We start from the raw sequence: 288,358 nt of genomic DNA, 5'->3' as shown, positions 1-288,358 counted from the left end.
GCCCAAACATTTTTTTTTTATCAAAGACATGTAGAACAATAAATTTGGCGAAAAATTTATATATGGATGTCGTTTTTTTTGCAAAATTTTACAGCTGAAAGTGAAAAATGTCATTTTTTTGCAAAAAAATCGTTACATTTTGATTAATAACAAAAAAAGTAAAAATGCCAGCAGCAATGAAATACCACCAAATGAAAGCTCTATTAGTGAGAAGAAAAGGAGGTAAAATTCATTTGGGTGGTAAGTTGCATGACCGAGCGATAAACGGTGAAAGGAGTGTAGTGCCGAAGTGTAAAAAGTGGCCTGGTCATGAAGGGGGTTTCACCTAGCGGGGCTGAAGTGGTTAATAACAGTAAATAAGATTATAATAGATTTAATGTTAAAAACACAAAATAAAACACAAAATAGAATTATGCAACATAAAATTATAGAAAAATAGATATTTCCTGTAGATACCAATAAAAAGACCATATGATCTTATAAGTGGTAATTAACAAATGATTCTTCCTTAGATTATAATGATTATGTTTCCTTATTAATATATAGATTATATATTGGAACACCAATGTTAAATATCAAGGGATGAATAATACCCTATTGTTATTTGTGTTGCTTTTTTTTTTTTTTTTACATATATCTTAATTCATTAATTCATTATTCAAAAATTCTTAGATAGGCACTCGGACGTCTAGAGTACATGCAGCACACACAATTTTAATCACAATAATAAAACAATAATAAAACAACAATCTATAAAAACAATTAAAATGATGAGTAGGATATGGAATAAATTATTGTATAAATTATTGTATAAATATTGTGCAAATATAAAGAGTCCATCAAGTTATAGGTGATCCACCCTGGGATAGATAATTGCTTTCATTATTGCACATAACTCCTCTTACTATTCAGTGACTTTCATTATGTAATCCATCCACTATGTAATCGATGAAACAGTTCAATGAAATAGTTCAATTAAATAGTTCTCCTTTATGTTATATATAGTTTCAATTAATATGACCCTTTTATTTTTTCTTTAGAAGTTATAGCGTTATAGCCAAAGGGGTTAGTGGATCTTATCGATCTAACGGCATATACATAATTGGTATCACACGATTGTATTCCAGAGGTACTCACTATTCGGTCGGTCTCTGCGAGGTACATGTACAATAAAGTTTCCACACTAATTTTCAGTATGGAGTATCACCTCTATTCTTGTGTGAGCGATCGTGTTTTCAGTCGGAAATCGGCGTCCCTAGTGCTACCGACTCCTCCTCCTTCAATCGATCACGTGATGGAGATCAGCCAATTGAGAGGCTCGTTTTCCCTGCTTGCCGGCTAAGCGGGGATTTTGAATGCTAAATTGTCCATTCCAACTACTGAATCAGCTGATTGTATAGTAATTTGATGTTGTTTATTCTCTCCAGCACATACTAAGTTCAAGTGTCATGAAGCCAAGATTCCCCCCAGACGCGTTTCGAAGTCTTATTAATTTTCTGACTTATTCTTCAGGGGTAACCAACATCTTAATTAATTAATTACTTATCCAGGTCCCTGCAAGTGGCTGATATGACTGAGAGGCTAACAGACTGCCTGATCTGTATACTTTAAGTCAGTGTTTCCCAACCAGTGTGCCTCCAGCTGTTGCAAAACTACAACTCCCAGCATGCCTGGACAGCCTTTGGCTGTGCAGGCATGCTGGGAGTTGTAGTTTTGCAACAGCTGGAGGCACACTGGTTGGGAAACACTGCTTTAAGTGTTTCTGTGAGTGGTTCCTGCAAAGAAAAGGAATAGAGTTCTTATACTCACGGCAACCTAATTATGTCGCTACAGTGGGATTTACTTGCTGTTAGATATGTGGCATGCTTCAAGCCAGAGCTCTAACACTTGCTGGTCTCATATTGTTATGTTACTCTCAGCGTCCCAATATTGTTATTGTTTTAACTTACACCTGGCCACGTTGCTAGCATTGTAGTCGCTACCGTACCACTAATTGGATTCTGATGTCATGTGCTAAACCTCAATGAAAGATACCTAGCTATCATTATTTCTCCAAAAAGCCACCCCTGCCTTGTATTGTCATGTGGCAGAGAGTGTGGGCGGCTCCTTCTAATTTTTCCTTGCTTTGCAAGGTACATGCCACCTTGGATACCTGGAACAGATGTTACTGGCAGGTACACTACATGTCATTCACGGCCTACTGGGTCAATGTTTTTTGCCGTAGCAGAGACACAGCACTAAAGCAACAAGGCCAGGTCCTTTTGACACCTCCACAATTGTGCCGGTTGGTCTGGTTCCCACACCAAGAGTTTATCCACCTCGGGCACATCTTCCTCCATGGACGTACTCCAGTATTGTAGCACTGCACAACACCTTTTAGGAAGATGCAGCGCTTGCATGAGCACCTCAACCCCTTCAAACAGCTGATCAGCAGGGGTGTCGGAAGTCAGACCCTTACCAATCTGGTATTGACGATCTATCCTGAAGATAGATTGTCAATATCATGAAACTGGACGGCCCCTTTAAATGTGTTATTGTTAGGTAATTTGTGCATTCAGTAAAACATACACGCATTGAATTCTTTTTTGTGCATTAACCTTGTTCATTACTAGTTAGTGGTTAATCATAAAACTGATTCATTGAACGTTCTATATTAAGTGGAGAATATTGTCACTTTCCAAATTAGCATTTTGGATATGAAAACTATAAACTGCAACAGAATGAAAAAAAGAATTAGATTTGTTTGTATCTAAAGAACCTAACAATAATTGGTAGAAAAATGCAGTAGTCTATAAGAAAACATGCTAAGTACTTGCAAGCTGAACAGTCAGCTAGCCTTTCATTAGAGCATCCCTTACTTAAATCGGTTCAGCGTCCTGAATTTTGCATATAAATTTCATTATCTCTAATGAATTCCCTAACTAGGTGTCACATTATTTAATATTTTATGGTAGAAAAATGGAGGAAGATAATTTATAATTCAAAATACTTCAAGCTTTAAAAATGGTTATGAACTGTCTTTTTTTCTAAATCCCCATGAAGATATTAACACCGAACAAAAATAAAAAAAATGTTCTGGTTGGTGAAATATCAGATCTGGAAACTTCTAGTCATGATATATACATATACTTATGCAAGAAACAAATCAAGGAAATGTATTCAAAATAACACTGACTTGGGAAATGTGCATGGACTTGATGTTATTTTTACCTTGTGTACACAGAAGTTAAAATGTAAAAAACAAGAAAGCCTGGTAAATGCTTGGAAAACTCTACACATGTTGACATCCCTTGCACTGACATTTTTTTGTTCTGTGATAACGTCAGAATAACTGCTATGAGGCAGTGACAGGCCTCATGGCTGTTAGGGGAGGTGTATGTCAGGATTTTCCATATCTTCCCCATCAGTTGCCAGGCCTGAGGCAATACCAGGTGCCACATTCTCCTGAGAATAAAATAAACCTCAGAGTGAGAGAGGGTGGAGAGTGGGATCCTGGGAAGTGTCACAAAAATAGCTCCCTTATGTTTTTGTAAAGTATGGAGAGGCCTTCATGTTTACAGCTCAACGGAGTACATTGGAACAGGGATCAGTAACCTCTGGCACTTCAGCTGTTCCGAAACTACAATACCCACAATGATGCAGTCATTTCTATTGGAGTAAAAAGAACAGTCATGCAAGCATGCATGCTGGATCTTGGAATGATTTTGGAGTTCATAATAGGAACAAAAATGTTACATTTTAGAACACTGGTAAATACAGTAAGAGGAGGACAACCCCATAAAACTGTGCAGAATGTACATTATAAGTAATACCTTAAAGAGGTTATCCAATCCTAAAAGAAGCCCCCCCCCCCCCCATATGCCGGGCCACCCACACTGAATATACTTACTTAGCCTGTTGATCCTTCCCCGACACTGAATGTTTTCATCTAGGCACAGGGAGAAGCGACAGTGCTGGGACCAGGAGCGGCGCAGGGAGCGGGATAAGTATATTCAGCTTGGGGGCCCGGCATATGGGGGGGCTTTTTTTTAGGATTGGATAACCCCTTTAAATTGAGAACTATGAACATCATGTTGAATGTTGCTTCATTAGAAGGTAAAACACAGCAAGTATGTACATGGTCTGACTTGAAACCCCAGCCCCCCGTGTCAAATGTATGATGTATTTTACTGTTCAAACTATACAAAAAGCCCTATTGGAGATCCTCGGGATATCAATGCAAATAAACAACGGTCAATGGATGAAAAAAAAAAACTTTAGGAATCTCCACTAAATTTTATAAAATTAACTCTTTATTTCATTGTTTTAAAACATATGGTGTCAGGACAGAAAGAAAAGTTAAAACTATCAGTCCAAGATGGATTTTGTACCAATTTACCCAGTGGCTGCTAGTGATCACTAGCGGTAACTGAGATGCATGTGGCCATATGGCTGTTATATCCACATCCAAATGCTCATTATACTATGTTGGGAAATGGGCAAAACAACATGTGTGATTTAAAGTGTATGACTTGTATAGATGATAGAGACAGGCTGGTATTGTAATGGTGATTTGTTGTTCATACGTATGCACATGGAAAGCAGGCTTTTAGATGACTGAATAGTGCTAAAGTCCAACCACACAACATTTGTTGTGGTTAATTTTTGCCTGTTTATTTCACAGGTATAGCACTTTGGTCAATTGCCCTGCAATTGCTACACTCAATGGCATACATTGTTACTAAACACTATGTATATGCCGCCCCTATCTTTATCGCTCTGTACTGTGCAGTGGTAAGCCTCAATGAACGCACGTGTTGCTGACTGACTTGCCCTCAGAAAGACATCGCTCACTGTATAACACACTTGGACTGTCTAAAACTAAAGCGCAGCACGATTACACACAGAAGTGGCTTCATCAGGGGATGTGGGGTACTAGCGTGCGCGCGCTACACAATGCCGATTGATATGCATGTTTGGGATCCGCCCCCAAACGTCAGCATCCAATGATGAAGCGGTAATGCAAATTGGCTGGCGCACGTCACTAATCAGCTGGCGCATGTTGCTGACTGGAGCGGGCGCATCACTGTGAGGTATTCCTGCGTTCACTCCCATTTTAACCCTCACTGAACTCCCGTCGCCGATCTCCTCCCCATCTATGACACTCAAAATTGTGAGCTAACCCTCTGGGTGTCACTAATCTGTTTTCACCCATGCTGGGGAGAATATATAGAGAGCTAACACAGAATTGTTCTTACTGATGGCCCTCCTGTCTAGCCATGTTATACTATATACATGTGATCTTATGTATATGCACCTAAATTTAGGTCTATTGACTCTATGGTAACAGTATATAAAACCGATTACCATGCTGTAATATGGTTGCATAGTGCAACATGCATTGTATAAATACAGGGAGTGCAGAATTATTAGGCAAATTAGTATTTTGACCACATCATCCTCTTTATGCATGTTGTCTTACTCCAAGCTGTATAGGCTCGAAAGCCTACTACCAATTAAGCATATTAGGTGATGTGCATCTCTGTAATGAGAAGGGGTGTGGTCTAATGACATCAACACCCTATATCAGGTGTGCATAATTATTAGGCAACTTCCTTTCCTTTGGCAAAATGGGTCAAAAGAAGGACTTGACAGGCTCAGAAAAGTCAAAAATAGTGAGATATCTTGCAGAGGGATGCAGCACTCTTAAAATTGCAAAGCTTCTGAAGCGTGATCATCGAACAATCAAGCTTTTCATTCAAAATAGTCAACAGGGTCGCAAGAAGCGTGTGGAAAAACCAAGGCGCAAAATAACTGCCCATGAACTGAGAAAAGTCAAGCGTGCAGCTGCCAAGATGCCACTTGCCACCAGTTTGGCCATATTTCAGAGCTGCAACATCACTGGAGTGCCCAAAAGCACAAGGTGTGCAATACTCAGAGACATGGCCAAGGTAAGAAAGGCTGAAAGACGACCACCACTGAACAAGACACACAAGCTGAAACGTCAAGACTGGGCCAAGAAATATCTCAAGACTGATTTTTCTAAGGTTTTATGGACTGATGAAATGAGAGTGAGTCTTGATGGGCCAGATGGATGGGCCCGTGGCTGGATTGGTAAAGGGCAGAGAGCTCCAGTCCGACTCAGACGCCAGCAAGGTGGAGGTGGAGTACTGGTTTGGGCTGGTATCATCAAAGATGAGCTTGTGGGGCCTTTTTGGGTTGAGGATGGAGTCAAGCTCAACTCCCAGTCCTACTGTCAGTTTCTGGAAGACACCTTCTTCAAGCAGTGGTACAGGAAGAAGTCTGCATCCTTCAAGAAAAACATGATTTTCATGCAGGACAATGCTCCATCACACGTCCAAGTACTCCACAGCGTGGCTGGCAAGAAAGGGTATAAAGGGTCTTCGGATGCGATGGGTATATGGGTATAGATGACTATATGATTACCTAGTGATCCCATGACATGCAATCAATTGGGCACATCGTTCTATACCTGCCTGACTCTTGGCAGTATTCCTCATAAATAGGTGCCATGATTTTTACTATGTGAGATGTTAGATAAAGGCCGTATCCGAAAATCCTTCATTTAGGCCATTTGCCCTGAGAGTCCGCAACCTATGGATCCATCTTGCCTCTTCCTGAAGCAACTTTTGGTCCAGGTTACCACCTCTGGGGCCCAATTTGATCTTGGTCAAACCCCAGAATTTTAAGATGTCCAAATTACTGTGGTGGGCATATGTAATATGTCTATACAGTGAGGTGTCTTTTTCTGGATTAATGGCACTAATGTGTCCTGATATTCTACTGTATGCATTTATATCAGAAAACCGTCCCATGTGGTATTCACTGCACTATTAATATATACAATAAGAAATGAGCTGGCCAACTCTGTAATAAACTGTAGAAACTGAAATAAGGATGTGGGTTAAAGGTTACATAGTAGAATATGTACAAGGGATAACTTTTGTGCTGAGGAAATCCACATATATTAGTCAATGTTTTGGTAACACATCTTTTTCCTTTTTTGTGGTTTGGCTCGCAGTCAATACGTTTATGTCATGAGATACAACTGTACGCAAGCCAGAAGAGACTGAAATAACCTTCAAAGGAATGAAAGCCTAGCTATTGCTCAATTTCCATCTTTAAGAGAAAGCCTTTGGAGATGAACTATTGCAGTGATAGTCATCTGGGGAATGTGCCCAAACATCTATGTTTATGTGTCTTTTACTAAATGCTAGACATTTTTTAACTTCTCTTCATGAGTGAAATTATTTTTATGTATTTCTTTTTATGTATCTCAATTGCATTTGTTTTCTAAAAAAAAGACAACCCTATAAAAAACTGCTTAGCATGACGCCATTTGTTACAATATGATTACTGTGTCTGAATATTTTGGAAATTGTACAAACAGCGGTTCCTTAAAGGTGTATTCCAGCCTGTGACCATTATCTATGCACTGGATACAAAGCATTAGTAAATTCAGGTTCTTTTAATTTTTTCACATTTTGTTATGTTGCAGCCTTGTGCTAAGAAAATCCACTTTTTCCTCTTCATTTACACTCAATGAACAGCCATTTTCAGGTCTCACCAGAAATGTTCAAGTGGGTTCAAGTCAGTGCTCTTGCTGGGCCTCTCAAGGACTTTCACAAAGTTGTTCCTAAGGCCTTATTCACACTTCAGTGTTTTTTCAGTGATTTCCATCAGTGATTTGTGAGCCAAAACCAGAAGTGAAGCCACGGAATAATGGAAAGATCTGCACCTGTCACGGCTGTCATGGTCTGGTGGTAGTGGACTATGAGACTTTTGCCATGCATGCTTGTTGCTGGTGGCAACGTGTTGTTAGCATGATTTTACACTTCCCCTTTAAGGCTGGTGTTTCTTCCCATTTTGGTTTGTTTAGGGTCAAAGGAGTGTGCAAAGTGGAGCTGGGTGTGGCTTCATGGCTCTTCTTATACTTGAGTTGTGAGCTTGAGGTTAGTGGTATGTCTGCCTTTGTATGAGTAGGAGCTTTGGATGTGTCACCTGTCCGTGAGGGCCTCCCTGTGGAACAGCAAGGTCTTTGGCAATGTCATCCCTATATTTCCTCGTGTTCCCTTACCCTTCCTCACCTGTTTATGATGTTTGGTGTGGTTTATGTACAGGGTGTTTATTGTATGTCATTTGGTGTTCCATGTCTGGTCTATTTGGTGTTTGTAGTCCAGCATGGTTGTTTGACATTTCCCCTGTCCATCTGCGGAAGTGGGCTCCATGGTTTCCCGGAGGGGTGAACCACAAGTCAGCAAGCTGTAGTTGTTCCACCCAGTCGTTGTGGCAGGAAAGTGGTGGTTGTTCCAGTGCGTGTCGTTTGCGCTGGGCTCTTACCTACCATTATGTGTTTATGCTTGATCTCTGCTCCTTCATTGTTGCTAGGCCTGTGGGAGATTCCGGTTCTTACGTGTCTTGGAGGAATCGGTTGTCTCTTTCTCCTTGCAATACCATCAGGGATCATCAGGGCGAATTAGGGTCCTATATTCCGGGTATGAGCCATCCCACCATCAGGGTTGGCTCATACAGCCACGAGGTCGGGATTGTATTTAGGCATGCAATAGTAGTGTTGAGCATGAATATTCGAAAAGCAAATTTTTATCTCGAATATCGCCACTTCGAGATTTCGCTAATATTTAGAATATAGTGCTATATATTCGTTATATCGAATATTCGCCATTTTTTTTCCATCTGAACACATGATTCCTCCCTGCTTTTTGCTTGTGGGCCAATGAGTCATTGGCCCACAAGCAACTTAAGCAGGGAGGACTCATGACTTCAGATGGAAAAAAATTATAAATTCAAAAAAACGAATATATAGCTCTATATTCAATATAGTGCTATATATTCGTTTTTTAGAATATTCAGCATTTTTTTTCCACCTGAAGTCATGAATGATTCCTACCTGCCTAAGTTGCTTGTGTGCCAATGACTCATTGGCCAATTACTTATAATGAATATTCAAATTCGCAAATATTTGATAAATATTCTACAGTGACTCATTGGCCCACAAGCAAGAAGCAGGGAGAAATCATGTGTTCAAATGGAAAAAATTAAGAAAATTCTAAAAACAAATATATAGCACTACATACTATAGTGCTATATATTCATTTTTGACCCACGCCTGTATTGATTGCGTAATATTCACATATTATGCGATTATTACCTTGTTGATTTTCGAGCAAAAATTATATTCAAATTTGCGAATATTTGACGAATATTTGCGAAATATCACGAATTCGAATATGACCCCTGCCGCTCATCACTATACAATAGGAGGTGACCTGCTCCCTTATCCCAGCCTCTGGCCTAGTTGCTTTAACAATGGGTCCTCATTGTACGGTGGGAAGTTTTCCCTACTCCCCACCGTGACAGCACCTGTCCTGTGGTTTTGATCCACACTTGGCTTTTGCTCAGAAATCAAAGATCGTATGATGTGGGTCATTGTCCTGTTGGAAGGTGAACCTTTAGTCTAGTCTGAGATCCAGGGCACTCTGGATCTGGTTTTTATTAAGAATATCTCTGTACTTTGCTCCATTCAGCTTTCCCTCACCCCTGACCAGTCTCCCTGTCCCAGCTGCTGAAAAACATCCTTACAGCATGGTGCTGGCACCACCATGCTTTACTGTTGAGAAGGTATTGGACAGATAATGATGGCAAAAAGTTAAATACTAGTTTTATCAGACCAGATAATCTTCTTTCTCACAGTCTGATAGCCTTTTAGGTGTTTTTTTTTTTTTTTTTTTAACTCCAGGAGGGGTTTTTATGTGTCTTTTAGGCCTCATGCACATGACCACAAAAACGGGTTCCGTAGTTCCGTGATCCGTGTCCGTTTTTTCTTCCGTGGGTCTTCCTTGATTTTTGGAGGATCCACGGTCATGAAGAAAAAAGTCGTTTTGGTGTCCGCCTGGCCGTGCGGAGCCAAACGGGTCCGTCCTGACTTACAATGCAAGTCAATGGGGACGGATCCGTTTGACGTTGACACAATATGGTGCAATTGAAAACGGATCCGTCCCCCATTGACTTTCAATCTAAAGTCAGGAGTCCCTATTAATATACCATAGGATCAGAGTTTTCTCCAATACGATGGTATATTTTAACTTGAAGCGTCCCCATCACCATTGGAACTCCTCTATGTGAAAGGTCTGTGCGGCGCATTGCCTATAGCACAGACCTTTCAATTACCAGTAGGAGGAGCGCCCGGCCGGTCACAGACAGCGCAGCAGGTAAGTATAATGCTTCTAATTGCTAAGTAACCATGGAAGCCAGGACTGCAGTAGCGTCCTGGTTTCCATGGTAACCGATCGGAGCCCCAGCGATTAAACTGGGACTCCGATCGGAACTCTCCGCTGCCACCAATGATGGGGGGGATTTTAATTGGGGGGGGGGGGTGCCACCAATGAGTTAAATACAGGGGAGGGAGGGGGGGCCGCACTGGCCACCAATGAATGTAATACAGGGGGGGGAGGGGGTCTGCCCCCTCCTGCCTGGCAGCCCCTGATCTCTTACAGGGGGCTATGATATGCACAATTAACCCCTCAGGTGCGGCACCTGAGGGGTTAATTGTGCAGGTCACAGCCCCCTGTAAGAGTTTGGGTGCTGCCAGGCAGCAGGGGGCAGTCATGTACACAGTTCTCAGTATATTCTAACTTGAAGCGTCCCCATCACTATGGGAATGCCTCTGTGTTAAAATATACTGTCGGATCTGAGTTTTCACGAAGTGAAACTCAGCTCTGAAAAAGCTTTTATGCAGACGGATCTACGGATCCGTCTTTGTGAAAGTAGCCTACGGCCAAGGATCACGGACGCGGATGTCAATTTTATGTGCATCCGTGTTTTTTCACGGACCCATTGACTTGAATGGGTCCGTGAACCGTTGTCCGTCAAAAAAATAGGACAGGTCCTATTTTTTTGATGGACAGGAAACACGGATCACGGACGCGGATAAACAACGGTGCATTTTCCGAGTTTTCAACGGACCCATTGAAAGTCAATGGGTCCGCAGAAAATCACGGTAAATAGAACAACGGACACGGATGCACACAACGGTCGTGTGCATGAGGCCTAACTGAGGAGTCGCTTCTTTCTAGTCACTCTGCCTTAAAGCTCAGATTGGTGGAGCTAGCAATGATGGTTGACATTTTTGATGTTTCTCTCAGGCTTTTTGAAGCTCAGCCAGAATGGTTTTTGCTTACCCTTCTTACCAAGGCCTTTCTTCCCTAATTGCTTTATTTGGTGAGGCAGACAGATTTAGGAAGAGTACTGGTTGTTACAAAACCTGTTCCATTTAAGAACTATTAAGGCTCTTGGTAACTTTCAGTGCAGCAGACATTTTTTGTACCATTCCAAAGATCTGTGCCTCCACAAAGTTTCTGATCTCTACATGCAGTTCTTTCTTCATCAGAATGATGGGGGAAGACTTGAATATTTTATTTTAGCACAAAGCCACAACATAACAAAATGTGGAAAAAGTGAAATGGTCTGAAGACTTTCTAAGTGCATTGTAGGTGATAAATGGTAGATGGTTAAACATGCACCTTGCCTCTCCATTCATCTCCAAGGGACTGATGGAAATAGCCAAGCACCATACTCTCTTATTTTCAGTAGTCTCATAGAAAATGAATGGAGCAGTATCTTGCATACTTGATCAAAACTTGACATATATGGGACCCTAAGTTTTCATAATTGGTGGGGTTCCCCATGGTCAGGCCCCCAACAATTAGACACTATTCGTGGATAGAAAAGAAGTTTAAATCTTGGGACACCTCCATTAAGTTAAAGGGTCATTCCCCTCTTAACATTTATGGCATATCCATAGGATATTCTGCAAACATTGACATGAGAATAACCCTTTAAGATGCTGAAATGTTTTGCAGCATCTTAAGTCCTATATCTCTGAAGTTCTACATTGTTCTCTCCCCTCAATGGAAGCTAAAATGTGTAAAGGTGAATTCACATGTGGCATAATTATGCCACAGACAAATCCGCCAAAAAATTTCACTTATCTTCACTGTTTCATGGAAATCTGCAGCAAGTCTGGAGGCTCAGTGGTTAGCACTGGTGCTTTGCAGCGGTGGGGTCCTAGGTTTGAATCCAACCAAGGACAACATGGAGTTTGTATGTTTTCCCCATCTTTGTGTGGGTTTTTCCCGCACTCCAAAGATGTACTGATAGGGCCCTTAGATTGTGAGCCCCATTGGGGACAGCTTGATGCTAATGTCTGTCAAGTGCTGTGGAATAAAGCTGTGCATAAAAAAATAAAAAAATAAAGTCTGCTGCAAATCTTCATTTTAATTTGTCAGATGTGGATTTCATTGCAGATTTATCTATAACATGAAATTACACTGTGTATGATTCCACCTTAAAGTGTTTTGAAGGGTTTTAATATTAATGTTCTATTCTCAGGATAGGCTAGCAATGTCTGATTGGCTAGGGGTCCAACACCCCACAACTCCCCAACACTGGGGTTTCTTAAATGTAATCTCCTCCTATTAACTGTAGAAGTTATGTCCTAAAGCGGCAGCTGTGTTGTATATATTTCAGAGTCTAAAAGTGATATTAAAGGACAGAATTTTAGACATTCCATTGCTAGGCATATATCCACAATACTAGAGCAGAGTGTAAATCAGGTCAAATTTACCACCTGTTCGGAAATAGCTGAATAAAAGGAACTTTTCAAAGGGAAAGACATTGAGCAGAATGCACACAGTCACATATATATATATATATATATATATATATATATATATATATATTATGCTTCATCTAAAACAGATCTGCTAACCATATTTTTTATTTTTTCTGGACAACTTAGCTCAAAATCACGTACAGCCAATATGTTTTACGGAAACTTGGAAAACCATAATGAATGATAATGATTATAAGTAATACAGGTTTATAGCGCAATATACTGGGAAAAACACAATACCAGCATTTACTGTGAGTTGTCAACTGCTGATAATTACTAGCGATGATCGAAGTTTAAAAAAAAAATTGATTCGGACTCTTCCCAGAATTTTTCAATAGTTTCTGTGCGTCAGTACGACAGGCAGGTGACAAGCGTCAATCTTAGACTCAGTTCACACTTCAGTTATTTGGTCAGTTCTTGACCAGTACATGACCAAATAAGTTAAGGTTAGCATCAGGTATACTGTACTTAACCATGCAGTTTCCACTATAGAGTTAATGAGCTGTCTTCTTTTACACCGTCTGCTGATTCCACATAGATTGCTAGAGAACCTGTTCTGTTACACGCTGATACAAGTAGTGGCCCCATGGCACAGTGGACAGAGTGTCAGCAGTAAGTTTGTGTTGACGTCACTGTTTACTTTTCCCTTCTTCTGATCCATCAGAAGAACAACCGTGTCAATCATGTTGACTCCATGAGGAGTCAACATAGTGGCCCAGTCAGAGTGGGGAGGGTGGCAACAACATGAGGAGTCAACATAGTGGCCTAGTCACAGAGTGGTGAGGGTGGTAACAGAATGAGGAGTCAACATAGTGGCCCAGTCACAGAGTGGGGAAGGTGGCAACAGCATGATGAGTCAACATAGTTGCCAGTCACAAAGTGGGGATGTGGGGAAAGGGGGGGGGGCAACAGAAGTGGCAGTAACAGCACAAACTGGTGGGTGGCAGTAGAGGAAAATGGCAGCAGGTCTGTGGCACCAGGCAGGGTGGCAGCATCAGAACAGTGAAACATGTCACCAGGAGTAACTGGCCATTTTTCACACTGTTTTGATGTGGCAGCTCACTACAGTCAGAACATTACTGCCATAATGACCAGACATGCATCAGACACCAGCGTGTGGAAATCCAGGCTGATCTATGCCTAATTCATCTTTACAAATGTAATATTGGAATGAAGTGAAGAAACAAAAGGTTTTGTACCAGTGACTTGTGAGTATGACTTCTATTGCTCACTCACATACAATATTGCCACAATGAGGTAAAAAGAACACACAAGTCTGCAAGTTTGAAAGACTGTATTGCATGAGCTGCCACTGGCTAACATTGAATTTACACAGTGGAGTACCCCTGTCTTCCTGCATCATCAAGAAATCAGTCAGGACCTTCCTCTGCTCATATAGTCAGTCTAACATGTGGAGGGTAGAGTTCCAATGGGTTAAGAGTGGGTGAAGTGCATGCACAGTTTACAACCAGATTAAATATGTGTGCCATGCAGGGATTTTTCCTGAACCCTCTCTTTTCTGGACCAGTGTCCCTGACCCTTGTGGGTCCGCTGTCAATAACACAGAGACTATGCCAGAAGGTAGTGTCCTGGTAGTTTCCCTGCAGTGAAGTCTATATCCCTGTATAGGAGTAAAAACTGACCTAAATGCTTGTGAATCCATCCTTAAGCCTCTTGCACACGACCGTATGTATTTTGCGGTCCGCAAAAAAATGATCTGCTAAAAATACGGATGATGTTCGCGTGCATTCCATATTTTGCGGAATGGAACAGCTGGCCCCTAATAGAACAGTACTATCCTTGTCCATTATGCGGACAATAATAGGACAAGTTCTATCTTTTAGCGGAACGGATATACAGATATTCGGAAACTGAATGCACACGGAGTACCTTCCGTTTTTTTTGCGGACCCATTGAAATGGATGGTTCCTCATACGGTCCGCCAAAAAACTGAACGGACATGAAAAGAAAACACATTCGTGTGCAAGAGGCCTTACAGACACCTACTGGGTGTCTCCTTCAAGGACTAAGTATGAAAGGTCATTGAAAGGAACTATGTCCAATTAGATGAACATTCAGTATGAGCACATTTTCCTTTTATAAGGATCTTTTTTATACCTGCAGATAGTGCTTATAGAATCTCTAGGGAGAATAGTTAAATATATTCTGACATGATTTGAACTGCAAGTCAGTGACTGGCCTTAGTTTTCATGAAGCGTTATAAACGGTTTTGATTCTGTTTGGAATCTCACGTCTGTACATTCCCAGATGGATATGATACACATAGCAGATCTTCATGAGGTCATCATCACTGATGGGAAGCTAGCAGTCGTTAACACCACTTCCTCACTGTGCTGGGGCCTTGAGATAAATTGGAACACTATGTTCTCTTTGTGATCATATGAATTTTCTCCATGTGCTCTAGTTGCTTCCCATGGTTGGAAAATTGGATTATGACCTTCACTGGCATGGACACTGGTGTAACTAAATAAAGTATATGCTGACACCATAGACATAAAAGATGATAATAAAAATCTCCCATGAAAGGAGATCTGATAGGTATAAGGCAGACAATCGAGATCTACTGTTATTTAGATGTTTCCTTTACAACAAGGTCTGCAGCTTATGTGGTCCTGCGTGACCGGAATACTCCAAGATTTAATGCAACAACAAAAAGAAGAGTATATATAATACCTTACATATGAAATATATATTTTTATTAATGATTAAAAAAGCGTGCAATACACTGTCATGAATAACATATAGTATGAGTTTCCAAAGTTGTTAATACAACGTCTATATCGTCTAATAATAGATTTAACACATATACATGAGTTGCAATTCATTATGCAAGGGAAACACTATATGCGTGGCTTTATGTAATGCAGGATATGGTAATCTCTGCTGAACTAAAGTGCAAGTGTGTCCCAACATCTATCTCATGTAATATAAAGTGACTAGTGCATAATTGTAGGTAAGAGGGATGATCTGTCTATACCTGTAAAATGACGATATGGACGAAGGTGCCGCTCCTCGACTCGCGTTTCGTCGTCAGTGAGGACGTGTTTTTTTTTACCCGGACCCAAACACGGACATTTTCGGAAAAAATCGGGTTCGAGTTTGGCGATTTAATGGAGCTTGTTGAAAGGCTGCAGGGCAGCCAATCAACAAGTGTTTAACTTGTGTGCCCTTAGAAGACATCTGTCACGGATGATGTTGCAGATAGCTGGAACTTATAAATAAACATCCGACTGGCTTGATCCCAACTAAGGAGCATATGGGTGAGCCCTATAAAATCCTAAGAGATCTCCCTGACTGCTATGCCCATGGAAGGGTCTGAATTATAGACGATTGCATGCCCACGTACCTAAGACTGTGTGACACCTGAAGACCCTATTATAGTGAGGAGACACGACCACCAGCTCCCTGCACTTAATACGGACGGAGTCAGGGTCACCTAGAATCAAGCCAGCAAGGAAACACAAATAAAGAAAAAGACTTATTCAAGCAGTGAACACCTCATCCATAAACCGCAAAGTGAGGCAGTATGGGAGGGAATATAAAGGGAGACAATTAGTCTAAATAGGTGACACCTGGGAGAAGGAAAGGAGATGACAAAGTGAAACCAAAACAAAGAACGTCATGCAAGAGGTAGAGAAGAACGTCTGCCAGACCTTCTCACAGAACTGGCGGTGACAGTACCCCTCCTTCTACGGGTGGACACTCAGATCCCACCTTCTCAGGATGAGACCTATGGAAAGCCCTGATGAGACGAGTGGCCTTAATGTCCGCCGCTGGGACCCACACCCTCTGCTCAGGACTATAACCCTCCCAATGAACAAGGTACTGGAGAGAACTGCGGATAATGCGAGAATCCACAATCCTAGAGACCTGAAATTCAAGATTGCCATCAACAAAAATCTGAGGAGGAGGCAAAGAGGAGGGTACAGTGGGTTGGACATAAGGTTTTAATAGGGACCTGTGAAAAACATTATGGATCTTCCAAGTCTGAGGAAGACGGAAAGCAACAGGATTGATAACGGACAAGATCTTGTAAGGCCCAATAAACCTAGGATCCAACTTCCAGGAGGGAACCTTCAGTTTGATATTCTTTGTAGACAACCACACCATATCACCCACATTCAGGTCCGGACCAGGCACACAACTCTTCTCCGCCACATGCTTATATCTCTCATTCATCCTCTTCAGATTACCCTGAATCTTTTGCCAAATAAATTACAAAGATGAGGAAAATATCTCCTCATCAGGTAAACCAGAAGACCCCTCCAGAGAATGTCCTAAACTTCGGATGAAGCCCATATGCACCAAAAAATGGTGACTTATCAGAGGACTCCTGGCGACAGTTATTTAAAGCAAAACTCCGCAAGGGACAAAAAAGAATACCAATCCTCCTGATTCTCCACCACAAAACAGCGCAGATATGTCTCCAGATTCTGATTGACGCGTTCGGTCTGACCATTCGACTGCGGGTGAAAAGCAGAAGAGAACGACAACCGAATCCCCAAGCGAGAACAGAAGGCCTTCCAGAATCTGGAAACAAATTGCGTGCCCCTATCAGAAAAATACCATGCAAGTTAACAATGTGATCAACAAACGCTTGCGCCAACGTCTTAGCATTGGGTAACCCAGGAAAGGGAATGAAATGCGCCATTTTGCTAAAACAGTCCACTACCGCCAGAATCACAGTCTTCCCTGAGGAATGAGGCAGGTCCGTAATGAAGTTCATGGACAGATACATCCAAGGACGGGAAGGAATGGGTAACGGGAGGAGAGAACCTGATGGCCGTGAATGAGGGACCGGAACCGGATCCATGCTTAAGACGGTTATATCGGTTTATAATGTCACGGACAGTGTTGCAGATAGCTGAAACGTATAAATAAACATCCGACTGGCTTGATCCCAAACTAAGGAGCATATGGGTGAGCCCTATAAAACCCTAAGAGATCTCCCTGACTGCTATGCCCATGCAAGGGTCTGAATGGTAGACTATTGCATGCCCACGTACCTATGACTGTGTGACACCTGAAGACCCTATAATAGTGAGGGGACACGACCACCGGCTCCCTGCACTTAATACAGATGGAGTCAGGGTCACCTAGAATCAAGCCAGCAAGGAAACACAATAAAGAAAAATACTTATCTTAGGAAACAGCAGCAGCAGCCTCAAGCAGTGAACACCTCATCCAGTAAGTAGTATAAACCGCAAAGTGAGGCAGTATGGGAGGGAATATAAAGGGAGACAATTATTCTTTATAGGTGACACCTGGGAGAAGGAAAAGAGATGAGAAAGTGAAACCAAAACAAAGAACGTCATGCAAGAGGTAGAGAAGAACGTCCGCCAGACCTTCTCACAGAACTGGCGGTGACACCATCACAGCCATGCCTACTAATGGCATGGCTGTGATTGGCCAAGTGCAGCATGTGACCCAGCCTCTATATAAGTTGGAGTGACGTAGCCTTACACGTCACTCTGCTCTTACTAGTTGCAGGGATAGGATGCTGCTGCTGTGAGGGAGAGATTAGTAAACACTCTGATATCTGCACTTGGTGTGAAGTCTGCGATCTACAGCGTTTTTTGTTTTGGGGTGCAATGCAACATTTTTGTACCCTGTCCTGAGCCCAGTGAGCCTGAATTTTTTTTTTAATCTGTCTGTTAGTTGAGTGGGCGTCAGCGGCCATTTTGTGCAACAGCAGTGCACCAGCACTGCATATGTGCCAGGGACAATCATTTAATCCTGTTCTTGTAGTTCAGTGGCCGACATATACCCATTTTTAAAGTGCACATGCACTGCATATGTGCCAGGGGAAGGGAAAATAATACTGTCTGTGAGTTCAGGGACCTAGGGGGTGACATATCCCCATTTTGTTCTGTAAAGTAGGCGATCTTCCCCTTCCAGAGCTATAGGCACAGCTACTTACAGAACACCAAACTCCCGAACTGGAAACCATATGAATGCTGCATACAGCCGAATAGGAAAAAACATATGAAAGGTTTACACTCCTAGCAGTCGGACTGGAGCAGCATACAATCCCCCCAGGAATGAGACCACGCTCTGTGTTGAGGGTAAAGCAGTGGACAGCCAGAGCTGTGGGTTTATTGTTCTTATATACACATTCTTACACATTAGTACCACCCACAGGGTTTTTGTAAAACAATCAGTAACCCCATACAATACACTCAGACACTCCCACACAAAATCCTCCCCTCTGCCTATGATACAATTACCTTACACAATGGGTTAATGTAACTATCACAGGCAGGAGAATACACCGTTTTACACAATGTCTTCTGTCCTGGAGACAATTGGGAAGTAATCCAATTCCTCTCCAAGGGCAGAGGCAAAACTCCATTAGCCACATGGTAGCAAAAAACAATAAAAGACATAAGAATATTTAACTGTGCAGCTATTGCATAAAACATAGACATTTAACATATCCCCAGATAGCTCTGGTCTGAGTGCATTCAATTATTAGGTGAATGACACTCAGACTACACAAATACAGTTCAATTCCCATGGAGCCAAAGTCTTTCACATAGTCTTTGCAGGGGAAAATCAAGCGCTTCAACATGGGGCCATAGTCTAAAGGAAGCAGGCGGGCAACCAGGCTTCTCCAATGCAATGTGGCGAGATTGGTCTCGTCACAGCTGTATTTCTGGCAGTCAAATAAAACCAGTAAATACTGCTGTTACATTGCTGTTTGACAAATTAATTTTTTTTGGGCCATGAATAGGGATGAGCGAACTCGAACTGTATAGTTCGGGTTCGTACCGAATTTTGGGGTGTCCGTGACACGGACCCGAACCCGGACATTTTCGTAAAAGTCCGGGTTCGGGTTCGGTGTTCGTCGCTTTCTTGGCGCTTTTGTGACGCTTTCTTGGCGCTTTTTGAAAGGCTGCAAAGCAGCCAATCAACAAGCGTCATACTACTTGCCCCAAGAGGCCATCACAGCCATGCCTACTATTGGCATGGCTGTGATTGGCCAGAGCACCATGTGACCCAGCCTCTATTTAAGCTGGAGTCACATAGCGCCGCCCGTCACTCTGCTCTGATTAGCGTAGGGAGAGGTTGCGGCTGCGACAGTAGGGCGAGATTAGGCAGATTAACTCCTCCAAAGGACTTGATTAACTGATCGATCTGCAGCTGTGGATCATTGAGCTGCTGATCCTCAATTGCTCACTGTTTTTAGGCTGCACAGACCGTTTGTCAGTCTCATTTTTCTGGGGTGATCGGCGGCCATTTTGTGTCTTGTGGTGCGCCAGCACAAGCTGCGACCAAGTGCATTTAACCCTCAATGGTGTGGTTGTTTTTTGGCTAAAGCCTACATCAGGGTGAAGCTGTCACACCAAGTGCATTTAACCAGCAATAGTCTGTTCATTTTTTGGCCATATACAAAATCAGGGGCAAGCTGCGCCTGTCACCAAGTGCATTTAACCCTCAATGGTGTGGTTGTTTTTTGGCTAAAGCCTACATCAGGGTGAAGCTGTGACACCAAGTGCATTTAACCAGCAATAGTCTGTTCATTTTTTGGCCATATACAAAATCAGGGGCAAGCTGCGCCTGTCACCAAGTGCATTTAACCCTCAATGGTGTGGTTGTTTTTTGGCTAAAGCCTACATCAGGGTGAAGCTGTCACACCAAGTGCATTTAACCAGCAATAGTCTGTTCATTTTTTGGCCATATACAAAATCAGGGGCAAGCTGCGCCTGTCACCAAGTGCATTTAACCCTCAATGGTGTGGTTGTTTTTTGGCTAAAGCCTACATCAGGGTGAAGCTGTCACACCAAGTGCATTTAACCAGCAATAGTCTGTTTATTTTTTGGCCATATCCCAGTCTAATTCTGTCACTAAATCCATACCGGTCACCCAGCGCCTAAATACTAGGCCTCAAATTTATATCCAGCTAAATCTGTCCCTAGTGCTGTAGCTGGGCGAGTTATTTAGTGTCCGTTCAAGCACATTTCTTGTTCTGGGTTGAAATACAATTCCCAATTTAGCAATTTCATAATTTAGTGGTTCCTGCTATATCAGAGCTATTTGAAATCTATCCCAAAAAGGGTATATAATATTGAAGGTGCACATTGGGTCATTCAGAATAACTTCACACACACCCGCTACTGTGTATTTCCAAGTCTAATTCTGTCACTAAACCCATACCTGTCACCCAGCGCCTAAATACTAGGCCTCAAATTTAAATCCCTCTAAATCTCTCGTTACCGCTGTACTGTTGTTGCTGGGCAAGATATTTAGTGTCCGTCAAAGCACATTTTTTGTTCTGGGTTGAAGTACAATTCCCAATTTAGCAATTTCATAATTTAGTGGTTCCTGCTATATCAGAGCTATTTGGAATCTATCCCTAAAAGGGTATATAATATTGAAGGTGCACATTGGGTCATTCAGAATAACTTCACACACACCCGCTACTGTGTATTTCCAAGTCTAATTCTGTCACTAAACCCATACCTGTCACCCAGCGCCTAAATACTAGGCCTCAAATTTAAATCCCTCTAAATCTCTCGTTACCGCTGTACTGTTGTTGCTGGGCAAGATATTTAGTGTCCGTCAAAGCACATTTTTTGTTCTGGGTTGAAGTACAATTCCCAATTTAGCAATTTCATAATTTAGTGGTTTCTGCTATATCAGAGCTATTTGAAATCTATCCCTAAAAGGGTATATAATATTGAAGGTGCACATTGGGTCATTCAGAATAACTTCACACACACGCTTCTGTGCATTTCCAAGTCTAATTCTGTCACTAAATCCATACCGGTGACCCAGCGCCTAAATACTAGGCCTCAAATTTAAATCCCTCTAAATCTCTCGTTACCCACCGCTGTACTGTTGTTGCTGGGCAAGATATTTAGTGTCCGTCAAAGCACATTTTTTGTTCTGGGTTGAAGTACAATTCCCAATTTAGCAATTTCATAATTTAGTGGTTTCTGCTATATCAGAGCTATTTGAAATCTATCCCTAAAAGGGTATATAATATTGAAGGTGCACATAGGGTCATTCAGAATAACTTCACACACACGCTTCTGTGCATTTCCAAGTCTAATTCTGTCACTAAATCCATACCGGTGACCCAGCGCCTAAATACTAGGCCTCAAATTTAAATCCCTCTAAATCTCTCGTTACCCACCGCTGTACTGTTGTTGCTGGGCAAGATATTTAGTGTCCGTCAAAGCACATTTTTTGTTCTGGGTTGAAGTACAATTCCCAATTTAGCAATTTCATAATTTAGTGGTTTCTGCTATATCAGAGCTATTTGAAATCTATCCCTAAAAGGGTATATAATATTGAAGGTGCACATAGGGTCATTCAGAATAACTTCACACACACGCTTCTGTGCATTTCCAAGTCTAATTCTGTCACTAAATCCATACCGGTGACCCAGCGCCTAAATACTAGGCCTCAAATTTATATCCCGCTAAATCTCTCGTTACCGCTGTACTGTTGTTGCTGGGCAAGATATTTAGTGTCCGTCAAAGCACATTTTTTGTTCTGGGTTGAAGTACAATTCCCAATTTAGCAATTTCATAATTTAGTGGTTCCTGCTATATCAGAGCTATTTGAAATCTATCCCAAAAAGGGTATATAATATTGAAGGTGCACATTGGGTCATTCAGAATAACTTCACACACACCCGCTACTGTGTATTTCCAAGTCTAATTCTGTCACTAAACCCATACCTGTCACCCAGCGCCTAAATACTAGGCCTCAAATTTAAATCCCTCTAAATCTCTCGTTACCGCTGTACTGTTGTTGCTGGGCAAGATATTTAGTGTCCGTCAAAGCACATTTTTTGTTCTGGGTTGAAGTACAATTCCCAATTTAGCAATTTCATAATTTAGTGGTTTCTGCTATATCAGAGCTATTTGAAATCTATCCCTAAAAGGGTATATAATATTGAAGGTGCACATAGGGTCATTCAGAATAACTTCACACACACGCTTCTGTGCATTTCCAAGTCTAATTCTGTCACTAAATCCATACCGGTGACCCAGCGCCTAAATACTAGGCCTCAAATTTAAATCCCTCTAAATCTCTCGTTACCGCTGTCCTGTTGTAGCTGGGAAAGTTATTTAGTGCCCGTCAAAGCACATTTTTTGTTCTGGGTTGAAGTACAATTCCCAATTTAGCAATTTCATAATTTAGTGGTTCCTGCTATATCAGAGCTATTTGAAATCTATCCCAAAAAGGGTATATAATATTCAAGGTGCACATTGGGTCATTCAGAATAACTTCACACACACGCTTCTGTGCATTTCCAAGTCTAATTCTGTCACTAAATCCATACCGGTCACCCAGCGCCTAAATACTAGGCCTCAAATTTATATCCCGCTGAATTTGAATACAATACATTGGGCCAAATAATATATTTGTTGTTGTGGTGAACCATAACAATGAGAAAAACATCTAGTAAGGGACGCGGACGTGGACATGGTCGTGGTGGTGTTAGTGGACCCTCTGGTGCTGGGAGAGGACGTGGCCGTTCTGCCACATCCACACGTCCTAGTGTACCAACTACCTCAGGTCCCAGTAGCCGCCAGAATTTACAGCGATATATGGTGGGGCCCAATGCCGTTCTAAGGATGGTAAGGCCTGAGCAGGTACAGGCATTAGTCAATTGGGTGGCCGACAGTGGATCCAGCACGTTCACATTATCTCCCACCCAGTCTTCTGCAGAAAGCGCACAGATGGCGCCTGAAAACCAACCCCATCAGTCTGTCACATCACCCCCATGCATACCAGGGAAACTGTCTCAGCCTCAAGTTATGCAGCAGTCTCTTATGCTGTTTGAAGACTCCGCTGGCAGGGTTTCCCAAGGGCATCCACCTAGCCCTTCCCCAGCGGTGAAAGACATAGAATGCACTGACGCACAACCACTTATGTTTCCTGATGATGAGGACATGGGAATACCACCTCAGCATGTCTCTGATGATGACGAAACACAGGTGCCAACTGCTGCGTCTTTCTGCAGTGTGCAGACTGAACAGGAGGTCAGGGATCAAGACTGGGTGGAAGACGATGCAGGGGACGATGAGGTCCTAGACCCCACATGGAATGAAGGTCGTGCCACTGACTTTCACAGTTCGGAGGAAGAGGCAGTGGTGAGACCGAGCCAACAGCGTAGCAAAAGAGGGAGCAGTGGGCAAAAGCAGAACACCCGCCGCCAAGAGACTCCGCCTGCTACTGACCGCCGCCATCTGGGACCGAGCACCCCAAAGGCAGCTTCAAGGAGTTCCCTGGCATGGCACTTCTTCAAACAATGTGCTGACGACAAGACCCGAGTGGTTTGCACGCTGTGCCATCAGAGCCTGAAGCGAGGCATTAACGTTCTGAACCTGAGCACAACCTGCATGACCAGGCACCTGCATGCAAAGCATGAACTGCAGTGGAGTAAACACCTTAAAACCAAGGAAGTCACTCAGGCTCCCCCTGCTACCTCTTCTGCTGCTGCCGCCTCGGCCTATTCTGCTGCTGCCGCCTCGGCCTCTTCCTCCGCCTCTGGAGGAACGTTGGCACCTGCCGCCCAGCAAACAGGGGATGTACCACCAACACCACCACCACCACCTCCGTCACCAAGCGTCTCAACCATGTCACACGCCAGCGTTCAGCTCTCCATCTCACAAACATTTGATAGAAAGCGTAAATTCCCACCTAGCCACCCTCGATCCCTGGCCCTGAATGCCAGCATTTCTAAACTACTGGCCTATGAAATGCTGTCATTTAGGCTGGTGGACACAGACAGCTTCAAACAGCTCATGTCGCTTGCTGTCCCACAGTATGTTGTTCCCAGCCGGCACTACTTCTCCAAGAGAGCCGTGCCTTCCCTGCACAACCAAGTATCCGATAAAATCAAGTGTGCACTGCGCAACGCCATCTGTAGCAAGGTCCACCTAACCACAGATACGTGGACCAGTAAGCACGGCCAGGGACGCTATATCTCCCTAACTGCACACTGGGTAAATGTAGTGGCAGCTGGGCCCCAGGCGGAGAGCTGTTTGGCGCACGTCCTGCCGCCGCCAAGGATCGCAGGGCAACATTCTTTGCCTCCTGTTGCCACCTCCTCCTTCTCGGCTTCCTCCTCCTCTTCTTCCACCTGCTCATCCAGTCAGCCACACACCTTCACCACCAACTTCAGCACAGCCCGGGGTAAACGTCAGCAGGCCATTCTGAAACTCATATGTTTGGGGGACAGGCCCCACACCGCACAGGAGTTGTGGCGGGGTATTGAACAACAGACCGACGAGTGGTTGCTGCCGGTGAGCCTCAAGCCCGGCCTGGTGGTGTGTGATAATGGGCGAAATCTCGTTGCAGCTCTGGGACTAGCCAATTTGACGCACATCCCTTGCTTGGCGCATGTGCTGAATTTGGTGGTGCAGAAGTTCATTCACAACTACCCCGACATGTCAGAGCTGCTGCATAAAGTGCGGGCCGTCTGTTCGCGCTTCCGGCGTTCACATCCTGCCGCTGCTCGCCTGTCTGCGCTACAGCGTAACTTCGGCCTTCCCGCTCACCGCCTCATATGCGACGTGCCCACCAGGTGGAACTCCACCTTGCACATGCTGGACAGACTGTGCGAGCAGCAGCAGGCCATAGTGGAGTTTCAGCTGCAGCACGCACGGGTCAGTCGCACTACAGAACAGCACCACTTCACCACCAATGACTGGGCCTCCATGCGAGACCTGTGTGCCCTGTTGCGCTGTTTCGAGTACTCCACCAACATGGCCAGTGGCGATGACACCGTTATCAGCGTTACAATACCACTTCTATGTCTCCTTGAGAAAACACTTAGGGCGATGATGGAACAGGAGGTGGCCCAGGAGGAGGAGGAGGAGGATGAGGAAGAGGGGTCATTTTTAGCACTTTCAGGCCAGTCTCTTCGAAGTGACTCAGAGGGAGGTTTTTTGCAACAGCAGAGGCCAGGTACAAATGTGGCCAGCCAGGGCCCACTACTGGAGGACGAGGAGGACGAGGATGAGGAGGAGGTGGAGGAGGATGAGGATGAAGCATGGTCACAGCGGGGTGGCACCCAACGCAGCTCGGGTCCATCACTGGTGCGTGGCTGGGGGGAAAGGCAGGACGATGACGATACGCCTCCCACAGAGGACAGCTTGTCCTTACCCCTGGGCAGCCTGGCACACATGAGCGACTACATGCTGCAGTGCCTGCGCAACGACAGCAGAGTTGCCCACATTTTAACCTGTGAGGACTACTGGGTTGCCACCCTGCTGGATCCACGCTACAAAGACAATGTGCCCACCTTACTTCCTGCACTGGAGCGTGATAGGAAGATGCGCGAGTACAAGCGCACGTTGGTAGACGCGCTACTGAGAGCATTCCCAAATGTCACAGGGGAACAAGTGGAAGCCCAAGGCCAAGGCAGAGGAGGAGCAAGAGGTCGCCAAGGCAGCTGTGTCACGGCCAGCTCCTCTGAGGGCAGGGTTAGCATGGCAGAGATGTGGAAAACTTTTGTCAACACGCCACAGCTAACTGCACCACCACCTGATACGCAACGTGTTAGCAGGAGGCAACATTTCACTAACATGGTGGAACAGTACGTGTGCACACCCCTCCACGTACTGACTGATGGTTCGGCCCCATTCAACTTCTGGGTCTCTAAATTGTCCACGTGGCCAGAGCTAGCCTTTTATGCCTTGGAGGTGCTGGCCTGCCCGGCAGCCAGCGTTTTGTCTGAACGTGTATTCAGCACGGCAGGGGGCGTCATTACAGACAAACGCAGCCGCCTGTCTACAGCCAATGTGGACAAGCTGACGTTCATAAAAATGAACCAGGCATGGATCCCACAGGACCTGTCCGTCCCTTGTCCAGATTAGACATTAACTACCTCCCCATAACCATATATTATTGGACTCCAGGGCACTTCCTCATTCAATCCTATTTTTATTTTCATTTTACCATTATATTGCGATGCTACCCAAAGTTGAATGAACCTCTCCTCTGCCTGTGTGCTAGGCCTAAATATATGCCAATGGACTGTTGCAGTGGTGGCTGACATGAAGCCTGATTCTCTGCTATGACATGCAGACTAATTCTCTGCTGACATGAAGCCAGATTGTCTGTTACGGGACCTCTCTCCTCTGCCTGGGTGCTGGGCCTAAATTTATGACAATGGACTGTTGCAGTGGTGGCTGACGTGAAGCCTGATTCTCTGCTATGACATGCAGACTGATTCTCTGCTGACATGAAGCCAGATCCTCTGTTACGGGACCTCTCTCCTCTGCCTGGGTGATGGGCCTAAATTTATGACAATGGACTGTTGCAGTGGTGGCTGACGTGAAGCCTGATTCTCTGCTATGACATGCAGACTGATTCTCTGCTGACATGAAGCCAGATCCTCTTTTACGGGACCTCTCTCCTCTGCCTGGGTGCTGGGCCTAAATTTATGACAATGGACTGTTGCAGTGGTGGCTGACGTGAAGCCTCATTCTCTGCTATGACATGCAGACTGATTCTCTGCTGACATGAAGCCAGATCCTCTGTTACGGGACCTCTCTCCTCTGCCTGTGTGCTGGGCCTGAATATATGCCAATGGACTGTTGCAGTGGTGGGTGACGTGAAGCCTCATTCTCTGCTATGACATGCAGACTGATTCTCTGCTGACATGAAGCCAGATTGTCTGTTACGGGACCTCTCTCCTCTGCCTGTGTGTGTGCTGGGCCTAAATATATGCCAATGGACTGTTGCAGTGGTGGCTGACGTGAAGCCTCATTCTCTGCTATGACATGCAGACTGATTCTCTGCTGACATGAAGCCAGATCCTCTGTTACGGGACCTCTCTCCTCTGCCTGGGTGCTGGGCCTAAATTTATGACAATGGACTGTTGCAGTGGTGGCTGACGTGAAGCCTGATTCTCTGCTATGACATACAGACTGATTCTCTGCTGTCATGAAGCCAGATTGTCTGTTACGGGACCTTTCTCCTCTACCTGGGTTCTGGGCCTAAATTTATGAAAATTGACTCTTACAGTGGTGGGTGACGTGAAGCCTGATTCTCTGCTATGATATGAAGACTGATTCTCTGCTGACATGAAGCCAGATTGTCTGTTACGGGACCTTTCTCCTCTGCCTGGGTTCTGGGCCTAAATTTATGAAAATTGACTCTTACAGTGGTGGGTGACGTGAAGCCTGATTCTCTGCTATGATATGAAGACTGATTCTCTGCTGACATGAAGCCAGATTGTCTGTTACGGGACCTTTCTCCTCTGCCTGGGTTCTGGGCCTAAATTTATGAAAATTGACTCTTACAGTGGTGGGTGACGTGAAGCCTGATTCTCTGCTATGATATGAAGACTGATTCTCTGCTGACATGAAGCCAGATTGTCTGTTACGGGACCTTTCTCCTCTGCCTGGGTTCTGGGCCTAAATTTATGAAAATTGACTCTTACAGTGGTGGGTGACGTGAAGCCTGATTCTCTGCTATGATATGAAGACTGATTCTCTGCTGACATGAAGCCAGATTGTCTGTTACGGGACCTTTCTCCTCTGCCTGGGTTCTGGGCCTAAATTTATGAAAATTGACTCTTACAGTGGTGGGTGACGTGAAGCCTGATTCTCTGCTATGATATGAAGACTGATTCTCTGCTGACATGAAGCCAGATTGTCTGTTACGGGACCTTTCTCCTCTGCCTGGGTTCTGGGCCTAAATTTATGAAAATTGACTCTTACAGTGGTGGGTGACGTGAAGCCTGATTCTCTGCTATGATATGAAGACTGATTCTCTGCTGACATGAAGCCAGATTGTCTGTTACGGGACCTTTCTCCTCTGCCTGGGTTCTGGGCCTAAATTTATGAAAATTGACTCTTACAGTGGTGGGTGACGTGAAGCCTGATTCTCTGCTATGATATGAAGACTGATTCTCTGCTGACATGAAGCCAGATTGTCTGTTACGGGACCTTTCTCCTCTGCCTGGGTTCTGGGCCTAAATTTATGAAAATTGACTCTTACAGTGGTGGGTGACGTGAAGCCTGATTCTCTGCTATGATATGAAGACTGATTCTCTGCTGACATGAAGCCAGATTGTCTGTTACGGGACCTTTCTCCTCTGCCTGGGTTCTGGGCCTAAATTTATGAAAATTGACTCTTACAGTGGTGGGTGACGTGAAGCCTGATTCTCTGCTATGATATGAAGACTGATTCTCTGCTGACATGAAGCCAGATTCTCTGTTACGGGACCTCTCTCCTCTGCCTGGGTGCTGGGCCTAAATTTATGACAATGGACTGTTGCAGTGGTGGCTGACGTGAAGCCTGATTCTCTGCTATGACATGCAGACTGATTCTCTGCTGACATGAAGCCAGATCCTCTGTTACGGGACCTCTCTCCTCTGCCTGGGTGCTGGGCCTAAATTTATGACAATGGACTGTTGCAGTGGTGGGTGACGTGAAGCCTGATTCTCTGCTATGACATGCAGACTAATTCTCTGCTGACATGAAGACAGATTCTCTGTTACGGGACCTCTCTCCTCTGCCTGGGTGCCGGGGCCTAAATATCTGAGAATGGACTGTTCCAGTGGTGGGTGACGGGAAGCCAGATTCTCTGCTATGGAACCTCTCTCCAATTGATTTTGGTTAATTTTTATTTATTTAATTTTTATTTTAATTCATTTCCCTATCCACATTTGTTTGCAGGGGATTTACCTACATGTTGCTGCCTTTTGCAGCCCTCTAGCTCTTTCCTGGGCTGTTTTACAGCCTTTTTAGTGCCGAAAAGTTCGGGTCCCCATTGACTTCAATGGGGTTCGGGTTCGGGACGAAGTTCGGATCGGGTTCGGATCCCGAACCCGAACATTTCCGGGATGTTCGGCCGAACTTCTCGAACCCGAACATCCAGGTGTTCGCTCAACTCTAGCCATGAAGTATTTCTATTAAATTCAACTGTCACACTGTTGTGTGACCTCAAGAAAGGTTTTCTCTTTATGACACCGGCTCAGCCTTACTGTCAGTTAACTTAATTGTTGACTATTGGTGGTTACATTGTCGCCTGACATAAATCATCTGTTAGTGAACGCAAAGAATAAGGTAAGCGTCAAATAAGGGACGTGGCCCTGGTCGTGGTGCTGCTGGTGTTGGTGGAGCTCCGGTTGCAGGTAGAGGACGTGGTCAATCTGTGCAAGCTACACGCCAAAAGGGAAACACCTTCCTCAGGTGTGAGGAGGTGACAGAACCTCCAGCATTATTTGGTAGACCCAAATGCGGCTCTACGAACGGTGAGGCCAGAACAAGTACAGGCGATAGTATATTGGGTGGTTAACAGTGCCACCAGTTCCTTCACATTTTCTCCCACCCAGTCCCCTGCTGAAAGCTCAGAGTTGGCACCTACAGCCCATGGCCATCTGTCTTTTAACTCTCCCTTTTGCAAATCAGGCAAGCAGCCTGAGCCCCAAGTCATGCAGCAGTCTCTTATGCTTTTTGATGACTCTGCTGGCAGAATTTCTGTGAGCCATCCACATAGCCCTGCACCAGAAATGGAAGAGATTGTGTGCACTGATGCCCAACCACTTATGTTTCAGAATGAGGACATTGGAAGACCACCGTGATTTGGTAGCCAAAATCAGGAGTGGGTACAAAACACAGACGACATGCAAATATTCCATTTACGTGTCATCTCTGTTTTGGATCCACTCCTATTTTTTTTATTTTATTTTGGCATTAGCCATACTGATGGATTACAGACCAAATGCTGACCGAGTGAAGGCGGATGCTCAACAGACAGGATCCGTTTTTTTTTTTGCTCTGAAGGATCAGAGGAAGGGCAAAATAATCATTGAAACCCTCTCAACTCTATCAGGGTTTACTTGTTTAAGCATTTCATAGAACAGGTTCTGTAGACATCTATGTGGAATTAGCTGATGAGGGTGTAAAAGGAGTGCGCTTCTTCTTGACGCTAACATTGACCTGTAGGCTGAGTTCATATTTCAGTTATTTGCTCAATTTTGGCCCCGTGACAGCCCAAATAAGTGAAGTGTGCAGTGATTCTAAGGCCCCTTTCACACGGGCGAGTCTTCCACGCGGATGTGATGCGTGAGTTGATCGCATTGCACCCGCACTGAATACCGACCCATTCATTTCTATGGGGCTGTTCACATGAGCGGTGATTTTCACGCATAACTTGTGCGTTGCGTGAAAATCGCAGCATGCTCTATATTCTGCGTTTTTCACGTAATGCAGGCCCCATAGAAGTGAATAGGGTTGCGTGAAAATCGCAAGCATCTGCAAGCGAGTGCGGATGCGGTGCGATTTTCACACACGGTTGCTAGGAGACGATCGGGATGGAGACCCGATCATTATTATTTTCCCTTAAAAAAGGGTTTAAGGGAAAATAATAGCATTCTGAATACAGACTCTTAACTCACCTTAATCCACTTGATCACGAAGCCCGGCATCTCCTTCTGTCTTGATCTTAGCTCTGTGCAGCAACAGGACCTGTGGTGACGTCACTCCGGTCATCACATGATCCATCACCATGGTAAAAGATCACGTGATGGATTATGTGATGACCGGAGTGACGTCACCACAGGTAAACAGCCGCCCCCCTGTACAGGATTCTACTCACCTCCTCATAAAAACAAATCAGGTTAGTCTGACAATCTACAGAACACCGATCCCAAGCCCAAACTTCTGTGAAGAAGTTCGTGTTTGGGTACCAAGCATGCGCGATTTTTCTCACGCGAGTGCATAACGCATTACAATGTTTTGCACTCGCGCAGAAAAATCACGTGTGTTCCCACAACGCACCCGCACATTTTCCCGCAACGCCTGTGTGAAAGAGGCCTAAGAGTGACGCCTGTCATCTGCATGTCATACTAACTCAAAGTATAATTTCACTATCAGAGTAGACTCCCTGTGCGTGTTTCTGCAAGGCACAGTGTTCTACACCACTATAAAGGCTCTCTGCAGTCAGGAAATTGACGTTTTTTTTAAATAAAATTTGCTGCAAATAAATTTGTATCGAACCAAATTTTTTCAAACAATTCAGCGAACTGGCCGAATCGAATTTTTGAAATATTTGCTCATCTCTAGTAATATTACATCCCTGTCCTGCGAGTCCATGCCTCGTTTAATTCATGACAATATCCTGGTGGCCTTAGGAGCAGCTGATTGACATTGTATGCTGTTATTTAATCTACCATCTACAAGGACACCCAAATCCTTCTCTATAAGTCACTCTCCCAGTGTTACATCCCCTAGGACATATGAAGCACAGAGATTATTACTACCAAGATGAATAAATTTACATTTGTCCACATTAAACCTCATTTGCCAAGTTGATGCCGAATCACTTAGAGTGTTCAAGTCAGCTTGTAGTTTATGAACATCTTCCATAGACTGCACAGTACTACATAGCTTAGTGGCATCTGCAAAAATAGAATCTATCATTAATAAATAAATTAAATAATAGAGGACCCAGCACCGAACCTTGGGGTACACTACTTATAACCCGGGACCATTCTGAATAGGAATCATTGACCACAACTCTCTGGACATGGTCCTTCAGCCAGTTTTCAATCCAATTGCAAACTATACTTTCCAAGCCAATAGACCTTACTTTACCTATTAAATGTCTATAAGGGACAGTATCAAAAGCCTTTGCAAAATCCAGAAACAGTACGTCCACAGCCGCCCCTCTGTCCAGGCTACTACTCACCTCCTCAAAAAACAAATCAGGTTAGTCTGACAACTTCTGTCCTTGGTAAACCCATGTTGGTTATCACTTATATTATTTACAGTCATAAACTCCTGTATATAGTGCCTTAAGAGTCCTTTAAACTTTTTTCCCACAACAGAAGGTAAACTAACTGGTCTATAATTACCTGTGAAGGGCCTAAATCCTTTTTTGAATATGGGCACCACATTTGACTTGCGCCAATCACTTGTCACTGTACCAGTACCCAGAGAATCTTATAATTATAAACAGGGGCACAGCAATGATTGAACTGAGCTATTTAAGAACTCTTGGGTGTAATCCATCTGGACCTGGAGCCTTGTTCACATTTACCTTCAGACCTCGGTCCCATTCATTTGAGCAGGACTGAACTGCAATACCAAGCACGGCCACTACACAAGATACAAAAATGTGCCTTGCAAACAATGAAGGGGACATGGTGCTGGCTATAGCAGTGTGGACCCTTCAATGTGGATAGGTGATACGTTGTTGTATCGAGACAACCCCTTAATATTGGAACATTTTTAGGACACTTTGTGAGTGTATTGGCACCCACTGAACCCCTCACCCTAAACAATACAAAGTGGGGAACTGTACTGTATGTTATACTCATGACTGGATGAGTGAAATGTGTGACTACTTCTCAGGCCAGTGATTTCTATCGCATCCACTAGTATAGCACTGTAAGGAGAGATTGTGAGCGAGTAATTCGATTCGGCTACTTAGCCGAACTTTGACTAGAAATTTGATTTGTTACTAATTGCTTCTTAACAAATCGCATTCCATTGTATGGAGCAGGTGCAAAGATGGGGAACAGTGAAGCGCCGCCCCGCCATCATTTAACCCCTCAGATGCCGTGTTCAATGCTAGAGAGTCACATTCATCCTATCAGGGTCTTAAAACAAGAAAATACATGCCCCATTTGATCGTGGCAAGGCCATCGCAGACATCTTGATTTAAGAAAATGCGGCAATTTGGCAATTCTCACCTGTGATGACGTCATCACGCTGTAGTACATATCAGCCCTGGTACATGGATTGAATTGACATGAAAGGCACTTTTAAACATCATTGTCATTTTTTCACAATAAGTGAAAACTCACCAAACATAATTACAAACAACACTGACAGATGAAATATGGTGGGTGTAGCAAAGCCGAGATTGTGATTTAGCACAACTATTAATATTATGATTTTAATCAGGGGCAAAGCTATAATGAGCAAAGGTAGCAGTCACACACTGACCTTGGTGCTTTTATGTCAAATACGATGATACCACTTTTATGAATGGCACATGGTAGGCTGAAGGCCATGTTATTCATTTTACATTTGGGTCCATGAGCTTCAAGTTACACCTCTGTGTATAATCAAAAGTTTTGATAAGTGATTTTATTAACTTAATGAAAGTAGAAGAGTGTGAAAAGGATATCCGTAGCTGCATTGTAACAGTATATGGAGAGACTGATTCTAATGGCACAGCATGGTATGCATACCATTCAGTGCAGCACAGTGCCAACGCTGCAAGCCAGCTACTATGACACTGGATGCCTTTAATTTTAAAGTATCTTATATTACATCTCTAAAATGATGGCAAGGAAACAACTGCAGGCTACAAAAACAACATGACACAAGTTTGAGTTAGTGCTGATGGTGAGGCCAATTTAAATGTAAGCAGTACCAATTAGGCATAGGACATGTGTGTGTGCGTGTATATATATATATATATATATATATATATATATTTGGAAAAAATAACCAGCAGCACCACCAAGCCAAAAAACAAAGTAAAAAGGGTGCACTGCCCGAGTATGGTAACTGGTGCTTACCCACTAATACGGAATAAAGAAATCGGACTGCACTCCAAAAGATCTTCAGTGAAAAAGGATTTATTCACCCATGAGGTGGCGCAAGCGACGTTTCGGCTCACATATGAGCCTTTCTCAAGCATTGATAAGAGGTGAACAGGTTACATATAAAGGTGTACCAAACATAACAATTAGTGCTTCAACTTAATTGACACTTACAGACATATCAACAAAAAATGTTACAAATGAAAAAAACATACTTCCAATTTGATATAATGAATAAAGTGACACATGCGATAAGTACATAAAGTGCATAGTGCATCAAAATTACATATAATTCCTCAAAATCCATAATTATTCTCAGCTGTATTATACAAAACGTGATAATCACATAGATCATAATAATACACATGTGTGGGGGGAGGGAACCAGTTAATTGATACCTGGTATAGTGCTAGCGACCACGTAGACCATCGCGCTGTACAGCGCGTCCTTGTAATCCCTTTGCGCATGTCCCGATAGGCTCCTGCGTCATACTCAAGCGCCTGCCATGGTACGCACGTGCGTCGCAAGGTCACTTGTCAGTGACGTAAGCGGCGCACTCTGTGATAACCCACGGCATCCTATGCATCTGTCAAAGAACGGGGCGCATGCGCAACAGTCCCCAATGTACAAACCACCATATTAGATAAGGGAGCATTGCCATATTATTAACATATGTTTTTCGTTCCACATTATGTCACTCTGGGTCAATCCCTTATATCAGCAGGTTGGAAGAGTCTCCACCTTTTTCAAGTAGGAGGCTCAATTCCAATCGTTACCCAAGTTCTGTGGGCACGTCAGTGCCATCAGCACTATGGGTCCCAGACCTGCTAAACTACGTGACTAAGAGGGATTCTCCTCATTATATGCATCAGAACAATACCTAATTATAGGTCGGCAGTGAAGAATCCAACCTAGATTCAACCCTATCTAGAAATGGGAAAAGAGGGGACAAAATAAAGAGCAATTCTCTGTTATGCGCCCTCGGGACATATGCAAGAATCACAAGGAAACAGTATTCAGTATTCAATATGTGTTTTTTTTATATGTAGGCCTCTCATCCACTGTCCAGGTTCATCAATTTTACAAGATACCTTCTCCAAAAGTGTAAGTGTACCTGAAAATAAAATACATTTTTTTTTAAAGTGATGCATATTCAAAACACTATATATAAAAGTGCTGTGGTTTATTTCACATTTTTTGATTACTAATTCTTAAAAAAATATATATATATCCCTACCAATGAATCCGTCTACTACAAGTGAATTACTTCAATCAACACAATCAAAGCATACTAGGGCAAACCAACCTACTCATAACCCACCAACATATCTATAGTCAATAATCAGTCCATTGGGGTGCAGACTATTTAGGGTCTGTATCCAATACATTTCCCTTTTTTTTAAGTAGGGATACCCGATCACCACCTCTCCGTGGCATATGCACCTGATCAATAATCCAGCACATAAGATATTTTTCACTGTGCTTCTTCAAGCCAAAATGCCTAGGTACTGGAAGATCTGTGCGTCCCTTTCTAATAGTGTAACGGTGGTTATTCAATCTGGTCTTTAGATCGGTGGAGGTCTCTCCCACATAAAGAAGTTGACATGGGCATGATAAAATATATATAACGTACGAGGAGTCACATGTCAAATGGAACTTGATGGGATATATCTGTCCTGTACCAGGGTGTGTGAATACCCTTGACCTACATATTACACGACATCCTAATGTTTTTGCACCTACGGAAGGATAGCGGTAATACCCCAAATTCTGGTACCGGCGTCCGGCAACATCTTAGTATTGCCCAATGTTTTTTCAGTATTTTGTTAATAGCACTACTCTGCTCTGAATAGGTCGACACAAATGTAATTCTATTGTGGTTTTTATTCTCTTTCTTGCCCCACAACAGGGTATCCCTATCCACCACCAGTGCTTTCAACTTTTGTGCTTCAAGCAGTGTATTAGGGTACCCTCGTTGTTTGAACTTAGTAATCATACCGTCAACTGTTGCCACAATCCTTAGCTGCCACAATCCTCCTAGCCCTTTGAAATTGTGAGTAAGGCAAGTGCTTTACCATACTCCTGGGGTGACAGCTTTCATACCTTAACATCATGTTTTTGTCAGTGGGTTTTGTATAAAGTTCGGTAAACAAAACCCCATTGGACACCATTACATTAATGTCCAAAAACTGAACGGCAGTATCCGAATAAGTGACCGTGAACTGTAGTTCATCATCCACCCCATTCGGATATCTGTGGAAGTCCTGCAGTTGTTGTTCGGTCCCAGTCCAGATGAGGAAGATGTCGTCTATATACCTCCACCACCCCAGTATATACTGGGCATGGTGGGAGTCATAGACGACACCCTCCTCAAACTGGCGCATGTATATGTTGGCATAGGTTGGGGCCACGTTGGACCCCATCGCCACGCCCCGCTTCTGGACATAATACGTGTCCTGAAACAGAAAGTAATTCTGTTCCAGAACAATCGTGAGTAATTCGATGATAAAAGAGCAAGCTTCAGGTGTCAATGATGACATATCCAACATGCTTTTAACTGCAGAAATACCTTTTGTGTGGTCAATTGAAGTGTATAGGGATATGACATCAAAAGAGACCAGAATAGTTGATCTAGTTTCATCCAAATTGACTTGGATCAACTTAGTTAAAAAATCCGAAGTGTCTCTAATATAGGACCGACCACCAGTAGAAAAGACACGCAGCACCTTATCAAGGAAGATTGCCTGAAACAATGGGGTGCCTTGGTGGGTCCACCATTGTTTTGTGGACTTTTGGTAAGACATAAATTACCGGCGTGATAGGGTGAGATACCAACAAGTATTCTTTGAGCCCCTCATCTATAATACCTGCCCTCAGGGCCCCAGAAACACATTCATCAATCATTCGTGTAATATGGAATTTTGGATCGTGTGATAATGGATTATATACTTTATTGTCACTCAACTGCCTTAGAATTTCTTTTATATATTTAACAGTGTCCATCACCACAACAGCACCGCCTTTGTCGGCGGGTTTTACCGTCAGATCACTATCCCTTTTAAGCTCATTTAATGCATACACTTCTATTGCAGTGAGATTGGGATACCTGAAGCCCCCTGACTGTGTAAGAGACTTCAGCGCCCCAATCTCTGCTTTAACTGCCGAGATGTAGACCTCAATGGCTGTGTATTATTATGATCTATGTGATTATCACGTTTTGTATAATACAGCTGAGAATAATTATGGATTTTGAGGAATTATATGTAATTCTGATGCACTATGCACTTTATGTACTTATCGCACGTGTCACTTTATTCATTATATCAAATTGGAAGTATGTTTTTTTCATTTGTAACATTTTTTGTTGATATGTCTGTAAGTGTCAATTAAGTTGAAGCACTAATTGTTATGTTTGGTACACCTTTATATGTAACCTGTTCACCTCTTATCAATGCTTGAGAAAGGCTCATATGTGAGCCGAAACGTCGCTTGCGCCACCTCATGGGTGAATAAATCCTTTTTCACTGAAGATCTTTTGGAGTGCAGTCCGATTTCTTTATTCTCTCTCTCTCTCTCTCTCTCTCTCTATATATATAGTTATACCTAGATGGAAGTCCTTTGCTGTATTTGTCCAGTGATGCCAGAAGTGATTCTCTACGTCCGCATAACTCGGCTTTACCGAAGTTTTTTTTCATGATCGGCGGGACATCAGTGGTTTCATTTCTAATGTATTATTTAAATAAATGTATTTGATGGATATCTTTATAATGATTGTACTGTCTTCTTTCATAGTTTGTTAATGTGAGTGCTCATGTGTGTGCCTTCAGCACCATCTAGTGACCTTTAGCTGTAAGTGCATCTTCTGCCTTTTTATGTTATGCATATTCATTAGGTCACCTGACTTCCTGCTCACAGTGCTTTCTGGGAAAGAGACAAGCTCCTGCTTCCTTTTCTCCTCACCTCATGGAAGGAGCAGCTGCACATTGTGTGTCTCTTACTAAAGCATCGTCGGTAAGGGATTTATTTATGTTTTTGTATTGGTTTTGTGTACACTGTGCTGTATACTCAGTTATTGTATGTTCATTTTCCTAGTTTACCTTATCTACTGCCGGTTAATAAAAACCACAGACTACAGAAACAAGTCTCATCTTATTAACTAGTAGAATGGTGATATCTGCCTGTTGAACTGCATACAGACCCCGGGGGTACATGTTGTGAGAACAGGATAGTAAACGACGACTTCTAGCAAGAGAAGCACACCTGACTACACAGAAGTCTGTTACGGTCCACGCAATATCTGCAAACGGACACCACAGCGACTTCTATACAGTCCAGTGCTGCAAGGGGATAGCCGCTTCAAGCAATGTAGACACATTTGATTGCATACTGTGACCGCTCTCTAAGCACAGCGACCGGCATTCCACCGCACAGTAGTCTCCACGCGGTTAAGTGTCTTCACCAACACCATGTCGCATAGCACAGTATCAAGCTACAAGACAAGATCAGGGAAGGATGGTTCCACTAAGTCGTCTTCCGTTAGCAATGCGGCTGCCATTGCCCGCGCAAAGGCAGAAGCCGCGAAGGTCAAAGCAGCCTTTACCGAACAAGAAATGAAGATGAAAGAAGAAAAGGCACAGCTAGAGGCTGAGAAAGCAAAGCAACAGGCTTCAATAGACATGCAAAAGGTCCTCTTAGATGCAAAGCTAGAGAAACTCGCCGTAGAGAAAGAAACGGCAGCCGCCATAGCTGAAGCAGAGTTCTTGGAGGCAATGGAATTTACTGCAGCGTGCTTAGCCCAGAACTCGGCCAGCAAGATCCTGTACAACGCACTTCAGAGTACGTCCGTCAACACTCCAGACCAAACAGCAATGCTGATCCATTCCCAGGAACCGAAGATGTCACCTATGTCACAGAGCAATCATACCGTCCAAAAGAAAGAGTAACGCTCGGAACCCAGTCCTACAAACAAGAGAGCCCAGAGCCACGTGACAAAACTCCAGCTAACTTCCCTGCACACCAAGGAAGCCAGCTTCCAGTCCAGCCTGCAGAGCCACCGTATCCCATAAGACGGTATGACATGGGCTGGCCTAAGTCAGAGACTCCATACAGGTATGATCGCACACCACACTCTCACTGTGACTTTCCACCTCCAACCAACCTTAGTAGTAACCAGAGCACAATAGACTTTGCCAGGTTCTTTACTAAACGAGAGCTGGTTACAAAGGGACTTGCGAAGTTCAGTGATCGCCCTGAAAACTATAGAGCATGGCGGGCCTCCTTTTATAACATTACAAAAGACTTGGGTCTGTCATACAGTGAGGAAATAGACTTCCTTGTAGATCGGCTTGGAAAAGACTCTGTAGAACATGCCAAGAGAATCAGGGATATTAATATAAACTACCCAGAGATTGGCCTAAAAATGATCTGGGATAGACTTGATGAATGTTATGGTTCTGCAGAGGTCATAGAGGATGCGTTGTTTAAAAGAATTGACGAATTCCCTAAAATATCTAGCAAAGGGTTCCAAAAACTTAGGGATTTAAGTGATCTACTGATGGAATTACAGGTTGCCAAGGCCGACGGGGATTTACCGGGGCTTGCTTTCCTCGACACTGCCAGAGGTGTCAAACCTATTGTATTAAAGCTTCCCCACAACCTGCAGGAGAAATGGGTCTCCCACGGGTCAAGATACAAACATACCTACAATGTGCCATTTCCTCCCTTCAGTGTGTTTGTTGACTTTGTAAGGCTAGAGGCTAATACAGGTCCTTCTCAAAAAATTTGCATATTGTGATAAAGTTCATTATTTTCTGTAATGTACTGATAAACATTAGACTTTCATATATTTTAGATTCATTACACACCAACTGAAGTAGTTCAAGCCTTTTATTGTTTTAATATTGATGATTTTGGCATACAGCTCATGAAAACCCAAAATTCCTATCTAAAAAAATTAGCATATCATGAAAAGGTTCTCTAAACGAGCTATTAACCTAATCATCTGAATCAACTAATTAACTCTAAACACCTGCAAAAGATTCCTGAGGCTTTTAAAAACTCCCAGCCTGGTTCATTACTCAAAACCGCAATCATGGGTAAGACTGCCGACCTGACTGCTGTCCAGAAGGCCATCATTGACACCCTCGAGCAAGAGGGTAAGACACAGAAAGAAATTTCTGAACGAATAGGCTGTTCCCAGAGTGCTGTATCAAGGCACCTCAGTGGGAAGTTGTCACAACCAGACAGCTGAGAAGCTCTGACAGAGGCCTTTCAGAACCTCCTCTTTGAGTTTCTGTGTTGTGGTATTCAGCTCCTCCTCTCCTTAGCCTCTCTCAGCTGTCATGTGTTGGACTAATTGCTTCCCTTTAAATTCTTCCCCAGAAGGCTTTTCTGGGCGGCTTATATTTCTTCCTGGAGTATGTGTGCATGCCCATCTGGTTCTCCTCTCCTCTACAAAGTTAAGTGTTAAACTGTTATCTGTTATTTTCTGTTTGCTGGATCCCAGGTGACCCTGACTCCCTCCGTGTCTGGTGTAGGGAGCCGGTGGTCGTGTCCCCTCACTATTGTAGGGTGCTCAGGGGTTATATAGTCAAGGTACGTGGATATGCATACCTCCACCATTCGGATCTATGCATAGGCTAAGCAGCCAGGGAAAGTGCCAGGTCTTCTACAGGGGTCTCCCTTTTGTTCCTTAGCTGTTGGATCCAGCGAGTCATTTATGCATGTTGTTTTGCCTTGTTACCTGTACACATTCCGTGACATTATAAGCCGCCAAAACCGTTTTAAGCATGGATCCGGTTTCACTTTTGGCTGAACGCTTCCAGGGTCTTTCATTGGAGGTAGCTGACCTCCGTAAGACTTTTTCTCAGCTTCAAGTGACCGGTTCAGCTTGCGTTCATGGAGCTTGTTCTGAGCCCAAGATCTCGCTCCCGGATACGTTCTCCGGGGGTAGTGAGAATTTTGTGCGTTTTAGAGAGGCTTGCAAACTCCATTTTCGCCTTCTTCCCCTTTCCTCTGGAGATGAGGAACGGAGGGTGGGGATCATTATATCGCTGCTCAGAGGTAACGCTCAGTCCTGGGCCTTTTCGCTGCCGGAGGGGGCACGGCCTCTCCGTTCAGTGGATGAATTCTTTTTAGCCCTGGGTCAGATATATGATGATCCGGATCGTATTGCTCTGGCGGAGTCTAGACTACGTCTCTTATGCCAGGGTAAACAATCCGCAGAAATATACTGCTCAGATTTTCGGAGATGGGCAGCTGATACTGGTTGGAATGATGCTGCACTCCGAAGTCAATTTTGCCATGGTCTTTCAGAGGGATTGAAAGATGCATTTGCCTTTCATGAAAGGCCTATTTCTTTGGACTCTGCTATGTCTCAGGCCGTTCGTATTGACAGGCGTCTTAGAGAGAGAGGAGAGATCTCTCCTTCATGTCATACTCGGTCCCAGGACTGTGCAGCGGTCCCATTCTGTGCGCAGGGGTCTCAGTCGCTGTCAGCCCCTTCTGAGCAGGAGCCCATGCAGCTGGGGTTGATTGCTTCTGACAATAGAAGATTCAGCCCGCATGGGACGGTTTGTTTTTGTTGTGGAGGTATTAATCATTTGGCAAATATTTGTCCCTCTAGGAGATTCAGGCAGTTCTCTGGGTATAATAAAGAAACAAAGAGGAAAAAATCTTTGAAAAATGTTCCGTCTGTTACTATTGGCAGGGTTGAGGCGGAAATTGAATGTTTTCCGTTTGCTTGTAGTTCCCGTTTTGTCCTGCCGGCTAGGGTGGCGCTAGAGAGCAAGAACATTTTGTGAGATTTTTGTGGATAGTGGAGCAGCGTTCAATCTCATTGATAATCAATTTGCGATAACTCATGGTTTCCAGGTGTGCGCTTTGAGAAAGGATATTCCGGTTTTTGCTATCGATTCCGCTCCACTTTCTCAGAAATCATTAAAGGGCATAGTTCACAATATCCGTTTGATTGTGAGTGATGCTCATGTTGAGGATGTGTCATGTTTCGTCCTTAGCGGTTTGCCCACCCCTCTGGTGTTGGGGCTGCCCTGGCTCACTAAGCATAACCCCACCATTGATTGGCAAGCGAAGCAAATAAATGGTTGGAGTGACTTTTGCAGAGAGAATTGCCTCATGACATCTGTTTCTGAGGTTGCTACTAAGACTATACCATCTTTTCTCTCTGAATTTTCGGATGTCTTCTCTGAGAGTGGAGTTCAGGATTTGCCCCCGCACAGGGAGTACGATTGCCCTATTAATCTCATCCCAGATGCCAAGCTGCCTAAATCTCGTTTATACAATCTTTCCCAACCTGAGAGGATCGCTATGCGTGCTTATATCTCTGAGAGTCTGAGAAAGGGACACATACGACCCTCGAAGTCACCTGTTGCCGCTGGTTTTTTCTTTGTTAAGAAAAAAGATGGTTCTTTAAGACCTTGTCTGGATTTCAGGGAGCTGAACAATATCACAATTCGTGACCCTCTCCGCTTCCTCTGATCCCGGACCTATTTAACCAGGTTGTTGGGGCTAAAGTCTTTTCCAAATTAGATTTAAGAGGGGCATACAACCTGGTCAGGGTCAGAGAAGGGGACAAATAAAAGACGGCCTTCAATACCCCTGAGGGCCATTTTGAAAACTTGGTTATGCCTTTTGGTTTGATGAATGCCCCAGCCGTTTTTCAGCATTTCGTGAACAGCATTTTTTATCATTTGATGGGAAAATTTGTATTGGTGTATTTGGATGACATTTTGATTTTTTCTCCCGATTTCAAAACTCATAAGGAACATTTACGTCAGGTCTTGCTCATTCTGCGGGAGAATAAATTATATGCGAAACTGGAAAAATGTGTGTTTGCGGTTCCAGAAATTCAATTTCTGGGGTTTCTTCTCTCCGCTTCTGGTTTTCGCATGGACCCCGAGAAGGTCCGCGCTGTGCTTGAGTGGGAGCTTCCTGAGAATCAAAAGGCGCTGATGCGTTTTTTGGGCTTTGCCAATTATTACAGGAAGTTCATTTTGAATTATTCTTCTATTGTTAAACCACTCACTGATATGACCAGAAAGGGGGTAGATTTTTCTTCTTGGTCAGTAGAGGCACGTAAGGCTTTTTCTGATATCAAGGAGAGTTTTGCTTCCGCTCCCATCTTGGTGCAACCTGATGTTTCGTTACCCTTCATAGTTGAGGTTGATGCTTCTGAGGTGGGTGTGGGGGCGGTATTGTCTCAGGGTTCCTCTCCTGCCAATTGGCGACCGTGTGCCTTTTTCTCAAGAAAACTCTCCTCCGCAGAGAGAAATTACGATGTGGGAGATAGGGAATTGTTGGCCATCAAGTTGGCTTTTGAGGAATGGCGCCATTGGCTAGAGGGAGCCAGACACCCTATTACCGTATTTACTGACCATAAAAATCTGGCCTACTTGGAGTCAGCCAAGCGTCTGAACCCGAGACAGGCCAGATGGTCGTTGTTCTTTTCTAGGTTTAATTTTGTTGTCACGTTCCGCCCTGGAGTTAAGAATGTGAAGGCAGATGCCCTGTCACGTTGTTTTCCGGGAGGCGGGAATTTTGAAGACCCGGGTCCCATTTTGGCTGAAGGTGTGGTGGTCTCTGCTCTTTTTCCTGAATTGGAGGCAGAGGTGCAGGCAGCCCAGTCAGAGGCTCCTGATCTTTGTCCTCTTGGGAGGTTGTTTGTGCCTCTCGCTTTAAGACACAAGATTTTTAAAGAACACCACGATACGGTCCTTGCTGGGCACCCGGGGGTAAGAGCCACACTGGATCTCATCGCTCGGAGATTCTGGTGGCCTGCGCTTCGTAAGTCGGTTGAGGGTTTTGTGGCAGCCTGCGAGACTTGCGCTCGTGCCAAAGTCCCTCATTCACGGCCATCAGGTCCTCTCCTTCCCTTACCCATTCCTTCCCGTCCTTGGACACATCTGTCCATGGACTTCATAACGGACCTGCCTCGTTCCTCGGGGAAGACTGTGATTCTGGTGGTGGTGGACCGTTTTAGCAAAATGGTGCATTTCATCCCTTTTCCTGGTTTGCCCAATGCTAAGACGCTGGCGCAGGCATTTGTTGATCACATTGTCAAATTGCACGGTATTCCTTCAGACATAGTCTCTGATAGGGGCACGCAGTTTGTTTCCAGATTCTGGAAGGCTTTCTGTTCTCGCTTGGGGGTTCGGTTGTCATTCTCTTCTGCTTTCCACCCGCAGTCGAATGGTCAGACAGAGCGCGTCAATCAGAATCTGGAGACATATCTGCGTTGTTTTGTGGCGGAGAATCAAGAGGATTGGTGTTCTTTTTTGTCCCTTGCTGAGTTTGCTTTAAATAACCGTCGTCAGGAGTCCTCTGATAAGTCACCATTTTTTGGTGCATATGGGTTTCATGCACAGTTTGGGACTTTCTCGGGAGAGGGGTCTTCTGGTTTACCTGATGAGGACAGATTCTCCTCGTCTTTGTCATCTATTTGGCAAAAGATTCAAGATAATCTAAAGAGCATGAGTGAGAGATATAAGCGTGTGGCTGATAAGAGACGTGTGCTTGGTCCGGACCTGAATGTTGGTGATCTGGTGTGGTTGTCTACCAAGAATATCAAATTGAAGGTTCCCTCCTGGAAGTTGGGTCCTAGGTTTATTGGGCCTTACAAAATCCTGTCTGTCATCAATCCTGTTGCATACCGTCTTGATCTTCCTCAGACTTGGAAGATCCATAATGTTTTTCATAAGTCCTTATTGAAACCTTATGTTCAACCCATTGTACCCTCGCCTTTGCCTCCTCCTCCGATTATGGTTGATGGGAATCTTGAATTTCAGGTCTCTGGGATTGTGGATTCTCGTCTTGTCCGCGGTTCTCTTCAGTACCTTGTTCACTGGGAGGGGTATGGTCCTGAGGAGAGGATGTGGGTCCCAGTGACGGACATTAAAGCCTCTCGTCTCATCAGGGCTTTCCATAGGTCCCATCCTGAGAAGGTGGGTTCTGAGTGTCCGGAGTCCACTCGTAGAGGGAGGGGTACTGTCACAACCAGACAGCTGAGAAGCTCTGACAGAGGCCTTTCAGAACCTCCTCTTTGAGTTTCTGTGTTGTGGTATTCAGCTCCTCCTCTCCTTAGCCTCTCTCAGCTGTCATGTGTTGGACTAATTGCTTCCCTTTAAATTCTTCCCCAGAAGGCTTTTCTGGGCGGCTTATATTTCTTCCTGGAGTATGTGTGCATGCCCATCTGGTTCTCCTCTCCTCTACAAAGTTAAGTGTTAAACTGTTATCTGTTATTTTCTGTTTGCTGGATCCCAGGTGACCCTGACTCCCTCCGTGTCTGGTGTAGGGAGCCGGTGGTCGTGTCCCCTCACTATTGTAGGGTGCTCAGGGGTTATATAGTCAAGGTACGTGGATATGCATACCTCCACCATTCGGATCTATGCATAGGCTAAGCAGCCAGGGAAAGTGCCAGGTCTTCTACAGGGGTCTCCCTTTTGTTCCTTAGCTGTTGGATCCAGCGAGTCATTTATGCATGTTGTTTTGCCTTGTTACCTGTACACATTCCGTGACAGAAGTCTGTGGGAAGGAAAAAGTGTGGCAGAAAACGCTGCACAACGAGAAGAGGTGACCGGACCCTGAGGAAGATTGTGGAGAAGGACCGATTCCAGACCTTGGGGGACCTGCGGAAGCAGTGGACTGAGTCTGGAGTAGAATCATCCAGAGCCACCGTGTACAGGCATGTGCAGAAAATGGGCTACAGGTGCCGCATTCCCCAGGTCAAGCCACTTTTGAACCAGAAACAGCGGCAGAAGCGCCTGACCTGGGCTACAGAGAAGCAGCACTGGACTGTTGCATGTCATTCGGAAATCAAGGTGCCAGAGTCTGGAGGAAGACTGGGGAGAGGGAAATGCCAAAATGCCTGAAGTCCAGTGTCAAGTACCCACAGTCAGTGATGGTCTGGGGTGCCATGTCAGCTGCTGGTGTTGGTCCACTGTGTTTTATCAAGGGCAGGGTCAATGCAGCTAGCTATCATGAGATTTTGGAGCACTTCATGCTTCCATCTGCTGAAAAGCTTTATGGAGATGAAGATTTCATTTTTCAGCACGACCTGGCACCTGCTCACAGTGCCAAAACCACTGGTAAATGGTTTACTGACCATGGTATTACTGTGCTCAATTGGCCTGCCAACTCTCCTGACCTGAACCCCATAGAGAATCTGTGGGATATTGTGAAGAGAAAGTTGAGAGACGCAAGACCCAACACTCTGGATGAGCTTAAGGCCGCTATCGAAGCATCCTGGGCCTCCATAACACCTCAGCAGTGCCACAGGCTGATTGCCTCCATGCCACGCCGCATTGAAGCAGTCATTTCTGCAAAAGGATTCCCGACCAAGTATTGAGTGCATAACTGAACATAATTATTTGAAGGTTGACTTTTTTTGTATTAAAAACACTTTTCTTTTATTGGTCGGATGAAATATGCTAATTTTTTGAGATAGGAAATTTGGGTTTTCATGAGCTGTATGCCAAAATCATCAATATTAAAACAATAAAAGGCTTGAACTACTTCAGTTGGTGTGTAATGAATCTAAAATATATGAAAGTCTAATGTTTATCAGTACATTACAGAAAATAATGAACTTTATCACAATATGCAAATTTTTTGAGAAGGACCTGTATTCGTAATGACCCTAGCTTTGATCTATCACAGTCTTGTGCCACTCCCTATGACCACAGACCACACAAAGGATCAGTGGCAGTGCACAAAACTAACATTTCACCTGCAGATTCTTACAGGCATTACGGCTCCGCCAGCCGCGAAACAGTCAAAGATCCTGGTAAGCAGTGCCCTCTACACAAGAAGCCTCATCCTCTTCTGAAGTACAGAGCCTTTAGAGAAATGTCCATAGGAGATCGCAAAGCCTTCCTCAAGGAGAACCGCATTTGCTACAAGTGCTGCTCATCTACATCACATATTGCCAAAGACTGTCAGGTTAGTGTAAAATGCACAGAATGCAACAACTCCGATCACAACACGGCCCTACATCCTGGGCCTTCCCCATGGACCTCATCACAAAGTAACAGTGCCAGAGAGCATGGCGGGGAGGAAAGTACCTCTGAAGCTAACCCACCAGCAGTTACTTCACAATGCACTGAAGTCTGTATAGGTCTCATAGGCGGCAGGTCCTGCTCAAAAATCTGCCTAACAAAAATATACCCAAAGGGCTGCAGAGACAAAGCCATCAATGTTTACGCCATCCTAGATGACCAAAGTAATGCGTCCCTAGCCAAATCTACTTTCTTTGACATTTTCAACATCAAAGGGCCCAACACTCCTTATTCCCTAAAGACCTGTGCAGGTACTGTAGAAACAGCGGGGAGGAGAGCTAGTGGCTATCTAATCGAATCCATAGATGGTAAAACGTGTCTTTCCTTACCAACTATTACTGAATGTAACCAAATTCCTGATAATAGACACGAGATCCCTACACCAGAGGTAGCCATACATCACCCCCATTTACAGCGTATAGCCCATCTCTTACCAAAACTCGATCCTAACGCTCAGATAATCCTACTCCTAGGGAGAGATATCTTACAAGTTCATAAAACTAGAGAGCAGATTAATGGCCCACATCATGCTCCTTATGCCCAAAGGCATGACCTAGGATGGGTCATAGTAGGAGATGTCTGCTTAGGAAGCGTACACAAACCAACTTCCATTAATAGCATACTTACTAGCACATTAGATAATGGACGTCCCTTTATCTTCCAACCATGTAAAAACAACTTCCTCATAAAGGAATTGCCACATAGCACTCAACTACCTTGTTCTTTCATAGACTCTGTAGACCACGACATAGCTTGTGACAGTGACAAAGACCACCTAGGTTGCTCAGTGTTCCAAAGGACCAAGGAGGACAATCAGGTAGCAATGTCCCACGAAGACAGATTGTTTTTAGAAACCATGCAAAAGGAAATCACTAAGGATGAAACAAATAGTTGGGTAGCACCCCTTCCCTTCAGGCCTCAAAGGCAACGTTTGCCTAACAACAGAGAGCAAGTCTACAGACGTTTTGTCTCTCTAAGGCGTAGCTTCCATAAGAAGCCAGAAATGAAAGATCACTTCTTTACTTTCATGAGGAAAATATTTGAGAATGGTCATGCCGAGGTAGCTCCTACCCTTAAAAACTCAGAAGAATGTTGGTATTTACCCATATTCGGGGTTTACCACCCAAAGAAATCTGGCCAAATTAGAGTAGTGTTTGACTCTAGTGCAAAATATGAAGGCGTCTCCTTAAACGACGTCCTGCTCTCAGGTCCAGATCTTAACAACAAGCTCCTAGGAGTACTGCTTCGTTTTCGCAAAGACTCTGTTGCCTTCATGGCGGACATTCAGCAGATGTTTCATTGCTTTCTCGTTAAAGAGGAACACAGAAACTTTTTAAGATTTCTTTGGTTTGTTAACAATGACCCCACAAAAGATATTGCGGAGTACCGCATGCGGGTACATATCTTTGGTAACAGCCCCTCCCCTGCAGTTGCAACTTATGGTCTCAGACACTCTGCTCAGGAAGGCGAACTAGAATATGGGTCAGATGTCAGACAATTCGTAGAAAGAGACTTTTATGTAGATGACTGTCTAAAATCACTACCCACTGTTAAGGGTGCAATAAGTCTCCTTAAGAGAGCTCAAGAAATGCTTGCATGCTCAAACCTGAGACTCCACAAAATAGCCTCCAATAGTAAGCAGCTGATAGAAGCATTTCCCTCTCAAGACCATTCAAATGACCTACAGAGCTTAGACTTAGGGACTGACTCCCTTCCTATACAACGTAGCCTTGGTCTCCTCTGGGATCTAAAATCAGATACGTTTACCTTCCAAGTCAGCCAGGAAGAGAAGCCCTTTACCCGTAGAGGTGTCCTGTCTGCCATAAACAGTCTTTATGATCCCTTAGGATTCACGGCCCCTGTTACAATCCAGGGCAAATCACTACTCAGAGACTTAACTCAGGAAACATTGGATTGGGATCACCCACTATCCCCTGAAAAAAGAAACCTATGGATAGAGTGGAGAAACTCCCTAAAGACTTTATCTAGTCTGCATGTTCCACGTTCTTACGCTCCCGTGCCATCCACAGAAGTAAAAACACAAAAACTCTATGTATTCTCTGATGCGTCCATCAAAGCAATTGCCGCTGTAGCGTATCTTAAAACTATAGACAACAAAGGTCAGTGCCACACAGGGTTTGTCATGGGCAAAGCAAAACTCGCACCACTTCTCGAACATACAATACCCAGGCTAGAGCTCTGTGCCGCTGTACTAGCCGTTGAACTAGCGGAATTAATTACATCAGAGATAAACCTAGAGATTCGAGACACCGAGTTTTATACAGACAGTAAAGTGGTCCTGGGCTACATTTATAACCAAACTAGGCGTTTTTACGTTTACGTTAACAACCGAGTGTTAAGAATCAGGAGGTCCACTATCCCAAAGCAATGGCACTTTGTACCTACTGACCATAACCCAGCAGACTTAGCAACCAGGTCAGTTGCTGCCAGTCACCTTAAGGACACAGTCTGGTTCACGGGTCCTGCCTTTCTATACAACTCAGAACATTCTTCTGCCTGTGACTAATATGAGCTGTTAGATGCAGATTCTGACAAAGAAATCCACCCCCAGGTATCTGTACTACTCACTGTAAATTCGTACAATCAGCTCGGTAGTCACCGTTTCATCAGGTTTTCCACCTGGAAGTCACTTGTGCGAGCTATCACCTGCTTAGCACACATAGCCCGCAGAATCTTGAACTCTATTATCCTACAAGTGGGTAATGCTAGACTCTCTCATGAATGCCTTACAACCTTTATGGCCGAAGTCTCAGCCATTATCAATGCCAGACCCTTGGCTCCGATATCAAATGACCCAGGAGATCCAGTACTGCTTACGCCTGCCTCTCTACTTACCCAAAAGACTGGTATAGTGAGTGCTCCTTCTGGAGAGTTTGGCACCAAAGATCTCTACAAACGCCAATGGAGACAAGTGCAAGGCCTTGCCGATACCTTCTGGAATAGGTGGAAGAAGCAATATCTTCCCACCTTACAGACAAGAACCAAATGGCACACAGTTAAGCCCAACCTAAAACCTGATGACATTGTTCTTGGTAAAGACTCTCAGGCTCAAAGAAATCATTGGCCTTTGGGCCTCATTACTAAAGTGTTCCCAAGTGAAGACGGACATGTCAGTAAAGTAGAGGTCAAGATTTTCAAACAAAATGAGACCAAACTGTTTATCAGACCTACTTCCGAACTAATCCTACTGTTACCTGTTGAGGACTCTAATGGTGACATCGGCTGATGTCAAGTGGGGAGTGTACTGTCTTCTTTCATAGTTTGTTAATGTGAGTGCTCATGTGTGTGCCTTCAGCACCATCTAGTGACCTTTAGCTGTAAGTGCATCTTCTGCCTTTTTATGTTATGCATATTCATTAGGTCACCTGACTTCCTGCTCACAGTGCTTTCTGGGAAAGAGACAAGCTCCTGCTTCCTTTTCTCCTCACCTCATGGAAGGAGCAGCTGCACATTGTGTGTCTCTTACTAAAGCATCGTCGGTAAGGGATTTATTTATGTTTTTGTATTGGTTTTGTGTACACTGTGCTGTATACTCAGTTATTGTATGTTCATTTTCCTAGTTTACCTTATCTACTGCCGGTTAATAAAAACCACAGACTACAGAAACAAGTCTCATCTTATTAACTAGTAGAATGGTGATATCTGCCTGTTGAACTGCATACAGACCCTGGGGGTACATGTTGTGAGAACAGGACAATGATCTGTACTCTAGTGACTGGTTTACCCCTTGCGGTCGTGGTGTAAATCCGCCAACCGGAGCGGAACACAGACATTCCCTCTGGATGACATTAAGGCATGGGACAAGGGGTCCACCACAGGGGTCCCTGTCCCATGCTGTACCTTTAGCACTGCAATACCCAGTCATTAGGAAGTAATCTCAGACTTCAAATGTCATTGTGCTATGTGGGCTGTTTTGACGCGTATGGATGGGCGCTCTATTTTGAAGCGTGCCGCTTGACACTGACGTGTTGACTGACACGCTGCATAATTTTGCTGCGGGGTCACCTTCATTGGATGCCGCCACGGCAATTGGAACGCCGCCTGTATGTGCTCAATGGATCCACTATCTCCTTTATACTACCAGTTTTTCTCTTTTTTTAGTTATAATAATCAAATGACCCCACTGATGCCCTGTATTGATTGCAAGATCGCTACCTTTTGACTGTAGGTAAACAAACTACAGGGTTACCATAGTGATCACACACGCCACTGGTGCTGATTGGCCAAGGTGGAGTCACATGGTCCACCCCTCTCTCCTTTTGCTGCGATCTCCATCAGCACATCCGTCACATGGACGGTGGCTGGGAGGAGCGTCGCTCACGCAGGAATGGTGGAGCAGACTGTCTGGCCCCGCGCTTGCGTGGTTCACACAAGGGAACGCCGTCTACACGCAAAAACACTGAACCACCAATGGTATGCTGGTTTTTATATATGTAATAGTGAAATATAGGTCAGCTGTGTATTAACTAGATAGACTAGATTTTTTTTTTACCATTCACTAGCACAATGCACTTGCACTATATTAATATGATAGCTATTCACATATACATTTTTTGAGTATGTGTCCTTTTTAGATATTTGTGTTCAGAGTTTTATTAGTCCCTTTAGTAATTATTGATAATCATGCACTTATTTTGTATTTTTTGATTCTGTGTATCAATCACATGACCAATTGATTTGATGTATCATGTGATCAATTTTGGGTATATATACCCACTTGTGACACTATTGCTTTGCTTGACAAATGCCTCATTGAGTGGGCTGAAATGTTGCCTGGGGATAAATTGGTCCTCACCTTTACTTTTATCTGGAGTGCTGCCTCATTTTTGGGAAATATTGCACCCTATTTACTTTTTTTTCTAACTGTGCTGCTGTTGTATTTTTAATATATATATATATATATATATATATATATATATATATATACACACACACATACAGTGGATATAAAAAGTCTACACACCCCTGTTTAAATGTCAGGTTTCTGTGATATAAAAAAATTAGGCAAAGATAAATAATTTCAGAACTTTTTCTAACTTTAATGTGACCTATAAACTGTACCACTCAACTGAAAAACAAACTGAAATCTTTTAGGTGGATGGAAAAAAACTACAATAATGTGGTTGCATAAGTGTGCACACCTCTTATAACTGGGGATGTAGCTGTGTTCAGAATAAAGCAATCACATTCAAAATCATGTTAAATCGGAGTCAGCATACACCTGCCATCATTTAAAATTGCCTCTGATTAACCTCAAATAAAATTCAGCTGCTCTAGTTGGTCTTTCCTGAAATTTTCTTTGTCGCATCCCACAGCAAAAGCCATGGTCCACAGAGAGCTTCCAAAGCATCAGAGGGATCTCATTGTTAAAAGGTTTCAGTCAGGAGAAGGGTACAAAAGAATTACCAGGGCATTAGATATACCATGGAACAGAAGACATTCATCATCAAGTGGAGAAAATATGGCACAACAGTGACATTACCAAGAACTGTACGTCCCTCCAAAATTGATGACAAGACGAGAAGAAAACTGGTCTGGGAGGCTACCAAGAGGCCTACAGCAACATTAAAGGAACTACAGGAATATCATGCAAGTACTGGCTGTGTGGTATATGTGACAACAATCTCCCATATTCTTCATATGTCTGGACTATTGGGTAGAGTGGCAAGACGAAAGCCTTTTCTTACGAAGAAAAACATCCAAGCCAGGCTACATTTTGAAAAAACACATCTGAAGTCTCCCAAAAGCATGTGGGAAAAGGTGTTATGGTCAGATGAAACAAAGGTTGAACTTTTTGGCCATAATTCCAAAAGATATGTTTGGTGGAACAATGCACATCACCAAAAGAACACCATACAGACAGTGAAGCATGGTGGTGGCAGCATCATGCTTTGGGGCTGTTTTTCTTCAGCTGGAACTGGGGCCTTAGTTAAGCTAGAGGGAATTCTGAACAGTTCCAAATACCAGTCAATATTGGCACAAATCATTCAGGCTTCTGCTAGAAAGCTGAATATGAAGAGGAACTTAATCTTTCAACATAACAACGACCCAAAGCATACAACCAAATCAACAAAGGAATGGCTTCACTAGAAGATTAAAGTTTTGGAATGGCCCAGCCAGAGCCCAGACCTGAATCCGATTGAAAATCTGTTGGGTGAGCTGTAGAGGGCTGTGCACAGGAGATGCCTTCGCAATCTGACAGATTTGGAGTGTTTTTGCCAAGAAAAGTGGGGAAATCTTGGCAAGTCAAAATGTGCCATGCTGATAGACTCATCCCCAAAAAGACTGTGTGCTGTAATAAAATCAAAAGGTGCTTCAACAAAGTATTAGTTTAAGGGTGTGCACACTTATGCAACCATATTATTTTATATGTTTTCTTCCCTCTGCCTAAAAGATTTACACATTAAAGGTGGAAAAAGTTCTGAAATTATTTATCTTTGTCTTATTTTTTTTGTAGACTTTTTATATTCACTGTATGTAGTATATCTACACTGCTGGAAAAAAATAAGGGAACATTTAAATCCCATTTCGGGTCTGGATGCACAAAAGATTCAAGCTGGAAACCATAATTGACAGCTGGATTTCAAATCATCCTAAAAATCTAAGTAACCAAAGGCAGATATAATTTACATCAATTTTATCATGACAACTCAAAAAATGTATGGCCCTCCTTACAATGTCTGGGTATGCTCCTGTTGAGACGGCAGATGTTGTCCTGGTGGTATATTCCCCTAGTGCAGCACAGTGCCAACGCTGCAAGCCAGCTACTATGACACTGGATGCCTTTAATTTAAAAGTTTCTTATATTACATCTCTAAAATGATTGCAAGGAAACAACTGCAGGCTACAAAAACAACATGACATAAGTTTGAGTTAGTGCTGATGGTGAGGCAAATTTAAATGTAAGCAGTACCAATTAGGCATAGGACATGTGTGTACGTATATATATATATATATATATATATATACACACACACACACACTCACCTAAAGAATTATTAGGAATACCTGTTCTATTTCTCATTAATGCGATTATCTAGTCAACCAATCACATGGCAGTTGCTTCAATGCATGTAGGGTTGTGGTCCTGGTCAAGACAATCTCCTGAACTCCAAACTGAATGTCAGAATGGGAAAGAAAAGGTGGGCTACAACAGCAGAAGACCCCATCGGGTACCACTCATCTCCACTACAAATAGGAAAAAGAGGCTACAATTTGCACAAGCTCACCAAAATTGGACTGTTGAAGACTGGAAAAATGTTGCCTGGTCTGATGAGTCTCGAATTCTGTTGAGACATTCAAATGGTAGAGTCAGAATTTGGCGGAAACAGAATGAGAACATGTATCCATCATGCCTTGTTACCACTGTGCAGGCTGGTGGTGGTGTAATGGTGTGGGGGATGTTTTCTGGGCACACTTTAGGCCCCTTAGTGCCAATTGGCCATCGTTTAAATGCCACGGGCTACCTGAGCATGGTTTCTGACCATGTCCATCCCTTCATGAACACCATGTAGCCATCCTCTGATGGCCACTTCCAGCAGGATAATGCACCATGTCACAAAGCTCGAATCATTTCAAATTGGTTTCTTGAACATGACAATGAGTTCACTGTACTAAAATGGCCCCCACAGTCACCAGATCTTAACCCAATAGAGCATCTTTGGGATGTGGTGGAACAGGAGCTTCGCGCCCTGGATGTGCATCCCTCAAATCTCCATCAACTGCAAGATGCTATCCTATCAATATGGGCCAACATTTCTAAAGAATGCTATCAGCACCTTGTTGAATCAATGCCCCGTAGAATTAAGGCAGTTCTGAAGGCAAAGGGGGGATTAGTATGGTGTTCCTAATAATTCCTTAGGTGAGTGTATATATATATATACAGGGAGTGCAGAATTATTAGGCAAGTTGTATTTTTGAGGATTAATTTTATTATTGAGCAACAACCATGTTCTCATTGAACCCAAAAAACTCATTAATATCAAAGCTGAATATTTTTGGAAGTAGTTTTTAGTTTGTTTTTAGTTTTAGCTATTTTAGGGGGATATCTGTGTGTGCAGGTGACTATTACTGTGCATAATTATTAGGCAACTTAACAAAAAACAAATATATACCCATTTCAATTATTTATTTTTACCAGTGAAACCAATATAACATCTCAACATTCACAAATATACATTTCTGACATTCAAAAACAAAACAAAAACAAATCAGTGACCAATATAGCCACCTTTCTTTGCAAGGACACTCAAAAGCCTGCCATCCATGGATTCTGTCAGTGTTTTGATCTGTTCACCATCAACATTGCGTGCAGCAGCAACCACAGCCTCCCAGACACTGTTTAGAGAGGTGTACTGTTTTCCCTCCTTGTAAATCTCACATTTGATGATGGACCACAGGTTCTCAATGGGGTTCAGATCAGGTGAACAAGGAGGCCATGTCATTTGATTTTCTTCTTTTATACCCTTTCTTGCCAGCCACGCTGTGGAGTACTTGGACGCGTGTGATGGAGCATTGTCCTGCATGAAAATCATGTTTTTCTTGAAGGATGCAGACTTCTTCCTGTACCACTGCTTGAAGAAGGTGTCTTCCAGAAACTGGCAGTAGGACTGGGAGTTGAGCTTGACTCCATCCTCAACCAGAAAAGGCCCCACAAGCTCATCTTTGATGATACCAGCCCAAACCAATACTCCACCTCCAACTTGCTGGCGTCTGAGTCGGACTGGAGCTCTCTGCCCTTTACCAATCCAGCCACGGGCCCATCCATCTGGCCCATCAAGACTCACTCTCATTTCATCAGTCCATAAAACCTTAGAAAAATCAGTCTTGAGATATTTCTTGGCCCAGTCTTGACGTTTCAGCTTGTGTGTCTTGTTCAGTGGTGGTCGTCTTTCAGCCTTTCTTACCTTGGCCATGTCTCTGAGTATTGCACACCTTGTGCTTTTGGGCACTCCAGTGATGTTGCAGCTCTGAAATATGGCCAAACTGGTGGCAAGTGGCATCTTGGCAGCTGCACGCTTGACTTTTCTCAGTTCATGGGCAGTTATTTTGCGCCTTGGTTTTTCCACACGCTTCTTGCGACCCTGTTGACTATTTTGAATGAAACGCTTGATTGTTTGATGATCACGCTTCAGAAGCTTTGCAATTTTAAGAGTGCTGCATCCCTCTGCAAGATATCTCACTATTTTTGACTTTTCTGAGCCTGTCAAGTCCTTCTTTTGACCCACTTTGCCAAAGGAAAGGAAGTTGCCTAATAAATATGCACACCTGATATAGGGTGTTGATGTCATTAGACCACACCCCTTCTCATTACAGAGATGCACATCACCTAATATGCTTAATTGGTAGTAGGCTTTCGAGCCTATACAGCTTGGAGTAAGACAACATGCATAAAGAGGATGATGTGGTCAAAATACTCATTTGCCTAATAATTCTGCACTCCCTGTATGTATATATATATATATATATATATATATAAAAAACAAAGTAGCAGCATACTACTAAATGCACTAAGAATGGGTGAACAGGTGAATGTGTGAACAGGGTCAAATACATGACTCCAATACTTACTATTAAGCAGGGAAGAAGCTTTTAGCGCATAAAATTGATCAAAAATATGCCGGGCCCATCTACCAGACGTCAAGGTGGATTCTCGTCAGAAAAAAAGAAATAAAAAATTATTTGGCCGGAAAATACCTTTGCGGCTTGTGCTGCAAAGGCAAATAAATTCGCTAAATTCATCTGTTGGATTGTGGGGTGGCATATTCACAGTTTGGTCTTTTAACTAACCCTGCGGCATGCACTGCATATGTGACAGCCAGGCCAATACATTTAGCAAATCCATTTGTTTGCGTGTGGGTGACATTTCCACGGTTATCAGGCCAGTCATTCACAAGTTGCTCGGATGGTGGGTTCCTGCACCAACATAGGCCAGGTACACAATTGTACAGTGTTAAAGAGGATATTAATTATTGATATTTATGCAAATCTCAATAATTAATATTCATAAATAGGCGTGAATAGTCTAGTGATGACTCCACCTATTTATGCCTAAATCATACATATATATATATATATATATATATATATATACCTAGCTAGGTTAACTAGCTAACTATCTCTGTTACCTATTCACTCCACTGAACTACACTACATGCGACTATTGCTGCGGCGCCTTACTACTACAAAAGACTACACACTGTGCTTAAATAAAAGGTATTTATTAACACACTATACGTCGCAGTCTAATATTTGCTTATAATTATATATATCTATATCAATGGAATAGATATATATATTTATAGCAGCACACAGCAATATAAGTAAACAAACACACTAATACGGTCCTAACTACACTAACACAGTCCCAAGTCCTCCCTAGGATCTAACTACAATTACAATAAACACTTACATACACACAAATATCGGTAACCCACCCGCCTGGCTACTCACTGTCCCTACTGGGTACAAGGGGTTAAACACAATTGTGGCACTGCAGGGGTAAATACATGCAGGCCAAGGAACACAGAGTTTTGGGCAAGGCGGGGCAAGGGGTAACTCAGGAAAGGGTTAACACCTGGTATCGCAGGGGTTATCAGGGCAGCAGATCAGGCAGTGTAAGGGGTTAATGGTCAGGGCTCTGCAGGGAAAGGGCAATGCAGAGGTTAATGCTCTGCAGGGCAGGGGATGCAGGGATAAAGGATACAGGGGAGCTACAGGGGTAACTGGGGCTGCCTCAAGGGTACAGGGCTGAGGTTAATGCTGCAGGTCAGCAGCAGGGGTATTCTGACTGCAGGAGTTTAGCAGCCAGGGTTAGGGAATGGTTGGTGGAGCTAGAGTTAATGCAGGGCACAGTACAGGGCCTGCAGGGTCTATTGTTGGGGATATAGGGGGTATGGTAGGTGCTAGACAGGTGGGGTTAATACTTAGTCCTTCCAGGGTTACTAGGCCTTCTCCAGGTGCACGTCATGGAGCTGCTCTCTCCCATGTGTCCGCGCCTTTGTCCTGCTTGGGCTAATATAGCCCAAAAGCAGCCCCCTCCTCCTTCAACGGGAGGGTGATGACATCATCATGGGCGTGTGACGGAATGCTTGAACTGAAACAAAGGACTTCCTGCCCAAGCTGTAAATGAGAGCATCCCCCCCCCCCCCCAGCAGCTACACCATAACATCACAGACTCCCACGTCATAACAGAACCAGGCTGAGCAATATATATATATATATATATATATGTGTGTGTACACATATACACACTACACAACCTGGGGATCATATCAGTATATACATATATATCCACCCAACCTGGGGGCACTTAGGTATACATGTATATACATACACACAACCTGGACAAATCTATATACTGGGCCAACATTTAGGTATATACATCCATATACAGTAGATGTTTGGGGCACATCTACCTGCATGTACATATACACAATATAATTCTGGGGCATAAATGGGCAGTAATAAGCCCACCTGCCTATGGATATATTATACATAGAGATGTATGCTGACAAGGGGGCATACATATATCTCCATGTATACACCCATACCACCTGGACCGGCCCATGCAAAAGGGACAATATATATGCATATATGTAAGGGCATATATACATATATATTTAAATCCAACACTTCCCTCAACATACAGCCAGGGCACATACCATTTTTACACCCCTGACAAAGAAAGATAATTTATCTGTATGTTCAATCTGTGGCTGACCTTCCTACAGCAATTTTTTGTTGGGTGCAATGCAACATGTAAAATAAATATTAATAATTTCATACTTAATCCGTCTGATAGTTTGGTGGGTGACAAAACAATTTTGGTGCTCAGCCATTTGCAGCAGGGTGAGTCATGTGACGCTGGCCACGTCACATGACCTCTGCTAGTCAGTATTCAAAAATGAAGCCTGCTGGCTACAAGTTGCTTGTTATTTAGGTTCCACCTGTAATTTTTGTCTGACCTGGCGGGCGTACTCACCTTCTGCTGATTTCCTGACGATCCTCTACCTGCTCCTTGTGTCCTTTGCTGCTCTCCTGGTATTCTGACTCCGGCTTCCTCCTGACAATCCTCTGCCGACTCCTTTGGTACTTCACGACTCTCCTGGTATTTATGACCCCGGCTTTTCCTGACTATTCTCTGCTTGCTCCATTTGTACTTCATTGCTCTCCTGGTATTGACTCGGTCCGTTCACGTTCTGTTGTTTGTCTGGTCTGTCCTGCCTGCACTTATTCCAAGCTGGGGATTTCCTCCCAGTTGTCACATGTCATTAGGACTTGCGAGGCAAGTAGGCAGGGCCAGGGGCGAGGGTGGAGTGCAGTGGTCACTTCCCTCCCCCCTGTGTGTGTGTGTGTGTGTGTGTGTATGCGACCGTTACAGAATAACAAGCCCTATCAAACCACTGTATCATGAATCTTCTGGTGACCCTGACAGATCACGTTTCTAACCAGACGCAGATGGTGCAGGAGCTAGGGGAAAAAAACTCTGTTCCTTTGAGTTAGGACAAGGCTCTTCCACTCCTTGCGCCTCCAGTCCGCATTTGGAGCCGCAGATTAAGCTTCTAGAACCCTTCTCTGGAGACCGGAGGAAGTTTCATTCTTTTAAGGAGAATTGTAAACTTTATTTCTGTTTGCTCCCCTTGTCCTCCGGCTCTGAGAGTCAACGCGTGGGCATTGTCATTTCTCGATTACAGGGTGATCCCCAGGAGTGGGCGTTCTTTTTACCAGCTGACGCCAGTTGTTTAGCATCAGTGAAGGTTTTTTTCAGGCCCTGGGTACCCTGTATGATGAACCGGACAGGGCCCTGGTAGCCGAGACCGCTATTAAGGCACTGGTTCAGGGCGATCAACCCACGTAGGAGTATTGCACCCAATTTAGAAGGTGGTGTGTTCCCTCAGGTTGGAATGAACCAGCCCTTAAGAGTCAGTTCAGGTCAGGTCTGTCTGATAACCTGAAAGACCTTCAAGTGAGTTATCAGCTTCCAGAGGAGATGATGACCCTAGCTGTTCGACTCGACCGACTGGTTAGAGAGAGAGACGACAGGAACGACAGTTCTCTTCTCAGGTGGTGGTCCAGCCTGAGGTCTGTCCCAGGAACGGAGCTGAGGTCTCTTTCGAAGAACCCAAGCAGGTCGGCATGACCCGAGGGGATCAGCGCCGCAGACGTGGAGTTTGTTTTTACTGCGGAGATCCTGACCATTGGATTAACCAGTGTCCTAAGAAGATCCTCTCTGTGAAATATCCCAAGGCAAGGCAACCTAAAGACCAGGTGAACACTGATATTACGAAAAAGTAAGCTTTTAGTACCTATAAAGATATCTCTGGGTGTAAATAGGTGGTCGGGTAAGGCCTTTATTGACTGTGGCTCAGCGGCCAGCTTTATTGATTGTGAGTATGCAATAAGACTGGGTATTCCAATTTTTGCTCTACCTACGCCTATCCACATCATGGCTATCGACTCCACTACCCTGATGGGTGGTACGATGAGGTTGCGTACCTCAGAGATTTCTTTAACTGTGGGGGTGTGCCACAGTTAGGGAGACGGGGACCTAAGTGCGACTCGTGCTTGTCTGTGGTACAGGTTTGGGTCTCAGTAGAATCCGATACATTGCTTGAAGTCATTAAGGAATATACAGATGTGTTCTCATCATCGACCCCAGAGGCTCTACCACCCCATAGACCTTATGATTGTGCCATAGAATTAGTAGAGGGTGCCAGGTTTCCAAAGGGGCGTATTTAAAATATTTTCTAAGCCCGAACGCAAGGCCATGGAGGATTATATTAGAGAAAGTCTCATTAAGGGGCACATTAGACCCTCTGTCTCTCCGATGGGGGCAGGGTTTTATTTGTTAAGAAGAAGGATGTTGGTCACATATAGGGATGAGCGAACTCGAACTGTATAGTTCGGGTTCGTACCGAATTTTGGGGTGTCCGTGACACGGACCCGAACCCGGACATTTTCGTAAAAGTCCGGGTTCGGGTTCGGTGTTCGTCGCTTTCTTGGCGCTTTTGTGACGCTTTCTTGGCGCTTTTTGAAAGGCTGCAAAGCAGCCAATCAACAAGCGTCATACTACTTGCCCCAAGAGGCCATCACAGCCATGCCTACTATTGGCATGGCTGTGATTGGCCAGAGCACCATGTGACCCAGCCTCTATTTAAGCTGGAGTCACATAGCGCCGCCCGTCACTCTGCTCTGATTAGCGTAGGGAGAGGTTGCGGCTGCGACAGTAGGGCGAGATTAGGCAGATTAACTCCTCCAAAGGACTTGATTAACTGATCGATCTGCAGCTGTGGATCATTGAGCTGCTGATCCTCAATTGCTCACTGTTTTTAGGCTGCCCAGACCGTTTGTCAGTCACATTTTTCTGGGGTGATCGGCGGCCATTTTGTGTCTTGTGGTGCGCCAGCACAAGCTGCGACCAAGTGCATTTAACCCTCAATGGTGTGGTTGTTTTTTGGCTAAAGCCTACATCAGGGTGAAGCTGTCACACCAAGTGCATTTAACCAGCAATAGTCTGTTCATTTTTTGGCCATATACAAAATCAGGGGCAAGCTGCGCCTGTCACCAAGTGCATTTAACCCTCAATGGTGTGGTTGTTTTTTGGCTAAAGCCTACATCAGGGTGAAGCTGTCACACCAAGTGCATTTAACCAGCAATAGTCTGTTCATTTTTTGGCCATATACAAAATCAGGGGCAAGCTGCGCCTGTCACCAAGTGCATTTAACCCTCAATGGTGTGGTTGTTTTTTGGCTAAAGCCTACATCAGGGTGAAGCTGTCACACCAAGTGCATTTAACCAGCAATAGTCTGTTCATTTTTTGGCCATATACTACATCAGGGGCAAGCTGCGCCCGTCACCAAGTGCATTTAACCCTCAGTAGTGTGGTTGGTCAAGCTGTGACACCAAGTGCATTTAACCAGCAATAGTCTGTTCATTTTTTGGCCATATACTACATCAGGGGCAAGCTGCGCCCGTCACCAAGTGCATTTAACCAGCAATAGTGTGGTTATTTTTTGGCCATATCCCAGTCTAATTCTGTCACTAAATCCATACCGGTCACCCAGCGCCTAAATACTAGGCCTCAAATTTATATCCCGCTAAATCTCTCGTTACCGCTGTCCTGTTGTAGCTGGGAAAGTTATTTAGTGTCCGTCAAAGCACATTTTTTGTTCTGGGTTGAAGTACAATTCCCAATTTAGCAATTTCATAATTTAGTGGTTTCTGCTATATCAGAGCTATTTGAAATCTATCCCTAAAAGGGTATATAATATTCAAGGTGCACATTGGGTCATTCAGAATAACTTCACACACACCCGCTACTGTGTATTTTCAAGTCTAATTCTGTCACTAAACCCATACCTGTCACCCAGCGCCTAAATACTAGGCCTCAAATTTATATCCTGCTAAATCTCTCGTTACCGCTGTCCTGTTGTAGCTGGGAAAGTTATTTAGTGTCCGTCAAAGCACATTTTTTGTTCTGGGTTGAAGTACAATTCCCAATTTAGCAATTTCATAATTTAGTGGTTTCTGCTATATCAGAGCTATTTGAAATCTATCCCTAAAAGGGTATATAATATTCAAGGTGCACATTGGGTCATTCAGAATAACTTCACACACACCCGCTACTGTGTATTTCCAAGTCTAATTCTGTCACTAAACCCATACCTGTCACCCAGCGCCTAAATACTAGGCCTCAAATTTATATCCTGCTAAATCTCTCGTTACCGCTGTCCTGTTGTAGCTGGGAAAGTTATTTAGTGTCCGTCAAAGCACATTTTTTGTTCTGGGTTGAAATACAATTCCCAATTTAGCAATTTCATAATTTAGTGGTTTCTGCTATATCAGAGCTATTTGAAATCTATCCCTAAAAGGGTAGATCATATTGAAGGTGCACATAGGGTCATTCAGAATAACTTCACACACACCCGCTACTGTGTATTTCCAAGTCTAATTCTGTCACTAAACCCATACCTGTCACCCAGCGCCTAAATACTAGGCCTCAAATTTATATCCCGCTAAATCTCTCGTTACCGCTGTCCTGTTGTAGCTGGGAAAGTTATTTAGTGTCCGTCAAAGCACATTTTTTGTTCTGGGTTGAAGTACAATTCCCAATTTAGCAATTTCATAATTTAGTGGTTTCTGCTATATCAGAGCTATTTGAAATCTATCCCTAAAAGGGTATATAATATTCAAGGTGCACATTGGGTCATTCAGAATAACTTCACACACACCCGCTACTGTGTATTTCCAAGTCTAATTCTGTCACTAAACCCATACCTGTCACCCAGCGCCTAAATACTAGGCCTCAAATTTATATCCTGCTAAATCTCTCGTTACCGCTGTCCTGTTGTAGCTGGGAAAGTTATTTAGTGTCCGTCAAAGCACATTTTTTGTTCTGGGTTGAAGTACAATTCCCAATTTAGCAATTTCATAATTTAGTGGTTTCTGCTATATCAGAGCTATTTGAAATCTATCCCTAAAAGGGTATATAATATTCAAGGTGCACATTGGGTCATTCAGAATAACTTCACACACACCCGCTACTGTGTATTTCCAAGTCTAATTCTGTCACTAAACCCATACCTGTCACCCAGCGCCTAAATACTAGGCCTCAAATTTATATCCTGCTAAATCTCTCGTTACCGCTGTCCTGTTGTAGCTGGGAAAGATATTTAGTGTCCGTCAAAGCACATTTTTTGTTCTGGGTTGAAATACAATTCCCAATTTAGCAATTTCATAATTTAGTGGTTTCTGCTATATCAGAGCTATTTGAAATCTATCCCTAAAAGGGTATATAATATTCAAGGTGCACATTGGGTCATTCAGAATAACTTCACACACACCCGCTACTGTGTATTTCCAAGTCTAATTCTGTCACTAAACCCATACCTGTCACCCAGCGCCTAAATACTAGGCCTCAAATTTATATCCTGCTAAATCTCTCGTTACCGCTGTACTGTTGTTGCTGGGCAAGATATTTAGTGTCCGTCAAAGCACATTTTTTGTTCTGGGTTGAAATACAATTCCCAATTTAGCAATTTCATAATTTAGTGGTTCCTGCTATATCAGAGCTATTTGAAATCTATCCCAAAAAGGGTATATAATATTCAAGGTGCACATAGGGTCATTCAGAATAACTTCACACACACGCTTCTGTGCATTTCCAAGTCTAATTCTGTCACTAAATCCATACCGGTCACCCAGCGCCTAAATACTAGGCCTCAAATTTATATCCCGCTGAATTTGAATACAATACATTGGGCCAAATAATATATTTGTTGTTGTGGTGAACCATAACAATGAGAAAAACATCTAGTAAGGGACGCGGACGTGGACATGGTCGTGGTGGTGTTAGTGGACCCTCTGGTGCTGGGAGAGGACGTGGCCGTTCTGCCACATCCACACGTCCTAGTGTACCAACTACCTCAGGTCCCAGTAGCCGCCAGAATTTACAGCGATATATGGTGGGGCCCAATGCCGTTCTAAGGATGGTAAGGCCTGAGCAGGTACAGGCATTAGTCAATTGGGTGGCCGACAGTGGATCCAGCACGTTCACATTATCTCCCACCCAGTCTTCTGCAGAAAGCGCACAGATGGCGCCTGAAAACCAACCCCATCAGTCTGTCACATCACCCCCATGCATACCAGGGAAACTGTCTCAGCCTCAAGTTATGCAGCAGTCTCTTATGCTGTTTGAAGACTCCGCTGGCAGGGTTTCCCAAGGGCATCCACCTAGCCCTTCCCCAGCGGTGAAAGACATAGAATGCACTGACGCACAACCACTTATGTTTCCTGATGATGAGGACATGGGAATACCACCTCAGCATGTCTCTGATGATGACGAAACACAGGTGCCAACTGCTGCGTCTTTCTGCAGTGTGCAGACTGAACAGGAGGTCAGGGATCAAGACTGGGTGGAAGACGATGCAGGGGACGATGAGGTCCTAGACCCCACATGGAATGAAGGTCGTGCCACTGACTTTCACAGTTCGGAGGAAGAGGCAGTGGTGAGACCGAGCCAACAGCGTAGCAAAAGAGGGAGCAGTGGGCAAAAGCAGAACACCCGCCGCCAAGAGACTCCGCCTGCTACTGACCGCCGCCATCTGGGACCGAGCACCCCAAAGGCAGCTTCAAGGAGTTCCCTGGCATGGCACTTCTTCAAACAATGTGCTGACGACAAGACCCGAGTGGTTTGCACGCTGTGCCATCAGAGCCTGAAGCGAGGCATTAACGTTCTGAACCTGAGCACAACCTGCATGACCAGGCACCTGCATGCAAAGCATGAACTGCAGTGGAGTAAACACCTTAAAACCAAGGAAGTCACTCAGGCTCCCCCTGCTACCTCTTCTGCTGCTGCCGCCTCGGCCTATTCTGCTGCTGCCGCCTCGGCCTCTTCCTCCGCCTCTGGAGGAACGTTGGCACCTGCCGCCCAGCAAACAGGGGATGTACCACCAACACCACCACCACCACCTCCGTCACCAAGCGTCTCAACCATGTCACACGCCAGCGTTCAGCTCTCCATCTCACAAACATTTGATAGAAAGCGTAAATTCCCACCTAGCCACCCTCGATCCCTGGCCCTGAATGCCAGCATTTCTAAACTACTGGCCTATGAAATGCTGTCATTTAGGCTGGTGGACACAGACAGCTTCAAACAGCTCATGTCGCTTGCTGTCCCACAGTATGTTGTTCCCAGCCGGCACTACTTCTCCAAGAGAGCCGTGCCTTCCCTGCACAACCAAGTATCCGATAAAATCAAGTGTGCACTGCGCAACGCCATCTGTAGCAAGGTCCACCTAACCACAGATACGTGGACCAGTAAGCACGGCCAGGGACGCTATATCTCCCTAACTGCACACTGGGTAAATGTAGTGGCAGCTGGGCCCCAGGCGGAGAGCTGTTTGGCGCACGTCCTTCCGCCGCCAAGGATCGCAGGGCAACATTCTTTGCCTCCTGTTGCCACCTCCTCCTTCTCGGCTTCCTCCTCCTCTTCTTCCACCTGCTCATCCAGTCAGCCACACACCTTCACCACCAACTTCAGCACAGCCCGGGGTAAACGTCAGCAGGCCATTCTGAAACTCATATGTTTGGGGGACAGGCCCCACACCGCACAGGAGTTGTGGCGGGGTATTGAACAACAGACCGACGAGTGGTTGCTGCCGGTGAGCCTCAAGCCCGGCCTGGTGGTGTGTGATAATGGGCGAAATCTCGTTGCAGCTCTGGGACTAGCCAATTTGACGCACATCCCTTGCTTGGCGCATGTGCTGAATTTGGTGGTGCAGAAGTTCATTCACAACTACCCCGACATGTCAGAGCTGCTGCATAAAGTGCGGGCCGTCTGTTCGCGCTTCCGGCGTTCACATCCTGCCGCTGCTCGCCTGTCTGCGCTACAGCGTAACTTCGGCCTTCCCGCTCACCGCCTCATATGCGACGTGCCCACCAGGTGGAACTCCACCTTGCACATGCTGGACAGACTGTGCGAGCAGCAGCAGGCCATAGTGGAGTTTCAGCTGCAGCACGCACGGGTCAGTCGCACTACAGAACAGCACCACTTCACCACCAATGACTGGGCCTCCATGCGAGACCTGTGTGCCCTGTTGCGCTGTTTCGAGTACTCCACCAACATGGCCAGTGGCGATGACACCGTTATCAGCGTTACAATACCACTTCTATGTCTCCTTGAGAAAACACTTAGGGCGATGATGGAAGAGGAGGTGGCCCAGGAGGAGGAGGAGGAGGAGGAGGAAGAGGGGTCATTTTTAGCACTTTCAGGCCAGTCTCTTCGAAGTGACTCAGAGGGAGGTTTTTGGCAACAGCAGAGGCCAGGTACAAATGTGGCCAGCCAGGGCCCACTACTGGAGGACGAGGAGGACGAGGATGAGGAGGAGGTGGAGGAGGATGAGGATGAAGCATGGTCACAGCGGGGTGGCACCCAACGCAGCTCGGGTCCATCACTGGTGCGTGGCTGGGGGGAAAGGCAGGACGATGACGATACGCCTCCCACAGAGGACAGCTTGTCCTTACCCCTGGGCAGCCTGGCACACATGAGCGACTACATGCTGCAGTGCCTGCGCAACGACAGCAGAGTTGCCCACATTTTAACCTGTGCGGACTACTGGGTTGCCACCCTGCTGGATCCACGCTACAAAGACAATGTGCCCACCTTACTTCCTGCACTGGAGCGTGATAGGAAGATGCGCGAGTACAAGCGCACGTTGGTAGACGCGCTACTGAGAGCATTCCCAAATGTCACAGGGGAACAAGTGGAAGCCCAAGGCCAAGGCAGAGGAGGAGCAAGAGGTCGCCAAGGCAGCTGTGTCACGGCCAGCTCCTCTGAGGGCAGGGTTAGCATGGCAGAGATGTGGAAAACTTTTGTCAACACGCCACAGCTAACTGCACCACCACCTGATACGCAACGTGTTAGCAGGAGGCAACATTTCACTAACATGGTGGAACAGTACGTGTGCACACCCCTCCACGTACTGACTGATGGTTCGGCCCCATTCAACTTCTGGGTCTCTAAATTGTCCACGTGGCCAGAGCTAGCCTTTTATGCCTTGGAGGTGCTGGCCTGCCCGGCAGCCAGCGTTTTGTCTGAACGTGTATTCAGCACGGCAGGGGGCGTCATTACAGACAAACGCAGCCGCCTGTCTACAGCCAATGTGGACAAGCTGACGTTCATAAAAATGAACCAGGCATGGATCCCACAGGACCTGTCCGTCCCTTGTCCAGATTAGACATTAACTACCTCCCCATAACCATATATTATTGGACTCCAGGGCACTTCCTCATTCAATCCTATTTTTATTTTCATTTTACCATTATATTGCAAGGCTACCCAAAGTTGAATGAACCTCTCCTCTGCCTGTGTGCTAGGCCTAAATATATGCCAATGGATTGTTGCAGTGGTGGCTGACGTGAAGCCTCATTCTCTGCTATGACATGCAGACTGATTCTCTGGTGACATGAAGCCAGATTGTCTGTTACGGGACCTCTCTCCTCTGCCTGGGTGCTGGGCCTGAATTTATGACAATGGACTGTTGCAGTGGTGGCTGACGTGAAGCCTGATTCTCTGCTATGACATGCAGACTGATTCTCTGCTGACATGAAGCCAGATCCTCTGTTGCGGGACCTCTCTCCTCTGCCTGGGTGCTGGGCCTAAATTTATGAAAATGGACTGTTGCAGTGGTGGGTGACGTGAAGCCTCATTCTCTGCTATGACATGCAGACTGATTCTCTGCTGACATGAAGCCAGATTGTCTGTTACGGGACCTCTCTCCTCTGCCTGGGTGCTGGGCCTAAATATCTGACAATGGACTGTTGCATTGGTGGCTGACGTGAAGCCTGATTCTCTGCTATGATATGAAGACTGATTCTCTGCTGACATGAAGCCAGATTGTCTGTTACGGGACCTCTCTCCTCTGCCTGTGTGCTAGGCCTAAATATATGCCAATGGATTGTTGCAGTGGTGGCTGACGTGAAGCCTGATTCTCTGCTATGACATGCAGACTAATTCTCTGCTGACATGAAGCCAGATTGTCTGTTACGGGACCTCTCTCCTCTGCCTGGGTGCTGGGCCTAAATTTATGACAATGGACTGTTGCAGTGGTGGCTGACGTGAAGCCTGATTCTCTGCTATGACATGCAGACTGATTCTCTGCTGACATGAAGCCAGATCCTCTGTTACGGGACCTCTCTCCTCTGCCTGGGTGCTGGGCCTAAATTTATGAAAATGGACTGTTGCAGTGGTGGGTGACGTGAAGCCTCATTCTCTGCTATGACATGCAGACTGATTCTCTGCTGACATGAAGCCAGATTGTCTGTTACGGGACCTCTCTCCTCTGCCTGGGTGCTGGGCCTGAATTTATGACAATGGACTGTTGCAGTGGTGGCTGACGTGAAGCCTGATTCTCTGCTATGACATGCAGACTAATTCTCTGCTGACATGAAGCCAGATTGTCTGTTACGGGACCTCTCTCCTCTGCCTGGGTGCTGGGCCTGAATTTATGACAATGGACTGTTGCAGTGGTGGCTGACGTGAAGCCTGATTCTCTGCTATGATATGAAGACTGATTCTCTGCTGACATGAAGCCAGATTGTCTGTTACGGGACCTCTCTCCTCTGCCTGGGTGCCGGGGCCTAAATATCTGAGAATGGACTGTTCCAGTGGTGGGTAACGGGAAGCCAGATTCTCTGCTATGATATGAAGACTGATTCTCTGCTGACATGAAGCCAGATTGTCTGTTACGGGACCTCTCTCCTCTGCCTGGGTGCTGGGCCTAAATTTATGAAAATGGACTCTTACAGTGGTGGGTGACGTGAAGCCTGATTCTCTGCTATGACATGAAGACTGATTCTCTGCTGACATGAAGCCAGATTGTCTGTTACGGGACCTCTCTCCTCTGCCTGGGTGCCGGGGCCTAAATATCTGAGAATGGACTGTTCCAGTGGTGGGTGACGGGAAGCCAGATTCTCTGCTATGGAACCTCTCTCCAATTGATTTTGGTTAATTTTTATTTATTTAATTTTTATTTTAATTAATTTCCCTATCCACATTTGTTTGCAGGGGATTTACCTACATGTTGCTGCCTTTTGCAGCCCTCTAGCCCTTTCCTGGGCTGTTTTACAGCCGTTTTAGTGCCGAAAAGTTCGGGTCCCCATTGACTTCAATGGGGTTCGGGTTCGGGACGAAGTTCGGATCGGGTTCGGATCCCGAACCCGAACATTTCCGGGATGTTCGGCCGAACTTCTCGAACCCGAACATCCAGGTGTTCGCTCAACTCTAGTCACATACCTTGGATTGATTACCGGAAATGAAATAAGATTACTATCAAGAATAGCTACTCCCTCCCATTTATTCCTGATATGTTTAACTAGGTACTAGGGGCGGCCTGGTTTTCTAAGATTGACCTGAAAGGGGCATATAAATTAATACGAATCAAGGAGGGAGACAAATGGAAGACAGTGTTCAATACATCGGCTGGACACTTTGAATATCTGGTTATGCCTTTTGGTCTCAGCAATGCCCCAGCTGTGTTCCAAAACTTTATGAACAATATTCTCAGGGAGTTCTTGGGTAAATTTGTCATTGTCTACCTTAACGACATTTTGTTTTTTCCCCCCTGATTTTGAATCTCATGTGTTTCATGTTAGACAAGTGTTGGAGGTATTGAAGGAGAATCAGTTATCCGCCAAAAAAAGAGAAATGCATCTTTGGGGTACAGGAGATACTATTTCTAGGTCATGTTCTGACTCCTCACGCCTTCAAAATGGATCCTAGTAAGGTACTAGCGATTAAGGAATGGGTAAGACCATCATCCGTAAATGCCTTACAACGTTTTCTAGGGTTTGCCAATTACTACCGTAAATTCATAAAGAATTTTTCGGTAATTGCTAAACTGTTGACCGACCTCACTAAGAGAGGGGCGGATTTGGAGGATTGCTCTACTGAGGCCTTAACTTCATTTGAAACCCTAAAGAAGGCATTCAGTAGTGCTCCCATTCTGATCCGGCCAGATCAGGAGAAACCTTTTATTGTGGAGGTGGATGCATCCAAGGACGGAGCAGGGGCGGTCCTCTCTCAAGGTCCCGCTAGCCTTACTAACCTGGGGCCTTGTGCCTTCTTCTCCAGAAAATGTGTATCCACGGCGCATGCGCGAGATTATGGCTCAGCGAACGCATTCCGTGGATACACGTCAGTGCCTGGAATCGGCCTCACATGACGCACTGCACATGCGCCAGCCGGCAATGAGGAGTGAATAAATTAGCAGTTGGGCAGTGCTGGGCTCCAGGTGAAGGGGTGCATCTGGGCTGCAACGGCCGGAGGGACAGCCCCTTGGGCTCCTTACTAAGGTAATTACCATATTAATAAAAGCGATTTTCTAGACCGAGCATGCTCAACCTGCGGCCCTCCAGCTGTTGTAAAACTACAACTCCCACAATGCCCAGCTGTAGGCTGTTCGGGCATGCTGGGAGTTGTAGTTTTGCAACAGCTGGAGGGCCGCAGGTTGAGCATGCCTGTTCTAGACAAATGACAACACTTAGGCCCCTTTCACACGAGCGAGTATTCCGCGCGGGTGCGATGCGTGAGTTGAATGCATTGCACCCGCACTGAATCCTGACCCATTCATTTCTATGGGGCTGTTCACATGAGCGGTGATTTTCACGCATCACTTATGCGTTGCGTGAAAATCGCAGCATGCTCCTCTTTATGCGTTGCGGTCCGATAATCCACGCAATGCAGGCCCCATAGAAGTGAATGGGGTTGCGTGAAAATCGCAAGCATCCGCAAGCAAGTGCGGATGCGGTGCGATTTTCACGCATGGGTTCTAGGTGACAGTCTATTCACTGTATTATTTTCCCTTATAACCATGTTATAAGGGAAAATAATACAATCTTCAGAACATCAATCCCAAGCCCGAACTTCTGTGAAGAAGTTCGGGTTTGGGTACCAAACATGCGCGATTTTTCTCACGCGAGTGCAAAACGCATTACAATGTTTTGCACTCGCGTGGAAAAATCGCGCATTTTCCCGCAACGCACCCGCCTTTTATCCGGGCAAAAAACATGACGCCCGTGTGAAAGAGGCCTTAGGGTAGTAATACTAGTATATTTTAATACAAAACAAGCAGACTGATGTGATGATGTTTAAAGCTCTGTCACTAAAATCGAGGTGACAGAATCCCTTTAAACAATTTTTGTCTGTGATATACCCCTGCTCTACATAGTGGACAGGGAAACAAATTTCACAAATTCGTCTGTTACATTGTTGGGTGACATTCACCAATTTTTGGCTGTGATATACCCCTGCTCTACATAGCGGACAGGGAAATAAATTTCACTAATTTGTCTGTTACATTGTTGGATAACATTCACCATTTTTTGGCTGTGATATACCCCTTCTCTAGATAGTGGACAGGGAAATAAATTTCTATAATTCGTCTGTTACATTGTTTGGTGACAAATTCTCATCTTTTGTGCTAGAAAGAACATTTGCGGCCTACGCTCCATTTATGACAGTCCAATAAAACCATTAAATACTGATCTTACATTGTTGGTTGAAGAAATAACACTTTTTGTTCTAGATAGTACATTTGCAGCCTGCGCTGCATTTCTGGCAGTCAAATAAAACCAGTAAATACTGCTGTTACATTGCTGTTTGACAAATTTCCCAAATTTTTTTTACAGTTAAGTATTTGTATTAAATTCAACTGTCACACTGTTGTGTCACTTCAATAAATTTTTTCTCTTTATGACACCGGCTCAGCCTTACTGTTAGTGAACTTGATTGTTGACTATTGGCTGTTACATTGTCGCCTGACATAAACCATCTGTTAGTTTAGTGGATAAACGCAAAGAATGAGCAGAGCGTCAAATAAGGGACATGGCCCTGGTCGTGGTGCTGCTGGTGTTGGTGGAGCTCCTGTTGCAGGTAGAGGACAAGGTCGATCTGTGCAAGCTACACGCCCAAGTGAAACACCTTCCTCAGGTGCCAGAACCTTCAGCATTATTTGGTAGGCCCAAATGCGGCTCTACGAATGGTGAGGCCAGAACAAGTAGAGGCGATAGTAGATTGGGTAGCTAACAGTGCCTCCAGATCCTTCACAATTTCTCCCACCCAGTCCCCTGCTGAAAGATCAGAGTTGGCAACTACAGCCCATGTCCATCTGTCTTTCAACTTACCCCCCTTGCAAATCAGGCAAGCAGTCTGAGCCCCAAGTCATGCAGCAGTCTCCTATGCTTTTTGATGACTCTGCTGGCAGGGTTTCCGTGAGCCATCCACATAGCCCTGCCCTAGAAATGGAAGAGATTGAGTGCACTGATGCCCAACCACTTATATTTCAGGATGAGGACATGGGAAGACCACCGCAGCACGTCTCTGATGATGATGAAATACAAGTGCCAACTGCTGCGGCTTTCTGCAGTCTGCAGACCGACAAGGAGGGCAGGGGTAAAGAGTGGGTGGAAGATGATGTGGAGGATGATGAGGTACTAGACTCAACATGGAAACAAGGTCATGCGAGTGACAAGTGCAGTTTGGAGGAAGAGGCGGTGGTCGCACAGAGGCACCTGCACAGGAAAAGAGGGAGCAGGGAGCAAAAGCGTCTGTTACATTCTTGGGTGACATTTTACAATTTTAGCCGTGAATTCGTCTGTTACATTGATTGTTGACATTAACCCATTTTTGCCAGTGAAAAACCCCTGCTCTGCATTGCTGACAGGGAACTAAATTTAGTAAAAACGTCTGTTACTGATCGGAAGATGCACGACTACAAGTGCACACTGGTAGACGCGCTGCTGGTGGTATTCTCACCTGACAGCGGGGGCTTAGTGGAAGCACAAGGCGAAGGCTGAGGGGGAAGAGGTCGCCAATGCAGCTGGGGCACCGCCAGCACCTCAGAAGGCAGGGTTAGCATGGCCGAAATGTAGAAAAGCTTTGTCAGCACGCCACAACAACCAACACCACCAGCTGATATGGAACGTCTTAGGAGGTAGCATTTCAGGAACATGGTGGAGCAGTATGTGTTGCCACACCTACACGTACTGACTGATAGGTCTGCCCCCTTCAACTTCTGGGTCTCCAAATTGGGCACATGGCATTAGCTTGCTCTTTATGACATGGAGGTGCTGGCCTGCCCTGCAACCAGTGTATTGTCTGAACGTTGGTTTAGCATGGCAGGAGGAGGTTACCATGCTCTTAACCACATTTTGCTGCCTTTTGCAGCCCTCTAGCCCTTTCTATGACTTTTTTAGAGCCATTTTTGTGCTCCAGAGTTCGGGTCCCGATTGACTTCAGTGGGGTTCAGGTTCGTGGTCTAGTTACGGTCAAGTTCGGGTCCCGATTTTTTGTGAAGTTCAGCCGAACCCGTCGAACCAGAACTTCCAGGTGTCCGCTCAACTTTACTTGAGGGTTATATACCTGCTTCAAGTAACAACTGATTGAGGCCTGCCATATATCAGCTTCCATAAAATTGTGATAGAGGTTTTCCATATACCTGCATCCACAAAATTACTGCTTGAGGGTGATATACTGGCTTCATCTAACAACTAATTGAAGCCTGCCATATATCAGCTTCCATAAATACTGCTTTTCTCTAGGGACTTTGGCACAGGATCATTTCGAAAATGACAGGCAGAGGAAGATGCAGGGCATTCCGCAGGGGTGGTATGGGTCGGGCAGGTGCATAAGGCCGGAGTCTATGTGGGAAGTTGGAGAAGGTGCGTGCGATTATGTCAAAGGACTCACTGCACCCTCCACATCCTCTGTATCTGCACCCTCCTCACTCTGTGCTGTGTGCACCCTCAAAGACACCACCACCACCACCATAGCCCCTCCACTCAAGTCAGAGGAATTATTTTCCCATCCATTCCCAGACCTTACCGATGTGCAGCCATTCTTGGCATTGGATGAGGAAGAGGAGGTAGCAACAGCCGCCACCCAGCGGTCTGACGACAGTACCCAGATCAGCCCAAGGAGGGTGGTCCCTACTGTTGCTGCCTACTCAGAGATCTCTAATGTCAGTGGTGGTGAAGGTGACGATGATGACGTGTCGATGGATGTCACGTGGGTGCCCAAAAGAGAGGAAGAGGAGGGGAGTTCAGAGGGAGAGACGTAGCAGCATATAGGGAGTAAAAGGAGGAGAAGAAGGCAGAACTCACAGTGCACAGGAGCCAAAAAGCAGACTGCAAATGTATCTGGAGCTAGTCATCCACCATGCACGGTCACATCTTGAGCTCCCAGGATGCCGGCACATGGCTCTGCAGTGTGGGCTTTTTTTAACGTGTCAGCTGCTGACGATAGTGTTGCCATCTGCAGCCTGTGCTGTCAGCGCATAAGTCGCGGTAAGCCCAACACTCACCTAGGGATGACCGCCTTACGAAGTCACCTGGCCTCCCATCACTGATCCCAGTGGGAGCAATGCCGTCAGAACCCACAAAGCCACATTCCCGCCGCTCCACATCCTGCCTCTTCTCCTTCTCCTCTCTCCTCCCATTTTTCCTCCACTCCACCTTCGTCGCATTCATCTGGCACAAGGCGGGCTTCCGAGCGTAAAAAAATTATGACGCCAGATAAAACTCTTGCCCAACGGCTGACTGCTGGCTTGTTGGAACTGCTAGCCCGCCAACTACTGCCAGATAAATTGGTGGACTCGGAGGCCTTTAGAAAATTTGTGGCCATTGGCACACCGCAATGGAAGATCCCCGGAAGGAAATATTTCTCCCAGAAGGGCATCCCTGAACTATATGGCCACGTTCAGCAGCAAGTTAATATATCTCTGGCACAGTGTCAGCAAATATGAGCAGGGAAGGTACATAACTTTTACTGCCCACTGGGTGAACCTTCTGACGGCCATCAAGCATGTAAGCCGTGGCACCCGTGTGCATTTGGTGTTACTGCCAATGATTACATGCAGGCCTGCCTCTTCTTCTCCTCCTCCTACTCCATTCTCTGTCTCCTCCTTGGCTGACTCCTCCTTTCCCACTGCTACCGCCTCTTCTGCTGCACCCCCCCAAGCTCCCTAGAACCTATTTGACGTGCCTATTGAGACGTTGTCATGCTGTGCTGCGGTTTTTGTGCCTGGAAGCCACACCGGTCCTGCGCTGCTTTCAGCTCTGCGGTCACAGGCCGATCAGTGGCTAACCCCACTCAATTTGACAGTTGGCAAAGTAGTGTGTGACAACGGTGCCAATCTGCTGAGCACGCTGAAACAGTGTATGGCACACATCCTGAAATTAGTCGTGCAGCGATTCATTGCTAAATACCCTGGGGTCCAGGACATCTTGCGGCAGGCCATTAAAATCTCTGGCCATTTTAGAGGATCTTACACAGCCATGGCTCTCCTTGCTGACGTTCAGCTGCAACACCACTTGCCCGTCAGACATCTGATTTGTCACTGCATGACGTGCTGGAACTTCACCTCGTATATGCTTGATAGGCTGCGCCACCAGAAACGTGCTGTTATCGACTACCTGTACGAACTCTGCGGCATGACTGTGCCAGTGGCTGCTCATGTGCAACGCATGCAGACTTCTGTGGCCATTTGATGAGATCACAAAACTGGTCAGTCGCAGCCAGTGCGTTACCAGTGACATCGTACCTTACGCCTTCTTTCTGGAGCGTGCATTGTGTCATGTCATTGATCAAGCCGTCGAGGAGCAGGAGCTGGAAGATGAGGAAGTCGCAATGCTGAATGAATTCCCGGGAGTGGCTACTCCATCTGAGACAAGTCAGAAGGAGTCTGAAGAAGAGTCAGAGGAGGATGGTGGCTGGGGGGAGGAGGAGGAGGAGGAGGAGCAAGAAGATCAGGCTTTAAGCTTTTCATGGATCCCTGGTGTTGTCTGTGGCTGGGGAGAGGAGACCGTGGACAACATTCTCCTGGGCGATGAGCAGGAGTCAGGGTGCTCTACCACTTCCAATTTAGTGCACATGGGGGCCTTCATGCTCCAGTGTTTGAAGAGGGACCCCGTATAAAAAGCCTAAAGGTCTAGGACCTGTACTGGGTGGCAACCTACTTAGAGCCCCGGTACAAACACAAAATGGCGGACATGTTACCAGCATCACAGAGAGGTTTCAGAATGCAGCATTTCCAAGCCTTGCTGCGAGAGATGCTGCATTCTGCTGTTGCGGGCACTGGCAGAGGAATCTCCACCCACAGAGAAACAGTTGAGGGTACCAATCCTACCGTGCCTGCAAAAAGAGGGCGGTTTGAAGATGTGTTGGTCACTTCAGATATGAGATCATTCTTGCAAGCAACCCATCGACAGCCGCCCTAAAATCCAGCCTCAGGGAACGCTTAGACCGACAAGTGTCCGACTACACTGTACGAATGAGAAGCAAGGAACCCCTTGACTACTGAGTATGCAGGCTTGACCTGTGGCCAGATCTGGCACAATTTGCCATGAAACTCTTGGCTTGCCCCTCGTCGAGTGTCCTGTCCGAAAGGACTTTCTGTGCAGCAGGGGAGATCATGACCAATAAGCTCACTCGCCTAGCTCAGGACAGTGTGGACTACCTCACATTTTTAAAAATGAGTGAGGCATGGATCTCAGAGGATTTCAACACCTGTGATGACCACGTGTAATAGAATTTTCTCATGCTAGCCCACACATATCCGCCACCACCCAGAACAAAGAATGGTCCTTGCCTTATGTATATACAGCGGCATAAAAGGCCTTTTATATCAGGTGAATGCCTAATTTTTGGGGCCTGTACTGGCCGACAGTTACATATTTTGTGACCGCCTAATGTACCTCCAGCCACAGAATCCAAAGTTCTTTGCTGTCAGATGAATGCCTATAGCCTAATTTTTGGGGCCTGTACTGGCCGACCATTACATTTTTATCTTGTGACCGCCTAATGTACCTCCAGCCACAGAATCCAAAGTTCTTTTCTGTCAGGTGAATGCCTATTGCCTAATTTTTGGGGCCTGTACTGGCCGACAGTTACATTTTTTTATCTCTAGCCACATGATCACAACCTTGTCTCACTCCTCTGCCTCTCATTATGGTGGCATATGAATATGGACCTGGAGGATGCAAAAACGTGGAGTGCTGCACATTTGTATACATCAAACTGATTTTTGAGAGTTTCCCTTTAATATGCATAAAAATGGCCCCTGATTAAAATACATATTTTTTGTGGGAATTTTTGCCAATGACCCCCCTCTGGTATATCACTGTCCATGTTGGAAGAATATTTGTGTACTTCTAGTAAATGTTTGCTGGCTGCAAATATGACCTGAAGGTTTTTCAGGTTCGCCTGCCATTAAAGTGAAGGGGGCCCGCCGCGAATGCGCAGTTCGCGAACATTTGATCTCGTTCCCAAATCGGCCCAGCCAATGTTCGTCCATATGCTTGAGGGTCTATATCAATGTAAGGTCTTACCCTTTGGTCTGCATGGCTCCCCCGCTACTTTTTAGTGACTAATAGACATTGTGCTTCATCCACATCGTCGGTACTCTTCGGCATACCTGGACGATTTTGTCATCCACTGTACCGACTGGGAATGTCACCGACCCAAAGTGCAGGCTGTAGTGGACTCCCTTCGAAAAGCTGGCCTAACCGCTAAACCAATAAAATGCGCAATAGGGTTAGAAGAGACTAAGTACCTGGGGTGTGTAATTGGGCGCAGAGTCATCAAAACCCAAGTGAACAAAATAGAGGCGATACAGAATTGGCCCCGACCTGTCACCACTAGTCAAATAAAAAGTAATTCCTGGGAATGGTGAGCTATTACATGATGTTTGTTCCCCACTTTGCTACTCTAGCAACGCCCTTGACAGGGCTCTTGAAGGGACGAAAGTCAGTGATGGTTCGCTTGGTTGATCGGGCGGAAAAGTCTTTTGCCGCTTTGAAGTCGGCCCTGTATGGGTTACCAGTTTTGGTGACACCCGAATTTAAGAGGGAGTTTGTGGTACAAACTGATGCCTCTGAAGTAGGCTTCAGTGCTCCTGTTTCAGGAAGTCAACGGGGAGGAGCATCCTGTTGTCTTACTAAGCTGCAAGCTCACCCTAGCCAAAACCAGGTACAGTATAATGGAGAGAGAGTGCCTGGCTATCAAGTGGGTATTTGAGTCTCTCCGCTACTATTTTTTGGGGAGAAAGTTCCACCTGCTGACCGACCACTCCCCTCTCAAGTGGATGAGGCAGGCCAAATACAAGAATGCCCGGGTCACCATATGTTTTTTGTCTCTGCAGAACTTTAAGTTCTTGGTAGAACACAGAGCAGGCCGGTTTCAGGGAAACGCAGATGCCCTGTCCCGGGTGCATTGTCTGGCATGCATCCACCCCCTCAGGGTTGAACAAAGGGGGGGGGGGTATGTGTCACAGTGAGGGGTTGTGTCTGGAAAGGCAGGTATTTTCCTCCCAGCATGTGTGGCTGCCAGGTGAGGTCAAATACCAGACTGGAGTTTAAGTGCCGGTCCGGGTTATGGCAGCACATGGCTGTCCTTTAAATAGGCAGCTGGGCTCAGCAGAGATGTCTCTGTTTTTAGGATCTGAGGCTTTGTGCCGTGCTGGAGGGCTGACAGCCGCACGCTGCGGAAACAGGCCCCCTAAAGCCTGCTGTGGACTACTGGAGGCAGAACTGCCAGCAAGGTGACTTATGTTATATGAACTTTCCATTGTGTGTGAATTAAAACCAAGACTGCAAAGTTATGTGCTGTGTTGTGCAATTGCCTCAAGTGTGAATAAACACTGACTGTGCCCAATTACCCTATCTACCAGACCGAACCCCTACAATATATACAGTATATATACACTGCTGGAAAAAAAAAATAAGCGAACATTTAAATCCCATTTTGGATCTGGATGCACAAAAGATTCTAGCTGGAAACCATAATTGATAGTTGGATTCCAAATCATCCTAAAATGTAACCAGAGACAACTCAAAATGTGTATGGCCCTCCTAACAACATCTGGGTATGCTCCTGATGAGACGGCAGATATTGTCCTGGTGGTATATTCCCCTAGACCTAGATCAGGGCATCGGTGAGCTCCTGGACAGTCTGTTGTACTACATACTTGGTAGCATTGTATGTACTGATAGAGTCTCAAAAGTTCTCATTTGGATTCTGAGGAATGTGTGGGCCAGCCAGTCAACATTAACCACAGCATCTCCATACTTTTGCATGCCTGTCACATGTGCTCAATATGAACCTGCTCTCATTTGTGAAGAGAATGGGGTGCTAATGGCAGGCCTTCTAATTTTAGTTTTCTCTGGTAAATGCCAGTTGAGCTACAAGGGGCTGGGCTGTTAGTACAAGTCTCACTATAGGATGCTGCGCCCTCATGCCACCCTCATCGATTCTATATCTGACAGTTTGATCAGAGACATGCAGACTGGTATGCAGCTGGAATTTTTTTTTAAGGCTCTGGCAATGCTCCCCTAGTCCTCCTTGCACAAAGGAGCAGATAACAGTCCTGATGCTGCATTTATGCTCTTCTAGGGCCCTATCCGTCTCTTCTTGTGTAATGACCCATATTCAGGTATAGTCTCTACTGTTGGGCTTGAATATTCAAATAGCGAATATTAATCGCAAATACCGGCACTTCGAGTAACCCGCCTTCTTGCTTGTGGGCCAATGATGAGGCTGCAATGTCTTTGTCTGAGCTTAGCAACATCCCTAGCAACCAATAGGAAAGTTGCCTACCCCTTACTATATAAGAACCTTCCCAGCAGCCCTTGTATGCAGTATTTTGCAGATCTGAGAGAGACAGCAGTGTTATTACTGTGCTCTCTGTTTTCCTGTGTCATTACAATAGATAGTTACTTAGCTTTTATATATATATATATATATATATATATATATATACAAACCGGATTCCCAAAAAGTTGGGACACTATACAAATCGTGAATAAAAACTGAATGCAATGATGTGGAGGTGCCAACTTCTAATATTTTATTCAGAATAGAACATAAATCACGGAACAAAAGTTTAAACTGAGAAAATGTACCATTTTAAGGGAAAAATATGTTGAATCAGAATTTCATGGTGTCAACAAATCCCCAAAAAGTTGGGACAAGGCCATTTTCACCACTGTGTGGCATCTCCCCTTCTTCTTACAACACTCAACAGACGTCTGGGTACCAAGGAGACTAGTTTCTCAAGTTTAGAAATAGGAATGCTCTCCCATTCTTGTCTAATACAGGCCTCTAACTGTTCAATCGTCTTGGGCCTTCTTTGTTGCGGCTTCCTCTTTATGATGCGCGAAATGTTCTCTATAGGTGAAAGATCTGGACTGCAGACTGGCCATTTTAGTACCCGGATCCTTCTCCTACGCAGCCACGATGTTGTGATTGATACAGAATGTGGTCTGGCATTATCTTGTTGAAAAATGCAGGGTCTTCCCTGAAAGAGATGACGTCTGGATGGGAGCATATGTTGTTCTAGAACCTGAATACATTTTTCTGCATTGATGGTGCCTTTCCAGACATGCAAGCTGCCCATGCCACACGTACTCATGCAACCCCATACCATCAGAGATGCAGGCTTCTGAACTGATCGTTGATAACAACTTGGGTTGTCCTTGTCCTCTTTGGTCCGGATGACATGGCGTCCCAGATTTCCAAAAAGAACTTCGAATCGTCTGACCACAGAACAGTCTTCCATTTTGCCACACTCCATTTTAAATGATCCCTGGCCCAGTGAAAACGCCTGAGCTTGTGGATCTTGCTTAGAAATGGCTTCTTCTTTGCACTGTAGAGTTTCAGCTGGCAACGGCGGATGGCACGGTGGATTGTGTTCACTGACAATGGTTTCTGGAAGTATTCCTGAGCCCATTCTGTGATTTCCTTTACAGTAGCATTCCTGTTTGTGGCGCAGTGTCGTTTAAGGGCCCGGAGATCACGGCATCCAGTATGGTTTTACGGCCTTGACCCTTACGCACAGAGATTGTTCCAGATTCTCTGAATCTTCGGATTATGTTATGCACAGTTGATGATGATAGAAGCAAAGTCTTTGCAATTTTTCGCTGGATAACACCTTTCTGATATTGCTCCACTATCTTTCTGCGCAACATTGTGGGAATTGGTGATCCTCTACCCATCTTGGCTTCTGAGAGACACTGCCACTCTGAGAAGCTCTTTTTATACCCAATCATGTTGCCAATTGACCTAATTAGTGTTAATTGGTCTTCCAGCTCTTCGTTATGCTCAAATTTACTTTTTCCAGCCTCTTATTGCTACTTGTCCCAACTTTTTGGGGATTTGTTGACACCGTGAAAATTTGAATCAATGTATTTTTCCTTTAAAATGATACATTTACTCGGATTAAACGTTTGATCTGTCATCTACGTTCTATTACAAATAAAATATTGACATTTGCCATCTCCACATCATTGCATTCAGTTTTTATTCACAATTTGTTTAGTGTCCCAACTTTTTTGGTATCCGGTTTGTATATATATATGTATGATGCAGATCGTCAGTGTAGGTGATGTAGTGTAGCTGATAGTTTCTGCTGTCCATACATGCATGCTACATACATAGTGCTGTATGTATGTATGCTACTGTCACAAGTTAGGGAGAAGGGAAAACACCAAATACACACCACAACGAAAAGACAACAATCTAGGCCTCAAAAGCTAAGGAAGAGGAATGGTGACCTCCTAGTAATCCCTAGGCCTTTCCCTAACTTCTGCAGGATGAACAGATCCTGATGGTGGAAATACTCATACACTGGATACCTAAAGCCCTGCAAAAACTGACGAGCCCTAGGATAGGTAGCAGGGGATGAGACAGCTGGTTTCTTCCAGAATGAAGGAACCTGCATCCCCATGAGCCCTAGAAACAACACTCCAGATAACAGAAAACAGCGAAGGCAACAAGTACTTAGCTTAGATGTATGGAGAAGCGGGAGATACAAGACAAACCAGCACTAGGAACTCCAAGCAGAAACTATCAACCGCATGGTCAGCAGTGTGAGGCAGATCTAAATAGACTCTTATTACTGATAACAAGCGGCACCTGAGGAAATGTGAGATCCTGCCAAATAACTACATACATAGAAGAAAACAGAGATATCCAGTCTTCTCACCTCTCATCTCTCTCACAGGAGGGACTGTGACAGTACCCCCAGCCTCCGAACACCCAGGACCGACTTTATCAGGATGCGCCCTATGAAAGACCCTCACAAGGGGACTGGCATTCACGTCAGTCGCAGAAACCCATATTCTTTCCTCAGGACAGTAACCCTTCCAGTGCACGAGGTACTGAATAGATCCACAAAGAATACATGAGTTCACAATCCTGGCAATCTGAAACTCAAGATTACCATCCACCATGACAGGAGGTGGTGGCAGGAAGGACGGTTCAGCAGGTTCGAGATATCATTTCAACAATGACTTGTGAAATACATTATGAATCTTCAAAGCCTGAGGAAACTCAAGACGAAAAGCAACCGGATTAATAATCGCAGAGATATTGTATGGCCCAATAAACCTTGGCGCCAACTTCCAAGAGGGTTCCTTCAACTTAATGTTTCTTGTGGACAGCCACACAATATCTCCCACTTTCAGGTCCGGACCACTCACACGTCTCTTGTCAGTCATACGTTTATACTTTTTGCCCATTTTATTTAAATTGTTTTGAATCTTCCGCCAAATAGATGACAACAAAGAGGAGAATCTTTCCTCTTCAGGTATATCAGACGTCTCACTACCAGAAAATGTGCCTAACTGCGGATGGAACCCATATGCATCAAAAAATGGCGACTTATCAGTGGACTCCTGTTTACGGTTATTTATGGCAAACTCGACCAATGACAAAAATGAAGACCACTCCTTTTGATTCTCAGAGACATAAATCTCCAGATTCTGGTTAGTGCGCTCAGTCTGCCCATTAGACTGAGGATGAAAGGCCAAAGAGAAGGAGAATTGGATCCCCAGACGAGTACAGAACACCTTTCAGAATCTGGAAACAAATTGAGTCCCTCTATCAGACACCACATCAGAGGGAATGCTGTGTAGTTTCACAATGTTATCAATAAACATTTGAGCGAGAGTTTTGGCATTAGGTAAACCTGATAATGGTAAAAAGTGGGCCATCTTGCTGAAGTAGTCAACCATCAGAATCACAATTTTCCCAGAAGAATTAGGCAAATCTGTGATAAAGTCCATGGAAAAATGAGTCCAGGGTTGGGATGGGATAGACAAGAGAAGTAGAGATCCTGAAGGCCGAATATGAGCCACCTTAGCACGCGCACAAGTCTCACAAGCTGCCACATAGCCCTCAACACATTTACGTAACCCTGGCCACCAGAGTCTTTGAGAAATGAGATCCACAGTGGATCTGCTCCCAGGATGTCCTGTAAGAACAGTATCGTGATGTTCCTTAAACACCTTGCGTTGTAGTTCCGAAGGGACAAACAACTTCCCTGGAGGACAGGAATCGGGTGTCTCTCCCTGGGCCTCCAACACCTCTGCCTCAAGTTCAGGATAAAGGGCGGATACAACCACCCCATCAGCCAATATCGGAGCAGGATCTCCCCTGGGAAAGCTACGCAGCAAGGCATCCGCCTTGACATTTTGAATCCCAGGATGATAAGTGACAATGAAATTAAATCTAGTAAAAAACAACGACCATCTGGCCTGTCTTGGGTTCAGACGTTTAGCCGACTGCAGGTAGGCCAGATTTTTGTGATCAGTAAATATCAGCCAATTTAATGTCCAACAACTCTATTACCTACATCATAATTTATTTCGGCAGAAGAGAGTTTTTTAGAGGAAAAAAGCACAAAGGCGCCATTTGCTAGGAGAAGACCCTGTGACAAGACTGCTCCACCCCCTACCTCTGATGCGTTAACTTCCACAATAAATGGTTGTGACACATTCGGTTGCACCAGAATAGGAGCAGAAGCAAAACATTCCTTTATTGCTGAAAAAGCATGCAATGCTTATTCAGACCAGACTGAGAAATCTTTGCCTTTCTTAATCATATCAGTTAATGGTTTAACAACAGTTAAGTAATTCAAGAAAAAATGTACGGTAGTAGTTGGTGAACCCCAAAAATCGCATGAGTGCCTTCAGATCTTCGGGTCGATCCCAGTCCAACACAGCACAGACTTTTTTCCGGATCCATATGAAAACCCAAAGATGAGAGTAGGTACCCCAGGAATTACACTTCAGGGACCGCAAATACACACTTCTCCATTTTGGCATACAATTTATCCTCTCTTAGGATCTGTAAGACCTGTCTCACGTGATCTTTATGCATCTCCATATCAGCGGAATAAATTAAAATATCATCTAGATAAACCACCACAAACCTGCCCACCACATGATTAAAGATGTCATTGATGAAGTGTTGAAAAACCACAGGAGCATTTGACAAACCAAAAGGCATGACCAGATTTTCAAAATGACCCTCAGGAGTATTAAAGGCCTTTTTCCATTCGTCCCCTTCCTTGACTCTCATCACATTATATGCCCCCCTCAAGTCCAATTTAGAGAACACCATAGCGCCAACAATCTGATTAAATAAATCTGAGAACAAAGGAAGGGGATAGGGATCACGGATAGTGATGGGATTAAGCTCACGGAAGTCCAAACATGGCATAAGAGTTCCATCCTTTTTTTTAACAAAGAAAAACACCGCCGCCATTGGTGATTTGGATGGTCTAAAATGACCTTTAGCCAAACTCTTGGTGATATACTCTAGCATGGCTACTCTTTCGGGTTCAGAAAGATTATACAACGGAGACTTTGGCAATCTAGCTCCGGGAATAAGGTTGACAAGGCAATCATACTCCTGATGAGGAGGCAACTCCTGGTCTCCATCCTTAGAGAATACATCAAACAAATCTGAAAGGAGAGGAGGTAACATTTTAGTAGTTCTGCACCATTTGAGACAGACACTTTTTAGAGAGAGGGGCAGAATAAATCGCAAACAGAAATATTTTTGTCTAATGCGCTTGTTGTCAAACCATGCATACGGACAAACTGGCCATCCACTAAGTTAACCCCTGCCCCACTGTCAATAAATACTTCCATTTCCACATTTTTGGAATCTAGCGACACCTTGGCAGGCAGGAGAAATCGGGTACTACCGGTAAAAGTCAAAAGTACATTCTCAACTTCCCCATCCACACTACCAAGAGTGAGAAGAGGACTAGACACATTAGGACTTTTTGTTCCCTTTTCACCTTGATGTTTAACATAAGGACATATGTTAACAAAATGTCCTCCTTGACCACGTAAAAAGTCTTTTCTTAACCCTTAAGTTTTTATCACCTGGTCCAGGTCCAGGTGTGACCTCACCCAATTGCATTGGCTCATCACCAGACACTAGCTCGAGTGTTTCTTTACCCAGAGTGTCAGAAGAGACCGCTTCCCTGTATGATAATACGTCCCGAGGAAGAGGAACTTTAGATCTCTCCCTCAGGCGTCTATCAATATGCACTGCCAGAGACATGGCTGCCTCCAATGACTCTGGATTTGCGTGAAATGCCAAGGCGTCCTTCAGGTTCTCAGACAGTCCTTGACAAAATTGACTATGGAGAGCTGTGTAATTCCACTTCGTATCAGTTGCCCACCTCCTAAATTCAGAGCAATAGGACTCTTATCTACCGACTGGAGTGATTGAGAACCAGTCGGCAAAGAGAAAGCCCAAGTGTCACGATAGGTAGGTAAGCGGGGAAATAACCAAACATGGGAAAACAAACAGGACAAGCGACTAGGCCCAAAAGCTAGGGAGAAAACGGTCACCTCCTAGCGATCTCCCTAAACTGCTGTGCCCAGCTGTGGTCCTTAGGATAGATATGCACATGCCCTCGTGCCTAAACCTAAACACCCTGGGCAAACCCTAAGCAGCAGGGAAAAGGGAAGAGGCAACCTGCTTCTTCAAACCGGGAAGAAGCAAGCGTCTCCCTAGAGGCCTAGAAAAAACACACAAAGGGAAATGAAGGAGAGGACTTATCTTGAGCAGAGCTGGAGCAGACGATCCACCACAAATCAAGAGCTCCCAGGAAAGAACTATAACCCGCACAGGCCACTGGGGGGGAAAGAGGGATAAATAGCCTCACTAACAATGAAACCCAGTACACCTGAGGGAAGGTGGTGGATCCAGCTCAAACTCAAATCAAAACAAAGAAGTCAGACATGTGCAGCCAGTCTGACAGATCTCCGCACATTCACAGGGCAAGTCGTGACACCAAGACTGAGCGTCACCTTTCATCAACAAAATAATAATCCCCACTCTCTGACTCTCGTCCCCAGAAGAGCTAGGATGCAGTCTGAAATATAATTTGCACGATTGCCTGAACCAAACAAAGTTTTCACTTCCCCCAGAAAACCTATTTGGGAGAGCAACCTTCGGTTCAGGGCAGGCCGTAATCCATCGCCTCTGGTCTCTAAAATGTGCAACGGCCGTGCGGAGGTCAGCCACATCCAAAGACAGCCCCTGCATACGATCGACCAGTGCAAAAACAGTATCCCTAGCTGCGCTGATAAAACAAAGGATAACGGTTTAGGCGGTTGATAATGTTAAGAGGAAGGGAAAACACCAAATACATACCACAACGAATAGACAACAATCTAGACCTCAAAAGCTAAGGAAGAGGAATGGTGACCTCCTAGTAATCCCTAGGCCTTTCCCTAACTCCTGCCAGTATGAGCAGATCCTGATGGTGGAAATACTCATTAGCCCTGCTATAACTGACGAGCTCTAGGATAGGTAGCAGGGGATAAGACAGCTGGTTTCTTCCAGAATGAAGGAACCTGCGTGTCCATGAGGCCTAGAAACAAGACTCCAGATAATAAAAAAAACTGCGAAAGCAACAAGTACTTAGCTTACAGATGTATGGAGAAGCAGGAGATCCAAGACAAATCAGCACTAGCAACTCCAAGCAGAAACTATCAACCGCATGGTCAGCAGTGTGAGGCGGATCTAAATAGAGCCTCATCACTGATAACGAGCGGCACCTGAGGAGAGGTGAGAGCCTGTCAAACAACATACATAGAGGAAAACAGAGAGACCTTTCAGATAGCCTGATGTGCAGAAAGTCTATCTGATCTTCTTACCTCTCTCACAGGAGGGACCGTGACAGCTACATACATACATACATAGTGCTGTGATGTCACAAGTTCACGACCATACTTAACAATGTTAATACAAGGCACTTACTAATGTATTGTGATTGTCATAATGCTTCCTTTGCTGACTTGATTCATTTTTCTATCACACTAGACATTGCTTGTTTCCAGAGATTACGACTACCCTGCCATCCAGCAGTGGTGGTCGTGCTTGCACACTATTAAAAAAAAGCTCTATCTTCTCTGTTGGCTGCAACGTATGTGCAGCATCTCCTGTCCTGGCCACCTCGTATCTGTGCTGCAGTGGTGGCCATAACCCCTGCAAACAAGCAGTATATAATGTAATGGAAATATGTATCAAGCCAGCATAGGAGGCAACAGGGACGTAACTACCATAGCGGCAGACCATGCGACTGCTATGGGGCCCAGGACCAGAGGGGGTTGGGATCATCTCATCTTCTACTGGGTATGAAAACTTGGTCAGGACTCTACCCTCTAAATAAACAACTTTTAGCAAAGGTGGAAAAAATGGCCCAAGGGTCATTGAAAGGGGTTTAGGTGGAAACCCTTCTGTCCGGGCCTGGTTTGGTTTGATCCTTGCTATGGGGCCCTTACCTCTCTATGTACGTCACGGCAATATAGAAAATCACAATACATTAGTAAGTGCCTTCTATTAACCTTCTCTACATAATAAATGCCATTTGCTGAAGAGAGACAACTTGTGTGTTCCCTTCAGTTTTTTGAGTAGTGTATATATGGATCACATGTCATCTTGTTGCATTGTGTTATCAGCAGGTATCACGCATTGTTGATGCAGCTTCCAACTGTGTAAAATCAATAATTAGAAAGTGAGAGTCATGTCGACTTGTAATTGCTAATTATCTTCAGTGTTCTAAAGTGACAAATTGGTACATCTGCTTAATGTGTGTAAAATCACTCTCTTTCTATTACAAGCATAGCTTCACCAACTAATAATAAAATGTGAGAAGTTTCTTTCTATAGTGCTATTTTTAACAAAGATGTAAAAAATGTAGTCATTAGTGATGAGCAGCAGGGGAAATATTCGAACATTGTGATATTTTGCGAACATTCGTCACACGCAAATTCGAGAACTCGCCATTATTTTCTTGATTACGAAAATCGGCAATGTAATATGCGCGTATTGCGCACGCAATACAGGCGCGTGCCACTTTTGCTAGATTTTTCAAGCTGCTAGAAGTTTCCTGAGACTGGAGTAAAAGGTTGGCATGGAAGAACATTACAATAGCTTTATATGCAGATAGAGTGCTCCAATATATTCGCGATTGCGCAAATCAGGAATTAATGATGCGCATATTTTTGCGCAATACGTGCAACTTTACATTTTAGCAGGTCTGACTACATATAACTGATTGGTGCGCTATGTATTGTTGTGAACTTGTGACATCACAGCACTATGTCTGTAGCATGTATGTATGGACAGCAGAACCTATCAGCTACACTATATTACTATCTAACCTACACTGACTATCTCCCCCTATCTGTATTATTTATATAAACTAACTAACTATCTAATGTAAAGACACAGCAAAGCACAGAGCACAGCAATGACACTGCTGTCTGTCTCAGAACTCCATAAAACTACAGAAAATGGCTGCTGGGGAGGTTCTTATATAGTAAGGGGTAGGCAACTTTCCTATTGGTTGCTAGGGATGTTGCTAAGCTCAGACAAAGACATTGCAGCCTTCTCATTGGCCCACAAGCAAGAAGCAGGGAGGGATCATGGGTTCAGATGAAAAAAAATCTAGAATATTCGCAAATACGAATATATAGCACTATATTAAAAAAATTTCGCAAATTATTGAAGTGGTGATATTCGCGATTAAACTTTGCTAATTGAATATTCGCACTCAACACTAGTAGTCATATGTAATATCTTAAAACAACTAAAATAATACAGCCTACTTGCTACAAAGATGAACGACAAAAGCACGTCCAAACCAAGCCCTGGGGTAGGAGAAAAAACTGCCAGCCTCCAGGACTAGCATGCGCATTTCTGGATTTCATTTTAAAGGAGAACTGTCATAAGATTGTTTGTTTTTGTGATTAAAGGGGTTATCCAAGACTATTAAATGCCCCCTATATGCTGGGGCCCCTCACAATGAATATACTTACCTTGCTTTCTGCTCCCTGCACTGCTCCTGGTCCCCGCACCACCACTGCTGCTTCTCCCCGTACGTGGATGAAAACATTCAGTGTCGGGGGTGAGCAGCCAATGGCAGGCAGGGACGGGGAGGAGCCTCTCTAGTATCGTCTATTGGCTGCTCCCCCCGACACCGGATGTTTTCATTCGCGCATGGGGAGAAGCAGCAACAGTGGTGCAGGGACCAGGAGCAGCGCAGTGAGCGGGGAGCAAGGTAAGTATATTCATTGTGAGGGACCCAGGCATATGGGGGGAATTTAATAGTCTTGGATAACCCCTTTAAACCCAGTGCAATGTGACTTCTAACAGTACTTCAACTATACCACCAGAAAAAGCAGGGTCAGGGCAAAGTTTGTTGATTGGCAAGTTTAACCTCTATTGTTGGTAAATTGTCTGAAGATTTCCTAACAGGTGGTATCTTTGAGTATCGCAATAAAATGCATTAGCATTGGTACTGTCAAGCTAATCTTATCAGTTTCTATGAAGAAGTAAGTTGCAGAGTGGACCTGGGTGAGTTTTCAGATGTAATATATCTTGGGTTTTCCAAATTGTTTAATACTGTGCCACATAAAAGGTTGGTATAAAGTTAGAATACTTGGACTGAGAAAAATATGTATAAATTACTGGCTTTGTAACAGAGGAAAGAGGGTCGTTATCAATGTTCTATACACAGATTGGGTCACTGTTAACAGTAACTTGTCACCCTTACTAGTGAGGTACCATAGGAGCCAGTATCGGAGGGGCCACTGTCACTAGTGGGGTACCTCAGGGATCAGTTTTGGGCCCTATTCTTTTCAATATTTTTAGGTTTCCTATAGGATTGCACAGTAAATATAATTTTTTGCAGAAAATACTAAACTGTGTAAAGTATTTAACATGGAAGAGGACAGTATACTGCTACAGATGAATCTGGATAGATTGGAGACTTGGGCAGAGAAGTGGAAAAGGAGGTTTAACACTGATAAATGTAAAGTTATGAATTTTTGTTAACAGTAAACTTAAAAAAGACCTGTCACCACTCCTGACATGCCTGTTTTAATAGCTACATGCATTCCTCATGTAATACGAATTCTGGAACATCTATTCTTATGGCTCTATGTTGTGCCATTCCTTTATTATTTCAACCAGAAGTTATGAATGAATTGCTAGCAGTCTGCAGTAAGGGTACAGAGGGGATGTAACCAGTTGGGGGGTGTACCTGCACTGACTCACTCTATCCAATAAGTGCTGTCATTTTCAGACTGTGCAGGCACACCCCCCCCAACTTGTTACCACCCCTCTGTACCCTTACTGGAGACTGCTAGCAATTCACTTCTAGTAGAAATAATACAGGAATGGCACAACATAGAGCCATAAGAATAGATGCTCCAGAATTGTTATTACATTGGGAATGCATGAAGCTATTAAAACAGGCATGTCAGGAGAGGTTAAAGGTCCTCTTTAAGTATAGCAACCAGTGTCAGGCAGCTGCTGCCAAGGCAAACAAGGTCATAAGGTGCATTAAAAGGGGCATAGATGCACGTGACGAGAACATAAATCACTAGTGAGACCACACATGGAGTACTGTGTAAAGTTCTGGGCTCCTGTGAACAAGGCAGTGTGGGGATTTGCTCTGGTAGTTGGGATAAGCAGGTGCAGCACAGAGGCAAAGTACAAGTTCGTAATTCAAATATCCGTGTTTATTCACACATAAGGTCAAGCACAAACTACTCTTTGCAGGGTTGGTGTTTATTCACACCGAGTAGAAAGTTCATGTATAACAAAAAAAGTCTGGTTCTGCCTCCAGCAGTCTAAATGCAGGCTTTAGGTGGCCTGCTCTCTCAACACAAGGGTCTATCCATTTGAGAGGGGAGTGGTCAGTCACCAGGCGGAACTTTTTCCCTCAAAATAGTAGCGGAGAGATTCTAGTGCCCACTTGATAGCCAGGCACTCGCTCTCTCCACTACACTGTACCGGGTCCCGCCTGGGGTAAGCTTACGGTTGAGGAAGACAATGGGATGCTCCTCCCTGTTGACTTACTGAGACCGTACAGCACCGAGGCCTACTTTAGAGGCATCAGTCTATACTATAAACTCCCTTTTGAAGTTGGGCGTCACCAAAATCGGGGACCTACACAAGACCAACTTCAAAGCGGAGAAAGCCTGATCATCCCAGTGAACCATCACTGACTTGTGTCCTTTCAAGAGCCCTGTCAACGGTGTGTCCACCGTAGCAAAGTGGGGGACAAATCTCATATAATATCCCACTATTCCCAGGAATGATTTTATTTGCCTTGTCCAATGGGATTTATCTACACTTTTAGGGAAATTTCAACAGGGCAATTTCCATATACATCACAATGTGACTATAGAAAAAAGAAGTGCCCTATCCCAGTTAGTGGAAGATAAATCCCTTGTCTTCAAACCTGCAGATAAAGTGGGAGCCCTGGTGGTCCTTGAAAAATGTTATTATGTCTCAGAGTTCACGGGACAGCTGCAGGACACGGAAACATACCGTGTACTGCAACCAGACTCCACAGGTTACATTAAACAAATGCTATTAACCTTGGTTGAACAATACAAAGAGAATGGAACGATAGACGCCAAGTTAGGCGACTTTTTGATCAATCAGCACCCCATTATACCTGTGTTTTACACCTTACCGAAGGCGCATAAATCTATGATTCCACTTCATGGTCGTCCCATGGTGGCTGCTATCGATTCCATTCTCTCTCCTCCTGCAATACTTCTAAAAAAAAAAATATTAACTCCACTCACGAGGTTAGCTCCATCTTATCTTAGAGATACTTAGCATTTTTTGAATGAAGTTAAATCTATGCAACTTGAATCAGAATGTATCTTGGTGCCATTTGATGTCTGCAGCCTCTATATTTCAATTACACACATAAAAGGGCTGGAGGTCGTGAGAAGTCTGCTCGATAGGAGTTAATATAAGGAGGAAGAAAAAAAACTTATTTGTCTGTTTCCTAACCATTGTGTTGGAACAGAATAATTTTTTGTTTCAGGACTAGAGTTAAGCGAACACCTGGATGTTCGGGTTCGACGGGTTCGGCCGAACTTCAGAAAAAAGTTAGAATTTGGGACCCGAACTTGACCCCGAACCCAAACCCTATTGAAGTCAATGGGGACCCGAACTTTTGAGCACTAAAATGGCTGTAAAAATGTCATGGAAAAGCAAATGTCGTCAAAATGTGGTTAAGAGCATGGCAAGTGCTCTGCAAGCAAATGTGGATAGGGAAATGACTTAAAATAACATAAAATAGGGAAAAGCTATTGAGGCGCAAATGTTGGACAAAAGAGTATAGCGGAAATGTGGGACAAATTATTGAAGTGCAAATGTGGTACAACTTGTTTAAGTTTAACCTCTTAAGGACACATGACTTAACGGTATGGCATGTTGTCCTGGTACTTAAGGACACATGACGTACCGGTACGTCATGTATAGTTCCAATCACCGCCGCCCGGCGGGCGGTGATCGGAACCCAATGCCTGCTAAAATCGTTGAGCAGGCACCTTGGCTAAATGCGCGGGGGGTCCCTTAACCCCCCCGTGTCGGCTTTTACCTGTGCTTGCGGCAGTGATCGGGCGTGCCATCGGGTCCCCATGCGGCTATAGGGGGGACCCGATGGCATGGAAGGCAGCGCGATGCCTCAGGAAGGCATCGGGCTGCCTTCCGGTGACAAGCCTGTGAGATGCAGCCCCCTGGATTTCACAGGCCAGAAGCTGTATGAGTAATACTCACTGTATTACTCATACAGCCAATGCATTTCAATACAGAAGTATTGAAATGCATTGTAAAGGGATTAGACCCCCAAAAGTTGAAGTCCCAAAGTGGGACAAAAAATAATGTAAAAAGTAGGGTGAAAAATTATTGCCGCGTCCGTATCGACCGGCTCTATAAACATATCACATGACCTAACCCCTCAGATGAACACCGTAAAAAATAAAAACTGTGCTAAATAAACCATTTTTTTGTCACCTTACATCACGAAAAGTACAACAGCAAGCAATCAAAAAGGCGTTTGCCCACCAAAATAGTACCAATTTAACCGTCACCTCATCCCGCAAAAAATTAGCCCCTACCTGAGACAATCAACCAAAAAATTAAAAAACTATGGCTCAGAATATGGAGACACTAAGACATCATTTTTTTGGTTTAAAAAAAGCTGTTATTGTGTAAAATAACATAAATAAAAAAAAAGTATACATATTAGGCATCGCTGCGTCCGTATCGACCGGCTATATAAAAATATCACATGACCTAACCCCTCAGATGAACACTGCAAAAATAAAAACTGTGCTAAATAAACCATTTTTTGTCACCTTACATCACAAAAAGTGTAATAGCAAGCTATCAAAAAGTCATATGCACCCCAAAATAGTGGCAATCAAACCGTCATCTCATCCCACAAAAAATGAAACCCTACCTAAGATAATTCTCCAAAAACTGAAAAAACTATGGCTCTCAGAATGTGGAGACACTAAAACATGATTTTTTTTGGTTTCAAAAATGATATTATTGTGTAAAAATTACATAAATAAAAAAAGTTTACATATTAGGTATCGCCGCGTCCGTATTGAGCGGCTCTATAGAAATATCACATGACCTAACCCCTCAGATGAACACCGTAAAATAAATAAAATCAAAACTGTGCTAAATAAAAAAAAAATTGTCACCTTACATCACAAAAAGTGTAATAGCAAGCAATCAAAAAGTCACAACTTGGTTAGAGGAGGGGTATATTACACCCCAAAATGTGTGAATTTCACCCAAAAATGTAACAGACAATTTTTTTTTTACTGTCTACTCCGTATAGCAGTATATACTCCGTATAGCAGTTAAAAAATTTTGGCTGGCTGTGATCATCACACCCAAAAATTTTTGAATTTCAACTGAAAATATAACTGACAATTTTTTTTTTTACCTGTCTACTAGGTATAGCAGTGGTAAATCACACCCAAAAATTGGTGAATTTCACCAGAAAAAGTAACTGACAATTTTTTTTATTTTTTTAACCGGCCTACTAGGTAAAGCAGTGGTACATCACACCCAAAAATTTGTGAATTTCACCCGAAAAACTAAATGACAATTAAAAAAAAATAATTGCCGGCCTGTCTACTTAGTATAGCAGTGGTACTATACACCCAAAAATTGCTAAATTTCACCAGAAAATGTAACTGACAAAATAGTGAAATGATATAAAATAAAATACAATTTATGAGGTGGCGTTCCATATGGAGTAGGAGTTTGAGGAGGCGGTGGACGTAGCGGTGTAGGTGGATGCTGCGGTGAAGGAGGACGAGGTAGCCAACACAGGATTTTGGCTTAAATTGTGGGAAGTTTCCAAAATACAAGAATGAGCAATTGCGCTGCAGTATAACAATGGCTGGTTAGTGCCGGTATACATGTCTATTCTGCACAAGGTACGGACAAGTCCTGGGGGGATCCATGCCTGGTTCATTTTAATGAACGTGAGCTTGTCACATTGGCTGTGCTAAACACACGTTCAGATAACACACTGGCTGCAGGGCAGGCCAGCACCTCCAAGGCGTAAAGGGCAAGCTCAGGCCATGTGCCCAATTTGCAGATGTAGAAGTTGAAGGGTCCAGACCCGTCATTCAGTATGTGTAGGCATGTGTACACGTACTGCTCCACCATGTTGGTGAAATGCTGTCTCCTGCTAAGACGTTCCATATCAGCTGGTGGTGCTGGTTGTTGTGGCGTACTGACAAAGCCTTTTCACATTTTGGCCATGCTAACCCTGCCTTCTGAGGTGCTGGCGGTGCCCCAACTGCGTTGGCGACCTCTTCCTTGTCCTCTGCCTTCACCTTGTGCTTCCACTGTGTCTACGCTGTCAGGTGGGAATGCCACCAGCAGCGCATCTACCAGCATGCGCTTGTACTCGCACATGTTATGATTACGATCCAGTGACGGAATTAAGGACGGTACGTTGTCCTTGTAACGGGGATCCAGCAGCATGGCCACCCAGTAATCAGCACAAGTTAGAATGTGCGCAACTCAGCGGTCGTTGCGGAGAAACTCGAAACAGCGCAACAAGGAACACAGGTCTCGCATGAAGGCCCACTCATTGGTGGTGAAGTGGTGCTGTTCTGCCGAGCGACTCACCCGTGCATGCTGCAGCTGAAACTCCACTATCGTCTGCTGCTGCTCGCACATTCTGGCCAGCATGTGCAAGGTGGAGTTCCACCTTGTGGGCACGTCATATATGAGGCGGTGAGCGGGAAGGCCAAAGTAACCTTCAGCGCTGACAGACGAGCAGCAACAGGGTGAGAACGCCGAAGGCGCGCACAGACAGCCCGCACCTTCTGCAGCAGCTCTGACATATCGGGGTAATTTTTAAGGAATCTCTGCACCACCAAATTCAGCACATGCGCCAGGCAAGGGATGTGCGTCAAACCGGCTAGTCCCAGAGCTCCTACGAGATTTCGCCCATTATCGCACACTGGCACCAATCAGTCATCGGTCTGTTGTTCAAGACCCATCCACAGCTCCTGCACGGTGTGGGTTTTTTCCCCCAAACGGATACGTCTTAAAACTGCCTGCTGTTATTTACCCCTGGCTGTGCTGAAGTTGGTGGTGAAGGTGTTATGCTGACCGGATGAGGAGGCGGTAGAGAATGAGGAAGCGGAGTAGGATGAGGAAGCAACAGGAGGCAAAGAGAAGCGCCCTGCAATCCTTGGTGGTGAAAGGAAATGCGCCAAACTTCTATCCGCCTCAGGCCCAGCCGCCACTGCATTTACCCAGTGTGCTGTTAGGGAGAAATAACATCCCTGACTGTGCTTACTGGTCCAAATATCCGTAGTTAGGTGGACCTTGCCACAGATGGCTTTGCGCAGTGCATGCCTGATTTTGTCCCCCACTTGGTTGTGCAGGGAAGGGATGGCTCGCCTGGAAAAGTAGTGGCGGCTGGGCACAACGTACTGTGGGACAACCACCGCCATAAGGCTTTTAAAACTCTCCGTCTCCACCAGACGGAATGACAGCATTTCAAAGATCAGTAATTTTGAAATGCTGGCATTCAGGGCTAGGGATCGTGGGTGGGTAGGGGGGTACTTCCTCTTCCACTTCAGTGTTTGGGAGATGGAGAGCTGAACGCTTCCATGGGACATTGTGGAGATGCTTGGTGACCCAGGTGGTGGTGTTGCTGGCAGATCCTCTGTTTGCGGGGTGGCAGGTACCACTGTTACTCCATAGGTGGATGTAGAGGCCAAGACTGCAGCAGAAGAGGAAGCAGGAGGAGCCAGAGACCTTTCTTGGTTTTTGAGGTGTCTACTCCACTGCAGCCAGTGCACTTAGATGCCTGGTCATGCAGGTTGTGCTCAGGTTGAGAACGTTTATGCCTCACTTCAGGCTCTAATTGCACAGCATGCAAACCACTCGTGTCTTGTCGTCAGCACATTGTCTGAAGAACTGCCACGCCAGGGAGCTCCTTGGAGCTGGCTTTGGTGTGCTCGGTCCCTTGGTGCAGTGGGCAGTAGCAGGCGTACTGTTTAGGGGACGGCTGCTCTGCTTTTGCACCCTGCTCCCTCTTCTGCTGTGCTGGTGGCTCTGTGCGACCACCGCATCTTCCTCCAAACTACACAGGTCACTCGCATGACCTTTATTCCATGTGGGGTCGAGGACCTCATCGTCCTCCACATTAATCTTCGACCCAACACCCTCCTCACTCTCTGCTGTGTGCATCCCCAAAGACACCACCACCACAATAGCCCCTCCACTTGGGTCAGAGGAAATATTTTCCCATCCATTCACAGACCTTACCGATGCACAGCCATTCTTGGCATCGGATCAGGAAGAGGAGGTAGCAACGGCCGCCACCCAGCAGTCTGACAACAGTACTCAGATCAGCCCAAGGAGGGTGGTCCCCGCTGTTGCTGCCTTCTCCGAGATCTCTAATGTCAGTGGTGGTAAAGGCGACGATGATGACGTGTCGATGGGCGTCACGTGGGTGCCCACACGAGAGGAAGAGGAGGGGAATTCAGAGGGAGAGACAGTGCAGCAGATAAGGAGGAAAGGAGGTAAAGCTGGCAGAACTCGCAGTGCACAAGAGGCAAAAAGCAGACTGCAAATGTATCTAGAGTGATCCATCCACCATGCATGGTCAAATCTGGTCCTCCTCGGACACCGGCACATGGCTCCGCAGTGTCGGCTTTCTTTAATGTGTCAGCTGCTGACAATAGTGTTGCCATCTGCAGCCTGTGCTGTCAACGCTTAAGTCGCGGTAAGCCCAACACTCACCTAGGGGCAACCGACTTATGAAGGCACCTGGCCTCCCATCACCAAGCCCAGTGGGAGCAACACCATCAGAACCCACTATGCCACACTCCCGGTGCTCCACGTCCTGCCTCTTTGTCCTACACTCCACCTTACATCGTGCCGTTGTCGGGTTCATCTGGCACAAGGCAGGCTTCCGTGGGTTAAATGTTCGAATGTAAAAAAAGTTGATGACGCCGGATAACCCTCTTGCCCAACGGCTGACCGCCGGCTTGTTGGATCTCCTAGCCCGCCAACTACTGCCATATGAAATAGTGGACTCGGAGCCCTTTAGAAAATTTGTGGCCATTGGCACACCGCAATGGAAGGTCCCTGGAAGAAAATATTTCTCCCAGAAGGGCATCCTAGAGATATATGGCCACGTTCAGCTGCAAGTGAATATATCTCTGGCACACAGTGTCGGTGCCAAGATACATCTGACAACAGACACGTGGTCTAGCAAACACGGGCAGGGAAGGTACTTAACTTTTACTGCCCACTCGGTGAACCTTCTGACGGCCGTCAAGCATGTAACACATGGCACCCGTGTGGATTTTGTGTTACCGCCACGGATTGCATGCAGGCCTGCCTCTTCTTCTCTTCCTCCTACTCCATTCTCCGTCTCCTCCTCGGATGACTCCTCCTTTTCCACTGCTACCGCCTCTTCCGCTGAACTCCCCCAAGCTCCCCAGAACCTATTTGATGTACCAGGTGAGACGTTGTCATGTTGTGCTGCGGCTGTTGTGTCTTGAAGCCAAGAGTCACACCGTTCCTGCACTGCTTTCAGCTCTGTGGTCACAGGCCCGCTCAATTTGACAGTTGGTAAAGTGGTGTGCGACAACGGTGCCAATCTGCTGAGCACACTGAAACAGGGCAAAATGACACACGTGCCGTGCATGGCACACATCCTCATCTTAGTTGTGCAGCAGTTCATTGCCAAATACCCCGGGGACCAGGACGTCTTGCCGCAGGCCAGGGAAATCTCTGGACATTTTAGAAGATTTTACACGGCCATGTCTCGCCTTACTGACGTTCAGCGGCGAGACCACCTGCCCGTCAGGTGGTTTGTGACTGATTTGTGACAGCCCGACACGCTGGAACTCTACCTTGTATATTCTTGATAGGCTTCTCCAGCAGCAATGTGCTGTTAAAGACTACCTGTACGAGCTCCGCAGCAGGACAGGTTCTGGGGAGATTGGTTTCTTTTCACCGTGCCAGTGGCTGCTAATGCGCGATGCATGCAGACTTCTGTGGCAATTTGATGAGATCACCAAACTAGTCAGTCGCAGCCATGGCGCCATCAGTGACATCGTACCTTACGCCATCTTTCTGGAGCGTGCATTGCATCGTGTCATTGATTAAGCCGTCGAAGAGCAGGAGCTGGAAGATGAGTAAGTCGCAATGCTGAATCAATTCCCAGGGTCGGCTACTCCATCTGAGACATGTCAGCAGGAGTCTGAAGAGGAGACAGAGGAGGAAGGTGGCTGGGGGGAGGAGGAAGAGGAGGAGCAAGAAGAGCTGGCTTTGAGGGAGACTTTAATCTTTTCGGGGATCCCTGGTGCTGTATGTGGCTGGGGGGGAGGAAACCGAGGACGACATTCTTCTGGCCGATGAGCAGGAGCCAGGGCGCTCCACTGCTTCCAATTTAGTGCAAATGGGTGCTTTCATGCTCCAGTGTTTGAAGGGGGGCCCCCATATAAAAAGCATAAAGGGCAAGGGCAAGTATTGGGTGGCAACGTACTTAGACCCCCGGAACAAACACAAAATGGCAGACATGTTACCAGTATCACAGAGGGCTGTTAGAATACAGCATTTCCAGGCCTTGCTGCGAGAGATGCTGCATTCTGCTGTTGCGGGCGCTAGCAGTGGAATGTCCACCCACCGCAAAACAGGTGCGAGTACCAATTTTACTGCGCCTGCAAGAAGAGGGCGGTTTGAAGATATCTTGGTCACTTCATTTTTGCGGCCAACCCATCGAGAGACACCCTCCGGATCCAGCATCAGGGAACGCCTAGACCAACAGGTGTCCGACTACATCGAGTTAACGGCCGATGTGGATGCTCTGAGAAGCGAGGAACCCCTGGACTACTGGGTGTGCAGGCTTGACCAGTGGCCAGAGCTGGCACAATTTGCCATGGAACTCTTGGCTTGCCTCTCGTCTAGTGTCCTGTCCGAAAGGACGTTCAGTGCAGCAGGGGGGATCGTGACCGATAAGCACACTCACCTAGCTCACGACAGTGTGGACTACCTCACATTTCTAAAAATTAATGAAGCATGGATCTCTGAGGAATTTAACACCTGTAACGACCATGTGTAATTGAATTTCCTCATACCAGCTCACACATATCCGCCACCACCCAGATAAAAAAATGGTCCTTGTCTTATGTATATCAATATCAATATCTTATATATGTCGGGTGAATGCCTAATTTTTGGGGCTTGTACTGGCTTACAGTAAAATTGTTATTCAGTGACCGCCTAATTTACCTCCAGCCACATAATCACTTGTTATTTCTGTCTGGTGAATGCCTAATTTTTGGGGCCTGTACTCCACTGGCCTGCAGTAAAATTGATATCCACTGACCGCCTAATATACCTCCAACCACATAATCACTTGTTCTTTTCTGTCCAGTGAATGCATAATTTTTGGGGCCTGTACTCCACTTGCTTACAGTATAATTTTTATCCACTGACCATCTAATATACCTCCAGCCACATAATTACTTCTTCTTTTCTGTCAGGTGAATGCCTAATTTTTTGGGGCCCGTACTCCTGTGGCCTAAAATAAAATCTATCTAGGCTCCAGCAGGGCACATTTTGAGAGTTTCCCTTTAAGATGCATAAAACTGGCCCCTGATTAAAATACATATTTTTTGTGGGAATTTTTGCCATTGATCCCCCTCTGGTATGTTACTGTCCATGTTGTCAGACTATTTGTGCACTTCTAGTAAGTATTTGGTGGCTGCAAATATGACCTGAAGGTTTTTAAGGTTCGCTTGCCATTAAAGTGAATGGGGCCCACCATAAACCAGCAGTTCGTGAACATATGATCGCAAACGAGTGTTCGAGAAATGTCTCGGCTGTTGTCTGTCCATCACTAGTGGCAGATGGGGATTATCAGTGACAGCTGCAGCAGACATATGGTACAAGTCCAACCAAATAGAGAATCCCAGCAGACGCGACTTTGATCTTCAAGGAATTTTATTTTCACAAATCAATATGTCCCATCATCTAGGACGCGTTTCGGCAACTGCCTTTTTCAACAAAAAGTTGAAAAAGGCAGTTGCCGAAACGCATCCTAGATGATGGGACATATTGATTTGTGAAAATAAAATTCCTTGAAGATCAAAGTCGCGTCTGCTGGGATTCTCTATTTGGTTGCACGTGGAATCGGTCCTATCCCGCGCGGCGTGCATCCTAGCGAGTGCTGGTCGACTCACTGCCACATATTGTACAAGTTGGCAGAAAGGCAGCAGTATGATGGAGGCAGCAGCAGCCTTGCAGAAGATGATGGTCGACAGATCGCAGCAGTGGCATGATGGCAGTGGTGGCATGATGGAGGCAGTGGCAGCAGCAGCTGTACAGAACGTGAATGTAGGCAGATCACAGCAGTGGGATGATGGAGGCAGCAGTCATAAGGAAAGTGATGGTTGGCAGATTGCATTTGTGGCATGAAGAGGGTGGCAGCAGCACCCATACAGAACGTGATGGCAGTCAGGCCGCAGCACTGGCATTATGCAGGCAGCAGCAGCATCTGTACAGAATGTAATGGTTGGGAGGTTGCATTAGTGGCATGATGGAGGCAGCAGCAGCTGCTGTACAGAAAGTTATTGTAAACAGCCAGACAGCAGTGGCATGATGGAGGCAGCAGCAGCCATACAGAACATGATGGTTAGCAGGTCGCATTAGTGGAATAATGGAAGGGGCAGCAGCAGCTGTACAGAGCATAATTGTTGGCAGGTCACGTTAGTAGCATGATGGAGGTGGCAGCAGCAGCCGCACAGAACGTGATGGTTGGCAGGTTACATTAGTGTCATCATGCAGGCAGAAGGCTGCAGCTATACAGAAAGTGATAGTACTCAGACAGACAGCAGTGGCATGATGGAGGCGGCAGCAGCAGCTGTACAGAACTTAATGTTTGGGTGGTTGCCTTAGTGGCATGATGGAGGCAGCAGCAGCAAAACAGAATGTTAAGCTTGGCATGTCAAATTAGAGGCATGATGCAGGTGGTAGCAGCAGCAGTACAGAAAGACGTGGTAAACAGAAAGCAGTGGCATGATGGAGGCAGCAGCTCTACAGAATATGATTGCTTGAAGGTTGCATTAGTGGCATGATGGAGACAGTAGCAGCAGCTGTACTGAAAGTGAGGCTAAACAGACAGACAGCAGTGGCATGATTCAGGTGGCAGCAGCAGCTGTACAGAACGTGATGGTTGGAAGATCACATTAGTGGCATGATGGAGGCAGCAGCAGCCATACAGAAAGTGATGGAAAACAGACACCAGTGGCATGATGGAGACGGCAGCAACCATCCATAACAGGATGTTTGGCAGGTCGCATTAGTGGCCTGATAAAGGCACCAGCTGCAGCTGTACCGAATGTGCTGGTAGGCAGGCCGCATTAGTGGCATGATGGAGGCAGCAATACAGAATATGATGGTTGACAGGTCGCATTAGTGGCATGATGGAGGTGGCAGCAGCATCCCTTACGAACATAATGGTAGGCAGGTTGCTACTTTGCCTTGGTAGCCAGGGTCTAAAAGCTTGGCTATCCAGTAATCATCAGACTGCTTGATGTCAACCATATGCCTGTCACTGCATAAGCAAGTGAGCATACAGGTTGCCATTCTGGCCAGCATGTCGTGGAGCCAGTTCTTGACACTCAATGTTATCTTAACACTCACAGGTAGATTGTGGCTATACCGTGTGTATTGCTGTAGTAATCACATATATCTGCTGGTTAATTAAATTTAATCCCTTCCCTAAATAAATATTTCAACCATATGGGAACTGAATAAATGTAAATGAATGATTGAGGCTTGATGCTCAATTTCCCATTAACACTAATAGTTATATTGCTCCTGTACCTTGTGTATTGCTGCAGTAATCATGTATGTATGCTGGTTAGTTAAATTGAACACGTTCCAAAAAAAAATATTATTCATTTCCAACAGTGTGGAAACGGAATATCCAGAAATGGATGATTGAGGCTTGACCCAGGTACATTGTTACCCTAGCCTCTGCACTGGTACACTGATCATTTATATGCTGGTTCAATTAAATTGAACAAGTCCCAAAAAATAAAATGTCAATTGTGTGAAAACTTAATAAACATAAACAGACAATTGAGGCTTAACGCTCAGTTTCACATTAACACTAACAGGTGGATTGCTGCCCTATCCTGTGTATGGCTGCAGTAACATATATATGCTGGTTAATAAAACTGAACAATAAAAAAAAATGCAATTACCACCGCGCGCAAAGGGAAGACTTGACACTCATAGTAGTATAGGTAGATTACTGCCCTAAACTGTGCATTGGTGTTCTGATCATATACGGTATATGCTGGTTAATTAAATTTAACCCCCCCAAAAAAATAAAAAATAAAAATATAAATTTAACTGTGTGGAAACTGAAAAAACATAAATGGGCGATTGAGGCTTGACGATCAATTTCTTGTTAACACTCACAGGTAGATTTCTGCTATATCTTGTTTATTGCTGCAGTAATCACATATCTATGATGCTTAATTAAATTGAACTTCTGCGAAGATGGGGAAAAAGGAAAGTATTTCCTTTTAGGTAGCTTCTTTTCAGGTCTGCACTGCAGCAGCTGCAGTTCTGCTAGGAGGCAAAGCAGCCACAGCTTTTGTCTTCTCTCTACCTGGCTGTCAGCTTACCTCCCTATTCAGCTGTCAGCTTCTCTCCCTATTCTACACACACAATTTTTCTTCTTCTTTGTAATCCTAGCCTTTCCCTTCACTCTCCCTGGCAATAGAATACAATCTTGATTGATTTCTGACTGTTCCTGATTGATTTCTCATTGTCCCTGACTTCCGGACAGATCCCCATATTCAGCCAGGAAGCCCCTCTGATATAGAAACATAGAAACATAGAATGTGTCGGCAGATAAGAACCATTTGGCCCATTTAGTCTGCCCAATATACTAAATACTATGGATAGCCCCTGGCCCTATCTTATATGAAGGATGGCCTTATGCCTATCCCATGCATGCTTAAACTCCTCCACTGTATTTGCAGCTACCACTTCTGCAGGAAGGCTATTCCATGCATCCACTACTCTCTCAGTAAAGTAATACTTCCTGATAATACTTTTAAACCTTTGCCCCTCTAATTTAATACTATGTCCTCTTGTAGCAGTTTTTCTTCTTTTAAATATTTTTTCCTCTTTTACCTTGTTGATTCCCTTTATGTATTTAAAAGTTTCTATCATATCCCCTCTGTCTCGTCTTTCTTCCAAGCTATACATGTTAAGGTCCTTTAATATGAGCATCCAATGCTCTCCCTTGCCCTGTGCTGCATTGCCCATGGCATGGGCTGTTTGTTTATATTTTTCACACTGCTAGGTGGAGGTTTCCACCCTAAGGCTACTTTCACACTAGCGTTTTTGCTGGATCCGGCAGGTTTCAGCAAAACGCTTCCATTACTGATAATACAATCATCTTATGAACGGATCCGGTTGTATTATCTTTAACATACCCAAGACGGATCTGTCAGGAACTCCATTGAAAGTCAAGGGGTCAGATTGTGTCAGAAAAAAAACGTTTTGCTCCGCATCCCAGGACAGAAAGCAAACCGCTCTCCACTATGAGAATGGAACGGAATGCATTTTGGAGCATTCCATTCTGTTCAGTTATGTTTTCTCCCCATTGACAATGATTGGGGACTAAACAGAAGCGTTTTTTTCCCAGTATTGAGACCCTATGACTGATATCAATACCGCAAAATATTAACGCTAGTGTGAAAGTAGCCTAACCATGCTTGCCGTAGACGTCACCGGCACTGATGGGCGGGCTTTAGTGCTGCCCTATCCATTTTACAGGTATGTCACTAGTTCTCAAAAAAAAAGCCTTTGCCCTGTGCGATACAGTACTATACAGCACAGGGCAAGGGAGAGCATTAGAGCATGAAATGCTCCAATGCTTATGTCAGGGGGCTGCCTGGGTGAAGATCACAATCCAGCACAGAATGGTGTTCTGCTAGGGCACCTCACTGTCAGCTGCAGCATTAATTGGCTCATCCAGGCTGTTTGCCAGCCTGGGAGCCAATCAGGGCAAGCCCCCCACTTCCTCTCAGGGTCTTTTGAGAGCCCTTCTTTATTCCTAGTTTTGGTTGATTCCTCCGAAGCGAACCAGAAAAGATTTAGGTTCGTCTGTCGTCCAAAAAATAGCACAAAGTTCGTACCAAACCCGATTTGGTCTGAACTTGTTCGCTCATCCCTACCATGTAACATTTTCTTTTCACTTCACACATGCTTGTGTTGGTCTATGAAAGTCATGGCGAACCTATGGCACAGGTGCTAGAGGCGGCACTCAGAGCCCTCTCTGTGGGCACCTGTACCCTGGAAAAAGTCTATGGTGTACCAATATGCCTTAGACTTTACCTGCCATTGATCAGTGCAGGGTGCAGTATGAACAGCACAGGCAGTGCATTGAATGTAGGCAGGTTTTTATAGCGAAATGATAAAGTACATGGAAGATATACTATATTGGATTGTAGCATTCAGGGTAAATTGCTGTGTTGGCAAGAAGGTTCAAGAGGTGTTAATACTGTACCTGGCAATTTATCCCCAAAAGTCATCTGAAAAACCAGGCATGTTTTACATACTTACTGAAAGCATTTAAATAAATCCTGGTATGCTTACTTTATGCACATATTTGAATTCAATGTTTTAGCTTCTCACTTAGTGTCAACAGAATTTATTACCCATATTGTGTGACTAGAAAAAAAGAGAGGGGCTTTTGCAATGATCTGGCAATTGGATTTTTACATTCCCTGTTAGAGGAATTATTTCAGAATAGGACTAATGAAGGGATAATGAAGTTCCTTAGGGCAGCGAGCCTGGTATAGAGATGCAGATGATAGGTGTGGTAGTGTAGATGGGAGTTGTAATAGCCATGGTGGTTGTCCTCTTCAGCACTTCCTGGGGTCATGCAACAAAATTAATTGAGTAAACTGTAGTGTGATGCTATAATAACGGTATGGTGGAATAATGAGGAGACTAGGTTTCTGTGTAACAGATCCACAGTACTATACTAAAGCCAGTTAAAAGCAGTCTTCACGGTTGATTCAAGTAATTACCAAAAATTGAATATGCAGGCTGGTTTCTCTCTTTTACAATTACACTGTTCAATCTCTCCTTTTTCCCACATGAAGGATAAAATTTCTCTATCATCAGATATACAGTACAGACCAAAAGTTTGGACACACCAAAGAGTTTTCTTTATTTTCATGACTATGAAAATTGTAGATTCACACTGAAGGCATCAAAACTATGAATTAACACATGTGGAATTATATACATAACAAAAAAGTGTGAAACAACTGAAAATATGTCATATTCTAGGTTCTTCAAAGTAGCCACCTTTTGCTTTGATTACTGCTTTGCACACTCTTGGCATTTTCTTGATGAGCTTCAAGAGGTAGTCACCTGAAATGGTCTTCCAACAGTCTTGAAGGAGTTCCCAGAGATGCCTAGCACTTGTTCACTCTGCGGTCCAGCTCACCCCAAACCATCTCGATTGGGTTCAGGTCCGGTGACTGTGGAGGCCAGGTCATCTGGCGCAGCACCTCATCACTCTCCTTCATGGTCAAATAGCCCTTACACAGCCTGGAGGTGTGTTTGGGGTCATTGTCCTGTTGAAAAATAAATGATGGTCCAACTAAACGCAAACCGGATGGAATAGCATGCCGCTGCAAGATGCTGTGGTAGCCATGCTGGTTCAGTATGCCTTCAATTTTGAATAAATCCCCAACAGTGTCACCAGCAAAGCACCCCCACACCAGCACACCTCCTCCTCCATGCTTCACAGTGGGAACCAGGCATGTTGAGTCAATCCGTTCACCTTTTCTGCGTCGCACAAAGACACGGTGGTTGGAACCAAAGATCTCAAATTTGGACTCACCAGACCAAAGCACAGATTTCCACTGGTCTAATGTCTATTCCTTGTGTTCTTTAGCCCAAACAAGTCTCTTCTGCTTATTGCCTGTCCTTAGCAGTGGTTTCCTAGCAGATATTCTACCATGAAGGCCTGATTCACACAGTCTCCTCTTAACAGTTGTTCTAGAGATGTGTCTGCTGCTAGAACTCTGTGTGGCATTGACCTGGTCTCTAATCTGAGCTGCTGTTAACCTGCGATTTCTGAGGCTGGTGATTCGGATGAACTTATCCTCCGCAGCAGAGGTGACTCTTTGTCTTCCTATCCTGGGGCGGTCCGCATGTGAGCCAGTTTATTTGTAGTGCTTGATGGTTTTTGTGACTGCACTTGGGGACACTTTCAAAGTTTTCCCAATTTTTCAGACTGACTGACCTTCATTTCTTAAAGTAATGATGGCCACTCGTTATTAAAATTCATAAATGGTTAAGGAGGTCAGATCGAGATGTATCTGCCTTCTGGATTATCCGGGATATAATTGTCACTCTGGAGGAATAATCTTAAAACATAACATTTAATGTCTTTGCTAATAAAAAATCCTTGATACTATGTGCGAAAAAGAAAATTAAATATAATGAGATGAACACGGTGTAGGACCATTAATGGCTAAGGCCCATGTTCATCTCAGTATATTGATAATAAATTGAAGTGCGCGGCGGCACTGAGTGGGTAACCAGTGTGTCCTACCGGTACCCAGGGAAGGTTGTCGGCTGCTTCAGCACATGATATTCCGGTAGTCGTTCTTCCTGTATGGATGGTCGGATGAATCAATAGGGAGATAGCAACCGGCTGACAGTCTCACACGTGTGTAGGGTCCCTAGGGAAATCCTATGGCTGTCTAACCAACACCCTAAAAACTAGATGTGTGGTAGCGACCTGACCACAGGGCACTCGTCCTTGATAGGACGACCCTGTCTGGAACCTTTCCCTGACTCTAATAACTATATGTCCCTAATTATGCATGAGCATTGTCCCTACACGCATGTTTCACTGCCAGGACATTAGGCAGTTCATCAGGGGAGATGATATAATAGTAAAGCAGGTCAATCCCAGATAAAGTGGTAAAACCTGATGACCAGAAATGACACAGTCAGTCAAAGTGGTCAGTAGGTGCACGAGGATGGTCGGCTCCTATGTGGGCTACCCCATAGATAGGGGGTTAGGAATAATGCAGTAAACCGATGTGTGTAGCTGCATATGGGACGCCAACTAACCTGGCGTTCACTCCTTATTTAAATAGCCCGGTTCCCGCTGCTGATGACGTCAGTAACAGACGTCAGGTGGCGCAGCGCTCGCCCGCACGTAAGCGTCGCGCATGCGCACAACACAGAGTTGAAACGAGGCTTGGGGCGCAGGACAAGTGCCTGATGCGAAATGCACTTCTGCGCATGCACGAACTCGCATCAGATATCGCGAGATCGCGGAAGCTAATGCCAACAACGAGAGAAGTTGGAGGCGACTCAGGTATTTGATGCTTCACAGTCTGCATATGATGTACCTACGATCGGACAATCATAGGTACAACCAAGCATATTAAACCACAATCGGCTCTAATTTATAGATATTTGGGGTTATTCTTCTCATGTGGGATCGGAACAGCTGACGGATAGTAAAAAAGCACAGTAACTGGTCATAGAGGATGGTCACAGGAGATAAGATAGTATCTCATATAGGCTCTTGGTCAATATAAGTAAATGACCTATAACCTAATATTACAAGATTATGGTACAGTTGATTGTTATCGAATGGGTGTTTAACCTATACACATAAGTTAGAAAGTGGTGTCTCAGGTATTTCTAAGAAAACAGAAGGTGGCAAGAATAAGTGGATAATGGCTAGTACATTGTCGCTGCTGTCAAAGAGGCGGTGGTAACAGTGGCATGGACCCTCAAAAAATGTCAGTCTACAAAAAACAGCTGTAATTCAACTGTTCATTGAGACCGTTAGGTGTGACCGTTTTTAAGAGAAATATCCACCGTGTCTCACGCTGTAGAAGGATTTTATCCCAATCGCCGCCTCTTTTGGGGGGGCTGACGGTCTCAATGCCCATAACCTTAATGACCTTGGGATTGCCTTGGTGTAGGTCACAGACATGTCGTGCCACTGGAGTATCGCGACGCTTATCAATATCTAGGAGATGCTCACCAATGCGTCTACGCAACTCGCGCTTTGTTTTTCCAATATACTCCATGTGGCAAACACAAGTGATTTTATATATCACCCCAACAGTTCTACATGAGATGAAGTCTTTGATCTCAAAGTTACGTTTAAGGTTTGTACTGTAAAAAGTTTTTCCTGGGCTGATATTACCACAGGCCACACACCCACTGCATCTGAAACAGCCCACAGGCCGACGTCCAAGCCACATATTGGGCTTTACCGGTGGTGCAAGATGGCTATGCACCAATAGATCTTTGAGACTTTGTCCCTTTCTAAAAGTCACCTGTGGGTGTTCATGCAGGACTTCACGGACATCCGGGTCCATAAGTAAAATGGGCCAGTGTCGTTTTAAAATCTCTTTTGATTCCTTTGCGGAACCGTCAAAAGTTGTAATGAACCTCACTTTTCTGTCACTTTCTTGTTTAGTCTTTGGAGTAAGTAGTGTCTCTCTTAGGGTATTTTTCGCCCTCTGAAATGCTCCTCTCAGTACCTTATCAGGGTAACCCCTGGCCCTAAATCTTTGCCGGAGGTCTGCTGCCTGTCGTAGGAACTCTTGTTCCTCAGAACAGTTTCTGCGCAAGCGCAGGTACTGACCGTAAGGTATTCCTCTCTTTAGTGGCAGAGGGTGGCTACTCTGCCAGTGTAGGACTGAGTTTGTAGCAGTTGTCTTGCGAAAAACGGTTGTAGAGAGCTCACCGCCAGGGTTCTTGGAAATGCGGACATCCAGAAAAGGTAGTGAACTCTCACCAATCTCGTAGGTAAAACGGAGGCCAATACTGTTAAAGTTAAGAGAGTCCACAAACTTTTTGAAATCACTTTATGGGCCCGGTACATCGATGACATTTTGATTGTCTGGAATGCGGGCACCCAGGATTTCAAAAAGTTTGTGGACTCTCTTAACTTTAACAGTATTGGCCTCCGTTTTACCTACGAGATTGGTGAGAGTTCACTACCTTTTCTGGATGTCCGCATTTCCAAGAACCCTGGCGGTGAGCTCTCTACAACCGTTTTTCGCAAGACAACTGCTACAAACTCAGTCCTACACTGGCAGAGTAGCCACCCTCTGCCACTAAAGAGAGGAATACCTTACGGTCAGTACCTGCGCTTGCGCAGAAACTGTTCTGAGGAACAAGAGTTCCTACGACAGGCAGCAGACCTCCGGCAAAGATTTAGGGCCAGGGGTTACCCTGATAAGGTACTGAGAGGAGCATTTCAGAGGGCGAAAAATACCCTAAGAGAGACACTACTTACCCCAAAGACTAAACAAGAAAGTGACAGAAAAGTGAGGTTCATTACAACTTTTGACGGTTCCGCAAAGGAATCAAAAGAGATTTTAAAACGACACTGGCCCATTTTACTTATGGACCCGGATGTCCGTGAAGTCCTGCATGAACACCCACAGGTGACTTTTAGAAAGGGACAAAGTCTCAAAGATCTATTGGTGCATAGCCATCTTGCACCACCGGTAAAGCCCAATATGTGGCTTGGACGTCGGCCTGTGGGCTGTTTCAGATGCAGTGGGTGTGTGGCCTGTGGTAATATCAGCCCAGGAAAAACTTTTTACAGTACAAACCTTAAACGTAACTTTGAGATCAAAGACTTCATCTCATGCAGAACTGTTGGGGTGATATATAAAATCACTTGTGTTTGCCACATGGAGTATATTGGAAAAACAAAGCACGAGTTGCGTAGACGCATTGGTGAGCATCTCCTAGATATTGATAAGCGTCGCGATACTCCAGTGGCACGACATGTCTGTGACCTACACCAAGGCAATCCCAAGGTCATTAAGGTTATGGGCATTGAGACCGTCAGCCCCCCCAAAAGAGGCGGCGATTGGGATAAAATCCTTCTACAGCGTGAGACACGGTGGATATTTCTCTTAAAAACTGTCACACCTAACGGTCTCAATGAACAGTTGAATTACAGCTGTTTTTTGTAGACTGACATTTTTTGAGGGTCCATGCCACTGTTACCACCGCCTCTTTGACAGCAGCGACAATGTACTAGCCATTATCCACTTATTCTTGCCACCTTCTGTTATCTTAGAAATACCTGAGACACCACTTTCTAACTTATGTGTATAGGTTAAACACCCATTCGATAACAATCAACTGTACCATAATCTTGTAATATTAGGTTATAGGTCATTTACTTATATTGACCAAGAGCCTATATGAGATACTATCTTATCTCCTGTGACCATCCTCTATGACCAGTTACTGTGCTTTTTTACTATCCGTCAGCTGTTCCGATCCCACATGGGAAGAATAGCCCCAAATATCTATAAATTAGAGCCGATTGTGGTTTAATATGCTTGGTTGTACCTATGATTGTCCGATCGTAGGTACATCATATGCAGACTGTGAAGCATCAAATACCTGAGTCGCCTCCAACTTCTCTCGTTGTTGGCATTAGCTTCCGCGATCTCGCGATATCTGATGCGAGTTCGCGCATGCGCAGAAGTGCATTTCGCATCGGGCATCCTGCGCCCCAAGCCTCGTTTCAACTCTGTGTTGTGCGCATGCGCGACGCTTACGTGCGGGCGAGCGCTGCGCCACCTGACGTCTGTTACTGACGTCATCAGCAGCGGGAACCGGGCTATTTAAATAAGGAGTGAACGCCAGGTTAGTTGGCGTCCCATATGCAGCTACACACATCGGTTTACTGCATTATTCCTAACCCCCTATCTATGGGGTAGCCCACATAGGAGCCGACCATCCTCGTGCACCTACTGACCACTTTGACTGACTGTGTCATTTCTGGTCATCAGGTTTTACCACTTTATCTGGGATTGACCTGCTTTACTATTATATCATCTCCCCTGATGAACTGCCTAATGTCCTGGCAGTGAAACATGCGTGTAGGGACAATGCTCATGCATAATTAGGGACATATAGTTATTAGAGTCAGGGAAAGGTTCCAGACAGGGTCGTCCTTTCAAGGACGAGTGCCCTGTGGTCAGGTCGCTACCACACATCTAGTTTTTAGGGTGTTGGTTAGACAGCCATAGGATTTCCCTAGGGACCCTACACACATGTGTGAGACTGTCAGCCGGTTGCTATCTCCCTATTGATTCATCCGACCATCCATACAGGAAGAACGACTACCGGAATATCGTGTGCTGAAGCAGCCGACAACCTTCCCTGGGTACCGGTAGGACACACTGGTTACCCACTCAGTGCCGCCGCGCACTTCAATTTATTATCAATATACTGAGATGAACATGGGCCTTAGCCATTAATGGTCCTACACCGTGTTCATCTTATTATATTTAATTTTCTTTTTCGCACATAGTATCAAGGATTTTTTATTAGCAAAGACATTAAATGTTATGTTTTAAGATTATTCCTCCAGAGTGACCACTCGTTATTAATACAAATTCTAACAGTCTATTCAGTAGGACTATTGGCTGTGTATCCACCTGACTTCTCCACAACGCAACATATGGTCCCAACCCCATTTATAAGGCAAGAAATCCCACTTATTAAACCTGACAGGGCACACCTGTGAAGTGAAAACCATTTCAGGTGACTACCTCTTGAAGTTCATCAAGAGAATGCCAAGAGTGTGCAAAGCAGTAATCAAAGCAAAAGGTGGCTACTTTGAAGAACCTAGAAAATGACATATTTTCAGTTGTTTCGCACTTTTTTGTTATGTATATAATTCCACATGTGTTAATTCATAGTTTTGATGCCTTCATTGTGAATCTACAATTTCCATAGTCATGAAAATAAAGAAAACTCTTTGAATGAGAAGGTGTGTCCAAACTTTTGTTCTGTACTGTATATATATATATATATATATATATATATATATATAAACATATGATATCCACAATATCCTGAACAGGGTCTCCTTCCTGTTCTTTGGTTATGGTGGGCAGCTTGTAGCTTATAGTGTTCCCACCACATGCAGAGGAGGCTATAACCAGATTTGCATCAGATACTTTATTTGCCAAAGGAAGTCTGCAATCCCTTTGTGTCATCTAAACTGTCTGTACCTCTTTTCTCTTCTAAGGGCGGACACATAAACTGATCATATTTATGAACACAATGATCAAGTACCAAAATACCCACCAAAAGATCAAAATTTATTATTTTCGCATAAAAAAAAACATATATACATACATACAGACATGTGGAAACAAAATAAAGTGCCAACAAGTGACAGCTCACATTTATCCTGAAACACCACAGTATGATGTTTTACATGGACTAACATCTGAAGTACGTTATAAATATGGGCATATATCTATACAAGCCAGTTCACTCCTCCTGAAGAAGCTAACGCGAAATGCGCATAGAGGGGCATGCCAGCTAGCGATCGAACCAGGCATGTAGAGTCCATCCGTTCACCTTTTCTGCGTCGCACAAATACACGGTGGTTAGAACCAAAGATCTCAAATTTGGACTCATCAGACCAAAGCACAGATTTCCACTGGTCTAATGTCCATTCCTTGTGTTCTTTAGCCCAAACAAGTTTTTTCTGCTTGTTGCCTGTCCTTAGCAGTGGTTTCCTAGCAGATATTCTACCATGAAGGCCTGATTCACACAGTCTCCTCTTAACAGTTGTTCTAGATATGTGTCTGCTGCTAGAACTCTGTGTGGCATTGACCTGGTCTCTAATCTGAGCTGCTGTTAACCTGCGATTTCTGAGGCTGGTGACTCGGATGAACTTACCCTCCGCAGCAGAGGTGACTCTTGGTCTTCCTTTCCTTGGGCGGTCTGCATGTGAGCCAGTTTCTTTGTAGCGCTTGATGGTTTTTGTGACTGCACTTGGGGACACTTTCAAAGTTTTCCCAATTTTTCTGACTGACTGACCCTCATTTCTTAAAGTAATGATGGCCACTAGTTTTTCTTTACTTAGCTGCTTTTTTCTTGCCATAATACAAATTCTAACAGTCTATTCAGTAGGACTATCAGTTGTGTATCCACCTGACTTCTCCACAACGCAACTGATGGTCCCAACCCCATTTATAAGGCAAGAAATCCCACTTATTAAACCTGACAGGGCACACCTGTGAAGTGAAAACCATTTCAGGTGACTACCCCTTGAAGCTCATCAAGAGAATGCCAAGACTGTGCAAAGCAGTAATCAAAGCAAAAGGTGGCTACTTTGAAGAACCTAGAATATGACATATTTTCAGTTGTTTCATACTTTTTTGTTATGTATATAATTCCACATGTTAATTCATAGTTTTGATGCCTTCAGTGTGAATCTACAATTTTCATAGTCATGAAAATAAAGAAAACTCTTTGAATGAGAAGGCATGTCCAAACTTTTGGTCTGTACTGTAGATATATGCCCATTTTCATGACGTACTTCAGATGCTAGTCCATGTAAAACATCATACTGTGGTGTTTCAGGATAAATGTGAGCTGTCGCTCGTTTGCACTTTATTGAATAAAAAAAAAAAATATATGGTGTTCGGAAAATGGAGACACAAAAACGTTATTATGTAAAACTGAAACAAACAAAGAAAGTAGACATATTTGATATCACCGCATCCGTAACAACCTGCTCTATAAAAATAGCACATGATCTAACCTGTCAGATGGACGTTGTAAAAAAATAAAAATAAAAACTGTGCCAAAACAGGCATTTTTGGTTACCTTGCTTCACGAAAAACCTAATATAGAGCGATTAAAAATCATATGTAACCCAAAATAGTACCAATAAAACTGTCACCTCATTCCCTAGTTTCCAAAAAGGGGTCACTAGTGGGAGTTTCTACTGTAGGGGTGCCTCAGGGGGGGCTTCAAATGGGACATGGTGTCTAAAAACCAGTCCAGCAAAATCTGCCTTCCAAAAACCATGCGGCAGACCTCCCCTTCTGCGCCCTGCCGTGCGCCCCTTACATCAGTTTACGATCACATGTGGGGTGTTTCTGTAAACCGCAGAATCAGGGTAATAAATGTTGAGTTTTGTTTGGCTGTTAACTCTCAATGTGTTAAAGAAAAAAATGGATTAAAATGAAAAATCTGCCAAAAAAGTGAAATTTTGAAATTTCATTTCCATTTTCCTTTAATTCTTGTGGAACACCTAAAGGGTTAACAACATTTGAAAAATCAGTTTTGAGTAACTTAAGGGGTGTAGTTTCTACAATTGGGTCATTTATGGGGCGTTTCTATGATGTATTATGTTAGCCCCACAAAGTGATTTCAGACCTGAACTGGTCCTTAAAAAGTGGGTTTGGGAAATTTTCTTAATTTTTTTTAGAATTGCTTCTAAAATTCTAAGCCTTCTAACATTTACAAAGTGATGCAAACATGAAGTAAACATATGGGGAATGTTAAGTAATAAATATTTTATGAGGTATCACTTTCTGTTTTAAAAACAGAGAAATCAAAATTTTGAAAATTGCAATTTTTTCAAAGTTTTGGGTCAATTTGGGATTTTTTCATAAATAAAGGTGAAATATATTGACTGAAAATTTATGACTGTAATGAAGTACAATGTGTCATGAGAAAACAGTATCAGAATGGCTTGGATAAATAAAAGCTTTCCAAAGTTATTACCAAATAGTGACCCATGTCAGATTTGCAAAAAATGGCCTGGGCAGGAAAGTGAAAACTGGCCCGGGGTAGAAGGGGTTAAAAAGCAGTATTTCTATTTTGTACAGAATTGGCTAATTTGAGAAATGTTATTGTGTGATATTATGTAAAATTATTATAATTGCAATAGGTGAAAACAACACATTGCAATGTGTTAGTGGTGTTGAACATCACTTTGTAACCATGAATAGATGATGCACTTAGACATTAAAAGCATGGATTAAATATAGACTAATACAGTATTAAGCCGTTTGTATGGCAGATTTCATATTTTTACCACTTATTCCTAATATAATATATACCACATGCATACTTTACAACTGACATGAAAGAAATGGAAATAATTATTTTGATATAGTATTATGCCCTGAAGCAGCCATTTGATACATTCCCAGCTATAAATAATATATTCAGAGCAAATTGAATGACAACTTCTTTTTCATTTCGACATTTTTTTTGCGTAAAACAGTTAAGAAAACAGACATTAAGAATGTAAGTACACCCTTTAGAAAGTATTCAGAAAGCATGTGCACACTGACCCCAAGAGACAGCTCCACACTTTTCTTGATATTGATACATTGTAATTGATTTTTACAGAGATTTTTCATGGATTCCATGTGAGAAATACACCATTTATTGCTTCCTTACCCTTTTCTATTGGGATCTGTAAAGTGGTGCTATTTACCACAAGAGATAAAGATTGATTTTATTATAATGCAATCACATCCATTATATATTAAAGGGGTTATTCATCTTCTGAGGTTTTTTGGCAGACACCTCTCGTGACTGGACTGGTGGAGGGAAGTATACTTACCTGTAGTGTTGGGCACGAATATTCAAAAAGCAAATTTTTATCTCGAATATCGCAACTTCGAGAATTTGCGAATATTTTGAATATAGTGCTATATATTTGTTTTTTGAATATTCGTCATTTTTTCCATCTGAACACATGATTCCTCCCTGCTTCTTGCTTGTGGGCCAATGAGTCATTGGCCCACAAGCAACTTAAGCAGGGTAGAATCATGACTTCAGATGGAAACAAAATGCAGAATATTCTAAAAAACAAATATATAGCACTATATTGAATATAGTGTTATATATTCAATTTTTAGAATATTCGTCATTTTTTTGCGCTGAATGGTTGAACGATGCATCTGCAGCAAGATGATGTTGTAGGTCTTTGGTGCTGGTCTGTGGGTTGACTCTGTTCTCACCATTCGTCGCTTCTGTCTATCCGAGATCTTTCTTGGTCTGCCACTTCGAGCCTTAACTTGAACTGAGCCTGTGGTCTTCCATTTCCTCAATATGTTCCTAACTGTGGAAACAGACAGCTGAAATTTCTGAGACAGCTTTCTGTATCCTTCCCCTAAACCATGATGGTGAACAATCTTTGTCTTCAGGTCATTTGACCACTCTTGTTCACTCTTTATAGAAAATTAAAAGAGGAGGGAAACTTACAATTGACCCCCTTAAATACTCTTTCTCATAATTGGATTCACCTGTGTATGTAGATCAGGGGTCACTGAGCTTACCAAGCCAATTTGAGTTCCAATAATTAGATCTACACAGGTTTTGGAATCAATAAAATGACAACAGTGCCCAAATTTATGCACCTGCCTAATTTTGTTTAAACAATTATAGCACACTTTCTGTAAATCCAATAAACTCCATTTCACTTCTCAAATATCACTGTGTGTGTCTCCTATATAATATATTTAACAGAAAATTTTTATCGTAACAACCAACGATTTATACAGGAAAATCATGACGATTAACAAGGTTGCCCAAACTTTTGCATCCCACTGTATAGCACTATATTGAATATATTGTTATATATTCGTTTTTTAGAATATTCGTCATTTTTTCCGATCTGAAGTCATGATTCCTCCCTGCTTAAATTGCTTTTGGGCCAATGACTCATTGGCCCACAAGCAAGGAGCAGAGATAAATCATGTGTTCAAATGGAAATAATGATGAATATTCTAAAAACTAATATATAGCACTATATTCTATAGTGATATATATTAGTTTTTGACCCACGCCTGTATAGATTGCCTAATTGTCACATATTACATGATCATTACCTTGCTAATTTTCGAGTGAAAAAAAAAAGAATGTAGAATATAACGAATATTTGAATCTGCGAATATTCGACGAATATTCTACAAAATATTTGTGAAATATCGCAAATTTAAATATTGCCCCTGCCGCTTATCACTACTTACCTGCTCAACACTTCTGGGTCATGGCTCCTTTGATCCCCCACCGCTACTGCAGCATTCGGGTCCCCCAATGGCAACATCCAGATTGACAACACAGCCAATGAATGGCAGCAGCTGTGACCAGCAGTCCCCCTTTTGTCACGTGACCATTTGACTTGAAGCAAGGGGAGCAGGTCACTGCTGTGTCCTGTCATTAGCAGCATCAAACCAGAGGTTGACAGCTGGGTGCCAAGAGTTGCAGCAGTGGCAGGGGAGCATAGGAGCTAGGACCCAGTAAGCATGCTTTCCTCTGCAGGTCTAGCCACAAGGGAACGTCTGCCCCAAAAAATTTCAGAAGATGAACAATCCCTTTATTGTCAGCATAGCTGCAAAAGGGTATTTAGTGGTTGGATTTATTGGAAATAAAATAACAACTTAAATGCTACAAGACTACTAGGTTGCTTTACCTGCTTTCTGTGTATGAGTAAATGGAATTTGAGCTTTAAAAAAAAAATGAATTATTATACTGATGTTGAGATAAAATAAAACAAAAGTTGGAAATAACATTGAAAACTCTTGGCCTTGATATGATTTTCCTACTTTTCTTTAAAGAGGACCTCTCAATACAAAATACAATGCAATCTACAAGCAGCATGCTATAGAGAATAAGCATAAGAAGATTGATATATAGTTCTTCTAATTTATATATTTTGATGTCACATATAACATGCTGCCGCCAGCTTGCACTGCATTTTGTAGTGACAGGTTCTCTTTAAATTGATAAGGGTAAAAAACAAAACAAAAATTATGTCACAAATAGTTACATTCGAATGGAAGTTACCAATTCTGTAAAATCTCTATAGGGGTTGTGATTAGAGTTGAGCAGACGCCTGGATGTGAACTTTGCAAAAAAGTCCGAACTTGACCCGAACTTGAACCCTAAGTCAATGGGGACCCGAACTTTGGAGCACTAAAATGGCTCTAAAAAAGTCATGGAAAGGGCTAGAGGGCTGCAAATGGCAGCAACATATGGTTAAGAGCATGGCAAGTGCTTTGCAAACAAATGTGGATAGGGAAATGACTTCAAATAACATAAAATACGTACAAATAAAAAATAATAATCTTGATCTAGGAGGAGGAGGTCCATATGGAGTAGGTGGTTGAGGAGGCGGTGGATGTGGCTGCGCAGGTGGTAGCGGTGGTGGAGGAGGAGGTAGCCAATTATTTAAAATTTTTTGTTCAAATTTGGGTACACCCCAAAACATTGGGAAATATAAAAAATAAAACAAAGAGAAAGTGCGCTGGAGTACAACAATGGCTGTCCTCATCCTGACACATAAGTGGGTGGGCATCAGTGCACTCAATCTTTTTAACTTCTGGTGCAGGGCTATGTGGATGGCCCAGGGAAATCCTGCCTGAAGAGTCATTAAAAAGCATAAGAGACTGCTGCATGACATGGGGCTAAGACTGCTTGCCTGATTTGCAAGGGGGTGAGTTGAAAGACAGATGGCCATGGGCTGTAGGTGACAACTGTGATCTTTCAGCAGGGGACTGGGTGGGAGACAGTGTGAAGGAACTATAGGCACTGTCAGTCCCCCAATCTACTATAGTCTGTACTTGTTCTGGCCTCACCATTCGTACTGTCCTAAATGCAGTGTAGGATGCAAATGTACTTTCTAGCGTAAAAGATGGGCATTTGTCACCCAACCATGTAGCAGATGAATTAGTGAAATGTATTTCCCTGTCCACTAGGTAGAGCTGGGGTATATCACAGCCACAAATTGGTGAATGTCACCCAACAATGTAACAGAAAAATTAGTGAAATGTATTTCCCTGTCCACTCTGTAGAGCAGGGGTATATCACAGCCAAAAATTGGTGAATTTCACCTGACAATGTAACAAACAAATTAGTGAAATGTATTTCCCTGTCTACTAGGTAGAGCAGGGGTATATCATAGCCAAAAATTTGGGACATGTCACCCAACAATGTATCAGACAAATTAGTGAAATGACTTAGGCTAGTTTCACACTTGCGGCAGGACGGATCCGACAGGCTGTTCACCATGTCGGATCCGTCCTGCGGCTATTTTGCCGAGCCCACGGACCGCCGCTCCGTCCCCATTGACTATAATGGGGGTGGAGCTCCGGTGCAGCACGGCGGTGCACGGAGAAAGCTGCCGGACTAAAAAGCCTGACATGCAGTAATTTTAGTCCGGCGGCCTTTCTCCGTGCACCGCCGTGCTGCGCCGGAGCTCCGCCCCCGTCCCCATTGTAGTCAATGGGGACGGAGCGGCGGTCCGCTGGCACGGCGAAATAGCCGCAGGACGGATCCGACATGGTGAACAGCCTGTCAGATCCGTCCTGCCGCAAGTGTGAAAGTACCCTTAAAAGAACATACGTAAAAATAAAAAATAATAATCTATTCTCTTTTAAAAATATTTTATTATTTCCAAATGACAAAATGACAAAACATACATTGCTGAAGCAGCTTACATAGCATAATTTTTTTTTTTTTGTTGTGGCTCTGTCTTACACTAAAGCAATTACAAATATATGGTATGTCTACAAATAGGTCAAGAATCAAGTACTTTCCTAAAAGATCCGCTCTTCTTAAATTTGCAAGACAAAATGTTGGCATTATGAGCAATAAAAAAAAATTATAATCTATGTTAAGGTATTTTAAGAATTCAGAACATTTAACAATGAGAGAAACAAGGGAAGAGGGGGAAAGAAGAGTAAGTATGGGGGGGGGGGGCGGGGGAATTATCTTCTGTAGAGGTCTCTGGGCTAAAAGGATGTGAACAGCTGTCGACGTGCCACTTCCTGAGGATCTGCCATTCAGAAGGTAAATGAGATTAAAAAGAATTAAAGCATTCTATTCACTCATGATAGGTGTATAATCTTAATCTAGGAGGTAGAGGTCCATATGGAGTAGGAGGTTGAAGAGTCGGTGGACATAGCGGTGTAGGTGGAAGCGGAGGTTGAGGAGGACGAGGTAGCCAACACTGGTTTTTGGTTTTTATTTTATTTTTCAAATTAGGGTACACACCAAAACATTGGGAAATATTAAAAATACAACAATGAGAAAGTGCACCGGAGTAAACCAATGGCTGGGTAAGGCCGGTATACATGTCTATTCTGCACAAGGTACGGACAAGTCCTGTGGGATCCATGCCTGGTTCATTTTAATGAACGTGAGCTTGTCCACATTGGCTGTGGACAGGTGGCTGCGCTTGTCTGTGATAACGCCCCCTGCCGTGCTAAACACACGTTCAGACAATACATTGGCTGCAGGGCAGGTGTGGCCACCCAGTAATCGGCACAAGTTAGAATGACGCCAACTCGGCTGTCGTTGCAGAGACACTGCAGCATGTAATCGCTCATGTGTGCCAGGCTGCCCAGAGGCAACGACAAGCTGTTCTCTGTGGGAGGTGTATCGTCTGTGTCCTCTGTATCCCCCCAGCCATGCACCAATAATGGCCATGAGCTGGTTTGGGTGCCACCCTGCTGTGAACACGGTTCCTCCTCCATCTCCTCCTCCTAACCATCTACCTCGTCATCCTCCAGAACTGTGCCCTGGCTGAACAATTGTGTATGGCCTGAAACCCTTGGAAATGATACCTCTTCCTTCTCCTCCTGTGACACATACTCTTCCATCATCGCCCAAAGCATTTTTTCAAGGAGGCATAGAACTGGGATAGTAACGCTGAGAACGACGTCATCGGCACTGGCCATGTTGGTGGAGTACTCAAAACAGCGCAACAAAGCACACAGGTCTCACATGGAGGCCCACTCATTGGTGGTGAAGTGGTGCTGTTCCGCAGAGCGACTCACCCGTGTGTGCTGCAGCTGAAACACCACTATCGCCTGCTGCTGCTCACACAGTCTGGCCAGCATTTGCAAGGTGGAGTTCCACCTTGTGGGCATGTCACAGCCGAAGTTACGCTGCAGCGCTGACAGGCGAGCAGCAGCAGGGTGAGAACGCCGAAAGCGCGCACAGATGGCCCGCACTTTCTGCAGCAGCTCTGACATATCGGGGGAATTTTTAAGGAATTTCTGCACCACCAAATTCAAATAGTGTCTTGCACAAAATGTTTTTTTAAAACCAGAATATAACAGCAGTATCTAACATTTGTATTGGACTGTCACAAATGCAGTGCTGGGCGCAAAGGTACTTTTTAGCAAAAAAATTATAATTTGTCCCCACAGAATCTAACAGATGGATTTACTTGGATTGTACTTTACAGAAAAAAAATTGAATATGTCACCCCCTGGGTCCCTGAACTCACAGAACGATTCCCTATATTATTTTCCCTTCCCCTGGCACATATGCAGTGCAGGTGCACTTAAAAAATGGGTATATGTGGCCCACTGAACTAAAAGAACAGGGTAAAATTATTGTCCCTGGCACATATGCTGTGCTGGTACACTAAACTTGCACAAAATGGCCGCAGACGCCCACCTAACTAAGAGACGGATAAAAGTTATTTTTCTGTGCCACTGGACTCAGGGCAAGGTAAGAAAATGTTGCACTGCACCCACAAAACAAAATCGCTGTAGATCGCAGAGTTAACAAGTTCTGATAAAAGATTCTTTCCTATTCTCTCCCTCACCACATCCTATCCCTACACTAGTAACAGCAGAGTAACGTTCAGCGCTACGTGACTCCAGCTTATATAGAGGCTGGCTCACATGCTGCACTGGCCAATCACAGCCATGCCATTAGTAGGCATGGCTGTGATGGCTTCTAAGGGCACAACAGTTAAACACTTGTTGATTGGCTGCTCTGCAGCCTTTTTAAAAAGTGCCATTAAATCGCCGAACACTGAACTCTTACTGAAAAGTTTGGGTTCGAGGTCCAAAAATCCTAAAATTCGGTACCCTAGTTGTGATGTCTGTCGATAACATTTTATCTTCTTATCTGCCTGTTCCTACAATTGTCCCTAGTGATCAGTGGTAAAGGGGTGTGTACTCAGTCTTCCAACAGCCATACTATTGCTCAAAACATGCATGCTAGCGGAAGCTGTTTTTATTAATCAATCAATAATCAATGACAAAAATGAAATTTTTATTAGTTGCAACTTTAATGTACGGTAATCATTTGTGCACATTTCCCAAAATATTGATGAATGATGCAAATGTTTGTAGATTTATTATATATATTCTATTTAAACACTAATGTGTGAAACTTTGGAATCAAGAAGAAAGTTATTTGCAAGTGAAAGAACTGGCACTGTGAAAGAGGATGTCCTGTGACAACAACTTATCCTCTATCTACAGGGTAGGGCATAAGTGCCTGTATGCTGGAGCCTCCAATGATCACTACTGTTGCCCATTTGAATGGAGCAGCAGACACGCATGTGTATCTACCTCTCCATTCAACTCTATGGAGCTGCAAGAGATAAATGAACATTTTGTACACTGCTCATGTGCATCTGCTGCATTCAAACAGGGAATATAGGTCCTGTTCTAGTGATTGGTGGGGCCCCAAAGGACAGACCCCTACTAATCTGAAACTTATCCCCTATCCTGTGGATAGAGATTAATTTGTTGTCAAAAGACATCACCTTTAATTAAATTGACCAACAATGATTGCTATTACAATTAAAAAAACATAAAATACTTGAAAACATTCAGCAAAAAAATCTACAATTTTACATTTGCAAATGTTTAACATTCTATCAGGTTACGAAAGTAGGTGAAATTTCAACCCAAGACTATTTCCTTTTCCAACCATACAGTGATGAATATCTTACAAGTACTCACTAGTAGTGTTGAGCGAACCCGAACTGTAAAAGTTCGGGTCCTTACTGAACTTTATGATTTTTGGTATCTGGACCCAATCAGCAAGCAGGGCAGCCAATCAACAAGCTTTTAAGCTGTGTTCCCCTAGATGCCATCAAAGCCATGCCTACTAATAGCAGAGGAGGAGGAAGAAGTCGCCAATGCAGCTGGGGCACCGCCAGCACCTCAGAAAGTAGGGTTAGCATGGCCGAAATGTGGAAAAGCTTTGTCAGCATGCAACAACAACCAACACCACCAGCTGATATGGAACGTCTTAGCAGGAGGCAGCATTTCAGCAACATGATGGAATAGTACATGTGCACATGCCTACACGTACTGTCTGCCCTATTAAACTTCTGTGTCTCCAAATTGGGCACATGGCCTGAGCTTGTTCTTTACGCCTTGGAGGTGCTAGCTAGTGATGAGCGGGAGGTGCCATATTCGATTTCGCGATATTTCGCGAATATTCGATTGAATATTCGTGTTATATTCGTCGAAATCGAATATTCGTAATTATTCCAATTATCGCGAATAATATGCGATTTAATTAATCGCGTATTGCGATTTTTCTTTTACTAGTATAAGGCAACGGTATTTTACGAAATTTCGTAATATTGCTCTAACTTCGTCTTTTAGAATATGACGAATATTCTAAAAGATGAAGTTAGAGCAATATTACGAAATTTCGTAAAATACACATATAGATTGTAATTTAGCTAATATAGTGCTATAATAATTTTTTTTTCTCCATTTTTTTTGCCTCTTCTGAACTTAAGTTTTGTAAAATATGTACACTGTTAAAAAAACTTACTATAGCAGTATATTAGCTAAATTACAATCTATATGTGTATTTTACGAAATTTTGTAATATTGCTCTAACTTTGTCTTTTAGGGGCGTGGCTAGGCTGCTGAACGAGATGGCTGCCTGAGTACAGAGCTCCTGCACCTCAGCGACTATAATCTTGCATGCCTGTCTTTGATCACACTGCAGAGCCACCTAACTGCTCCCACAGATGAACAATACCCCCGGTGACATTATGGAGAAAACAAAAAAGCATCTGCAGAAGTAACCTGGAGAGATACTTTGACTGGGAAAAGTTTAAAGATGGCGCCGACGATACATACAGAGCGGCACTAAGATCGCCTATAAGTGCAATGTCTCCAGCACTTGCTGCTTGATCGCCCTCCCCACCGGACATCTCCGACAGCGCTGTCCTTGTGCATCATTCACCTCCGTCTCTTCCACCGACACCGGAGGAGGCCAGGGCTGCAGGACAAGCTCACCATAGGATCCAAGATGGCGTCCGTCCTCCTGCTCAACAGGACCAGCTGCCTGGATTTCCTCAGCCCCAACTGATTGCGGGACACACTGGGAGCAGAACCCAGCTGAGTGAGTACACCTCATGTGCTAGTGCCACCCCAGATCCCTTCCAACTGCTCCCCACCTCTGACAAGCCGGTCACTGAGGATTCCCTGAAGAATATGCTGCTAGCTTTAAAGTCCTCTTTGCAGACGGACATTGCAGGGCTGATTAACCCTCTCTCTGCTAGATTGCAGACTGCAGAGGAGAAAATCCATCATGTGGAAACAAAGATGGGTGATTTTGCCTTGTCCCAGAATACTATTATCGATGCCCACTACACCTTGGCTGATGAGCTAGAAGCTGTCAAATAAAAAATGGCGGACCTAGAAGACCGCTCTAGGCGCAATAATGTAAAGTTCAGGGGTATTCCTGAAGAAGTTGCCCCTCAAGAGCTGCAAACCTATTTAAAGGGATTAATAAAAGCACTCCTACCACAGATTCCAACACCAGATATGATTATTGACAGAGCCCACAGGCTTCCTAAACCCCCACATTTGGGTCCGAATGTCCCACGTGACACTTTGGCGCGAATTCATTTCTTTCACAGTAAAGAGGCACTTATGGCTGCAGCGTGCAACAAGAACCACTACCTGCTCCGTATCAGAAAATCAAACTTTTCACGGACCTCTCTATGGTCACCCTTCGTTGGCGCAGAACGCTGCTGCCCATTACGACGGCCCTCCGGGACAATGATTTCCCCTACAAATGGGGTTACCCCCTGAAGATTCTTGTCCGGAAAAATGGACAGACCCATGCCATCAAGACCCCGGAAGAAGGGAAACATCTGCTTCAGCTGTGGCAAATTCCGCTGCCTTCCAGTAAGGCGGATACTGACCCTACCTCCATGACCTCCAGTGCTGCCCTAGACACCCCCGCAACAGATGACATCTCCTATACCAGGACTGCCACAGGGGCGAAGCTTTGTTTACTCTTCCCCCTTGGTTTCTCTGTGACATCCTATTTGGGCATTTTAAAAGCATCCAGTTGTTATGGTGCAGGCCCTCGGATACCTCTTTTTTTTTTTTGCTTAGTTTATTTTGATTCTAGCACCGAACTCTCGCCTTACCTATACTTAGACGGTTACCACCGTCTCGTTTATTGCCTACTGAGATTTGGACGGCGACCTCCGTCTTATCTGTCTTGTTTGTTATTTCTCCCACCCTCCCTCTTTCCTCCCTCTCTTACCCTCGATAGTGCCTTAGTAATTGTAATCTTACATATTGATATTGCGTACTTTTACTGTGTTTTCTTCTTCTTAGCAGGAGCTAGGATAACTATACTCTTTTAACATCATGGGTCTCAAGATTATGTCCCTTAATGTTAAAGGCCTTAATTGTCCTCAGAAAAGATCTTACATGTGGAAAGAAGCTTTGTCAGCTAATGTTGATGTTTTATGTATTCAGGAGACTCACCTACTACAAGCAGACGCCGATAGAGTACGCCACGGCCTGTTTCCTAATATTCTGCACTCCCACTGTGACAGGAAGAAAAGAGGTACCCTGATCACTGTCAAAAACATTGTTGCCTATACTCCCATCAAAACCAGACTTGACCCGAACGGTCGCTATATTATTCTAGTTTGCTCCATCAATAACATTACATATACACTAGTTAACTTGTATGCCCCCAACTCCCGACAACTGGCCTTCCTACACTAACTGATGCGCAATGTGAATAAGCTCAAACAGGGGAAAGTAATCCTCTGTGGGGATTTTAATACCGCTTTACAGCCTGACATTGAATCCACATCCCCTGCAAGGAGACTTGATAGAGGGGTTGCTTCCTTCCTGTGTTCTGAAGGCCTAACGGACATATGGAGGGCCCAACATAGCCTGGAGAGGAACTATACCTTCTTCTCCCCGGTACATATGACATACTCAAGGATAGATATGTTTATGGTGGACCATCCTTCCCTACTCCACCCACTGAGATTGGTCTTATCAAATGGTCGGACCATGCCCCGATCGCTATCACCCTTGAGGAACGGTTTCAATCTTCAAGAGCCCCTATTTGGAGGAATAATGCATTTCTCTATAATAACCCGAAGCATGTTTTGGAACTTTCCGCACACCTGACTGAATACTTTCATTTTAACAGTTGATCAGTTTCAAACCAGTTTGTCTTGTGGCAAGCCCACAAAGCGTTTATACGGGGATCTATAATTAAGCTGAACTCCACAGTAAAGAAACTCAGAGAGCGAGATATTACACAAACCTTAGAACACATTGCTGACCTAGAAGCCGTAAATAAACCCTCCCCCACCCCACAGACTTCTAATGAACTTAGACTTGCACGGAATAAACTTAGCAGCCTACTACTCCAAAACTACCACAAATCCCTTCTAAGGCTCCAATCCAAATTTTACTCCCAAGGGAACAAAGCGGGCAGACTTTTGGCACAACAGCTGAAAGCCCAACAGTCAAAGTGAAAAATCTCCCATCTGGTACATCCCACCACTAAGATGAAATTAATTGATCCCAGAGACATTGCCAACCAATTCAAAGCATACTATCAAGCACTATACAATCTAAGAGATGACACTCCACTACCTGAAAACTACTCGGCCTTAGTAGAGGAGTTCCTCCTGCAAGCGTCCCTTCCTACCCTTTCCCAGTCACAATTATAGTCACTAAATGCTCCATTTTCAACCACAGAAATAAAGAAAGTGATCACATCACTCCCATTAGGCAAATCCCCTGGCCCTGACGGACTATCTAATGAGTACTTTCGCCAATTCCAGCATATCTTGGCTCCTTACATGTTGGAAATGTTTAATGCAATACAGGAGGGACACTCTTTCCCCCCATACATGCTAGAGGCACTAATTGTCACCATCCCAAAACCTGGCAAAACACCTGATTAGGGATGAGCGAACCCGAACTGTATAGTTCGGGTTCGTACCGAATTTTGGGGTGTCCGTGACACGGACCCGAACATTTTCGTAAAAGTCCGGGTTCGGGTTCGGTGTTTGTCGCTTTCTTGGTGCTTTTTGAAAGGCTGCAAAGCAGCCAATCAACAAGCGTCATACTACTTGCCCCAAGAGGCCATCACAGCCATGCCTACTATTGGCATGGCTGTGATTGGCCAGTGCAGCATGTGACCCAGCCTCTATTTAAGCTGGAGTCACGTAGCGCCGCACGTCACTCTGCTCTGATCGGTGTAGGGAGAGGTTGCAGCTGCGACGTTATGGCAAGATTAGGCAGTGATTAACTCCTCCAAAAGACTTCATTCATTGATCGATCTGCAGCTGTGGATCATTGAACTGCTGATATTCAATTGCTCACTGTTTTTAGGCTGCCCAGAGCGTTTTTCATTCACTTTTTTCTGGGGTGAACGGTGGCCATTTTGTGTCTTCTGGTGCGCCAGCACAAGCTGCCAACAAGTACATTTAACCCTCAATAGTGTGGTTGTTTTTTGGCTATATCCTACATCGGTCAAGCTGTCACACCAAGTGCATTTAACCATCAATAGTGTGGTTATTTTTTGGCCATATACTACATCAGAGGCAAGCTGAGCCTGTCACCAAGTGCATTTAACCCTCAATAGTGTGGTTGTTTTTTGGCTATATCCTACATCAGGGTCAAGCTGTCACACCAAGTGCATTTAACCATCAATAGTGTGGTTATTTTTTGGCCATATCCCAGTCTAATTCTGACTGTAAACGTATACCTGTCACCCAGCGCCTAAATAATAGGCCTCAAATTTATAGTCAGCTAAATCTGTGGTTACTGCTGTGGCTGGGCAAGTTATTTAGTGTCCGTCAAAGCACAGTTTTTGTTCTGGGTTGAAATACAATTCCCAATTTAGCAATTCTCTAAATTAGTGGTTTCTGCTGTATCAGGCCTACTTTAAATTTATCCCTAAAAAGGAATATTAGATTCAAGGTGCTGATAGGGTCATTCTCAATAACTTGACACACACGCTACTGTGCATATCCCAGTCTAATTCTGTCCGTAAACGTACACCTGTCACCCAGCGCCTAAATAATAGGCCTCAAATTTATAGTCAGCTAAATCTGTGGTTATTGCTGTGGCTGGGCAAGTTATTTAGTGTCCGTCAAAGCACAGTTTTTGTTCTGGGTTGAAATACAATTCCCAATTTAGCAATTCTCTAAATTAGTGTTTCTGCTGTATCAGGCCTACTTTAAATCCATCCCTAAAAGGGTATATTAGAATCAAGGTGCTGATAGGGTCATTCTCAATAACTTGACACACACGCTACTGTGCATATCCCAGTCTAATTCTGTCGTAAACGTACACCTGTCACCCAGCGCCTAAATAATAGGCCTCAAATTTATAGTCAGCTAAATCTGTGGTTATTGCTGTGGCTGGGCAAGTTATTTAGTGTCCGTCAAAGCACAGTTTTTGTTCTGGGTTGAAATACAATTCCCAATTTAGCAATTCTTTAAATTAGTGGTTTCTGCTGTATCAGGCCTACTTTAAATCCATCCCTAAAAGGGTATATTAGAATCAAGGTGCTGATAGGGTCATTCTCAATAACTTGACACACACGCTACTCTGCATATCCCAGTCTAAATCTGTCCGTAAACGTACACCTGTCACCCAGCGCCTAAATAATAGGCCTCAAATTTATAGTCAGCTAAATCTGTGGTTATTACTGTAGCTGGTCAAGTTATTTAGTGTCCGTCAAAGCACAGTTTTTGTTCTGGGTTGAAATACAATTCCCAATTTAGCAATTCTCTAAATTAGTGGTTTCTGCTGTATCAAGCCTACTTAAAATGTATCCCTAAAAGGGAATATTAGATTCAAGGTGCTGATAGGGTCATTCTCAATAACTTCACACACACGCTACTGTGCATATCCCAGTCTAATTCTGTCCGTAAACGTATACCTGTCACCCAGCGCCTAAATAATAGGCCTCAAATTTGTAGTCAGCTAAATCTGTGGTTATTGCTGTGGCTGGGCTAGTTATTTAGTGTCCGTCAAAGCACAGTTTTTGTTCTGGGTTGAAATACAATTTCCAATTTAGCAATTCTCTAAATTAGTGGTTTCTGCTGTATCAGGCCTACTTTAAATCCATCCCTAAAAGGGTATATTAGATTCAAGGTGCTGATAGGGTCATTCTCAATAACTTCACACACACGCTACTGTGCATATCCCAGTCTAATTCTGTCCGTAAACGTACACCTGTCACCCAGCGCCTAAATAATAGGCCTCAAATTTATAGTCAGCTAAATCTGTGGTTATTGCTGTGGCTGGGCAAGTTATTTAGTGTCCGTCAAAGCACAGTTTTTGTTCTGGGTTGAAATACAATTCCCAATTTAGCAATTCTCTAAATTAGTGGTTTCTGCTGTATCAGGCCTACTTTAAATCCATCCCTAAAAGGGTATATTAGAATCAAGGTGCTGATAGGGTCATTCTCAATAACTTGACACACACGCTACTCTGCATATCCCAGTCTAAATCTGTCCGTAAACGTACACCTGTCACCCAGCGCCTAAATAATAGGCTTCAAATTTGTAGTCAGCTAAATCTGTGGTTATTGCTGTGGCTGGGCAAGTTATTTAGTGTCCGTCAAAGCACAGTTTTTGTGCTCGGTTGAAATACAATTCCCAATTTAGCAATTCTCTAAATTAGTGGTTTCTGCTGTATCAGGCCTACTTTAAATTTATCCCTGAAAGGGAATATTAGATTCAAGGTGCTGATAGGGTCATTCTCAATAACTTCACACACACGCTACTGTGCATATCCTAGTCTAATTCTGTCCGTAAATGTATACCTGTCACCCAGCGCCTAAATACTAGGCCTCAAATTCATAGTCAGCTAAATCTGTGGTTACTGCTGTGCCTGTATTAGTGTAATATGATACCTAAATAGATAGCCAGATAGTGTTAGGTGTCTGTAAAAAAAGGCCTGAATTTGAATTCAATACATTGGGCCAAATAACCCAAAGGCAACCCAAAGTTGAATGAACCTCTCCTCTGTCTGGGTTCCGGGGCCTAAATATATGACAATGGACTGTTCCAATGTTGGGTGACGTGAAGCCTGATTCTCTGCTATGACATGCAGACTGATTCTCTGCTGACATGAAGCCAGATTCTCTGTTACGGGACCTCTCTCCTCTGCCTGGGTGCCTGGGCCTAAATATATGACAATGGACTGTTCCAGTGTTGGGTGACGTAAAGCATGATTCTCTGCTATGACATGCAGACTGATTCTCTGCTGACATGAAGCCAGATTATCTGTTACAGGACCTCTCCCCTCTGCCTGGGTGCCTGGGCCTAAATATCTGACAATGGACTGTTCCAGTGTTGGGTGACGTAAAGCATGATTCTCTGCCATGACATGCAGACTGATTCTCTGCTGACATGAAGCCAGATTCTCTGTTACAGGACCTTTCCCCTCTGCCTGGGCCTAAATATCTGACAATGGACTGTTCCAGTGTTGGGTGACGTAAAGCATGATTCTCTGCTATGACATGCAGACTGATTCTCTGCTGACATGAAGCCAGATTCTCTGTTATGGGACCTCTCTCCTCTGCCTGGGTGCCTGGGCCTAAATATATGACAATGGACTGTTACAGTGGTGGCTGACGTGAAGCCTGATTCTCTGCTATGACATGCAGACTGATTCTCTGCTGACATGAAGCCAGATTCTCTGTTACGGGACCTCTCTCCTCTGCCTGGGCCTAAATATATGACAATGGACTGTTCCAGTGGTGGGTGACATGAAGCCTGATTCTCTGCTATGACATGCAGACTGATTCTCTGCTGACATGAAGCCAGATTCTCTGTTACGGGACCTCTCTCCTCTGCCTGGGTGCCTGGGCCTAAATATCTGACAATGGACTGTTCCAGTGTTGGGTGACGTAAAGCATGATTCTCTGCTATGACATGCAGACTGATTCTCTGCTGACATGAAGCCAGATTCTCTGTTATGGGACCTCTCTCCTCTGCCTGGGTGCCTGGGCCTAAATATATGACAATGGACTGTTACAGTGGTGGCTGACGTGAAGCCTGATTCTCTGCTATGACATGCAGACTGATTCTCTGCTGACATGAAGACAGATTCTCTGTTACGGGACCTCTCTCCTCTGCGTGGGTGCCTGGGCCTAAATATATGACAATGGACTGTTCCAGTGGTGGGTGACGTGAAGCCTGATTCTCTGCTATGAAATGCAGACTGATTCTCTGCTGACATGAAGCCAGATTCTCTTTTAAGGGACCTCTCTCCTCTGCCTGGGTGCCTGGGACTAAATATCTGACAATGGACTGTTACAGTGGTGGGTGGCGTGAAGCCAGATTCTCTGCTATGGAACCTCTCTCCAATTGATATTGGTTAATTTTTATTTATTTTATTTTTATTTTTATTCATTTCCCTATCCACATTTGTTTGCAGGGGATTTACCTACATGTTGCTGCATTTTGCAGCCCTCTAGCTCTTTCCTGGGCTGTTTTACAGCCTTTTTAGTGCCGAAAAGTTTGGGTCCCCATTGACGTCAATGGGGTTCGGGTTCGGGACGAAGTTCGGGTCGGGTTCGGATCCCGAACCCGAACATTTCCGGGAAGTTCGGCCGAACTTCTCGAACCCGAACATCCAGGTGTTTGCTCAACTCTACACCTGATGTACCCCAGAATTTCCGACCTATCTCACTGCTTAACTCTGACGTTAAAATTTTTGCCAAATTTATTGCTAACAGATTAGCTCCACTCCTCCCATCACTAATCCACCCGGACCAAACCGGGTTTGTGCCAGGCCGACAAGCTTCTGACAATACCAGGCGAATCGTGGACTTATTCAATTATGCTGAGGTGCGTGGTCTCCCAATGCTCGCGATCACATTAGATGCGGAAAAGGCGTTTGATCGCCTGCATTGGGACTACGCATTTTCGACACTCCAGGCCATCCACTGCCTATATTCCTCTCCCTCCGCGAAAGTATGGGTCAATGGAGTACTGTCGGATTCGTTTGGAATCACCAACGGATCTAGACAGGGGTGCCCCCTATCACCCCTATTATTTATCTTAGCATTAGAGCCCTTAGCACAGACTATAAGAAACTCACCTTCAATAGCGGGGATGGAGATAGGGGGAAGATCCCATAAAATGACACTTTATGCGGATGACATAATTCTCACTCTAACCGACCCCATCAACTCGTTAGGAACTGCCCTTAGAATGATCTCACATTATGGCTCCCTCTCCTACTATAAGATTAACAGCACTAAATCTCAAGCATTACCCATTAACATACCCACGAAGGAGAAGGCCACCCTACAATCTTTTCACTAGACTGGCAAACGTCAGAAATCCCCTATCTAGGAGTAAAGATTACTTCACCTTGCTCCCTTCTTTATGATAGGAACTATCACCCCCTTCTAGCCACTCTATCGCGTGACTTGACTAGCTTCGCCATGAGGGCACTGTCCTGGGTGGGTAGAGTAGCTTCTTTCCAGATGATGACCCTCCCCATGCTTATATATATATTCCGTGCCCTACCAATCCCGGTCCCTGCAACATTCTTCAAAAAGGCACAGTCGATTTTGGGCAAGTATGTCTGGGGTCCGACCAAGCCCAGAGTAGCTCGAGCATTATTGACTAAGAAAAAACACGCTGGAGGATTAGGCCTCCCTGACATTAAAGACTACTTCCGAGCCATAACACTCTCATTTGCTCGGGAATGGTGGATCCCTGACAATACAAAAGCCTGGATTCAGATTGAGTCCCATACAATCAAACATGCTACTTTGAAAGATTACCTGATCCATTCATTATGGAACCCTTCCCAATCGCACAATGAATTACTGACAGTACAGCATGTCGGCAACCTATGGTCCACAATTCACAGAGCGCAGGCGGACTCCAAATCCACCCTGCTACCTCAAGCAGACATAAGCGCACTGGAACTCAGCATTACTGACATTAACCTGACAAATTGGCGTGGAAAGGGGATCGTCTCCATATCCCAAATAATGCCAGATGGCCGCCTTCTCCCCTTTGATTCACTTCACAGCTTATTAGCATTGCCGCACACAGAATTCTATAACTATTTGCGAATACGACATTTTATCGCAAATATTAAACAATCTCCACCCTCAATAAACTCTTGCATACTAAGACTGTTTCAATTCCCATCCCTCTTCAGAAAACATACCACACAATACGTATATGACGTGTTAGGAGACAAAGCCACATTCACCAAGACCTTACCCATAAAAAAATGGGAACGAGAGTTGGGGAAGACTTTCTTAGATGAAGATTGGATTTTGGCTATTAGGTTTTTGGCTTCTAATTTTAAATGTGTCACCCATTACGAGGCAGGGCTTAAGATCCTATTACAATGGTACCTTACTCCACAGAGGCTAAACATAATCTACCCCTCATCCTCCCCACATTGTTGGCGAGGATGCGGCGCTAAAGGCTCTCTACTTCACATTCTATGGGACTGCCCAATACTCACCCCTTATTGGCACAGTGTTTTCGACTTGATATCAGGGTTGGCAGCCCAGAATATTAAACCTATCCCGGAGCTGGCTCTTTTGTTTCTGGGTATACACACTATCCCTCCAGTACATAGGAATATCACAGGACATGTTTTACTTAGTGCTAAGCTAATTATTACACGTCACTGGAAGCAACCAACCTCGCCGTCCTTGGCTGAGGTCATACAAGAGATTAACACGTCTTGTAGGTATGAACATTCCATACCTTGCACGACTATCTCTTCTAAATCCAAGCAACTTACCTGGGGTCCTTGGCTCCACAATCCTAATTACTCACCCTAAATTTTTAATAACTATGTACTATTCAATGCTGTTGGACAATACCAAATATTACTTAAAGGCCCTTCCTTCCCATCCCCCCTTTTTTCCTTCCCCTCATTCCCCTTGATTGGTATGGTCCTTTTGTTGTAGACCTTAATGTACTCTGTTCTTACTATGCAAACCATCTACGTATTACACTCTAGAAGCAAGCCTATTGTATAAGCGTTTACACATGCTATTTTGATCAAGAATTTCCGGATGTACGGCTTGATCTCTATGCTTTACTAAAATGCCAATAAAAATGATTTACTCTAACTTCGTCTTTTAGAATATTCGTCATATTCTAAAAGACGAAGTTAGAGCAATATTACGAATATTCTAAAAGACGAAGTTAGAGCAATATTAAGAATATACTTAAAAAGTTGAAATCGCAATTCGATTATTATAACTTGAATTAATCGAATTGCGATTTCAACTTAGCACTGCTATATTCCATAGGCTAGGATTAACGAATATGGAATATAGCAGTACTAAGTTGAAATCGCGATGCGATTACTTCAAGTTATATTAATCGCATTGCGATTTCAACTTGCTGCTGCTGGGTCTCAACTAAACCAGGTCCAAGTTGAAATCGCAATCTGATTAATTCAAGTTATAATAATCGAATTGCGATTTCAACTTAAGCACTGCTATATTCCATATTCGTTAATTCTAGCCTAATATGGAATATAGCAGTGCTAAGTTGAAATCGCCATGCGATTACTTCGAGTTATATTAATCGCATTGTGATTTCAACTTGGACCTGGTTTACTGTGGTTAGCTTCAATGGCTTGGTAGAATTAGCGAATATGACGAATGTATTCGTCATATTCCACAAAACGAAGATATTCTCCATCTTCGTTTTAGCTACCTATTCATCAACTTCGCGAATTCTAGCAATCATATAGGAAAGTTGACTATAGAGACAGCTAAGTTTAATTCGCTATGCGATTATATTACTTAGCTTTTTTTTATAAATAGAATAATTATAATAATTATCAGGTATTATAATTATTCTATTTATTTTTTAAAAAAGCTAAGTAATATAATCGCATAGCGAATTAAACTTAGCTGTCTCTATAGTAAACTTTCCTATATGATTGCTAGAATTCGCGAAGTTGATGAATAGGTAGCTGAAACGAAGATGGAGAATATCTTCGTTTTGTGGAATATGACGAATTCATTCGTATATTCGTTTTGTGGAATATGACGAATACATTCGTCATATTCGCTAATTCTACCAAGCCATTGAAGCCAACCACAGTAAACCAGGTCCAAGTTGAAATCGCAATGCGATTAATATAACTCGAAGTAATCGCATGGCGATTTCAACTTAGCACTGCTATATTCCATATTAGGCTAGAATTAACGAATATGGAATATAGCAGTGCTTAAGTTGAAATCGCAATTTGATTATTATAGCTTGAAATAATCGAATTGCGATTTCAACGTAATTCTCAAAACCGACAGTACATTCTAGTATATGGAGACGTTCCCATGGTGATGGGGACGCTCCATGAGCACGGAAGGCGGCAGAAGCGGCAACGGGCACTGACTGGAGCATTAAAAAAAAACAAAAAAAAAGAATATTCGATTTCACGAATATATAGCACTATATTCTAAATATTCGCAAAATCTCGAAATCTCGATATTCGAGAAAAAATTTGCAATTAGAATATTCGCGCTCAACACTAGTGCTAGCCTGCCCAGTTTATTGTCTGAACGTGTGTTCAGCACAGCAGGGAGGGTGATCACAGACAAGTGCAGCTGCCTGTCCACAGCCAAGTGGACAAGCTCCCATTCATTAAAATGAACCAGGCATGGATCCCACAGGACTCGTCCGTACCTTGTGCAGAATAATTATACTGGCCGCACCCAGCCATTGTTATACTCCAGCGCACTTTCTCTTTGTTTTCTTTATATATTTCCCAATGTTTTGGGGTCTTTCCAAATTTATAAAAAAATAAACAAAAATAAACAAACTAAAAAAATAGTGTTGGCTACCTCCTCCTCCACCACCGCTTCCACCTACACCTCCACGTCCACTGCCTCCTCAACCTCTTACTACACTTTGACCTCCGCCTCCTAGTTTAAGATCGTTATTTTTTTTTTTTATTCTATGTTATTTTTATTTATTTCCCTATCCACATTTGTTTGCAGGGCAATAGTCCTGCTCTCATCCCTATGTTGCTTCCTTTTGCAGCCCTCTAGCCCTTTCTATGACTTTTTTAGAGCCATTTTAGTGGCCCAAAGTTCAGGACCACATTGACTTCAATGGGGTCAGGTTCGGGTCAAGTTCGGGTCCCGAACCCGAACTTTGCGTCGAAGTTAAGCCTAACCCGGCGAACCCGAACTTCCAGGTGTTTGCTCAACCCTACTCACTAGCGTTTAGATCTAACAGTTGTACCAGTCAGTCCATGAAATGCAGGACTGCAAGTACATTTTTTGTATGGAGTTATAATAAAACACTCATAGCACTATTCCACTATTAGAATAGGGTTAAGGTGTATATACACTGTCAGTAGCTGTTGAATATTGGCCGATGGCTCTCTCTCCTAGTTTCCTCCTGACTCCCCATACACATACATGTTCAGTTTGTTCAAGCGTGTCTGTGTTGTGATTGTTGAGAGAACTGCTGCGACACCCCTAGTAGCGGCTTATCTCCTGGAAGAAGATAAGGATTACGCAAAAAAAAAATCTGTTTGCTCAATCCTTCTCTCCCAAAATCATCTGTCAGTTAAAATTGGCAGCAATCCATAGACATTATATTGTTGGTTAAATCATTGTTCTCGGGGGGCCTTTAAAAGTTTATTTTACTCTGGACCAAAAGAAAGATAAGTACAATTATGTGATGTCTACAGTTACTTATTCTATACCTATTGTGTAATGAATTCAATGCGAGAAAAGTGATTGCAGAGAACAATTTAAGAGTTCATTCCAAAGACAGTTAATAAGCTCTTCCCTTCTAACTAAACTCACTGCTACCTTGGTTCCATGCATTGGTGTGTACAGTTCATCTGCACATCAGCTGTTACTAATGGAGATTACACCAGAGATATCAACCTGGGTAATCCCCCATCCATACCTTCTTGCAGGGATCCTAGGCTGAAGAACTCACAATATCTTAACCACTTCACATCCAAGCCATTTACCCCCTTCCTGACAGAGCCTAATTTAGAAAATCTGACCTGTGTCACTTTATGTGGTAATAACTTTGGAACGCTTTTAATTATCCAAGCCATTCTGAGAATGTTTTCTCGTGACACATTATACTTCATGACAGTGGTAAATTTAAGTTGATATATGTCACCTTTATTTATAAAATAATCCAAAATTTATAAAACATTAAAAAAAATTATCAATTTTTAAAATGTCAATTTCTCTGCTTTTAAAACAGAAAGTGATACCTCATAAAATATTTATTACTTAACAGTCCCCATATGTCTACTTTATGTTGGCCTCATTTTGTAAATGCCAATTTATGTTTTTTAAGACGTTAGAAGGCTTAGAATTTTGAAAGCAACTCTTAAAAGTATTAAGAAAATTTCTAAAACCCACTTTTTAAGGACCAGTTCAGGTTTGAAGTCACTTTGTGGGGCTTCACTTTAACACAATCATGTTTTAATATCTCCATGTTCTGAGAGCTTTTTTTTTTTTTTTTGACCGATTGTCTTAGGTAGCATCTAATTTTTTGCAGGATGAGGTGATTGTTTGATTAGATTGTTTGATTAATTAATACTATTTTGGGGTCACACATCTTTTTGATCGCTTTGGCTTTTTGTACAGTTTTTTTATTTTTTATTACGATGTTCACCTGAGGGGTTAGGTCATGTGATATTTCTATAGAGCTGGTTGTTACGGATGCGGCAATACCTAATATGTATACTTTTTTATGTATTTCACTTTAACACAATAATAGAATTCTTTAAACAAAAAAAATATGTTTTAATATCTCCATGTTCTGAGAGCTATATTTATTTTTATTTTTTGAGCAATTTTCTTATGTAAGGGCTAATTTTTTGTGGGAGGAGTTGACTGTTCCATTTTGTGGGCCATATGTCTTTTTTTGGCACAGTTTTTATTTAAATTTTATTATGGTGTTTATCAGACAGGGTGGATTTTTTTAAACACGTGAAACCTTAAATTTTGAATTTTTTAATTTTATACTTTGCGTCCCGAATAAGGTCATACAAGACCTCTGGGGGACATTTAACAAACTTTTTTTTCCACTATTGATTTCTCCTATAACTGGGGCTGACATACAGTAGTAGCCCCAGTTACAGGGGAAATACAGCCCCCAGAGAGGCTGTACAGCAGAATACAGTGCAGGGCTGATCAAGGTCTATGGAAGACCCGCATAGCGCTTCCTGATCTGTATACACAGCACTCGTTGAGCGCTGTGTATACAGCGATCTAGAAGGCAGGGACACCTGGGAACTGTCTCTTTCTTGCTGGGTTGCCCTGCTGTCACTGACAGCGGGCCCCCCGCTCGGCAGCTGCACGATTAGTGTGCAGCTGCCATCTCTGAATGGACGTTTCAGAACGTCCAATACAGAGATAAACATCCACCCATAGGATGCTTATATCCTATGGGTGAGTGTTAAGTGGTTAAAGTCCCTTTAAACTGGTAGATTCAGCAGGTGATTGTTGGGAAGGAAGTGTTCCTTCCCGACAATCGCCTGCTTGTCAGTAAAGGAGAGTGGTGCATTTACATACAGTAACCCCCTCTGCAATATTGAGACAAATGATGGCTAGAGATGAGACAATTTCTCAAAAATTCGATTTGGTCGGTTCATCGAATTTCGGAAAAAATTTGATTCGATCCGAATTTTTTGTGACTAATTGTGTTAAAAAACAGCTACTAGTATTTCCTGGCTGCAGAGAGCCTGTATAGTGATATTGCGGGATGAGGTAGTCCACATTGTCATGAGCTAGGCGAGTGTGCTTATCAGTCACGATCCCCCCTGCTGCGCTGAACATCCTTTCGGACAGGACACTCGACGTGTGGCAAGCCCAGAGTTCCATGGCAAATTGTGCCAGCTCTGGCCACAGGTCAAGCCTGCACACCCAGTGGTTCCTCGCTTCTCAGAGCGTCCCCATCGGCCGTGAACCCGATGTAGTCGGACACCTGCCGGTCTAGGCATTCCCTGAGGCTGGATCCGGAAGGCGTCTCTCGATGGGTTGGCTGCAAGAATGATCTCATACCCGAAGTGACCAACACATCTTCAAACCTCCCTCTTCTTGCAGGCTCAGTAGGATTGGTACCTGCATCTGTTTTTTGCGGTGGGTGGAAATTCCTCTGCCAGCGCCCACAACAGCAGAATGTAGCATCTATCACAGCAAGGCCTGGAAATGCTGTATTCTGACGGCCTCTGTGATGCTGGTAACATGTCTGCCATTTTGTGTTTGTACCGGGGGTCTAAGTACGTTGCCACCCAGTAATGGTCCTTTCCCTTTATGCTTTTTATACGGGGGTCCCTCTTCAAACACTGGAGCATGAAGGCCCCCATTTGCACATAATTGGCAGCGGTGGAGCGCCCTGGCTCCTGCTCATCGCCCAGGAGAATGTCGTCCTCGGTCTCCTCCCCCCACAACACCAGGGATCCCAGAAAAGTTTAAAGCCTGCTCTTCTTGCTCCTCCTCCCTCCAGCCACCATCCTCCTCTGACTCCTCTTCAGACTCCTGCTGACTTGTCTCAGATGGAGTAGCCCCCCCTGGGAATTTATTGAGCATTGCAACTTCCTCATCTTCTTGCACCTTCTCCTTGACGGCTTGACCAATGACACGATGCAATGCTTCCTCCAGAAGGAAGCGTCAGGTACGATATCACTGATGGCGCCATGGGTGTGACTGACCAGATTGGTGATCTCATCAAATGGCCGCAGAAGTCTGCATGCGTCGCGCATGAGAAGCCACTGGCACGATGAAAAAATTCGTGGCGGTAACACCAAATCAACACGGGTGCCACGAGTTGCATGCTTGACGGCCGTCAGAAGCTTCACCCAGTGGGCAGTAAAAGTTATGTACCTTCCCTGCCCGTGTTTGCTAGACCACGTGTCTGTGTTCAAATGTATCTTTGCACCGACACTGTGTGCCAGAGATATATTTGCTTCTGAATGTGGTCATATAGCGCTGGGATACCCTTCTTGGAGAAATATTTCCTTCAGGGGACCTTCCATTGCGGTGTGCCAATGGCCACAAATTTTCTAAAGGCCTCTGAGTCCAACAATTTATATGGCAGTATTTGGCGGGCTAGGAGTTCTGACAATCCAGCGGTCAGCCATTGGGCAAGAGGATTATCCGGTAAAATCATTTTTCTACTGTTGTGGTAAAAATATTAATAGTTGTGATCAGCCCGCATCATAGTTAGTGTAAGGAAAAGGCAACTCCATCTTCCCTTATCCGCAGCCAGAGAACCACACAAAATGCTACATCTTCCTTCAGTTCTGAGCAACTCCCCCTCCTCCTTGCCCAGTATCCGTCTTTTATTGACTAAAACAAAAGGTGTAAAAGGGGCTGGCCCAAGACAAGGATACAGGAAGTGATGACATATCAAAGGACAGGGAGGGGCAGCCAATGTGGCTGTGCAGACACACCCCATACAAACACATGTATACAATAATCTACCATTACCACTGAGAGACATGATGACAATCTATAAAACACACACACATCCTAAGATAAAATGTCCGCATAATAAAATTTCCACAACAGTCCCTCCTCTTTGTCATATGCTCCCCAGTGTCCCTTGACAAATCTTGATCTTCTTCTTTGCAAAAAAAAACTGTCTTGTCTACGAAAAGTCCTGAATCCATAAAACAAATAGAAAACAGAAAGTCAATCTTGACACGTAGCTTCTTTTCTTCGGGAGGTGACGTTTCGCGTTGGTCGCCGGCTGGTTTGGAATCCTCTGCATCTGGTCCATGGTTTGGTCTTCAGGGCATCTTGTCTGTTCGGGCTTCGGTATATCAGTCGATTAGACATCAGGAACATCTCACTCCGGCGTATAGAAGGAATGGAGACAAAAAACATAAGTATATGTCCTATTTCCTTTCGCCCGGATCCAATGGAAAACCAGTGAGCCCCAAGACCTCCCAAAGTTTTAAAAAGGATTCCGACTCTCACTAATCATAGCTCCGCCCCTGCCCTGCTCCTGTCAGTATGGGCCTGACCCTTGTCAATGGTGTCTGCTAGCCTGGCATAACCATATACCTTCCTCACAACTGGAGGATCCCAAATCTACTGGTCGCTTAGCTGCCCGGACACCCATACAGGATTAACAAGCGAGGAGCAGGAGCCAGAGCTAATATTAATATCGTCTATCAACAAATGCCTCCTTGTAACAAATAAACAAAAGTGATACTCTGCATTCTTTGACTTAGTTGAGCAGCTTCTTGCAGTGACCGGTGTGGATCCAGTTGTCTCGTCCCTCGAACTTCAGAGAGGTTGGCGTCATCAGCAGCACCTGGAATGGCCCAAGATATCTCGGCTCTAGTCCCGTCCTCGGATGTTTCTTTAGCACGACCCAATCACCTGGTTGGCTAGAATGAACACTGGTTATTGAGTCTGGGTCCGGGAGCAATTCCCGAACCTGGTGGTGGACATCGGGTGATAACCCGTGGGGCTGCCTGGAGGCATACCTGATGGAATAAAAGGGTTACAGCGGAACATTCAGTCCATGGATCGGCCGTGATTTTTACCTACTTTGCAAAAATCTGACCCAAGTACCAGCAAAGAAAAGGCAGTTGTGATTGATTGACATTTGAGAGGTAAGAAAGTTTGAAGATCGTTGATTTCTGCACCACTTTCCCCCCTTCTCATCGGCCTTAAAACCAGGACGAAGAGAAGCTGGATTAGCATGGTGCATCGTCTCAAGGTTAGATGGAGAGATGACGGAGGGATGAGAGAGATAGAGAAAGAGAAAAAGAAAAGCGCTTCTCTTGGACTCTGCAGTCTTAGCGGGATGGGAGTACATGAGAGTGTTAGTTCGCACTGTCTGGGACTTTTGAATGTCCTGTTGCTGGAGATCGATGGATTCGTGCAGCCACAGTTCTGCTTTCTGGAGGGAACCATGGCTTTGGAGTCTAGTGGGGAATTTACGGACGAACTTTTTCCCAATCCAGACCTCAAAGGTCCCTTCTTTGGGGATGATCCACTCTGAACCTACAGTCCCTTGGTGCCAATCTTTGAGGGGCTTAACAACTCCTCCTCTATATATGGATTTCATGTACTGCTTGGCTGTCCTATAGTAGTCAGAAGTGGTACCCTTCTGATCCCTAATTTTCCCTAAACACATGCTCGAGCATAAATTTTCCTGCGACCTACGCAAGGAATTTTCTAAAAGTAGGTGCGTCCACCTCCAGTGTCCTGCAACAAACGCCTGGACGACTGCTACTCCTCTTCGTTCGCCTCTGAGTTGCCCTAGGGTTTCTGGCACCGACACACGGACTCCGTTCACCCTAGATAGACCTCAGGAAAAGGAGTAATCAGTGTGAGGAAAAGGGCTCTCGCCGACACACAGCGGCCCTCTGAGTCTCCTAATGAGATATACCAGCCTCGGTTTTGGCTCTGAATAGTGACCTGACCACAGGATAGGGCTTCCAATTGACCTGGAGTGGAAAAGGGGGGTGCACAGAGAACACACAGTGCCTTCTGTGGGGATGAGGGGTGCACAGGAAACAAACACACAGTACTCCTGTGGGGAATGGGGTTACTCACATAGCTATTGGTATGCCCAGGTGATATACATCACCTTGTCTCCTTAAAAAAATGCTCATCAACTCACTTTCCTTTGCCGATATGATTCTATATAGTCAAGCTGAACAGCACACGAAGCCCTTTTTGCAGTGACTGATCAGAAACCTCTCACTCAGCAGCAACCCTTGAATTCAGACAGTAGTTCCCACACAATATCATGAGACCCCCAGTACTCCTAACCAAATCTACAGAGAAAAGAGAGGGAGAGAGAGAAAAGCCGCAAATATGCAATAAAAACCTAAAAAATAAAAATGAGTAAAAGAAGAAAAATGTAAATATGCAATAAAAACCTAAAAAATAAAAATGAGTAAAAGAAGAAAAATGTAAATATACAATAAAAACCTAAAAAATAAAAATTAGTAAAAGAAGAAAAATGTAAATATAAATTAATCAAAGAAATACCCACACAAAAATAGACAAATATAACTGAAAAATAAAAAAAGGAAAAAACACTTGATTATCTACATTGAGCTTCAGTAAAAAATTAATTTTACCTTAAAACCCAAAACTCATGCAAAAACTAAACCCTTAGGAACACATACAATTGTATAGGACTGAATTAACAAATCAATGTCCTGGAGGGTTCCCCTGAAACCGTACAGGAGAAATTCCTACCCACCCAGTAATTGAAATGCTAATTTTTCCCCAGCCCCAAACAGCTTCAGATTCATTTGACCAGAGAAGCAGGATTTAACATCACAAGGTCCCAAAACCGGTTTCTTTCACATTTTAACCGTTCATATTGTGATTTAAAATCCGCTTCACTGATCCAAGATCTTGGCTGTCCCTGCGTTCTCTGCCTTTGCAAAGAAGCATCTCTGGGACCACTACCCCACCTTGCCGAATAAGCCACTTTAGTTCTAGGTGTGGTTCTGGGGTACCTAACATATCTGTGTCTGTTGCCATTAGCAACATTACAATATCGTGCAATGTGACCGTATTCCCTGCATGAGAAACAAAGGATAGCTTGCCTCCCTCCACAATAACTTGCACATGGCGATTTGAATTGGTGCACAACATTAACCATCCTAGCATGAGTAGCTCCCACATTACGATCTGTATTGAGTCCACTTACCACGGACTCATCTGAGGAATATTCTGGCCTTGTGTTAACACTTCCAGCTCCAGGGTCAGACAAATTGTCCATCTCTATCCCTGAATCGGTTCCACTATCTGAACCACAGTCCTCAGACTTCTCCGTGCTTACAGCCCATACATTTCCTCTAATCCCAGACATTACTCTCCAACGGTTGTTTCAATATCTCTGGCAATTCCCTTACAGCACCCTGTGCATGCATCAGGCTTCCAGATAAACCTTCATTCTCCTTGCACCAGAAAACAAACACCACAATGGTTGCTACAAAAAACAAAACACTAGTACTAGTTGTCCCAATACTTTTGGCACAGAACTACAAGTACCTCCTTTCTACACTGTAATACCCACATTAATTATGCCAAATAAGTCTACAATTCAGTGTAACAGCCACAGATACACAAACATTAAGCAGCTCGCCATCTGTTGTGGTAAAAATATTAATAGTTGTGATCAGCCCGCATCATAGTTAGTGTAAGGAAAAGGCAACTCCATCTTCCCTTATCCGCAGCCAGAGAACCACACAAAATGCTACATCTTCCTTCAGTTCTGAGCAACTCCCCCTCCTCCTTGCCCAGTATCCGTCTTTTATTGACTAAAACAAAAGGTGTAAAAGGGGCTGGCCCAAGACAAGGATACAGGAAGTGATGACATATCAAAGGACAGGGAGGGGCAGCCAATGTGGCTGTGCAGACACACCCCATACAAACACATGTATACAATAATCTACCATTACCACTGAGAGACATGATGACAATCTATAAAACACACACACATCCTAAGATAAAATGTCCGCATAATAAAATTTCCACAACACTACGCTTGAACATTTGGGCCACGGAAGCCTGCCTTGTGCCAGATGAACGTGACGACGGCATGATGGAAGGTGGAGTGGAGGACAAATGGGAGGAGAGAGGAGAAGGAGAAAAGGCAGGACATGGAGCACCAGGAGTGTGGCTTTGCGGGTTCTGACGGCGTTGCTCCCACTGGGCTCGGTGATGGGAGGCCAGGTGCCTTCTTAAGGCGGTCGTCCCTAGGTAAGTGTTGGGCTTACCGCGACTTATGCATTGACAGCACTGGCTGCAGATCAGCAGCTGACAAGTAAAAAAAAAGCCCACAATGCGGATCCATGTGCCGGTGTCCTGGGAGCGCAAGATGTGACCGTGCATGGTGGATGGCTCGCTTCAGATACATTTGCAGTCTGCTTTTTGCCTTCTGTGCACTGCTGCTCCATCTCTCCCTCTGAACTCCCCTCCTCTTCCTCTCTTGTGGGCACCCACGTGACATCTATCGACACGTCATCATCATCACCTTTACCACTACTGACTTTAGAGATCTCGGAGTAGGAAGCAACAGCGGGGACCACCCTCCTTGGGCTGATCTGGGTACTGTCGTCAGACCGCTGGGTGGCAGCTGTTGCTACCTCCTCTTCCTCATCCAATGCCAAGAATGGCTGCGCATCGGTAAGGTCTGGGAATGGATGGAAAAATAATTCCTCTGACTCGAGTGGAGGGGCTATGGTGGTAGTGGTGGTGTCTTTTGGGGGTGCACACAGCAGAGAGTGAGGAGGCTACTGAAGAGAAATGTGACTCTATTTTCTCTGTTCTTACAATATGTATTGTGATAGCATCTTGTTTATGCACTGTTTCAAGTTCCCCCACTGGAATTTAGGTTTCTTTCCCTGTCCTTGGACAGTTTCTTGAAATTCCTAAATTTTAGTGAAGACAGTCACGCTTTACAAGGACATTCCGGCTTAATGTTTACCGGCCTATATGTGTCTACATATGATTGGTTAATGCTGTTACTATGTAAATTATATTCTCTGCCTAATACATGGCTGAACTGTTGGACAATAAAATCAGAGTGTTTCTCAGTGATACCCGTATGCGTGTCAGTCCTTTGCTGCTGAGGAATACTCTCCTGACGTCAGTAGGGTCAAATCAAGGTATCCCTAGAGGTCCAGAAAGATCCGAATCCTTTCAGCTACAGATACAGAGGATGAGGAGGGTGCAGAAGCGGAAGGCTGAGTGAGCCACTCAACCAACTCTGGTGCTTCCTTTGACATAATCACACGCATCTTCTCCAACTTCACACTTAGGATCCGGTGCACCTCCCCGACCCCTACCACCCCTGTGGAATGGCCTGTCTCTTTCTCTGCCTGTCATTTCCAAAATGACCCTGTGACAAAGTCCCTATAGAAGAGCAATATTTGTGGAAGCAGGTATAAAGAACCCCTTAATAAGATTTATTTGGGGGCAACTGTTATATCACACCAGTTGCAATTAGTTGTTCCAATGTCGTTTGTACCTCTGTATAGCTGCTGTATCTCAGCAGAACCGCACACAAATGCTGCACAATACAAATGCACTATATAGAAATTATATTCTAGGTATATTGCACCCCAGTTGCAATTAGTTGTTCCAATGTCGTTTGTCCCTCTGCAGGGCTGGCGGTTCCATATATGCAAGAGTGGCAATTTCCCCCAGGCCCCCGAGTCCTTAGGGGCCCCAAGCCCACCGCCCAACACCGGCCAGTTCCGAGCCTTTTTTTTTTCTTTGTGAGGCCTCACGCTGGTGGGGGCCTCGCTATGGCTCCGAGAAGGGGGCCCGCGGTGGCAGGTCACAGGGAGATGAACGCTTCCATTGTGGAAGCGTTCATCTCCATAGTCATCTGTATTGCCATCCTCAGGACAGCGATACAGAAGCCTGTGCTGTGGAGCAGGGGAGGGAGAGGCGTCTCCCTTCCCTGTACCTCTGATAGGCTGTGGGCCTTGTGCTGGCAGCCTATCAGAGGCTGGTGCAGGTGGCCCAATGACGTCATTGCGCCGCCTGAGCCATTCAGCGCGGGACACAGGCCGGAAGAGGCCTGCATCGCTGTGTGATGGAGGTAAGTATACGTTTTTTTTTTTAAATACCGGACTTTTACTGCCACATGGGGGGAGCGGGAAGCACTTGATACTGGCTGGCACATGGGGGTGGGGGGGTTTGGCACTTGATACTGGCACATGGGGGTGGGAATGGGGGTTTGGCACTTGATACTGGCACATGGGAGGAGTGGGAGGCACTTGATACTGGCACATGTGGGTGGAAGGTTGGCACTTGATACTGGCACATGGGGGGTTTGGCACTTGATACTAGCACATGGGGGTTTGGCACTTGATACTGGCACATGGGGTGTTGGCACTTGATACTGGCACATGGGGGGTTGGCACTTGATACTGGAACATGGGGTGGTTGGCACTTGATACTGGCACATATGGGGTTTGGCACTTGATACTGGCACATATGGGGTTTGGCTCTTGATACTGGCATGTGGGGGGATTGGCACTTAATACTGGCACATGGGGGAGCGGGAGTCATTCGATACTGGCACATGGGTGGGTGGGGGGTTTTGGCACTTGATACTGGCACATGGGGGGTTTGGCACTTGACACTGGCACATGGGGGGTTTGACACTAGTGTTGATCACGAATATTCGAATTTTAAATTTTTTATTGCGAATATAGGTACTTCGAAATTTCGCGAATATTTCGACTATAGTGATATATATTTGTAATTTCGAATATTCAAATTTTTTAATCAGTACACATGATCCCTTCCTGCTTCTAGCTTGTGGGCCAATGAGAAGGCTGCAGTATATTTGACTTTAGGAGTAGTGTTGTTTGCAAAATTTCGTAATGCGAATATTCGTAATATAAATTTTTTATTGCAAATTTTTCAACTTACAATTATTAGTCAAAGAAGATTATAGCACTATATTAGCTAAATTGCTCTATATTCGATTTTTTTTTGAATATTCGCTATATTGCTATAACTTCGTTTTTTCGAATATTCGTAATATTCTAAAACAAGAATATATAGCAATGTAGCGAATATTTGAAAAAAATAAGATTATAGAGCAATTTAGCTAATATAGTGCTATAATCTTCTTTGTCTAATAGTTGTAATTTTTTTCTCATCTGAAGTTTAGATTGGAAAAAAATTACAACTATATTAGCTAAATTGCTCTATATTTGTTTTTTCGAATATTCGCTATATTGCTATTTATTCTTGTTTTGGAATATTACTGAATATTTGAAAAAACGAAGTTATAGCAATACAGAAAATATTCAAAAAAACGAATATAGAGAAATTTAGCTAATATAGTGCTATAATCTTTTTTTTATAGTTGTAATTTTTTTCCAATCTGAACTTCAGATGAGAAAAAAAATTGCAACGATTAGACGAAGAAGATTATAGCACTATATTAGCTAAATTGCTCTATATTTGTTTTTTTCGAATATTCGCTATATTGCTATAGATTCTTGTTTTAGAATATTATGAATATTCGAAAAAACAAAGTTATAGCAATATAGCGAATATTCAAAAAAAAAAAAAAGAATATAGAGAAATTTTGCTAATATAGTGCTATAATCTTTTTTTTTATAGTTGTAATTTTTTTCCAATCTGAACTTCAGATGAGAAAAAAATTACAACTATTAGACAAAGAAGATTATAGCACTATATTAGCAAAATTGCTCTATATTTGTTTTTTTTTTCGAATATTCGCTATATTGCTATATATTCTTGTTTTAGAATATTACGAATATTCAAAAAAACTAAGTTATAGCAATATAGCGAATATAAAAAAAACGAATATAGAGCAATTTAGCTAATATAGTGCTATAATCTTCTTTGTCTAATAGTTGTAAGTTGAAAAATTCACAATAAAAAAATCAGTATTACGAAAGTTCGTATTTTACACAATCATTACCTTGCCGATTTTTCGAGTAAAAAAATCGTAGAATATAACGATTATTCGAATTTGCGAATATTTGACGAGTATTCTACAAAATATTAGTGAAATATTGCAAATTCGAATATGACCCCTGCCGCTCATCACTATTTGGCGCTTGATACTGGCACATGGGGGTGGCACTTGATACTGGCACATGGGGTGGTTGGCACTTGATACTGGCACATATGGGGTTTGGCACTTGATACTTGCACATGGGGGTTGGCACTTGATACTGGCACGTGAGCGGATTGGCACTTGATACTGGCACATGGGGGAGCGGGAGTCACTTTATACTGGCACATGGGGTGGGTGGGGGTGTTTGGCACTTGATACTGGCACATGGGGGGTTTGGCACTTGATACTGGTACATGGGGGGTTTGGCACTTGATACTGGCACATGGGGGTTTGACACTTGATACTGGCACATGGGGGGTTGGCACTTGACACTGGCACATTGGGGTTGGCACTTGATACTGGCACATGGAGGCGTTGGCACTTTATACTGGCACATGTTGGTTGTCACTTGATCCTGGCACATGGGGGGTTTGACACTTGACACTGGCACATGGGGGGTTGGCACTTGATACTGGCACAATAATATTGGGCACTATGGGGGCTTCTTCTGAGGCCACAAAGAAGGGGTATTTTATATGGGGGGGCTCTGTGTGGTACTAGTGCAATGAGCAGGACACTGGGTCAGTGGGGTTGCTATGCAGTGGGTCAGATTATATGTGTAAAAGTTTGTGATGCCAATTGCAGCTTGCGCAGGTACTGTAGCAGGGCCCTTTAAGATGTTATAACTCACGTACCAGGTGAGGAATGCCAGAGGGGCATAATGTCTCTGTGTAGTGTCAACGGTGTCTCCTACCTTGGTACGGCTGGACTCCTGAATCCTGGCTCACTTGCAAAAAAATTGAGTGTGGTTAGCAGGAGTTTTGAAGAAATAATTGAGATCCAGACAGATAATAAAGTCCAACTTGAGTTTACCGAATGGCAGCTTTGATCCGTACAAGATACAGCATAAGTATTGGGTCCCAGCAGGTTTTGGCAATAAGTGGCAGGAATTTATCTATTCTGCTTCTGGTACATTCGCCTAGTAGAATCTGGCAGGTATCTATCTTCTGCTCTGTCTTTAGTCTGCTTAGTTTGGGCCTGACTAGCTGAGGAGGTACTTAGCTTCTCCTGGTCTTGGAATCTGTACTCACAGGACTGCTCGCAGGGTATGATGGGGTCTTCCTGGAGATCTATTGTTCTGTGGATGCTGCTTCTCTGGTCGTCCAGCTAAAGTAGATGACTCAGGCTGGGAAGATGGATCCTCACCTCTGCCGAGGCGAGATCCAGGGATGGGATCCCTGTTTCTGGGAGCTCCTACTAACACAGCCTTCCCCAGCAGGGGGCTGGTACACACTGACTAAAACTTTCCTTCCTCCCCATGAGGTAGGAAGTGGGAACATTCCACTCCTCCTCAGAAAGGGGAGAGCTAACCTGGAATGGACTATTCCAGGCTAGAGATACAAACTAAAATCTGCTACATGCTGCTGCCACCTGCTGGTGTACATGGGAAATCACAGCAATCATATAAAACAGACATAGACAATATGTATAAGGAACAATGCAAAGCAAGATTTCACTGGATCATAATAAATATACATTTAACTTTATGTAGCCGGGTGACAGTAGTTTTAGTGACATACTTCAGGATGTTACACTAGTATTATCAGGGGTATTATCTGTTTCTGAGGTATAGTATTTGGGAGCACAGCAGCACAGTATTGGGGGTAGTAGGATGATGGAAACGTAGTAAATAGGGATGAGCGAACCCGAACTGTATAGTTCGGGTTCGTACCGAATTTTGGGGTGTACGTGACATGGACCCGAACCCGGACATTTTCGTAAAAGTCCGGGTTCGGGTTCGGTGTTCGTCGCTTTCTTGGTGCTTTTTGAAAGGCTGCAAAGCAGCCAATCAACAAGCGTCATACTACTTGCCCCAAGAGGCCGTCACAGCAGTGCCTACTATTGGCATGGCTGTGATTGGCCAAAGCACCATGTGACACAGCCTCTATTTAAGCTGGAGTCACATAGCGCCGCCCGTCACTCTGCTCTGATCAGCATAGGGAGAGGTTGCAGCTGTGACGTTAGGGCGAGATTAGGCAGTGATTAACTCCTCCAAAAGACTTCATTCAGAGATCGATCTGCAGCTGTGGATGATTGAACTGCTGCTATTGAATTGCTCACTGTTTTTAGGCTGCCCAGAGCGTTTTTCAGACACTTTTTTCTGGGGTGATCGGCGGACATTTTATGTCTTGTGGTGTGCCAGCACAAGCTGCCACCAAGTGCATTTAACCCTCAATGGTGTGGTTGTTTTTTGGCTAAATCCTACATCAGGTTCAAGCTGTCACACCAAATGCATTTAACCAGCAATAGTGTGGTTATTTTTTGGCCATATACTACATCAGGGGCAAGCTGAGCCTGTCACCAAGTGCATTTAACCCTCAATGGTGTGGTTGTTTTTTGGCTAAATCCTACATCAGGGTCAAGCTGTCACACCAAGTGCATTTAACCAGCAATAGTGTGGTTATTTTTTGGCCATATACTACATCAGGGGCAAGCTGAGCCTGTCACCAAGTGCATTTAACCCTCAATGGTGTGGTTGTTTTTTGGCTAAATCCTACATCAGGGTCAAGCTGTCACACCAAGTGCAATTAACCATCAATAGTCTGGTTATTTTTTGGCCATATACTACATCAGGGGCAAGCTGTCACCAAGTGCATTTAACCCTCAATAGTGTGGTTGGTCAAGCTGTCACACCAAGTGCATTTAACCATCAATAGTGTGGTTATTTTTGGGCCATATCCCAGTCTAATTCTGTCAGTAAACCTATAAATGTCACCCAGCGCCTAAATACTAGGCCTCAAATTTATATCCAGCTAAATCTGTTGTTACTGCTGTACTGCTGTGGCTGGACAAGTTATTTAGTGTCCGTCAAAGGACATTTTTTGTTCTGGGTTGAAATACAATTCCCAATTTAGCAATTTCCTAATTTAGTGGTTTCTGCTGTATCAGAGCTATTTTAAATCTATCCCTAAAAGGGTATATAAGAATCAAGGTGCACATAGGGTCATTCTGAATAACTTCATACACACACGCTACTGTGCATTTCCAAGTCTAATTCTGTCAGTAAACCTATACCTGTCACCCAGCGCCTAAATACTAGGCCTCAAATTTATATCCAGCTAAATCTGTCGTTACTGCTGTACTGCTGTGGCTGGTCAAGTTATTTAGTGTCCGTCAAAGCACATTTTTTGTTCTGGGTTGAAATACAATTCCCAATTTAGCATTTTCCTAATTTAGTGGTTTCTGCTGTATCAGAGCTTTTTTAAATCTATCCCTAAAAGGGTATATAAGATTCAAGGTGCACATAGGGTCATTCTGAATAACTTCACACACACACACACGCTACTGTGCATTTCCAAGTCTAATTCTGTCAGTAAACCTATACCTGTCACCCAGCGCCTAAATAATAGGCCTCAAATTTATATCCAGCTAAATCTGTGGTTACTGCTGTGCCTGTATTAATGTAATACGGTACCTAAATAGATAGGCAGATAGTGTTAGGTGTCTGTAAAAAAAGGCCTGAATTTGAATTCAATACATTGGGCCAAATAATATTTTTCTTATTGTGGTGAACGGTAACAATGAGGAAAACATCTAGTAAGGGACGCGGACGCGGACATGGTCGTGGTGGTGTTAGTGGAGCCTCTGGTGCTGGGAGAGGACGTGGCCGTTCTGCCACAGCCACACGTCCTAGTGTACCAACTACCTCAGGTCCCAGTAGCCGCCATAATTTACAGCGATATTTGGTGGGGCCCAATGCCGTTCTAAGGATGGTAAGGCCTGAGCAGGTACAGGCATTAGTCAATTGGGTGGTCGACAGTGGATCCAGCAGGTTCACATTATCTCCCACCCAGTCTTCTGCAGAAAGCGCACAGATGGCGCCTGAAAACCAAGCCCATCAGTCTGTCACATCACCCCCATGCATACCAGGGAAACTGTCTGAGCCGCAAGTTATGCAGCAGTCTCTTATGCTGTTTGAAGACTCCGCTGGCAGGGTTTCCCAAGGGCATCCACCTAGCCCTTCCCCAGCGGTGGAAGACATAGAATGCACTGACGCACAACCACTTATGTTTCCTGATGATGAGGACATGGGAATACCACCTCAGCATGTCTCTGATGATGACGAAACACAGGTGCCAACTGCTGCGTCTTTCTGCAGTGTGCAGACTGAACAGGAGGTCAGGGATCAAAACTGGGTGGAAGACGATGCAGGGGACGATGAGGTCCTAGACCCCACATGGAATGAAGGTCGTGCCACTGACTTTCACAGTTCGGAGGAAGAGGCAGTGGTGAGACCGAGCCAACAGCGTAGCAAAAGAGGGAGCAGTGGGCAAAAGCAGAACACCCGCCACCAAGAGACTCCGCCTGCTACTGACCGCCGCCATCAGGTACCGAGCACCCCAAAGGCAGCTTCAAGGAGTTCCCTGGCATGGCACTTCTTCAAACAATGTGCTGACGACAAGACCCGAGTGGTTTGCACGCTGTGCCATCAGAGCCTGAAGCGAGGCATTAACGTTCTGAACCTTAGCACAACCTGCATGACCAGGCACCTGCATGCAAAGCATGAACTGCAGGGGAGTAAACACCTAAAAAACAAGGAAGTCACTCAGGCTCCCCCTGCTACCTCTTCTGCTGCTGCCGCCTCGGCCTCTTCTGCTGCTGCCACCTCGGCCTCTTCCTCCGCCTCTGGAGGAACGTTGGCACCTGCCACCCAGCAAACAGGGGATGTACCACCAACACCACCACCTCCGTCACCAAGCATCTCAACCATGTCACACGGCAGCGTTCAGCTCTCCATCTCACAAACATTTGAGAGAAAGCGTAAATTCTCACCTAGCCACCCTCGATCCCTGGCCCTGAATGCCAGCATTTCTAAACTACTGGCCTATGAAATGCTGTCATTTAGGCTGGTGGACACAGACAGCTTCAAACAGCTCATGTCGCTTGCTGTCCCACAGTATGTTGTTCCTAGCCGGCACTACTTCTCCAAGAGAGCCGTCCCTTCCCTGCACAACCAAGTATCCGATAAAATCAAGTGTGCACTGCGTAACGCTATCTGTAGCAAGGTACACCTAACCACAAATACGTGGACCAGTAAGCACGGCCAGGAACGCTATATCTCCCTAACTGCACACTGGGTAAATGTAGTGGCAGCTGGGCCCCAGGCGGAGAGCTGTTTGGCGCACGTCCTTCCGCCGCCAAGGATCGCAGGGCAACATTCTTTGCCTCCTGTTGCCACCTCCTCCTACTCGACTTCCTCCTCCTCTTCTTCCACCTGCTCATCCAGTCAGCCACACACCTTCACCACCAACTTCAGCACAGCCAGGGGTAAACGTCAGCAGGCCATTCTGAAACTCATATGTTTTGGGGACAGGCCCCACACCGCACAGGAGTTGTGGCGGGGTATAGAACAACAGACCGACGAGTGGTTGCTGTCGGTGAGCCTCAAGCCCGGCCTGGTGGTGTGCGATAATGGTCGAAATCTCGTTACAGCTCTGGGACTAGCCGGTTTGACGCACATCCCTCACTTGGCGGATGTGCTGAATTTGGTGGTGCAGAAGTTCATTCACAACTACCCCGACATGTCAGAGCTACTGCATAAAGTGCGGGCCGTCTGTTTGCGCTTCCGGCATTCACATCCTGCCGCTGCTCGCCTGTCTGCGCTACAGCCAGGGGTCGAGTGGAGGGGGAACGCATGGGAACGGCGTTCCTGCACTTTTTTCATGGCAGGAACGCCGTTCCCTTTCAGCCTCTAGCCAGGAGAACGCGGCTGAATCAGAATCAGATGGAGACGGAGCGCACTGTGCAGGGCAGGCTAAGGGAGGAGGGGCAGCTTCAGTTGAGAGGAAGCTGTCTGTGCGGTGCTGCTGCCTCACTGTGACTCCTCTCATGATGTGTAGAGGTCATGAGTTCGAATCCCAGCACAAACTTTTGTAAAAGTGTTTTTTTTTTTTTTTATAAGACTTCTACTGATACCTAGTTTACTGATACCTAGTGTACAACCATACACATGACAGCTGCCCACTGTGTATGGATGTAGCAGAGCTGGGTGTGTTGGGGCAGCTGTCATGTGTATGGTTGTACACTAGGTTTCAGTACACTAGGTATAAGTAGAAGTCTTATATTTTTTTTTTTTTAAGCAACTACCTAGATAGCTTTTTTGGCTGTGAGGGTAAATGCCTTGCCTCTGATGTGTAGAGGTCATGAGTTCGAATCCCAGGATAAACTTTTCTAAAAGTGTTTTTTTTTTTTTTTTATAAGACTTCTACTGATACCTAGTTTACTGATACCTAGTGTACAACCATACACATGACAGCTGCCCACTGTGTATGGATGTAGCAGAGCTGGGTGTGTTGGGGCAGCTGTCATGTGTATGGTTGTACACTAGGTATAAGTAGAAGTCTTATATTTTTTTTTTTTTAAGCAACTACCTAGGTAGCTTTTATGGCTGTGAGGGTAAATGCCTTGCCTCTAATGTGTAGAGGTCATGAGTTCGAATCCTAGAACAAACTTTTCTAAAAGTGTTTTTTTTTTTTTTGCTGATACTTCTACTGATACCTAGTTTACTGATACCTAGTGCACAACCATACACATGACAGCTGCCCCAACACACCCAGCTCTGCTACATCTATAAACAGTGGGCAAAGTTACCTACAGTAGAAGTCTTATATATTTTTTTTTTAGGTAACTAGCTAGACAGATTTCATAGCTGTGAGGGCTTATGCCTTGCCACTGATGTGTAGAAGTCATGAGATCGAATCCCAGGACAAACTTTTCTAAAAGTGTTTTTTTTTTTTTTTTTTTTTAGTCCGCAGCTACACAAATTACAGCATGCTAGATTTTCTGTGCTTTTTTATTTTTTGGAGGGGGGGGGGGGGGGGTTGCAGTGGATCTTGGGTGAGTTCCCACACTTTTTTTCCCAGGACTTGACCCCTGGCTACAGCGTAACTTCGGCCTTCCCGCTCACCGCCTCATATGCAACGTGCCCACCAGGTGGAACTCCACCTTGCACATGCTGGACAGACTGTGCGAGCAGCAGCAGGCCATAGTGGAGTTTCAGCTGCAGCACGCACGGGTCAGTCGCACTACGGAACAGCACCACTTCACCACCAATGACTGGGCCTCCATGCGAGACCTGTGTGCCCTGTTGCGCTGTTTCGTGTACTCCACCAACATGGCCAGTGGCGATGACGCCGTTATCAGCATTACAATACCACTTCTATGTCTCCTTGAGAAAACACTTAGGGCGATGATGGAAGAGGAGGTGGCCCAGGAGGAGGAGGAGGAGGAAGAGGGGTCATTTTTAGCACTTTCAGGCCAGTCTCTTCGAAATGACTCAGAGGGAGGTTTTTTGCTACAGCAGAGGCCAGGTACAAATGTGGCCAGCCAGGGCCCACTACTGGAGGACGAGGAGGACGAGGATGAGGAGGAGGTGGAGGAGGATGAGGATGAAGCATGGTCACAGCAGGGTGGCACCCAACGCAGCTCGGGCCCAGCACAGGTGCGTGGCTGGGGGGAAAGGCAGGACAATGACGATACGCCTCCCACAGAGGACAGCTTTTCCTTACCCCTGGGCAGCCTGACACACATGAGCGACTACATGCTGCAGTGCCTGCGCAACGACAGCAGAGTTGCCCACATTTTAACGTGTGCGGACTACTGGGTTGCCACCCTGCTGGATCCACGGTACAAAGACAATGTGCCCACCTTACTTCCTGCACTGGAGCGTGATAGGAAGATGCACGAGTACAAGCGCATGTTGGTAGACGCGCTACTGAGAACATTCCCAAATGTCACAGGGGAACAAGTGGAAGCCCAAGGCCAAGGCAGAGGAGGAGCAAGAGGTCGCCAAGGCAGCTGTGTCACGGCCAGCTCCTCTGAGGGCAGGGTTAGCATGGCAGAGATGTGATAAAGTTTTGTCAACACGCCACAGCTAACTGCACCACCACCTGATACGCAACGTGTTAGCAGGAGGCAACATTTCACTAACATGGTGGAACAGTACATGTGCACACCCCTCCACGTACTGACTGATGGTTCGGCCCCATTCAACTTCTGGGTCTCTAAATTGTCCACGTGGCCAGAGCTAGCCTTTTATGCCTTTGGAGGTGCTGGCCTGCACGGCGGCCAGCGTTTTGTCTGAACGTGTATTCAGCACGGCAGGGGGCGTCATTACAGACAAACGCAGCCGCCTGTCTACAGCAAATGTGGACAAGCTGACGTTCATAAAAATGAACCAGGCATGGATCCCACAGGACCTGTCCATCCCTTGTGCAGATTAGACATTAACTACCTCCCCTTAACCATATATTATTGTACTCCAGGGCACTTCCTCATTCAATCCTATTTTTATTTTCATTTTACCATTATATTGCGAGGCTACCCAAAGTTGAATGAACCTCTCCTCTGTCTGGGTGCCGGGGCCTAAATATATGCCAATGGACTGTTCCAATGTTGGGTGACGTGAAGCCTGATTCTCTGCTATGACATGCAGACTAATTCTCTGCTGACATGAAGCCAGATTCTCTGTTACGGGACCTTTCTCCTCTGCCTGGGTGCTGGGCCTAAATATATGCCAATGGACTGTTCCAATGTTGGGTGACGTGAAGCCTGATTCTCTGCTATGACATGCAGACTGATTCTCTGCTGACATGAAGCCAGATTCTCTGTTACGGGACCTCTCTCCTCTGCCTGTGTGCTGGGCCTAAATATCTGACAATGGACTGTTACAGTAGTGGCTGACGTGAAGCCTGATTCTCTGCTATGACATGCAGACTGATTCTCTGCTGACATGAAGCCAGATTCTCTGTTACGGGACCTCTCTCCTCTGCCTGTGTGCTGGGCCTAAATATATGACAATGGACTGTTACAGTGGTGGCTGACGTGAAGCCTGATTCTCTGCTATGACATGCAGACTGATTCACTGCTGACATGAAGCCCGATTTTCTGTTACGGGACCTCTCTCCTCTGCCTGGGTGCCTGGGCCTAAATATATGACAATGGACTGTTAGAGTGGTGGCTGACGTGAAGCCTGATTCTCTGCTATGACATGCAGACTGATTCTCTGCTGACATGAAGCCAGATTCTCTGTTACGGGACCTCTCTCCTCTGCCTGGGTGCTGGGCCTAAATATATGACAATGGACTGTTGCAGTGGTGGCTGATGTGAAGCCTGATTCTCTGCTATGACATGCAGACTGATTCTCTGCTGACATGAAGATAGATTCTCTGTTACGGGACCTCTCTCCTCTGCCTGGGTGCCTGGGCCTAAATATATGCCAATGGACTGTTCCAATGTTGGGTGACGTGAAGCCTGAATCTCTGCTATGACATGCAGACTGATTCTCTGCTGACATGAAGCCAGATTCTCTGTTACGGGACCTCTCTCCTCTGTCTGGGTGCCTGGGCCTAAATATATGACAATGGACTGTTACAGTGGAGGCTGACGTGAAGCCTGATTCTCTGCTATGACATGCAGACTGATTCTCTGCTGACATGAAGCCAGATTCTCTGTTACTGGACCTCTCTCCTCTGCCTGGGTGCTGGGCCTAAATATATGACAATGGACTGTTGCAGTGGTGGCTGACGTGAAGCCTGATTCTCTGCTATGACATGCAGACTGATTCTCTGCTGACATGAAGACAGATTCTCTGTTACGGGACCTCTCTCCTCTGCCTGGGTGCCTGGGCCTAAATATATGCCAGAGGACTGTTCCAATGTTGGGTGACGTGAAGCCTGATTCTCTGCTATGACATGCAGACTGATTCTCTGCTAACATGAAGCCAGATTCTCTGTTACGGGACCTCTCTCCTCTGCCTAGGTGCTGGGCCTAAATATATGACAATGGACTGTTGCAGTGGTGGCTGACGTGAAGCCTGATTCTCTGCTATGACATGCAGACTGATTCTCTGCTGACATGAAGACAGATTCTCTGTTACGGGACCTCTCTCCTCTGCCTGGGTGCTGGGCCTAAATATATGCCAGAGGACTGTTCCAATGTTTGGTGACGTGAAGCCTGATTCTCTGCTATGACATGCAGACTGATTCTCTGCTGACATGAAGACAGATTCTCTGTTACGGGACCTCTCTCCTCTGCCTGGGTGCTGGGCCTAAATATATGACAATGGACTGTTGCAGTGGTGGCTGACGTGAAGCCTGATTCTCTGCTATGACATGCAGACTGATTCTCTGCTGACATGAAGACAGAGTCTCTGTTACGGGACCTCTCTCCTCTGCCTGGGTGCTGGGCCTAAATATTTGACAATGGACTGTTGCAGTGGTGGCTGACGTGAAGCCTGATTCTCTGCTATGGGACCTCTCTCCAATTGATATTGGTTAATTTATATTTATTTTATTTTTATTTTTATTCATTTCCCTATCCACATTTGTTTGCAGGGGATTTACCTACATGTTGCTGCCTTTTGCAGCCTTCTAGCTCTTTCCTGGGCTGTTGTACAGCCTTTTTAGTGCCGAAAAGTTCGGGTCCCCATTGACTTCAATGGGGTTCGGGTTCCGGACGAAGTTCAGATCGGGTTCAGATCCCGAACCCGAACATTTTCGGGAAGTTTGGACGAACTTCTCGAACCCGAACATCCAGGTGTCCGCTCAACTCTAGTAGTAAACTAAGATTATTTTTTTTGTTGTCTAACTGCAGAGACGGAAAATGGCGAAAAAAGTGGTGGTCTGGTCTGAAGGTCTGAAAGGAGAAGACAAGGACAAAGAACATCTACATCAAAGGAGACGTCACTGGATGTAAGAGGTATGGGGCGCTGTATTTCTGTAGTGATGGGGGGACGTTAAAGTCAGCAAGTTTCGTGTGGGGGGGCCCTTATTGTTTTTCGCCCCAGGGCCCCATTTCACCTAGAACCGGCCCTGTCCCTCTGTATAGCTACGGTATCTCAGCAGAACCGCACATAAATGCTGCACAATACAAATGTACTATATAGAAATTATATTATAGGTATATCACACCCCTGCCTTAATCATATTTTTTGGGGGCAAATGGTATATCACACCAGTTGTAATTAGTTGTTCCAATATCGTTTGTCCCTCTGTATAGCTACGGTTTCTCAGCAGAACCGCACACAAATGCTGCACAATACAAATGCACTATATAGAAATTGTATTATAGGTATATCGCACATCAGCCGCAATCAGATTTTTTTGGGTGCAACTGATATATCACACCAGTTGCTATTAGTTGTTCCAATGACGTTTGTCCCTCTGTATAGCTACAATATCTCAGCAGAACCGCACACAAATGCTGCACAATACAAATGCACTATATAGAAATTATATTATAGGTATATCACACCCCTGCCTCAATCAGATTTTTTTTGTGGGCAACTGGTATATCACACCAGTGGCAATTTGTTGTTCCAATGTTGTTTGTCCCTCTGTATAGCTAAGGTGTCTCAGCAGAACCGCACACAAATGCTGCACTATACAAATGCACTATATAGAAATTATATTCTAGGTATATCGCACCCCTGCCTCAATTAGATTTTTTGGGGGGCAACTGGTATATTACACCAGTTGCAATTAGTTCTTTCTTTGTCGTTTGTCCCTCTGTATGGCTACAGTTTCTCAGCAGAACCGAACACAAATGCTGCTCTATACAAATGCACTCTATAGAAATGATATTCTAGGTATATCGCACCCCTGCCTCAATCAGTTTTTTGGGGGGCAACTGGTATATTACACCAGTTGCAAATAGCTGTTCCAATAGCGTTTTTCCTTCTGTATAGCTGCAGGTGAACCACAAGGCCATCTCTACTGTAGAACTTTGTGCCTTGCAGAAACATGCAGGGAGACTGCTGTGGTAGTGAAACAGTACTGTGAGTCACTATGACACACAGATGACAGACGTCACTCTTAGAAACACTTCACACTTCAGTTATTTGGTCAGTGATGGTGCCAAAACTGATCAAATAATACAAGTGTGAACTCAGCTTTACAGGGCAATGTCAGCGTCAGGTATGAAGAACCATGCAGCAGCCCAAGATCCTACTATTGTGTGAAAGAGCACACTCCTCTTACACCTTCAGCTGATTCCACATACATTTCTACAGAACCTGTTCTGTTAAACACTGATACAAGTTGAGCCCCCTCCCCCCAGCAGACTGGAGAGGGCGTCAGCAGTAAGTTTGTGTGGACGTCACTGATTATTTTGCCCTTCTTCTCATCCATCAGAAGAACAACCAGCAAAAAACGGATCCTGTCTGTTGAGCATCCACTTTCACTTGGTCAGCATTTGGCCAGTAATTCATTAGTATTTCTACTGACCAAAAAAATAAATAACAGGAGTGGATCTAAAACACAGATGACATTTGAATAGAATATTTGCATACCTTCTGTGTTTTGTACCTACTCCTGCTTTTGGCTACCAATTCATGAGCATATCCTGATGCAAAATAGGGACCATGTGATACTGGCCTCACGGCTGCTCCAAATACGGGATCCGATCAGAAGAAGGGTAAACTAAATGGTGATGTCAACAAGGTCAAAAAGAGAAACTGGTGGCCCTGTATATAGGGTGTAGAGGGTGAGAACAGCATGAGAAGTCCACAGAGTGGCCCAGTGACAGAGTAATGAGTTAGCAGCAGTATGAGGAGACCACACAGTGGTGAGTTGGCAGGCTGGCAGCAGCATAAGGAGACCACAGAGTATTGAAGTGGCAGCAGCATGAGGAGACCACAGTGTAGCCCAGTGACAGAGTGGTGAGTTGGCAGCATGAGGAGACCACAGAGTGGTGAGTTGGCAGCAGCATGCGGAGACTACAGAGTGTTGAGTTAGCAGCAGCATGAGGAGAACACAGAGTGGGCCAGTGACAGAGTGTTGAGGTAGCAGCAGCATGAGGAGACCACAGAGTGTTGTGTTCGCAGCAGCATTAGGAGACCAAAGAGTGGCCCAGTGAGTGGGAAGTTGGGGGGCAAAAGCATAGCCAGTACCAGCACAAGATGTTGGGTGGTGGTAGGATCACCAGGCAGCAGGTGTGTGGCATCAGGCGGGTGGCAGCATCAGAATAGTAGCTGAAGAAAGTAGCCAGAACAAACAGGTCTCTTTTGTCAAAGTTTGGGTGTGGCATGAAATATCTAGTCTGATGCATCAGGCACTGGTGTGTGGAAATCCTGGTTGATCCATGCCTGATTTATCTTCACAAAGGTCAGTTTCTCCCGCTGCACTAAACATCTGCTCTGATTCCACACTGGTCGGGCAGGAAAGATTGTCCATGGCAAACTCGGCCAGTTGTGGCCATAAATCAAGTTTGACTGCCCAGAAATCCAGGGGATCTTCAATGTGTGGTAGCAGGATGCAGTCCAAGTATGCCACTACCTGCTTCTTCAGGTTCTGCTCTATGTCTAACTGCTGCTGCTTGTGAGTAGTTTCTTCACTAGGCGGGTGAAGAAAACTGCTCATCAGTAACTCTAGACTCAGGTTGTTTCTGATGGAGCTGGTAATACTCATTCCTTCCCCAGCAGCCTTGGCAGTGGAACGTGAGCGCAGAGGGCCCCCCCGGTCAGACCTTCATGAGGATGGGCGATGGCGCACATAGGTAGCTGCCAACTGACGACATAGGATGTCTCGATAATAGTTGAATTTGTCCTCCCTCTCAGTGGGTGTAAAAAAAAGTCCCCCATTTTAGTCATCCCTCTGCCGAATGGTGACAATTGCCCAAGCAACTGAGCACTGCCTACATCTCCACTGCATACTTCCATGATGTGTCTAGGTCATCTGTCTCATCTTCCTCATCATCCTGTAGCTCATCTGGCTGCTCCTGCTCCTCATCTCCTGTCATCTGAGCAGAAAAATCACACATTTCTCTAGAAATTGCTTGTGCATGAATTTCCTGCTCCTCCTCCTCCAGTTCAGCTCCCACAAGGCTCATGTGGCGGTGAGATGTAAGTGCCACGGTCTCCAGTCTGTAGTTGACCTGTCCTAGCTTGCTAGTATAGCTTGTGTGTTTATACAGCTAAACCTGCCAATAACCTTAATACAGTTCCTATGTTTGTGTTAAAGACAAAAAAAATATATAGATAAAAAGGAACTTGAGTGACATGGTAGAGACGGTAGAAGAATCTGAATCAGAGCTTATGGCAGCATATGTCAACCTGCGGTCATCTACGACACCTTCCCTGGATATTGTAAGGAACATGGACACATGTACTGCGGTCACTAAAGATTTAGTAAAGCTCATGAGAGAACTTTCATCTGCAGCAAACTATGATGAAGTTAAAGCAAGAAAGAGAATGAACAAGCTTTTTATGAGAGACTATGCTAGGTCCTTAGGGGGAACCAAAATCTCAAGTGTGACTTCCTTTGCTAGCAGAAGTGCCACCCTCATATCAGAGTCCTCAAGTACTTCAGCCAAAAGAAAGGAATTAGCTGAACAACTTGCTGTAAAGAGAGCAGAAATTGAGATGGAAGCTGCCATCGAGGCACAGCACTATCAAATGGAGACACAGAGCCAACAAATGGAATCTGAAATGGAGGCACAGCACCAACAGATGAAAAGTCTGGAAAGGCAGAAAGAAGTTAAGATCATAGAAGCCAGACTCAGAGTACATGAAGAAGATATGAATCAGGGTAGTCATAGGTTCAAATATGTATCAAGTGAAGAAACAGACTCCTACTTTCCTTCATACGCCCAGGAGGATGGAGGGGAGTCTCCAGCATGTAGTGAAGAAATAAGTTATTATCCTTCCATTCCTGCTCAGAAAAACAAAGAGAGGCCTAGTCCAGTGTCAGGAAAAAGGTGTGTGAATTTACCCTCTATCTCTACCAGAAAAGATAAAGAAAGGGACTCACCTAATTCAGAACTAAGTGAGAAAATAGAACAGGATGATTCTATTCCTAGATGTCATGGCAATGCTTAGGAGAGTGTTACAACCATTGTCCCAGCAAAACAACAGAGAGCAGTCCTAGCTCTTCCTGTTCCGGAACCTACTGTATTTTCAGGAGAAGTACTGAAGTTCATAGAGTGGAAGCCAAGCTTTGAAATGATCATTGAGCATCATTGCTTCAGTCCAGTTGACAAGTTATCCTACCTTCAGAGATATTTTGGTGGGGAAGCAAAGGAAGTTCTTGAAGGTAACTTCTTTAGAAGAGACGAGGAAGCCTACAAGCAAGTTTGGGAAAAAAAATGTATGCAAGATATGGTCATCCTTTCTTAGTACAATAAGAGAGCCTTTAGAGAGAAACTGAATAACTGGCCTAAAATAGGTTCTAAAGAGCACCTCAGACTCCAAAAGTATGGCGACTTCCTGCAAGCATGCAGCAATGTCATCCCACATGTTCAAGGACTGGAAGTACTGAATGACTATCTAGAAAACCACAGGATGCTAACTTAGCTAGATAAATCCTCAATACCTAAAGATACTGAGGAAGGAAAGAAAGTATCGGTATCCTCTTCCAGAGTGAGGGAAGGAGAAAGCAATGGCACATCAATGGTTGTACCAGTGTGCATTTTAAATCCTAAAAGGAGGAACAGTACCTATGCGCTACTGGATTCCTAAAGTGATGTCACCTTCATTGATCAAGAAATCTGCAAGAAATTACAAGTTGCTACAGAACCAGTAAAGCTCAAACTCACCACAATGACGGGGAGACATTAATAAACAGTGAAAGGGTCAAAGGACTGAAAGTTAGAGGACTTCATTCAAAATTCACATTAGATCTAACTCCAGCTTATACAAAAGACGATATACCTCTAGATTGAGATTGCATACCTACCTGTGAAACAGCCAATGAATGGGAGCACCTATCTGTCATATCTCATGAAATGTCCCCGCTGAAGGAGTTTGGTGTTGGAATGTTGATAGGCTACGATTGTCCTGAAGCTTTGGTACCACGAAAGGTAATCACAGGAGAAAAGGGTGAACCCTACGCTGTTCAAACTGATCTAGGATGGGGTGTTGGAGGAAAACAGCAGATCGTAAACTCAAGACAGGTGACAGGATTGTGTCATTGAATATCTGTCCAAGAGTTACCAACTGTAAGTCCAGCAAAAGTAATCAAGATCCTTGAATCCGACTTTGCAGACATAAGTTCTAAAGAAAAGAGTGTATCCCAAGAAGACATAAAGTTCGTACACACTCTAGAAGAAAGTATTCAGCATAATCAACAAGGACATCTTGAAATGCCCTTACCTTTTAGAGGACTAACTTGTCGGCCAAATAACAGAAATCGCCATAGCAAGATTGAAATGTTTGAAGAAAAGGATGGTAAGAGATCCCAAACTGAATTTTTTTTATTTGAAATTCATGGAAGGCATCCTGGAAGAAGGAAATGCAGAGAAAATTAATAATCAGCCTAAAGAAGGAGAAGAGTGGTACATCCCACATCAAGGTGTCTACCACTCAAAGAAACCAGATAAGATTAGAGTGGTATTTGATTGCTCAGCAAAGTACAATGGTGTTGCATTGAACAATCATCTACTAAAAGGACCAGTACACTCTGCCTGGAGTACTCTCTGTATTCATAAAGTATCCCGTAGCAGTCATGTGTGACGTTGAAAAGATGTTCCACCAGTTTCATGTGAAAAATGAAGATAGAGACTTCCTGTGGATCTTATGGTTCGAGGACGGAGATATAGATACAGAGCCAGCAGAATACAGAATGAAAGTACACTTTTGGAGCACCATCATCTCCAGATTACGCCAATTATGGTATGAAGTACCCGACCAATCAGAATATAAAGGATTGTCCATCAGCAGCAAATTTTCTGAAGAAAAACTTTTATGTAGATGATGGTCTTATAAGTCTAGAGTCCACAGAATCTGCAATCAAACTAGTGAAAGAAAGCCAAGAGTTATGCACAAGAGGAAACCTGCGCCTTCATAAATTTATCTCAAACAACAGAGAGGTACTGGAATCCATCAGTGACTCTGAACGTGCAGCAGCAATGAAGAATGTAGATCTCAATTATGATCATCTTCCAGTTCAGAACATACTTGGATAGGGATGGAATGTAGAGAATGACAAGTTCTTCTTTAAAGTATCTATTGAAGAGAAAGTTGCCACTAGATGCACCATTCTTTCCACAGTGGCTTCTATATATGATCCATTGGTATTCTTGGCCCCAGTAATCCTCAGAGCAATAGAAATACTAAAATAATTATGTAGACAGAAGTTGGGATGAGACAAGCCCATACCTGAAAATTTGAGGCTAATGTGGGAGAGTTGGATAAGAGACTTGCAAAACTTGAGAGAAGTTCGGATACCCAGATGTTTTGTACCTCATCACTTTTCATATGACAGTAGTTATGGTTATGGTCAGTGCTCCTACATCAGAGAGATAGGAGAAGAAAAGATACACTGTGCCCTGGTTATGGGGAATGTCCAAGTTGGTGACATAGTGTTAGTAAAAGAAAAATATTTACCTAGTCAATGGAAATTGGCCAAAGTTCTAGAAGTTCAAAAGGATTAAGACAGTTCAGTAAGAAGAGTGTTGTTACAAGTAGGAGACTCAAAACTTGACAAAAAGGGAAAACGTCTCACTACTCCACTCAAGTTGGAACGTCCTATACAGAAGTTAGTTGTTCTACTTGAGAGTGATAAAAGACACTTGAGAGTTGAGAACATTATGGAAAGTTCCTCAAATTCATGTTTAAGTCTTACCACTAAGAACATAGAATTATAGGTAATGTTGGTGGGAGTGTAGCTGGCCAGCTAAGGCCTGTCCTAGCTCGCTAATATAGCTTGTGTGTTTATACAGCTAGACCTGCCAATAACCTTAATACAGTTCCTATGTTTGTGTGTTAAAGACAAAAGCAGAGTTATTTACAGTGACTTCATGTTTGGATGTCATGTAATAGTTATATTTTGTGTTCACAGAAGCAGAAAAAATAGCATGCCTTCAAGATTCATGATATAATGTAAGGCAAGCTCAATGACACAGAAGAAACAACAGGAGTCTTGACCAATCACAGCCAGCCTCACACACAGGAGGAGATTTGACCAATCACAGCCAGCCTCACACACTGCCTGTGTGGGAAATTCCTCCATCAGGAGATGCTAGAATCATTACTCCAGAGGAGAGGAGCTAAACAGACATTCACTCCACTAAGAGCTGTGTTTTATGGAAGCAGAGAGGCCAAAATAGGTATTTAGAACAGCTATATAATGTTCCTATTGTTAGTATTGTGATTAGAATTGTATACTGAACCAGTTATTTATGTTTACTTACAGTTCCACCATACAAATTACAACTATACAATTATACAATCCCAAAAAATTGCATACAAATGCGAACTGCTCAGACCAGACCGTAAGCAATTGTATAGAGCAAACTGCAATCCAAGTAGAGCAAGTGATCTATTGGTTAACCTCAGATATACCTCTCAGAGAGATCATAAAGTGCTTAAATAACTTAAAGTGAGAGTACAGATACTCAAGAGAGAAATATATCCACCATTTTATATTGAATGACAAGATTGAACAGTTGAACCACCATCCTATGCATAGCCACCATTTTATGATACTTTATTCAACGCGTGTTTTGCACATGGACTATCTGCTGCAGAGGAGGCACTGTTATATATGAAGAAAAGTTGAAGTTAATAAAGAAGTTATTTCAAGCTTTTGGTGTGCTCTTTAAACCTACTGTTTCCATAGAACGGCGCTAGAGAAATTACAGAGTAATAGACAGTCTGGTTAGACTAAAAGGTCAGAAATATCAAAACTCTTCTAATGCCACAGCGCAAAAGGCACTTCATAGTGCTGCGCCTGACACACAGTCCCCTGGCCAGCCATATTTAGCAGAATCTGTTCCAGGACATGAAGCAGTGGAATGACATTGTTAATCCCGTAGTCCTGGCGACTGACAATTAAAATGGCCTCCTCAAAGGGCCCGAGCAAACGACAGGTGTCACGAATGTGCTTCCACTGGCTAACATCAAAATTACACAGGGGAGCACCTCTGTCTGGCTGTATAATCAAGAAATCATTTACGTCCTTTCTCTGTTCATATAGTCACTCCAACATATGAAGGGTGGAGTTCCAATGGGTGGAATAGTTGCAAATCAGCCTATGTTGGGGAACGCCATTCTGCCTTTGCAGCTCAAGGAGGGTGTGATTTGCAGTATAAGAGTGGCTGAAGTGCATGCAAAGTTTCCTGGCCACTTTACAATCAGATTAAACACGTGCACCATGCAGGGCGCATGGCTCAGCCATCCTTGACACAGTGCCGGCACCATGTTCTTCCCATTGTTGGTGACCATGGTTCCGATTTTGAGTTGGCGAGGAGAAAGCCAGGATTAAATTTACTGATGGCGGACTTGGAGCAGTTCCTCCCCTGTATGACTCCATTTGCCCAGGCAAACTAGGTGCAGAACAGCGTGACACCACCATGCCCTGCACATGTGGCATGCTGGAGGAGCACTCTGAATTGTCCCTGCAGTGGAGGCTGAGGGCACGGTGAAGGATGAGCAGGCAGAGCCCACAGCTTGAGAACGTGGAGGTCACCTGGACAAGTTAATGGTGTGGCTGGGCAGGAACAACATTTACCCAGTGGGCCATAAAGGATATGTATTGTCCTTAACCGTAGTTATAGCTCCACACTTCGGTGCTGTCGTGCAGTTTGGCAGACAACGACAGGCTCAAGGACTGACCCACCTTCTGTTCAACTTACTGTGCAGGGCTGGTACTGCTTTTTTCACAAAGAATGATGGCTTGGGACTCACCACCTTGGCTCGGCACAATCAATGAGTTCTCTGAAAGGTGCAGCGTCCAAACATTTGGAAAGGGAGGGACTGCAGTACCAGCTACTTGGCCAGGAGCACGTTCAGCTTCTGCACCGTTGGATGAGTGCACGCGTACCGCTATCTTTTTGCAATCGCTTCGGTGATCGATTGTTGACGAAATGACTGACGGGGAGTAGGAGCAGGAGCATTAGGACCAGTAGATCTTGGGAAGGACAGACAGCTCCCTTCGGCTGAGGTGGTGGAGCCTTGACTGCAGGAAAAGGGGTGCGGGCTACTGGGTGATGCAGCGGTTGCTGTGGCAGGCTGGACCACTACATTGGAGCCACTGTTCTCCCAGGCCACTCTATGGTGATGCTGCATGTGTTGACCCAGGGCCGTGGTGCCAACATTGGCACCCTGGCCACGATTCACCTTCTGCCCACAGATTAGGCAAATGGTCATGTTCACCTCCTCCAGCGGCTTGATGAAAAACTGCCACATCGCCGAGTATGGCATTTTCCCCCCAACACTCCTAGCTGACTGCCTGCTACCAGTGCCTCCATGAACCCCTGCACCCCTGTACCACTACTTTTATGAGCAGGTAGGCTCCTGCAAAGCGGGTGGTCTACCCCTGGCATGTTTGGCTCCTGACATCGCACTGCTGCCACCCTGCTGACTCACGGCCACGCTAACACCCTGCTGGCTCAGCCACTGCCTCACACGCAAGCTGCCACCCTTTTCTCCTGATGATGATGACGAAGTCCCTTCTTCCCCCTTTGCCAAGTGCGATCGGCTACATCATTATCCACTACTGTCTGCACGTCACTGATGTCCCCCTCAACAGCCTCGGGGCCAGGAGCCTGACCGCTCACAAGACCAGCTTCCATTCGACTCTCATCATCACTACTTACCCGCATACCGGAGGAAGCGGCGGATCTCTTCTCCAGATCTTGGCTGGGCAGCAGCTGCTGACTGTCCTCTAGAAGCTCGTCCTTGCTGAAAAGTGGAGCCGAGCCTACAGCATATAATACTTCTAGAGCTGAGGGAACTGAAAATGACAGAGGAAGGTTGAGAACAGGTGGTGACACAGGGCCTGCTACCGGGCCATGCCAACTAAGCATCGTGTCAGAGGAACCCACTGACACTTGGCTGTGGGTGTCTGATGTCAAACGCGATGAAGAAGAAGACCGAGTCAACCATTCAAGCATCCCTGGGTTGCTGGTTTAGACACAACAGCTAGATGACACTGGGAGCTGAGGCAATAATGTGGAGGTGCCAACTTCTAATATTTTATTCAGAATAGAACATACATCACGGAACAAAAGTTAAAACTGAGAAAATGTACCATTTTAAGGGAAAAATATGTTTAATCAGAATTTCATGGTGTCAACAAATCCCCAAAAAGGTGGGACAAGGCCATTTTCACCACTGTGTGGGATCTCCCCTTCTTCTTACAACACTCAACAGACGTCTGGGGACCGAGGAGACCAGTTTCTCAAGTTTAGAAATAGGAATGCTCTCCCATTCTTGTCTAATACAGGCCTCTAACTGTTCAATCGTCTTGGGCCTTCTTTGTTGCACCTTCCTCTTTATGATGCGCCAAATATTCTCTATAGGTGAAAGATCTGGACTGCAGACTGGCCATTTCAGTACCCGGATCCTTCTCCTATGCAGCCATGATGTTGTGATTGATGCAGAATGTGGTCTGGCATTATCTTGTTGAAAAATGCAGGGTCTTCCCTGAAAGAGATGACATCTGGATGGGAGCATATGTTGTTCTAGAACCTGAATATATTTTTCTGCATTGATGGTGCCTTTCCAGACATGCAAGCTGCCCATGCCACACGCACTCATGCAACCCCATACCATCAGAGATGCAGGCTTCTGAACTGAGCGTTGATAACAACTTGGGTTGTCCTTGTCCTCTTTGGTCCGGATGACATGGCGTCCCATATTTCCAAAAAGAACTTTGAATCATGACTCCTCTGACCACAGAACAGTCTTCCATTTTGCCACACTCCATTTTAAATGATCCCTGGCCCAGTGAAAATGCCTGAGCTTGTGGATCTTGCTTAGAAATGGCTTCTTCTTTGCACTGTAGAGTTTCAGCTGGCAACGGCAGATGGCACGGTGGATTGTGTTCACTGACAATGGTTTCTGGAAGTATTCCTGAGCCCATTCTGTGATTTCCTTTACAGTAGCATTCCTGTTTGTGGTGCAGTGTCGTTTAAGGGCCCGGAGATCACGGGCATCCAGTATGGTTTTACGGCCTTGACCCTTACGCACAGAGATTGTTCCAGATTCTCTGAATCTTCGGATGATGTTATGCACAGTTGATGATGATAGATGCAAAGTCTTTGCAATTTTTCGCTGGGTAACACCTTTCTGATATTGCTCCACTATCTTTCTGCGCAACATTGTGGGAATTGGTGATCCTCTACCCATCTTGGCTTCTGAGAGACACTGCCACTCTGAGAAGCTCTTTTTATACCCAATCATGTTGCCAATTGACCTAATTAGTGTTAATTGGTCTTCCAGCTCTTCGTTATGCCCAAATTTACTTTTTCCAGCGTCTTATTGCTCCTTGTCCCAACTTTTTGGGGATTTGTTGACACCGTGAAAATTTGAATCAACGTATTTTTCCTTTAAAATGATACATTTACTCGGATTAAACATTTGATCTGTCATCTACGTTCTATTACAAATAAAATATTGACATTTGCCATCTCCACATCATTGCATTCAGTTTTTATTCACAATTTGTTTAGTGTCCCAACTTTTTTGGAATCCGGTTTGTATTTCCTATTAATACACCCGAAAACTGACTGCATCACACAGAACTTTCACCCCAATAACAAGCAAGGTTTGCTGGAATTATTGAGCTATCATATAATGCAATTTGGATACCAAATTAGTGCAGCAAGGTGTAATATTAATCCCTTCTATTACCTGGGCTGTACACTCACCTATGGCACCCTGTTCTCCTTTTATAGTGTAGATGATGCCTCCCTATAATTTCCCAACACTTTGAATGATCTTTCCCTAAACTTCTAAATTTTTTATTTATTTTTGCTGAATAAAGCTTTTCTAACACTGTCCCTAGTGCCTGTCACATCTCTCCCTGTACTAAGTACGCTGAAAAATGGCAGCAACCAAGATGGCTGAGGCCATTTATAGGGCTGTGACATCGCAGGGGCTGGCTGCTGATTGGCTGCATGCATGGCATTGGGGGTGATCCCTCGTTCCCAGAGTTCTTAGCTCCATTTTCTAACATATGCAGCAGCCATTGTAGGTAAAAATGTGATTCGTTACCATGAAGCGTGAGAAAATTCGACTTCGGTGCAAATCAAATTTTTGCTGAAATTCGGATCGAATTCCACTTTGTCAACTTCGATTCGCTCATCTCTAGTGATGGCATTAGTATCAAATTAGAATCATTGTTTGCTGCTGGCAGAAAAAAGATTTTAGTAACTGCGCAATGATTCTCGTTCATCATATGGCAGCACCTTTACCCCGGTAGATCATCGCAACCTCTTGTTAACAATTATCTGGCTGATGCTCAGCTAGTACCAGCACAATACACTGTAATTTGATTGTAAGACACAAGGAAAATTTCCATGATTAATTTTGGCTGATTCTTTAACTATTGTAATCACCTTCAACATAGAGGCAAGCAAATCTCTATTTCCCTAATCCCTAATCCCTATGTGATCGAGCACAGTTATTAATCTATTTACTTCACTTTTCTGTAATAAGTATAGCAGTTGGACTGGGAAAGATATTTCTGAAACTGCTGCTCCACCTCTTGCGTTTAGTGTTTAATCATTTATACCTAGGGTTCCTTCATACCGGCAGATTTTGTGGCAGAAAATTCTGCAACTGAAAATCAGTTCCATTCACCTGAATGAGGCTTGCATAAATCCACGTGCTTGCTACTCCATTCAAATGAATGGAACTGATTTTCAGTCACAGAATTTTCTGCCACAAAATCTGCCGCATCTGAATAATTGATTCACATGTTCAGTGTGTATATTCCTGTTGTCACTTTCTAATCTATATTTCTATTACATGACATTGTGTATGACTGTATCGGTGCACTGGAGGTTGTGTGACATGTCTGAACTGTGCAATACAAGGAAATATTACAGGGCTGTTGTTTTTGATGTTATCTTCACAGCACTTTTGTAGAAGGAATGACACAGTTAATAACCACATTACAAATAGTTTCCTTTGCATGTTCACTTCCAGTATAAGGTATGAAACTTGCTTTGATCTTCTGTTGCCTGGGTTTTCTTCTGTGTAATTGCCTGCAGGAAGCCTTGTTAGGAAAAGACTAGGATTTGAGAAGTTCTGCTTACATTTACAGATACAAAACCAGATGGCTTCTGGCTGAGATTACATGATGTTTCTAAAGGTTTGGAATGCATCAGATATAATACAAATGCAAAATGTGGTTTGTAATGAAAAAACATTTAGTTTCCTTTTATTTTGTGAATACAATAAAATAGTGCAAATTTGCTGCTGAAGGGCTCCTATGATATTAACATCACTCAGATAGCACTAGGCTTGGTTACATATACCCTACAGACAGGGGCATAGCTATAGGGGGTGCAGAGGTAGCAGTCACTACCAGGCCCAGGAGCCTTTAGAGGGCCCAAAGACCCTTGTTGTGCATAAGAAGACACCAGTATTATGGAAAGTGCATGCTGGTCAAGTTACACCTCTGGCTCAAGGGAAGGGGGTTAAATCAAGAATTTGGCATGGGAGCGAGGGTGCTGTTTCAAATTTTGCCTCGGGCAGCATGAAGGCTATGTGCTTCCTGCACCTGGCCACAAAGCACTGAGGGAAGGGGGGCCCCAAGCTGAACTCTTGCACCAGGGCCCATGAGCCATTAGCTACACTCCTGCCTACAGATACATATACTTAAACCCATTTCCGGCTGCAATCCGTTTATATACGTGATAGCTGCACATACCCCGTGCAGCTATCACGTCTATAAACATCAAACCAGCTCTTTAATCCAAGCGCTGCAAAGCGCTTGGATTAAAGCTTCTGCCCCTGCCCTGTATGCTGTCACGGACAGCATACAGTGCAGTAATGCCGGCAAGGGACCAATCAGAGTGGTCCCTTCCCGGCAATCGATCAGATTGGTTAGTCTGTGCAGACTAACCAATCGGATCGCGGCAGTGAAAAAAATGCCGGCTTCAGATGCAGTGCAGATCAGAGCCTGAAATCAGGTAGTGTCTCTGTGCCCCCCCATCTTGCGCCTCCAACACCCCCCCTGTCCGCGCCTTCCCCTGATGCAGTGCAGTTCCCCCGCCCCATCCATATTCAAGTAGTCTGCCCGGGCTGCCCCTGATGCAGTCCGCCCCCTCCATTCTCCCCGCCCCTCCTGCTCCAGCCTCCCCCAATGTTGGCGCCCGTACCCCCCACCCCCCCTTTCCAGTGCTGCCCCCGGTCCCCCTTGCCGTGTGGTCCCCCTGCTGTGTGTGATGGCGGCGGCTCCATTCCTGAGCTGCCGCCATCAGCAGCGAGTGTCAGCTCTATGCTGACACTCTGCTGTAACCCCATAGATGCCGCGGTTGTGGCATCCATGGGGTTAATAGAGGGAGGGAGCTCCCTCTCTCAACCATCGGGGCTGCTGTGCTGCGATGGCAGCACCTGATGGTTGCCGTGGCAACTGGACGCTTTGCAAAAGCATCCGCTGTTGCCACCTACAGGGCATCTAATAGTATTATACATTGCAATGCAAGAGCATTGCAAAGTATAGTACAGCCATCAGCCCCACTGTATCTTCATGATCCAAGAGGGACTTGATAAAAAAAGAAAGTGAAAATAAGAAAAATGAAAAATAAAAAAATAAATAAAAATGGAAATTAAAAAAAAGAAATAGCCTTTTCCTATAAAAAAATGAAAAAATAAAATAAAACACACATATTAGGTGTCACCACGTCCGTAACAACCGTCTCTATAAATATATTACATGATAGACTCCGTCCGATAAACACCATAAAAAAAAGAAAACTGCTCCAAAAAGCTATTTTTGTCACCTTACATCACAAAAAGTGCAACACCAAGCGATCAAAAAGGCTTATGACCCCCAACATAGTACCAATCAAACCGTCACCTCATCCCACAAAAAACAATACCCTATTTAAGATAATCGCCCCAAAAAATAAAAAAGCTCAGACTATGGAGACACTAAAACATCATTTTTTTGGTTTCAGAAATGCTATTATTGTGTAAAACTTAAATAAATAAGAAAAAGTATACATATTGGGTATTGCCACGTCGTAATGATCTGTTCTATAAAACTATTATCTATGACCTAACTCATCAGATGAACGCTGTAAAAATAAATAAATGAAAACTGTTCCAAAACAGCCCACTTTTTGGTCACCTTGCACCATAAAGTGTAATAATGATTCTGAATGATCAAAAAATACTATATACCCAAAAATGGTACCAATAAAAACCTCAACACTTTCTGCAAAAAATGAGCCTCTGCACAAGACGATCGGCAGAAAAATAAAAAACGTATGGCGTTCAGAAAACCAATCCAGCAAAATCTGCCTTCCAAAAAACATATAGCATTCCTTTCCTTCTGCGCCCTGCCGTGTGCCCGTACAGCAGTTTACGACCACATGTGGGGTGTTTCTGTAAACCACGGAATCGGGGTAATAAATATTGAGTTTTGTTTGGCTGTTAACCCTCAATGTGTTAAAGAAAAAAAATTAATAAAATGGAAAATCTGCCAAAAAATGGAAATTTAGAAATTTCATCTCCATTTTCCTTTAATTCTTGTGGAACATCTAATGGATTAACCAAGTTTGTAAAATCAGTTTTGAGTAACTTGAGGGGCTGTAGTTTCTACAATGGGGTCATTTATGGGGGTATCCACTATGTAGGCCCCACAAAGTGACTTCAGACCTGAACTGGTCCTTAAAAAGTGGGTTTTGGGATTTTAAGAATTTTAAGAATTGCTTCTAAACTTCTAAGCCTTCTAACGTCCTAAAAAAATAAAATGACATTTCCAAAATTATGCCAACATAAAGTATACATATGGGGAATGTTAGGTAATAAATATTTTATTAGGTATCACTTTCTGTTTTAGAAGCAGAGGAATTGAAATTTTGAAAATTTGAAAAATTGATTTTGGATTTTTTCATAAGTAAAGGTGAAATATATTGACTCAACTATATGACATGAAGTACAATGTGTCATGAGAAAACAATCTCAGAATAGCTTGGATAAGTAAAAGTGTTCCAAAGCTATTACCACATAAACTGACGCATGTCAGATTTGTACATTTTGACCTGGACACTGGGGCATCAATGACCCTTGGTCATGAAAGGGTTAATTACCAGCAGCTGTCCATGAATGATTAGCAGACTTAAAAACCCACCTAGAACTGGGATTGGACATTGAACCAGGAGCCAGGAGCTAGGTCAACTAGTGGGGACTTAACTGATCAGCATGACCACACTCCCAGCACAGCCATGCACAAAATTTTGGCTGGGTAAACTCCTGACAGTAGTCATCACTTTGCTTGATGCTAATGATACACTTAATGATATACTAGGTCGGGCACACTTGTAGACATGTATATGTTTTATTCAATGCATGTTTAACTTTTCAATTTGTGAGTATAATAATTCTCCTTTTATATGGTCTATCTGGCGGTACTTCACTATGTACATCAATCTTTAAACTCCCACAGAAGGTCTTGCTCTGGCGAGGATTTCCAAACTGCGGGGGATTCTGATGTTTGGTGGTGCCAAAGCTAACTGTGATTGGTCGGCAACTCTCTTTCATTGAGGCGAAATTTGGCAGCGTGATCACCTTTATTTTATATTGACTTTGGCAATAGGATTGGTACCCGCACCTGTTTTACTGTGGGTGGAAATTCCTCTGCCAGTGCCCGCAACAGCAAAATGTAACATCTCTCACAGCAAGGCCCGGAAAGGCTGCATTCTGACAGCCCTCTGTGATGCTGGTAACATGTCTGCCGTTTTGTGTTTGTACGGGGGTCTCAGTGCGTTGCCACCCAGTACTGGCCCTTGACCTTTGTTCTTTTTATACGGGGGTCCCTCCTCAAACATTGGAGCATAAAGGCCCCCATTTGCACTAAATTGGAAGTGGTGGAGCGCCCTGGCTCCTGGTCATCGCCCAGGAGAATGTCGTCCTTGGTCTCCTCCCCCCAGCCACGGACAACACCAGGGATCCTCGAAAAGTTTAAAGCCTGCTCTTCTTGCTCCTCCTCCTGCCCCCAGCCACCACCCTCCTCTGACTCCTCTTCAGACTCCTGCTGATTTGTCTCAGATGGAGTAGCCCCCCCGGGAATTAATTTAGCATTGCGACTTCCTCATCTTCTAGCTCCTGCTCCTCGACGGCTTGATCAATGACATGACGCAACGCATGCTCCAAAAAGAAGGCGTAAGGTATGATGTCACTGATGGTGCCCTGGTTGCGACTGACCAGTTTGGTGATCTCATCAAATGGCCACAAAAGTCTGCATGCGTCGCGCATAAGCAGCCACTGGCGCAGTGAAAAGAAACCAAGCTCCCCAGAACCTGTCCTGCCACAGAGTTCATACAGGTAGTCGTTAATGGCTCGTTTCTGCTGGAGCAGCCTATCAAGCATATACAAGGTGGAGTTCCAGTGCATTGGGCAGTCACAAATCAGACATCTGACAGGCAAGTAGTGTCATAGCTGAACGAGCCATGGCTATGTAAGATCTTCTAAAATGGCCAGAGATTTTCCTGGCCTGCCGCAAGACATCCTGGACCCCGGGGTATTTGGCAACAAATCACTGCACGACTAAGTTCAAGACGTGTGCCATTTTGCCCTGTTTCGGTGCACCATTGTCGCACACCACTTTACCAACTGTCAAATTGAGTGGGGTTAGACACTGATCGGCCTGTGACCGCAGAGCTGAAAGCGGTGCAGGAATGGTGTGGCTCTTGGCTTCCAGGCACAACAGCCGCAGCACAGCATGGCAAAGTCTCACCTGGCACGTCGAATAGGTTTTGGGGAGCTTGGGGGGTGCAGCGGAAGAGGCAGTAGCAGTTGTAGGAAGGCGCATGGGGCCATCATTGATGGAAGGTATGTGTCACCGAGTTTCCTGGCCTCGGTGAAATAAGAGCCGGTAGTTTTAAGTGTCAGCGGCAGCTAATGCTGATTGACACTGTTTGTTGTTAGTATGGCTGTAAAGCCTATCCGGGCTGGCTCTTACTGGGAGTAGCCAAAGTGCTTGGTGGGTGGCTGCTCCCCACGCTTCAGGCCGGGTCTTTATTGGCCTATCAAAAACCCAGCCAGCAGTCTCAGCTGGGTGTGGATGATCCTCCATCTGACAGGGAAGCTGTGGAGACTCTGTTTTGGGATCTGTGCCGCGCTAGTGGATTGAAAGCCGCATGCTGGAAAACAGGCACCTAAAGCCTGCTGTGGATGGCTGGGGGAAAGACAGCTAACCAGGTGAAGATTTTGTCCAATGGAAATTGCATGGTGTGAACAAACACCAAGACTGTAAACGGTCATTTTGTGTTTCCTTATGCATGAATAAATACCGAACTGTTTAAGTTAAAGACTTTGTGATTGCCTCTATACTGCGTCCGCTAGCCTGTCTACCAGAGCAAAACCCCACAATTGGTGTCAGATGCGGGAAAATGCAGTGAGGCAGGCCAGAAGGCTGAAAAGTTTTTGTTTTTCCTGGGAACAAATGTCCTATATTAAGCCGGCAAGGTTATGACCCGTGTCCTCTGACAAAATGGAGGCGGTCGTAAAATCCCTCTTGGAGGCTAACTTGCAGCAGCGGGAGGCTAACATGCAGCAGCAGGAAACTAACCACTAATGGCATTGCAAGCGGCCGGAGCATCCAAGAACGTCCACGATGCCCGGAAAGCTGTCCGTGTGGCGATCCCTAAGATGTCCACCTCGGATAACGTTGAGACCTATCTGGCGATGTTTGAAAAGGTGGCCGTGAAGGAGAAGTTACCCGGAGACCAGTGGGCTGAGGTCGTCGCTCCGTTCCTGGCGTCTGGATCCCAGCAAGTGTCTTTTGATCTTCCCAATGATCAAGCGTCCGACTACCCGACTGTAAAAGGTGAGATCCTGGCGAGACTGGGGGTGAATGTATTAGTCCGGTCTCAGCGGGTGCACCAGTGGGAATTTAACTCAGCTGAACCCGCCAGACCACAATATTATGACCATGCAGAAATTGCTGCAGCCTGACATATTGACTCCCACTGCTATGCTGGACCGTCTGTTGGCAGATGTGTTTTGGAGGGCTTTGTCGTACCCTCTCCAGCACTGGATTGGCCAGGTGTCTCCTGGTAATGCCTTAGAGATGGTTGACCTGGTGGAGCACTACAAGGCCACCAGAAATCTGCAGGGGGGTTCTTGTGGGAGGGAGACAGTCAAACCCCGGAAATCTCCACCCCGGACCTCTGGTGCCAGCCAAACCTGCCCCAGATGTATCCGCTGCAGACCCAGCCCCGGTGGTTTGCTGGTGGTGTCACGAGTCGGAACACATAAGGACCCCTCTGTCTGAAGCAAGGGAAGCGGTTGCCACAGTGAAAACTGCTGACAGCCTCTCCTCTAAACAGGCTCAGGAAGCCAGGGAGTTCATTAGTCGGAACATCGATGTGTTCTCGGACCTTCCTGGATGCACTTCCATAGTCCGACATGAAATTATCACTGAGCCTGAGACAAAAGTCTGGTTAAAACCATACTGGGTACCCGAGGCTCAGCGACAAGCCATCGCAGAGGAAGTGCAGCTAATGCTCCACCTAGGTGTCATCGAGGAGTCAAAAAGTGAATGGGCCAGTCCGATAGTCTTGATACCCAAGCCGGATGGGACATTGCGGTTCTGTAATGACTTCCACCAACTGAATGAGGTGTCCAAGTTTGACGCGTATCCCATGCCCCGAGTGGATGAGCTTATTGAGAAGTTGGGCCAAGCCCGGTATTTTTCTGTGTTGGACCTCAACAAAGGGTACTGGCAGGTACCCTTAACGGAGGCTGCCAAGGAAAAAATTACTTTCATCACGGTAGAGGGGCTGTATCAGTACAAGGTGTTACCCTTAAGTCTACATGGCGCTCCCGCCACGTTTCAAAGGCCAATGGACATTGTACTCCATCCACATCGTTGATACGCTTTGGTGTACCTGGACAATATCGTTATCCACAGCACCGACTGGGAAAGTCACCTACCTAAAGTACAGGCTGTAGTGGACTCCCTTTAGAAGGCCAGATTAACCGCTAATCCAAAAAAGTGCGCAATAAGGTTAGAAGAGACCAAGTACCTGGGGTATGTAATTGGGCATGGAATTATCAAGCCTCAGGTGAACAAAATTGAGGCAATTAGGAATTGGCCCCAGACCTGTCACTACTCGGTAAGGAAAGTCGGTCCTGGGTATGGTGGGGTACTATATGAGGTTTGTCCCCAATTGCCCCACTATTGACAGGCCTTTTGAAGGGATGCAAGTCAGTGACGGTTCAGTGGAATGAGCAGGTGGAAAATGCTTTCTCCGCTTTGAAGTCTTCTCTGTTTGGGTCCCTGGTATTGGTGACGCCTGACTTCAAGAGGGAGTTTGTGGTACAGACCGATGCCTCGGAGCTGTACTCTCTCAGGACATCAATGGGGAGGCACACCCTGTTTTCCTGAGCTGAAAGCTCACCCCAGCTGAGACTAGGTACAGTATAGTGGAGAGAGAGTGCCTGGCCATCAAATGGGCACTCAAGTCTCTCCGCTATTATCTGTTGGGGACAAAGTTCCATCGGGTGACCGATCACTCCCCTCTCAAGTGTGTGAGACAGGCCAAAGAGAGGAATGCTTGGGTCACCAGGTGGTTCTTGTCATTACAAAACTTTAACTTTTCCGTGGAACATAGGGCAGGCAGGTTACAGGGAAACACAGATGCCCTGTCCCGGGTATACTGTCTGGCAGGTGTTCACTAGTGTTGAGCACGAATATTCTAATTGCAAATTTTAATCGATAATATTGCCATTTTGAGAATTCATGAATATTTTAAATATAGTGATATATTCGTATTCGCAAATATTCTAATCGCTAATTTATCGCGAATATCGGCACTTAGCAACATCCCTAGCAACCAATAGGAAAGTTGCCTACCCCTTAGTGTTGATCGCGAATATTCTAATCGCAAATTTTTATCGCAAATATATTACATTGCCGATTTTCGCAATCAAGTAAATAATTACTGGAAATCACGAATTCTCGAATTTGCAAATTTATGGTGAATATTCGGCCAAAAATTTGCAAAATATAGCAAATTTGAATATTGCCTATGCCACTTATCACTATCCAGCAGCAGTTGTCGTGTTTGCACACTATAGGAAAAAGTGCTAGCTTATGCACCACCACAGAGGTCAGGGCCTTTTCCTTTAGTTTGCAAGCAATGCTACCTCTGCTGGATTGCAGGGTGGTCGTGACCCCTGGAAACAATAGTGCATTGGAAAAATGAATCAAGCCAGCAAAGAAGGCAATATGGACAATCTTAATACATTAGCGTGCTTCTTGACCTCACGCTGTGCGAAGTCAGGTCACAGCACAGCGCGGCAGGAAGAACAGGAAAAGGCCTGGATTTAAGGAATGGTGGCTTCGTCCAGAGCAGGAGAGGTAAGTTTTTTTTTTTTTTCTGCTCTGAGGTCTGATTAATATGGGGGGTCTAATTTACATGGGGGTCTTATCTGAGGTCTAAATAGGGGTTTTATTCACACTGAGGGGTGTGATCTGAGGTCTGATCTGAAGTCTGAATTGGGGTCTTATTCACATTCAATGTGAATAAGGAGTCTGATCTGAGGTCTGATTTAGGGTCTGACCTGAGGTCTGAATGGGGTCTTATTAACATTACGGGTCTGATCTGAGGTCTGATCTGGGGGTTTGTTTGGGGCTCTAGGCTGATGTCTAATTAACATTGAGGGTCTGATTGGTGGTCTTATCCGAGGTCTAATGAAAAATATTCCTCCTCTAAAACTTAGGTGTATCTTATGGACAGGTGCATCTTGTAGGGTGAAAAATACAGTAGTTTTAGGTTGCCATTTTCTCAGTTTGAAATGTACTTAAGAAATAGCAGTTAACAAGTACAGTGGAGGTAAAATTTTCACAGACATCTGCTCATAGAATTGCTAGAAAGTCAAATCAGAAACCCTGCTTGACTGCAAAAGACCTTCAGGTAGACTTAGCAGACTCTGGAGTTGTAGTACAGCAACACCTGCACAAATATGGTCTTCATGGAAGAGTCACAGGAAGTAAACCTCTCCTGCGTCTTCACCACAAAATTCTATGTCAGAAGTTTTCAATAGAACATCTAAATGATGTATTTTGGAGACAAGTCCAATTAGGTTAAAATAGAACTCTTTTGTCATATGTTTGAAGAAAAAAGGGCACAGAATGTCATGAAAAGAACACCCTGTTTGATCATTAATCATGGGCAGGGGTGTAGTTAAAGGCTCATGAGCCCTGCTGCAAGACTTCAGCTTGGGCCCCCCTTCCCTCAGTGCTTTGTGGCCAGGGGCAGTGAAGCAGATAACCTTTGTGCTGCCTTAGGCAAAAATTGAAACGGTACACCCGCATGCCAAATTCTTGACCTAAGCCCTTCCCTCCAGCCAGAGGTGTAACTTGACCAGCATGCACTTTCTATAATGCCAGTGTCTTCTTATGCGGCATAATTGTATTTGGGCCCCCTCAGGCTTCTGGGCCCGGTAGCGACTGCTACCTCTGCATCCCCTATAGCTACGCCCCTGATCATACTTTGGGGATGTGTTGCAGCCAGTGGCACAGGGAATATTTCATGGGTGGAGAATTAAATGAAATTCCAAATTGCAAATTCTGTAAGCAAACTTAAACTGTAAAAAAGCTGAAGTTGAAAAAAGGATGGCTTCTACAAATAGATAATGATCCTTAACAAACCTCATAATTCACAATAGACTATCTCAAAAGGCACAAGCTGAAGGTTTTACCATGGCCCTCACAGTCCCCTGATGTGAACATCATTGAAAATCTGTGGAAAGACCTCAAAAGTGCAGTGTATGCAAAATGGCCCAGAAATCTCATAGAACTAGAAGACTTATGTAAGGAAGAATGGATGAACATTCCACAAACAAGAATTTAAAGACTCTTGGCTGGCTACAAAAAGAGTTTACAAGAAGTGTTAACCGGGTCTTTGCAGGGAAGTTTTGATTTGGGTCTAATTTATTCAGACCTAAATCAAATCTGCAGACCAATTCATTCAACCCAAACCCAAAACGAATTTCAAGAAATTTGCTCATCTGTGTATTCATTGATTCAAACAATGCTAAAATGTATGGTATAAATAATGGTATATAGTTAAATGATGTGGACTATTGGATTGCCTATTACATAGAAATGTACATCTTTCTAATCTATATTCATAATACATATACAGTATATCTATTTTTTATTAGTGAAGTAGAATTATGGTGTAACATTCTGTTCATGTGGTTGTAAGAATGTAATTGTATCTTGGGAGAGGCATTTTTTTTCCAAGACCAAGCTTCATTAACTACTTTGTACTTCAAATATGGATGTTTCTAGGGATTGTCCATTGGTAAGCAAATGTTCTTGGCAAATTGGAAAATGGCTGCTTTAATGATGAAGATGGGAATAAAATGGCAATTTGCATGCTACTTTAAAGCAACTTAATTACTGTACTAATCCCCATGTCATTAACCCACTTGAGCTATATAACCAATCATGTGCAATGTGATTTCCATACACTGAAGAGGAGAAGTTAATCGTTTAATCTAGGGTTCATGCATTATACATGTAGCAATGCTTAGTGTTTTACACCATGCTAAAATATTTTATTAAAAGAACATATATATATATATATATATAATAAATATATATATATATATATAAAATATATATATATATATATATATATATAAAAATATATTATATATATATATATATATATAAAAATATATTATATATATATATATATATATATAAATATATTATATATATATATATATATATATATATAAAAAATATAAAAATATAATATATATATATATATATATATAAAAAAATATATATACAGTATATATATAATCAGTTTATTTGTGCATGCATAATAATATGCAATATATATAGCATAATGTACTCTGTGGTGATTCGCTCTGGTAGTTAGGACTAGCAGATGTAGTATAGAGTATAGAGGTAAAGTACACAGTTCTTGAATCAAACAGCGGTGTTTATTCACAGATTAGTGTATAACAATATGCAGATAAGGTGTATCACAAAACGCAGGTGTTTTGGTGTTTGTTCAGACACAAGGAAAGCCCATTAACAATAAAAGTCACCCAGCACATTGACTACTCCCAGTAAGAGCCGTCCCGGCTCAGCTATGACAGCCATGTTAAATCTCAAGGTGTCAATTAGCAATAGCTGCTGCTGACACATAAAATACTGGCTCTTACTTCACCGAGGCCAGGAACCTCGGTGACACATACCTTCCACCCACAATGATTCCAGGTACCTTCTTACTTACCCCCCCCCCCTTTGTTCAACCCTGAGGGAGTGAACACCTGCCATACAGTATACCCAGGACAGGGCATCCGCATTTCCCTGTAACCGGTCTGCCCTGTGTTCCATGGAGAACTTAAAGTTCTGTAAGGACAGAAAACACCTGGTGACTCAGTCATTTTTCTCTTTGATCTGACTCATCCACTTAAGAGGAGAGTGGTCAGTCACCAGGCAGAACTTTCTCCCCAACAAATAGTAGCGGAGAGACTCGAGTGCCCACTTGATTGCCAGGCACTCTCTCTCCACTATACTATACCTGGTTTCGGCTGGGGCGAGTTTGCGGCTTAAAAAGACAACGGAATGCTCCTCCCCATTGACTTCCTGAAAGTACAGAACTAAGGCCTACTTCTGAGGTATCTGTCTGTACCACAAACTCCCTATAGAAGTCGGGCATCACCTAAATCGGTGACCCGCACAGGGCCGACTTCAAAAGCCTCTTTCACCCGCTCATCCCAGCGAACTATCACTGATTTTCTTCCTTTCAAGAGCTCTGTCAAGGGCGCGGCTATAGTGGCAAAGTGGGGAACAAATCTCATGTAATAGCCTATCATTCCTAGGAATGACTTTACTTGTTTAGTGGTGACAGGTCGGGGCCAATTTCTTATCGCCTCTATTTTGTTTACTTGGTGTTTGATCAGTCCACGCCCAATGTCTCCTTTAACCCTATCATTTTTTTGGGTTAGCGGTTAGTCCAGCTTTTTGAAGGGAGCCTACTACAGCCTGCACTTTGGGCAGGTGATGTTCCCAGTTGGTACTGTGGATGACAATATCGTCCAGGTAAGCCAAAGTGTACTGACGATGTGGTCACAGCACAAAGTCCATTAACCTTTGGAAAGTGGCGGGGGCGCCATGCAGACCAAAGGTTAACACCTTATATTGGTACAGCCCCTCCGGTGTGATGAAGGCCGTTTTCTCTTTGGCAGCCTCCATTAAGGGTACCTGCCAGTACCCTTTGGTGAGGTCCTAAACAGAAAAATACTGGGCTTGTCCTAACCTCTCAATCAGCTTGTCTACCAGGGGCATGCGATACGCTTCGAACTTACAGTATATACCTAGATTAATTTTCGAAACTTTTTACAAAACCACAACGTCCCGTCCGGTTTGGGTATCAGTACTATAGGGCTGGCCCACTCACTTCTAGATTCCTCGATGACGTCTAGTTGCAGCATTAGTTGTACTTTCTCAGAGATAGCCTGTCGCAGAGCCTCGGGTACACGGTATTGTTTCAACCAGATTTTGGCCTGAGGCTCAGTGACAATATCATGCTGGATTATGGAAGTGCATCCAGGGAGGTCTGAGAACACATCCGTGTTCCTGCTGACGACCTCCCTGGCCTCCTGAGTCTGTTTAGAGGAGAGGCTGTCAGCAATCTTCACTGTGGTAACCGCTTCCCTTACATAAGACTTAGGGGCCAGAACCTCTCCCCCTAGAAAAGTCAGCTGCAGGCTATCGTCAGTACTGGTCTCCCTATCCTTCCACGGTTTGAGTAAATTCACATGGTACACTTGCTCCGGCTTCTGCCGCCCTGGCTGGTGTACCTTGTAGTTTACTTCTCCAACCGTTTCGAGTACCTCGCAGGGTCCCTGCCACCTAGCCAGTAACTTACTGTCCACTGTCGGTACCAGAATCAAAACCCGATCTTCCGGGTTAAAGATCCGGACCCGAGCCTGCCGATTATACACCCGACTTTGAGCTCGCTGAGCTGCCTCCATATGTTCCTTTACCAGCGGCAAAACGGTTTCCATACATTCCTGCTTCTGGGTGACGTATTCAGCAACACTTTTATATGGTGTCACTTGTTGCTCCCACACCTCTTTGGCTATGTCCAACAGACCACGTGGATGTCTGCCATATAGTGGTTCGAAGGGCGAGAACCCAGTAGAGGCCTGGGGCACTTCTCGCACTGTGAACATAAGATAGGGCAGAAGGAGGTCCCAGTCCTTTCCATCCTTAGCTACTACTCATTTTAACATAGTTTCTAACGTTTGATTAAACCTTTCTACTAGGCCGTCAGTTTGTGGGTGATAGACGGATTTCCGTATCTGTTTGATATTCAGCAACTTACAGAGCTCCCGCATGACCCTGGACATAAAAGGAGTCCCCTGGTCAGTGAGAACCTCTTTGGGTATCTCCACTCGGTAAAACATCTCCATTAACTCTTTTGCTATGAGTTTGGCCGATGTATGTCACAGTGGCACTGCCTCCAGGTACCGAGTGGCGTAGTCCAGAACCAAGATGCGTTGGTGCCCCCTTGCAGACTTCGGTACAGGGCCTACGAAATCCATAGCGATTCTCTCAAATGGTACCTCAATAATCAGGAGGGGCACTAAGGGACTGCAGATCAGGTGCTGGGGGGCAAGTGGTTTGGCAGGTCTGGCAAGACTTACAAAAGTCATCCACCTCTCTGTAGAATTTGGCCAGTAAAACTGTTGTAGTATCCGGTTCTGTGTCTTCTGCAGTCCCAGATGACCCCCAAGAACATGTTGGTGGGCTCTACTCTAACATGAGTTTTCTATAGGCCCCGGGCACCACCAACTGTTCAACAGGTTCACCCCGCAGCTGGTTTAGCCGATATAGCATATTCTGCTGGACCACAAAACGGGGGAAACATTGATTTAGCCCCAGGTTGTTGGGGTACACCATCAAGTATTACCACATTCTTCCAAGCCCGGGATAGGGTTGGGTCTCGGCGTTGGTCTGTACCGAAATTCTCCCAGGACCCAGTGGCAACACCTCCACGTCTCCCACCATTACCCTATGCGGTGTTGTCTCCCCCTCTTCCACCAAAGTGGCGGTCACCCCTACTGCTGGCCCTTCGGCCTCAGGCTCCCAGGGTTCTGGCCGTTCCCCTAAACAAGGCGAATCTCCTGGGCTTATTCCTGCCTCAGGGGTATCCTTAACTCTCACAACTGGCCAAAGGGCAGGGAAACCTGGAAAGTCTCTCCCTTTTATGAGTTCATAGTGGACATTTGAGGCAAATGCCACTTCTTGGGTTCACCTGCCGGCCACCAAGGTTAGAGACACCAGCGTGGTGGGGTAGTCTTTCAAGTCTCCATAAATGCACATCACCCCAACTTTACGGAGAGTATACTCAGCAGACCGCAACAGGGTAGCCCTTACCAGGTTCACCGAGCTCCCTGAGTCCTGCAGCGCCTCAGCTTGAGTGTCTCCCACTTCCATCTGGCACAAGTGGTCTAGAGCCTCCGGTGTTCCAGTGGCACACAGTTTACAAGCATATTACGATTGTCGGTAACCACAATTAGTGTCCATGGGTTCAACCCGATGAGGACACTCAGCCCTGGTGTGGCCAGATTCCTGATACCGCCAGCAGATTAACTAGGTCCGACCCATAGGGGGAACCTCCCAAGGGGTTTTAATTGGCTCTTACCGGTGGGCCTGGGGTGGGGAGTTCTGGAGTTTGCCTGCCCTCCTCCCAAAAGAAACCCCCTTGAGATTCTTGGTGGCCTCATAGCGTTCCACCAGGTCCACCATTTCCAGGGTATTTCCAGGAAATACCTGGCCAAATACAGTGATGGAGAGGGGGTGGCAGCACCCTCCAGAATATTTCAGCCAATAGTCTATCCAGCATAGCCATGGGACTTAGCACATCAGGCTGTAGCAACTTTTGCAAAAGGTGGAGTAAGTCATAGTGCTGGGGCGAGCATGCTCGGCTGAACACAAATTTTACTCGAGCATCGCGATGCTCGAGTCTCCTCCCCGCACATTTGTTGGCTGCTACGCAGCTAATAAACGTGCAGGTAGGTAAGTACTGCATTCACTCTAATGCCGTAGCTATGTTTGCTGCTGGCATTACAGTGATTGGCTGGCCGGAACTCGTCATCGGGTGCTATATAGCACCCGATGACACGTGATTGGCTCAGTCTTAGTCAAGGAGAGCTGGAGAGCAGAAGGAAGAGATAGTGTAGGGATTGAAATAGGAATATTTTAGCTTTTATACTTGTTATACACCCAAAAGTCCTTTTAAGGACTATTGTATCTGGCAGCAATATATATTTTTTGTGCAAACTGCGCAAAATAGCTTGCAATTGTTTGGTCGCTGCAGACAGCAACATTATCTGCGCTACATCTCCTGTCTAACGAGTGCACAGCCTAAAAATATCTGTGACATCCAGTGTACTTTTCCCGTAGACGGTGTCCGCTGCGGATAGTTACATTACCTGCATTATATCTCCTGTATAATGTTTGTGTATCCGAAATATCAGTGATATTCAGTAAAAAAATATTTGCTGCTGGTGGCAGTGACATTACCTGCGCTACATCTCTGTATAACGTTAGTATAGCGCATCCGAAATATCAGTGACATTCAGTGTAATTTTTTTTGCCGCTGTTTACAGCGACATTATCTACGCTACATCTCCTGTGTAACGTGTGCAAAGCCTAAACATATCTGTGACATCCAATGTACTTTTTCTGTAGAATGTGTCCGCTGCGGACAGTTACATTACCTGCGCTACATCTCCTGTATAACGTTTGCCCATCCTAAATATCAGTGACATTAATTCAGTGTAATTTTTTATTAGCCGCTGGTGACAGCAACATTACTTCCACTATACCTCCTGTTTAACGTGTGCGCATCCTAAATATCAGTGCCATTCATTCAGTGTCATTTTTTTATTAGGCGGTGGTGACAGTGGCATTACTTGCGCTTTACTTCCTGTTAAATGTGTGTGCATCCTAAATATCAATGACATTCATTCAGTGTCATTTTTTATTAGGCGATGGTGACAGAGACATTACTTGCGCTATACCTCCTGTTTAACGTGTGCGCATCCTAAATATAAGTGACATTCATTCAGTGTAATTTTTTTATTAGGCGGTGGTGACAGCAACATTACTTGCGCTATACCTCATGTTTAACGTGTGCGCATCCCAAAAATATCTGTGATACAATGATACAAAACATGCGCTACTGTGCCTGTGACATACTTGCAAGCATATATACCATTTAATATGCGCAAGGCGAGCAGTAAGGGACGGGGAAGTGGTTGTGTTGCTGATGGTGCACGCAGAGGCCATGGCCCTGGGAACGGTGAAACTGTGCCTGCTGCCAGAGCACAAGAAACACACTCATCCACAATACTTAGCTTGATGTCCCAGTTTGCAGGGTGGCGGAGGACACCACTCTCCAAATCAGACCAGTGCGACCAGGTGGTCGGTTGGATTGCAGCAGATAATGCTTCCAGTCAGTTAAGCACCACCCTGTCTTCCACAAAGTCCAGTCTCAGTATCCAAGAGTCTGATCAACAGAATCCTTACCCTGATACTCCTTTCACCCATCACGGAGAGTCTTGGAAAACAAGTGATCCCACACTCGGATATTCCTAAGAGCTGTTTTTATCAACATTCCTTAATTTGGGCTTCTCGCCAAGCCCGCTTGAAGAGGGACATGAGGAGATCTTGTGCCCTGATTCCCAAACTCTGAAGCATCCACAGTCAGAAGAAGATGATGGTGGGTAACGGCAATCAATGTTTCATGAGGTGGATGATGATGATGAGACACAGTTGCTAAAAAGTCAACCGCAATTAGTGTCCCGAGAGGTTCATGATGAAGATGATAATGTTTCACATGACCCTCTGAACCCAGGAGGTCAAATTTAGTATTTCAATAGTCAACGACTATAAATTCCTGTTTCTGGTCTTATCATTAAAAATATCTGCAGTGAAACATGTCGGGGGAGCTGCATCCTTAACACTTTTTTAAAAATTATGGCAGGGCAAAAAATTGAATAGGAATAAGGCGATCTGCAGGCGCCGAATGCACCTGAGGGGCAGTGTAGATAGAAAAGTACAATTAGTACAGCCACCAAGAGACTCATAGAAAGGGGTGATCAGCCAACAGAGTGCGGTTTAAATGACAGAATGCCTGGTGTCGGCCGACATTGCAGACATCAAAGTATAGTGATATAGATTATATAATTAACTAGCCTGCACGCAGCCTCAGCGAGATATGGAGTAATATCCCTCTGACTCACCCAAAAAGTTGAGACACTGCACCCTCAGCCCCAAATATAGTAGCCCTCCATATGTATTTTTAACAATTTCACTTTATGTTTTCGTGGTAATGTATTGTTTAATAAAGAAAGAATAAAAGTTATATTTTAAATGATAAGACCAGAAACAGGAATTTATAGTCGTTGACCATTGAAATACTAAATAATGAGGATGAGACACAGTTGTCAATAATTGAGGTTGTTGTTAGATCAACAAGTCAGGAGGATGACTAGAGTGAGGAAGTGGAAGAGGAGGTGCAAGACGATGAAGTCACTGACCCAACCTGGAAAAGTGGCAAGCCGAGCGAGAACAGCAGTACAGAGGGGAAGGGATCCGCAGCACCGCAACAGACTGAAAGTGGCAAAAGGGAGAAGGCGGGCCACACCTAACAGGCCCGCAACTGGTCCCTGAAGCACCCCATTGCGGCAATCTCCCTTGCCAAGGGGTAGGTGTTCCACAGTCTGGCGTTTTTTTGAGGAAAGTGCAGATGATAAAAGAATTGTCTTTTGCAATCTGTGCCGTAGCAAAATGAGCAGGGGTGTGAACATTAGCAACCTCACCAGCACCAGCATGATCTGCCACATGGCATCAAAGCACCCAAAAATGCGCACCTTTCCAAATTTTTGGCCCTGGAAATGTTGCCATTTAGGCTTGTGGACACTGACGGCACACTGGGTGAACATTGTGGAGGCCTGGAGCGAGTCGTACACTGAGATGGCACAGGTGCTACCAACGCCAAGGATTGTGGGCCCTACTTACATCAGGGTTTCCACCGCCACCTACGTTAGTAGCTGCAACCCCCCCTTCTCCTCCTTTGCCTCCTCCTCCACTTACACCTCTGAATTATCAATTTGCAGCACCAGTCAGCCATCAGTCAGTCACTGGAAGCAGTGTAGTACTGCAGTGGGGAAGCGGCAACAGGCCCTGCTTAAACTGATCTGCTTAGGTGACAAACAGCACACCACCGCAGAGCTGTGGCAGGGGATAAGGGACCAGACTGAGCTGTGGCTCTCGCCACTCAACCTACAACGATGCATGGTTGTGTCTGATAAATGCCTTAACTTGGTGGCGGCTTTGGAGCTTGGCAAGCTCACACACATACCATGCCTAGCCCACGTGTTCAACCTAGTGGTTCAGCGGTTTCTCAAAACCTACCCCAATTTGCCTGAGCTACTGTTGAAGGTACTCCGCGTGTGTGCCCATTTCCGCAAGTCATCGACAGTTTCTGCTTGTCTGGCAACGCTGCAGCAACGCTTGAAATTGCCAGCTCACCGACTGACTTCCACGTTCCACATGTTGGCCAGGTTGCAACATGGTTGTCGCCTTTCCAGTCATCTTCCGCTCTTTACAAGCGACAAGTGGGCGTTGATGTCTGACCTCTGTGAAGTTTTACGCAACTTTGAGGAATCAACACAGATGGTGAGCAGCGATAACGCTATTATCAGCTTCACCATCCCACTTCTGTGTCTACTCAAACGCTTGCTGCTCACAATTAAGGCCGACGCTTTGCATGTGGAAGAGGTGAAAACGGGGGAAGAAAGTACACAGGGTGAAATACAGACAACCCTCAGTTCGTCTTCTCAGCGCGAATTGGATGATGATGATGAGGTGGAGGAGGCGCTTGCCACCGCTACAGAGGGTAGTAACCATGGAAGTTTATTCCATCTGTTCAGCATGGATGGTTAGAAGAGGATGAGGAGATTGAGAGTGATCCTCCTGATGAGGACAGCAAAGTCTTGTCTGTTGGGACTCTGGCACACATGGCTGACTTTATGTTAGGCTGCTTTTCCCGTGACCCTCGCGTTGTACACATTTTGACCAACATTGATTATTGGTTGTTCACACTTTTCGACCCCAGCTACAAAGCGAACTTCTCATCTCTCATTCCTGTGGTGGAGAGAACGAGCAAAATGGTGCAATACCAGAAGGTCTTGTAGAAAAATTGCTCCAACAATTTCCAGCTGAGTACCTAGTTCCTTGGCCAGAGAAGGGGAGACAAGGGGAACACACAGCAGTTCCAACAGAGTCAGGGAAACACTCTCCAAGGCCTGGGACAGTTTTATGACACTCCGCCAGCACCCTCAACCTGATGCGTGGCCTAGTGTCACAAGGAGGGAATATTTTTGGAAGATGGTGAAGGAGTACATAGCAGACCGTGTCACCGCCCTCAGTGATCCCTCTGTGCCTTACAACTATTGGGTGTCCAAGCTGGACACTTGACATGAACTGGCGCTCTACTTCTTGGAGATGCTGGCCTGCCCCGCCGCCAGCGTTTTGTCAGAGCGTGTATTTAGTGCTGCTGGGGGCATAATAACTGATAAGTGCATCTGCCTGTAAACTGAAAATGCTGACTGGTTGACTCATAAAAATGAACAAGGCCTGGCTTGCCCCTGACTTCTCTACTCCACCAGAGGAAAGCGGCTGAACATAAAGGCATTCTAAATGTGGCTTTTATGGTGTATTGAATACACTGTATTCCCATGCACCCCTTCCACCACTAAAAAGGGCATATGGTTCAATTTCCCTTTTCTCGTCCTCCTCCTCCATCATATCAACATGCTTGTTAGGCTGCCCTCGCTCCTAATGTTTTAGAGGGTCAGCTCAGCAGCGGGCCCTCACCCATAATGTTTTTGAGGATCACCAGCAGGCCCTCAATGATAATGTTTTAGAAGGTCATCTCAGAAGCAGACCCTCATCCCTACATTTTTAGATAGTCAGTTCGGCAGCAGGCCCTCGCCAACAAATTTTTTTAGATGGTCAGCTCGGCAGCACTCCGTCTCCCACAAATTTTTTTAGAAGTCAGCTCGGCAGCAGGAACTCACCCATAATGTTTTAGATGGTCAACTCGGAAGCAGGCCCTCGCCCCCACAACATTTTTTTGATGGTCAGCTCGGCAGTAGGCCCTCGCCCACAAAATTTTTTAGATGGTCAGCTCTTCAGCAGAATCTCACCTCTAATGTTTTAGATGGTCAGATCAGCAGCAATCCCTCGCCACTATTGTTTTAGATGGTCATATCAGCAGCAGGCCCTTGCCCCTAATGTTTTAGATGGTAGGATCAGCAGCAGGCCCTCGCCCTTAATGTTTTAGAGGGTCACCAGCAGGCCCTTGCTCCTAATGTTTTTGAAGGTCCCCAGCAGGCCATCAATCATAATTTTTCAAGGGTGTGTATGATGCCTTCCTTTATGTATAATAAAGGGTGTATTGGAGTGCCGATGCCTTGTAATTTTTGGCAGCCCTTTCACGTAGTGCATAGACTTTATGAGTGTAGGAGTCCCACTACCTAAACAATTGTACCATAATGTGAATGAGGCCCTCCTTTATGTGATATACAGGTTGTAAATGAATGACTATTCCTTGTAATTTTTGGCAGCACTTGCACTTTATATACAAGTAAATATACAGGAAAGAATGTTTCCTAATATTTTTTCCTCTAAAATTGATTTTATCTTCGGTTTGGTACGTATTATTGTCAGTCTGTAAAAGTGGCGTACTACTCGGACAACATCATTCCCAGCAGCGACCTGGGAGTCCAAGATGCATCCAGACAGCTTCCCCATGCTGTTCCTGAATAATTTCAGTGGTGTTTCTATCAATTTCTGACCTTTTCATGTGAACCAGACACCCTCCCCTCTTCAGAGCAGATGGTGCCTGGTTTAATGCTCGGGTTCTCCCATTGACTTCCATTGTGCTCGGTAGAACACCCGAGCATCCCGAGGTGTTCTACTCGAGCACCTGAGCACTTTGGTGCTCAACCAACACTAGTCATGATACTAGGGTCTCGCAGGCCTCAGCTGGCTTACACCCCCACTGATGTACCTGCTGGGCCTGGACCAACACATTCACCCCCAGTCTTGCCAAAATCTCACCCTTTACCGTCGGGTAGTTGGCAGATTGATCGTCCGGAAAGTCAAAATACATCCGCTGGGACTTTTCCCTGGTAGCCACTTTCTCCTACATCGCCAGGTAGGTTTTGATGTTGTCTGGTGTCATCTTAGGGATCGCTGCATGGACTGCTTTCCAGGCATCGCGGAAACTTGGGGTTGACATGGTTTCTGCAAAGCCATCACGTGTTGATCTCTTGCTGCTGCTTATTAGCCTCCCTTTGGTGCAGGTTGGTCTCTCACTGCTGAAAATTATCCTCCATGAGGGCCTTCACAACAGCCTCTATTTTGTTGTGGGGCACGGGTTGAAATACAGCTGGTTTGGTGTACGACATACAACTGTGCCCAAAAATGCAAACCCAAAAATATATCGGCATTCACGCCAGACTTACTGCACTTGCCCCATCCTCCGCCAATTATGGGAATTCGCTCTGGTAGTTAGGACTAGCGGATGTAGTATAGAGGTAAAGTACGCAGTTTTTGAGACAAACAGCAGTGTTTATTCACACATTGGTGTATAACAAAATGCACAAGGAAAGTCCATAAACAATAAAAGTCTCCTTTTCTCCTGGGTGTTAATTCACACCCTGTTAGCATTTCAGCCTCATCAAGTCCATAGGTGGCCTGTTCGCCTTTAGAGGGGCCTGAGTCCTCCAGCCCGGCTTAAACCTCAAATCCTAGCACAGCCCTCAGTTCACAGCATACAGACTCCTGAGCTCCACTGTCAGAGGGAGGTAAATCCACCCACCTGGCAGTGCTGGCTGGTTTTTATGCCTGGCAAAACCCGGATTAGAACATGGGGAGTAGTCACCACCCAGCACTTTGACTACTCCCAGTAAGAGCCGTGCCGGATCAGCTATAACAGCCATGCTAAACCTCAAGGTGTCAATTAGCGATAGCTGCTGCTGACACATAAAATACTTACTTCACTGAGGCCAGGAACCTCAGTGACACATACCTTCCATCCACGATGATTCCAGGCACCTTATTACAACTCCTACACTAAATGATAAGAATATTAGACAACAAATAGTTCTGCCATCATAAAAAGCACAAGAGTGCTCTGTTTGCTTGTGACGGGTCTGCCACCATCTTGCTTGAATATCTTGGCCGTAATCCTGTGCGGCGCAAGATTACTGGCGGCTGGTGTGGTGACGTTTGATATCATCACGTCGGCTGGCGTGAAGATGTAATTTCGCACTGCACGAGATTTTGGTAGAGATCTTCAAGCAAGATGGAGGCTGGCGGCCCGTCACAAGCAAACGAAGGAGGTAAGTTTGAATTTTTTTGTTTTTTATACAATTTCAGGTTAAATCGATTCACTGATGCAAAGCACGAGAAAATTGGGCTTTTAGACAAATCAAATTTATCCAGAAATTCAGGTCGAATTCCACTTCGTGAGATTCACTTTGCTCATCTCTAATTATTTTTATGATTCTCCTATTTACTAGAGTAAGAAAAACTGGTTTTAGAAATAATACATGCATTATATTGCATTATATTGTACAAACCGGATTCCAAAAAAGTTAGGACACTATACAAATCGTGAATAAAAACTGAATGCAATGATGTGGAGGTGCCAACTTCTAATATTTTATTCAGAATAGAACATAAATCACGGAACAAAAGTTTAAACTGAGAAAATGTACCATTTTATGGGAAAAATATGTTGAATCAGAATTTCACGGTGTCAACAAATCATAGAAAAGTTGGGACAAGGCCATTTTCACCACTGTGTGGCATCTCCCCTTCTTCTTACAACACTCAACAGACGTCTGGGGACCGAGGAGACCAGTTTCTGAAGTTTAGAAATAGGAATGCTCTCCCATTCTTGTCTAATACAGGCCTCTAACTGTTCAATCATCTTGGGCCTTCTTTGTTGCACCTTCCTCTTTATGATGCACCAAATGTTCTCTATAGGTGAAAGATCTGGACTGCAGACTGGCCATTTCAGTACCCGGATCCTTCTCCTACGCAGCCATGATGTGGTGATTGATGCAGAATGTGGTCTGGCATCATCTTGTTGATGAATGAAATGCAGGGTCTTCCCTGAAAGAGATGACATCTGGATGGGAGCATATGTTGTTCTAGAACCTGAATATATTTTTCTGCATTGATGGTGCCTTTCCAGACATGCAAGCTGCCCATGCCACACGCAGTCATGCAACCCCATACCATCAGAGATGCAGGCTTCTGAACTGAGCATTGATAACAACTTGGGTTGTCCTTGTCCTCTTTGGTCTGGATGACATGGCATTCTAGATTTCCAAAAAGAACTTTGAATCGTGACTCGTCTGACCACAGAACAGTCTTCCATTTTGCCACACTCCATTTTAAATGATCCCTGGCCCAGTGAAAATGCCTGAGCTTGTGGATCTTGCTTAGAAATGGCTTCTTCTTTGCACTATAGAGTTTCAGCTGGCAATGGCGGATGGCACGGTGGATTGTGTTCACTGACAATGGTTTCTGGAAGTATTCCTGAGCCCATTCTGTGATTTCCTTTGCAGTAGCATTCCTGTTTGTGGTGCAGTGTCGTTTAAGGGCCCGGAGATCACAGGCATCCAGTATGGTTTTACGGCCTTGACCCTTACACACAGAGATTGTTCCAGATTCTCTAAATCTTTGGATGATGTTATGCACAGTTGATGATGATAGATGCAAAGTCTTTGCAATTTTTCGCTGGGTAACACCTTTCTGATATTGCTCCACTATCTTTCTGCGCAACATTGTGGGAATTGGTGATCCTCTACCCATCTTGGCTTCTGAGTCACACTGCCACTCTGAGAAGCTCTTTTTATACCCAATCATGTTGCCAATTGACCAAATTAGTGTTAATTGGTCTTCCAGATCTTTGTTATGCTCAAATTTACTTTTTCCAGCTTCTTATTGCTACTTGTCCCTTTTTGGGGATTTGTTGACACTGTGCAAATTTGAATTAATGTATTTTTCCTTTAAAACGATAATTTACTCGGATTAAACGTTTGATCTGTCATCTACGTTCTATTACAAATAAAATATTGACATTTGCCATCTCCACATCATTGCATTCAGTTTTTATTCACGATTTGTATAGTGTCCCAACTTTTTTGGAATCCGGTTTGTATATATTATGAGGGATTTATTTGTGTGAATCAGAGACAGAGGTAGATGACTGTATGTCTAAATGGTGTACATACAGTGGATATAGTCTACACACCCCTGTTAAAATGCCAGGTTTCTGTGATGATTTTTTTTTTGGACAAAGATAAATCATTTCAGAACTTTTTCCACCTTTAATGTGACCTACAACCTGTACAACTCAATTGAAAAACAAACTGAAGTCTTTTAGGTAGAGGGAAGAAAGGATATAAAAATAAAATAATATAAGTGTGCACACCCTTAAACTAATAGTTTGTTTAAGCACCTTTTGATTTTATTACAGCATTCAGTCTTTTTGGGTATGAGTCTATCAGCATGGCACATTTTGACTTGGCTAAATTTGCCCACTCTTCTTTGCAAAAACACTCCAAATCTGTCAGATTGTGGGGGAATCTCCTGTGCACAGCCCTCTTCAGATCACCACACAGATTTTCAATCGGATTCAGGTCTGGGCTCTGGTTGGGCCATTCCAAAACTTTAATCTTCTTCTGGTGAAGCCATTCCTTTGTTGATTTGGATGTATTCTTTGGGTCGTTGTCATGTTGAAAGATAAAGTTCCTCTTCATGTTCAGCTTTTTTAGCAAAAGCCTGAAGGTTTTGTGCCAATATTGACTAGTATTTGGAACTGTTCATAATTCCCTCTAGCTTAACTAAGGCCCCAGTTCCAGATGAAGAAAAACAGCCCCAAAGCCTGATGCTGCCACCACCATTCTTCACTGTGGGTATGGTGTTCTTTTGGTGATGTGCAGTGTTGTTTTTGCACCAAATATATTTTTTGGAATTATGGCCAAAACGTTCAACCTTGGTTTTATCAGACCATAACACCTTTTCCCACATGCTTTTGGGAGACTTCATATGTGTTTTTGCAAAATGTAGCCTGGCTTGGATGTTTTTTCTTTGTAAGAAAAGGCTTTCAACTTGCCACTCTACCCCATATCCCAGACATATGAAGAATACAGGAGATTGCTGTCACATGTACCACACAGCCAGTACTTGCCAGATATTCCTGCAGCTCCTTTAATGTTGCTGTAGGCCTCTTGGCAGCCTCCCAGACCAGTTTTCTTCTCATCTTTTCATCAATTTTGGAGGGACGTCCAGTTCTTGGTAATGCCACTTGATGATGACTGTCTTCACTGTGTTCAATGGTATATCTAATGCCTTGGAAATTCTTTTGTACCCTTCTCCGGACTGATACCTTTTAACAATGAGATCCCTTTGATGCTTTGGAAGCTCTCTGTGGACCATGGCTTTTGCTGTGGGATGCGACTAAATCTAGTGCCTTAGGCTCCTTTCACACTAGCATTCGCTGGTCCGCTCGTGAGCTCCGTTTGAAGGAGCTCACGAGCGGACCCGAACGCAGCCGTCCAGCCCTGATGCAGTCTGAATGGAGCGGATCCGCTCAGACTGCATCAGTCTGGCGGCGTTCAGCCTCCGCTCCGCTCGCCTCCGCACGGACAGGCGGACAGCTGAACGCTGCTTGCAGCGTTCGGGTGTCCGCCTGGCCGTGCGGAGGCGTGCGGATCCGTCCAGACTTACAATGTAAGTCAATGGGGACGGATCCGTTTGAAGATGCCACAATATGGCTCAATCTTCAAGCGGATCCGTCCCCCATTGACTTTACATTGAAAGTCTGGACGGATCCGTCCGAGGCTATTTTCACACTTAGCTTTTTTTAGCTAATATAATGCAGACGGATCCGTTCTGAACGGAGCCTCCGTCTGCATTATTACGATCGGATCCGTTCAGAACGGATCCGATCGAACGCTAGTGTGAAAGTAGCCTAAGAAAATTTTAGGAAAGATCAACTAGAGCAGCTGAACTATATTTGGGGTTAATCAGAGGCACTTTAATCAATGGCAGGTGTATGCTGACTCCTATTTAACATGATTTTGATTGTGATTGCTTAATTCTGAACACAGCTACATCCCCAGTTATGAGAGGGTGTGCACACTTATTTAACCTCAAGTTTTTTCTAGCTTCTCCTCCTTCCAGCCCCTCAAGATCTTACAGCTCCCCTCAAGTTTCTTCCAGCTCCTCTTCCAGTTCCTTCTCCAGCTCCCCTCAAATTCCTTCCAGCTCCCTCCTATATGCCCAAAGCATGGATCTTTTATCCCTTGAAAACTATCAACCTCCCTTCCTGTCAACGCCCCATATGAGTGGGCCTTTCCATAATCAATAATTTACCATTCTGCTGTGAATTGTGATTGTTATATTTCTTTTTAAGTCTGTTAATAAGTCTTAATTGCCGTTCTGCGGTGAAGTTACATTGTACTACAGCCATTTATATGGTGTATTAAAAGGAAATATACATACGTCCTATTAGCCGTTCTGCAGTGAATTGTGATTGTTATACTTCTTTTTTTGGGGTGTATTAATAGGGAAAAAAATGAAAAAAAATATGTCATAATTGCCATTCAGAGGTGAAGTTAAATTGTACTACAGCCATTTACGGGGTGTATTAATAGGAAAGATACATACATCCTATTTGCCGTTCTGCAGTGAATTATGATTGTTATATTTCTTTTCTGGAGGTGTAGTAATTAGAAAAAGAATACATCTTAATTGCTGTTCTGCAGTGAAGTTACATTGCACTACAGCCATTTACGTGGTGTATTAAAAGGAAATATACATATGTACCATTAGCCGTTCTGCAGTGAATTGTGATTGTTATATTTATTTTTTGGGTGTCTATTGATAGAAAAAAAAAAGGAAAAAAATATATGTCATAATTGCCATTCAGAGGTGAAGTTAAATTGTACTATAGCCAATTACGGGTTGTATTAATAGGAAAGATACGTACATCCTATTTGCCGTTCTGCAGTGAATTATGATTGTTATATTTCTTTTTTGGGGGTGTAGTAATTGGAAAAAGAATGTGTCTCAATTGCTGCTCTGCGGTGAAGTTACATTGTACTACAGCCATTTACGTGGTGTATTAAAAGGAAATATATTTACGGTACGTCCCATTAACCGCTCTGTGGTGAATTGTGATTTTTATATTAATTTTTTGGGGGTGTATTAATAGAAAAAAAAAAATATATATATGTCATAATTGCCATTCAGAGGAGAAGTTAAATTGTACTACAGCCATTTGCGGGGTGTATTAATAGGAAAGATACGTACATACTATTTGTCGTTCTGCGGTGAATTGTGATTGGGTGTGTAGTAATAGGAAAAATAATACGTCTTAATTGCCGTTCTGCGGTAAAGTTACATTTTACTACAGCTATTTATGGGAAGCATTGAAGGGAAATAAACCTACTTCCTATTATCTGTTCTGCAGTAAATTGTGATTGTCATTTTATTTTTTGGGAAGAGTTTATTAATCAGAAAAATAAATATATGTCTTAAATGCTGTTTAGCGTTGAAGTTACATTGTACTACAGCCTTTTTTGGGGGGGAGGGATTATATTATTTTTAATTTCATTCTTTTATTATACAGTATGTCAGATAGACAGGTGACAGGCCCTTCAAAGGTAATGGGCAGTGGCCAAAATGTTTCTGTTGCAGGCAGCAGAAGAAGGGGGGTGGCAGCAGGAGTTGCAGCGAGAGGCCTAAGCTCCCGGTGTCATTTAGCAGTCATGTCTTGACCAGCAACCCAGCGATATTTGAAGGGTTGACTCGATCTTCGGCTTTGTTGAAAGTGACATCAGTGACCCTCAGCCAAGAGTTGGTGGGTTCCTCTGACACGACGCTTAGTTGGCATGGCCCGGGAGCAGGTCCTGTGCCCCCACCTGTTCTCAACCTTCCTCTGTCATTTTCATTTCCCTCCGCGTGAAAAGTATTATATTCTGTAGGCTTGGCTCCACTTCTCAGTGAGGAGGAGCTACTAGAGGACAGTCAACAGCTACAGCTTGCTCTGGTAGGCGGGCAAGTAGTGATGATGAGAGTTGCGTGGGAGCAGGTGGCCTTGAGACCGTTGAGTGGGACATCAGTGACGTGCAGACAGTAGCGGATGATGATAATGTCTCACACTTCGGAGCTTTATGAAGAAGGGACTTCATCATTATCATCAGGAGAAGAGGGTGGCAGCTTGTACGCAGCAATGACTTGTAGAGCTGTAACTACAGTCAAGGACAATATATGTCCTTTACGGCCCACTGGGTAAATGTGGTTCCCGCCCAGCCTCACCAGCAACGTGGCCAGGTGACGCCACTTCTGCCTCCACGTTCTCACGCCGTTGGTCCTGCGACAATGTCCGGCTCTGCCTCCTCATCCTTCACATGTCCTCAGCCTCCACTGCATAGACAATTCACAGTGCTCCTCCAGCATACAACATGTGCAGGGCACAGCAGTGTCAAGCTGATCTGCACCTAGTTTTCCTGGGCAAATGGAGTCACACCAGGGAGGAACTGCTACGGGTACTATATTGTGATGTTGTGATAGATCACTGTGACCTTTACCCTTTTTCTCCTGATGCATGATGGGGGAGGAGGAGCTGTACCAGGAAGTCAGACAGTGTGTGTGAGGGGAACTGGAAGCAGACACATGAGGCTGAGAAGGGATTACATCTGATAAGGACAGAAGCTGTTGGAATAAGACTCCTCCATGTAAGAATGCAATAATGTTCTGAGTAATAAACCTTGCTCTGGTTAAGTAGTACATCGGCCTGTGTGCGTAACTTGCTGAGCAGATACCGGCAGCATTGCCAGCAGCACCTGAGAGACACAGAGTGTCCAGGGGACATAACAGTGGCGACGAGGATTGTGGATTTTAGCACACATGGCCTTCATAGGGTTTATTCAACCATTTGATCCTGCAGCTGAGTCATGGACCTCCTGGGTGGAGAGGCTGGAACAGTATATGGAAGCGAATAATGTGACTGTTGAAAAGAGAAGTGCAGTTTTTCTCACTGCATTGGGTCAAGCTGCATATGGAACCCTCAGAGACCTTGTTTCTCCAGACAAGCCAGCCTCTAAGTCCCTGCCTGAGTTAATTCAGACGCTACATACACACTACAACCCGAAGCCGTTGGAAATCGCGGAGCGGTTTAAATTCTACGGTAGAAGGCAGCAGGCCGGGGAGGATGTAAAGACATATATCATTGCTTTACGTAAACTGGCTGCCACTTGTCAGTTTGGAGACTACCTACAGACGGCTCTCCGTGACATGTTCGTCATGGGACTCTGCGACCCAGCCATACAGAAACGTTTACTCACAGAACCCGACTTGACTCTGACGAAAGCCACTGACCTTGCTACGGTCATGGAGTTGGCAACACGGGACGCCACCCTACTGAAGGCACCACCTACAACTCCTGCAAGCCAGGGTGAGGAAATATTCCACACTGCTATCACTCAACGCTCGAGACGCCCGTCCCCTGCCACTCAGCTTAAACCTCGCCACCCTAATTCTTCTGTCTCTGGGACCCCGACTTGCTACCGTTGTGGTAACAATACTCACAGTGCGCCTGCTTGCAAGTTCAAGGATGTTGTTTGTTTTCGCTGTGGGAAGACTGGTCATATTGGGCGCGTTTGTCGCAGTCCCCGAACACTACCACAAAAGATAGACGTAAACAGACATTCCGTGTGGATATGGACAATAACGGTTTTAGCTCTGATGAGGAGACATGTGTCCAGCATGTTGGACTGTTTCGAGTAGCTGGGAGTACTCCGGCGATTAAAGTGGATGTCACACTCAATGGCTGTCCTGTCTCCATGGATGTTGATACAGGGGCAGCTGTGTCTGTCATTTCATGGACTGATTTAAAGGCATCGGGTCTGTCCCTGCCGCTAAAACCTACAAAGCTCACGCTACAAACCTACAGCAAGGAACTACTACAGCCCTTGGGTTATGTAAAGCCCCTTGTTACATTAGGCAACCACAGTCAAAGTCTACGCCTTTATGTTGTAAGGAATGGAGGTCCTCCGCTGTATGGAAGGGACTGGATCAAAGCCCTGGGCATGCCTCCTTTTACCATTGCCCAATGTACATTGCTTTCTAACGTAGACCATTGGGTGGAATCCCTGAAGTCACGTTTTAAAGAGGTTTTTGAGGACTCTTTGGGCACCGTAAAAGGAAAGATGGCCCACCTCCTCTTGAAGCCTGGTGCTACACCTCATTTTTGTAAGGCAAGATCAGTACCTTTTGCCTTGCGGAAAAAAGTGGAAGCAGAGCTGGACCACCTATTGGCTGAAAAGATCATAACGAAAGTGGATAGAAGTGAATGGGCATCACCAATTGTGCCTGTCAAGAAAAAGAATGGAGACATTAGGATTTGTGGTGATTTCAGGGTAGCTCTGAACAACCAACTTCTTGTGGATCAATACCCATTGCCTCGACTTGAAGATTTATTTGGCTCACTGGCTGGGGGGCAAAAGTTTACAAAAATAGACTTAAAGCAAGCTTACCTGCAACTGCAAGTACACCCAGATTCACGCCATCTGTTGACCATTAACACTCATAAAGGATTATTCCAGTATAACCGCATGGTTTTTGGCATAGCCCCAGCTCCAGCCATCTGGCAGCGGATCATGGATGAGGTACTGGCAGGAATACCTTTCACCCAATGTCTACTGGATGACATGCTCATCACTGGTCCCACTGATGAAGAACACAGAAAGAATGTTGAAGCTGTGCTAGGGAGACTCCAAAAGTATGGGTTACGTGTTAATCTGTCAAAATGCGAATTTCTCAAGTCTCAACTGGAGTTTTGTGCCCACACGGTGGACCGTCATGGGTTACACACTACTGAAGAAAAGGTTAAAGCCCTTACCCATGCCCCTACCCCCCGGAATGTCACCCAGCTCAGGTCCTACCTTGGCCTCCTAAATTACTACCACCGTTTCTTGCCGAACCTAGCGCACCAGCTCTACCCATTACATCGCTTACTGGATGCAAGAGCTAAATGGATATGGACAGACAAATGTGAAGAAGCTTTTCGGCTTTCTAAAGAACTCATTCTGTCTTCTCGAGTTCTGGTCCACTATGATTTAAAGAAACCCGTCATCCTGGCTTGTGATGCCTCGCCTTATGGACTGGGTGCAGTGCTTTCCCATGTCATGCCGGATGGCACGGAGCGCCCCATTTCTTTTGCCTCCAGGTCTTTAACCTCAGCAGAACAAAACTACTCCCAGATTGACAAGGAAGCTTTGGCCATTGTATGGGCCACAAAAAAATTTCACGCGTACGTCTATGGTCGGGAGTTCACACTTATCACTGACCACAAACCTCTGTTGTCAATACTGAACCCTCAGAAAGGAATTTCTACAACAACCGCATCTCGCTTACAAAGGTACGCTTTATTTTTAGGAGCTTATGCTTATTCGATCAGATACCGCTCCCATGATACCCATGGCAATGCAGATGCATTTTCCAGATTGCCACTAAGAGATGACCACCCACTAAGAGAGGTACGTGTAGTGGAAGTACACAGGCCACAATCTTGCATGTCCACCTCCCTGATTGCCAGACATACAGCCACAGATCCTTTCCTGTCTCAGATATTCTCTTATGTTCAGACTGGATGGCCAGAGAGTGTTTCAGGTGACTTTCGTCCGTACTTTGCCAGAAAATGTGAGCTTGTGACTAATGCTGGTTGCCTACAATGGGGCAATAGAGTGATTGTACCCCAGTACTTGCAATCAACCATGCTAAGGATACTGCATGAAGGCCATCCTGGTGTGGTGCGCATGAAGCAGCGGGCCCGGAGCTATGTTTGGTGGCCACAAATGGATACAGCAATTGAAGATTATGTTGCTCAATGTCCTGGGTGCTGTCAAGCCCAGCGACCCCAAAAGAGAGGAACCCTGCAACCTTGGCCATGGCCAACAGAACCGTGGTCCAGACTCCATCTTGATTTTGCTGGCCCCATCCAGGGTAAAATGTATTTGATCGTGGTAGATGCACATTCCAAATGGCCGGAGGTTTTTCAAATGCCTTCTATTACCTCAGCTGCTACCATTCTAGTCTTAAGGAAGCTCTTTGCTCAATTTGGCTTGCCTACAGCCATAGTCTCCGACAATGGAACTCAATTTACATCGCATAAGTTTCAATCCTTCCTTAGTGGTTTGGGTGTCCAACACTACAAAACGGCTCCTTATCATCCAGCTTCAAATGGGCTGGCAGAACGATTTGTGGAGTCATTTAAGAAGCACTTACTGTCCACTCTGGACCAGGTTGGACTGTCAGAAGAGAAGCTGCTGGAATTCTTGATCATGTACCGTAACACGAAACACGCTACTACTGGGCTGTCACCGGCTTTTCTTATGTTTGGCAGGCATCTCCGCACCAAACTTGATTTATTTCGTCCGCAGGAGCAGTCACCAACACCTCCGCCGCCGGGCCGTCTGGGATTCCGTGCCGGTGATCTTGTATGGTCTCAGAATTACAGAGCTTTGCCTCCTTGGCTTCCTGGTGTTATTGATGGAACTCTTGGCAGAAGAATGTACCTTGTCCGCCTGGAGGAAGGCATTTGTGTTCGGCGACACCTTTCACAATTGAGGAAACGCATTTGCCGGCCACTAGTGACAAAACCGACCCTTCTTTCTGACCACCCACCAGAGTCTACTCTGAACTCTGCTGGTGACATATGGCATGGTGTCTGGCATGATCCCACAAGTTTACACCCAAACCCTGAACCGGTTGGTGACCATATTCCTGAGGAGCCCGGACATGTGCCTGAAGTTGCAGAGCCTGATTTGTCTGTGGGACGCCCACTGACCTCTCCAGTACCTTTGACTGACTTTATTCCTCCCGGTGCTGTACCTCTGCGTAGGTCTACCCGTCAAAGACGTCAAACGCCTCGCTGGCAAAGTGCTGAAATCTTACGGGACACATTGGAGGTCAGGGAACAGAGACAAAGGGCTCATGAAGTGCTGCGGAAATCACAGAACTGAGTTGGAGATACTACTTGCTGAACTGATCTCGCTTGCCTTGTTATGTTATGTGTTCAACATTTTGTTCTCTTGTTATGTTTTTTTTTTTTTTTTTGGGGGAGGAAAGGAGGTGTGATGTTGTGATAGATCACTGTGACCTTTACCCTTTTTCTCCTGATGCATGATGGGGGAGGAGGAGCTGTACCAGGAAGTCAGACAGTGTGTGTGAGGGGAACTGGAAGCAGACACATGAGGCTGAGAAGGGATTACATCTGATAAGGACAGAAGCTGTTGGAATAAGACTCCTCCATGTAAGAATGCCATAATGTTCTGAGTAATAAACCTTGCTCTGGTTAAGTAGTACATCGGCCTGTGTGCGTAACTTGCTGAGCAGATACCGGCAGCATTGCCAGCAGCACCTGAGAGACACAGAGTGTCCAGGGGACATAACATATATCAAGAAATTTTATCCTGGCTTTCTCCTCGACAACTCAAAATCGGAACTATGGTGACCAACAACCGGGAAGAAAATGGTGTCAGCGCTGCATCAAGGAGGGCTGAGCCATGCTCCCTGCATGGCGCAAGTGCTCAATCTGGTTGTAAAGTGGGTCCTGAAGTTTTCACCTTCTGCACGACACCCTGAAACCGGCCAGGAAACTTTGCATGTACTTCAGTCACTCGTGGACTGCAAAGCACACCCTCCTTGAGCTGCAGCGGCAAAAAGGCGTCCCCCAACTTAGGCTGAGATGCAACGTTTTCTACCCGTTGGAATTAGAGATGAGAAAATCAGTGGAATTCAATCTGAATTTCAGGAAAAATTCGATTTGCACCGAATACGAATTTCCTCATGCTTAGTAGTAACGAATCACAATTTTTCCTAAAATGGCCGCTGCACGTGTTAGGAGATGGATAACCCACAATGCCGTGCTTGGAGCCAATCAGCAGCCAGCCCTGTGATGTCACAGCCCTATAAATAGCTTCAGACATTATGGATTTAGCCATTTTCCAGTGTACTTAGTGCAGGGAGAGACATCAGCAGGCGCTAGGGACAGTGGTAGAAAAGAATTTAAAACTTTTATTTTGCTGTATAGAAGTTAAGGGAAAGGATAGGGAGGAATCATTCCACAGTATTGAAGCAGAACAGGGTTCAGTAGGGGAGTTTACAGCCAGGGTAATAGGAACAGTCCTATTACACCTTGCTGCACTGACTGGGGATCCAAATTGCCATAATACAGCTCTGTAATTCCAGCAAACCGTTCTTGCTATTGGGGTGCAAGTGCTGTTTGATACAGCCATTAACAGGGTTTATTAAAAGAAAATATTTCTACGTCTTTTTTTAACTTGTGCGGTGCATTTCTATGTTCTAAAGCATTTTTTGGCTTGTATTAGTGGGGAAAAAAGTGCTTATTAGCGGTTGTATGGTGAAGTGAGAAAATTACAGCCCTTTTTGGCGTGTATTAGTGACAAAAAATATATATTATTTGTCGTTCAGTAGTGCAGTTTTATATTCTAAAGCCCTTTTTGGTGTGTATTAGTGGCACACAAATATAAATTATTTGCCATTCAGAGTTGCATTTATATGTTCTAAAGCTTTTTGTAGTGTGTTTAAAGAGGACCTTTCACTCGTATACAAACTAAAAACTAACTATATCAGTGGGCAGAGCGGCGCCCAGGGGTCCCCCTGCACTTACTAGTATGCCTGGGTGCCGCTCCGTTCACCCGGTATAGGCTCCGGTGTCTCAGCTCCATCTGTTGTACTGGACTGATTTTTTGTAGGAGGCGTGTCCCTTGCTGCAGTGCTGGCCAATCACAGCACACAGCTCATAGCCTGGCTATGAGCTGTGCGCTGCGATTGGCCAGTGCTGCAGCAAGGGACACGCCTCCTACAAAAAATCAGTCCAATACAACAGACGGAGCTGAGACACCGGAGCCTATACCCGGCGAACGGAGCGGCGCCCAGGCATACTAGTAAGTGCAGGGGGACCCCTGGGCGCCGCTCTGCCCACAGATAGAGTTCGTTTTTAGTTTGTATACGAGTGAAAGGTCCTCTTTAAGTGGAAAAAAGAAAGGGCCTATTTGGCGTTCAGCAATGCAGTAATATGTTCTAAAGCCCTTTTTGGCATGTATACAGTAAGTGGAAAAAAGTAAGGGTCTATTTGCCGTTCAGCGGTGCAGTTATATGTTATTAAGCCCTTTTTGGCGTGTATTACTGGCAAAAAAATATATATTATTTGCCGTTCTGAGGTGCAGTTACATGTGCTTAAAGGGACACTGACAGGCCAAATCAGCATATTTAGTTATATATATGACATTACAGGTCTTATAAAGTCTATCAAAAGCATCTAAGTATCCCCCCTGTCCACCTTATAAATACCGAAAACTAAAGTTTTATAACCTGCTTGTCTCGTCACCAATCTGCCCAAGGGGCGGCGTTTAATCTCAAATTGCGCCCAGCCAACCGCTCCCAACTGCCGTTCTGAAGCCCCGCCCAGCTCATCAATATTTACTTCGCTGGGCGGCGGCTACAACTCTCCGCAGTCAAGATCCTGCGCATGGCCAATTGAATCCTCTGGGCATCGTCCTCGTCTAATCTTCTGCACTTGCGCCTGGCCGGGGTTACATCGCGCCTGTGTACAGACCCAGCCTGTGTCTTCAAGGCCGCTGCAGCCTCTGCTTCATGTGCATGCGCCGGGCACTGTTCAGAGCAGCGCTTCAGAGCGCTGCTCACTTACATCTCGCAGGATCTTGACTGGGGAGAGTTGTAGCCGCCGCCCAGCGAAGTGAATATTGATGAGCTGGGCGGGGCTTCATAACGGCAGTTGGGAGCGGCTGGCTGGGCGCAATTTGAGATTAAACGCCGCCCCATGGTCAGATTGGTGACGAGACAAGCAGGTTATAAAACTTTAGTTTTCGGTATTTATAAGGTGGACAGGGGGGATACTTAGATGCTTTTAATAGACTTTATAAGACCTGTAATGTCATATATATAACTAACTATGCTGATCTGGCCTGTCAGAGTCCCTTTAAGCTTTTTGTGGCGTGTATAAGTGGAAAAAAATAAGGGCATATTTGCCGTTCAGCAGTGCAGTTATATGTTCTAAAGCCCTTTTTGGTGTGTATTAGTGGAACAGAAGAAAGTATTTACCGTTGTGTGGTAAAGTGAGAAAATTACAGGCCAAAAAATTAATATTATTTGCAGTTCAGCGGTGCAGTTATATGTTCTAAAGCTTTTTGTGGCGTGTATAAGTGGAAAAAATAAGTGCCTATTTGCTGTTCAGCGGTGCAGTTATATGTTCATAAGCCCTTTTTGACGTGTATTAGTGGCACTCAAAAAAGTATTTGCCGTTGTGTGGTGAAGTGAGGAAATGACAGCCCTTTTTTGGCGTGTATTAGTGGCCAAAAAATATATTTGCAGTTCAGTGGTGCAGTTATATGTTCTGAAACACTTTTTTGCATGTATTAGTGGCACAAAAAAAAGTATTTGCCGTTGTGTTGTGAAGTGAGAAAATACAGCCCTTTTTGGAGTGTATTAGTGGTGAAAAAATATATATTTGCCCTTCAGCGGTGCAGTAATATGTTCTAAAGCCCTTTTTGCCGTGTATTAGTGGCAATATATATATATATATATATATATATATATATATATATACAGTTGCAAGAAAAAGTATGTGAACCCTTTGGATTTCTGCACAAATTGGTCATAAAATGTAATCTGATCTTCATCTAAGTCGCAACAATAGACATTCACAGTCTGCTTAAACTAATAACACGCAAATAATTAAATGTTACCATGTTTTTATTGAACACACCATGTAAACATTCACAATCCAGGTGTCACGGACGGTGTACAGGAAACAAGACAATGCAACATGCATATATGACTCACTGGATCCAAAGCTAAGGAACCAAAAGGGAGACCCCTGCACAAGAACTGGCACTTTCCCTGGCTGCTCAGCCTATGCAAAGATCCCAAAGGTGGATGGTTGCATATCCACGTACCTCGACTATATAACCCCTGAACACCCTACAATAGTGAGGGGACACGACCACCGGCTCCCTACACCAGACACGGAGGGAGTCAGGGTTACCTGGGATCCAGCAAACAGAAAATAACAGATAAATGTACAGCACTTAACTTTGTAGCAGACTGGGAAACAGGATCAGCATGAACACACACTCCAGGAAGTAGTATAAGCCACCCAGTAATGCATTATGGGGCGGAATTTAAAGGGATGCAATCAGTCCAACTACATGACAGCTGAGAGAGGCTAACGAGATGAGGAACTGAACACCACAACAAAGAAAACTCAAGGATGAGGTTCTGAAAGGCTTCTGTCAGAGCTTCTCAGCTGTCTTGTTGTGACAGTACCCCTCCCTCTACGAGTGGACTCCGGACACTCGGAGCCCACCTTCTCAGGATGGGACCTATGGAAAGCCCTGATGAGACGAGTGGCCTTAATGTCTGTCACTGGGACCCACATCCTCTCCTCAGGACCATAACCCTCCCAATGAACAAGGTACTGGAGAGAACCGCAGACAACACGAGAATCCACAATCCTAGAGACCTGAAATTCAAGATTCCCATCAACCATAATCAGAGGAGGAGGCAAAGGCGAGGGTACAATGGGTTGAACATAAGGTTTTATGAAAAACATTATGGATCTTCCAAGTCTGAGGAAGATCAAGACGGTAGGCAACAGGATTGATTACAGACAGGATTTTGTAAGGCCCAATAAACCTAGGACCCAACTTCCAGGAGGGAACCTTCAATTTGATATTCTTGGTAGACAACCACACCAGATCACCGACATTCAGGTCCGGACCAAGCACACGTCTCTTATCTGCCACACGCTTATATCTCTCACTCATGCTCTTTAGATTATCCTGAATCTTTTGCCAAATAGATGACAAAGATGAGGAGAATCTGTCCTCATCAGGTAAACCAGAAGACCCCTCTCCCGAGAAAGTCCCAAACTGCGGATGAAACCCATATGCACCAAAAAATGGTGATTTATCAGAGGATTCCTGACGACGGTTATTTAAAGCAAACTCAGCAAGGGACAAAAAAGAACACCAATCCTCCTGATTCTCCGCCACAAAACAGCGCAGATATGTCTCCAGATTCTGATTGACGCGCTCCGTCTGGCCATTCGACTGCGAGTGGAAAGCAGAAGAGAATGACAACCGAACCCCCAAGCGAGAACAGAAAGCCTTCCAGAATCTGGAAACAAACTGCGTGCCCCTATCAGAGACTATGTCTTAAGGAATACCGTGCAATTTGACAATGTGATCAATAAATGCCTGCGCCAGCGTCTTAGCATTGGGCAAACCAGGAAAAGGGATGAAATGCACCATTTTGCTAAAACGGTCCACCACCACCAGAATCACAGTCTTCCCCGAGGAACGAGGCAGGTCCGTTATGAAGTCCATGGACAGATGTGTCCAAGGGCGGGAAGGAATGGGTAAGGGAAGGAGAGGACCTGACGGCCGTGAATGAGGGGCTTTGGCACGAGCGCAAGTCTTGCAGGCTGCCACAAAACCCTCAACCGACTTACGAAGCGCAGGCCACCAGAATCTCCAAGCGATGAGATCCAGTGTGGCTCTTGCCCCCGGGTGCCCAGCAAGGACCGTATCGTGGTGTTCCTTAAAAATCTTGTGTCTTAAAGCGAGAGGCACAAACAACCTCCCAGGAGGACAAAGATCAGGAGCCTCTGACTGAGCTGCCTGCACCTCTGCCTCCAATTCAGAAAAAAGAGCAGAGACCACCACACCTTCGGCCAAAATGGGACGCGGGTCTTCAAAATTCCCGCCTCCCGGTAAACAACGTGACAGGGCATCTGCCTTCACATTCTTAACCCCAGGGCGGAACGTGACAACAAAATTAAATCTTGAAAAGAACAAAGACCATCTGGCCTGTCTCGGGTTCAGACGCTTGGCTGACTCCAAGTAGGCCAGATTTTTATGATCAGTAAACACGGTAATAGGGTGTCTGGCTCCCTCTAGCCAATGGCGCCATTCCTCAAAAGCCAACTTGATGGCCAACAATTCCCTATCTCCCACATCGTAATTTCTCTCTGCGGAGGAGAGTTTTTTCGAGAAAAAGGCACACAGTCGCCATTTGGCAGGAGAGGAACCCTGAGACAAGACCGCACCCACACCCACCTCAGAAGCATCAACCTCAACTATGAAGGGTAAAGAAATATCAGGTTGCACCAAGATGGGAGCGGAAGCAAAACTCTCCTTGATATTAGAAAAAGCCTTACGCGCCTCTACTGACCAAGAAGAAAAATCTACCCCATTTCTGGTCATATCAGTGAGTGGTTTAACAATAGAGGAATAATTCAAAATAAACTTCCTGTAATAATTGGCAAAGCCCAAAAAACGCATCAGCGCCTTCTGATTCTCAGGAAGCTCCCACTCAAGCACAGCGCGGACCTTCTCGGGGTCCATGCGAAAACCAGAAGCGGAGAGAAGAAACCCCAGAAATTGAATTTCTGGAACCGCAAACACACATTTTTCCAGTTTCGCATTAAATTTATTCTCCCGCAGGATGAGCAAGACCTGACGTAAATGTTCCTTATGAGTTTTGAAGTCAGGAGAAAAAATCAAAATGTCATCCAAATACACTAATACAAATTTTCTCATCAAATGATAAAAAATGCTGTTCACGAAATGCCGTCTTCCATTCGTCTCCTTCTCTGACCCTGACCAGGTTGTATGCCCCTCTTAGATCTAATTTGGAAAAGACTTTAGCCCCAACAACCTGGTTAAACAGGTCCGGGATCAGAGGAAGCGGATAAGGGTCATGAATAGTGATACTGTTCAGCTCCTTGAAATCCAGACAAGGTCTTAAAGAACCATCTTTTTTCTTAACAAAGAAAAAACCAGCGGCAACAGGTGACTTCGAGGGTCGTATGTGTCCTTTTCTCAGACTCTCAGAGATATAAGCACGCATAGCGATCCTTTCAGGTTGGGAAAGATTGTATAAACGAGATTTAGGCAGCTTGGCGCCTGGGATGAGATTAATAGGGCAATCGTACTCCCTGTGCGGGGGCAAATCCTGAACTCCACTCTCAGAGAAGACATCCGAAAATTCAGAGAGAAAAGATGGTACAGTCTTAGTAGCAACCTCCGAAACAGATGTCGTGAGGCAATTCTCTCTGCAAAAGTCACTCCAACCATTTATTTGCCTCGCTTGCCAATCAATGGTGGGTTTATGTTTAGTGAGCCAGGGTAGCCCCAACACTAGAGGAGTAGGCAAACCACTAAGGACGAAACATGACACATCCTCAACATGAGCATCACTCACAATTAAACGGATATTGTGAACTATGCCCTTTAATGATTTCTGAGAAAGTGGAGCGGAATCAATAGCAAAAACAGGAATATCCTTTCCCAAAGTGCACACCTGGAAACCATGAGTTATTGCAAATTGATTATCAATGAGATTGACCGCTGCTCCACTATCCACAAAAATCTCACAAGAAATGCTCTTGCTCTCTAGCGCCATCCTAGCAGGCTGGACAAAACGGGAACTACAAGCAAACGGAAAACCTTCAATTTCCGCCTCAACCCTGCCAATAGTAACAGACGGAACATTTTTAAAAGATTTTTTCCTCTTTGTTTCTTTATTACTCCCAGAGAACTGCCTGAATCTCCTAGAGGGACAAACATTTGCCAAATGATTTATACCTCCACAACAAAAACAAACCCTCCCATGCGGGCTGAATCTTCTATTGTCAGAAGCAATCAACCCCAGCTGCATGGGCTCCTGCTCAGAAGGGGCTGACAGCGACTGAGACCCCTGCGCACAGAATGGGACCGCTGCACTGTCCTGGGACTGAGTATGACAGGAAGGAGAGATCTCTCCTCTCTCTCTAAGACGCCTGTCAGTACGAACGGCCTGAGACATAGCAGAGTCCAAGGAAATAGGCCTTTCATGAAAGGCAAATGCATCTTTCAATCCCTCTGAAAGACCATGGCAAAATTGACTTCGGAGTGCAGCATCAATCCAACCAGTATCAGCTGCCCATCTCCGAAATTCTGAGCAGTATATCTCTGCGGATTGTTTACCCTGGCATAATAGACGTAGTCTAGACTCAGCCAGAGCAATACGATCCGGATCATCATATATCTGATCCAGGGCTAAAAAGAATTCATCCACTGAACGGAGGGGCCGTGCCCCCTCCGGCAGCGAAAAGGCCCAGGACTGAGCGTTACCCCTGAGCAGCGATATAATGATCCCCACCCTCCGTTCCTCATCACCAGAGGAATGGGGAAGAAGGTGAAAATGGAGTTTGCAAGCCTCTCTAAAACGCACAAAATTCTCATTACCCCCGGAAAACGTATCCGGGAGCGAGATCTTAGTCCCAGAACAAACTCCATGAACGCCAGCTGAACCGGTCACTTGAAGCTGAGAAAAAGTCCTGCGGAGATCAGCTACCTCCAATGAAAGACCCTGAAGGCGTTCAGCCAAAAGTGAAACCGGATCCATGCTTGAGACGGTTTTGGCAGCTTATAATGTCACGGACGGTGTACAGGAAACAAGACAATGCAACATGCATATATGACTCACTGGATCCAAAGCTAAGGAACCAAAAGGGAGACCCCTGCACAAGACCTGGCACTTTCCCTGGCTGCTCAGCCTATGCAAAGATCCCAAAGGTGGATGGTTGCATATCCACGTACCTCGACTATATAACCCCTGAACACCCTACAATAGTGAGGGGACACGACCACCGGCTCCCTACACCAGACACGGAGGGAGTCAGGGTCACTTGGGATCCAGCAAACAGAAAATAACAGATAAACGTACAGCACTTAACTTTGTAGCAGACTGGGAAACAGGATCAGCATGCACACACACTCCAGGAAGTAGTATAAGCCGCCCAGTAATGCATTATGGGGCGGAATTTAAAGGGATGCAATCAGTCCAACTACATGACAGCTGAGAGAGGCTAACGAGATGAGGAACTGAACACCACAACAAAGAAAACTCAAGGAGGAGGTTCTGAAAGGCTTCTGTCAGAGCTTCTCAGCTGTCTGGTTGTGACAGCAGGTGGAAAAAGTATGTGAACCCCTAGACTAATGACATCTCCAAGAGCTAATTGTAGGGAGGTGTCAGCCAACTGGAGTCCAATCAATGAGATGAGATTGGAGGTGTTGCTTACAGCTGCCCTGACCTATAAAAAACACACACCAGTTCTGGGTTTGCTTTTCACAAGAAGCATTGCCGAGATGTGAATGATACCTTGCACAAAAGAGCTCTCAGAAGACCTACGATTAAGAATTGTTGACTTGCATAAAGCTGGAAAGGGTTATAAAAGTATAATCAAAAGCCTTGCTGTTTATCAGTCCACGGTAAGACAATTTGTTTATAAATGGAGAAAGTTCAACACTGCTGCTACTCTCCCTAGGAGTGGCCGTCCTGTAAAGATAACTGCAAGAGCACAGCGCAGACTGCTCAATGAGGTGAAACAGAATCCTTGAGTGTCAGCTAAATACTTACAAAAGTGTCTGGCATATGCTAGCATCCCTGTTAGCGAATCTACAATACGTAAAACACTAAACAAGAATGGATTTCATGGGAGGATACCACAGAGGAAGCCACTGCTGTCCAAAAAAAACATTGCTGCATGTTTACAGTTTGCACAAGAGCACCTGGATGTTCCACAGCAGTACTGGCAAAATATTCTGTGGACAGATGAAACCAAAGTTGAGTTGTTTGGAAGAAACACACAACACTATGTGTGGAGAAAAAGAGGCACAGCACACCAACATCAAAACCTCATCCCAACTGTGAAGTATGGTGGTGGGGGCATCATGGTTTGGGGCTGCTTTGCTGCGTCAGGGCCTGGACGGATTGCTATCATCGAAGGAAAAATGAATTCCCAAGTTTATCATGACATTTTGCAGGAGAACTTAAGGCCATCTGTCCACCAGCTGAAGCTCAACAGAAGATGGGTGTTGCAACAGGACAACGACCCAAAGCATAGAAGTAAATCAACAACAGAATGGCTTAAACAGAAGAAAATACTCCTTCTGGAGTGGCCCAGTCAGAGTCCTGACCTCAACCCGATTGAGATGCTGTGGCATGACCTCAAGAAAGCGATTCACACCAGACATCACAAGAATATTGCTGAACTGAAACATTTCTGTAAAGAGAAATGGCCAAGAATTACTCCTGACCATTGTGCACGTCTGATCTGCAACTACAGGAAACGTTTGGTTGAAGTTATTGCTGCCGAAGGAGGTTCAACCAGTTATTAAATCCAAGGGTTCACATACTTTTTCCACCTGCACTGTGAATGTTTACATGGTGTGTTCAATAAAAACATGGTAACATTTAATTCTTTGTGTGTTATTAGTTTAAGCAGACTGTGATTGTCTATTGTTGTGACTTAGATGAAGATCAGATCACATTTTATGACCAATTTGTGCAGAAATTCATATAATTCAAAAGGGTTCACATACTTTTTCTTGCAACTGTATATATATTTGCCATTCAGAGGTGCCATTATATGTTATAAAGTCTGTTAGGCGTGTATTAGTGGCATAAAAAAATATATTTGCTATTTAGTAGTTATATGTAGAGTTGAGCGAACACCTGGATGTTCGGGTTCGAGAAGTTCGGCCGAACTTCCCGGAAATGTTCGGGTTCGGGATCCGAACCCGATCCGAACTTCGTCCCGAACCCGAACCCCATTGAAGTCAATGGGGACCCGAACTTTTCGGCACTAAAAAGGCTGTAAAAAAGCTCAGGAAAGAGCTAGAGGGCTGCAAAAGGCAGCAACATGTAGGTAAATCCCCTGCAAACAAATGTGGATAGGGAAATGAATAAAAATAAAATAAATAAAAATTAACCAATATCAATTGGAGAGAGGTCCCATAGCAGAGAATCTGGCTTCACGTCACCCACCACTGTAACAGTCCATTGTCAGATATTTAGTCCCAGGCACCCAGGCAGAGGAGAGAGGTCCCTTAACAGAGAATCTGGCTTCATGTCAGCAGAGAATCAGTCTTCATGTCATAGCAGAGAATCATGCTTCACGTCACCCACCACTGTAACAGTCCATTGTCATATATTTAGGCCCAGGCACCCAGGCAGAGGAGAGAGGTCCCGTAACAGAGAATCTGTCTTCATGTCAGCAGAGAATCAGTCTGCATGTCATAGCAGAGAATCAGGCTTCACGTCAGCCACCATTGCAACAGTCCATTGGCATATATTTAGGCCCAGCACACAGGCAGAGGAGAGAGGTCCCGTAACAGAGAATATGTCTTCATGTCAGCAGAGAATTAGTCTGCATGTCATAGCAGAAAATCAGGCTTCACGTCAGCCACCACTGCAACAGTCCATTGTCAGATATTTAGGCCCAGCACCCAGGCAGAGAAGAGAGGTCCCGTAACAGAGAATCTGGCTTCATGTCAGCAGAGAATTAGTCTGCATGCCATAGCAGAAAATCAGGCTTCAGGTCAGCCACCACTGCAACAGTCCATTGGCATATATTTAGGCCCAGCACCCAGGCAGAGGAGAGAGGTCCCGTAACAGAGGATCTGGCTTCATGTCAGCAGAGAATCAGTCTGCATGTCATAGCAGAGAATCATGCTTCACGTCAGCCACCACTGCAACAGTCCATTGGCATATAATTAGGCCCAGCACCCAGGCAGAGGAGAGAGGTCCCGTAACAGAGACTCTGGCTTCATGTCAGCAGAGAATCAGTCTGCATGTCATAGCAGAGAATCAGGCTTCACGTCAGCCACCACTGCAACAGTCCATTGTCATATATTTAGGCCCAGCACACAGGCAGAGGAGAGAGGTCCCGTAACAGAGGATCTGGCTTCATGTCAGCAGAGAATCAGTCTGCATGTCATAGCAGAGAATCAGGCTTCACGTCAGCCACCACTGCAACAGTCCATTGTCATATATTTAGGCCCAGCACACAGGCAGAGGAGAGATGTCCCGTAACAGAGAATCTGTCTTCATGTCAGCAGAGAATTTGTCTGTATGTCATAGCAGAAAATCAGGCGTCACGACAGCCACCACTGCAACAGTCCATTGTCAGATATTTAGGCCCAGCACCCAGGCAGAGGAGAGAGGTCCCGTAACAGAGAATCTGGCTTCATGTCAGCAGAGAATTAGTCTGCATGTCATAGCAGAAAATCAGGCTTCACGTCAGCCACCACTGCAACAGTCCATTGTCAGATATTTAGGCCCAGCACCCAGGCAGAGGAGAGAGGTCCCGTAACAGAGAATCTGGCTTCATGTCAGCAGAGAATTCGTCTGCATGTCATAGCAGAGAATCAGGCTTCACGTCACCCAACATTGGAACAGTCCATTGGCATATATTTAGGCCCCGGCACCCAGACAGAGGAGAGGTTCATTTAACTTTGGGTAGCCTCGCAATATAATGGTAAAATGAAAATAAAAATAGGATTGAATGAGGAAGTGCCCTGGAGTACAATAATATATGGTTAAGGGGAGGTAGTTAATGTCTAATCTGCACAAGGGATGGACAGGTCCTTTGGGATCCATGCCTGGTTCATTTTTATGAACGTCAGTTTGTCCACATTGGCTGTAGACAGGCGGCTGCGTTTGTCTGTAATGACGCCCCCTGCCGTGCTGAATACACGTTCAGACAAAACGCTGGCCGCCAGGCAGGCCAGCACCTCCAAGGCATAAAAGGCTAGCTCTGGCCACGTGGACAATTTAGAGACCCAGACGTTGAATGGGGCCGAACCATCAGTCAGTACGTGGAGGGGTGTGCACACGTACTGTTCCACCATGTTAGTGAAATGTTGCCTCCTGCTAACACGTTGCGTATCAGGTGGTGGTGCAGTTAGCTGTGGCGTGTTGACAAAACTTTTCCACATCTCTGACATGCTAACCCTGCCCTCAGAGGAGCTGGCCGTGACACAGCTGCCTTGGCGACCTCTTGCTCCTCCTCTGCCTTGGCCTTGGGCTTCCACTAGTTCCCCTGTGACATTTGGGAATGCTCTCAGTAGCGCGTCTACCAACGTGCGCTTGTACTCGCGCGTCTTACTATCACGCTCCAGTGCAGGAAGTAAGGTGGGCACATTGTCTTTGTACCGTGGATCCAGCAGGGTGGCAACCCAGTAGTCCGCACAGGTTAAAATGTGGGCAACTCTGCTGTCGTTGCGCAGGCACTGCAGCATGTAGTCGCTCATGTGTGCCAGGCTGCCCAGGGGTAAGGACAAGCTGTCCTCTGTGGGAGGCGTATCGTCATCGTCCTGCCTTTGCCCCCAGCCACGCACCAGTGATGGGCCCGAGCTGCCTTGGGTGCCACCCCGCTGTGACCATGCTTCATCCTCATCCTCCTCCACCTCCTCCTCATCCTCGTCCTCCTCGTCCTCCAGTAGTGGGCCCTGGCTGGCCACATTTGTACCTGGCCTCTGCTGTTGCAATTAACCTCCCTCTGAGTCACTTCGAAGAGACTGGCCTGAAAGTGCTAAAAATGACCCCTCTTCCTCCTCCTCCTCCTCCTCCTGGGCCACCTCCTCTTCCATCATCGCCCTAAGTGTTTTCTCAAGGAGACATAGAAGTGGTATTGTAACGCTGATAATGGCGTCATCGCCACTGGCCATGTTGGTGGAGTACTCGAAACAGCGCAACAGGGCACACAGGTCTCGCATGGAGGCCCAGTCATTGGTGGTGAAGTGGTGCTGTTCCGTAGTGCGACTGACCCGTGCGTGCTGCAGCTGAAACTCCACTATGGCCTGCTGCTGCTCGCACAGTCTGTCCAGCATGTGCAAGATGGAGTTCCACCTGGTGGGCACGTCGCATATGAGGCGGTGAGCGGGAAGGCCGAAGTTACGCTGTAGCGCAGACAGGCGAGCAGCGGCAGGATGTGAACGCCGGAAGCGCGAACAGACGGCCCGCACTTTATGCAGCAGCTCTGACATGTCGGGGTAGTTGTGAATGAACTTCTGCACCACCAAATTCAGCACATGCGCCAAGCAAGGGATGTGCGTCAAACCGGCTAGTCCCAGAGCTGCAACGAGATTTCGCCCATTATCGCACACCACCAGGCCGGGCTTGAGGCTCACCGTCAGCAACCACTCGTCGGTCTGTTGTTCTATACCCCACCACAACTCCTGTGCGGTGTGGGGCCTGTCCCCCAAACATATGAGTTTCAGAATGGCCTGCTGACGTTTACCCCGGGCTGTGCTGAAGTTGGTAATGAAGGTGTGTGGCTGACTGGATGAGCAGGTGGAAAAAGAGGAGGAGGAAGCCAAGAAGGAGGAGGTGGCAACAGGAGGCAAAGAATGTTGCCCTGCGATCCTTGGCGGCGGAAGGACGTGCGCCAAACAGCTCTCCGCCTGGGGCCCAGCTGCCACTACATTTACCCAGTGTGCAGTTAGGGAGATATAGCGTCCCTGGCCGTGCTTACTGGTCCACGTATCTGTGGTTAGGTGGACCTTGCCACAGATGGCGTTGAGCAGTGCACACTTGATTTTATCGGATACTTGGTTGTGCAGGGAAGGCACGGCTCTCTTGGAGAAGTAGTGCCGGCTAGGAACAACATACTGTGGGACAGCAAGCGACATGAGCTGTTTGAAATCTAGGCGCTGGGTGACAGGTATAGGTTTACTGACAGAATTAGACTTGGAAATGCACAGTAACGGGTGTGTGAAGTTATTCTGAATGACCCTATGTGCACCTTAAATATGATATACCCTTTTAGGGATAGATTTCAAATAGCTCTGATACAGCAGAAACCACTAAATTATGAAATTGCTAAATTGGGAATTGTATATCAACCCAGAACAAAAAAATGTGCTTTGATGGACACTAAATAACTTGACCAGCCACACCAGTAACGACAGATTTAGCTGGATATAAACTTGAGGCCTAGTATTTAGGCGCTGGGTGACAGGTATACGTTTACTGACAGAATTAGACTGGGATATGGCCAAAAAATAACAGCTTCACCCTGATGTAGGCTTTAGCCAAAAAACAACCACACCATTGAGGGTTAAATGCACTTGGTGACAGGCGCAGCTTGCCCCTGATGTAGTATATGGCCAAAAAATAAACAGACTATTGCTGGTTAAATGCACTTGGTGTGACAGCTTCACCCTGATGTAGGCTTTAGCCAAAAAACAACCACACCATTGAGGGTTAAATGCACTTGGTGACAGGCGCAGCTTGCCCCTGATGTAGTATATGGCCAAAAAATAAACAGACTATTGCTGGTTAAATGCACTTGGTGTGACAGCTTCACCCTGATGTAGGCTTTAGCCAAAAAACAACCACACCATTGAGGGTTAAATGCACTTGGTGACAGGCGCAGCTTGCCCCTGATGTAGTATATGGCCAAAAAATAAACAGACTATTGCTGGTTAAATGCACTTGGTGTGACAGCTTCACCCTGATGTAGGCTTTAGCCAAAAAACAACCACACCATTGAGGGTTAAATGCACTTGGTGACAGGCGCAGCTTGCCCCTGATGTAGTATATGGCCAAAAAATAAACAGACTATTGCTGGTTAAATGCACTTGGTGTGACAGCTTCACCCTGATGTAGGCTTTAGCCAAAAAACAACCACACCATTGAGGGTTAAATGCACTTGGTGACAGGCGCAGCTTGCCCCTGATGTAGTATATGGCCAAAAAATAAACAGACTATTGCTGGTTAAATGCACTTGGTGTGACAGCTTCACCCTGATGTAGGCTTTAGCCAAAAAACAACCACACCATTGAGGGTTAAATGCACTTGGTGACAGGCGCAGCTTGCCCCTGATGTAGTATATGGCCAAAAAATAAACAGACTATTGCTGGTTAAATGCACTTGGTGTGACAGCTTCACCCTGATGTAGGCTTTAGCCAAAAAACAACCACACCATTGAGGGTTAAATGCACTTGGTGACAGGCGCAGCTTGCCCCTGATGTAGTATATGGCCAAAAAATAAACAGACTATTGCTGGTTAAATGCACTTGGTGTGACAGCTTCACCCTGATGTAGGCTTTAGCCAAAAAACAACCACACCATTGAGGGTTAAATGCACTTGGTGACAGGCGCAGCTTGCCCCTGATGTAGTATATGGCCAAAAAATAAACAGACTATTGCTGGTTAAATGCACTTGGTGTGACAGCTTCACCCTGATGTAGGCTTTAGCCAAAAAACAACCACACCATTGAGGGTTAAATGCACTTGGTGACAGGCGCAGCTTGCCCCTGATGTAGTATATGGCCAAAAAATAAACAGACTATTGCTGGTTAAATGCACTTGGTGTGACAGCTTCACCCTGATGTAGGCTTTAGCCAAAAAACAACCACACCATTGAGGGTTAAATGCACTTGGTGACAGGCGCAGCTTGCCCCTGATGTAGTATATGGCCAAAAAATAAACAGACTATTGCTGGTTAAATGCACTTGGTGTGACAGCTTCACCCTGATGTAGGCTTTAGCCAAAAAACAACCACACCATTGAGGGTTAAATGCACCTGGTCGCAGCTTGTGCTGGCGCACCACAAGACACAAAATGGCCGCCGATCACCCCAGAAAAAAGTGACTGACAAACGGTCTGGGCAGCCTAAAAACAGTGATCAATTGAATTTCAGCAGCTCAATGATGCACAGCTGCAGATCGATCGATTAATCAAGTCCTTTGGAGGAGTTAATCTGCCTAATCTCGCCCTACTGTCGCAGCCGCAACCTCTCCCTACGCTAATCAGAGCAGAGTGACGGGCGGCGCTATGTGACTCCAGCTTAAATAGAGGCTGGGTCACATGGTGCTCTGGCCAATCACAGCCATGCCAATAGTAGGCATGGCTGTGACGGCCTCTTGGGGCAAGTAGTATGACGCTTGTTGATTGGCTGCTTTGCAGCCTTTCAAAAAGCGCCAAGAAACCGTCACAAAAGCGCCAAGAAAGCGACGAACACCGAACCCGGACTTTTACGAAAATGTCCGGGTTCGGGTCCGTGTCACGGACACCCCAAAATTCGGTACGAACCCGAACTATACAGTTCGAGTTCGCTCATCCCTACTCAGAACCAGTGCCTTGAGCTTGATAATACGTATACGTTTCCCGTCTACTGCCCCAAGACAGTTTTTAAACTCGCACACCCAATATTTTTCTGAAATTTCAATCCACTGTTGCCTATTTGGATGTGGCATAAATTCTGCATGCAACTGCTCCCACAAAACACGGCACGTATCCTTAACAATCAAGAAAACTGGATATTCCAAGATGAAACTGATAATGGAGTGATGTCAAACTTTCCCCTGTTGCCAGAAATCTATCAGAAGAAAAAAAAAATAAGTGTAAATAAAGATCAGCAAATATGTAAAAAAAAACAAAAAAAACACAATACAGGCTATATTATTTGGATGGCCTTGTTTGGGACCTTAACCCCTTAGGGACCAGGCTCATTTACACCTCAAGGACCAGGCCATTTTTTGCAAATCTGACCAGTGTCACTTTATGTGTGAATAACTTTAAAACGCTTTGACTTATCCAGGCCATTCTGAAATCGTTTTTCCGTCACATATTGTACTTTATGAAACTGGTAAAATGGAGTAAAAAAAAAATCTTTTTTATTTATAAAAAAATACAAAATTTGCCAAAAATTTGGAAAAATTTGCACATTTCCAAGTTTCATTTTCTCTACTTCTATAATACATAGTAATACCTACAAAAATAGTTATTACTTTACATTCCCCATATGTCTACTTAATGTTTGAATCATTTTGGGAATGCCATTTTTTTTTTGGGGGGGGGGGGGGGATGTTACAAGGCTTAGAAGTTTAAAAGCAAATCTTGAAATTTTTCAGAAATGTTCAAAACCCACTTTTCAAGTACCAGTTCAGGTCTGAAGTCACTTTCTGAGGCTTACATAATAGAAACCACCCAAAAATGACCCCATTCTAGAAACTACACCCCTCATGGTATTCAAAACTGATTTTACAAACTTTGTTTACCCTTTAGGTGTTCCACAAGAATTAATGGAAAATAGAGATACAATTTCAAAATTTCACTTTTTTTGGCGGATTTTTCATTTTAATAATTTTTTTCCAGTTACAATGCAAGGGTTAACAGTCAAACAAAACTCAATATTTATGGCTCTGAATCTGTAGTTTACAGAAACACCCCATATGTGGTCATAAACCGCTGTACGGGCACAAGGCATGGCGCAGAAGGAAAAGAATGCCATACGGTTTTTGGAAGGTAGATTTTGCTGGACTGTTTTTTTTTACACCATGTCCCATTTGAAGATACCCTGATGCAGCCCTAGAGTAGAAACTCCAAAAAAGTTACCCCATTCTAGAAACTACACCCCTCAAAGTATTCAAAACTGATTTTAGAAACTCTGTTAACCCTTTAGATGTTCCACAAGAATTAATGGAAAATAGAGATACAATTTGAAAATTTCACTTTTTTGGCAGATTTTACATTTGAATAATTTTTTTCCAGTTACAAAGCAAGGGTTAACAGCCAAACAAAACTCAATATTTATGGGTCTGATTCTGTAGTTTACAGAAACACCCCATATGTGGTCGGAAACTGCTGTACGGGCACACGGCAGGGCGCAGAAGGAAAGGAATGCCATATGGTTTTTGGAAGGCAGATTTTGCTGGACTGTGTTTTTGACACCATGTCCCATTTGAAGCCCCCCTGATGCACCCCTAGAGTAGAAACTACAAAAAAGTGACCCCATTTTAGAAACTATAGAGTGGCAGTTTTGTTGGTACTATTTTAGGGTGCATATGAATTTTGGTTGCTCTATATTACACTTTTTGTGAGGCAAGGTAACAAGAAATAGCTGTTTTGGCACCGTTTTTATTTTTTGTTATTTACAACATTCATCTGACAGGTTAGATCATGTGGTATTTTCATAGACCAGGTTGTCACGGAAGCGGCGATACCTAATATGTATACATTTTTTTATTTATGTAGGTTTTACACAATGATTTCATTTTTGAAACAAAATAAATCATGTTTTAGTGTTTCCAAAGTCTGAGAGCCATAGTTTTTTCAATTTTTGAGCGATTATCTTGGGTAGGGTTTGTTTTTTGTGGGATGAGATGACGGTTTGATTGGCACTATTATGGGGTGTGTATGACTTTTTGTTCGCTTGTTATTACACTTCTTGTGATGTAAGGTTACATAAAAGCTTTTTTTACACCGTTTAAATTTTTTTTATTTTTTACGGTATTCAGCTTAGGGGTTAGGTCATGTGATATTTTTATAGAGCAAGTTATTACAGACGCAGCGATACCTAACATGTATACTTTTTTTATTTATGTAAGTTTTACACAATAATATCATTGAAACAAAAAAAAAATATCATGTTTTAGTATCTCCAGATTCTGTGAGCCATAGCTTTTTCAGTTTTTGGGCGATTATATTGGAGTGCATATGACTTTTTGATCGCTTGCTATTACACTTTTTGTGATGTAAGGTGACAAAAAATGGTTAATTTAGCACAGTTTTTCTTTTACATTTTTTACGGTGTTCATCTGAGGGGTTAAGTCATGTGATATTTTTATAGAGCTGGTCGATATGGACGCAGCAATACCTAATATGTATACTTTTTTAGATAAGTTTTACACAATAATATAATTTTTGAAACAAAAAAAATTATGTTTTAGTGTCTTCATGTTCTGAGAGCCATAGTTTTTTCAGTTTTTGGCAAATATCTTACATAGGGTCTTATTTTTTTGCGGGATGAGATGAAGGTTTGGCACTATTTTGGGGTGCATTTGACTTTTTCATCACTTGCTATTGCACTTTTTGTGATGTAAGGTGACAAAAAATGTTTTATTTAGCACAGTTTTTTTGTTTGTTTTTTACAGTGTTCATCTGAGGGGTTAGGTCATGTGATATGTTTATAGAGCCAGTCATTACGGACGTAATGCATTGGCTGTATGAGTAATACAGTGAGTATTACTCATACAGCTTCCGGCCTGTGAGATCCGGGCGGCAGTGATCGGAAATACACATGACGTAACGGTACGTAATGTGTCCTTAAGTATCGGGACAACATGCCGTACAGGTACGTCATGTGTCCCAAACAGGTTAAACTGGACCACCGTTAAATGCTCAAATGCTTTCCTTTGTTCTGTGGTCATTTCACAGGGCAAAGGACATTGTTTTGGAAATCCAGTGCAACGGGCTCTCCATTGGGAACCATAGGCGTATGCTTCTGGCTAGCATTGCTCACAGTGCTGTCAACGTCTCTAATGGTTGAGATATGGGTAAATCCTGACCATAGAAACTGGTGAAGTCACAGTGAACAATACTAATACAGAGCATCCAAAGCCCTTGGCCTGCGCAATCAAAAGCTGCGCTAGGTAGAGTACAGTATCAAATAAAGAAATTTTTCATACCATGAGGGTTAAAAAATTATACAAAAATAGCAGTTAATATCAAAATATAAAAATGTTAAAAATTACCTTATGGTAACGCTAATTTCACACTAGCGTTTTTTGTGGATCCATTATGGATCTGTAAAAACACTTCCGTTACAATAATACAACCGCATCCGTCTTCTATAGCCATGACGGATCCGTCTTGAACACCATTGAAAGTCAATGGGGGACGGATCCATTTTCTATTGTGCCAGATTGTGTCAGAGAAAATGGATCCATCCCCATTGATTTACATTGTGTGCCAGGACGGATCCGTTTGGCTCCGCTTCGTCAGGCGGACAGCAAAATGCTGCAGGCAGCGTTTTGATGTCCGCCTCCAGAACGGAATGGTGACTGAACGGAGGCAAACTGATACATTCTGAGCGGATCCTTTTCCATTCAAAATGCATTAGGGCAAAACTGATCCGTTTTGGACCGCTTGTGAGAGCCCTGAATGGATCTCGCAAACGGAAAGCCAAAACGCTAGTGTGAAAGTAGCCTCAGCATTAAGCGTTCTGCAGGTGAAACACTTCGTCGGAAAGTGGTGTCCTGTCTTTCGATGCGATGAGACACTATTTGTAGCAGATCATCAAAACTGTCGAACGCTCATCCGTAAGTAGTTATTTAACGTGTCCGGATAATTCTGCAGTTCGGGAAACAGAACTTCAAATGCTGCCCTTCTCATTCTGGCAGAAGTAATCATATGCACCCAATAGCGACGGCGCCGTCAGGCTCGACGACATGTTCTCCAGCAGGAAACAAGGATTACAGCCTGAAATCCAAAGTGAATGTGGTCCGGCTTCATCTTTGCTATCTTCTGAGGCAGCATCTGAGGGGTACAGTGCCTTGCAAAAGTATTCACCCCCCTTGACTTTTTTTTGTGTTGTGGTGCCTCGCAACATGGATTGTTTGAGGATTTGCATAATTTAATTTACAGAACATGCCCACAACTTTGAAGATGTTTGCTTTTTTTTTATTGTGAAGCAAACAACAAATAGTACAAAATAACAGAAATAATCAATGTGCATAACTATTCACCCCTATAAAGTCAATACTTTGTAGAGCCACCTTTTGCGGCAATCACAGCTCCAAGTCACTTTGGATAAGTTTCTATGAGCTGGCCACATCATACCACTGGGGTTTTTGCCCATTCCTCCTTGCAAAACTGTTCCAGCTCCTTCAAGTTGGATGGTTTGCGCTTGTGAACAGCAATCTTTAAGTCTAACCACAGATTTTCTATTGGATTGAGATCTAGGCTTTGACTAGGCCATTCCAACTCATTTACACGTTTCCCCTTAAATCACTCAAGTGTTGCTTTAGCAGTGTGTTTGGGGTCATTGTCCTGCTGGAAGGTGAACCTCCGTCCTAGCCTCAAATCTCGCACAGAGTGGTACAGGTTTTGCTCAAGAATATCCCTGTATTTAGCACCATCCATCTTTCCCTCAACTCTGACCAGTTTCCCAGTCCCGGCTGCTGAAAAACATTCCCACAGCATGATGCTGCCACCACCATGTTTCACTGTCGGGATGGTGTTCTTTGGGTAATGTGATGTGTTGGGTTTGCGCCAGACATAGCGTTTTCTATGATGGACGAAAAGTTCAATTTTAGTCTCTTTAGACCAGAGCACATTCCTCCATACATTTTGGGAGTCTCCCACATGCCTTTTCGCAAACTCACAACGTGCCTTTTTGTTTTTAGCTGAAAGTAATGGCTTTCTTCGGGCCACTCTGCCATAAAGCCCAACTCTATGGAGTGTACTGCTTATTGTCGTCCTATGTACAGATACTCCAGTCTCTGTTGTGGAACTCTGCAGCTCCTCCAGGGTTTACCTTAGGTCTCTGTGCTGTCTCTCTGATTAATGCCCATCTTGCCCGATCCGTGAGTTTTGGTGGGCGGCCGTATCTTAGCAGGTTTGATATTGTGCCATGTTCTTTCTATTTGGCTATGATAGTTTTGATGGTGCTCCTGGGGATCATCAAAGATTTGGATATTTTTTATAACCTAACCCTGACTTGTACTTCTCAACAACGTTGCCACTTACTTGTTTGGAGAGTTCCTTGGTCTTAATGGCAGTGTTTGGTTAGTGATGCCTCTTGCTTAGGTGTTGCAGCCTCTGGGGCCTTTCAAAAAAGGTGTGTATATGTAATGAAAGATATTGTGACACTTAGATTGCACACAGGTGGACAACATTTCACTAATTATGTCACTTCTCAAGGTAATTGGTTGCACCAGAGTTTTTTTTGGGCTTCCTAAAAAAGGGGGTGAATAAATACGCACATGCCAATTTTCTGTTTTCTATTCTAAACAATAGTTTTATTTATATATTTTTCTCATTTCACTTTACCAACTTAGACTATTGTGTTCTGATCCATCACATACAATTCAGATTAACAAAACATTGAACTTAAGGCTGTAATATAACAAACTATGAAAAAAGTCAATGGGGGGGTGAATACTTTTGCAAGGTGCTGTATGTGACCTTTGTTTGTCTTTTATAGCCACTGTACAATTTGCATGTGAAATTGGTTCTTTTGATGTTTGAAAATTTAAATACCGGATCTGTTATTCCGTCTGAAACCGGATGATAACAGATCTCTGGCAAAAATTTCCGGCAACGGACTAACGGATTCGGGGGGGGGGGGACTATCCGTTTGCATGCGGTTTGACGGATCCGGCAGGCATTTCCGGCAACGGAATTGCCTGCCCGAATCCAACAACGCTAGTGTGAAAGTACCCTTACTGTTCACATTACCACAATATCTACTTGCTGGAAGGGTCCATATACCATTATAAGCCGATTCATAAACAGAATTTAGGGCCAATTAATATATAACATGTACTTATCAATTACTTGTCTTTTGATCTTTTTTTTACAAGAAAAATGTATTTCAATAAATGTATCCCAAATATGGATATGTGGATTTTTAGGCACACAATGAGGCAATGTCCCCTCAAAAGACTTCAAAGGCTCCTAAGACGAGATTTAGCTTCTTCTGTGAACCACAAGTGGGATGACATCTCCAAATCTTCTTATACTTTGTTGCCATCTGAGAAGTGAATGATGGTGTGGTGGAGCCTCAGACGTTCTCTGTAGACTCTTGGTCTCAAAGATATTTATTATAGACAACACTCAAACAGTGTTAACCTTATTTGTCTAAACATCTAGTGGTTATTTATTAAAGGCAGATTTTATGGAAGACTGTTGGAGATATGTTTTTGGCAGAGTGGAGACCCGTGAAGAAATGTGTCTGTATTAACACTAACCACTGGTGTGGTGTTCTTTATGGCTCCTAGTCAAATGTATCTTTTACTTTCAGCTCTTGGCATTCAGTGCAATTTACTCTGTGATAGAGAAATCAAATTACATATTCATTACATTATATAATGCAGTTATTTTTGCTTTCTTCTCTAAATATGCAATAAACATAGATCTCTGAGACTAAATTAAAGTGCACCCTATCTACTGATAATTTTTGTCTGGATTTGCAGAACATTCAATCTATTGCTATTCTTTGCACTGAACTGCTTCTTAGCTCCTCCCCTCTGCCCTGAGTGATAACTGTAGTGATCTCCTGGTTGGATGCTACAGCTGTCAGTCAACGCAGAAAGGGGGGCTGTGAAGTTGCACAATACAAAGAGCACTTCAGAGTAAAGCTCCACCTCCATAGTGCTTAAAGGGGTTGTGCAGTATCAGGATATTGATGACCTATCGAGTGCTGCATACTCTTTAGTTTTTACCTGAATGCAGTTTCAGTCTAGATTCTATCAGTAGTGCAGTGTAATTACAGCTTCCTTTCCTGTTCAAGTGAATAGGAGAGGAGGCTGTAATTATCCTACACCATTGCTAAAATCTAGATGGAATGTGGGTAAACATTATAAAGGACGCAGCACTCACAAGAGCACCATGGCGTCTTAATCCTTTCCGGGCTTTAACTACTTTCTGACGGCCCAACATAAATATACATCGGGTATTTAAAGGTGGCACCTGTTCGTGATCCCAGCGAGTGCCAAAGCCGCTAGGTGCCTGCTGTTTTAAACATCAGACACCCGGGTTAATGTATGCAATCGACGATGACGTTGTGGTCAAAAGTGACCATGGCATCTGGGAGTGCATGTTCCCGGCCATGCAACTGCACCCTCTAGCAGGGATAGAGGGAGTCGGGTGGTGTCTGTGTGGCAGCCTCGGTCCTATTGAAAGAAGATTGGAGGCAGTCGCAACTATGTTCCTATGAAGTCCCAGACTGGGGAAGATCGAGGAAGGCTAGTAATAGGCTTAAGCCTATAATATAGTAATAGGCTTAAGCCTAAAATACTGAATTCAGCATTCTATATAGCATAGATAGGCAGTACAGAATACAAGATGCAATCCAGTGATTGCATATTATAGTCATTGAGAGTGACTAAACAAAATATAAATAAATATAAATGTTCAAATCACCCCCCTTTCCCTAGAATAAAAAACTAAATACATAAACAATTAAAAAAAACGAATCATATCTGAAAATACGCAGAATATTAAAACATAAATATATTTATCCTATATGATGAACTGTGCAATGGAAAAAAAAATATCTAAATGGCCTATTCATAATTTTTTTGTCACTTCACCTCCCAAAAATAAAAGTGATCAAAAATTTGTACATACTCCAAAATCATATCAATAAAAACTACAGATCGTCCTACAAAAAAACTAGCCCACAGCTTGGTAAACATAACTAAAAAGTCATGGAGGTCAGAATATGGCTATGAAAAGAAAAAAATTTCCAAAGTAAAAATTTTTGGGGTATTAAAACACAAGAAAAATTATATAAATTTGGTATCGCTGTGATTATACTGACCTGGAGAATGAAAGTAACAGCTAAGTTTTACGTCGTAAAAATAAAACCCATATAATTGTGGCATAATTGCATTTTTATTCCAATTCCACCCTATTTGGAATATTTTTCCAGCTTCCCACTACATTGTATGCTATAGTAAATGGTGCCATTAAAAAGTGCAACTTGCAGAAAAGAAACCCTCATACTGCTATGTGAACGGAAAAATAAAAATATGGCTCTGGGAAGACGGAGTGAAAAAATGAACACGCAATAACGGAAAAAATGCATGATCCTGAAGGGGCTAAACCAGCTGGTTGCTGGAGGTGTTGGGAGTCAGACCCCTGCTGATCTGATATTGATTACCTGTCCTAAGGATTAGTGATAAGCGGCGGGGCAATACTCGAATTCGCTATATTTCGCGAATATTTTGTAGAATATTCGTCATATATTTGCGAATTCGAGATTATATTCTTGATTGCTAAAATCGGCAATGTATCATTCACGAAATGCGTGCGAAATAAAGGCGAAATACAGGCGTGGGTCCCTTATTCTACATTTTTCCAGCTGGTGTAAGTTTCCTGAGACTGGAGAAAATGGTTGGCATGGCAGAACATTAGAATAGCTTTAGATAGAGTTCAAATCAGCAATTAATGATGCACATATTTTTGTGCAATACGTGCAACTTGTGACATCACAGCACTATGTCTGTAGCATGTATGTATGGATAGCAGAACCCATCAGCTACACTATATCACTATCTAACCTACACTGACTAAGTTAGCTGTCTAATGTAATAACACAAAGCACAGAGCACAGCAATGTCACTGATGTCTCTTTCATAACTGCAATAAATTTTAGAAAATGGCTGCTAGGGAGGTTCGTATATATTAGGGGTATGCAACTTTCCTATTGGTTGCTAGGGATGTTGCTAAGCTGCGACAAAGCCTTCCCATTGGCCCACAAGCAAGAAGAAGGGAGGGATGATCACCTGATGTGTACTGTGTTAAAAAACAACAAATATTTGTCATTACGAATATTTAGCACTATATTCTAAATATTTGCAAATAAATCGTGCCGATATTCGCAATAAAAATTAGTAATACGAATATTCGCGCTTAACACTACTAAGGATAGATTATTAATATTCTAATACTGCTTAACCCCCTTAAGGAGCAGAATCTGGGAGAATAAAAGTTCATCATCTCCTGCTTGATGATTAAAGATTCACAAAAGGTATGTTTATCTTGCTCTCCTCAGCCCCTTCCTAGTGCTGTCAACAGTTAAACATTGTTAAAACTGCTGACAGATTTTCCCACAAGTGAAAAAAGTAATGAATTAGGCTACAGAGATTTTTAGATTGAAGATGGCTTACCCCGTCCGGTGGCCTGGACCCAGATCTAGCTGTCTTCTTGCCAGAGGGATTCGGCAGCCGGGTCTGCTCTGTCCCTTCACCCAGGCTGTCGCCAGCAATGGCCTGCATTCGCTGCGCAAAAGGCTCACATTACTTCCAGCCTTAAAGGGATAGTGCCCTAATCTTCACAAGCCATTGGTTGGCAACCGTGGGGTACTTAAGGCACCTTTGTGGGAGGTTTCCTGAGCAATAGGTGTTCTAGCATGCTCATGTCCTGCTAAAGTGTCTGTTCTGTTGTCTACCTGTTCACTGGATTCTGTCTCTCCGCTGCCTGACACAACCTTTTTCTGACCTTTGTACTGATCCTTTGCTGCCTTTTCTGCCCCTAGTATCTTCGGGTACTTTCACACTAGCGTTTTTCTTTTCCGGCATTGAGTTCCGTCCTAGGGGCTCAATACCAGAAAAGAACTGATCAGTTTTATCCTAATGCATTCTAAATGGAGAGCAATCCGTTCAGGATGTCTTCAGTTCAGTCTTTTTGACTTTTCAGGATGGAGTTAATATCGCAGTATGCTGCGGTTTTATCTCTGTCCAAAATGCTAGGAACACTTGCCTTTTTTCCCATTGAAATGCTTTAATGTTCTGGCTAAATGGATCGGGTATTGCGGTCTGCGCATGTTAAGACCGCAAAAAATGTGAAAAAAATAAACACCGGAGAGGCGGATCCGGCATTTCAATGCATTTGTCATACGGATCAGGATCCTGATCCATCTGACAAATGCCATCAATTTGCATGCGTTTTGACGGACCCGGCAGGCAGTTCTGGCAACGGAAGGAGTCAGTGTGATTCTCCTCTCCTTCCAACTCTAGACTAGACTGCACTGAAAACTTCCTGCAGTCCCTCCCTTGGTAAAAAACGGGATTGGCCCTCTTAAGCCCAAAAGGGGGAGAATGGAAAAGAAAGTCCCATTCTATCTAAAGATCTCTCTGCCATATACACTGCCACCTGCTGGTGAACCAGGCATATAACATGTAATACAACAAATAACAGTTACATAGCAATAATAGGAATGCACAATGTAGGAGGACCAGGAATAAATACACAGATGGCATAATGGTTGATTATTAAAGACAGTAGCAGGGTGTGGGAATGGTAATACCACTCTGGAGTATTACACAAGCTGATTAGAAATAAAGGACTCAGATGGGACTGTTAAACTGCCAATCCTCCTATACACACAACCCTGGTGAAAATTGTCTAAAGCCACTTGTGAAGACCTCGCTTGGATTTCAGAGTGCCTGTGTAAATCATCTACCTAACTGCCTTAGTAACATACATATACATATGGTTTGCACTGGCGACATCATTGTGTGCATTAACAACTGCATTATTACAGTAATACCTTGTACAGCACTTGGATCCCTGCCTTGCTCCTCAAAAGAAGAAGCACATTTTGGCATAACAGCAGCAATCACATTCACAACAGGAGCAAAAATAACAGTAATTAGAAATTAAAGAGTAAAATACAAGAAAAACATAACACAGAATTTACTTAAAAAATTCACTACTGGGTTTTTGGGAACAGTGGTGGTTATAAATCCTAACCGCTGCTGGGAGGAAGGACCTCCGATAACGTTCCTTCGTGCACCTAGGATGCGGCAGTCTGTCACTAAAGGAGCTCTCCATACCCACAACTACTTCGTGCATGGGGTGGGAGACATTGTCTAACAGTGATGTTAATTTTGCTAGAGTTCTTCTGTCACCCACCCTCCTACACTGGATCAAGGGGACAACCTAGGACAGAGCTGTCTATGTAACAGCTGTAAGGCATCCATAACATAGTCCCTATTTTGAATCAGAATTTGCTCATGATGTGGTAGCCAAAAGCAGGAGTGGGTACAAAACACAGAAGACATGAAAATATTTCATTCACGTTTTACTTGTATATAAAGTGCAAGTGCTACCAAAGTCTATGCACTAAGTGAATCGGCTGCCAAAAATTACAAGGAACCGGCACTCCAATACACCCTTTATTACACATAAAGGAGGGCATCATACACAGCCTTGAAAAATTATGATTAATGGCCTGCTGGTGAACCTCAAAAACATTTGGAGCAAGCGCCTGCTGATCTGACGATCCAAAACATTATGGATGAGGGCCTGCTGCCGCTTTGGTGACTCTAGATAACCTGGGGCCTATCGCACGTTCCCGTGACAGCGACAATCCATTTGGATATCTGCCCTATCAACTTTCGATGTTATTTTCAGCGCCAACCACTGTGACCATGGGTAAGGGGGAATCAGTGTTCGATTCCGGAGAGGGAGCCTGAGAAACAGCTGCGGCTACCACATCCAAGCAAGGCAGCATGCGTGCAAATTACCTATAAATTAGGCGAGGGCCTGCAAGTGAGCTGACCATGTACAAGATTGTAGGTGAGGGCCTGCTGGTGAGTTGACCCTCTAAAACATTATATGCGAGGGCCTGCAGGTGATCTGACCCTCTAAAACATTATAGTTAAGGTCTTGCTGCTGAGCTGACCATTTAAAAAAAAGTTATGGGAGAGTGCCTGCTGCTTAGCTGGCCATTGGAAAAAATTACAGTGTTCAAAGCAGACCGGGTCGCCTGAATACTTTAGCTAGGAATAATGGAAAAGGACTCCGGTTCTATTTTGTTGGTTTTCGGAACTGGGGCCATAATTAAGTGGGACGGCCGGGGGCATCCATATTGCGCCACTAGAGGTGAAATTCTTGGACCGGCGCAAGACGAACCATAATGAAAGCATTTGCCAAGAATGTTTTCAATAATCAAAAAAGAAAGTCAGAGGTTCGAAAACGATCAGATAACGTCGTAGTTGCGACCAATAACGATGACGACCGGCGATCCGGCGGCGTTATTCCCATGAACCGTTGAGTTGCTTCCGGGAAACCAAAATCTATGGGTTCTGGGTGAGTATGGTTTCAAACTGATAAAATACACTGTATGTCACAGATAAATTTTTGAAGCGCACACGTTACACGGCAAATGTGGCCCTGGTAAAGTCACTGTCCGCAGCGGACACCGTCTATTGAAAAAGTACACTGGATGTCACAGATATTTTTTGGATGCGCACACTTTACACAGGAGATGTGGCACGGATAGTTTAACTGTCCACAGCGGACACCGTTTACGGATACGTTTACTGGATGTCACTGATATTTTAGGGATGCGCACAGTTTACACAGGAGATGTGGTGCGGATAATTTAACTGTCTACAGTGGACACCCTCTACGGAAAAAGTGCACTGGATGTCACTGATATTTTAGGGATGCGAACACTTTAAACAGGAGATGTGGCGCGGATAATTTAACTGTCAGCAGTCGCCCATTACACAGTATTTAGCGCAGGATGCACTAAAAATATGCAGTCAGGTCCATAAATATTGGGACAGCGACCCAATTCTAACATTTTTGGCTCTATACACCACCACAATGGATTTGAAATGAAACAAACAAGATGCGCTTTAACTGCAGACTGTCAGCTTTAATTTGAGGGTATTTGGCATTACAGTGATTGAATGGCCGGAACGCGTCATATAGCATATATAGCACCCGATGACGCATGTTCGGCTCATTTGTAGTCAGGGAGAGCTGAGCATAGGATGGGACAGAGAGTGTAGGGAGTGTAATTGAATATTTTTTGGGTACCAAAATGTTTCAGAGACCCAAAAGTCCTTGTAAGGACAATTGTGTGTGACAGCAGCAATATATGTTTGTAGCGCAACATGCGCTAAATTGCTCAGTGTTAGGGAGAGTTGTGCATAGGAAGGGACAGAGAGTTTAGGGAGTGTAATAGGAAGATTTTTATACAAAAAACTTTTCAGAGACCCAAAAGTCCTTTTAAGGACTATTGTGTGTGACAGCAGCAATATACAGTCAGGTCCATAAATATTGGGACATCAACACAATTCTAATATTTTTGGCTCTATACACCACCGCAATGGATTTGAAAGGAAACAAACAAGATGTGCTTTAACTGCAGACTGCCAGCTTTAATTTGAGGGTATTTACATCTAAATCAGGTGAACGGTGTAGGAATTACAATAGTTTGCATATGTGCCTCCCATTTGTTAAGGGACCAAAAGTAATGGGACAGAATATTATTCAAAATTTAACTTTTTAATACTTGGTTGCAAATCCTTTGCAGTCAATTACAGCCTGAAGTCTGGAACGCATAGACATCACCAGATGCTGGGCTTCATCCCTGGTGATGCTCTACTGGCCTCTACTCCAGGCCTCTACTGCAACTGTCTTCAGTTCCTGCTTGTTCTTGGGACTTTTTCCCTTCAGTTTTGTCTTCAGCAAGTGAAATGCATGCTGAATCGGATTCAGGACAGGTGATTGACTTGGCCATTGCATAAAATTGCACTTCTTTCCCTTAAAAAACTCTTTGGTTGCTTTTGCAGTATGCTTTGGGTCATTGTCCATCTGTACTGTGAAGCGCCATCCAATGAGTTCTGAAGCATTTGGCTGAAAATTAGCAGATAATATTGCCTGAAACACTTCAGAATTCATCCTGCTGCTTTTGTCAGCAGTCACATAATCAATAAATACAAGAGAACCAGTTCCATTGGCAACCATACATGCCCACACCATTACACTACCACCACCATGCTTCACTGATGAGGTGCTATGCTTAGGATCATGAGCAGTTCCTTTCCTTCTCCATCCTCTTCTCTTCCCATCACTCTGGTACAAGTTGATCTTGGTCTCATTTGTCCATAGGATGTTGTTCCAGGACTGTGAAGGCTTTTTTAGATGTCGTTTGGCAAACTCTAATCTGGCCTTCCTGTTTTTGAGGCTCACCAATGGTTTACATCTTGTGGTGATGAACCCTTTGTATTTACTCTGATGAAGTCTTCTCTTGATTGTTGACTTTGACACACATACACCTACCTCCTGGAGAGTGTTCTTGATCTGGCCAACTGTTGCGAAGGGTGTTTTCTTCACCAGGGAAAGAATTCTTCGGTCATCCACTACAGTTGTTTTCCCTGGTCTTCCGGGTCTTGGTGTTGCTGAGCTCACCGAAGCGTTCCTTCTTTTTAAGAATGTTTCAAACGGTTGTTTTGGCCACACGTAATATTTTTGCTATCTCTATGATGGGTTTGTTGTGTTTTTTCAGCCTAATGATGGCTTAATTCACTGATAGTGACAGCTCTTTGGATCTCATATTGAGAGTTGACAGCAACAGATTTCAAATGCAGATAGCACACTTGACATGAATACTGGACCTTTTATCTGCTCATTGTAATTGGGATAATGAGGGAATAACACACACCTGGCCATGGAACAGCGGAGAAGCCAATTGTCCCATTACTTTTGGTCCCTTAACAAGTGGGAGGCACATATGCAAACTGTTGTAATTCATACAGCATTCACCTGATTTGGATGTAAATACCCTCAAATTAAAGCTGACAGTCTGCAGTTAAAGCACATCTTGTTTGTTTCCTTTCAAATACATTGCGGTGGTGTATAGAGCCAAAAATGTTAAAATTGTGTTGATGTCCCAATATTTATGGACCTGGCTGTATATTGCTGCTGTCACACACAATGGTCCTTAAAAGGACTTTTGGGTCTCTGAAAAGTTTTTTGTATAAAAATCTTCCTATTACACTCCCTAAACTCTCTGTCCCTTCCTATGCACAACTCTCCATAACACTGAGCAATTTAGCGCAGGTTGCGCTACAAACATATATTGCTAGTGTCACACACAATTGTCCTTACAAGGACTTTTGGGTCTCTGAAACATTTTGGTACCCAAAAAATATTCAATTACACTCCCTACACTCTCTGTCCCATCCTATGCTCAGCTCTCCCTGACTACAAATGAACCGAACATGCGTCATCGGGTGCTATATATGCTATATGACGCGTACCGGCCATTCAATCACTGTAATGCCAGTAGCCAACATGGCTACTGGCATTACAGTGACGGCAGTACTTACCTGCACGTTTATTGGCTGCATAGCAGCCAAGAAACATGCGGGGAGGAGACTCGAGCATGGCGCTAGAGCTCATGAGGTACTCGGCCGAGTACCGCCATGTGCCGAGCATAGAGATGCTCGAGCCGAACAGGTGTTCAGCTGAGCATGCTCGATCATCACTAATGCAAAGAGCAACGCTTGTCATCTACATATCATACTAACTCACAATATTGTTTCAATACCACAGCAGACTGCCTATGTGTGTTACTGCAAGGCAAAGTGTTCTACACCACTATAAAGGCTCTCTGCAGCCAGGAAATAGACGTTTTTTAACGTGATTCGCCACAAATTAATTCGTATCGAACCAAATTTTGGGGAAAATTCGGCAAACCGGCCGAATCGAATTTTGGAGAAATTCGCTCATCTCTAAATGTGTCCATACAGCAGTTTACAGGAATAAAATGGGTAACAAATTGTGTGGTGATTTTTCTCCTGTTATTCCTTAAACATTTGGTGCTAAAGAAACATTTACTGGAAGAAATTCAATTTAGCATTTTTACAGTCAGTCTTTCTAAATTCTATGAATCGCCTGTGGTGTCAAAGCGCTTACTACATCCCTAAAAAAATTCCTTGAGGGGTGTGGTTTCAAAATTGGGGTCAATTTCTTTTGTCTTTCTGTTAAGGGGGATATTAATTATTGGTATTTATGCCAATCTCAATAATTAATATTCATAGATAGGCGTAATCGTCTTGTGATGACTCCGCCTATTTATGCCTTGATGAACAGCAAATCGCTACTGATTGCCCTACACTAATCACCAAACTAGCTGCACGCGCCTTACTGACTACCACTAGTAATCACACAATACACAATAGGGATAAATGACACGGTATTTATTAATAATACAGTAGTAATACAATGTCAACAATATACTAACTCTATTGTGGCGATACTTTACAACCAAAAAAGGTATTAGGTTTATAACTATATATATCTATAACAAGGGGATAGATATATATTGTTATAACCGCACACTACTAATATAAATACACACCCTAATACAATATACTAACACGGTTCTGACTACACTACACAGTACATTCCCAAATTCCACCCACAATCTAACTACACAATACACACATACAGTTATAACAGCCCTCCCGCCTGGATCTATACTATCCCTATGGGGTAATAGGGGTGAGGTACCTGGGGGATGTCACGACAGGGCTGCCACACACTAAGGGTTGAACACAGCAAGGGTCACTATAGCGGGGAATAGGAGGGATCCTGGGGGAGACACAGGGGGTGGGGGCTCAGGACCTGGGGAAGGTAAGGGTAGGCCAAGGTTATGGGGGGGGGGGAAACAGGGGCTATAGGGGAACACAGAGGGTTAGGGGTTAACCAGGGGAATGCAGGGAATCGTTTAGTGGTATCAGGGGGGTATATCCAGGGGGTACTAGATATATAGCAGCAGGGGGGTATATAGATCAGCAGGGGGGTATATATCAGGGGGGTAGATATCAGCAGGGGGGTATATTTCAGGGGGGTTAATGATACTTAATGCTCGTTGTCCAGGGGGGGCTCGTCCGTCCAGGGGGGCTCGTCAGTCCAGGGGATGATCGCTTGGTGGTGTACTTACCTGACTGCTGAGCGGAGCGCCGCCTGTCTATTTAAACTTGGCGGCGCCCGCTCGCAGTCTCCCCATTCGCGCCGCGCGCATGCGCACCGCCGGCCTCAATCCGTGGGCCGGCCCGGTGATATGACGTCACCGCGCCGGCCCGAGGATCTCGGAGCGCGCTTCCAGGGGGGGGATCCTTTGATCCTCCCGCCTGTGAAGCGGACGCTTACCTCCGGCGCTGTAATTACAGCGCCGGAGGTCAGCCACTCGCAGGGGCATGGGAACTCTTTGTACCCATGTCTCTGTTAGGAGCATCATCCCCGGCGTGGCCGGAGATGGTGACAAAGGGCAGAGGATCTATTGATCCTCTGTCCTTTGTAGAGGCCGACGCTGGACATGATTGTCCAACTGTCGGTCTCCTCCCAGCAAGCGGCATGATTCCGGCCATATATGCCTATAGATGCGTGGGGCACATCCATAGGCATATAGGAACGGACATTACACATGGGGGCATGATATATATATCAAGGGGGCACATTAAAGGGGGCACATTACTATAAAGGGGGCACATTACTATAAAGGGGGCACATTACTCCCATTAATACATATACACAGAGATGCATGTTGCCAAGGGGCCTACATACATCTCTGTGCATATCCACAGATCCCACCTGGAGGAGCCCATATACAAGGGCTAATATATATGTATATATGTCACGGCATACATACATATATATTTAAATATGACCCTTCCTTCAACACTTTCCATTGTAGCGGCCACTCAGGTTCTCTTCAATTGTGACATGGTGCCCAAAAACCATTCCAGCAAAATCTTCCCTTCTGACCCCTGTTCATGCGGTCATACAGCAGTTTACGACCACATAAGAGGTGTTTTTGAAAATGATGGAATCAGAGTAATAAATATTGAGGTTTGTTTTAATGTAAACCCTCACAGTGTTACAGGAAAAAATAGATTAAAATGGAAAATCTGCCATTTATGTAAGCCCTCAATGCCATTTCTGAACTGAATTGATCCTTAAAAAGTCAGTTTAAATTTTTTTTTTTAAATGTTAAAAATTAGATTAATAATATACCCCATTTGGCCAAAACACGAATTCCAAAGAGAATTCCACCCCTGTATTTTCAGACAATAGCAATAGTTACCTTTATATACCTATTATAATATCTACTGAAATATTAGACAGTACTACAATGAAAATGGCCAAATCCATTATTTGCATGATTCTTACACTTTTGACTATAACATCCCATGTACAGTATGCTCAAACCTGATGACAAAATATGACGACAAGGGTTTAACAATAGAGATGGCCTTGCGGTTCGCCCGGTGGTCATTTCGCTGCGAACTTTGCTTGTTCGCGATTAGCTGAATGGCGAACATATAGCGATGTCCGCCGGCGCCATATTCTTTAACAATGTGAAGAACTTTGAGCCATGACACATCCATCAGATGGTACAGGACAGCCAATTGAGATGTTTCAGCACATGGACATACCCCCTACCTTATAAATAAACCTGATCTGGCCGTCATTTTACATTCAGTATTTTGCCAGTGTAGGGAGAGGTTGCTGTGTGGAGTAGGGACAGACTGTTAGGGACACCAAACGCTAGCTAATAGGGCCACAAAAGTCATTTTAAGGACTGGTATAGGTGTGCTACTGATAGGTGTGCTATACTGAGGGGTGTAATATACTTATAATATACTTTCTAACATAGAAAGTATATTATAGTGCATTTGTATTGTTCAGCAGTTGTGTGCGGTTCTGCTGCGATACTGCAGCTACAGAGTGCCAAATGCTATAGTAACAAAAAGTTTATACTGGTGTGATTTACCAGTAGCCCCTGAAAAAAAAATTATTGAAGCAGGGTGTGATATACCAATAATATACTTTATATATAGTGCCTTTGGGTAGTGCAGCATTTGTTTGCGGTTTTGCTGCGTTACCTCAGGTACAGATAGTGACAAACGCCATTGGAACAAATAATTTCTACTGGTGTGATATACCAGTTGCCCCCCCAAAAAACTGATTGAAGCAGGTGTGTTATATACCTTCTTCCACAAATACTGCTCTTCTATAGGGACTTTTGTCACAGGGTCATTTTGAAAATGAAAGTGAGAGGAAGAGGCAGGCCATTCCGCAGGGGTGGTAGGGGTCGGGCAGGTGCACCTCTATATCTGCACCCTCTTCACTCTCTGCTGTGTGCACCCCAAAGACACCACCACCACCACCTTAGCCTCTCCACTCGAGTCAGAGGAATTATTTTCCCATCAATTCCCAGACCTTACCGATGCGCAGCCATTCTTTTCATCGGATGAGGAAGAAGAGGTAGCAAAGGCTGCCACACCGCTGACGACAGTACCCAGGTCAGCCCAAGCAGTGTGGTCTCCTACTCCAAGATCTCTAATGTCAGTGGTGGTGAAGGTGACGATGATGATGTGTCTATGAACGTCATGTGGGTGCTCACAAGAGAGGAAGAGGAGGGGAGTTCAGAGGGAGAGACAGAGCAGCAAAGACGCAGGAGAAGCAGGCATAACTTACAGTGCACAGGAGGCAAAAAGTAGACTGCTAGTGTATCTGGAACGAGCCATCCACCATGCACGGTCACATCTGTCGCTCCCAGGACGCCAGCACAAGGCTCCACAGTGTGGGCTTTTTTTAGCCTGTCAGCTGCTGATAATAGTGTTGCCATCTGAAGCCTGTGCTGTCAACGTATAAGTCGCGGTAAGCCCAACACTCACCTAGGGACGACCGCCTTAATAAGGCACCTGGCCTCCCATCACCGAGCCCAGTGGGAGAAACGCCGTCAGAACCCACAAAGCCACACTCACGGCGCTTCACGTCCTGCCTATTCTCCCTTTCCTCTCTCCTACCATTTGTCCTCCACTCCACCTTCCATTGTGCCGTTGTCGTGTTCATCTGGCACAAGGCCCACATGTTTAAGTGTAAAAAAATTATGATGTTGACCAACGGCTGACCACTGGCTTCTCGGAACTGCTAGCCCGCCAACTACTGCCATATAAATTGATGGACTAGGAGGCCTATAGAAAATCTGTGGCCATTGGCAAATTGCAATGGAAGGTCCCCGGAAGGAAATATTCTCCCAGAAGGGCATCCCGAAGCTATATGGCCACATTCAGCACCAAGTGAATATATCTGTGGCACACAGTGTTGGTGCCAAGATACATGTGACCACAGACACGTTGTCTAGCAAACACGGGCAGGGAAGATACATAACTTTTACTGCCCACTGGGTGAACCTTCTGACGGCTGTCAAGCATGCAACCCGTGGCACCAGTGTGGATTTGGTGTTATTGCCACGGATTGCATGCAGGCCTGCCTCTTCTTCTCCTCCTCCTACCGCCTCTTTTGCTGCGCCCCACAAGCTCCCCAGAACCTATTTGATGTGCCACGTGAGACTTTGCCATGCTGTGCTGCGGCTATTGTGCCTGGAAGCCAAGAGCTACACCGGTCCTGCACTCCTTTCAGCTTTGCAGTCACACTGCCGATCAGTGGCTAATCCCGCTCAATTTGACAGTTGGTAAAGTGGTGTGCGACAACAGTGCAAATCTGCCGAGCGCGCTGAAACAGGGAAAAATGACACACGTGCCTTGCATGGCACATGTCCTGAACTTAGTCGTGCAGCGATTCGTTGCCAAATACCCCGGGGTCCAGAACGTCTTGCGGCAGGCCAGGAAAATCTCTGGCCAATTTTGAAGATCTTTCACGGCCATGGCTCGCCTTGCTGACATTCAGCGGAGAGACCACCTGCCTGTCAGACGTCTGATTTGTGACTGCCCGACGCGCTGGAATTCCAACTTGAATATGATTTATAGGCTGCTCCAGCAGAAACGTGCAGTTAACTACTACCTGTACGAACTCTGCGGCAGGACAGGTTCTGGGGAGCTTGTTTTTTTTCCATCAAGATGCAGGAGCAGGAAGATGAGGAAGTCACAATGCTGAATGAATTCCCAGGGGTTACTACTCCATCTGAGACAAGTCAACAGGAGTCTGAAGAGGAATCGGAGGAGGATGGTGTCGGGGCAGAGGAGGAGCAAGAAAAGCAGGCTTTAAACATTTCTGGGATCCCTGGGAGGAGACCGAGGATGACATTATCCTGGACGATGAGCAGGAGCCAGGCCACTCCACCACTTCCAGTTTAGTGCAAATGGGGTCCTTCATGCTCCAGTGTTTGAAGAGGGACCCCCATATAAAAAGCATAAAGGGCAAGGACCAGTACTGGGTGGCAACGTACTTAGACCCCCAGTACAAACACAAAATGGCGGACATGTTACAAGCATCACAGAAGGCTGTGAGAATGCAGCACTTCCAGGCCTTGCTTTGATAAATGCTGCATTCTGCTTTTGCGGGCGCTAGCAGAGGAATTTCCACTCACAGAAAACAGTGGCGGGTACCAATCCAACAGCGCATGCAAGAAGAGGGCGGTTTGAAGATGTGTTGGTCACTTCAGATATGAGATCATTCTTGCAACCCATCGACAGCCGCCCTCCGGACCCAGCCTCAGGGAATGCCTAGACCGACAGGTGTCCGACTACATCTGGTTAACGGCTGATGTGGATGCTCTGAGAAGAGAGGAACTCCTGGACTACTGGGTGTGCAGGCTTGACCTGTGGCCAGAGCTGGCACAATTTTCCATGGAACTGTTGGCTTGCCCCTTGTCCAGTGTCCTGTCTGAAAGGATGTTCAGCGCAGCAGGGGGGATCGTGACCGATTAGCACACTCGCCTAGCTCATGACAGTGTGGATTACCTTGCATTTCTAAAAATGAATGAGGCATGGATCCCAGAGGAATTCAACACCTGTGACGACCACATTTAATTTAATTTCCTCATGCCAATCCACAAATATCCGCCACCACCCAGAGAAAATATTTGTCCCTGTCTTAGGTAAATACAGTGGCATAAAATGCCTTTTCTGTCCGTTGAATGCCTAATGTTTTGGGCCTCGGAGGAATTCAACACCTGTGACGGCCACGTGTTTAAACTATTATCATTAGGGTTTTTTTTCAGGAGGGGGGATTTCGTTAGCCATGTTTTTAATCCAATTTTAAATTTTTTAGTTCTTTTAAACATACCAAATGCATTTGACCTGTATTTGTACTGGCCTGCTGATTGATATCCAATGACCGTGTAATTTACCTTCAGCCACATACTTACTTGTTCTTTTATGTACGCTGAATGTATAATTTTTGGGACCTGTAGTACACTGGCCTGCTGGAAAATTGATATCCAATGACCGTGTAATCTACCTTCAGCCACATACTTACTTGTTCTTTTATGTACGCTGAATGCATAATTTTTGGGACCTATAGCACACTGACCTGCTGGAAAATTGATATCCAATGACTGTGTAATCTACCTCCAGCCACATACTTACCTGTTCTTTTATGTACGCTGAATGCATAATTTTTGAGACCTGTAGTACACTGGCCTGCTGGAAAACTGATATCCAATAACCGTGTAATCTACCCATCAGCCACATACTTACTTGTTCTTTTATGTAAGCTGAATGAATAATTGTGGCTGCCTCAGAGGAATTCAACACCAGTGACAACCACGTGTTATTGAATTTCAACTATTATCATTAGTTTTTTTTTCAAGAGGGGGGGATTTCGTTAGCCATGTTTTTAATCCAATTTTATATTTTTAGTTCTTTTAAACATATGTATTTGACCTGTATTTGTACTGGCCTGCAGTAAAATTAATATCCATTGATCGTGTAATATATCTCTGGCCACATAATCATTTGATCTTTTCTGTCCGGTGAATGCCTAATGTTTGGGGCCTGTAGTCCAGTGGTCTACAGTAAAATTTGTATCCATTGACCGCATAATGTACCTTTAGACATATAATCTGAATTTCTTTTATGTCAGGTGAATGCCTAATTTTTAAGGCCCGTACTCCAGTGGCCTAAAATAAAAATTTTCTAGGCTCCAACAGGGCACATTCCAGAGAATTTCCCTTCAAGACGCATACAAATGTCCCCTGATGATTTTTTTCATTGATCCCCCTCTAGTATGTCACTGTCTATGTTGTGGGACTAATTTTGCACTTTTACTAAGTATTTTGTGGCTGCAAATATAAGCTGAAGGTTTTTCAAGTTCGCCTGTCATTAAAGTGAATGGGACCCACCGCAAACTTGCAGTTCGTGAACATTTGCGAGTTCACGAACCATCCCGGCTGATGTTCGTCCATCACTATTTAACAACCACTACAAGGAACTGCTACAACTAACAATGTCTTGTATCCCTATAAATAGGTTAATGTATAGTAAGATAGTCATTAAGACATAACATGCTTTAAGGACGTGGCGATACCAATTATGTTTATTTTTGTTGTTTATTTTTATGTTTATAGTTGTTAAAAGGGTGACTAGAATTTTTTTTATTTTTTGTGGTTTTAATATTTAACAAATATATATATTTTTTTACTATCATTTTAGTTTCTTTAGTGGATTTGAATTTGCTATCCTCTGATCACTAGTATATAATTGCAGTCTATGAAATGTTTACTTACTAATGATTAAGCCCTGTCCCAGGCAGTTTACTATGACAGGCTTGGGAGCCTTCACAAGGCCCAAGGTTGCAATAGCATCTGATCAGAACCCAGACATTTTGCCTCAGGAGCTTCAATTGGATGACAGAGGGAGCTACCAGGACACCATTGTTGCTATTGATTGTGGCACCTAATAGGTTTAATGACTGGGTCAGAGTTATCTCTGATCCTGGTCATTGCAGCTAGGCACCCTCCATGTACAGTATGGAGTTGGCTCAGCCACTCCACAATTCCTCACTGACAAGTGATGTACTCATTTTGCATTAAGGAATTAATTACCTGTTCTTAGAATTGATTATCGATGACCATCCGCCATCTGTCAGCAAAATGAAGGGGCCTTGGTACTTCTGCGAGCAAAGGCTTATGTATAATAGCAGCTGGACTTGGCAATGTAGCTGAGTTCCATTAAATAGGATAAGCTGCAGTACTAGGTACAGTATTAACGGGTGTTGCTATTATTGTCTTGATTGGTGGGGGTTCTACGAGATCAGACTCTTGTGATCAAACATTGATGGCCTATCCAATGTTTGACGGGTCACTGAGTTATCAAAAAACTTTTGATATATCATAGAGACATAATAAAAGTTTGATCGGTGGTAGTCTGAACACAGAGAGAGAGAGAATCGCTTTGATGTCACATTCTCCTCGCTTCAGGAGAGGAAGCTAGATGGACTCAATAGAAAGTCTATGGGCCTATCTAGATTCCGTATGACATATAAAAAGTTTTCTGAAAACTTAGTGGTCTTTTAATTCCTGAATTATCTCTTTACAAGGATTATCCAGCTTCTAAAGCAAAACACCAATATGGCTGCTGAAGTTCTTTTTAAAGAGTAACCACTGGCCAGTGGCCACATGTCTTCATTCCATGTCACGACTTATGTACATAGAGGGATATGCCTAATCAAGGGCTTCAGGAGCTAGAACTTGACAATCAGTTGATCTCTAGGGCAGTTTTCTTTTTATCAAGTAGGGTCCATTTGGAATTATGGAATGGTTCTGCAATGGTTCTGGAATGCAGCCTTTGTTATTTATCCATGAGAAATATTTCATTTTTCTCCCTAATTATCATTAGCTCAAGCTTGTCTATACATCTCTGTAAGTTACATATAGTAGCTACTAGTCAAACTTGGTGATTGCTTTGGTGTAAAGAACAAAATAATAGAAGATGTAGTGTAATTTATAGCATAATAGTTGTGCGGACATAGATACAGTGTTTTAAATGTTCTATTATAACCAGTTTTGATGCCAATTTGAAGATTTTCATTCAATTTCCAATGAGTGCTGTCTGTAACTCCCATACTTAAACATCAAAGGTTCTTCAAAGTTTTTTGCACAACTACTTCAAGATGTGTAAAGCATGCTAGGCACGTTTCAGGCGTTAATTACCTTTCATATGAAAATAAGTCTTGGTAATTCCATAAATGGATGCACATAGAATGTAATGAGACAAAAATATGGAACATCTTAAGAGAAAATAGGGCACCTGGTTCAAAAGTGTTATTAAACCATAAATGACTTGTCTTTTCCAGGATGATTTATCTTGTAGTGCCTCTGATGTAGACAAAATAGCTTAAGGAAGGAATTCAATTTTATATATAAGTGGGTTAGCTAATGTCCAGTGGTTACTGTGGCACAATATTAATGACCTAGGATAGGTCATCAATGTCAGATTAGCTGGAATCTGACTCCCAAAACCCCCACTGATCAGCTGTTTGAAGGGGTTGCAGTACTCTTCAAAGTTTAACTGCACACTGCATCCCTTGGTGGCACAGTTTACCTACAAGTAGTGATGGTTGAACATCGGCAGGACTATTCGCGAACGCGTGTTCGCGATCAAATGTACTCAAACCGGGCGTTCGCGGCGGGCCTCATTCACTTTAATGGCAGGCAAACCTGAAAAACCTTCAGGTCATATTTGCAGCCAGCAAACACTTACTAGATGTACACACATAGTCACACAACATGGGCAGGGATATACCAGAGGGGGATCATTGGCAAAAATTCCCACAAAAAATATGTATTTTAATCAGGGGCCATTCTCTCAAAATGTGCCCTGTTGGAGCCTAGAAAATGTTTATTTCCTATTGGTTTGATTTATACAAATGTGCAGCACTCCACGTTTTTGTATCCTGCAGAGTCCATAAAAAAATGCATACGTTTATCGTGAACGGACGCCACTGTACCGCATCAGTCTGAGGCATCTGTTAACGCATACATTTTTGGTATGCATTACATGGATGGCAAAAATAAGATGTGAACCCAGCCCTAGTGTCAGAATAAGCACCAGTACACAGCAGAGCAGCATGGCGGAGAGGGGAGGCCGCCATGTACTGACAGAGCGCTATCTGGTCCTGGTGATCAGGGATGAGGACTGTGTTTCCCAAGGATCATTTTCTACTGGGAAATACAGGGCACAGTATAATACACTAGAATCTACAGTATATAATATAAAGATATTAGCCCTACCCCGAATATTAATACAATTAGGTGGTCATTTATTATATAAAAATACGTCTATGTTAGGCGTATTTCTGACACAGATAGTGGCGCAAAGGTCCTTAGCACCGCAATCTGCATATTTTTCCCGCTCATGCCAGGTCTAAAAAAATTTAACTGTCGGCCAGTATAGGCCCCAAAAATTAGCCAATAGGCATTCACCTGACAGCACAGAACTTTGGATTCTGTGGCTGGAGGTGCATTAGTGTCACGAGGGTGTCAAGAACCACGCCTGACTCTGTTATACCCGGGGTCAGGAAGTCGCAGCGGTTGGCTGTGCGCTCTATGTAGTAAGATAGGGCTGTTTTCCTTATGGTAGCTTTCTGGGTTTGCTTTGCAACCCTTTTTGGCTCACTCAGGGATCCGTAGCTCCTTCTCCTCAGCTGTTCCTTGTCCAGCACTCCCAACCTCCTTATATTCCCCTCTCACACTTCTCTGGTTGTCAGATATAGATCATCCTGCCTGGACTTCTATACTGACCCACTGGAGCTGTGTTGCTGCATTCTCTGGTTGTTGGTCCAGAACGTTTCCCTCCGGATCCCTGTTGGACCTTTGTGGTCTGCTGTGGTTGCCCACCTGGGTTTATGTGTTTGTCTGTATTGTCTGTCCTCTCCCTGGTGTTTTCATCTTAGTGTCAGTGGTGCGGACTAGCGATCCCACCGGCCCGTTCGCTATCTAGGGCTCATTTTAGGGAAAGCCTAGGGTTTAGGCACGGGTGAGGAACCCGTCTAGGGACGTCAGGGCAGTCAGGTGCCAGCCGCAAGGTGAGTCAGGGGTCACCACCTTTCCCTCTCCCTTGGGCAGGGCTTTCCCTTTTCCCTCCCTGTGCGTGACGCCGGTCATTACATTATATCTGGCCTACTGTCACGAGGGTGTCAAGAACCACGCCTGACTCTGTTATACCCGGGGTCAGGAAGTCGCAGCGGTTGGCTGCGTGCTCTATGTAGTAAGATAGGGCTGTTTTCCTTATGGTAGCTTTCTGGGTTTGCTTTGCAACCCTTTTTGGCTCGCTCAGGGATCCGTAGCTCCTTCTCCTCAGCTGTTCCTTGTCCAGCACTCCCAACCTCCTTATATTCCCCTCAGAGAAATTGTTTGTACCGTTGAACCTGCGTTTCGAATTATTAAAGGAACATCATAATTCGGCACTTGCTGGGCACCCGGGTAGTAAAGCAACCTTGGAGCTATTGTCTCATCGTTTTTGGTGGCCAAGGTTGCGTCAGGATGTATTGGATTTTGTGTCTTCTTGTTCTACCTGTGTGCGCGTAAAAGTTTTGCATACATGTCCTGCAGGGTCTCTATTACCACTCATCATTCCCAATAGACCATGGACACATCTGTCAATGGATTTTTTCACTGACTTATCTTTATCTGCGGGTAAAACAGTTATTTTGGTAGTAGTGGACAGGTTAGCAAAATGGTACACTTCATTGCGTTACCCGCACTACCTAATGCTAAGACTCTTGCTCAGGTATTCATCAGTGAAATCGGGAAGCTTCACGGGGTCCCTTCCGATGTTGTTTCGGATCAGGGTACCCAGTTTATTTCTAAATTTTGGAAAGCTTTTTGTTCCCGATTTGGGGTACACTTGTCATTTTCCTCAGCTTTCCATCCTCAGTCGAATGGACAGACTGAGCGTACCAACCAAAACCTTGAGACATATCTAAGATGTTTTGTGTCTGAAAACCAAGAGTTGTGGTCATCATATTTACCGTTAGCTGAGTTTGCCATAAATAATCGTCGTCAGGAATCCACTGGCAAGTCACCATTTCTTGGTGCATATGGTTTTCATCCCCAATTCTGTACTTTCAAAGACGGGGGGTCTTCTGGGGTTCCCGAAGAGGAACGGTTTTCGTCATCTCTTTCATTGGTATGGCAGAAGGTGCAAGCTAACTTGAAAAATATGGGAGGTAAATACAAATGCATGGCTGATAAGAGACGGTCGCCAAGGTCCGGACCTAGGAGTGAATGACTCTGTGTTGTTGTCTACTAGGAATATTAAATTAAAGGTTCCCTCTTGGAAACTGGGTCCTAGGTTCATTGGCCCTTACAAAATTGTAGCCATCATCAACCCCGTGGCTTTTCGCCTGGAGCTACCTCAGACTTTTAAAATCCATAATGTCTTTCATAAGTCGTTACTCAAAAAATATGTTCCACCTCTAGAACCGTCACTGCTGCCACCCCCTCCTGTTGTTGTGGATGGTAATCTAGAGTTTCAGATATCCAAAAATGTTAATTCTCGTCGGGTTCGCCGCTCTCTTTAATATCTGGTGCATTGGAGAGGTTACGGTCCAGAGGAAATAATGTGGGTTCCTGCGTCTGAGGTAAACGCCGACAGGCTAGTTCGGGCTTTTTATGCCTCTCATCCTGAGAGACCTGGTCCTGAGTGTCCGGAGGCCCCTCGTAGAGAGGGGGGTACTGTCACGAGGGTGTCAAAAACCACGCCTGACTCTGTTATACCCGGGGTCAGGAAGTCGCAGCGGTTGGCTGCACGCTCTATGTAGTAAGATAGGGCTGTTTTGCTTATGGTAGCTTTCTGGGTTTGCTTTGCAACCCTTTTTGGCTCACTCAGGGATCCGTAGCTCCTTCTCCTCAGCTGTTTCTTGTCCAGCACTCCCAACCTCCTTATATTCCCCTCTCACACTTCTCTGGACGCCAGATATAGAGCTTCCTGCCTGGACTTCTATACTGACCCACTGGAGCTGTGTTGCTGCGTTCTCTGGTTGTTGGTCCAGAACGTTTCCCTCCGGATCCCTGTTGGACCTTTGTGGTCTGCTGTGGTCGCCCACCTGGGTTTATGTGTTTGTCTGTATTGTCTGTCCTCTCCCTGGTGTTTTCCTCTTAGTGTCAGTGGTGCGGACTAGCGATCCCACCGGCCCGTTCACTATCTAGGGCTCATTTTAGGGAAAGCCAGGGTTTAGGCACGTGATCGCCGCACGGGTGAGGAACCCGTCTATGGACACCAGGGCAGTCAGGTGCCAGCCGCAAGGTGAGTCAGGGGTCACCACCTTTCCCTCTCCCTTGGGCAGGGCTTTCCCTTTTCCTTCCCTGTGCGTGACGCCGGTCATTACAATTAGGCAGTCACAGGATAAATATTTAACTGTCGGCCAGTACAGGCCCCAAAAATTAGGCATTCACCTGACATAAAAGGCCTTTTATTCTGGTGTATATACAAGGCAAGGACCATTCTTTGTTAACTACATTTTGCTGCCTTTTGCAGCCCTCTAGCCCTTTCCTGGGCTGTTTTACAGCCTTTTTAGTGTCGAAAAGTTCGGGTCCCCATTGACTTCAATGGGGTTCGGGTTCGGGACGAAGTTCGGGTCGGGTTCGGATCCCGAACCCGAACATTTCCAGGAGCTTCTCGAACCCGAACATCCAAGTGTTCGCTCAACTCTAGCCTCCACTGTGCCGTGGGTAACTGGCAGCAGCAACAGAGGACCAAAACAACAAAGGACTCCTGTCCTGGAAGGGTTAATCCACTTTGATAGGGTCCCTTGGTAAAAAGAAATAAAATCAATGACCTAGCAGGCCAACTCACAGGGGCATGTCAAATCCACTTGGCATCACAGTGGTGCTCCCTGGCTCCATTTGTAGATTGGGCCTGTAGTGAGAGTCAACAGGCGGATGTGCCCACAACACAGTATTGGGGGGCAACTGCAGCATGAAAGGACCCCTAATATGTATTGGCCCCATAGGCCTAGGGGTAATCGCTGTTGCTGACCGCACTGGTGCAGGCATGACAATTGTGGGCTGCTGCACTGGCCTGGGTACCTCTGCTGCAAGCGGTCCGGTGGGTTCCGGGACAACTGGCTCTGCGCGTTGGTGCACAGCATAGGAGGACCTCACCGCAGGTGCGGACACTAAAGATGGCCGGCTGGAAGGGACAGGTACTCTCACCTCAGACCCGGAGACGTCCGAGTCCTCAAGTCCTTTTTCCTTCTGGTCAGGTGGAGTCTGGATCCTGGCGGAGGCAATCTGGCGCAGCTCACGTAACTGCTTCTCCAGCCGCACGATCTGGTCGTCCAGGCTTTCGGTCTCGGGATCGCTGTCCTCCAATGTCGCCGCCGGCACTTGTGAAGTAGATGGCGCGTCCTGCACAGCCGCCGCAGGTTCAGGTGAGGCGTCCGCTCTCTTTCCTTTTCGGATGTTGTCCAGGGCAGCATGGAATCTTTCCACATCTTCTAATTCGCTGATGGTCTTCTCCCTGTGAGGCAGCTCAGGTGAGGGCCATGGGCTCACCCTCTTTTCCACCACTGTAGGTTGCCAAAAGACGTTCGGGCCGATAAAGGAGCCCCGTTCTTGAAAGGCATGATGGGCCGGTTCTGGAGAGCGCGCTGGTTCGCGCTCGCAGCCAGTATAGTCCTCGTTGATTTCCCAGTCCTCTGATTTCTTTCTTGGAAGGGACACAGCATAGGGGCCCTCGCAGGCCCTTGGCAGGGGTGAATTCTACTTCCTCTCCCTCGCGGAGGTTGTGCAGGTGTTCTGGGAGGTAGCTCTGCTTGACGGACCTCCGATTAACATATAAGTCTCTGCCGGTAATATAGTCCTTAATAAAACCGAAGCCTCGGTCCTTGTCAAATGCCACAACCAACCCCATTCTCCTTTCCAGGCGGTGTGGCGCTCATGAACGGTCTTTGCCAGTTCCTCATAGTAGATTTTAGTCTTGGTAGTTTTCTTGATTGCGGCCTCCCGTATCTCTGCCATTAATGCTGACCACTTAAATGAGGGCTGGAAAAAGTCTCTCCATGAACCATAGTAGGTCTCAGGTGGCATCCTCGGTGGTGGGCAGGTGGGTCTCTCCGGTCCCGGAGAGTAGGCCGGTGGAGCGTCCTCTTGCTCTACACCAATAAAGTCCATTTTCAGAAGGTCAGACGAGGACATCCCAGCAGAGCAGTCTTCACTCTTCAACATGCTCGATCCTTCTCTGGAGAGCGACAGGGTGGCGCCAATAATTGCAGACAGATCCTTCCATCGCTCTGGGAGGCCGCCCCCCAGGTGCTCCAGTATAGGGGAGGCGGAGTCCACTTCTGCAGACATGCAAATGTCCAGACAGGGCGGTGGCGCGGACATATAGCCTTTCCCGCACTTTCCAGCAGAAGGCGCCAATTTTTACCGCCAATTTAGTATGAAGATGACGCAGCAAATAAATCCAGTTAGGTTAAGCGGCCATCTTTGAGCAAAATCGCTGTCTATTCACTGACAGCAAGCGGTGGCTTAAGAAAATGGCAAACAGTTTATACAATTTAATCTTCACACCGCAAATTATTATAGTTCTCTTTGGCCCAGCAATTTTTAATAAAGCAATTAGGGCTTGGTCACTTTAAGGCAAATAACGGCACACAGTTTTTGTATCCGCAATGGCGCAGGAATGATCGTATCCTGTTCGTGACACCAATTTATGCAGCACGCCAGACCCGCAGGGTTTTGCGATAGTGAGGTCACGGTTATGGGCAATCAAGGGTTACTCACTTTTCTGAGGAGAACCCTGGGCAGGCATGCGGCAGTGAAGGAGAGGTAGACACAAGTTCCTCTGGGGCACACTCTGGATGTAGGGACCAGGCCTGATGGTGTGTGAGGTGCCCTGGATGTTGCAAGTATTTTGAGTGCCTGAGGCAAGGTCCCTTTAAGGATCGTGGCGCCAGTGCTTGTAACGGTGGCACACCGATTTGTAGGAGTATTAATAGAGTACACAGATGGTAAACCAAACGTTGCTTTACTTTGGAAAACAGTCCAACTTTGTACAGGCAGTTACAGTAGATGATGATGCAGTCCTTTACAGCACAAACGCACAGCAGGTTCACTTTACAATACGGCAGGTTTAAATCTGGCAAGATACTTGGAGGGTAAACAGTTAATGCTTTGCAGTACAACGCTGCTCTATCCCCTCAGCTATTCTATCTGGCTGGATCCGAAGGCCCGGATGCCTAATTGCTGGCTTGAATCCTTGGTGTATAAAATCTTCCTCCAGTATTGAAACTTGCTCTATATAGCACAGTACCTCTGCCTCTCAGCTTACTTCTCTGCTGGGTTGGAAGGTGACTGCAGGTTTCTCCCAGGAGGTCCACTCCTACTACTGGGGTGTCTTATCTGAGTTTGCTGGATTACTGGTCTCCATGCAGGCTGTACTCCTTCTAGCCTCCTGGTGCAACTAGAAACCAGGACTATCTAGCTGCATGTCAGGAGGAGGCCCTCAGCATATCTCAGGCTGGTGCCTTCTCACTTCTGTCTCCACAGACTCCTGACTATGACCTAACCCCTCCTTGTCTGAGCCTGGACATTTATACTAGGGGCTCCCTATCTCCCTCTAGTGTCTGGGATGTCTAACTACACCCAAATAGGCCTGCTGAATAGCTAACAGGGGAACCATACAAATGTAAAAACACACAGAAAATACATTACAATGCATGGATAAATATAATATCACTGTTCCTTTTGAGCAGAAGTAACACGTTACCCAATTGACCCTTGTGTAGTGCCCACTCCTACCTAGTGGGACACTACAATATGTGATAGACTCATTACATGCAAAGCGAGATATTTCAAGCCTTTATTTGTTATAATTTAATTGATTATGACTTACAGCTTATGAAACCCCAAAGTCACAATTTTAAGGTACCCTTTGCTCAGGGGGTATGGATTAATTAGCTGACTAGAGTGTGACACTTTGAGCCTAGAATATTGAACATTTTCACAAAATTCTAATTTTAAGCTGCATTAATGCAGTTCCTTTTAATTAGCATTACTGAAATATATGCACTTTTGCACAATATTCAAATTTTTTTACTTTCACTTTTATATTTCTGCCACACACAATAGTCCTTAAAAGGACTTTTGGGTCTATAACAAGTATAAAAGCTAAAATATTCCTATTTAACTTGCTAAACTATCTCTCCCTTCTGCTCTCCAGCGGTCATGGTGGAGAGTGAGGGAAACCCCCCACCGTGCTGTGTCAAAGGGTAAAAGGGAATCAGCCTGGCCAAAAGGAGTAATAAGGGAACAGGTCACCTCCCACAGCTTCCCTAATCCTCTCCCTGACTCTTCACCGTATGAGCGGACCCCGATGGTAGGACGACTCATACTCAGGATTCCTAGAGACCCTAAGTTGCCCTGGTAATCCCTCACCAAGGAGCAAGGAAGAGATGACCTGTTCAAACCAGTAATGGAGGAATAGGAGTCTCAATCTGAGGCCAGGCTGCAAGGAGAGGAGAACACATACAGCATAAGGAGATGGCAGGTAAGCAAAACTAATAACACACTTACCTGCCACAGCAAAACTGACTGGAACCCATGCACTAGTGCTGCTGTCCACACCAACATTAAAGGACACAGCACACACCACAAAACCACACAGGAACCCAAAACAACCATAGCTGCAATAAACATGAGACAGGGGAATGTCTAGTAAACATGTTGGACACCAAACACCACCAGACATGTAACACCAAACTAGACATACAAACACCCTGAACATAATCCACTCCATACAAAAAGGGACAGGAAGGGAAGGAGACACCGGGATAACATTGATGACCACAAGGGTAGCCCTCACTGGAAAGATAGAACATCCTGGACTGGAGCAGAGCTCCAGCACCAACAATAGCTGAAGTACAACTGACTCCAGCCAGGAAACCACAGAAGATATGAGCTAAGTGACCACACCCAGTCAGGGAGTTAACCCTTATAGCACCAGACAGAGGGAGGCTACAACTTATAGGGGAAGTGCACACACAAGCATACCAAACACTTAACCACCGGCAACAGCATGCATGGTAACCATGTCACGGCAGTCACCCAGAAGGCCGAGACACTGCCACCGCATGCTCTCACAGCAACACGTTGCCGCGGGCAACCGCAAGTGTGGCAACAGTGTCACAGCGTACACCATAGGCCGTGACACTCCAACCACTCAAAGCCCCCCCCCAAAAAGGGGAACTAAACAGAACACCCAAAAAACAACAGGACGGGAGGGGGGGTACGGGAAAGTAACAGGATCGGCGTCAATGCAAGCAAGTCTCTAAAAGCCTGCTTCCAGCCTCTGGAACCACCAATAAACCAGGCAGCCAGCAGCTATACAGCTAAGAGAGACCACACTGAACACTGTGTCCACCTCAGACCCAGTTTACACAAGGTCGCTGCCAGCAAGCATTCCCAACCAGCACACAGCCAGTACACCAAAGGAATGCAGCCAGCACACAACACAAGCACCTGAACCACTGAGAAATGGACGAGGAGAAACGCAAACACAAGTGACGGTTCACACCTACCGCAACCAACAGCCACAGGGAACTGCACTGTTAACAGCATCTAACCTTTCACCCTCCCTCTGGAGGATAAGCATGTGCGCCAGAAAAATGGCAGGCGACACATACTGGGCCCTCTTCCGAAGGCTCCAAGCAAGGGACCTTTGTGGTCATACTGTCAGGGTGGAGAGTGGGGGAAACCCCCCACCATGCGGTGTCAAAGGGTAAAAGGGAATCAGCCTGGCCAAAAGGAATAATAAGGGAGCAGGTCACCTCCTACAGCATCCCTAATCCTCTCCTTGACTCCTCACCGTTTGAGCGGACCCCGATGGTAGGACAACTCATACTCAGGATTGCTAGAGACCCTAAGTCACCCAAAAGGCCGAGACACTGCCACCTCATGCTCTCACAGCAACACATTGCCGCGGGCAACCGCCAGTGTGGCAACAGTGTCACAGTGTACACCATAGGCCGTGACACCAGCTCTCCCTGACTAAGACTGAGCCGAACACTCGTTCCGGCCAGCCAATCTATGTAATGCCAGTAGCCAACATTGTTATGGCATTAGCAGCCAACAAACGTGCGGGGAGGAGACTCGAGCATCGCGCTCGAGCACACGCGTTATTCGGCCAAACACCACGATGTGCTGAGCATCGCGCTCGAGTACACGCGGTATTCGGCCGAACACCACGATGTGCTGAGCATCACGATGCTCGAATAAAATTAGTGTTCGGCCGAGCATGCTCGCCCAACACTAGTTTTCATATACTGTATACTTAGACCAATACAGTATAGTTAAAGAAAATAGAATAAAACAATATACTCATAATGAACTGTGTGGAAAACAATGTACTTTTGAAGGGGTATGCCAGCTTTTAGATATTGATGACATAGTCTCCAGATAGGTCACCAATATCGGATTGATGTGAGTTCAACACCTGACACCTTAATTGACCAGCTGTTTTGAGCAGCCGCCAGAGACACAACAGTGGATGGAGCCATAAGCAGAAGGCTTTGTCCATTGTGTAGTGGCCATGCAGGTGTACTGCTGCTCAGTTCCCATTCACTTTAGGATAGGTAATCAATATGTAAAAGCTGCAATACCCCTTTAACCGCCTCCGGACCGCCTAATGCAGGATCACGGTCCGGAGGCGGCAGCTCTGCGCAAAGTGACGCATATACGCGTCATCTCGCGTGAGCCGAGATTTCCTGTGAACGCACGCACACAGGCGCGCACGTTCACAGGATTGGAAGGTAAGCGAGTGGATCTCCAGCCTGCCAGCGGCGATCGTTCGCTGGCAGGCTGGAGATGCGATTTTTTTTAACCCCTAACAGGTATATTAGACGCTGTTTTGATAACAGCATCTAATATACCTGCTACCTGGTGGTCCCTTTTGTTTGGATCGACCACCAGAGGACACAGGTAGCTGTGTAAAGTAGCACCAAACACCACTACACTACACTACACCCCCCCCTGTCACTTATTAACCCCTTATGAAACCCTGATCACTTCATATAGACTCCCTGATCACCCCCCTGTCATTGATCACCCCCCTGTAAGGCTCCATTCAGACGTCCGTGTGATTTTTACGGATCCACGGATACATGGATCGGATCCGCAAAACACATACGGACGTCTGAATGGAGCCTTACAGGGGGGTGATCAATGACGAGGGGGTGATCACCCATATAGACTCCCTGATCACCCCCCTGTCATTGATCACCCCCCTGTAAGGCTCCATTTAGACGTCCGTATGATTTTTATTGATCAACGGATTCATGGATCGGATCCGCAAAACACATATGGAGGTCTGAATGGAGCCTTACAGGGGGGTGATCAATTACAAGGGGGTGATCACCCATATAGACTCCCTGATCACCCCCCTGTCATTGATCACCCCCCTGTAAGGCTCCATTTAGACGTCCGTATGATTTTTACGGATCAACGGATACATGGATCGGATCCGCAAAACACATATGGACGTCTGAATGGAGCCTTACAGGGGGGTGATCAATGACAAGGGGGTGATCACCCATATAGACTCCCTGATCACCCCCCTGTCATTGATCACCCCCCTGTAAGGCTCCATTCAGACGTCCGTATGATTTTTACGGATCCACAGATACATGGATCGGATCCGCAAAACACATACGGACATCTGAATGGAGCCTTACAGGGGGGTGATCAATGACAAGGGGGTGATCACCCCATATAGACTCCCTGATCACCCCCCTGTCATTGATCACCCCCCTGTAAGGCTCCATTCAGACATTTTTTTGGCCCAAGTTAGCGGAAATTGTTTTGTTTTTTTGTTTTTGTTTTTTCTTACTAAGTCTCATATTCCACTAACTTGTGTCAAAAAATAAAATCTCACATGAACTCACCATACCCCTCACGGAATTCAAATGAGTAAAATTTTTTAGACATTTATATTCCAGACTTCTTCTCACGCTTTAGGGCCCCTAAAATGCCAGGGCAGTATAAATACCCCACATGTGACCCCATTTCGGAAAGAAGACACCCCAAGGTATTCCGTGAGGGGCATATTGAGTCCATGAAAGATTGAAATTTTTGTCCCAAGTTAGCGGAAAGGGAGACTTTGTGAGAAAATACAAAAAAAAAATCAATTTCCGCTAACTTGTGCCCAAAAAAGAAATTTCTATGAACTCCCATTCCCCTCATTGAATACCTTGGGGTGTCTTCTTTCCAAAATGGGGTCACATGTGGGGTATTTATACTGCCCTGGCATTTTAGGGTCCCGAAAGCGTGAGAAGAAGTCTGGGATCCAAATGTCTAAAAATGCCCTCCTAAAAGGAATTTGGGCCGCTTTGCGCATCTAGGCTGCAAAAAAGTGTCACACATGTGGTATCGCCGTACTCAGGAGAAGTTGGGGAATGTGTTTTTGGGTGTCATTTTACATATACCCATGCTGGGTGAGATATATATCTTGGTCAAATGCCAACTTTTTATAAAAAAATGGGAAAAGTTGTCTTTTGCCAAGATATTTCTCTCACCCAGCATGGGTATATGTAAAATGACACCCCAAAACACATTCCCCAACTTCTCCTGAGTACGGCGATATCACATGTGTGACACTTTTTTGCTGCCTAGGTGGGCAAAAGGGCCCACATTCCAAAGAGCACCTTTAGGATTTCACAGGTCATTTTTTACACATTTTGATTTCAAACTACTTACCACACATTAGGGCCCCTAAAATGCCAGGGCAGTATAACTACCATACAAGTGACCCCATTTTGGAAATAAGACACCCCAAGGTATTCTGTGAGGGGCATGGCGAGTTCCTAGAATTATTTATTTTTTGTCACAAGTTAGTGGAAAATGATGATTTTTTTTTTCTTACAAAGTCTCACATTCCACTAACTTGTGACAAAAAATAAAAAATTCTAGGAACTCGCCATGCCCCTCACGGAATACCTTGGGGTGTCTTCTTTCCAAAATGGAGTCACTTGTGGGGTAGTTATACTGCCCTGGCAATTTAGGGGCCCTAATGTGTGCAAAGTAGTTTGAAATCAAAATCTGTAAAAAATGGCTGGTGAAATCCTAAAGGTGCTCTTTGGAATGTGGGCCCCTTTTCCCACCTTGGCTGCAAAAAAGTGTCACACATGTGGTATCGCCGTACTCAGGAGAAGTTGGGCAATGTGTTTTGTGGTGTCATTTTACATATACCCATGCTGGATGAGATAAATATCTTGGTCAAATGCCAATTTCGTATAAAAAAATGGGAAAAGTTGTTTTTTTTTCCAAGATATTTCTCTCACCCAGCATGGGTATATGTAAAATGATACCCCAAAACACATTCCCCAACTTCTCCTGAGTACGGCGATACCAGATATGTGACACTTTTTTGCAGCCTAGGTGGGCAAAGGGGCACACATTCCAAAGAGCACCTTTCGGATTTCACCGGTCATTTTTTACAGATTTTGATTTCAAACTACTTCTCACGCATCTGGGCCCCTAAAATGCCAGGGCAGTATAACTACCCCACAAGTGACCCAATTTTGGAAAGAAGATACCCCAAGGTATTTTGTGATGGGCATAGTGAGTTCATGGAAGTTTTAATTTTTTGTCACAAGTTAGTGGAATATGAGACTTTGTAAGAAAAAATAAAAATACAAAATAAATCATCATTTCCGCTAACTTGTGACAAAAAATTAAAAGTTCTATGAACTCACTATGCCCATCAGTGAATACCTTAGGGTGTCTACTTTCCGAAATGGGGTCATTTGTGCAGTGTTTGTACTGTCTGGGCATTGTAGAACCTCATGAACCATGACAGGTGCGCAGAAAGTCAGAGCTGCTTCAAAAAGCGTAAATTCACATTTTTGTACCATAGTTTGTAAACGCTGTAACTTTTACCCAAACCATTTTTTTTTTTACCCAAACATTTTTTTTTTAATCAAAGACATGTAGAACAATAAATTTAGCGAAACATTTATATATGGATGTCGGTTTTTTTGCAACATTTTACAACTGAAAGTCAAAAATTTCATTTTTTTGCAAAAAAATCGTTAAATTTCGATTAATGACAAAAAAAGTTAAAATGTCAGCAGCAATGAAATACCACCAAATGAAAGCTCTATTAGTGAGAAGAAAAGGAGGTAAAATTCATTTGGGTGGTAAGTTGCATGACCGAGCAATAAACGGTGAAAGTAGTGTAGTGCAGAAGTGTAAAAAGTGGCCTGGTCATTAAGGGTGTTTCAGCTAGGGGGGTTGAAGTGGTTAAAGGGCTTCTGTCACCCCATTAAACCGTTTTTTTTTTTTTCTTTACTAATAATCCCTACACAGTGATCTCATCATACATAAGCTAATTAATGATTTTCGTTCAGTAGAATTTGTTAAAAATCGCAGCCGCATCCTCCGATGGTAATGACGCCCCCTCTGCTTGTTGATTGACAGGGCCAGCGGACGGGATCTTTCTCTGCTGGCCCTGGCTGTTTTGATTCAATATCTGGCGCCTGCGCCGCAGCCGTACCTCTCTTCAATCTGCGCAGGCGCACTGAGAGGCGGCCACTCGCTCGGCCGCTCCATCCTCAATGCGCCTGCGCCGATGACATCACATCTACACCCGGCGCAGGCGCATTGAGGAGCGAGTGGCCGCCTCTCAGTGCGCCTGCGCAGATTGAAGAGAGGTACGGCCGCGGCGCAGGCGCCAGATATTGAATCAAAACAGGCAGGGCCAGCAGAGAAAGATCCCGTCCGCTGGCCCTTTCAATCAACAAGCAGAGGGGGCGTCATTACCATCGGAGGATGCGGCTGCTACCAGCAAGTAGCCGCCCTACTTGCTGGTAGCAAGGTAATTTACATATTTCAAAAATCGATTTTTAACAAATTCTACTGAACGAAAATCATTAATTAGCTTATGTATGATGAGATCGCAGTGTAGGGATTATTAGTAAAGAAAAAAAAAAAAAAACGGTTTAATGGGGTGACAGAAGCCCTTTAAGATGATATAACTTTTGTTTTGTACAGTATTTCACATGATTTAATAGCCGTAAATGGAGTAATAGATAATAGTAGAAGGGCTACAATTTAGAAAAGTCACAAACTTGTATATACTCAAATAAGAACACGAAGTTTCAGGTAACTAGTTTCTGTATGTCCACTTGCTGATGTCTCAAACACTTTTCAATTACTAGACTGTGGCTTTACCTGGTATGGTAGCTCCAATTTGCTTTGCTGAACATTGGTTAAATTCCCACCAATAAAACATTCATGGCCTATCCTAGTTAAGAAAAAAATATATATATAGCAAATGGAACTACCAGTATTTCATACTCATATAATACTCATAATATATTTACTATTATACTTCATATAATAGTAAATGCTTATTAATAAACACTTTGTAAAACAAAACTTTGCTGATGGAAAAAAAAATGGTCAAATTAGTATTCCAGGACTTTAAAGTATTTGTGAAAAAGAAGCATTTTACATTCTGGGCTGGGGCAGATGTTTCTGAAAAGCAACATAATCAGATAAAAAAGAAAATTGAGAGAACATGTTATAAACACTTATAGACCATGTTTCCAATGCAGCTGCAGTTAACATCTTTCTATCATTCCATGCAATTTAGATGACAACAGAAAATATGAACAGAAAAATAGCTGAAGAGCTGGGAGTATTTGTGGATCTTTGTGATGTGTTTCAAGACAAGCTTCTTAAGTGTCAGAAAACATTTTCAAGATCTGATGTTTCTGAACCTTCCAGCCCTTATGCGCAATTACTTTGCTTTCATGTGTCTGTATGATGAGGATAAATATACTATTCTAACAGAATACAGATGTACAATTTTTACCAGATTTTAAAACTTTTATGTTTTTAATTTCATCCAACTTACTCCATAATAAATAAAATATAGTATTCAAAGCACCTACAACGTCCTCAATGTGTAAAGACACAAATGCAAATATTAGATAAAGTTTATTAATTATACACACTATCCAGAAAATGATAAAAAAACAATTAAAAGCAATTAAGTCAGACAAGGAAGAGCAAGCTTTAAACATGGTTTTTACCCCTGGGAACCTTTTCTGCAGAACCCCTCTCCCCCAGCCAGGCCAGACTTATGGTTGGAATTATACTTACTTGGCTCCCACTGTGGGTCCGGCCAGGCTGGAGGCCCTGCAGAAAAGGCCCTGCTGGGTTTCGTCTCCCTTGCCCCCTCACCTCTGCTGCAGTTCCTGGGTCTCCCCACATCAAAATTAGCAGCTGCAGCCAATGATGTGTCAACCATGCATCATGTCACTGGGTCATGTGATGCATGGGTGATATGTCACTACTGTGAATAGTCATTGGCTGCAATGTCCACATGACCTGCATCAAACCAGATGTTGACATGGAGCGACCCACGAGCTTCATCAGAGCTGAGGGAGCAAAGGAGCCAGAAACCAGCAGGGACGTCATTTTGTTTTGCAAACTCTGGCTGGACCCTCAGTGAGAATATCTTACCTGGTTCCTGCTGCTGGGTTCCAGCTTATTCAATCGCCTGGCTCCATTGCAGCTCCTGGGTTTCTTCATGTCAACATCTAGTTTGAAGTGGTTCACATGATGTATGGGTGACCTGTCACCGCATCAAACCAAATCTTTGCATAGTGAGACTCAAGCTGTGGCAGAGCTGGGGATTGAAGCTGAAACCCAGCAGCAGGTACCAGGTAAGTATGATTCCCACACTGGGGGTCTGCAGAAAAGGTCCCCTATTGTGAACAACCTCTTTAAAATCAATAAACACTAATATCCGCATGCTATTTACTCCCATGTATGTGTACAGTATACCAAATACTCCATGTAGCTTTACAAAATAAATTATAAACTATGTAGGTAAAACAGAGAGACCAATGCCCTCTATCCCAAGATCAAAACTGATAGATAAATGAATAAAGTGCTGTGTTCCAGAGAGCCCAGAAAGAAGCCAGGGGGAAAATTCACGAGTATCAATGGCGTTGTGAGGAGAGTGCAGCAGGTGCGGGCCGCACCGGGTGACACCAGTCTGATGGGGTGTCACCCACCGGACCCAGTGGCGGATTATAATAGGGGCGTTCGGGTCGGTAGCCCCGGACCCGGCATCCCTGGGGGGCCCAACACCAACCTGAACTCCCACATACTGCAGTGGGGCACAGGAGCAAATAGTTCCCTGCCCCGCCACCGATCACCGCCATAGGCTTCAGGCCTAGTAGTTCTGAGGCCTATGCGGTAGTGAAATCCCGACGCAGGCGTGCATGATGATGTCATCGCACGCCTGCACCGGAAGGGATACAGGACAATGAAGAATGCGCGCCTGTCTCACCATGCTGGACACAGGTAAGTATTAGCTTTTAATTCTTTTTTTTCTGTGTGTGCTAACTTTGGGGGGACAGAAGAGGACATGGGGCAGTGTGGTAGCAAATCAGTTCGGGGGGGCAGATTATTAATTGGGGCAAATCACTTCATGTGGGGCAGTGTGGGGACAAATTACTTTAACCCCTTAAGGACACAGCCTTTTTACACCTTAGGACCAGGCCATTTTTTGCAAATCTGACCAGTGTCACTATAAGTGCTGATAACTTTAAAACGCTTTGACTTATCCAGGCCGTTCTGAGATTGTTTTTTCGTCACATATTGTACTTCATGACACTGGTAAAATGAAGTTAAAAAAAAAAAATATTTTCCACCAAAAAATACCTAATTTAACAAAAATTTGGAAAAATTTGCAAATTTCAAAGTTTCAGTTTCTCTACTTCTGTAATACATAGTAATACCCCTAAAAATTTTGATGCCTTTACATTCCCCATATGTCTACTTCATGTTTGAATTATTTTGGGAATGATATTTTATTTTTTGGGGATGTTACAAGGCTTAGAAGTTTAGATGCAAATCTTGAAATTTTTCAGAAATTTACAAAAACCCAATTTTTAGGGACCACTACAGCTCTGAAGTCACTTTGCGAGGCTTACATAATAGAAACCACCCAAAAATGACCCCATTCTATAAACTACACCCCTCAAGGTATTCAAAACTGATTTTACAAACTTAGTTAACCCTTTAGGTGTTGCACAAGAGTTATTGGCAAATGGGGATGAAATTTGAGAATTTCATTTTCTTGGCTAATTTTCCATTTTAACCCATTTTTTCCACTAACAAAGCAAGGGTTAACAGCCAAACAAGACTGTATCTTTATTGCCCTGACTCTGCCGTTTACAGAAACACCCAATATGTGGCCGTAAACTACTGTACGGCCACACAGCGGGGCGTAGAGTGAAAGGTGCGCCATATGGTTTTTGGAAGGCAGGTTTTGCTGGACTGTTTTTTTGACTCCATGTCCCATTTGAAGCCCCCTGATGCACCCCTAGAGTAGAAACTCCATAAAAGTGACCCCATCTAAGAAACTACACCCCTCAAGGTATTCAAAACTGATTTTACTAACTTCATTAACCCTTTAGGTGTTGCACAAGAGTTATTGGCAAATGGGGATGAAATTTGAGAATTTCATTTTTTTGCCTAATTTTCCATTTTAACCCATTTTTTCCACTAACAAAGCAAGGGTTAACAGCCAAACAAGACTGTATCTTTATTGCCCTGACTCTGCCGTTTACAGAAACACCCCATATGTGGCCAGTAAACTACTGTACGGCCACACAGCGGGGCGTAGAGTGAAAGGTGCGCCGTATGGTTTTTGGAAGGCAGGTTTTGCTGGACAGTTTTTTTGACACCATGTCCCATTTGAAGCCCCCCTGATGCACCCCTAGAGTAGAAACTCCATAAAAGTGACCCCATCTAAGAAACTACACCCCTCAAGGTATTCAAAACTGATTTTACAAAGTTTGTTAACCCTTTAGGTGTTGCACAAGATTTAATGGAAAATAGAGATACAATTTCAAAATTTCACTTTTTTGTCAGATTTTCCATTTTAATATTTTTTTTTCCAGTTACAAAGCAAGGGTTAACAGCCAAACAAAACTCATTATTTATGGCCCTGATTCTGTAGTTTACAGAAACACCCCATATGTGGTCGTAAACTGCTGTACGGGCACACGACAGGGCGCAGAAGGAAAGGAATGCCATACGGTTTTTGGAAGGCAGATTTTGCTGGACTGGTTTTATTGACACCATGTCCCATTTGAAGCCCCCCTGATGCACCCCTAGAGTAGAAACTCCATAAAAGTGACCCCATCTAAGAAACTAAACCCCTCAAGGTATTCAAAACTGATTTTACAAAGTTTGTTAACCCTTTAGGTGTTGCACAAGATTTAATGGAAAATAGAGATACAATTTCAAAATTTCACTTTTTTGGCAGATTTTCCATTTTAATATTTTTTTTCCAGTTACAAAGCAAGCGTTAACAGCCAAACAAAACTCATTATTTATGGCCCTGATTCTGTAGTTTACAGAAACACCCCATATGTGGTCATAAACTGCTGTACGGGCACACGACAGGGCGCAGAAGGAAAGGAATGCCATACGGTTTTTGGAAGGCAGATTTTGCTGGACTGGTTTTATTGACACCATGTCCCATTTGAAGCCCCCCTGATGCACCCCTAGAGTAGAAACTCCATAAAAGTGACCCCATCTAAGAAACTAAACCTCTCAAGGTATTCAAAACTGATTTTACAAAGTTTGTTAACCCTTTAGGTGTTGCACAAGATTTAATGGAAAATAGAGATACAATTTCAAAATTTCACTTTTTTGGCAGATTTTCCATTTTAATATTTTTTTTCCAGTTACAAAGCAAGGGTTAACAGCCAAACAAAACTCATTATTTATGGCCCTGATTCTGTAGTTTACAGAAACACCCCATATGTGGTCATAAACTGCTGTACGGGCACACGACAGGGCGCAGAAGGAAAGGAATGCCATACGGTTTTTGGAAGGCAGATTTTGCTGGACTGGTTTTATTGACACCATGTCCCATTTGAAGCCCCCCTGATGCACCCCTAGAGTAGAAACTCCAAAAAAGTGACCCCATTTTAGAAACTACGGGATAAGGTGGCAGTTTTGTTGGTACTAGTTTAGGGTACATATGATTTTTGGTTGCTCTATATTACACTTTTTGTGCGGCAAGGTAACAAGAAATAGCTTTTTTGGCACCATTTTTTTTTTGTTATTTACAACATTCATCTGACAGGTTAGATCATGTGGTAATTTTATAGAGCAGGTTGTCACGGACGCGGCGATACCTAATATGTATACAATTTTTTTTATTTATGTAAGTTTTACACAATGAATTAATTTTTAAAACAAAAAAAAGTTTTAGTGTCTCCATAGTCTAAGAGCCATAGTTTTTTTTAGTTTTTGGGCGATTATCTCAAGTAGGGTCTCATTTTTTGCGGGATGAGATTACGGTTTTATTGGCACTATCTTGGGGTGCATATGACTTTTTGATCGCTTGCTGTTACACTTTTTGTGAAGTAAGATGACAAAAAATTGCTTTTTTTACACCGTTTCTTTTTTTTTTTTTTTTTACGGTGGTCACCTGAGGGGTTAGGTCATGTGATATTTTTATAGAGCCGGTCGATACGGACGCGGCGATACCAAATATGTATACTTTTTTTATTTATGTAAGTTTTACACAATGATTTCATTTTTGAAACAAATAAAATCATGTTTTAGTGTTTCCATAGTCTAAGAGCCATAGTTTTTTCAGTTTTGGGGCGATTATCTTGGGTAGGGTATGATTTTTGCGGGATGAGATGACGGTTTGATTGTTACAATTTTGGAGTACATACAACTTTTTTGATCACTTTTATTAACTTTTTGGGGAAGTAAGGTGGGCAAAATTTCAATTTCATCATAGTTTTTAATTTTTTATTTTTATGGCGTTCACCATTTGGGTAAAGTAACATGACCGTTTTATAGATCAGGTCGTTACGGACGCGGCGATACCAAACATGTGTAGGGAATTTAATTTTTTTTATTTTTAATCAGTGATAAATGTGTTTTTTGATTTTTACTTTATTTTCACTTTTTTTCACTTTCTTTTTGACCCAGACCCACTTGGTTCTTGAAGATCCAGTGGGTCTGATGTCTGTATAATACAGTACAGTACAATATATAGTACTGTACTGTATTTTACACTTTGTCTGAACAGATCTATGCCTTTCAGCACAGATCTGTTCAGCACCATGGACAGCAGGACGCCTGAGAAGGCGTCCTGTTGCCATGGGAACCTTCCCCGTCTGCTCAGTTATGGTCAGAACTGCGCAGACGGGGAAGGGTAAGGACGGGGCTTGGGGGGCTGCCTGGGAGCTCTCTCCCTCTCCATTCGGAGGGGCTGCAAAGGCACAGCAGCCCCCCGATGGGAGAGGGAGGGAGCTCCCTGCGCTGTTAACCTTTTCCATACAGCGGTCCGTACGGACCGCTGTATGGAAAGGGTTAAACGGCTGACATCGCATCACCGATGTCAGCCGTTTATACCAGGGTGCCAGCAATGTGCTGGCACCCTGGTATACCCACTAGACACCAACGATTACGCAATGGGAGGCGGGCGGGGGATCGCGATCCCGCCTGCCGCACCGCCCGCCTCCCGCACCGCCCGCACCGCCCGCAACCCTCCCCCTGCACCTCCCACCCGGCAAAAATCACTAAGGGGTGCAGGTGGGGGGGATACAGATGCATTTTAGGAATGCTAAAGTTTCTGATCCCCGCGGTCAGGGACCTGCGGTTTGCCGCGATCGCCGACATGGGGGGGTCACGGGACCCCCCGGCGCATTTAGCCTAGGTGCCTGCTCAATGATTTGAGCAGGCGCCGGGTTCCGATCACTGCCAGCCGCACGGCAGTGATCAGAAATACACAGGGCGTACATGTACGCCCTGTGTCCTTAAGTACCAGGGCACAAGGGCGTACCTGTACGCCCTATGTCCTTAAGAGGTTAAGGGAGCAGTGTGGGGGCAAATCACTTCAAGGGGTGCAGTGTGGGGGCAAATTCTTCATGGTGGGCAGTTTGGGTCCAAATAACTTCAGGGGTTGCAGTGTGGGGCAAATTACTTCATGGGGAAGTGTGGGGGCAAATTACTTCAGGGGGTGCAGTGTGGGGACAAATTACTTAATGGGAGTGCAGGGTGGAGGCAAATTGCTTTATGGGCGCCAGTGTGGGGGGAAATTATTTCATGGGAGTGCAGTGTGGGGGAAAATTACTTCATGGCGGCAGTGTGGGGAAAATTACTTCATGGCGGCAGTGTGGGGGAAATTACTATATGGGGCAGTGTGGGGGAAATTACTATATGGGGCAGTGTGGGGGAAATTACTATATGGGGCAGTGTGGGGGAAATTATTATATGGGGCAGTGTGGGGGAATTTACTATATGGTGGCAGTGTGGGGGAATTTACTATATGGTGGCAGTGTTGGGGAAATTACTACATGGGGACAGTGTGGGGGAATTTACTATATGGTGGCAGTGTTGGGGAAATTACTACATGGGGACAGTGTGAGGGAAATTTCTATATGGGGCAGTGTGGGGTAAATTACTATTTGGGGCAGTGTGGGGAAAATTACAATATGGAGGACTGTGGGGGAAATTACTATTAGGGAACATTATTTTTGGGGATACTATGCAGACATTATTACCTGGAGCAAAATACAGGGTGTTATTATTACTGGGGGCACTCTAGAGGACATTATAACTGCTGTAGACACTATAGGGACCTTTGGGATAATTTATCAAACTGGTGTAAAGTAGAACTGGTTAAGTAGCCCATAGCAATCAATCAGATTCCACCTTTCATTTTTGACAGCTTCTTTGGAAAATGAAAGGTGGAATCTGATTGGTTGCTGTGGGCTACTTAACCAGTTCTACTTTACACCAGTTTGATAAATGACCCCAATTATGAGAACTCTAACGTGTCTGTGTAACAAACTCTGCAGAAACGAGATGCGGCTGAAATAATTTGTCATGGTGGTCTGGGTCAAACGGAGGAGAAGAGGAAAGAGAAGGTCTACATGACAGGAGATGTCACTGGAAGTAAGAGGAATGTGGTGCTGCATTCTCCAATATGTAGAGCAGGCTAAAATTTTAATTTGTAGATGTCCCCTGCAGTCCTATATAACAGCCCAGATAACAGTGCTAACTTTCTGTGTGCAGATAATACAGTAGATGTTCCCTGCAGTCCTATGTAACATCCCACATAACACAATAATTCACTGTGTTATGTGGGGTGTTACATAGGACTGCAGGTAACATCTATGACATCTGCACACAGAGAGTTAGGAGATTGGTGGGGGTCGGACTCCTGGCACCCCTGACAATCAGCCGTTTGAGGAGACCGCAATGTTCCAGTGAGCGCCGCAGCCTCTTTGCTTCTTACCAAGCACAGTTCTGTCCATTTGATAGCACTGTGCTTGGTATTGCAGCTCAACTCCAATCACTCAGATGGGATTGAGCTGCACCTAGACCACGTGAACAATGAATATGATGTCATATAGCCTAGGAAGAGACTGTGACGTTCACAAAGCACCGCAGCCTCTTCATACATAAAAAAATTAAACTAAAATGGAGGGAGGGGCCTGTGTGGAGTAGACAGCCCAGGCCCTCACATGCACTTAATCCGCCCCTGGCCGGACCCAACACCACTAGCACACCTTCCCCCCACCCACCTGTAAGCGATGACACCATTTTCTACCACATCAGGTGACACCAGCCCTGGCAATGCCACTGGTGAGTATGTAGTGGGAATGAAGTCCACAGAGTCTGACATTTCCAGTGCTGGTTTGAATTAACATGGTTTATTGGAACATAACATTTTGTTCTGTTATTTAGCAACTTTGATCTAGAGAAATCCCTGAGCATTGGTTTCTTTGTATTGCCTACACTGTATATTATATATTTTTATACTGTACTGAATATGTAAATGTGTGTAAATGTCATGCGGTGATTGTTGTTTATCAGAGTCGATCACGAATATTCGAATTGCAAATTTTTATCGTGAATATCGGCATTTTGAGAATTTGCGAATATTTAGAATATAGTGATATATTTTTTTTAATCAGTACACATGATCCCTCCCTGCTTCTAGCTTGTGGGCCAATGAGAAGGGTGCAATGTCTGACTTTAGGAGTAGTGTTGATTGCGAATTTTCGTAATGCAAATTTTTTGTAATGAGGATAAATGAGGTCGTGAAAACTCAGATCCGATGGTATATTCTATCCCCCAGGCATTCCCATGGTGACAGGGACTCTTGTCGGGGAGGATTATGCCAAAGTGGAACAACTGTACAGATTTGAAAAAAAAAGATGAATATTCTAAAAAACAAATATATTCGTTTTTCAGAATATTTGTAATATTCAAAAACAAGAATATATAGCAATATAGCGAATATTTAGGGGAAAAAACGAATATAGAGCAATTTAGCTAATATAGTGCTATAATCTTTGTCTAATAGTTGTAATTTTTTTCTCATATAAAGTTCAGATTGGAAAAAACTATTAAAAAAAATTATAGCACTATATTAGCTACATTGTTCTATATTCCTTTCCCACGAATATTCACTATATTGCTATATATTCTTGTTTTAGAATATTACGAATATTCGAAAAATGAATATATAGCACTATATTGAATATATTCGTTTTTTTAAATACCACTCGTCTGTACCCTTATTGCAGACTGCTAGCAATTCCTTCATAACTTCTAGTTTAAATAATACAGGAATGACACAACCTAGAATCATAAGAATAGATGCTCCAGAATTGTTATTACATCAGGAATGCATGTAGCTATTAAAACAAGCATGTCAGGACTGGTGAAAGGTCCTCTTTATAGAGGAAATCACAGTTTGACTATATTAAAATCCAAAAGAAATGCTACAGAGAGTAATTGAAAGGAAAAAAAAAGAATGAAAACATTACAGAAATGGATAGATGGAGATACTGATAAAACAGTAAATTTAATTTAAAGGAATATGGAAAATAAGTATACAATACAATGCATTGAGAAAGTCTTAAGACCCTTTCACTTTTTTCCCTATTTTGTTATGTTGTGGCCTTGTGCTTAAATCAAAAATGTCAAGCTTTTCTCCATCAGTCTGCACTCAATGCCCCTTAATAAGAAACTGAAAACCGAATTTTAGAAATGTATGCAAATTTATCACTACAATTTTGTATGGACATAAGTATTCAGAGGCCCTATGTTATGGCTCTTGAAGTTTAGCTCTGTGCCTCACATTTCCCTTGATCACCTTTGAAATGTTTCTACATCTTGATTTGAGTCCACCTGGGGTAATTTCAGTTGACTGGACATGATTTGGAAAAACACACCCCTATACAAGGTCTCCCCGCTGACAATGCATATGAGAACAACCAAGCTATAAGTAGGAGAGAACTGCCTGTAGAGCTCAGACATGAGATTGTGTGGAGAAAGGCATAAAATATTTCTGCTGCACTGATAGTTTCCAAAAGCATAGTGACCTCCATAATTCTTAAATTGAAGAAGTTTGGAATAACCAGGACTCTTCCTAGAACTGGTAGCCCTACCAAACTAAGTAATCAGGGGACAAGGGCCTTGGTAAGAGTGACCAAGAACCCAATGGTCTCTCTGCCTTATCTTCCAAGGTCCTGTGTGCAGGTCTAAATGGTCAACTATCACTGCAGCAACCACTAATCTGGGGTTTATGATTGATTGACCAGAAAGAAGACTCCTTCAGTAAAAGAAACATGAAAGCCCCCATGGAGTTTACAAAAAAAACTCCTAATGGTCTCTCGGACTGTGCAAAACAAAATTCTCTCGTCTGATAAAAACTAAGATTGAACTTGTAGGGTCATGTCTAGAGGAAACCAGGTATCTGCCCAATGCCACCCCTACAGTGCAAAATGATGGTGGATGACTGACAGGATTTAGTAAAAGCTGAATGGAGCCAAGTACAGAAATATCCTTAATGAAAACCTGACCCAGAATGCTCTTTACCTCACACTCGGTCAAAGGTTTACCTTCCAACAAGGTAATGACCCTAGGCCTACAGCCAGGACAACACAGGAGTGGCTTAGGGACAACTCTGGGAATGTCCATGAGTGACTCAGCCAGAGCTCTGACTTGAACCTAATCAAACATCTCTGGAGAGACCAGAAAATTACTGTCCAGCAACAGTCTCCGTCCAACCTGACAGAGCTTGAGAGGATCTGCACAGAAGAATAGCAGAAAATGCCCAATCCAGGTTTGCAAACCTTGTAGCATCATACCCAGGAAGAGTTGCGGCCAGGTGCTATTCTCTTCGCCGGCTGGCGAAGCGCATAAGAAGCCCGTACCCCCTTGCGAACCCGTTTTCGAACGTATATGCGTATGCACGACAGGCTCTGCGAGAGTGCGCGAGCACGTCGACATGAACACCGGAATGGAATCCGCAATAGGCACCGGAGACAAGGTCGGTTGCAGGACACTGCCACTAGCCCGGCCAAGCTGTCCCCGAAAGCCATGCGGTCTTCCCCTCCGGCGCACATGCGAGCGCATTCCTGCATCGGTTCCCAAAGGGGTTGATGCTGGTGTATCAATGGAGACACGTGTAACCTGTCCTGCAGCTCTACAAGGACTTTCCTGCCTTGGTTACAGTGAAGCAGGGTATCAATACTAAATATATATTAAAAGAGTGACTCCAAAATTTCATTCACCTTAAAGGGGTTGTCCGGGTTCAGAGCTGAACCTGGACATACCCTTATTTTCACCCCGGCAGCCCCCCTGAGCCTAGCATCGGAGCATCTCATGTGATCGCGCAGGGCACAGGCTCTTTTAATTTTAATAACACACTGCTGGGCGGTAACTTCCGCCCAGCAGTGTGTTCGGTGACGTCACCGGCTCTGAGGGGCGGGCTTTAGCTCTGCCCTAGCCGTTTTACTGGCTAGGGCAGAGCCAAATCCCGCCCATCAGTGCCGGTGACGTCACCGGGGTTCCTGTCAGCCCCATGGAGAGCCCGGTACGTCACCGGAACTCTGAAAAATGCCTTTGCCCTGCGCGATTTAGGGCAAAGGAGAGCATCGGAGCATGAACTGCTCCGATGCTCATGTCAGGGGGGCTGCCGGGGTGAAAGTGGAGGGCTGTCCAGGTTCAGCTCTGAACCTGGACAACCCCTTTAATGGAGTCATTACATACATTCCCTGCCCTCCCCTAATAGGCCACAGCTGAAGTCTGCTCTGTCTTAAAGGGGTTATCCACAATAAAAATAAAAAAAATTCCCCAAAACAGTGACAATTCTAAAAATATTTCTACCCGGCCAGTGCTGTGCTCTCTGCGTTCCTCAGTGTACCGTAATTAGGTTGCAGGCACTTCCTGGATCATATGCTGTAATGTTTGTGGGTTGTGCCTGTGCAGACAGCCTCAGGTACTGACTGCTCACAGTGTCCAAAGCTGCCTGACTGCGCAGGTGTAGCTCACAGAGGAGCTCACTGCTAGCCTGGTAGGGATAGTTTAAAGTGTTGAATCAGATGAAGGCAGGGCCTTATAAAAATAAATACAGATAAGGGTCCATTCACACGTCCGCAATTCTGTTCCGCATTTTGCGGAACGGAATTGGGGACCCATTCATTTCTATGGGGCCGCAAGATGTGCGGCCCGGATCCGGGAATGCGAACCTGCTCTTCCAGGTTCGCATCTCCGTTCCCGAAAAAATAGAACATGCCCGATTCTTGTCCACGGACAAGAATAGGCATATTCAATTAGTGTCGGCGATGTACGGCCCGCAAAATACTGAACGCACATTGCGGATCCGTGGATATGCAAAACATACACGGACGTGTGAATGGACCCTTAGGCCTTTAATAACAGATCAGTGCTGTCATAAGAGAGTAGAATAATATACACAGACCCCCCCCTGCAGGTTGCATTACATTTTTTCTGTAAGTGTAAAAATAATCCTCTTTGCATTTTTAAGGAGTATTTTTAGCCTAGGAGGAGTATGAAAGTTGCAGTAATTGAAATAAATAAATTGACAGCCGGTGTGGCCTAGGCCTAATGCAGTGGACACACACAATCTGGGAGCTCCGCCAGAATCCTAGTAAGATTATTCCATCCGTCGACCTAACGTTCCTAAACTGACCTGACGAGCACACTGACTCCTTTGGTCTTGGTTGCCGTGGTCCTGAGAAGCCCTGACATGCTCTGTAGTGGTGTCTGCAGCTTGGATACACAGCAGGCGCATTGCAGCCGACCACTTGAAGGAGGTCCAGGTGTCTCTGCTTACCCCTATATTGTCTTTTAGCGGTGACTACTTGCTCTAGCTCTCGATTACGCTCTGAGATTAGTGTTGAGCAAGAATATTCGAATAGCAAATTTTTATCGTAAATATCGCCACTTCGAGAATTTACGAATATTTAGAATATAGTGCTATATATTCGTTATATCGAATATTCAGCATTTTTTTCTATCTGAACACTTGATTCCTCTCTGCTTCTTGCTTGTGGGCAAATGAGCAGGAAGCAATGTCAAGTTCACAACAATACTTAGTGCACCAATAAGTAATCTGTAGTCAAACCCGCTAAAATGTAAAGTTGCACGTAGTGCGAAAAAATATTCTAATCGCTGCCGATTAGCGTAATCGCGAATGTATTGGAGCACTTGACTCTATCTGCATATAAAGCTATTCTAATGTTATGCCGTACCAATTATTTTCTCCAGTCTCAGGAAACTTTTACCAGCTTGAAAAATATAGCCAAAGTGACCCAATCCTGTATTACGAATTCGCATTAGGCAATTTTACATTGTCGATTTATTGCATTCAATAAAATCTCGAATTCTCAAAATTCGCGAATATATGATGAATATTCTACAAAATATTCATGAAGTATCGCAAATTCGAATATAGCCCAGGCTCATCACTATCTGACATATTTGTCCTCTGGACTTGCTCCAAATTACACATTTTTAGATACCTGACCAGTGGATATGCTCTAAATTACACTTTGCTATACTTGCCATCATTATTGGCTGTGTGGGATAGTGCTGTAACATTACTTTATCCAAAACTACATGACCTCTGTATTATTTATTGCTATATCTTTTAGAACTCTCACAAAACCTAGACCCTGCTGTATGGGCCGTAAAACTAGCTTGGCATGCACTCCTGCTAGTGGTAAGGCCTTGGTGGACACCATGGGGGTCATTTATTAAAGAAAAATATGCCTAACTTAGGCATATTCCTGGCGCAGATTACGGTGCGAAGGTCCTTCGCGCCACAAACTGCAAATTCTCCCTGGTCACACCAGGTCTAAAAAAGGCGTGAACACTAAACTTTCCTTTTATCTGAATTTACTGCCAACATTCAGAGAAAAAAGAGGCAATTTATCAAATTGCAAGCTCAGCTCAGGGAAAAAGGCATTAAGTATGCAATGCTGTACTCTACAAAATTACTGCTGCAGAATAGAGAAATGACAAGATTCTTCACTAGAGATAGCCTTGCGGTTCGCCCGGCGGTCGTTTCGCTGTGAACTTTGCTGGTTCGCCGAACATATGGCGATGTCCGCTGGCGCAATATTCTTTTGCATTGTGAAGAACTTTGACCCATGACACATCCATCAGGTGGTACAGGACAGACAATTGAGACATTTCAGCACATGGACATACCCCCTAACTTACAAATAAACCCGATCTGGCCGCCATTTTACATTCAGTCTTTTGCCAGTGTAGGGAGAGGTTGCTGTGTGGAGCAGGGACAGGCTGTTAGGGACACCAAATGCTAGCTAATAGGGCCACAAAAGACCTTTTAATGACTGGTATAGGTGTTCTATCGATAGTTGTGACTTACAGAGGGGTGTGATATACTTGTAATATACATTTTTATTGTGCAGCAGTTGCGTGTGGTTCTGCTGCGATACTGCAGCTATACAGAGGGGCAAATGCTCTTAGAACAGATAATTTCTACTGGTGTGATATACCAGTTGCCCCCCAAAAAACTGAAAAACTGATTAAAGCACAGGTAATATACTTTCTATATAGTGCATTTGGGTAGTGCAGCATTTGTTTGCGGTTTTGCTGCGTTACCGCAGCTACACAGAGTGACAAACGCTATTGGAAAAAATAATTTCAACTGGTGTGATATACCAGTTGCCCCCCAAAAAACTGATTGAGGCAGGGGTGTGATATACCAATAATATACTTTTTATATAGTGCATTTGGGTAGTGCAGCATTTGTTTGCGGTTATGCTGCGTTACCGCAGAGTGACAAACGCTATTGGAACAAATAATTTTAACTGGTGTGATATACCAGTTGCCCCCCCCCCAAAAAAAAACTATTGAGGCAGGGGTGTGATATACCAATAATATACTTTCTATAAATTGCATTTGGGTACTGCAGCATTTGTTTGCGGTTCTGCTGCTTTACCGCAGCTACACAGAGTGACAAACGCTATTGGAACAAATAATTTCCGTGATATACCAGTTGCCCCCCCAAAAAAACGATTGAGGCAGGGGTGTGATATACTAATAATATACTTTCTATATAGTGCATTTGGACTGCTGGAAAATTGATATCCAATGACCGTGTAATCTACCTTCAGCAACATACTTACTTGTTCTTTTCTGTACAGTGAATTAATAATTGTTGGGGGGAATTCAACACCAGTGACGACCACGTGTTATTGAATTTCAACTAATATCATTATTTTTCTTTTTCAAGAGGGGGTATACAATTTATATTTTTAGTTATTTTAAACATATGTATTTGACCTGTATTTGTACTGGCCTGCAGTAAAATTGATATCCATTGACCTTGTAATATACCTCCAGCCACATAACATAGAAACATAGAATGTGTCGGCAGATAAGAACCATTTGGCCCATCTAGTCTTCCTAATATATTGAATACTATGAATAGCCCCTGGCCCTATCTTATATGAAGGATGGCCTTATGCCTATCCCATGCATGCTTAAACTCCTTCACTGTATTTGCAGCTGCCACTTCTGCAGGAAGGCTATTCCATGCATCCTCTACTCTCTTAGTGAAGTAATACTTCCTGATATTACTTTTAAACCTTTGCCTCTCTAATTTAAAACTATGTCCTCCTTGTAGCAGTTTTTCTTCTTTTAAATATTCTCTCCTCTTTTACCTTGATTCCCCTCTGTCTCGTCTTTCTTCTAAGCTATACATGTTAAGTTCCTTTAACCTTTCTGGTAAGTTTTATCCTGCAATCCATGTACTAATTTAGTAGCTCTTCTCTGAACCCTCTCCAAAGTATCAATATCCTTCTGGAGATATGGTGTCCAGTACTGCGCACAATACTCCAAATGAGGTCTCACTAGTGCTCTGTAGAGCGGCATGAGCACCTCCCTCTTTCTACTGTTAATGCCTCTCCCAAGCATTCTGCTAGCATTTCCTGCTGCTCTATGACATTGTCTGCCTACCTTTTAAGTCTTCTGAAATAATGACCCCTAAATCCCTTTCCTCAGATACTGAGGTTAGGACTGTATCACTGATTTTATATTCTGCTCTTGGGTTTTTACACCCCAGGTGCAATATCTATATATAGAAATCGGGGTCATTCTAGATAAAAGTGGTACAATACCGACTATAAATGAGTATAAATGAGTAATGGAAGCTCTTAGCGCACATACAGTACAGACCAAAAGTTTGGACACACCTTCTCATTCAAAGAGTTTTCTTTATTTTCATGACTATGAAAATTGTAGATTCACACTGAAGGCATCAAAACTATGAATTAACACATGTGGAATTATATACATAACAAAAAAGTGTGAAACAACTGAAAATATGTCATATTCTAGGTTCTTCAAAGTAGCCACCTTTTGCTTTGATTACTGCTTTGCACACTCTTGGCATTCTCTTGATGAGCTTCAAGAGGTAGTCACCTGAAATGGTTTTCACTTCATAGGTGTGCCCTGTCAGGTTTAATAAGTGGGATTTCTTGCCTTATAAATGGGGTTGGGACCGACAGTTGCGTTGTGGAGAAGTCAGGTGGATACACAGATCATAGATTGTTAGAATTTGTATTATGGCAAGAAAAAAGCAGCTAAGTAAAAATAAATGTGTGGCCATCATTACTTTAAGAAATGAAGGTCAGTCAGTCTGAAAAATTGGGAAAACTTTGAAAGTGTCCCCAAGTGCAGTCACAAAAACCATCAAGCGCTACAAAGAAACTGGCTCACATGCGGACCGCCCCAGCAAAGGAAGACCAAGAGTCACTTCTGCTGTAGAGGATAAGTTCATCTGAGTCACCAGCCTCAGAAATCGCAGGTTAACAGCAGCTCAGATTAGAGACCAGGTCAATGCCACACAGAGTTCTAGCAGCAGACACATCTCTAGAACAACTGTTAAGAGGAGACTGTGTGAATCAGGTCTTCATGGTAGAATATCTGCTAGGAAACCATTGCTAAGGACAGGCAACAAGCAGAAGAGACTTGTTTGGGCTAAAGAACACAAGGAATGGACATTAGACCAGTGGAAATCTGTGCTTTGGTCTGATGAGTCCAAATTTGAGATCTTTGGTTCCAACCACTGCGTCTTTGTGCGATGCAGAAAAGGTGAACGGATGGACTCTACATGCCTGGTTCCCACCGTGAAGCATGGAGGAGAAGGTGTGATGGTGTGGGGGTGCTTTGCTGGTGACACTGTTTGGGATTTATTCAAAATTGAAGGCATACTGAACCAGCATGGCTACCACAGCATCTTGCAGCGGCATGCTATTCCATCCGGTTTGCGTTTAGTTGGACCATAATTTATTTTTCAACAGGACAATGACCCCAAACACACCTCCAGGCTGTGTAAGGGCTAGTTGACCATGAAGGAGAGTGATGGGGTGCTGAGCCAGATGACCTGGCCTCCACAGTCACCGGACCTGAACCCAATCGATATAGTTTGGGGTGAGCTAGACCGCAGAGTGAAGGCAAAAGGGCCAACAAGTGCTAAGCATCTCTGGGAACACCTTCAAGACTGTTGGAAGACCATTTCAGGTAACTACCTCTTGAAGCTCATCAAGAGAATGCCAAGAGTGTGCAAAGCAGTAATCAAAGCAAAAGGTGGCTACTTTGAAGAACCTAGAATATGACATATTTTCAGTTGTTTCACACTTGTTTGTTATGTATATAATTCCACATGTGTTAATTCATAGTTTTGATGCCTTCAGTGTGAATCTACAATTTTCATAGTCATGAAAATAAAGAAAACTCTTTGAATGAGAAAGTGTGTCCAACCTTTTGGTCTGTACTGTACGTGTTGGGCCCATCTACCAGGCGTCAAGGTGGCTTCCGCAGATGGGTCCCTATCACTAAAGATACTACCTCGCTTTGGACTTCCTTAAGCCTACAATATTCAGGGCAGTGTAGGAACCAGCTACAAATGTACTCTGCTCAGAAGTCCCAGGTAGAGGGGCGGGTCCAGTCTAAAAGGGGTCCTACCCCCAATATATTGCAAGAAAATTTTGACTAAAACCTTCAGAATCACAGGTGCATATCCATGATGCAAACATAATTACAAATAACAAAATGGCTGCACACCATTATATATAAACAATAGAGCTAAGAAATGGGGGTCATTCTAGATAAAAGTGGTACAATACCGACTATAAATGAGTATAAATGAATAATAGAATCTCTTAGCGCACATACGTGGCAGGCCCATCTACCAGGCGTCAAGGTGGCTTCCGCAGATGGGTCCCTATCACTAAAGATACTGCTTCACTTTGGACTTACTTAAGCCTACAATATTCAGGGCAGTGTAGGAACCAGCTACAAACATACTCTGCTCAGAAGTCCCAGGTAGATGGGCGTGTCCAGTCTAAAAGGGGTGCACCTGTGATTCTGAAGGTTTTAGTCTAAATTTTCTTGCAATATAGAGGAAAGCTAGCCACTATCCTCTTTTCCCCAGGACCTGCCTTCTCAAAGTTGCTGCAGGGACCCCCATATTTAATAGTCTGGTAGCATCTTGCTGCTGTGTGAGCAGGTAATATTTGAATGTATCTGTACGGTGGGCTCCCAAAATAAATTTTACTGGAGGGCTCTAGGCACCCCAATCCAACACTGAATGTTCCTATTGGTTCTGTATGTGTATGCGCGAGAGAATTGTACTTCCACTAGAAATATAGTTCACTATCATTGCATTAAAGAGCTTAACGGGGGTGGAGGACAAAGAGAGCAAACACTTGACATACATATAAAAAAGAAAGAAAGACAAAAAAGGAAAACAAAATCATAGGATATCCAGAGACCTCAAATGCCTCGTTTCCACTGAGCGGACAGGTTTGGGTCGGTACAGTACAGTTCGCTATTTTGGGTGTTTCCACAATAAAAGCGATCCATACAAGCGAACCGTACCGCACCATTCAGGGTCCTGCTTCAGATGTAGGGCCATAGAAAAATGGAACGGTTCGGTTAGGGCGGAGCTACTTGTGTCACACAATACATTCTCCTGATTGGCGGCCTGAATTACGTCAATCGTAAGCGCAGCATAAACAGCACGCCGCGATTAGTACAGATAATAGGAGGATGCCTGAAAACAACAGCAAGCTGTGGTCGTCTCAGGAACTATCCACTTTTTTAACTATTCTTGGGGATGGCGCTATTCAGAGTGAGTTTGATGGATCAGTGAGAAATGAAAAGGTGTTCCAAGATATTTCTCAGCGGATGGCGGCCGAAGGATTTGAACGGACGTCGGGTCAGTGTAGGGCAAAGCTTAAGAAGCTTAAAATACAATATAAAAAAATTAAGGATGCCAACGGCCGTAGTGGAAACAGTCGCAGTACCTGGAAGTGGTACGATGCCATGGACGCCATTTACGGTCATAGGCCGGCAAACCAAGGCAGGGAGGGAGGTCTGGACTCTGCTACTGCACTTCTCGAGTCCATGATAGAACCTGTTGGTAAGTGTTTTCTTGGGGGATTCTGCATATCATTTCGCTCTGCTAACCTTAGGCTACGTTCACATCACCGTTCAGCCTTTACGTTCTTCTGCTCCTTTTAGGGGCAGGAGAACGGAAAGGACGGATAAGCACATAACTGACACCAAACTGAGTCAAACGGAGCTTGAGAAACCCATAGACTATAATGGGGTCCGTTATGTTTCTGCTCAGAAGATGATTTTTAAGCGGAGACCAAAGTTGTGCATGCAGGACTTTTGTCTCTGCTTAAAAATCATCTTCTGAGCATAAACATATCGGACCCCATTATAGTCTATGGGGTCCTCAGGCTCCGTTTGACTCAGTTTGGCGTCAGTTATGTGCTTATCCGTCCTTTCCGTTCTTCTGCCCCTAAACCAGGCATGTCCAAACTGCGGCCCTCCAGCTGTTGCAAAACTACAACTCCCAGCATGCCATAATAGCTGTAAGCTATCCAGGCATGCTGGGAGTTGTAGTTTTGCAACAGCTGGAGGGCCGCAGTTTGGACATGCCTGCCCTAAACGGAGCAGGAGAACGGAAAGGCTGAACGGTGATGTGAACGAAGCCTCTAAAATATATATATATATATATATATAACCATATTTGCATTTTCAGATACAGTTGAAGGACTCTCCAATGATGCGTCAAACTTGTCTGATGATAGTCCGTCAATGTCGTTCAGCAGCACCGGCACTATTGCATCACCACCTTCCAGCCAACCACCTAGTACGCCCAATGCACCCCGGCAAACAGGTAAGACATGATCAGGTTTTTTTCTTATTTTTTAATTTGTGCATATATTTTGTCCACTCACATTTGAAAGAGTACATAGCAAGATTACTTGTGAACTTGTTTCTGTCTGTACGTTTCATATGTGTTAAATCAGTTTTTTATTATCTAATATTAGACATACCAATTTCTAACAAAAACTCTATTCTGTTCTGTTGTATATTCCAGTTGAAAGGAGACGTTCGCAGCTGGATCTGCGCACAGTCATGGAGGATATGCGGGCAGCTGAGGAAAGGCAGCTGGAAAGGCTGGATAACCTTTCTGAGCGGAGGTTTCAGGCACTGCGTCAAGATGCCCAGGAAGCTATGCGCCAGGAGGCTGAAATTGCACGGCAACAGATGTAGCAGTTGGCTACATTCAACCAGGCCTTCCTGGGTGTCCTTGGGCAGCTTGTTCAAGTACTAGGAGCCAGTCGTGATCCCAGACCACCACCAAGGGAGTAGTCCCTCTCTGCCAGCACTGTTCTGATGTAAAGATGTGATGTAAATTTGTATATTTTTTAGTATATAGCAAGATTACTTTTTGTTTTGAAAATGCAAGACATGAGAGACCCTGGTTGTGTCTGATGTAAGGTAAACTTTATTTGACCAATAAAAAATTAATACAACAATAAAAATTAAGCGTTAAGGTGTCGCATCAGAGCCTGATGTACCTCATTGCACTCTTCCTCCATATCCTGTGCTACTACCCGTACTGGCTCTTCTGCATTCGTATTCCAGTCCTGGTAGAAGTCTTCTCCATGTCTTTCACAAATATTGTGAAGAGCACAGCAAGTAAGCACCATGGCTTTTGCAAGTTCAATGTCACTGTCATTCCTTTTCATAAGACACCGCCATCTACCCTTTAGTCTTCCAAATGCATTCTCCACAACCACCCTTGCCCTGGATGTTTTCCTGTTGTAGATTTGCTGTTCTGGTGTCAGGCGGCCATTGTCAGCAAATGGTTTCAGGAGCCAATTTTGTAAAGGGCATGCAGAATCCCCGAGCACATAATAGCCAACATTCACCCCTGAAATGTTCCTAGTGTGACCAGAGTACAGGCCTCCCTGGCCAACCCAGTCCCAAAATGTTGACAATCTTAGAACTCGAGCATCATGCAAACTTCCAGGTTTTCCCACATTCACACTCCAGAATAGTCCTTTTCCATCCACTACTCCCTGGAGGATGATGGAATGCCAGCCTTTGCGGTTAAAATAGTCAGTGTGGTATATTTGTGGTGCTATTATTGGTATGTGTGAACCATCAATAGCGCCAACACACTGTGGAAGGCCCCACCTGTCCTCAAAGTAGTTAGCCATGTCTTTTAGCTTTTCACTGTCTGGAAAATGAACAATCTCAGGAGCTAGCAATGTGCAGACAGCCTTACAGAAGTCCTGCACACACCGGCACACTGTTGATTTGCTCACACCGAAAAGGTGGCCTATACTTCGGTATTCACCAAAATGCAAGTAGTGAAAACACGAGCTGCTGGATGACCTCCATTTTTGTTGTTTGTAGCGTTGCGTTTGTTGTCGCACTAGTGTGACGTCACGCTACGCATTTTTTTTCTAAACCACGTATGGACCCGGCGGCCCGAGTTGCAGTGGAGACGCTCACCTAAATAGACCGGACCATTACAAAAGTGTCATGTATGCCAATTTTCAGACCATTTGGAGCGCTTTGGATTGGAGTAGAATTGATTAGGCCACAAATCAAATTTTTTACCAATTTGTTTAAATCAGACCTGAAATGAAATCAAGAAATTCTATCATCTCTAGTCTAAATACATTGGCAATAAATTCTATATCATTTTAATGATTAACTGAAACAGTATTATGCCTAATTTAAAAATTTATAATAGTTCTGAAAATGATTTTTTAATTTATTTCATTCTAAATTATTCTAATGATTTTCCTGGAAGCTTTTCAGAAATTTATTTAACAAGCCATCAAAATGATTTCTGTGTTAGCCCAGGACCATAAGTGTACACATTCGCAGTTATTGCAACTTGACCCTGATTCATGAGTTCTTCAGGCTTTTAACACCTTACCAAGTCAGGAATCTGAGACATCATTAGTCTGCACTTCAAGAAAAGAGGGTCAAAGTTATTCTGTGGCAATGTCAAGGTGAACTGACATTATAGTAGATATAACTAATAGAATGGTTATACCTTCTGTCACTGGATTCTCTTTTTTCTGTATTTGAATGTACTGTATGATATTGGTATACAAAACATGGAAGTGCAAAGAGAACATAACTCAAACCAGCCCTCTTTCCATTAAGCCTGTTGCTAGAGTTCTGCTTGGGAGGAACTGTTATGTGGTTAAAGGAATTTAAAAAACAAATACAATAAACAGATATTTTCTAAGGAAATCATTATACTGAATAAACGTTTTGAAACTGTAAAACTGTACAAATATGTAACTTGCAATTTTTTTGTCAAAATAAGAAACTAACGTTATTTTGTCAAAGGGGTTGTTCAGGATTTTACTATTGATTGTCAGTAGTATTTGGAGGAAGCGCCTCCCCCCTGGTCCCTTTAAGAGGAAAAAATACTTGTTTTTGTGACGCCAGTTGCAATGAAGCAACAAGGGCACAGGGCCCCTTTTAGTGATAATGTGGATGGTACCTAGGTGTTGGAATTCCAGAGTGGTGTAGGGTGGCCTAAATGTCCCTTAATATAAGTGCACGTGTCATGGTGCTCCTACCTTGATACGCTGGACCCTAGGCTCTACAGCAATGAAAAAGGGTGATTTGTTGATGAAGGGGATAAGGAAATAAATTGAGTCCAGACCTTGTGATGAAGTTAATAGCTTTACTTTGCATAAACGTTTCTCCAAACAGTTTCAGGCTTTATCTTGGTTCCCAGCAGGCTTTGGCATTAACTGTGGCAGGCAAACTCCTCTCTGCTACATCTGTTGCTCTCTGGCTCCGCTCTGCTGACAAGCTCAGATAGAATCTCTGCAGGCTGCTGCAACTTGTCTCTTGTAGTCTGACTCTAAACGGGTCCAGCGAACTATATTTCCTGGCTTCAAAAGCTTTGAGCTTCTGCCTCCATGTCCAGCTGAGCTTAGGGTGCTCTAGCTGGCCTAAACAAGGCTCGTCCAACAGGGATGTGCTCCTGCAGGGGATAAGCTAGACTAACTCTCACTAGTCCCCACCCTTCCTGCAGGAAATGGGATACGCCCACCACACCACAGCAGGGGTGTTACAATGGAAGGGAAAGCTTCATTCTCTCTACCTGTAGCTATTCCATTGATGCTGCCACTTGCTGGTGAGCCAGGCATACTACAATTGAACAGTTACATAACAAGATTATGAATGGCCATTGTACAGGACCTGTAAATAAATACATAAACGACATGACACTAGCCCATTAGAGATAATAGCAGGGTGAAGAAGTGGTAATGTACCTCTAGGGCGTTATTTACTCAGGATAAGCCATTAATATCTGATTGGCAGATGTCTGACAACGTGCTGATTAGCTGTTTTAGAGTGACTCCAGCTCCAGAAGCTGGAATGTCACAACCCCATGTATTATGTAGAGGATAGAGCTGGTAACTGCAGTGCTGCTTCCAATAAAGTGTTTTGTCTGTAGAAAATATTTAATCATGGAACAATCCCTTCAGGAATGAATATTTTATTTTACCCCTTTAACCTGTTCCGGACACATGACGTACCAGTATG

This window comes from Bufo gargarizans, chromosome 4 (genome assembly GCF_014858855.1).
Source record: "Bufo gargarizans isolate SCDJY-AF-19 chromosome 4, ASM1485885v1, whole genome shotgun sequence".
NCBI lineage: Eukaryota > Metazoa > Chordata > Amphibia > Anura > Bufonidae > Bufo > Bufo gargarizans.
This window is presented reverse-complemented; position numbering follows the sequence as displayed.